We start from the raw sequence: 242,666 nt of genomic DNA on the forward strand, positions 1-242,666 counted from the left end.
GAACACTTCTAAGCAAGCCCCAAGGTCATACTCTGAAGCACTTCTAGAATTAAAATTAAAACTACAATTATAATTCATTTGACTCCCACCATGAACTAGGTACTACACATACATCATCATATCCTTATAAAACTCTTATAAATTAGGTATTATTATTTTCATTTTACATATGAGGAGAAAAGAGACACAGAAAGATAATAGTTTGCTAAATTCTTGAAGGTAGTTAGGATTCAAATTCAGGAAAGGCTTCAAAGTACATGCTTTTTCAATTATATTAAACTGGGCCAGGTTTCTTACAATTCATATTTCAAACACTTACTAGGCACTTGTTGGTTGCAAAAGAGTATAGACTGCCTGTCATCAAATGATGCAAAATACTTTAGGAGCCTGTTTTGAAGGTCAAAAGGTGGGGGCCTCGTTCATCAGGCTGAAAGGCATGCAGCCATTTTCCTGATAAACAGGAGTCACTCAGCAACAATACATTCCTGGTTCACCTAACTTTTAGATTCTACCCCAAGCCTGCTGTTTCAACAGACAGACATCCTGCGCTTTGTGGAGATCAAAAAGAAGTCAGTGAGGGTATTCTCTGGCAGTCCAGTGGTTAGGACTCGGCACTCTCACTGCCGGGGCCCGGGTTCAATCCCTGGTCGGGGAACTAAGATCCCACAAGCCTCGCGGAGCAGCCAAAAAGAAGAAAGTAAGGTGAGGAAGAGGCAGAGGAGATGGGTAGCAAAGGGCTGGATTCATGAAAATTTGGCATAATGGCCATGGCATTATGAAAATCCTAATACTTGCTAACTTTTCACTTTGAATAGCCAGAGGGAGTTTATTAGTTACATTTGGACAGACCTGATTTTAATTCTGGCTGTACTACCTAGCAACTGAATGACTTAGGGCAAGTGGTTTTTACCTCTCAGAGCCTTGTTTTTCCTTATCTGTAAAATGGGATGCAGTAAGGTCCTTTGGCAGAATTCTTCCCCCTCTTGTTCATCTTTGAGATGTTTAGGGCCCTCTTACTTATGCAGAAGCACTCCAGTCAAGCCACTGTGTGGAGAAGTAGCTATATGTAGACCTTACATTTCTTTAAGTAGCTTAGCAAGAGTACTTCAACCCTTCCTCTGCAGACTGGTCATGGTTGAGGTTGATCAAGTTAAAAGAGCAATCTAGGAAACTCCTGGAAAGAAAAGGATTGATTTCCTATCTCCTCTGACTAGGGTGGCCACAAAAGAAGAAAGAATGGGGGGGGGGGCAAATGGGGACAAGAGGGTGGCAATGCTTCTGAATGCAAGAGACAGCAACAGAGGCTGAGGAGGCTGGAACCAGTCCTGAGCTGGGCCATGGTGGACCCAGGGCTTCTATGAAAGTGCCTTAGTGTGTGAACTCAAAGGGCTGAGCCCTAAGAGCTGCAATCCTTGAAGCTCAGGCCTTTTGTGGCATGAAGTCCTTTCTACTGAGTGCATCACAGGAAACTCCTTGCCTTTAAGAGACCCTGCAATTGGCAAAGCAAAGGGCTCTGCTCCCAGACATAAATCTCTGGCTAATTTACATTGACTGGGGTTATCTTAGAGTTTAAAGGGGAGGAAGTTGAAACCTAGAAGGCATGGCTAGACTTTTAGACTTTTTGTTTTTATCTATTTGTATACCAAGGGGATTCTCTGGTGGCGCAGTGGTTAAGAATCCGCCTGCCAATGCAGGGGACATGGGTTCGATTCCCTGGTCCGGGAAGATCCCACATGTTTCAGAGCAAGTAAGCCCGTGCGCCACAATTACTGAGCCTGCGCTCTAGAGCCCACGAGCCACAACTACTGAAGCCCGCATGCCTAGAGCCCATGCTCCACAACAAGAGAAGCCACCGCAATGAGAAGCCCACGCACAAGAAGAGTAGCCTCCGCTCGCCGCAACTAGAGAAAGCCCGCACACAGCAATGAAGACCCAACGCAGCCAAAATTAAATTAATTAAAAAAATAAATTAATTAAAAAAATTTTTTTAATTTAAAAGTATTTGTATACCAAACTACAAAGAGCCACTTCAGAGACAGGAAAAATAAATATTAGATGAGGTAAAGTTTATAAAGTCTTTCAGTACTCAGGACATAGCAAGTGACTAGAAATGGCAGACAGTCATTTCCACTGGGAGGAAGGCTCAGAAACTGCACTTCTGGTTCTAACCACAGCAGCTAAGCAGCTCAAGGGGAGCCTGTGGGGATATTTGGAGACAATCAATGGCAGCCACATCACAGAGCCTGGACATCTCTTTTCCTTGCCTGAGTGACTTCATCCATACCTTTGCCTTTATCTGCTCATTTTGCAAATATTTGTCCAGGATGCACTTCTGGGCACTGAGGTTACAAAGAAGACACACAACCAAAGAAACAATTCTAATATGGTTATAGCATTTTAGCCCTGGCCTCTCTGAGTTCTAAATTCATTTATGTCATTTCACTCAGATTGCAAAACAGATATCTGAGACAGACCTTTCAATTTCTCCTCCAAATTTGCCTAATGCCACCACATTGCTGAAGGCAAAACCCCAGAAAAACACTGCCTTAATCACTGTTACCCTTACCCTCACGGTGCATTTTCATTTCTCCGCATCTTTCTTAAGCACAATGAATGACTAAATTGGGGCTTAGAATTCTAATGAGGGCCTAACATCAACTGAAGAGGAAGGGTAATTTCCAGATGCTTGAATGCTGTGTTTTTAATGAATAGATCCCAGTATTATGCGGGACTGTTTTTCCACAACAGTACAACATTGATGACTCATATTCAGTTTGTTGACAATCGTGACGTCCAGATCTGGATATATGCCCTAGCCAGACTCAAAAACTTTCAGTTTAGATGAGAAAGACATGAAGATAAGTCCTAAAGGTTTGAACCCATTTTCTGTTTGCGGAGGTGAAGGTGTTGTAAAGGTGTAGCTGAAACATCAATGTTCATAAACTACCTGTTGAACAACTGCTGGACGATTAATGATTTAAAGGCCAATTTTTATGTTTCTACAATCTATTCTCCACACAACTGCCAGTGATCCTTTTAAAACAAACCTGATTATTCCTTTGTTCTCAACCCTTCCATGGTATTCTATCACATTCTAATAAAATCTAAAGTCCCACATGGCTTACCAGATATACAATCTGGCTTCTGCCTGTTATCCAACTTATTGCTTTAATTTGCTGTGCTCCAGCCTCACTGCTCTCCTTGCTTCTTCTCCAACATGCCAAGCAGTCAGGGCTATTTTAATTGCCATTTCTTTTCTCCTGTAACAATTTCTCTCTAGAAATCCACACAGCTGCCTCCCTCATTTAATGATTAGATTTCTGCTTACAATTAAGAGGACTTCCTTGTCTACCCCATCTAATAAAGCATCCCCTTTCTCCTAATTTTTTTAAAAACTTGCCACATTACTGGGCATTAGCTATTATTTAGTAATATATTATGTGTATTGCTTAATGTCAATCTCCCCCCTTATTATGAGACAGAGACTTTGTTTTGTTCACAGCTGAATTCCCAGCACCTAGAACATTCTTCTCATCAAATATTTGATAAATGAATAGATTTTCAGAATACATCAAATGTAAAACTATTCTAAATTTATTGACATGAAGCATAGAAAAATATCTAGAAGAATGTATAGCAAAATGTTAACTATCATGGTGGGAGCTGGTTTTCACGTTATTTTTGCTCATGCAAATATTCTAACTTTTTTTTTTTTTTAGTATGAACTTGTATGACTCAGATACTAAAAAATGAGTAAAGAGGCCACACAGGCATAAAGTGTAAATGAATTCTATAAGAGGTTGGGCAAATTTATGAAAGACTTCTAAATAGATGTATTAGCATGATGGTTAAGCTAAACTACTGTTTGAATCCCCTTCCCCAACACGGTCTAGCAGTGTGATCCCAAGTTGTTCACAAGGCAGAGTCTAAAGGTTTTCACCTGGAAAATGGGGACGATAATAATTAATGTCTACCCCATAAGGTTGTTTTTGAAGATGAAACGGGACCATGTATGTAACCCCCTTTGTACAATGCCTGGCATGCAGAAAATACTCGACAAATGGCAGCTATTATAATAGTAGTAACAAGAGATGTTGGGACATACCTAGCCCTCAAGATTGACATCAGAGTGGACCACCACATCCTCTCATCATTGCGCCTCAGTCTGGGCCCCTGAAGCCCAAAGAGGGGATGGCTCTTTCCAAAGAAGATAATTTCGACGTTCCAGAAGCATCTGAATCAAACGTACCCTGTGAACCCTTAAACCATTCAGGCAGTCTGGTTAATCCATGAGCAGCACTGCAAGCCACGGCTTTGAAAGGCGACCACCGCTCGCCGTCCTTGGGCCCAGTCCCTTAGCCTTGATTTTGTTCGAGGCTGCAACAGAGGTGAGGGGTGGGAATGTTAGAAAACACAAAAGCGGGGCAGTACCGGCCCGCTCCAGCTCACCGCACTCTAGAGCGGCTCAAACGGCACCACGCACCGGCAAGCCTGCTGCAACCAGCAACGCGCCCCCAGGGAAAATGATTACTGGTCCGACTCAAAACTCAGACAAGCTGCTCAAAGGCCCACCCTCCAAGGCCTCTGCCAGAGGCCAGACGCTAGCGCACGGGTAGTGAAGGGTCGGGGACGGAGGGAGGGGCAGCCGTTGATGAGCCGCACGCGACGAGGCCGCGACGGCCGGGGCGGGGACTGGGCGGAGGCGGCGAGCGCGCGGCCCGCTCGCGCCTGCGCCGCGCGGGAGCGAGCACGCAAGCCCAGGGCGCGCGTGCTGCTGGCGTTTCCTCGGCGCGGAGGAGGGGAACGAAGTGAGGTGAGGCACGAGGCGCTGCGGGGCGCGACCCCCAGTCTCGGGACAAGGGGGAGGCAGGGATCGTGAGGTGCGGCTGGGTTGGGGGCGGACTGCGGGCCCCGGCAGCGTCGGCGGCGAGGAGGGCGAGGAAGGCGAGGAGGGCGAGGGGGCCGAAGGGGGCGGGCCACGCCGCGCCGTGGGGGAGGGCGGCGTGGGGCGGGCCTGAGCCCTGGGGCCCCGCCCCGCCGCGGCCTGACGCGCCCCGCCCCCTGGGCGGCCCCGCTGGGTCCCAGCCTGGCTCTTCCTGTCTCTGCTGCAAGGGAACACGAAATCCCGTTCTTAGCAGACCCTGGTTGACGTTACCCCTTGTTTTCAAGTAGGTCTTCCAAGTAGATATTTCGGGTCAGTTTTAGAGGTGAGGTGGTCTGAGGCTCCAGTAGAATGACTTGCCCGAGATCACACGGTTAATAAGGAACGAAGTGAGGCTTCGAATCTTGTCCGCAAAACTCCCAAGCCTGCGCCTGTCCTCCGCACCACATCGAATGCTCTTCACTTTCCTTCCCTCCTCCTCCCAGTAACTTCTTGGAATTTGGCAGATGTTAATATGGAACTAGCATCCATCCTTTCATGGATGTTGGCGTCAGAAATGTCTCTTGTGTGAAGAAAGAGGAAAAAAGAAGATTCCGCTTACTGCAATATTGCGCTTACAACGTGGAGTGTTTGAGACTGTATACATTCTTTACTTGACCATCTCTACAAACCTCTGTTGAAGTGACGCTGCTGTTCACTAACTGTAAGACATTGTGCAAGTGACAGTCTTTCAGAGGTTCCTTTCCCTTCTTAAAAAAGCAGCATGCCTCAGAAGTTTGTAAGGATTCAGAGACAATCCACATACAGTGATACTACAGTACCTGGCATATGAAAAATATTCAGTAAATGTTGGCCATTATTTCATTATTGAGTGCATAATACCCCTTACTAAGCGCACTTTTCTTCAAACTCATTTTCCTGGGACCAGAGCAGAGGGGTAACCACTCCAGTTCATCCTGGAAAAGACAAGTTCATTGACAGTTTTATGTGAGTGTCCCATACAGTTAACGATGAATTATTCCCCAAGCTAAAACTATCAGGTGAAAGAAGTCACTGCAGGAGAACTAATGATGAACTAACCTTTTTGAAGAATTAACATTTATATGTCCATTACATTTGTGTTTATTGAGTTCTTTCCTCTTGGCACTGTGCTTGGTGCTTTAAGACATAAAATTTGTATTTGATGTAGTCCCTGCTTTCATTTAGTCTAGAAATGGGGAAAATATGCATTCAGAAGTGATTCTCACAAAGTGGAATGTGAAAAATGCCAAAAAAAGAGATAGATAAAAAGATATGGGAGTATAGAGGGAGGGGGGATGTTTTCATGACTTCGTGTGAAATATGAGTTCATTTATGTCTTCAAAAAGATAACTTTGTATATAGTACATACCTATTAAATAGCTGTTCCAAGAATAAATTAGTGAACAAAATGTACGTTGTAATAGATAGGATTCCTTAGTTTTCTAGTAATAGACGTTCATTCAGATTAAAGTATTACTGGAACGATAGAGAAATGAGAAAAAGCAAACAAACCTACACCATTGGGCTACCCTTGGGGATGGGGATCTCAAGAGCCAGATCTCTTGGACCAGATTCTTTGGCTAGTGAATGAGCTCTAACCTGCCCTCTGTCCTTGGATACCTTACTCAAGATTCAGCTTTCAGTAAGAACAGATCTGGTTGCTTTAGCTGCTGTGGGGCGGGGGGGTGGAGTATTGGGATTCGTAACCCCACGAAAGCCATATGAAATGTGGGAGAGTCCGTTTCCCAAAGGAAGGAGGGCTAAGGAGAAAAGTGAGGCCTGGCAGAGAAAATCAGTTGTTGTTTATTAGAGATGTGTAGCCTTTGTAGAGGGCTTACTATGGGCCTGGCACTATGGTACATTATCTATGTGGATTTTGATATTTAATCTTCAGCAACTCTAGAAGGTAGATATGATTGTATCATCCATTTTACAGAGGAGGGAACAAGCTTGTAGAGATAAACTAATTTGCTTAGCCTTACAAAGCTAGGATGTGGTACAGTTGAGTAAGTTGCATTATGTTCTCTTTATCTTGTCCCTTTAAAGTATTTCCTCATCCATGTGCCACTTTTGTTTGTTTATAGGGGGGGTCGTCAGCTTTGGTGTCTGTGTTGACCAGTTCAGAAATCTCCTTGAAGGAGCCCTACATTGAGGAAGATCAAAGCAGCAGTCTTTGCCAACTGGGGAATGGACCGTTTGAGTTCCTTTAGCAGTAAGTACCATGGGAACAAGTCCCAGGTGAATATTAATAGCAAACTGAAGTGGAAGTTGATCAAAGAAGAAAAATAAGCACTTTGAAGATGAAGCCATGTGAATCTGACCCTAAAGGAATGAGTATCAAATCAGAATAAAATCAACCACTACTACTGAACACATGATACAAAACTGAGCACATGACACTCAAGGTCTTATAAGAAAATTAAGCTCAGGTGGACCATTCATAATACGATTAACCCGTAGTTCGACTTAAAAAAGCAGTTGAATTTCTCTTTAGAATCAATAACATATTTCAGGCGCCTTGGTAAGAAATAATGTCAGTGGTAGAATAAAGGAAATGCTCCTGCCCCTGCTTTTTTGGCACTTGTATTCTAAGAGTAAACTATAGTACAGTAATAGTGCAGAGATTTATGGCGTACATGTGAAGTAAATCCAGGCAGCCACAGCTATGGAGGAAAAAATACACTTTTTCTTTTCTTCTGAAGATAAGAGATTTGGCAGAAATAGAAATCCATTGTTAGATGTTAGTAGTGTCCCAATGAGAAGAATCAGAAAGTCACTTTTGGGGTGTATCCTCCTCAGCAGTTTCTTTCTTCCTTCCTCCCTCCCTTCCTTCCTTCCATTTACTTATTTTGCTTTTGGCTACGCCAGGTCTTAGTTGCAGCACGTGGGACCTTTTAGTTGTGGGACGCGGACTCTTTGTTGTGGCATGCATGCGGGATCTAGTTCCCTGACCAGGGATTGAACCCGGGCCCCCTGCATTGGGAGCACCGAGTCTTACCCACTGGACCACCAGGGAAGTCCCTCAGCAGTTTCTTAAAGGGGCTCTAATATACTCTCTCATCAGACTCCCTATATATATTTAGGACAGAATGAAGTCTTCCAATACATGTAGTTCAGATCTTTCATTTTTCACACAGAGAAAGAGTCTAAATGAATTATCCCCATGCTGGGAGTGTAAACTGAAACCACTCTCTCCCTCTTTTCAAAATAATTAAAAATTTTTTAAAAAGTGTTTTTTTTAATATTTTTAAGCTAAACTTTAAAATTTTTATTGGGAAACAATTTCAAACAGGAAAGTTGGAAGAATAAGAATAGTACAAAGAATATCCATACACCTTTTGTAAACCTTTTACTCTATTTTCATAGTTCTCTATCTATAAGTATACATATTTATTTACATATATATGTATATATAAGTAGATATACATACCCCATATTTTTTTTTCAGAATCATTTGAGGACTTAGGGACATACATCATGGCCCCTAAGTACTTTAGTGTTTATTTCCTGAGACTAGGGATGTTCTCTTCTAACTTCAGTACATTCTAGCCTCAGTAGAGTTGCCAACTTTAGTAAGTATAACACTGATAAAATACTTTTATCTAACCTGCCGTCTGTATTCCAGTTTTGTCAGCTGACTCAATAATGTCCTTGACGATGTTTTTTTTCCTTCCCGTACAGGATACAGTCAGGGTTCAGGTCTTGCATTAAGTTGCTGTGTCTCTTTAGCCTCCTTTAAACTGAAACATGTCCACAGCCTTTGTCTTTAGTGATTGACACTTTTGAAGAATACAGCCCCTTTCTCCCCTTTTTAAAACTAGAGGTGTCTCATTTTGGGTTTGTCTGGTCTTGCTCTGTTCCTCATTAGTGATGTTAATTTTTTTTTTTTTTTTTTTTTTTTTTGCGGTACGCGGGCCTCTCACTGCTGTGTCCTCTCCTGTTGCGGAGCACAGGCTCCGGACGCGCAGGCTCAGCAGCCATGGCTTACGGGCCCAGCCGCTCCGCGGCATGTGGGATCTTCCCGGACCGGGGCACGAACCTGTGTCCCCCGCATCGGCAGGCGGACTCTCAACCACTGCGCCACCAGGGAAGCCCAGCGATGTTAATTTTGAAAACCCAGTCAACGGGGGCTTCCCTGGTGCAGGGGACACGGGTTCATGCCCCGGTCCGGGAAGATCCCACATGCCGCGGAGCGGCTGGGCCTGTGAGTCATGGCCGCTGAGCCTGTGCATCCGGAGCCTATGCTCTGCAACAGGAGAGGCCAGAACAGTGAGAGGCCCGCGTACCGCAAAAAAAAAAAAAAAGAAAACCCAGTCAAGGTGTGCATTTGAGTTCTTCACTGTTTAATGTCTATTTTTTCTCTTGCGTCTAATAAGCAACCCATAAGGAGACACTTTCAGGCCATAAGATATCCTGTTCCTCATCAGAATTTCTCCCTAGTTAGCATCCATTGATGATTTTTGCCTGATCCAGTCTTTACTACGATGGTCGCAAAATGATTTTTCCCCCTGCATCCAGCACTCTCTCCATATTTACTAGTTAGCACTTAGCATTCTACTATAATCAAGAGACCTCCTGTTTCACTTATTTATTATAAGTATGCACGCATGAATTCCTTTATTTTCAGTGGTTTATAATTCATTATCATACTTACTTTGGTTCTCAGATTGTCCTAATTTGAACACTGTGAGCCCCTTCAAGCCGGCTCTTGCAACCTTGTGACGTGCCCCATCGTTTTTTTGAGCATCTCCTTACTTTTTGGCATGGCTACATGTTCGAGGTGCATCTTCTACCTCCCATGCCCCAGCCCTAGAATCAGCCACTTCTCTGAGGAGCCCTTGGTCCTTTTAGAAAGGAGTGACGTTAGAGACCAAGATATGGCCATTGCTTATTTCTACTAGAGTATCTTGGCGTCTGGGCCTTTTTGGCCCACAGCGCTGGGAAATACATGGTAGGTATACACTACGTACAGATATACCAGTATATGTACATAGTTGCATATACATGCATATATCCATAGATGCACTTTCTTAGAAATCATGAGTTCACACTGATAACCTCCAGTTCACCTTCCTAGGCTCTTTTTTTGTCCCCCCACCCCCACCACGTTCCTTGTTTGTGTGTCCTTTCCTCAGTGAAAACCCTGGCTCCCAGCATTAGCACGATTATTCATTTGCTCAGTCTTTTAATACATCCAGAATTATTTCAGAATTGCTCTGTGCATACCACTACATAACACAGACCCACTTCAACAAGGTCAGGATTTGTTTGCAATTCTCTGCATCACCCAAGACTGAAGGTCTGTTGTTAAATGTTCATAAGTTACTTGGATTGGTTCTTTTTTTTCCCCTCCTCATTGTGGTTGTGATATTCCTTTGAAATACTTTTTGGTTCATCTGTTCGTTCTACTTTCAGTTTTCCCTTCCCATATTTAGTGGTTTAATTTTCTAATTTGTAGAACATAAGTATGCTTCCAAAAGTCAAAGCTATGCAAAAAGGTATATTTGGAGAATTGTTGCTCCTTCCTAGGTCTCTTCCACTCCTTTCCATTCCCCCTCCTCCAACCCTTTGTAGGTATTGTTTTCTAATTTATCTGTCCTTTATTTCTTTTTGCAAAGACAGACGTGTATATGTTTTTGCTTTTGTTTTCCCTAATTTTTTCCTGAAAAGGTAGCATACTATGTATGCTCTTTTGCACCTTGTTTTTTTCACTTAATAGTATCTCCTGGAAATACGATACTGCTTTATAGAGATTGTTATTTTTATTTATTTATATATATTTTTTGCGGTACACGTGCCTCTCACTGTTGTGGCCTCTCCCGTTGCGGAGCATAGGCTCCGGACGCGCAGGCTCAGCAGCCATGGCTCACGGGCCCAGCCGCTCTGCGGCATGTGGGATCTTCCCGGACTGGGGCACGAACTCGTGTCCCCTGCATCAGCAGGCGGACTCTCAACCACTGCGCCACCAGGGAAGCCTCCGAGATTGTTATTTTTTTATAGTTGCATAGTACTCGATTATGTGAACGTACCATAGTTTGTTCAACTACTGTCCAGTGCTTGGACATCAAAGTAGTATTTTGCAGTTATAAATAATGTTCTAATGCATAACCTTATACTGTTGGAGGTGTATATTCAGGGTAAATTCCTAGAAGTGGGATTTCTAGGTCCAAAGATAAATGGATGCATTTATTTAGATAGTGCTAAATTCCCTTCTATAGAAGTTGTGCCATTTTGCATTCCTGTCAGCAATATATGAGGTTGCCTATTTCCCCACAGTCTTCTTAAGAAAGTATATTATGAAGCTTTTGAATTTTTGCCAATCTGATGGGTAAGAAGTTATATCTCAGTGTAGATTTCTCTTATTATGAGTGAATTTGAATGTCTTTTCATGTTTAAGGTCCATTTTATCTCTCTTTTTTTCCTAATTATCTCTTTGTGACTTTCACAGTAGGATTTTTGGTCTTTTATTTTCCTCTCAATTTTTAAAAGTTCTTTCTATATTAAAGATGTTAGCCCTTTATGATATGTTTACGAGTATTTTCCTCTAGTTTATTTGCTTTTTTAACTTTGCTTATGGTGTTCTTTGCCAAAAAAGAGCTTTTTGTTTAGTCAAATTTATTACTCTTTTATTGCCTCTGAAGTTTGAATGATGGTAAAAAGTCTTTCCCTACTCTTAGGTTACAGAAAAGTTCTGGAATCCTTTGTGAAGGACACTTTGGCTATGTGTATCAGAAACCCTCTGTACACTCAACAGTTCTAGTTCTAGGAAAATAGAAATCCTGAGGAACAAAATGTGAGCTGTTACGTGTACAGGAAGGTTGATCTCAGCATTTTTTATAATAGTGAAAAATTGGAAACAACTTAAATATCCACCAATAGGAAACTGGTTAGATTAGTGGTTCTCAGTCTTATGAGACCCAGTGATTTCTTTTTATAATGTTTTTAAAGCCCCTTTTACTATTTGGAAATGAAATACATAGATAATATAACATAACTATGCCTGTGATTTCAAAGAAATAAAAATAATGCCCTAGGACTTCCCTGGTGGCACAGTGGTTAAGAAATCTGCCTGCGAATGCAGGAGACACAGGTTCAATTCCTGGTCCGGGAAGATCTCACATGCCATGGAGCAACTAAGCCCGTGCACCACAACTACTGAGCCTGTGCTGTAAGCCCGCGAGCCACAACCACTGAAGCCCAAGCGCCTAGAGCCTGTGCTCCGCAACAAGAGAAGCCATCTCAATGAGAAACCCGCGCACCACAACGAAGAGTATTCCCCACTCGCTGCAAGGAGAGAAAGCCTGTGCGCAGCAATGAAGACCCAGCGCACGCCAAAAATAAATTAATTAATTAAAAAATAATAATATTGCCCTAACTATACTATAAAAGATAAATAAAAGAGAAGTGATTTGTAATAAATAATGTAATTTATAATAATATGTATCAATATGTTTAGACATTACAGTGGAAAACATAATGCCTTTAGTCAGATGCTTGTACCCATAAGTCAATTCACTGTGCATATTACAACTACAAATGCACAGTGATTCACGTGTTTTGTATTGGTGACTCAAATACCACAAGCTTGAATAACTCTTAGTAAAGTTCTGAACAAAACAAGGTAGAATCTCCTCTTGACGTAATGCAGTTGCCTTCCTGGAAAATTCAATACATATTAAAACTGTCAAAACCATTTTCTTGTATTTAGTATGGAATTATGTTCCAGGTCATGTCATTATGAGCAAGTTTTCACCTACTTGAACGTCTGGTGGGACATTTGAAAGTTGTGCAGGAGACTGGCCAATTCTTTGTTGTGTAGGAATATCTTGAGTGTTGAAGGATATCTAGCATCCCTGATCCCAGCCTGCTAAGTGCCAGTAGTGCTCCCTAGTCATTGTGGCAACAAAAAAGCATCTCCTCAGATTTCCATAATGCCTTCCTAGGAGGCAGTTGAAAACCATTAGGTTAGATTAAATAGATATAATGGACTATTATTCATCCATTAAAAAGAGTGAGGAAGATCTATGTGTACCATCATGAAAGATGTTGACAATATATTATCAAGTGAAAAAACAGGCTATAAAATGTGTGGTATCCCACTTCTGTTAAAATATACACACATGTACATAGAAGAAGGGCTGGAAATCAGAATGTTAATAGAGATGACATACTTTATACTTTTTATTGTCTAAAATTTTTGAAACTATAAATTGGACTTTTACAAAATAATTATCTTTTTTTTAACATCTTTATTGGAGTATAATTGCTTTACAGTGGTATGTTAGTTTCTGCTTTATAACAAAGTGAATCAGCTATACATACACATATATCCCCATATCTCCTCCTTCTTGTGTCTCCCTCCCATCCTCCCTATCCCACCCCTCTAGGTGGTCACAAAGCACTGAGCTGATCTCCCTGTGCTATGCAGCTGCTTCCCACTAGCTAGCTATTTTACATTTGGTAGTGTATACATGTACATATTACTCTCTCACTTCGTCCCACCTTCCCCTTCCCCTTCCCTGTGTCCTCAAGTCCATACTCTACATCTGCATCTTTATTCCTGTCCTGCCCCTAGTTCTTCAGAACCTTTTTTTTTTAGATTCTATATGTGTTAGCATACGGTATTTTTCTCTTTCTGACTTAGTTCACTCTGTATGACAGACTCTAGGTCCATCCACCTCACTACAAATAACTCAATTTCATTTCTTTTTATGGCTGAGTAATATTCCATTGTATATATGTGCCACATCTTCTTTATCCATTGAACTGTCGATGGACACTTAGGTTGCTTCCATGCCCTGGCTATTGTAAGGAGAGCTGCAGTGAACATTGTGGTACATGACTCTTCTTGAGTTATGGTTTTCTCAGGGTATATGCCCAGTAGCGGGATTGCTGGGTCGTATGGTAGTTATATTTTTAGTTTTTTCAGGAACCTCCATAGTGTTCCCCATAGTGGCTGTATCAATTTACATTCCCACCAACAGTGCAGGAGGGTTCCCTTTTCTCCACACCCTATCCAGCATTTATTGTTTGTAGATTTTTTTTTTTTTTTTTTTGATGTACGCGGGCCTCTCACCGCTGCGGCCTCTCCCGTTGCGGAGCACAGGCTCCGGACGCGCAGGCCCAGCGGCGATGGCTCACGGGCCCAGCCGCTCTGTGGCACGTGGGATCCTCCCAGACCGGGGCACGAACCCGCGCCCCCTGCATCGGCAGGCGGACTCTCAACCACTGCGCCACCAGGGAAGCCCCTGTTTGTAGATTTTTTGATGATGGCCATTCTGCCTGGTGTGAGATGATACCTCATTGTAGTTTTGATTTGCATTTCTCTAAAAAACAATTACTTCTTGACATGAGGGTTTAAAAACTCTTTAGGTCAGTCATTGGCCAATTTTTTGTTGTTGAAGAAAGTTTGAGGAAAGAAAAGCAAGCTCATACCATTAAAAGAAAAGGATGCGAGGGCTTCCCTGGTGGCGCAGTGGTTGAGAGTCCGCCTGCCGATGCGGGGGACACAGGTTCGTGCCCAGGTCCGGGAGGATCCCACGTGCCACGGAGCGGCTGGGTCCGTGAGCCATGGCCGCTGAGCCTGCGCGTCCGGACCCTGTGCTCCGCAACGGGAGAGGCCACAACAGTGAGAGGCCCGCGTACCACAAAAAAAAAAAGAAATAAAAGGATGTGAGGAAGAAGGTAATTTGGTAAAAATGGACATTTAACATAAAATAATTTTTGTTCTTCCATGTCAAAATTTTAAATGGGAGAAGTGGGGTAGTTGCTGTTCCACATGTTTATTTTGAAGCTACTGCCAGAAAGATTACCTTTCTTTCCTCTGTCATTTTTTTCTCCAGGTCTTCATTTAGAAGCAAAAGAAAAGAACAATAATCACCACTTACAGGAGGGAAAGGTGCCTTGAAGAGTGTTTCTTGGACTTTAGGAAGGAAAATGCTATTGCAGAGTGTGAGAAATTCTGCCCCAGGCCAAACAGATTAAATCCCTTCTCTGCCTTCAGAGCCTGTTTTCTTAGACTTCGGTTGATCACAGAGAACAACTCTGCTAGGTTGCCCTGACTCAAGAGTGGCAGAGTTTGGGACAGCCAGGGACACACACACATCTGCATTTTTATGACTTTAGAGAGTTTGGATTATACTCCTTGCCTTAATATTGCAGAGACAGTACTGTCATTGGAACTGGAGGAAGGTCTGCTCTGTTCTCTACTTACTGTGGGAGAAAGGGAGGGAGCTGTCCTGGGTTTAACTCCCAAATCAAATATAAAGTAGTACATCCCAAGACATGTTTAAAGGGTTTTTCTTTACCAACTTTTTATTATGAAAAATTTCAAACTTATAGAAAGTTGAAAGAACAGTACAGCAATTATTGCCCATTACCCAGACCCAGCAGTTATTAACATTTTGTCAGATTGGCTTTATCTATAACTATATATGTGTTATGTAGGTATGTGATATTATTTTCCCCTGGGAAAATAAATTGTGGGCATTATGAAACTTCCAGTTAAAACTTGTGTTTGTAAATTTCTCTGCAGGGGCAATATCTACTTGAATGCTATTTAAAATAGTAGATATACTGTAGGTAGGAACAAAGCTGGCCTGAAATAAAAAGGAACATAATTTTCGTTTTTTCTTATTTGGAATGAGCTCATCTTGCCTCCATGAACTTTTCAGCACAGCTTACTACCTTGTGTAACCATTTGCAGATTTTCACCTTCTCGCGTTTAAGATAATCATAAGGTGTTCTGAAGCTAGTATATTTTTCTTTTTGTTATAGATGATCCCTCTGATAAGCCACCTTGCCGAGGCTGCTCCTCCTACCTCATGGAGCCTTATATCAAGTGTGCTGAATGTGGGCCACCTCCTTTTTTCCTGTGCTTACAGGTAACTCTTTAAGGGGAGGCTTGCCTAGTTTTATGGATATAGTAAATTCAGAGATGACCATCAATTGCTCAGAAGGACCATACCTTATTGAGTCTATTTTTACCAGTCAATATTGAATTACACATTTTACCAGTGAAAAATTGGGGAACAGAGCAGGATGGATGAGATAGACTGTTGAATATTCCACTTCCCTGTATCAACCTAATGCTGTTTTTACCAGTAAATTTCAAGTATTGGGACTACAGGAAATAGAATTGGAGGATTATTCCTTTTGATAGCACCTATGACACTGTTTTTTGTCTTACTGAAGAGTGATGTTTGGGCAGGTGACAAACCAGGAAACAAACTATTTCGTTGATGATAGTGGTAATAGCAATACTAATGATAAGTGCTGGGCTTCCCTCGTGGCGCAGTGGTTAAGAATCCACCTGCCAATGCAGGGGACATGGGTTTGGGCCCTGGTTCTGGAAGATCCTACATGCTGCAGGGCAACTAAGCCCATGCGCCACAACTACTGGGCCTGCGCTCTAGAGCCCGCTAGCCACAACTACTGAGCCCGCGTGCCACAACTACTGAAGCCCATGCACCTAGAGCCCGTGCTCCGCAACAAGAGAAGCCACTGCAATGAGAAGCCCGCACACTGCAACGAAGAGTAGCCCCCGCTCACCGCAACTAGAGAAAGCCTGTGCGCAGCAACGAAGACCCAAGGCAGCCAAAAATAAATAAAATTTTTAAAAATTGTTTAAAAAAAATACTAATGATAAGTGCTTACTCTGTGCCAGGCACTATCTTGAGTACTTTGCATGAATTAACCTTTAAATCATAACTGCAACCCTAGGAAGTAACTATGATTAGTATCCCTATATTATAAAGGAAACTCAGGCAAAGAGAGGTTAAATAATTGGCTCAAGTTCACACAGCAAATACCATATTTTATCAGATCCAAGATGCTGTTGATTAAAAGAAACATCCCAATTTCAGAAATGTTAAAGTGTAAAAATGGCTGATGGAAGTTGTAATATACTTTTCATTATAAGATGAATCCACATTTCAGAGTTTTAAAATATGAAATAATACATGTCTTAGAATTGCTGAAATAAGCTAAGAGCCAGGATTCAAATTTAGGCAGTCTGCTTCCAGGGCTTATGCTTTTATAAAAGGAGGAGTTGTCCTAGGAAAAACTTTTTTTGAGATCATTGTTTTTCTCTATGTGGGCCATTGAAAGGCTGCGGTCATGAACTTAACCTTCCTGTTGTGGCTGCAGACAAGACTAAATGAATTCTTAAAAACTCATCACAAGAGTAAAATACCCCCAAGCCATCTTCTATCCTTTAAGAAAGCATTTCAAAACGTAGCTTTTTGGTAACTTAATTTTCTTTTCTTTTGCAGTGTTTCACTCGAGGATTTGAGTACAAGAAACATCAAAGTGATCATACTTACGAAATAATGGTAATGATGAAGTTGTAGGAATTTCCCTTCATTTTCAAGTATTATACTGGGAATTAGTCTTTTTATTTCTTCATCTGCAAGTATCTCACTTTCGCCCACTTCTGGATTAGGTAATCATTGCGCAATAAGCTTTTTAGGGTTTTATGGATCTTCTAAGGCATTTAAGTCCAAAAAATCATTTTATATACTCAGATTTTTGGTTTAAATTAGAAGGAATTTAAAGGAAGTGCTTTTTGAGATTCACTAATATAAGGATCAGAGGTTTGTGGTTTTCTAAGTTCATTGATAAACATGTAGTAAATGTGTTGTCGCTGTGTTTGGCTAATGGTATTTTTATGTGGTTTGTGTGGGCAGTGGTGATATTTATATCTGGCACTCAACCTCCCCAGCCTTGGGAAAATTAGTTACCCTTGGAGAGTTAAGTTGTAAAATGGATGTAGGGTGAATAACATAGTAATATACAAAATCACTTGAAGAGAGGTAGACTGACTTATAGGCCAGAATAAGACTTGGCTGTAATTTGATTGTTTGCCGCCTCTAAAGAAGGAATGAGAGGCAGATGTTGGCAGTGTCCTTCCAATATCTAGCCAGAGGAACGGGCACTTTAATAAGCCAAAGTGAATATGTGGTATGCTTGACAGGTTTATATACAGTACCTTTGTCAGTTATCAGAGCCTAACTCCTAGTTCACCAAGTAGTTTTCTTACATTTGGCCTCCCATGTTGTTTTTCTTACAGGAAGGAATGCTGGTTGGGCATCTACTTGACAGTAATTTCACATCATGGGTTAATCCACTGATACATGTGTTAGTTTTCTCTTGCTGCCATAATAACAACTTAACCAAAAGTGAGGGAGCTTAAACAACAACACAAATTTATCATCTCACAATTCTGTTGGTCAGAAGACCATTAGACTCAGTGGTTTGCTCCAGATTCTGTAAGGCTGAAATGAAAGTGTTGACCTGTCTGGGTTTTTATCTGGAGACCCTGCGGGAGAATCCACTTCCAGTCTACTTCCATTCTCATTCGAGTTGTTGACAGAATTCACTGCTGGGAGGTTGTAGGACTGATGCTACTGTTTCCTTATTAGTTGTTGGCCAGGGCTTACTCTTAGTCTCTAGAGGTTCCTGGCCCTCATTCTCAGTATTCAAAGCCAACAATGGCAGGGAGTCCTTGAGGGTTACTGATGAAATGCTTGGCGTCTCTCTGACCTCTCCTGGTTCATCTCTCCTGTGCTGAATCTCTCTGACTCTTCTGCCTCTCTCTTCTACTTTTAAGGGCTGTGTGATTATATTGGGCCCACCAGCATAATCTCCTTATTTTACAGTCAGTTGATTAGTACCTTAATCCCATTAGCATAGTCACTTCACAGTAATATCTAGTTAGTGTTTGATTGAATAATCGGGGGACAGGAATCTTGGGGGCACTGGGGGACATCTTTAGAATTCTGTATACCGCAGCGCCGTAGCATATCTACTTCAGCCTCTTAAAAGTTTAGAAAGGGTAACTCAGCATCTCCAAGTCTGATTATTTATGAAGTCTTATTTAAGTGAGTTTCTGGGCCTGTAATGCTGAGAGTCAGATCCTGGTCCATAATGAATTAGTCAAAGAAATGCTCCTTAGTAAGAGTTCTTGGCAGCCAGCTGTCTAGCCTTCCCCTGCCTCTTTCTAAACACCGTCAGTCTTCTAAGTAGTTTCTTCACTAATTATAAGATTTGGAATACATTTTTTAATATTAGACTGTTTTTTAGAGAGTTACAGGTTCACAGCAAAATTGAGTGGAAAGTACAGAAATTTCTCTGCCCCCGCAAATGCATAACCTCCCCCGTTATCAACATCCCCCACCAGAATTGTACATACATTATCATTGACCAACCTACATTGACACCTCATTATCACCCAAAGTCCATAGTTTACATTAGGGTTCACTCTTGGTGATATACATTCTGTGGGTTTGTAGAAATATGTAATGACGTGTACCCACCATTATAGTATCATACAGAGTAGTTTCATGTTCCTAAAAATCTTCTGTGTTCTGCCTGTTCATCCGTGCCTCCCCCCAGCCTCTGGTAACTACTGATCTTTTTACAATCTCCATGGTTTTGCCTTGTCCAAAATGTCATATAGTTGGAATCATACAGTGTGTAGCCTTTTCAGATTGGCTTCTTTCACCAAGTAATATGTATTTAAGTTTCCTCCATGTCTTTTCATGGCTTAATAGGTCATTTCTTTTTTAGCACTGAATAATATTCTGTTGTCTGGATGTACCACAGTTTATTTATTCATCCACCTACTGAAGGACATCTTGGTTGCTTCCAAGTTTTGACAATTAAGAATAAAGCAGCTATAAATATCCATGTGCAGGTTTTTCTATGGACATAAGTTTTCAACTCCTTTGGGTAAATACCAAGGAACATGGCTGCTGGATCACATGGTAAGGGTATGTTTAGTTTTGTAAGAAACTGTCAAACTGCCCAAAGTGGCTGTACCATTTTGCATTCCCACCAGCAGTGAAAGAGAGTTCCTGTTGCTCCACATCCTCGTCAGCGTTTGGTGTTGTCAGTGTTCTGGATTTTGGCCATTCTGATAGGTATATAGCGCTATCTTGTTGTTTTAACTTGCATTTCTCTGACAACATATGATGTGGAACATCTTTTCATATGAATTTTTTTTCCCTTTTGTTAATTGCAAAATGAATGAAGGGCTGGGGGAGAGTATGGTCAAAGTAGCTGTGGCTTTGAGTTCATTTCACCAGGGTTATCAGATCTTCAGAAAGTTGGCCTATTCTTCCTAAATTCACACAAGAATGCCTAGAATACAAATTTATTCATTTGAATTGTGAAAATAATTCCTTAAAGGATAATTCAGTATAGTTTGGGTAGATTGAAGTTATCCACTGCCGGAAAGCTGACCATGAGCTCTCTTCAGCTGTTCTGGGCACCATCCCTTCTGCATAATGCTGACGGCACGAACTTTCACTCCAAGTCCACCTAACTCTTCAGATTACTTCATCCTTTTCTCACATATTCTTCACCCATACAAACACATTTCAGAATTCTGTCCTTTATTTTGTAGAGCTTTTGGAGGTTACTAATACTCTCTTTTTTCTGCTAGTCTTTATCTATTCCCAGATAAGGAAAAGAAGAATCTTTCCTTCCGTAGGAATGATGACCAAATTTTGCTTCTCTACACACGAAGCCACTAAAAACTTGATTTTTTCCTCTTTTTTTCTTTTTGCATATGAAGCCTCAGAAAACTTTAAATGGTTTTCAGTACTTTTGCCATCTCACAGCGCTGTATTTTTGGAAGTTGCTCATGCTGTAGTGGGTGGTGCATTAATCAAGATTTCTGAGTTCTTTGCCTATTTTTGTCTTATAATTCTTAGAACCTTAAACAAGTCAAGGCACCTCTTTCAGCCACACCCTTTATACCAGTGATTCTTAAACTTTAGTGCATAAGAATCACCTGGGAGATTCTTAAAATTATAGATTCCTAGGCCTCACTGTTAGAAATTCTGATTCAGTAGGGCCAAGATTGGGTCCAGAAATTGAATAATATTGATTCAACTGTAAGAAAAACTGACTTATGCCCATTTATTTTTTGGTGTAGGAAGTCTTTCTGGTTTATCTCACAGTAAAGTTGGTGAGGACTAATTAATATTCTAAAATACTCTTTTAGAAATAACAGGCTTTTCAACTATGAGTTGTCATATTTACCTGTATTCATGGTACTTTCCAGATTGAGTGATTATTTTGAATTTAATACAGACATAGACTCTGAAATTTCTCTTTCGGATCTCGTATCTGAAATTTCTCATGTGAGGCATATTCCTAGTACGTGCGCAGATAAAATGTATTGCTTATTAGTAATGTAATTTCACAGATCACAGATTTTTTTTGCCATTAACAAAAGATAGAACAATTTATAAACGCCAGTGTGATCTGAGGATTTCTTGTGTCACTTTTTTTTTTTTTAACTTACAGTAAATTTCAAGCATATACTAAAATACAGAAAATGGTGTTTCAGTTATCTGTTGCCCCTAATAGCTGCCTCAAAACTTCATGGTTTAGGGACTTCCCTGGTGGCGCAGTGGTTAAGAATCTGCCTGCCAATGCAGGGGACACTGGTTCGAGCCCTGGTCCAGGAAGATCCCACATGCCGTGGAGCAACTAAGCCCATGCACCACAACTACCGAGCCCGTGCTCTAGAGGCCACGAGCCACAACTGCTGAGCCCACGTGCTGCAACTACTGAAGCCCGCGTATCTAGAGCCCGTGCTCTGCAACAAAGAGAAGCCACCGTGATGAGAAGCCCGTGCACTGCAAGGAAGAGTAGCCCCCCCCTTGCCCCAACTAGAGAAAGCCCACGCGCAGCAACGAAGACCCAACACAGCCAAAGATTAATTAATTAACAAACAAACAAATGAAAAACTTCATGGTTTAAAATAGCCATTTTATTATCTCTCACAGTTTTGTGGTCAGGAATTCAGATTGGCACCATGAGAGTAGCTTTCATTGGTTCCGCATGGTGTGCTGGGAATGGAAGTCCAAGGGGGTTTTTTCACTTTTAGCACCTCAGAATGGCTTGAGTTGGTTGAACTGGAATATCTTAACTGCCTGAGGCCTTTGGTTCCTCTCCAGGTAGACTTAAGGCCTCTCCCTCTCCATGTGGCCTCTGCACGTGGTCTTTCCAGAAAGGAGGCTAGAATTCTTATGTGGTGGTTCAGGGCTACCAAAGGCGAAAAAGTAGAAGCTGCCAGGCCTTCTTAAGTAAGTCACAGGTTCAACCCATATTAAATGGGAAGGGACCACGTGAAGATGTGAATTCTAGAAGTTCATTGGGGGCCACCATAGTAATCAACTACCACATATAGTGTAATAAATTCCCATATACCTGTCACTGGTTCTTAAAATTACCAACTCATACCCTATCTTTTTTCATCTAAACCCGTACCCCTCCAGCTTATTTTGAAACAAATCCCCTAGATATCGTATCATTTCATCTGTAAATGTCTCATTAGGTCACTCTAAAATTTTAAAGTAACTCAGTTCACATTTCTCCAGTCATCTCAAAAAAGCTTTAAAAAAAAAAACTCTGCTCTCTTCTCCACACCTGAAACAATCACTATTCTGATTTTTATCACCATAGATCAGTTTTGCATATTCTAGAACTGCATATAAATGGATTCATTCTGTATGTACTCTTGTTTCTGGTTTCTTTCATTCAGCATGTTTTTGAGATTTATTCAAGTTGTATATAATAATAGTTCATTCTTTTCTGTTACTGAGTAATATTTAATGGTATGAGTATAGCACAGTTTGTTTATCCATTCTCCTGTTGATAGAGACTGGGCTTTGCCTAGTTTGGGGCTATTAAGAATAGAGCTGCTGTGAGGGACTTCCCTGGTGGTCCAGTGGTTGGGATTTTGCCTTCCAATACAGGGGGTCTCGTTGGAGAGCTAAGATCCAACATGCGTCAGGGCCAAAAACCCAAAACATAAAACAGAAGCCATATTGTAACAAATTCAATAAAGACTTTAAAAATGGCCCACATCAAAAAAAAAAGGAAAAAAGAAAGGGGCTTCCCTGGTGGCGCAGTGGTTAAGAATCCGCCTGCCAGTGCAGGGGACACGGGTTTGAGCCCTGGTCCGGGAAGATCCCACATGCCGCGGAGCAACTAAGCCTGTGCGCCGCAACTGCTGAGCCCGTGCTCTAGAGCCCGCGAGCCACAACTACTAAGCCGACATGCCACAGCTACTGAAGCCCGTGTGTCTAGAGCCTGTGCTCCGCAACAAGAGAAGCCACCGTGATGAGAAGCCCACGTACTGCAACGAAGAGTAGCCCCTGCTCGCCGCAACTAGAAAAGCCCACGCAGCAATGAAGATCCAATGCAGCCAAAAAATAAATACATAAATAAATTATTATTATTATTTTTTTTTGTGGCGGTATGCGGGCCTCTCACTGTTGTGGCCTCTCCCGTTGTGGAGCAGGCCTAGCCGCTCCACGGCATGTGGGATCTTCCCGGACTGGGGCATGAACCCGTGTCCCCTGCATTGGCGGGCGGACTCTCAACCACTGCGCCACCAGGGAAGCCCATAAATAAATTAATTTTTTAAAAATACTTTAAGAAAGGAAAAAAGAATAAAGCTGCTTTGAACATTTTTGTATAAGGCTTTCTATGGACGTATATTTTCGTTTTTCTTGGGTAAACACTTAGGAGTGGAATTGCTGGGTCATAAAATAAATGATTATTTAACTTTTAAGAAACTGTCAAAAAGTTCCCTTAAATGGTTGTATCACTTTACACCTCAGCTAGCAGTGTATGAGAGTTCTGATTGCTCCACATGCTTGCCAAGTTTTGTTATTGTCATTTTCTTCATCCTAGTATTCTAGTGGGTATGGTGAATGTGTAGTGGTATCATCATTTTTCTTTTACCTTTTACAGTGCTATTTGGAATTCAGATATGGTCCATACATTCCAATTGATTGCCTCATATATTTATCCTGTGGGTTCTCCCTCTCCTTCCCCTCCTTCTCTCACTCTTTCTCTTGTTTCATATAGTTTGATTGTTTAAAAACCTGGGTTTATCTTATGGATGTTACTGCAGTCTAGATTTTGCTGATTAACGTGTTCCTCTGACTTCTGTGTTTCCTATAAATCAGTAGTTAATATATACTGGCTATATCAGACTCATTCATGATCATTGTTTAGATCTTTTCTTCTGGGATTGCAAAATACATAGTTATCTTTCAATTCTATCCCTCCTTTTAATTTATGAGATTAAATAATTCTATAAAAAGAAAGTTCATTATCTATGTGGTCACCCTGAGGTAAAGTTTGTACAGAAGGGCAGGATAAATTATTTCCATTATTTACTAGTTTTCAAAGTATGAGCTGGTTCCCTGGCATCCTCTAGATATTTAGAATGTTTAATGTGTTGTAATCCTTTGCAGTTCTTATTAATGTTCAGAATGTTCCATTTTTGGTCAGTGGGAGCCTCTACGAGGTGACCTCTGAATCCTTTTGACAGGACTCTTTTCGTCTTTGAGAGTTTCTTTGATTTCTAGTGTAATGAAGTGTTCCAGTCTCATCTTGTACATTTCCTACCCAAACCTGGAATTGCCTTTTTCTTCAAGGAGCCCTGGTTCCTTTAGTGGGAAATTGTATTTAGAGACCACATACTGGGTACTAGAAGTGTTCATTGCTACTGGGTTAGTCATTTTTTCTAGACCTTTTCACTGAACAGTGATAGGAATTTTTTTTAATTTCTTATACAATTTTTAAAGGTGACAACGTCATTTACAGTTATTACAAAATATTGGCTGTGTTTCTTGTGTTGTACAATATATCCTTGTAGCCTCTCTTACACCCAGTAGTTTGTACCTCCCACTCCTCCACCCTTGTATTGTGCCCCCCTCTCCCCCACTGGTAATCACTAGTTCTCTATATAGGAAATTATTGTTTTAAGACAAATACATCATGAGTTCATACTAAAACTTTCTTGTTTTTAAAACTTATTTATTAATTTATTTTATTTTATTTTTTTGGCTGCGTTGGGTCTTCATTGCTGCGTGCGGGCTTTCTCTAGCTACAGTGAGTGGGGGCTGTTCTTTGTTGCAGTTCCTGGGCTTCTCATTGCGGTGGCTTCTCTTGTTGCGGAGCATGGGCTCTAGGCACGCGGGCTTCAGCAGTTGTGGCACACGGGCTCAGTAGTTGTGGCTTGTGGGCTCTAGAGCACAGGCTCAGTAGTCGTGACGCACGGGCTTATTTGCTCCTCAGCATGTGGGATCTTCCCGGACCAGGGCTCGAACCCGTGTCCCCTGCATTGGCAGGCGGATTCTTAACCACTGTGCCACCAGGGAAGTCCCCATACTAAAACTTTCAATTCAAATAACAAGACTACATGGTTTTACATAGCCTCATAGATCTTACATCTCTTTTTTTTCCCCAAGCTCCAAGTCCCACTGCGCAGTGACACCAATACAGTTACTTATTTGCTTTACCCCATAGCATATCAACATGTAATAATCTCAGAACAACTGTACCAACACTACTTGAAAACAGTTTAAGATTTTTTTGGCAGTTCCTTTTACTTTTAAGGTATATTCTACTAGAAATAAATAGTCAATTTTCTGTGTTTTACAGTCACTTGGGATTGTTTCTTCCTGTGTGATTATGCCTTAAAATTAATTCACAGGTTTATGTTATTTTGCTTTTGATTCTTATGATTTTAAAATTTAATAGTTAATGTACAGTATTTATGTTTTCAAAGTCAAGTCTACAAACAAGGAATATTCAGAGAGGTCCAGCTTCTATCATTGTCCTTTCCACCCTATTTCCTCCCTCCCTCCCCCATAAGTAACCTTGGTTTTAATATATGGTTTATTCTTGCATTTTAAATGATAGATATATGCATATTTGTATTCCTATCTTTCTTAGCTAAATGGGAACATACTATAATACTTATCTTTACCTTTTTGCTACGTTTAAAAAACATATATTTCTGCCTGAGTTACAGTGGCATTTATGGTTGATAATATTTATTGTAGACTCTTGTAGCTAATGGTGGAAGTAGAGGTGGGGGGGTGTGGACAGCTAATAAGAATGTACTTTAGGCACCTCTCAATACCATGAGAATGACAGCCATTTGACTATAATTAGGATTACATTTGGGGTTGCCGGGTTCCATTTCTGTGTCTGTTCTTAGGCCAAACTTTTTCTTCCTTAGACCTCAGATTTTCCTGTTCTTGACCCCAGCTGGACTGCTCAAGAAGAAATGGCCCTTTTAGAAGCTGTGATGGACTGTGGCTTTGGAAATTGGTAAGAACTTGGGAGTAAGGGTTCTCCTGCGCTAGTGGGCTCCAAAAAGAAGGTGCTGTTGAGGGTAAAAGGAGGAGCCTCAGGAAAAGGAGTTTGGGGGCCATATGTTGCTTTTCTATTGACCCATGACTTAGAGACAAGTCCTCTTCCCCTCTGCACATTATTTTCCAAGGTCTAAATGCCTCACAGGGCTATGAGATGTTTAGTGGTCCATGACTTGACAGCTCTAAAGGGCTGCTTTGGACATATCCACACGCGGAAGGTTGGTTATTCCTTTCTGAATAGTGGGGAAGTTTAGACTTATTAGTTATTGCTCCTTTCTGATTTCTGAATTTTTCTTGGCTGTAGATGCCCTTGTCATTTAAGTGGGTCAGACTTTAGACAACCATGGCTTACCTGAGATTCAAGTTTGACAGACTGCCTATCCTCATTCCCTGTTTTTAGCTTGTAGATACCTGCAAGAACTGAATAGCACTCATGGCTGTTGCCATGTGAGGTGACACTGCTTACTAATAATACCACCACTTTCATTTTTACCTTTTGGGAGTACTTTCACACCGATGATTTCATTTTGTGAACTAGATCGCAGAGGCTTTTTTTTTTTTTTAATGATTTTATTTATTTAGTTAGTTAGTTATTTTGGCTGAGTTGGGTATTTCTTGTGTTGCACGGGCTTCCCATGGCAGTGGCTTCTCTTGTTGAGGAGCACGGGTTCTAGGCACGCGGGCTTCAGTAGTTGTGGGTCATGGGCTCTAGAGCGCAGGCTCAGTAGTTGTGGCTCATGGGCTTAGTTGTTCCACAGCATGTGGGATCTTCCCGGACCAGGGATCGAACATGTGTCACCTGCCTTGGCAGGTGGATTCTTAACCAATGCACCACCAGGGAAGTCCCAGCAGAGGCTTTTTTTTTTTTTTTTTTTTTTTTGCGGTACGCAGGCCTCTCACTGCTGTGGCCTCTCCTGTTGTGGAGCACAGGCTCCGGATGCGCAGGCTCAGCGGCCATGGCTCACGGGCCCAGCCGCTCCGTGTCATGTGGGACCTTCCTGGACCGGGACACAAACCCGTGTCCACTGCATCGGCAGGCGGACTCTCAACCACTGCGCCACCAGGGAAGCCCCAGAGGCATTTTTAAATATATTTTGTTCATGAAGAATCTGAAGCTTAGGGAGTTAAAATGACTTCTTACGACCACATAGTTTATTAGTGAAGGGCCCTTAACTAGCTCTTCCTTGTCCTGACTTCCTAGTGTAGATAATCTATCCTGATGTTAATAGAATATACTGTGCTGCCTCCCTTCCGTCCAGGGCCTTGAAGAAGGAGAGTTGAGTTCAGTTCACATTTTGCTCATATCCATTCATTCAACATTTATTAAGTATCATAAAATACTGTTTACTATGGGAATACCAAAGTAGATAGGAAAAGTGATCATTCGCTTGCTAGTTACCTTTGGCCTGGTTTTTCCCTTTTTGCCTACCATTCTAACTGTAAAATAGGCTAATCCTCTTTGTCCCCCTTCCCTCTCAGCGAAGACCACAAAAAGACCATTGTTTCTCTATCCGCTGTGGGTAAGACACTAAGCTTAGTGGTGAGGATGCTAGAGCCAAGAATTATGACATGTATCCTGACCTCAAGAAGCTTATAGTCTAGTAGGGGAATCAAAATATATGTACAGATGATTGAAGTACACAAAGCAGAGCATAGTAATGGCTTAGGAGAAGGACAAGTGAAGTACTGTGGAAGAGAGAAGTTGAGAGCAGACTTGGAGAGGTTTCACCTCTACCTTTCCATCATCTGGGCCAGGAGTCAGAGGTCTTAAGTAAAACTTAAGTGGCTTTGTCACTTATGTGCTTTGTGTTCTTAAGCAAGTTTCTTAATCTCTTTGGGCCTCATTTTTTCATCTGTGAAATTGAGATAGTAAATACACTACATAGTTAATACTAGGATTTATTTAAATTATGTTGTGAATATTTCTAGCTGAGAGCTTGGTCTGTCGTGAGAGCTGTAGTAAAGAAATGTCTGTTCATGTGAAGTGTTTTGTAAACTATAAAACATGTGAATATAAAACTATTCTTGGGGCTTCCCTGGTGGCACAGTGGTTGAGAGTCTGCCTGCCGATGCAGGGGACACGGGTTTGTGCCCCGGTCCGTGAGGATCCCACGTGCCGTGGAGCGGCTGAGCCCGTGAGCCATGGCCGCTGAGCCTGCGCGTCCGGAGCCTGTGCTCCACAACGGGAGAGGCCACAACAGTGAGAGGCCCGCGTACCGCAAAAAAAAAACAAAAAAACTAATGTACATTTTGAATGTTCTGAAGTGGCTTATTATTATTTATAGCAATTCTTTCGGTGGAGCCTAGCTTACATATTTTCTAGTGGTCTTCCTTTCTTTTGGTAGAAAGGAAAGGGCTTTTTATTTTTTTGGCCATGCCGTAAGGCATGTGGGATCTCCGTTTCCGGATCAGGGATCGAACTCGCACCCCCTGCATTGGAAGGGCAGAGTCTTAACCAGTGGACCGCCAGGGAGGTCCAGGAAAGGGCTTTTTAAATATTGTTTCCGTATCTCGGAATAGCAGGATTTGGAACATCATATTGCACCAGTACTATGTTTGTATTTGTCTCAGTGTTCTGCTGATAGCTCCCTGATATCAGTTTGGAGGTGTCAAGTTCCAGACATTATATAGGTAGGACTTAAAATATGGAAAGAACAAACCATGCTTTGACCATTATGTATAAATGAAAGCACTACTTCCTTCTCTCTTTTTCCACACTCTAGGCAGGATGTAGCCAATCAAATGTGCACCAAGACCAAGGAGGAGTGTGAGAAGCACTACATGAAGCATTTCATCAATAACCCTCTATTTGCATCTACCCTGCTGAACCTGAAGCAAGCAGAGGAGGCAAAAACTGCTGACACAGCCATTCCATTTCACTGTAAGTACCTCCCTGTATCAGTAAGAGAGTCCAGTATTTAGCTTATTATAATTAATCATCTCAGTGTTAAGTCCAAGAAGCAATTTGTTATTTTTGTCCACTTGGTTGTGGTAATAATAGCAAACTTTTCTTTTCTTTTCTTTTCTTTTTAATTTTTTTTTTTTTTTTTTTTTTGCGGTATGCTGGCCTCTTCCGTTGCGGAGCACAGGCTCCGGACGCGCAGGCTCAGCGGCCATGGCTCACGGGCCCAGCCGCTCCGCGGCATGTGGGATCCTCCCGGACCGGGGCATGAACCCATATCCCCTGTGTCGGCAGGCGGACTCTCAACCACTGCGCCACCAGGGAAGCCCATCGTTTTCTTTTTTTTAAATCTCATGTGACTTAGGGACTCATGGGTCTTCTAACAAAACATAACCAAACCCATGATGAATTATAAATGGACATCTTTGCTGAATGACTCCCAGAGCACAAGTAATGAAATATGAATGTTTTTCTTTCCTCATACTCTCTGGAAACAGTTTCATAGGTGACTAACTCAAAACCTGATGATACCTCCTATTTGGATAGCCCTTTGGATGTTAGCACTTTGTTCTCAAATGCCTTAGACCATTTCTTCCTCATGGCAACCCAGTGAGACAGGCAGAGCAAGTGCTTTTGTTCTGCACACAAGGAAACTGAGATTCAGAAAGGTTAAATAATTTGTACAAGGTCATGGGACTAGTGGATGTTACAGTAGAGCCTGGACTCAATTCTGGCTTACTCCAAATCCAGTGGGGTTTTTTGCCTGTCAGTTGGATGGGATTTGTAAATTGAGATTGGTCCTAAGGGGTAAGGGAGCTGAAGCAGACAGGGTAAATACTTAAGTTCTGTAATACTGAAGAAAAGGTCCTTGATTTTCTTTCATATTAGGAAAGCAAAAGTAAGAGGGAACTTTTGTATTTACTTAGAGGATTCCCTAAGTCTTAGTTTCCTTTTCAAGAAATCAGTTTGTTTCCATTAATACTTTATCTTTCTTTACTTTTTCTTTATAAAAATCTCTTGCATTTTATTTATCCTCTCAGACGCTGTCTTTCTCCAAACAAAAATATTTCAGAGTCTAAATTAGGACTTACTTTGTGTCACTTTTTTATGCTAGTATCTTATTAAGTAACTAAGAAAAACTAAATTCTTTCAGCTACAGATGACCCTCCCCGACCTACCTTTGACTCCTTGCTTTCTCGGGACATGGCGGGATACATGCCAGCTCGAGCAGATTTCATTGAGGTAAGAGAAACTTGTTTTTGTTTAGGATGAGGCTATATCTCTTACCTATAGGTTCCATACCACTAAAAAGAGATTTTCATAGCACTGTAACTTGTGGAGCCACATTTTCTCCATTTGAGTGCCTTTTTCTCATTTGTAAATATTTCTTTTAGAAAGGTAAAAGTTCTTCAGAGCAAAAACTTATTTCTTTTTTTTTAAATTATTTTATTTTATTTATTTTTATTTTTGGCTGCATTGGGTCTTTGTTGCTGCGCGCGGGCTTTCTCTAGTTGGGGGGAGCGGGGGCTACTCTTCGTTGCGGTGCACGGGCTTCTCATTGCAGTGGCTTCTCCTGTTGCAGAGCACGGGCTCTAGGTGCCTGGGCTTCAGTAGTTGTGGCACGCGGGCTCAGTAGTTGTGGTGCATGGGCTTAGTTGCTCCGCAGCATGTGGGATCTTCCCAGACCAGGGTTCGAACCCGTGTCCCTTGCATTGGCATACAGATTCTTAATCACTGCGCCACCAGGGTAGCCCCAAAAACCTATTTCTTAAGTTTCACTCCACATCTAGGGGGTTTCGAGTTTGTACTATATCGGGGGTTGGCAAACTTTCTATTAAGGTCCAGATAGTAAATATTTTAGATTTTGTAGACCATAAATTCTCCGTTGGAACTAAACTTTGCCATTATTATGCAAAAGCAGCATAGATAATAGTAAACAAATGAGCAAGCCTGTGCTCCAGTAAAACTATTTACAGAAATAGGCAGTGGGCTGAATTTGGTTGATAGGCTGTAGTTTGCTGACCTCTATACTATATTCACAAGTTTATAAAGAATGATGAATGTGTATAAAAACTACATGTTCTTCATTCAGCCCTGGAGTTAAAAGCCATGTGAATGTAGTCACAAGTCTCTTGATTTATCACCTAATCTGCAATTATAGTACTCTTGGAGGTAATTAAAGTTTAGCAAACTACAGACAATTTTGCTAGCCACACCCAGGTCAGCATTTTGTTCATGGCAGCTGCAATTGTAGAGCTACCTCAGAGACACTACCCCTACAGATTGTAGTCATTGAATAGAACATGAACAAATCTACCCATTGAGCTAGGTAAGCAATATTATGGGATAAATAGAGCCCTAGATGGTGGTAAAAAGGTAGATGAATTAATGCAGGCAATTTTCTTACCTAAATATTGGTTAGGCCAAAAAGTTCGTTTGGGTTTTTCCATAACATCTTACAGAAAAACCCAAACGAACTTTTTGGCCAACCCAATACTCGAAGGGCTAGTAGGAGTTAGGTTTTCTTGAGTTAGATTTCATGAACAGACTTTTAGTTTTCAGAACAATATGTTTGGCTTTATTCCTGGACTCATAACTTTCTCATTTTTTGCTGTCACTGCTGCCTGAAAGCCTCTCAGTTTTCTCCCATGACTTATTTACTTATGGCAGTTGTCCTGGCCTTGTACTCCATTCAGTACTTTTTAGCAAGTGTTTGTTTATGTATTTGCTTCTAAAGCATGACTCCTGTAAAGGCATTACTCAAAGCTGATGGATTTTAGATGGGAATTTTCTTTTCCCCAAACAGGAGTTTGACAATTATGCAGAGTGGGACTTGAGAGACATTGATTTTGTTGAAGATGACTCGGACATTTTACACGGTAACATTTTATTACAGCCAATGTTTTTATTGATTGCAAACTGTGATGACACTGTATTGGGTGCTAGAAATATAAGAATGAATAAAACATGTCTCCTGCCCCTTATGGGACCCAAATTACAGTGGTTAAGTTGCTGAACTTACCCTGTTGCTGGGATTTGACCATAATGAGAAAGATCATTTGTGATGGTGGTGAGAATGTTGATCACATAAGGGTAGTTGGGAATATCCCATCCCTTGGACTGTGTAAGCTTTCTTTTGGCTGAGATAAGCCTACACTGAGGTAATTGGTTAAATGGCCCTCACTGCCTCCTTAAAAGAAAGGGAATCAGGGTGAAGACCTTGGGACTTCAATAACAACTGCTGATACTAGATATTCACTATAATTTGTTACGCAAAATTTCCCATAGCAGGGGAAAAGAATGGAAGTTCAAGAGTTTTTAGACCAAGATTGGAAATCTCTTGTTTCTCAGAACTGTTGAATTTTTAGCACTTCTGAATTCTCATCTAAGATTAACCCTCTAAGGATTTATGTCAACTCTTTTGTTATAACGTAAATGGCTAATGCCAACAAGGCTTTCAAAAGTGGATGGTTAGACTTTCAGTGAATGTCTTTTTTTCCTTCTTTCCATTTTCAGTGAACTACATATTTAAAATAATCCCCAATCTTCTGTTTCATTTCAGCCCAGAATTGAGGGTGATGCAGTAGGTGAATAATGCTCCTTTGGATTCTGTATTTCCTAAACAACATCTTCATTGCTTTTCTTAAATGTATATCCCAGGTAGGAAAGGCAAGTTAGAATCCTTGTTGAATTTTAAATCAAGTTTTCATGTTGCATTAACTGGTCCTCTGTCACTTGAAGGGGAGTTTTATTCTTCTCTCTGCAGAAGAGCTGACTAGATATTTGTTACATCAGATCTGGGGCCAAGAAAGAGTCCTCATAAAAATTTTACCTTTAGAGTTTTTTCTCTACTTGAGAAGTTTTTTTCTTGAGCAGTTTTTTTCTTTGCAAAATTTCATTTCTCTTCTCCCACACAACTTTAAGGAAAGTCAAAGTGACGTAGATTGAACTAAAAGAGGAAAGCTTTAAAGCAAACTGCTTTAGCATTCACTAGAACCATTGTGTTTGTTCAGTCTTCCATGTCAATCTCTGCTTTTCAACCCTGATAATTCACGTTATTGTCTATTCTCACCTCGTGTGTCATTCTCTTGAAGGCAGTGTGCAGGTTGCCATTCAGTATTCCTCATCATACACACCAGCTTTAATTAAAATGGTATTGTTTCCTGGCTTGTATCTTTCTTATCCATAATGCAAAAAAGCAGTTTCATAAATATCATTCTTCTAGATAGTATTCAAAAGTACTGAACTTTTGAAAGTCAAAATCTCTTATGTCAGTCATGGCTCAACTATGTAAGGGACTTGCTGAATCACTTCTCCAGGCCCTAATCCAAGGTCTTCATTCTTGAGCCTCAACATTATTAAGAAAACTGTAGTAATGTTTGGTATTTAATTTCACTCTTCATCCTTTGTGGAAGCATTATTTGCAGTTTCTGCTGGTGCACTTATGGTCCCTTCTGTAAGTGAGGGCAAAAGGAAAAAAAATCAAAAAGAAGCAATTGATGAGCAAGTTTTATTTCAGTTAGCATTTCAAACCTATAACATACTTTAGTTATTTGTGTTCTTTCTACAGTTTCTACAGCCTTTTAAGTTATTTGATTATAATTCATTTGAACTAAGAATCAGTTATTGATTGTTATACATAAGTAGTTTTTGTTTTTTTGTTTTTTTTAATTAATTTATTTATTTATTTATTTCTTATTTTTGGCTATGTTGGGTCTTCGTTTCTGTGCGAGGGCTTTCTCTAGCTGCGGCGAGCGGGGGCCACTCTTCATCGTGGTGTGCGGGCCTCTCACTATCGCGGCCTCTCTTATTGCGGAGCACAGGCTCCAGACGTGCAGGCTCAGTAGTTGTGGCTCACAGGCCTAGTTGCTCCGCGGCATGTGGGATCCTACCAGACCAGGGCTCAAGCCCGTGTCCCCTGCACTGGCAGGCAGATTCTCAACCACTGCGCCACCAGGCAAGCCCCATAAGTAGTTTTAACAGTGCTTATATAATAATAATCCCTGCCTCTCCTTTCCCTCCCTGTCTAGTAGTGAACTGTAAGATGTTTAGATGGGTGCTTTTTAAAAGGTGATAGCGTCATAAAGAGGTTTGGCAGGACTGGAGATCAAAGGGATGACTTGCTGGTGCCACAAAGGGATGCTTTGTTTATGGTTCTAAGTTCTCATATTAGCTCCTTTGGCAGTATGACCCACTGTCCAGTTGGGCACATATTGTTCCAGCAGTTTCTCCTGGAACTCTCAGTGAAGGGGACTAGGAGCCCAAGGAAACTAGGAGGGAATGAGAAGGAGCTTTCTATGCACACCTAGAACAGAAAGAGGGGCACATATTTTGTGCACATCAGGACAGTGATTCAACCTCAGGCTTGCTTCTGAGTCACTGTGATCTTGGGCAAGTCCTTGGAAATTTGCTGCTGTTTCTCTGTGTCCCTGGCCAGCAAAGAACAGATGATGCTGATTAGTCAGGGTGAATGTCTCCAATGAAACGTGGTACATAATTCAGATTGGTGTTATTGCCATTCCATTGTACCATTATACTCTTAATATTACTGAGCATCAATAACATCCCTTTTACGTTTCCTCACTTACAACTAGAAGGAAGTAAACTGTTTGGCTGGGCTTTGTATCCCATCCCCTAGAAAGACTGCATCTAGAAAATTGGGTGATGCCAGAAAGCTCTTTTCCTCACCCAAGACTTCTGCTGTGATTCATGGAATTTGTCTAATACAGGGGGTTTACATGGTCCATTATAGAGGCCTGGGACACAATGGAGGGACATGTAATTACATTCCACCATACCAGAAGTCTTTCAGAATGGGCCCCCAAAAGATACTGCATGTGAAGTAGTGTCTAAGGAAGAAAATAAGGAGGTTCTGAGATCCCTAAATGACACCTCCTCGTATTTTATTGAAATAAGCAGAAATTATTGGTCCAGAGAGAGAGATGCAAAAGACATAACTCGGCACTCCCTGTGGCATGTTGTGGGATGTCAGTGCAGACACACAGCATAGTTTCCTTTTCCTTAGGGGACATCGCTCTCCATCTGCTTTCATTTGGGGAAATCTCTCCTAAACTTGTGGACTCTTCTTTCTCAGAGTTTCACAGGTGCTAAGCCCTGCGTGCAGCATCTTCTAATCATTGCTGGCCCATAACCCAGGCAAGCAAGAGGCATCATGAGCTCCTTCCACTGCACTGGGCCTGTGTTTCCAGCACTTCTCAGGGTTGCACATTAGAGCAGTTTACTCTCCTTCTATTTGGAAAGCCAATTTCAGCAAAATTTCTTGGCCACATGTGGATACTCCCCCACTTTTCCCCCCCACATTTTCTTTCTTTGGTCCGTATTGTCAGCCTTTAGAGCCTTTAACAATTAGTCGATCAGAGGTCCAGCCTGGTCACTGTGCCTATTACCTACCTATTGGCAGTGCCCTTCCCTTGATGGTGATTTGGCTGCTTTATGTTTAGGACTTTTTAGACATAAATGCTATTAATAATAATAGCTAATACGTATAGCACTTACTGTTTGCCAGGTACCATTTAAGTCCTTGACACACATGAACTCATTTAACCCTCACAAAACTCTTTGGGTTAGGTGTTATTACTATTACCCCCATTTTATAGATGGGGGAATTGAGGAGTAGCAATCTCAAGTAACTTGCCTGAGGTCAAGAGGTAACCTGCAAGTGGCAGGGCCATCTTGAGTCTATGCTCTTAATACTGTGCTATACTTAATGTCTCTACAACCTTGAACCTTTTTTTTTTCTTTTTAGATTTCACATTTTTTACCTTCTATAGCTTAACCACATTCCTGAGAAGTGGAAATAGATATTTTCCCATTCTACTTTCAGAGAAATGCACAAAGGAGTGAAGTGGCTTGGCTAAGGCTTCCTAGTTGCTGACTTTAACCATTCGGTCACTTGGTTGGCTTTCCTTCATAGCACTACTTGCGTACATCTCGGCCAAAATCTTTGGGGGGAAATGACTTTTAAAAAGCTTTGCTTCTGGGGAATACCTGAGTCACAGGTTTGTGCTTGTGCGCTTGCAGTAGGGATTTTGATTGGCTTCCCTGTAGTTAAGGCCTCTGAGTAGGTTTTCTTGCCAAGCAAGCAGTAGGTGCCTTCTGTCAGGAAAACAGAAACATGTTGCCAGCTATTTTGAACAATGTTAGAAATACACTGCAGTGGGAAGGAGCTGCCTCTGACTTCTGCCCACTTCTTGAAATATTTTAAGGCCAGCCGTTTGGAAACTTTGTTATCAGTCCCCAGTGTGGTCACAGGGAGACTAGTCATCCCCCAAAACTGAGATTTCAGAGGCCTGGCGTCAGTGGAGAGGTTATGGGTGCTTTGGGTTTCTTTGTTTTTAAGGAGCTCTGGGTCTTTGCCTGCTTTACTAGACCCTCCACTCACTTTAAGTAGAATATGAACCTGTGATTCTCATTCTTTCAGTGTCTGCCTCTCATTTCTGTTCTGCCTGCTGTGCTGTGGTCCTCCCTGGGTTATTCGTGCAGCTAAGATCTTATAATCAGTTGCGCTATCGGAGTGCGCTTCATAAAGACAAGGGAGAGCTTCCACTGTGGATTCTTCTCTGGGAGAATTCCAGTTCTCCCATTTGTTTCTCTGTGTTCCCTTCCTTCCCTTTGTTCTCCAGGGCCAGTTGTACAAGTTTAAACTACTGAAATGATCAAGCACCAGAACCATTTATCAGCAGGATTTATTTATAGAGTTTTTCTGTGACACAGTCTCTTCAGTTTTTTTTCTGTTTAATTAAGTCATTCCCACACAAATCTCAAGAAACAACATGATAAGTTAGTGTCTTAGAAAAATTACCGAAATATTTTGTCAAAATTAGCACTAACTTCCACTGGATCTTCAGGTAGTTTCTTTCATGTTGAACTCATCTTATTATTGAGTAGATAAACGAGATAAGGCACCTAAAGGGCCTGGAACATGATAAATACTCAGTGGATGTTAACTATTTACTTAGCTATTTTATTTGCTTCTCTTTCTGCCTTGAACTGTTGACGTCCTAATTTCTCTTTCTCATAAGAAGTAAAGGTAGAGTCCACTATAAAACTTGTACTTGGTTGTACTGCAGGTCAGAGACAGTTCCTCTTCTCCCCATGCCTCCTTCCTCTCCCACCACACAGTTATGTAAAGCGCATCTCCACCAGCACAGCGTTCTAGAGCCTATCATTCCCCAGCAGTTGTATTAGGAAACACTGGCAGGGTATGGGGCATTCTGTGGTACCTATGCTTCTATATGGAACACATGTAAATCAAGAAAGAGTTCATTTATAGAAAGAGTTCTGCAACCTGAAAAAATGTTTGAAAACCATTGCCTTAAATCTTGGACCTGATATTATTGAATTATTTTTAGTTTGTGGGCAGTTATGAGGAAAAATGAAGCAATGTTGTTTAAATTTTTGAACTTGTTAGAAATGAACGAAAGATCCATGATAGTTAATACTTTTTTTTTAATACTTAAAGTTTAAAAAGTATTGCGGTCATTCATCTCTTCAGGTCATCCAGCTAGAATTTATGTTATTTTTATCTCAGACCCAAGGGAGAATGGCCTGGATAAAGTATTCCTGGTCATTTCCCAGTGATTGAAGTTATATACAGATGTAGTGCATCTGCTCATAGCTCAGCATGTTAGATTTTGGTATTTCTTTCTTCTAATCTGAAACTCTAACAGATGTAATTTCTAGTCCATGTGTTACTAAAGTTCAGACTCCTTGTTGAACTGTTTTATGAAAGCTAATAATATACATAGCAAAGCATGGTCAAAAGAGATGTTCAGGAAAAAGCAGAAATTGTTATCTATAGCGTAATCCCATATAAACATATACTTAGGAAAAAAGAACTTTACTGTAATTGACTGATACAGAAATTCACTATCCTAGGGTATTTTTGTTTCCAAGAGACAGATTTCCTAGACCAGTGAGTGTGGAATAGTTAGCAGTATGAGGTTGAAAGTTTAGGACAGCTTGGGCAAAAGATTTCTTCTTGTCTTGGCTTTATTTATATGTAAGGGTTTGTTTGTTTGTTTGTTTATAGCTCTGAAGATGGCCGTAGTAGATATCTATCATTCCAGGTTAAAGGAGAGACAAAGGCGAAAAAAGTAAGTCTAGAAAACCATCCTGCCTTCTTTTGGCTTTGGACTATTGACCACATATAGCCCATAAGAGCAAGTTCCACTTGTGGCTCATCTTAGGACCTTGAGGAATACACTTAACCTCCTTGGATCTCAATTTTTCCATCTGTTAAAAGGAGATAATAATACCTCTCCTTTTCTTGCTTTTTAACCTCCTCCTTCCTTACCCTTTCTTGATGTTTTGGTGACCAATGAATAATATGGATACACTGTTTTAAGGAAAAAAGGAACAAGAAAAATTCAAAATATTATTAAGTTGTTACACTTAATAATGCTCTATTCTAACTGCTCAGTTTTTATGAGGAGTCTTTTATATACAAGGATTTCAAAGAAATTATGAACAAGTTTCAGTCACTCTTGGTTATTCCTTCTCTTTGCAACAGAACAAAAAACATACATTGAGGCTGAGAAATTATGGATCCCAAACCCCTATTGGATTACAGAGGCTTTAACAGTTCAGAGAAGGGTATGCAGAGGATGTGTATGTATGTGTAGGCATGTTACCATGGTGTTAATAACTAGAGATACAGTGGCATCACAACAAGAAAAAGGAATGGGACTTGGGAGGCACTCTGGAGGGACCAAGACATGAGCTAAAGTAAAGCTTACTCTCTGTGTGTCTGGAGTTAGCTTCCAAGAAGCGCTGAAGATTACCCAGCTGTTCTTGTGAGAAGCTTCATTGCTAGTCATGAATACCTCCGGTATAAATCAGAGGTTCCAGACACGTAACTCTGCATGGTTTACCTAAATTCTGTTTTTCTTAAAACATGGAATTAGAGCTAGACAGCGTTGTAGAGCTCAGTAGTTGAGGTCGCTATTAGATCTTACGTTTTATGATGACCTTCCATTAAACATGCACAAGATTTATTTCAAATAGCTTCAAGGCATTCTGTGAATGTACAGTTGTAAATGTTGAGTGTGTGATCACAGATTTCCCTTAAACGGCTGTTCTCAATAATCATTTCCCTAAGCTGCATAGATGATTTTTATGATATGGACACAGGTTCCCTTCTGTTGCATCTTAAGTTACAGACGTGCTTTTCACTATTTGTGAGTGCTTATTGATCTGTTCATTCATCCAGCAGGTAGTTATTGAGAATCTACAGTGCCCAAGGAGAGGAAAAATATATGATGCTTGAGAGCCCAAAATTGTGCTAGAGACTTACTGACCTGCAGAACTTTGTGGGGAATGACTTCTCTGGACCTCAGTATTCCCCCTTGCAGTGTTTAGGATGTCTAATGAAAGCTGTGTGTGGAAAACATTGTTAAATGTGAAACTGATTATCATATATATGTTTTTCATTCTAGAATTATAAGAGACCATGGATTAATCAACCTTAGAAAGTTTCAGTGTAAGTATTAGTTTTCCTTATTTTAAAATTTCTCCCAACATTATTGAATAGTTTTAAACAAATCATTTATGACAGTAGTTCTTAATCAAAGTTGCATATTAGCATCACCTAGGAAGCTTTAAAAAATTCTGATGGCTGGGGCTTCCCTGGTGGCGCAGTGGTTGAGAGTCCGCCTGCCGATGCAGGCGACACGGGTTCGTGCCCCGGTCCGGGAAGATCCCACATGCCACGGAGCGGCTGGGCCCGTGAGCCATGGCCACTGAGCCTGCGCGTCCAGAGCCTGTGCTCCGCAGCGGGAGAGGCCACAACAGTGAGAGGCCCTAGTACCGCAAAAAAAAAAAAAAAAAAAAAAAAATTCTGACGCCTGACAGTCACCTTAGACTAATTAAGTCAGAATCTCTGGAGGTAGAGCTACAGCATCTGTATTTTTTTAAAGTCTTCAGGGCAATTCTGTTGCATCGTAAGAGTTACAAACCATTAATATGTGGTCAATAACACTAGCATGAGAATTCTTTTTTTTTAATTAGTATAGTAATTAAAGCATGAATATTAATGGATCATTTTCTGGAACTGGATAGGGTTGTGTTTTGGAATTATATGTTAAACATAAAATAACTTTGACCATCAGGTTGTGAAAATATTTTTATGGAAAAAAATTAACAGAAAATGATAGCTTTATTTTGCATGGTCAGGGCAAACAAACCAGAAAAGACATTAGCATTGTATGATGATGAAATAAACCTATGATTTTTAAATGATTGCTAACTTTGACCTTACTTTTAAATATTTGGCAATAACCTATGCTGGGCGGAAAGAGTCTCTGTACTTTTTCTTCTTCTACACTGTAGAGTTTGTTCAGAACATAAGAATGATGATATCATAATAATTGCAATATTTATATATGTTTATAATAGTTATATGTCACAAGACTTTTTTTTGTAAAAATACCTAATGATTGTGCTTCATATGCTAATTGATAGAATCTTATAGGGTTTGACAGTCTGTGCCAGGAGGGTTCAGGTCAGCCAGTCTTGGGTTAAGTATCATTTAATAGAGTCATGGTCATAAGTAGGTTACATTTTATGTCCTTTACTTTTTCACTTTCCATTACACACATTATGGTGTTTTGATGATGTCACTTCTAATAGTTACATAATATGTTGTATAGATACATAAATATATAATGAAGTGCTTAACCTGTCTTTTATTATTAGATCTTTAGCTTATTTTCAGTGTTTTTCTAATCATTATAAATAAAGCTAAGGTAAACTTGTTTGTGAATAGAGCTTTGTCTGTATTTAGAATTGTTTTTTTAAGATAGATTCCCAGAAGTGGAATTAAATAGGTCAAAGAATATGGTTATTAAAAATGCTTAACACATGCTGCCAGATTGTTTCCTAAAAGATGGTTTTATCAATTTATATTCCTTCTAGCAGTATACAGTATTGCCTATTTAACCTCGTCCTCATCGAGAGCTGTGGGTTTGCAAAAATAACCCAAGGTCAGATCTCCCTTGCCCTTTCTGTAGACAATAATTGGTCACGTTCTGATAGCCACAGTAGTGGGTTCCTTTGTCTGAATTCCTGGGCCTTCCATGATAGGTCAGTTGATTTTAACCATTACATAGTAGACCTTGACTCTTGTATAAATTCTGTTCTCAGCTGGTGGACAGAGGTCAGTTCAGCCTCTTTATTCTTTTAACTGTATTTCTTACATACAGAGCTGAGAGGAAGCTCTGTTGCTTCCGAGAAAGAAGTGGTATGTGCGTTGTGGTTTGAGAGGTCTTCAGTTGCCATTATACTGAATGTACATGTGACCTTAATATGTAGGCATAGGAGTTTTTTTCATCAAATTAAAAAGTGTTACTCCAAATGTTTCTGTATTATCCCTATAGAGGGGGACGGGGGGTTTGGTGGTGAAAATAATCAATTTGTGGCTGCCCATCAAATCAGCTCCTAGAATTTGTGGGCAAGAATTTCTCCTGCAAAGAAAGAGATTCACCTGAAAAGAGGACTTGATTTAAGTAACTGTCGTAAGTGATAGCCTGTATCTTTAGCCTGAGAGTGGACAAAACTAGCCTAGTTACTCTTATTGAAATGACTGAGTAGCAGTTCGAGAGTTCCTGGCCGCTCCAACCTACCAGTTACTACTGGTGGGTTTTACTACCCATCTTTTTTGCTGATAGCTCTTTTTATTAGAAATTTGGTCAGTAGTGATCCTCAAAGTTGCTGACCCATATGGGTATCCCAAATGGCATATTTGACCCTTCACTTCCATCATAGTTATCAAAATATAACTTCATTAGTAGTACATTAAGTTGTGGTACCTAATTAAGTTTAGAGAAAGGCAAAATGACCCATGTAGAAAGTGAAGAAATAAATGCCTCATTTGACGATATGTAGTTACAGAGATTTTTATTTTTGGTGGAGCGTGCAAGAGATCACACTTTTTCCAGGCTAATCTACCTCTTCTAGATGAATTAATATGTCTGCACTTCCCTTGTTCTGCAGAAGTTATTTTTTATTTTTTTAATTTATTTGTTTATTATTTTTTGGCCACATTGGGTCATCGTTGCCACGTGCGGGCTTTCTCTAGTTGTGGTGAGCGGGGGCTACTGTTAGTTGCAGTGCGCAGGCTTCTCATTGCGGTGGCTTCTCTTGTTGCGGAGCACGGGCTCTAGGCGCGTGGGCTTCGGTAGTTGTGGCGTGTGAGCTCAGTAGTTGTGGCTCGCAGGCTCTAGAGTACGGGCTCAGTAGTTGTGGCGCACGGGCTTAGTTGCTCCGCAGCATGTGGGATCTTCCCAGACCAGGGCTTGAACCCGTGTCCCCTGTGTTGGCAGGTGGATCTTAACCACTGTACCACCAGGGAAGCCCTCTGCAGAAGTTAATACCAGAGATTTTGCCCCACATTGTTTCTGAGAACACACGATCTAATCATCTTTCCTGTTACTGCCAGTACTTCCTGCCCTTGTATAGATTAAGAGGCAGCAAGGTGTGGAGGTCTCCAGGGTGCTCAGCAGTGCAGATGCTCTCCAGTGATAACAACCTCTCTGTGTCGTAGTCACTCTGATTCTCTTATCATTATGATTAGTGTGCTGCATTCTTAGCTTTCCAGTTTGCTTCCTGTCATTGGTAAGTTAGTCATATGAGGTTAGGAATAATGTTCTTCCATTTTACTTCTTGTAAAAAAAAAAATGCAGAAAACTTAGAGATCTTTATATTCTTTACTTTCTCTGTAGTAATGGAACGGCGGTATCCCAAGGAAGTCCAAGACCTTTATGAAACAATGAGGCGATTTGCAAGGATAGTGGGGCCAGTGGAACATGACAAGTTCATTGAAAGCCATGCATGTAGGTGGTTTTTTAACCTTGAGCAAATATTTGTGTGTGTGTTTTTATTTAAATAGGAGAGATAGTGGTGTGTTTTATGTGAAGTCCTGTAAATAAATAAGTGGATTTTTTGGTATTTCTTCCACTTTATTACTATGAGATTAATTTGGGACTTTGGGGGTGGGAGAAAAGAGCTTAAAAAGCCTAGTGGCTTGTTTTCCCCTCAGATAAACAATAGGTTAGTAGTTTTTCCCCCTTTTTATTATGGGAGTTTTCAAATACATGCAAAAATAGAGATCATAGTATAATGAACCCCATGTGTCCATCACCCAACTTCAGCAATTATCAACACATGGCCAATCCAGTTTCATCTTTACCACCCACTCCCCTCCCATCCTCAACTGGATTATTTTGAAGCAAATCATATTATTATTTTTTTTTTTTTTTTGCGGTACGTGGGCCTCTCACTGTTGCGGCCTCTCCTGTTGCGGAGCACAGGCTCCGGATGCGCAGGCTCAGCGGCCATGGCTCACGGGCCCAGCCGCTCCGCGGCATGTGGGATCTTCCTGGACCGGGGCACGAACCCGTGTCCCCTGCATCGGCAGGCAGAGTCTCAACCACTGCGCCACCAGGGAAGCCCTTGAAGCAAATCATATTATTTTGTTCATAATTATTTTAGTATTAAAACTAGTTTTTTAAGTGGGGACAGAGTTAGACGACTCATCAAGATAGTATATGGTACTTCCATCATTTTCTTGCCTTTTTCCCTGAGAGAGCTCTATCTAGTTACCATTTGATTTCTCACCGTAAAAAATTGAAGTTGTTAAGGCAGTAAGGCCTAGACTATAAAGCAATCTGGACTGGGGGGCTAAGTCTATACCTTTACTCATGAGAGTCAGGTGTTTGACCCCCAAGTTTAGTTCTGGAAAGGTACTTCATGAAGGCTCTTACCGTGTACTCATCATGCAGACATTTCTTGCATGACATTGTAGGCATGTGTCTGAGCCAGGTTGGTTGTCCTCACCAGACACCCTCTTTGTTGGCATTCTTTGTGTGATTTATCCTGGGTGATTTATCCTTCACTTCCTGTCCCAGTTTGTGCCATCCCTGGTTTATGTGTCACTCCAAAGAACAACACCCCATGGATTGTCCAGGTTCTTCCTTCATCCTCTGTTTCAAAGCACCCAAATTTGAATGTTCCATCACATAATAACCCAAGCGGTGCAACCTGATCTATGTGCTCAGAGGAGGCAGAAATCTTTGATTTATGGAAAACACAATGCTCTTTTGTTCCTCTAGGAGAAAAGCTGTAAAGAAGCTATCCAGGACTTGAAGCCCAGAGCTTTTGTCCTTCCCTGGCAAAAGGGCCACATCAAGTAATACCAGAGACAGGTTTCATAAAAGAATTTGGTTTTGTGACTAGAACTCTTAACAGAGAATAAATAGAGCAGGGAAACTTGGTGGTTTAAAAAATTATATTCATTACTTCTGTAGCTAAATGAATTCAACCAGTTCACTATAAGTTTTCTAGGAAGCAGCTGGAGACAGAAGCCAAAAGACAGCTGGAGTACATTTTTGTCAGCTTTTGGGTAAAATTTCTAATGAGATATTAGCAACAATTAGGATTCCCCAAATGGAATTGCCCAGTCTTTTATAGAAGGCAGAATTACTGAAAATATTCAACAGTAAAAGTGCTCATTAATGTTGATTTTGTTTTTCCAATTTTTCTCCTTTGTTGTTTTCGGGGGGATAAACAGTGGAATTCGAACTCCGAAGGGAAATCAAGAGGCTCCAGGAATACAGGACAGCAGGCATTACCAATTTTTGTAGTAAGTATGCTTAAGGTACACACTAAATCAGAGGGCAAGTCTTCCAAACACATAGAGGGTGTCTCTGTTTGAGGTGCCATGGAGTTTTTTTTTTAAACAAGCTTTCACATTTCAGAATGAGTTTTCAATCTTTCCCATAAAGTTTCACCTATTTAATCCTTATAAAATACCATTATATGGATTATCTGAGGTGAAATAAAAGTTACGACACAGAGAAAAGAGAGATGCTGTTTTAGATTTAGGATTCCGTAGTGGCCTCTGAAGAAAAGGATTTTGTATTCCAGTTTTTAGCCTCAGCCTTTTTAAATTTAGTGATGCATAGTCTGATCGTTCTTATTAAGGGAGCTTCAGCTGGTTCTAGGCGCTTGCATCCCAGTTACTTGAGGTAGTGATAATTATATTCATAGCAGCTAACAGTTTACCATGCACCAGGCCCTACCCTGTGCACTTCACCTGGATCGTGTCATTTAATTCTTGTAACAAACTTATTGTTATTTTCATTTAATGGAGAGACTAAAGTTTAAAGTGATTAAGGAGCTAGTTGTAGTAGAGCCAGGTCATAAGGGAAGGTAGTGTGTGTTAGTAGTTAAGAGCTGAGGTCTAGACTTGGACAGCTTGGGTTTGAATTCTGGCTGTTCTTTCACCAGATCTATAATTCTGTTCATTTCAATTTTCCAAGTCTCTTAGAGTTAGTATGAAGATTAAATTAGAGGGACTTCCCTGGTGGTCCAGCGGTTAAGACTCCGTGCTCCCAATGCAGGGCACCCGGGTTCGATCCCAGGTCAGGGAACTAGATCCCACATGCCACAACTAAAGATCCCGCGTGCCGCAACTAAGACCCGGTGCAACCAAATAAATAAATAATTTTTTTTTTTTTTAAAAAGATTAAGTTAGAGATGATGCATGAAAACATAGCACAATACCTGGCACACAGTAAATCCTCAGTAACTGGCAGTTTCTGTCATTTTGTTGTTATTGTTGGAATGATCTTTGGCATTTCCTCCTTCTTGCTGTTGGTTGAAAGCTATCACCCACTGCTCACAAGAAGTAGCCCTGTGGGTATAAGTTCAGCCTGCTGTAATGGCTCTTTATTTCTAACAATGGAAACAGTTTACAAAATGAAATTTTATGTGGGACACTAATCCATAAATAAGATAAAAGTAGAACTACTTTGGTTGAAGTCTGATGGTTCAGGTCATGTGTGGAGCACAGGACCACTGGTATGTGCTGGTGCCCTTGCTCTTCCCCGTAATCCCTGAGATATTTTCATGGTATCCTGGGCCTCTGTGAAACACTGTTTGAAACCCACTGGTGTGATATTTTGGATCCTGTATACATTTGTAACATGTAGAAAACACTATGCAACTGTTTATCAAGATGCGTATAAAGACTCTGATACCAGGTTTGGGTTACCTGATATTGGTTGCCTCTGGGAAAGAGGGGAAAGGAATGGTACTGGTCAATGAGGATTTATTTTTATTTGTAATTCTAACTGGTTTTTAAGGAAGAGTGTATGTGTATAGCACTTGTGTGACTTGGAAAAATATATGGATAGAAAAATATAGAACAGGAAGTAAATATGACAATATTAAAAGTTACTTTTAGGGGATGGAAATATGAGGGACTCCTTGTAATTTTCTGTTTTGGGGATTTTTCCCCAAAATGTCTTAAAGGTAGAAAAGGAATAAAAATATTTTTATTTCTTGTCAAAAAAGGGATTTCAAACTAGGGGAAATGACTTTGCTCTTAGAAAAATAATTGTGGAAGCAGTTTTGCAAAGGAAATTTAAAAATGACTGGGAATTCCCTGGTGGTCCAGTGGTTAGGACTCGGCGCTTTCACTGCGTGGGCCTGGAGTTCAGTCCCTGGTGACTAAGATCCCACAAGCCTTGCGGCACGGCCAAAAAAAATTTTAAATTAAAGATTAAAAAAGATGAAGTTTGCTGATGAGTTAGGAAACCCTTCGGTTAGTTCTGCTGCGTTGTCATTGTAGTCGCAGTGTTTTTTAATACCTCCAGGTGCCAGAACCTATGATCACCTCAAGAAGACTCGAGAAGAGGAACGCCTCAAACGCACTATGCTCTCGGAGGTTCTCCAGTACATCCAGGACAGTAGCGCCTGCCAGCAGTGGCTCCGCCGGCAGGCTGACATGTGAGGAATTACTCCAGGGGGAAGGAGCAACCTCTTGGAGGATTTGGCCTTTACCTGTATTTTCAGAGAATTCTGTGGGCACCCTATCCTACATGGCAGGGCAGTAATAATTGGGTGACTAGAAGAATTCAGAAAATTTTAGCAGGCAGTCTCAGAAACAATACCACACTGGGCTTCCCTGGTGGCGCAGTGGTTGAGAGTCCGCCTGCCGATGCAGGGGACGCGGATCCGTGTCCCGGTCCGGGAAGATCCCACATGCCGCAGAGCGGCTGGGCCCGTGAGCCATGGCCGCTGAGCCTGCGCGTTCGGAGCCTGTGCTCCGCAACGGGAGAGGCCACAACAGTGAGAGGCCTGCGTACCGCAAAAAAAAAAAAAAAAAAAGAAACAGTACCATACTGAGAGTTTTGAGAAACATAACTGGCCTCCTAGAATCCTACTTTGCTACTTTGACCTTATTTTTTTTAATTAGTAAATTCCCTCCCCATGCTTTCTTTCTCCCTCTGTTTCTATTGGTATGATTTTCATTGGAGAATCATGTTCCTCTCCTTTCCCCATGAATGGTCTTTGTGATGTGCCAGGCCAAGAACGCTTCTTAACAAATCCAAGCAATTTCCTTCTCTGGAACAGATTTCCTTTCCTAGGTAGTACAGTTGGGATATCCTGTAAAACATAATACAGTCTGTCTCATTACTTCTCTTCAAAGTAACTGACCTGATAAGTGTCACCCAGTCTCACATGGGCTTTTGGAAATGGCTTTCTTTGATGTGATATAAGTTTAAATTCCTCTTCTTCTTTGTAGTGATTCTGGCCTGAGTCCTTCCGTACCAATGGCTTCGAATTCAGGTAATTGTTTTTTAGGCTGGAGCAGGTCTTGATTGTGAAGTTTTCATTCTAGGGGTTATGGTAACCCAGCAATCCCTTCAGCCTGTGTGGGAGCTGGGTGCTTAGGCAGAGGAATGGTAATTAAGTGTTATCCCAATTTATAAACATAAGCAAGCTTTTAGAATATTCATGGCCAAACAGGACTTTCCTCAGGTTTGGAGTACAAAGACAGGGGAAGAAAGAACTCCACACAGGTGTTTTCTCTATTTTACCAATGTTCATGGGCAGTTAGTTTACTATGACGCTGTCTACCACAAACTTTGAGATTTGTCTCATAGGGGATAATTAGAGGCTTTGTATCCCATATGAGCAAAGAAACATATTACTTGCCAGAAAAGCAAGACTTTCTTTATAAGTTGGAGACTTCAGGTATTTCTATTTCTTATCTCTTTGGGTATTTCGTCTTTTGAGGTTAGTTTACAGAGTAAGATTAAGCCATATGCTATCTGGTAATCCTTGGTTCTTGGTAATCAGTGAATGGTAGTTTGGGGTGGTATTAGTTGTAGAACTGTGGTCCAAGACCATGGTGTTTCTTTGCCTGTTTTCTTGGTTATCATTCACCCCTGCTCCATATGGTAGATTAGCCACTTCCCCTGGTCAGAACATACAGGCTGCTCCACCGATTACAGATTGGACTTGGCAAAAAGATGACCCACTTGCAGTTTTACCATTTTTTGGAAGCTTGGAACAACAGACCTTGTGATCCCATTCACAATCTCTCAGATTCAGGATCTAGACAGGGCTCAGAAAAGGCGACTTTATGGATGAAAATTTTTTTTTCATTTATTCCTTTGTTTCAAGTAATAATTGCTTAATATTTAAAGGAGAAAAGAGTGTCTTTTAGGGAATAGCCAAGACAGTTAAATCCAAGTTTTTAAGTTTCTTACATCCAACCCCTCCCCAATCTAAATACAGAAATACAAATAACTTAATATTGGCTAATTAAAATGAATGAATGGACGTGACCAAGCTCCTCTGAACCATTCGCCCTTGCTCTTTGCTGCGTCCTAGGCAGGCATTTGCCTTCCGCACGCCCTGTGTTTAGGTTGAGGCGACCCCTTGCTCCTCTTCATGCTCTGAGTTGCTCCTAAAGTAGTGCAGAGCTGGAAGCCTGGATCCCCGATCGTAACCCCGCCTCTGGGGACTTTGCTGAGGCACCCAATGATGTAGTCTCCCTTTTTGAGCACTTAGGGCATGGCTAGGCCTGTCAGTTATGGAGAAGTCCTCATCCCCTTTGTTGATATTACAGAGAAGTCTGTTTTGTAGTACAGCAGGCTGCAACAGTCCATCCCCTTTCTCTCCACCACCTAAACCGGCAACCCCCCCCATGAAATGTAACGTATTGCTCTGAATTTTCTTTTGTTTAACACAGTCCATTCATTCAAGTATACATTCAAAACAAAACCAAAAGGTTTTGCACATCAGGCTTCCTATCCTGGGCAGTGACCTCATGCTTGGGTTTCTTTCTCAGGTATGTGAGTTCACCTCAGCCTCTACTTTGCCATATAGTGGCTCATTCCTCTGTTCAGATCTTTCAGGTAAACAGGGCTACTTTGGAAGGAACAGATATTCCCTCTCGTAATAAATAAGGGCCTTTTGCCGGCCTAACACTCTGCCTTTGATCTCAAGGCGAATGGTACGTGGTTAATTACCATGTTTGCCTTGCACTGCTGGCAGAGTGGCAAGGTTAGGAAATGTCTCTCGCGCAGAGTTGTTATTTCCATTCATCAGCTGTCGAGGCAGGCAGTGTGTGACCTTTCTTAACTGGACGACATCTGGGCTGTAGATTTTAGAATCTCCTACTGGTTTGGGAAGAATAGCCGTATTTGACACTGAGGTATGTGTGATTATATGTGTATTTTATCGGAGCAGAGGGCACATGGCTTACCGTTTTTATTTTCAAGTGAACATTGGGATACCTGTGTTGCCAGATAAACTGAGGCCTGAGGAGTATATATGCAGCTATGTATAGTAATCGTGCACCTAACTGGCCTGACTGTGGTGAACTTTGTTATACACTTAACACCCGAGGGACTGTCACTCTTATGAAATATATGCCTTTTTCTGTCTATATCTGTAGGTAGACGAAGTGCACCGCCCTTGAACCTCACTGGCCTCCCTGGCACAGAGAAGTTGAATGAAAAAGAAAAGGAGGTAACAAAAAGAAGGGGAGCTGGTTAGAAGAAAGAGAGTAGGGGCTGGTTATTCATTGAGTTGTCATTAAAGACATGTTATAGGATCAAACCCGTTTTGCTCTGTTCATGTCACACACGTGCATGTACAGCTCTAGTCCATCCCAGAGGTCTAGGTGCTAAAGCGCTGACCTCAGCAGGTCTCAAGGACTCCTTTCCTTATCACCCAGCCGCCATTCATCTCCTGAGAGAAGAACATATGAGATGTAAATCTAAATAATAGCAACTGTCATTTATTGAGCATTTACCATGTACTAGATACTGTGCTGTGCTTTATGTCAATGAATTTAATTTTTTTCAAACTTAAAATAACTGGTATATGAAAATGATTGTTTCCTATTAGAGTGGGCATTTTCAGAAGTTCCACTGTTATTCCAACAATATGACCATCACTTAAAAGATCTTTGAATTGTCTCCATAGTATGTGTGTAAGCATAAAAGAGGAATTCATCATCGTATATAGTCGCACATTAATTTTGATTAAAAAAGCCATGACCTACTCTTCTTTTACATTATAATCACCGGATGTGATTCTTCATATTACTTTTGGCCGTTTCTAAACTTTAAATCCAGCCTCAAAAGGGTCATCATCAAGCGTTTTCAAAAGAATGTGCCGCAGATCTCAAGTCCATTCCAAGAGAGGATCCTCTTTGTTCCTCGTGTGCTCCTTTTACGGTTCCCAAGATCAGTGTCTTCATCTGCCACTCTGTATCAGTAATTCAGGTCAGACAGTAAGGAAAAGTCATGGAGTAGGCGCTAGTATTAGTCTTTTATTTTACCCGGTAGGAACAGTAAAGATTAGTTTGGGAGTAGAAGGAGGTGTATGTTATATCCAAGTATTGCTGAAGAAGTATTGCCATTCTGAATCAAGGGTGGAATGGCCTGGAGTTTCAAGCAGTTTTTATCCTTACCCACAAAGTGGTAACCTCAGGCTGTTCATTTCTGGATAGTGGCAGGTGAACTGGAATCGAGCCAGGTTTCTAGCTTTTTAGCAGTTGACCTCTTAGCAAGGTCTCTATATCTCTTCTCCCTCCAGAGTAGGAAATGTAATCACAAAATCAGGGACTAAAGATTTACGCCGATACTAAAAATAATGCGATTCATACTTGGGAACCCAAGTATCAGCAGCCCCACCCGCACAGTGCCCTGTGGCTCCTCCCTGACTGGCTGAGCTGGAAGGTGCCGGGCCTCTACTCCACACCGCTCCTCAGGACACAGACTTGTATCCCTGACAGACCCAGGTGAGCCAGCCGATAGGTGCTGGAGCTCTCCCGGCATCAGACTCTGCCTTTTTCTGTCTGTCTTTAGAGAGTATTCTCTCCAAAGAAAAGACAAACTGGAATGTAATCTAGCCACCAGCAGCTCCTATAAGTAGTTGGAGGTTGATGTCACTCTTTACATTTTATTTTGGCTATACCTGCTGGATTAAATTATGAGAATGACAGATGTTAACGTTTATTAAATTTGCCATGTCTTGCAGCTCTGTCAGATGGTGAGATTGGTCCCAGGAGCCTATTTAGAATACAAATCTGCTCTACTGAACGAATGTAACAAGCAAGGAGGCTTGAGACTGGCACAGGCAAGAGCACTCATCAAGATAGACGTGAACAAAACCCGGAAAATCTATGATTTCCTCATCCGAGAAGGATACATCACTAAAGCCTGAGGCTCTCCAGGCCTGGTGGGCCAAAGGACAGTACGGGCATTGTGGAGTTTTGTTTTTGAGCTGAATTCTCCTTGTAAAAAGAGGGGAAGAACAAAGGAAACCTTAGGTTGTATTAATGTCTACTTTCTTCTCCACCCGGCTTTAAAATACTCCTGTTGTTGGTACTGTGCTGCAGAGCTATGTGCTAGATAAGCTATTATTAATTGTGTGTGGGCATTCATTCCTAACACCTCTTGTAACGAAAACAAGAACCATGGTACCTCACATCACAGTGTTGGTAGAAATAGAACTAAACCAGTCTTTAGTCCCAGGAGTCCAGCTCAGATCCTTGTACTTACTTGGGAGGTTGGTTTTCTGATTATCTGTTTTGCCTTCAAACATTACAGACAGATTTAAAATAAAGAGGTTATAGAGAGAGAAAGCTTTCTCTTTCTGTCTGAGGATTCTTTTAAGCTGAAAACTTATGTTTATGAGCAAAGAGGAGGAAAATCTCCCCATGATGGTCTTGTCCCAAACTGCATCTTCAACTTTAATGTCTGGCTTTGTAAGTTGCAGTCTGGCTGTCTAATCTGCAGTAGACTTTTGAGGAGGTGGCACTGGATATAAAATGTCTCTGTTATTTTTAGAATTAATGGATTAAAATGTTTTGCTACTTAATTTGTGGGTGTGTCAAATATTCTGGTAACTAAAGCACACTTAGGGGTTGGATGCACGCCTCATCACGCTGCATTGTCTCTGCTAACGTGTGTGTCCTGGGCTCACCCTATTCTCACCCTTGGCTTCCCTGGATACCAGACCCCTGAGGATGGAGGTGATACAATTAACCTCAGTGTTGCTTAGATTAAGACCTGAACCCTAATTTCTCAATGGTGAAAGGCTAGCCTACAATAAGAGCTACTTGTAAAACAAAAGGAAAGCCTTTTCATATATGGAACTCACTAGATATGAGGGTGAGTGACCCCACCACATCTGAAACTTGGTCCTCAAATCTTTCTGCACAATAAGAAGCCAAACTCAGAGTCAGCGTTTTCCCTTTTCTGTTAGAAGCAAAGTTGTACAGAAATACTTCAGAATCTGCACAAATTACCTCCAGTAGCTGACTGATTTCTTTAATTCTTTCAACATTCAAAATATCTAATTCAAATATTGTATGCTTTGTTGGAAGTATCTGCTCAGACTTCTTGACTGCTGTAAATATGCATGCAGTTTGCTAATAGACTTCATCTAGGGGATAACAAATGAAAAGGAAACTCGTAGGATCTGAGGGAAATAGAATAAAGGACTTCAGTGTTTCAAAAGGGCGGCTTGTGGTTTTCTTGATATAGTCCTGTCTCTTAGAAAACGTATCCTACCACCAGCATCACCCTGAGTTGCTTATAAAGGGGTTGCCTCTTATCCTTGGAAGGCAAGTCCTGTTCTAAAAGTGCATTAGACATCTGTGTCAGGTGATGTCTGCTGTAGTCTGAGGAGTCCTTGATCTTGATTAAGGAAGGCTTCCTGGGAGAGGTGCACTTCTGAGGCAATGATAAGACAGAGATGAGAGAAATAAAATGGCAGATGGAAGTGGGAGACTGTTCCAGACGTAGTAGGTGGAGGGTGATGAGTAAGGAAAACAGTGCCAAGAGATTTAGCTGGCTAGTACACAAGGAGCAGCTGCGGTGCTTAGGGCTGGGAGGATGGCGGATGGCAGGACAGTCTGATAGAAACCCTGGAACAAGTTGAAGTCTGAAAAACTGACTGGCAAATCAGTAGATTGGATGAAGAAAGTGGCATTGTTGAAAAGAGTGACAGAAAAATAGGGCTGTAATTTCAAATGACTGGATTTTAGAAAGGAGGAGGATTACTATGGTTTTGGTAGGCCCAACTTCACAAAATTTAAGACCTAGAATCCTAGTGGGTTTCTCAAAGATCAAGCCATAATTTTGGGTGAGGAGTACTCTTGAAAGGTGTCGTTAGAAGAGCACTTGCTGACGTTTGGTGTTGATCACTAGCTTAGTACATTATTTCCTTCCATCTTCTTGTCACCAAAGGAAGGCCCTTCTTGTTACTAAAAATCCAGAGCTAGCAAGGACGTTCCAAAGAATATTCCATCCTTCCCCTTTTCAGCTAGATGGGATTGGCCATAAACCAACTCCACTAATTTAGGTCCTTCTTGGTGCAGATCACCTCAGAAGAAAGAGAGTTTACTCTGAAACTCAACAACAGTGAACTATGAAATAAAGACCTTTAACTGCTAGGAACTTTATTACAATTTAAAGATTTCTGCTGGAATTTTTTTTTTTTTTTTTTTTGCAGTATGCGGGCCTCTCACTGCTGTGGCCTCTCCCGTTGCGGAGCACAGGCTCCGGACGCGCAGGCCCAGTGGCCACGGCTCACGGGCCTAGCTGCTCTGCGGCATGTGGGATCTTCCTGGACCGGGGCACAAACCCGTGTCCCCTGCATCGGCAGGCGGACTCTCAACCACTGCACCACCAGGGAAGCCCTCTGCTCGAATTTTATGCATATCGTTCTCCTCTGTCCTGGTGGGGAATAGAGAACAAATTTCTTTACGTGTAATGACCCTTTCTTGGGCTTCCCTGGTGGCGCAGTGGTTAAGAATCTGCCTACCGATGCAGGGGACACAGGTTTGAGCCGTGGTCCAGGAAGATCCCACGTGCTGTGGAGCAGCTAAGCCCGTGCACCACAACTACTGAGCCTGAGCCCTAGGCCCGCGAGCCACACTACTGAAGCCCACACGCCTAGAGCCCATGCTCCACAAGAGAAGCCACTGCAGTGAGAAGCCAGCGCACCGCAACAAAGAGTAGCCCCTGCTCACCACAACTAGAGAAAAGCCCACGTGCAGCAACAAAGACCCAATGCAGCCATAAATAAGTAAATAAGTAAATAAATTTATAATGATCCTTTCTTGTGCTCAAAGACCTCAACTGTCTCTGTTGAGACCAACTATTTATGATTTATCTCTTCTTGGGTTCCAGTTTTCATCCTTTTATTGTTTATACAACTCCCCCCACCCTAACCCCCCTTTTTAAATTTGAACTTAGTTCATTAACCAGTCGCTGCTGAGTGATAACAAGTTTCCCAGTTTTGAGTATTGAGATGCTCAGCTTGTAGTTAGCGGGAAAGGGGAGAAGACCAATGACATTCATCAATAACAAAGTTCTAGCTGGGAAGTCATTCCAGCTTTAGGAAATATGTAGGTATGTGATAAGAACTAAAATGTCCAGTGTGATAAGTCAGAGGCCCAAACTACAAAGAGAAGCTTGGAAAAACTAATTCATATTTACTCCAAAACACTTCGACGGGTCTCCAGCCAGGAGAGCAGTACTGTGTTCTAAACAGCATTCTGGAATATTGCTCATTCAATTTTTTTTTTTAACATCCGTATTGGAGTATAATTGCTTTACAATGGTGTGTTTGTTAGTTTCTGCTTTATAACAAAGTGAATCAGCTATACATATACATATATCCCCATATCCCCTCCCTCGTGCGTGTCCCTCCCACCCTCCCTATCCCACCCCTCTATGTGGTCACAAAGCACTAAGCTGATCTCCCTGTGCTATGTAGCTGCTTCCCACTAGCTAGCTATTTTACCTTTGGTAGTGTATATATGTCCATGCCACTCTCTCACTTCGTCCCAGCTTCCCCTTCCCCCTCCCCGTGTCCTCAAGTCCATTCTCTACATCTGCGTCTTTATTCCTGTCCTGCCCCTAGGTTCTTCAGAACCTTTTTTTTTTTAAGATTCCATATATATGTGTTAGCATACAGTATTTGTTTTTCTCTTTCTGACTTCACTCTGTATGACAGACTCTAGGTCCATCCACCTCACTACAAATAACTCAATTTCGTTTCTTTTTATGGCTGAGTAACATTCCATTGTATATATGTGCCACATCTTCTTTATCCATTCATCCGATGATGGACACTTAGGTTGCTTCCATCTCCTGGCTATTGTAAATAGAGCTGCAGTGAACATTGTGGTACATGACTCTTTTTGAATTATGGTTTTCTCAGGGTATATGCCCAGTAGTGGGATTGCTGGGTATATGGTAGTTCTATTTGTAGTTTTTTAAGGAACCTCCATACTGTTCTCCATAGTGGCTGTATCAATTTACATTCCCATCAACAGTGCAAGAGGGTTCCCTTTTCTCCACACCCTCTCCAGCATTTATTGTTTGTAGATTTTTTGATGACTTGCCCATTCATTTTTAAAGATGTCTTTATAGATACCTTCTAGATATACACTGTTATTGTTAACACAAAAAGCTTTTCCACAACTTACATGTACCTGGCTTTTTATTTGTTTGAATTTCTGTTCCAGAGGTACTGATCTGGAAGCTTTGCTTTCCTTTCCAATGTGTTTAGCCAAATGTGGGTAACCTCTCTCCGATCTGTCAGAAAGGACCACCTCTGGTACAATGGGACACTGCTACATCTGTGGCCCTGTGTAGAAGAGGTAGTCCAGCTAAGATAAAGAATCTCCCTTCAATCAGGCACAATAACCAGCCCTCTTAGTGAAATGTAAGTGATACTGAGCAGGATCTCAGGGCGCGAGTCAGAGCAGCCTGGTTAGAATAGTAATGGTCGTGCTGACAAATACTTGCTTTGGGAGAGAGAACAATAGTGAATAGCACTTAACTAGGGAATATTTTGGAACCTAAGTATCCACAAAATACGCATTGGCACTGAGTGTTCATTTGTATGCTGCTTTTGAGGGCTAGGGGGTGGGGACAGGTGAATCATTTCTGAGAAGCTTGGAAAGCCAGTTTATCTAATGGGAGGGAGTTCTTTTTCTATTCATTGTTTGCCTGCTGCCTTGGCTTCTGCCAGTTGAGATGCACTGAGATTAACTGCCGTTTGATTTGACTGACCAGGCTTACAAGTCAAGAGACATAGGTATTTAAAGGAAGGATGAATGTCTTGCATCTGACATTAAAATTCCTTTGTCGGGCTTCCCTGGTGGCGCAGTGGTTGAGAGTCCGCCTGCCGATGCAGGGAACACGGGTTCGTGCCCCCGTCCGGGAGGATCCCACATGCCGCGGAGCGGCTGGGCCCGTGAGCCATGGCCGCTGAGCCTGCGCGTCTGGAGCCTGTGCTCCGCAACGGGAGAGGCCATAACAGTGAGAGGCCCGCGTACCGCAAAAAAAAAGAAAAAAGAAAGAAAGAAAAAATTCCATTGTCACTAGGAGTTACTTGCTTGGTATGTGTTGTGTGCTGGGCCCCCTTCCCAGTTAAGAGTAAGAATAAGGAAATTGAGATAAGAATGCAGAAAGGGACCATTAAAAGGTTTAAAACCCCAAATTGAAAGCTACAAAAAATTTGATTTGATAGATGCAGCCCTGAATATCGCCGTACCTCCCCTTGCCTTTGAAAGCCCTAGTTAACCTTTGCCAGCCCAGATTTGTGTCTTTCAGGACTGGAGAATTAAGTCTGATGCACTTATTTTCTACTTTGGAGCACAGGGGATGGATTTCTATGGCACCGAACTAATAATCATTTGGTTGAATTAATCTCACATTCTTAACCAAGCCACACTTTTTTTTCAGCTTTCTCTGGTCTCCCCAGAGGTCTTATGTGGCAGAAAGCTTCCAGGTAGCTTGCTAATAATCTTGCCTTGGTCCAGAGTTATGTGGAACAGAAGTAGCATCTTAGGAAGTGTGGAAAGGAGAAGACCTCACAATTGTTTTAAGAAACCAACACTTTATTAATCAAAGCAAAAACGCTGAAATCACACTTCAGTGAACTGACAGCCAAGTGCCAACTCATGACACTTCCAATGCACCTCTCCTTCCCAGAGAGCTGTCTGCCAAGTACACTCCCTTCATCTGAATTGCTGGCAGTGACCTCTTTTCTCCCATTAAATGATAGATAGCTAACGATTTGGATCCCCCGCCCCTACCCTCCCCATTATCATGACATAAGATATATATTATTTTAAGAAATAAAAAAAATGATGGGACCTGCACTGTGAAGCTTAATTTTAATGTTCCCCTACAATATACCCTATCAGAAAACTGACTTTGAGTTGAGGTTGTCTGATGTTTTTACTTCGGTTTACAATCTTAGGATGTTGTCTAAGATGAAAAAGGCAATTTTCAGGGTAATTTAATAGCTTTTCCCCAAAAATTATTGAAAAAGGGTGAAAAGTTCCAAAGTGCCATGAAGACACGAGCTCCCAAGTACCAGGAGCCTCAGAGATGGGGGGGGGGGACTGATAGGAACTTTCAGTAAAGGAAGAGAGGGCAGCAGTGTCCCAGCCCTTACCCCATGGGAACTTGCTTTGCTTTGGAGAGGTGGAACAGTTTTCCCACACAGTATCTTGTCTGGAGCCTCTTTTTAAGTAAAGTCAAGCTGCAGCAGAAAAAGCCACTCTACTGGGGCAGGAGCCAGAACCCTTATTTTTTGCCTAGAGGATGACACCTTGATATATTTTTACCAAAGGGCACTTATCTAAGCTCTAACCACTTGGAGGTGACAGCAATGTCAACCTTACCTGGCTGCCCCTGCCCCAACAAGAAGATCTTTGCCTTGTTTGGGGTGTGCATAGTTTCAGATTCAAGACATCTGTCAGATCTAAGTGAGCACAGGTTTAACTTCAATGATGCAAAGCAAAACGCTTTTGAGAGCAAAATCTCCCAGGAGTGCCTCCGCCCCCAGCAACTGCAGAAAAGAAGGCGTTGGTGGGAGAGAAGGGTGGCTATAGACGTCATTACATCTTCCAGATCCCAGCTGTGACCTGGCTCAGAGTTTTACAGTTAAAAATAACCGTGGCTTAGAGTTGGGGGAAAAAAGTAAACTGTTTCATCTCCATGGAAACTGGGGGCGGGGGAAGGCAAGCCATGGATTTCCAGCAGATGCGGCAAGAGGGGGCGGATGTAGGGGCTGGGAGCTTAGAGGCCCTCTGTTGAGAGGAGGTACCCCTGATTAGCATCCAGGATGTAGCTAGACATTTTCCAGGGCTCTGGAGACACGCGGCAGGGGATATGTTTGCAACAATGTGTACATTTTGGGTGGGTGAAGACTTATTTGAGGCTTACAACTTCCTGTAACACAGATTTGCTACTATTTGGCAAAGCAGAGAGCAGATGAGCAGCACTGTAGGTTAGATGTTGCCTCCTAACCAACCTGGGAAACTGCTACACACCCTACGCCTCACCTTCCATTGTTTCATTTGCATAGTCAGAGGCTTGACATCAGAATATTATAACAATTTATAACTAGAGGGGCGGTCTTCAGGCTCTTGGGCTGATATGGACATTTACTCCCTTTTAGTGGGACCAGGTTTTTTCTCTTTGGTGTTGTAGGAGATTATGCAAAGTGGCATTAATTACCTAGGCAGTCCTTAAAGTTATGTCTCTTACCATTTCATTATTGTTTATTACCAGAGGTTACTAACTCTTGGGGGGAAATATTTTAATTTTTCATTTCCCCTTTCTTTAAAGGTTTCTTTTAAAACAATTTTTTCCTCAAGAAATACATGAATATATTCTAGTTTTTAAAAAAATTTAAACCCCTCTCTTTTCCTTTTTAAATAAAGGGTGTATATGCTTTCTTGTTTACCTGCCTGGTGTACTGGAAAGACCTAAGTGCTAATCCTTGTTCTGCTGTTAATAATGATACAGCCTTGGGCAAGTTTTTTAACCCCTCATATCTGACTGGGTTTGATGAAGATAAATGGGATAAGGTATATATTACACCTGACACCTCCCTTCCCTTCCCTTCTCATTGAGCCTTTGATATTTTCATTTAACTCCAGCCAGGTCTGAACAAGCCCTTGATTTTCCATGGTAAATGGTACATTCACACCATGATAAAGTCTCACAGAGGGACACTAAGTTCTGAAGGACACAGAGCAAATGTTAAAATAGGCACAGGTGCATTTTTCATGGATGTTGTTGTTTATATTGGAATCTTCATCACTGTGCATCATTGCCACAGCCCCAGGGTTGAATTAAGGGCAGAAAATTTCAGACAGATAGATATTAAATGACCTAGTCATCCTAGATATGTTGTAATATTCCCTTATATAAGCCTAGCTCAAGAAGCTTGAACTCAGGTTACGAAACTGTAGGCACACTATGATTGTAATTGTGTAAAGAAAACTAAAAAAAATCATGCATAGAAAAAAAAAAGATGCTAATTTTTGTTTCGTTAAGTAGTAAAATTAGGGGTGATGCTTTCTCTCTCTCCTGTTTTGTTTTGTTTTGTAATGTGACTTTTTTTATTAATGGAAAAATTAATTACATGAGAACTATTAAAACTCTACAAATAGGACTTCCCTGGTGGCACAGTGGTTAAGAATCCGCCTGTCAATGCAGGAGACACGGGTTTGAGCCCTGGTCCAAGGAGATCCCACATGCCACAGAGCAACTAAGCCCGTGCGCCACAACTACTGAGCCTGTGCTCTAGAGCCTGCGAGCCACAACTGCTGAAGCCTGTGCACCTAGAGCCTGTGCTCCACAGCAAAGAGAAGCCACCGCAATGAGAAGCTGGCGCACCACAACGAAGAGTAGCCCCCGCTCGCCACAACTAGAGAAAGCCCGCAAGCAGCAACAAAGATCCAATGCAGCCAAAAAGTAAATAAGTAAGTAAATAAATAAATAAAATAAAGTAAAACTCTACAAATAAAAGTTTAAAGTATTTTACAATCAATAATATCTAGTTAATCCTTATGATAGCTATATAAGGTGTTATCTTACGTCTTATAAAATAGTGCAAGCATTAGGCAAGTTTGAATAGTAGATGAAATATGTTTTTGGACTTCTATCCCCCTAGTTCTTTTATCTTTTCCACATTTGTAGAGTTTTCTCCCAGATACCTGGTGTCCACTATCCCTCTTAAACGTGTGAAAGTTTAAGATAGCTTAAAGATTTACTTCTCTGGGGGATTTGCATTTTTGTAGCGATTAATGGCATATACTGTGGAATTACAGGCATTAGCAAGCAGGTGTTCCAGAGCCATGGGACCTGATGGCACCCTGAAATCTAACTTCTGTAGACCCGGGAGCCCTGATCACAGCTGTCTCCCAATTCTAACAGATATATCAAATCTGTTGCCAATTTGTTAACCAGAAGAAATGATGCAAATGGAGGATGCAGCTATTCTTTGAGGGGCTCATCAAGGTCTGATTAGTCTCAGGAGAAGCCATTGCCCAAGCAATTAAGGAGAATATTTTTGGAAAGGCAGACATCAGAAGCTAAGCAGAGTAGAAGTTTCCACCCTCTATTTACCGTGTCTAATCAGATCAACTCTTATTCTGCACAGAAGCTGCACTGCTCTAAAGCACTGCTTATTTAGACATAGTCAGGAGCACCCACACCTTCTCTGGGCATAGACAAGTCAGACTTTTGTAACAGACGGTCTCTAAGATGTTAATACATCGAAAGCAGTCGACACCTTTAAAGGTACCTATTTACAGTCTACTAATGTGCTGTCCAGTAAGGTAGCCACTAGCCTCATGTGGCTATTTACATTTAAATTGATTAAAATTAATTACAATTTAAAATTCAGTTCCTCAGTCACACAAACCACATTTCAAGAGCTCAAAAGTCACATGAGGGACTTCCCTGGTGGTGCAGTGGTTAAGAATCCGCCTGCCAATGCAGGGGACACGGGTTCGAGCCCTGGTCCGGGAAGATCCCACGTGCCGCGGGGCAACTAAGCCCGTGTGCCACAACTACTGAAGCCTGCGTGCCTAGAGCCTGTGCTCCGCAGCAAGAGAAGCCACCGCAATGAGAAGCACGTGCGCAGCAACGAAGACCCAACACAGCCAAAATAAATAAATAAATAACAACAACAAAACCCTTAAAAAAAAGTCACATGAGACTAGTGGCTACTGTGTTGGAAAGTGCACGTATGGATCATTTCCAGCCCCCAAAGTTCTATCAGACAGTGCTGGTTTAGAAGATAACACCTTCAAATTGCATTTTCTTCCTTTGTTTTTTTTTGTAGAGATATCTATAAGCCCACACTTCCACATTCTGTAAAGGCATAAAGCACCTCCCTACCCACAGGCGTATATGTACAGTCACTATATGATCTTACTGAGTTTAGCACTTCTTCCTACTTTCCTTAATCTCTAGATCTTCACACATACATCACACTCAATACAAACTCTATTTTAGTCCTTCTCCCTCCTCTTCGCTGATGAGGATTTGATTCTTCATGGTAGGCTTAGTTCTAGAATGCGTGAAAATGCCCAGTTCCTTGTCACTAACAAGTGTTGTTCTGGAAACCTGCCTTCTGTGTAACAAATAAGCTTGAATCTGAAGAGGGATGTATCTTTTGTGCTGCTGAGTCATTGAATTGACTGAAGGAAGACTTGGTGGGGGGGGTCGGGGAGAAACAGAAATAAAGCGGCATACAATCGTTTCTATTAGAGATTTTGCTATTTTGGTATTGGCATGTCAAAAATAAGTCACTAGATAAATTGATGGTGGAGCAATTTGGCGATGGGAAGATGCCTTTCCGAACAGGCAAGATTTGAACTCCTAATGTGTTATCCTGAATCAGATTCTGCGTTGTTCTCTCGCAGAAAGATTAATTTTGCTTAATTTTAAAGCTTTGATTCTCTCTTTATGAAGGGAAAAATAAACAAAATCTCTCCATTCTAGGCCTTTTCAACTCCCTTAGGATTATCACTAAAATGGCTTTGATGTTATATTTTTGTCTGGGAAGCAGACAGAACTTTTAGATATTCCTGTACCCACGGGATGACTCGGAATCCGGTTGGAGACCAGAAAGCATGAAAAATCCCCAAAGCTTGTGGTTGAAGATGCGGGGGGATGTGGCGGGGTGGGATATAAACCCAAAGCGCTGTTTTTACTTCCCTCACCAATCCTTCCCCCTAAAACTATGATTACTCGTTTGAGTGTTCAGCTGTTCTGATGACAATGATTTACAACGGTGAGTAGCTGGGGCTGGTGAGCAAAGGGTTGGGCGTGGAGTCGGGACTCTTAGGTGTTAGACTCACTGCAGAGCCTCGAGAAAGTTGTTTACAGGGCAAGATTGTGCTGAAAAAAGTCCGCTTTGCATCTACTCATGTTATAGATGGACAAACCTACATTTTAAAAAAGACCCTGGGGCTTCCCTGGTGGCGCAGTGGTTGGGAGTCCGCCTGTCGATGCAGAGAACGCGGGTTCGTGCCCCGGTTCGGGAAGATCCCACATGCCGCGGAGCGGCTGGGCCCGTGAGCCATGGCCGCTGAGCCTGCGCGTCCGGAGCCTATGCTCCACAACAAGAGAGGCCGCGATAGTGTGAGGCCCGCGCACCGCGGTGAAGAGTGGCCCCCGCTTGCCACAACTAAAGAAAGCCCTCGCACAGAAACGAAGACCCAACACAGCAAAAATAAATAAATTAATAAACTCCTACCCCCAACATCTTCTTAAAAAAAAAAAATACCCTCAGCGTGACACAGCAAATAAGCCTTTCACGAATCCATGCGTTCAGCCTGGGCTCCGGAGACCCTACAGTTCTGCCTTGGAGGCACGGGCTGTGGACCTGGTGTTTTGAAACTCAGGTGGCACCTGTGGTTTATGATGGTGGGTTGGCGGTCTCGGGGCAGGCAGAAGATGGTCATATCTATAGCTACTTCTGAGTCTCAGACAACACAGCTTCCCACAGTCGTTAGAAACTGCCCATACCTGCCCAAGCAAAATTCATCCAACAGTTGCCATGAGATTTATTTCCCCTTCACTCTTTGGTCCCAGCTCCTGGGCTCTCCCTTGCAGGACCGAAGGTGGTGGTGGGGTGGGGGGAGAGGCGGAGATTAGTCACTAATTGCACTCTTCACACCTTTTACATTTGTATTGTTTTCTTGCCTTTAACCCTCTCACATCCAGAAAGTACCCTAGTTCATCATCCCTGCACCCACGCCCAAACCCAGTTTGTAGGTAGACGCTGAAGTGGGGAAGGAGCGGGGGCGTATGTTGAGACACAGATGAGGACACAACAAGAGCCCCCTGAGCAAAGGTCTGCCGCTGCAGCTGGGGCGGTGCGAGCCGGGGTCGCGCCCCGGACACCCCGCTCGGCGGCGGAGGGCACAATGCGCACGCGCGCCGTCCGCAGATCCGCGCGTGCCCCCCGGCTCGCCCCGCTACGCGCAGCTTGCCTCTAGCGCCGAGGCCCCGCCCCCGCCCGGAGCGCACGCCCCGCCTGGGGAGAGGGCGGTGGGGCGCAGGGAGCGTGCGCGCGGCCCGCCCCGGGCGCGGGCGGAGGGGAGAAGGAGGGGCGTGCGCGCGGCGGATAACCGGCAGAAGCCGGGAGCAGCGCAGGAGGGAAGAGCGTCAGCTGCGAGCCCGGGCGAGCCGGTATGGGGCCCGCGGGCTCAGGCAGGGGGCAGGGGGCAGGGGGCAGCGGGCGGGCGGGCGGGCGGGACTTGGCGCCGACCGGACCCCGGGGCCCTGGCCGGACCGGATGGCCGAGGGCCTGCGCGAACGTGGTCTCTGGAAACTTTGTGCCGGCGTCCCCCACCTGCTCCCGGGCGGTTCTCGCATCCTTTGGGCGGCGGGGAGAGGAGAGGCCCGGCGCCCAACGCAGCGCCCCCTCCTCACCGCCCGACCCTGCCTCGCCGGCTCTCGGCGCGCATTCCCCGCCCCCCGCCCCGCCACCCCGGCTGCTCCCCCACTGCGGCGACGCCTGGGCTGGGGTCCCAGCCCTCTGGTTCTTTCGCGAGCATCCTTTCTGTTCCCCTCCCCCTCCCTGACCCCTCTGCTCTGCGGTCCAGCCATGGCCTCTCTGCCTCCTCACTCCGTCGCCACCATTCGCCCGCTCCGAGCCACGGGAGCGTCGGCGGCTTTTTGCGTCTTCCAAAGGTTTCTGGTGCGTTGGTAGAAGCAACTTGACTTTCAGCAATGCCAAGTATTCAACTTGAGTATTTCTCTACGGTGGTGGATTGGTGAGCACAGTGCTAACATGTCTTTTTATTTCTCCTAAGTGCCCTTGCTCCACAGCGAAGTTGAGTCGTTGTTTGTGTGCGAGAGGAGTTGCATGCTGTATGTAGTTGCCTTAAGTGGATTGTATAACGATATTTTATTTAGGTGGATGTTTCCAATGGTGCCAGCCAGTGTTATGGTAACTGAGCATCCCAGAGGCAAGGGAAGGAGGAGTGACTTAAAAATGTAGTTCTACTGTGTAGGGATATATATATATTTTTAAGTGCCTTGTGCTTTTCATCCAGCAAGACCTCAGGGCGTTTAGCACGTGTTAACTAGCTGTTCAATGTAGTTTTATGAGAGAGGTAAGTAGAAAGCATTACGTCCCATTTTACGGATTTGAAAACGGAGGCAAAACGCCAAGTTCTGATTCTTTACTCACCTGAAGGGAATATGGACCAGAGTTCCTGGAATTCCTAGTCCATGAGGCCACTCAGAAATGTCATGGAATGTTGGAACGCACTCCCTGAGACTGTACAGATCAGTTAAAAGTCACGGGGTGGGGCTGCCAGCAGCTCCACGCTTGGGACTCAGCTCTGTCACAAAGTTAAGTGATACTGAACAAGTCACAGCTGCTCTCTGCGTGTTTCCTAGTCTTTAAAATGAGGGGAACAAAGGTGCTGTATTCTTTGCAAAGTTGTGTGAGTGTATCTGGAAGCTCCACTTCCTTGAGCTGCATTTGGTGACTGTTACTTGTTGTGGACCCTTAAAGGCCCCCGTTCTCAGGTTCCCTTTAGAAATGCAGGGAAGGAGGAGCCCCCAGAATGAATAACTGCCTCATCTTCACCGGAGGCACCTAAGAATTCATTCACATCAGGGACAGGCTGAGGCAGGGACCCCGACGTGGGTGGGAGCAGAGGGTTGCCTGGTGGAGGAAGGAAGGAGCCCTGCACAGGCGGCTTGACACATGGGCCCTACTCCTGCCTCCAGCTCTGACTCATCTTCTGACGCTTGGGGGAGGAGAGGTAGATGCTTGATATTTTTGGCTTTCCCCCATAAAATGGGAGACAGTTTACTTCATTCGAAGGCTTTTTAACGTTAGTGTCCAATGTATCTATGCTGTGTTCTTAGCTGAAATCTCTCACACTGGTTGAATGCAGGTATGATTTGTGTAATATTCTTTAATAAAATGGTATAAATCTATATTCTGACCATAAAAAAATTGGCCAGGTGTGTAAGTACAGGAAATCCTTTAAAACTTTAGCATTTTAAAATGTTGCTCCTTAGGGAAGGAACTGTGTTTGTTAGGTTCTTTAGCAATTGGGATTTTATTTTAAGGCGAGGTGGATTACAAATACTTTTTCCCAATACCAAGAATTAATCATTCTCTGTTTGGAAAAAAATTAAAACTTTACAGATAAGATTAAAACCTTCTTTTGAGCATCTGTCCCAAAAGTAACTGCTGTGTGTATCTTTATTGGTCTATGTGTATTCTTTTAGACTTTTCTAAGCATTTTCATAAATGTCTGTTTGCACAAAGTGATTTTTTTTTCTGGTTTGCATAGTCTGAAAACCTCTAGCTTATTTTTTTCCTGAGTGACTTTTTAAATTGAAATAGATTATTATAAAATTAACCAATCCTGTTTATAGAGACTGGGTTTCTGTCTAGAACAGGTAGCATGTGTTTTAAATACAGCTGGTCGTAAAGTTTTATTAACCCTGATAGCATGGTAGTATTTCTCCAGACAATGGAGAAATGACCCCTTCTTAACTTCAAAACAGTTAAATCATTAAGAACCTTGGCGTTACTCTTGGTTGCAAATGAAAACTTCCCCATTAAAAACAAAAATCTACTGTATTCGTCTTTTCTTTGTTTGTGAGGAGGCATAAAAGGGAGTGGAAAGCAGGGAGAGTTGCTAAAGCAACAGCACCTAAGTATAAACTTACAGAGCGAATATTTAAGATGGTAGCTTTAGTTATTTATGAAAGCCTGACTGGGGTGAAGACAGAGAAAGGGAAATGTTAATGTGGGCACAGTTCAAATCAGTAATTTCAGAAGAGAGGTGGGTTAAAACAAAATTCACATCAAGAGTGTATGGGTTTCTGGTGGTCCAGTGGTTAGGACTCTGCGCTGCCGAGGGCTCGGGTTCGGTTCGATCCCTTGTTGGGAAACTAAGATCCCACAAGCCGTGCAGCCCAGCCAAAAAAAAAAAAAAAAGTGTTTATAGATAGACATTTATTGAGACTTTTTCCATGCGAAAGGTTCAGTGCTGACTACTGGGGTAGAAGGCAAATAAGGTCCTTGCCTCATGAAGCTGACAGGCCAGTAATGATATTCAGAGAGGAAGTGTTTTTTCCCCAGATAGGCCAGAATTGTAAGGGTTCTGAATTACTGGAAACCAACATTGTATTTATTTAACTTTTTTATTGTGAATGATAACACACAGAAAAGGGTATAAAACATAAATGGATAACTTAATTATTTTAAAGAAAACAGCTGTAACCATCTTGCAGGTTAAGAAGTACCCTTTTCCCACTCTTTCCCAATGACCACCTCTCTCCTTACCCCAGAGGTAACCCAGCCAGTAAATAGCTTCATTTTTGTGAAAGTCATTTCCTTTCTTTTCTACAGGTTTTATCACCTAAATACTAACCCTAAACAATATAGTTTCGTTTTGCCTGTTTTTCACTTTTATGCAAATGGAATTAATGTAGGTATTCTTGTAAATCCATTTTTTTGGGGGGGGGGTCAACATCATATATATGTATATGTATGTAAGTGTGGGTATTTATACATATATGTATATACACACATATATAATTTTTTGGTTCAAATTCTTGCAGCATTTATAGTTTTTAAGATTCATCCATGTTGTTACCTGTAACTGTAATTAGTTCATACTTGTATGCATATACCACAGGTTATCTATTTGTCTTCCACTGTTGATGGACATCTGGGTTGTTTCTGGCCCAGGGCAGTTATGAATACTGCTGGTCATAGATGTGCATATCCTCAGCTTTACTAGCTGATGCCTATTTTCCAAAGTGGTTGTACCAATTCCTTCAGTGGTGTCAGCCTTGAACTTATAATCCACTGTACTTGCTGTTTAACCACAACATGTCTGGCTATTCTTTCTTCTTTTTTCTTTTTTTTTTTTGTGGTACGCGGGCCTGTCACTGCTGTGGCCTCTCCCGTTGTGGAGCACAGGCTCCGGACGTGCAGGCTCAGCGGCCATGGCTCATGGGCCCAGCCGCTCTGCGGCATGTGGGATCCTCCCGGACCGGGGCACGAACCCGTGTCCCCTGCGTCGGCAGGCGGACTCTCAACCACTGCGCCAACAGGGAAGCCCTGTCTGGCTATTTCTTGAATCAATGAATAAATTTCACCTAGGTGGCTTGATCCCTGGCCTTTCATGTGCCACTGTATTTTTATACACTTAAGTTTGTATGGTTTGGACTACATACCACCGAAAGCCAGAGATGGTTTTCCACTCTATGTGGCTGACAGGTACCCAATAGAATCCTTCCATTGATTTTGTTTTTTTAAAAACAGATGTGTAGTTATAGGGAAATTTAAATATGCAAAATGAAGTATTAAAAATTAAAATGTCTAGTACCTGGAAGTTTTAAAGATTTTGGAAGAATTTTACCTCTTGGGCCACCAGATGCCTTGATGTGGTGATTTGCATTGTGCTGGAGAATACTTGCCTTGCGCCCAGCTCTGAATGTGCAGGCCAGCAGTGCTGGCTTTAGTGTGTGATGTGTGCAGGAACCCAGGCCAGTACTTGTGAAAATACCCTCTGAGGACCAGTACTCACATGATTGTGTACACATGCAGATCCCTTAGAGGCACCAGCACAGGAATTCCTTGGCAATTCCAAAGGAACCACAGCTTCTTTGCTACAGGAATAAATGCTTCTTTTACAATCTTTGAAGTGTCCTTTTCTCTAAGTCTTCCTTTATACTCGACAGTAGAGGTAGTACCGGGTTTGATAGAGAGTTCCTGCTTTCTGAGTAGACAGTTGCCAGGGTAACTTTAATTGCCTGTGTTTGGTGTTGCTAGCTGGATTTAAAGCTGCGTTGTGTGTGTGAGAGAGAGAGGGAGGGAGGGAAAGAGAAAGAGGAAGGGAGAGAGGATAGCGAAGGATGGGAAGGTCAGGTCAGGACAGTTATTAAATTATTAAGTTCAGGTGTTTGTTGAGCATCTACTGTGCCTGGTGTTATCTGCTAACAGTCTCTTTCTATCCTAAGGGCAGAAATACAATTCTGTACGTTTAGAAAACACCTTTCAACTGTCATCATGAAATTATCTCTGAATAATAAGATAAATTAGCATCTGAAAAAAAAACCCCACCCTTAAGTAGATCTTTTTCTTAGTTGGAGGGTTGATAGAAGAACAGTAGTCCAAAGAATGTGAGATTTGTAATTCCTTTAAATTTCTTCTGTAAGGCATCTTGGAAAATGGCTAAATTGCTCTATTTTCAGTCTTTACAAATCATGAATACTTTTTTACTCATATACTAAAGGTTTTTTCTTCAGATTCTCTAAAATAACCATAATTTTAAAAACTACATATGTATAAATTAGAAGTTTTTAAGAAAACATACCCATAGTAGGAGGATGAAAAGTAGTGTCAGAACCTCTTAATCTGAGTGATGGGGGGAGAAATTTTGTGTTTCGTGGTATCCTTTTCCAAAGGCTGTAATTTACAGAGGAGCTTTGTTTTCCACCTGTTGCAGGGAAGAGCGGGGAGCCCTGGTGCCAAGGTTACGGCCGTGTCCTGTTACGTGCAGCCCATGGCCCTCCCCGCTCACCTCAGCACTTCCCATTCTTGCTTTTACCCTGACAGAGAGTAACCTCCTATCCAGTTTGGTCAGCTTTCCCCTGCCATCTGGAGGTCTCAGTGGACAAAAAGGCCCTTCTGAAATTTATATGCAACTGCTGGGCTTACTGGTGCCTTGTCCCAGAACAGTTTCAGCATCAGTGGAGCATGGCAGGCCTTTTTGACTCCTTAGGTCTTTGAGTTTGCAGAGCCACAGGAGAAAACTCTTGAACAAGAGGGTGTTGCTTCTGTTAACTAGTAAACAGTGATGTGGCAGATAGAGCCACAGAGCCTTCTGACCAGCAGCCCAGTGATTCTCATGCAGGATTCTCATGCAGGGTCCTTAGAACCACTTGGAAAAATATTCCTTTGCCATATACTATGATGGCTTTATAACATAATTTCAACTAGTGGTTGGCAAATGTTTTTCTGTGAAGGGTCAGGTAGTAAATATTTTAGGCTTGTGGGCCATACAGTTTTTTTGTTTTCTTTTTTAACTTATTTTATTTTTGGCTGCATTGGGTCTTCATTGCTGCACATGGGCTTTTCTCTGGTTGCGGTGAGCGGGAGCTACTCTTCGTTGTGGTGCACGGGCTTCTCATTGTGGTGGCTTCCCATTGGGAGCACAGGCTCTAGGCGCGGGGCTTCAGTAGTTGTGGCACGCGGGCTCAGTAGTTGTGGCTTGTGGGCTCTAGAGCCCAGGCTCAGTAGTTGTGGCGCATGGGCTTAGTTGCTCCGCGGCATGTGGGATCTTCCCAGACCAGGGCTCGAACCCACGTCTCCTGCATCGGCAGGCAGATTCTTAACCACTGCGCCACCAGGGAAGTCCACAGTTTCTGTTGCAACTATTTAACTTGCCTTTTTAAGCTTGCCTTTGTAGCATGAAAATGCCACAGTTAATATGTAACAAATGAGCATGGCTGTGCTCCAGTAAAACTTCATTTATGAACACTGAAATTTTAATCTCATACAATTTTTATGTGCCATGAAACAGTGTTCTTCTTTTGAATTCTCTTTTAACCATTTAAAAATGTATAAACCATTCTTCTCTCATGGGCTGTACAGAAACAGGTGGCCAAGCAGACATGGCCCGCCTGCCATAGTTTGTCGGCCCCTGATTTGACCAAGAGTAGAATGAGGTTCAGAGACCATTGCATTCTCGTTTAGCATATGACTAGTAATTAGTAGTATAATCTACAAAGAACTATGTGTATTATCTTTTTGTATAAGACTATTTCTTTAGGAGACAATTAAAGCCAAGGGAATAACTTCAGGATGCTATGTTCTTTGACTCCTATTTAGCTAAAAACTTGATTCCTTCCTTTGCTCCAGGGAGGCTCAGATACATCCAGTTGCCCTCAAAATTCGGGAGGCCTGCTGTCCCTCAGCAAGGATAAGGGTATGCAGCGTCCAGCTAATGCAAGAGACTTACCTGGTTATCTTATTCTGCTCAGAAACTCTCATAGATGATTACAGATGCCTTTGGTTTATAAAGAAAAATGGGAAGTTAATTCATCAGTAGTTTACAAATGAAGTTAATTTGGTGTAAAAGCACCAAAAATGTGGAAGCGGGCCAGAGGTATGATATAGAAGTCCCTGCAGGGAGAAAGTTGAGGCTCACTGCTTGAATTTTAAAAATGTTGATATATCTAGTGAGACATCAAATGGTTAGATGCTCAAAGAGTGCTCAACTGCTCACCATTGAGGTCTTAGTCCTGTGAACTTTATTCTAATTTATAAATTCGTTTTTGTCTCCCTTAAAGTAGTAATGAACTTCTAAGGACTGAGATCTTCTTTATGAAAGGTCCTGAGATTTCATGATTCTGCTTTTCAGAGGGCAGTAGTGACTTTTGCAATTTTGAGGCAAACTTATATGTGCCATGGGTTTAATTGCTGACGTGATTTTTTTTAAGTACTCTGGGTCTAGATGTTCTGACCTATACAAATCAAAGTTCACCACTTAGCCAGGAGTCTGTGATTCATGTTTAATTTTTACCACTTACTCTTTGAAGATTTAAAAGTATGATTTGTATAGGCTGTGGCTGGCACAAATTGGTTTCCAGTTGTCACCAAACAAGCTTAAATGTGATTGTGGAATTTTGCAAGCATTTTCTGGGTTCAGGATGATCAGACTTTTCACACCCAAAGACCATCTCATACCACTTAGCAGTTTAGGATTTTTTAGATGAATATCCAGATTATAGATAAAGTACAGACTAAATTTATGTTCCTTAATTTCTGTCTCTTCAGTTTTTATTTTCTTCCCCAGTGAAGTGTATATTTTGGTAGTCTTTAGATCAGTTGATCTGTTGTGGTCAGATTGTATGACTAATCAACAAATGGACAGCTCATGGAGAAGGGGTTCTGTTCCCAGTGGGGTTACTCATTTTCTGTGTAGAGTCTGGAAAAGCCTCTTAACCTCCATTTACCTCTGATTCCTCATCTGGGAACCATGACAGCAGAATGATGCTGATCTGTGAGGGGCTGAGCATGCTCGTGTGGCTTAAACAAAACAGGCGCTCGAGCTGGCTTCAGCAAGTCCAGTGGGACAGACCGAGGCAGATTAATGTGAGCTGTGTCTCTCACCCTTTAATGTGTAAACAGATCACCTGGGATCTTGTTAAGCGGTGGCACCTGATTCTGTAGGTCTGGGATGGGGCCTGAGATTCTGCATTTCATTCAAGCTCCAGGTTGATGCTGCTGGGCCTTGGACCACACTTTGTGAGTAGTGAGGGGCTATAGAAAAGGGCTAGTGTTCTTCATTTGGAATCTCAAAAATACGGAGGCTCTTGCAAGGCAAGAATGGCAGCATGTTTTAAATGGATTGGAGAAAAAGCCATGATAGTGTAATCTATGAGACACTTCCCCAAGAAACAACCAACCCAGGTTTTCAGCACCACTGACTGTTTTACTTTGTCTTAACCCTGTGCCTTCTCTGCATTACTGCAGCACCTGCTGTTTGCACCACTCATTTGATTCGCTTATTGTTAGTCTATCTCTAATTGTTATTCATCTGTTTTATTCATTTTTAAAAATATTTATTTATTTTTGGCTGCACTGGGTCTTCGTTGCTGTGCGGGGGCTTTCTCTAGTTGCGGCGAGCGGGGTCTACTCTTTGTTGTGGTTCACGGGCTTCTCATTGCGGTGGCTTCTCTTTGTTGAAGAGCGCAGGCTCTAGGCATGCGGGCTTCAGTAGTTGTGGCACGCAGGCTCAGTAGTTGTGGCTCGTGGGCTCTAGAGCACAGGCTCAGCAGTTATGGCGCACGGGCTTAGTTGCTCCATGGCACGTGGGATCTTCCCGGACCAGGGCTCCAACCCGTGTCCCCTGCATTGGCAGGCGGGTTCTTAACCACTGCGCCACCAGGGAAGCCCTCATCTGTTTTATGTGTGTGTCTTGTGTCGTCTCTTGAAGATGATAAAATCCCGGCACAGGCTGGTGTCTTTTGTTACTCTATATCCCTGTTCTAGTGACTGTTGCTGCATATAGCACACCATTCCAAAACTCAGTGGTATAAAAATCATTTTCATTCTTGACCTACAGGAATCTGTGTTTGCTCACAGATTCCTGTAGGTCAAGAATTTGAACCTCATGTAGTGGGGACAACTTGTCTTTGCTCCACAGTGTCTGGGGGTGACTTAATGGCTGGGAGCTGGAACCACTGAAGTGTCTTGACTCACATATTTAGTAGTTGATCCTGGCTATCAGCTGGGATCTCCGCTGGGCTGCTGGCTGTAACACCCGCATATGACCTCTCCACATGGTGACTCTGCCCGGCTTCTTTGGGCTGCCTCACAGCATGGCAGCTGGGTTCCAAGAGCAAGTCTCAAGAGACTAGGGAGAGGTGTTTGACATGTTTATGATCTAGCCTCTGAAGCGTCATTTCTACTGTTCTCTTTTGGTTGAGTTGGTCACGTTGTAAGAAGGTCATGGGGGGTGCAGGGTATTGTTATGGCCATTTTTCGCCAATACATTTTGCCACAGTCCCCAACAGCACTTAGAATAGTGTTGAACACGTGGCATGAACTCAGTAAGTACTGTTGTGTGAATGAGTGACAAGTAACTTAAACACCAAGGTGGATGAGGACCAGACTAAAAAACTCAATTCCAAATGTAAACAGATTGCCCCCGATACCCAAATAAATGCATATGTTCACCTTTTATAGATAGTTATTTATAGTCTCTTCTCTCTACTTATTCTGTTTCCAACATGAGAATCTATGAATTTATCGTATGGAACTAAACTTCTAAAGAATGTGCATCTCTGTCACTATTAGCATGCTTTTTTTCCTTGCTCTCATCAAGTGGACTGCCTGTGTCCTCCTTTGGACTGTGGTATATTCTCCATCCAGCAGCTGGCTAGTGTCTTAAAACGATCAGCCTTTGTTAGGCTCAGTTCATGGGCTAGTGGTCCACATGAGGATATCAAGATGTCAGCCAGGTCACGACTACACAGGCAGTTGCTCTACAGCTACACACTGGGGGAATATCGGTGGTCAAACTAAAATGGTGATTCTCAGATTCTTTAGTTCTATGTGTATTATGTGTATTTATCCTCTTCCCAGCCATCTTATCAGTTAAATTATATGGTGGGAAAAGCGAAAACAACCCCTTCTCCAAATGTAAGATGTTGAGGTGTTTCAGCAAATTACTAAAGCTTTCCAGATTAACTGAGAACAATTTGTGAATATCTTTTATTTCATTTTATTTTAACATGAATATAACTCAGTATTTGAATTTTGTTCTTAATTTTTTTTTTATAAATTTACTTATTTTTGGCTGCATTGGGCCTTCGTTGCTGTGTGCAGGCTTTCTCTAGTTGTGGGGAGAGGGGGCTACTCTTCATTGTGGTGTGCAGGCTTCTCATTGCGGTGGCTTCTCTTGTTGTGGAGCAAGGGTTCTAGGCGTGCGGACTTCAGTTGTTGTGGCACGTGGGCTCAGTAGTTGTGGCTCGCGGGCTCTAGAGCGCAGGCTCAGTAGTTGTGGTGCATGGGCTTAGTTGCTCCGCGGTATGTGGGATCTTCTTGGACCAGGGCTCGAACTCGTGTCCCCTGCATTGGCAGGCAGATTCTTAACCACTGCACCACAAGGGACGTCCCTATTCTTTTTTTTTTTTTTTTTTTTTTTGCGGTACGTGGGCCTCTCACTGTTGTGGACTCCCGTTGCGGAGCACAGGCTCCGGATGCGCTGGCTCAGCGGCCATGGCTCACGGGCCTAGATGCTCCACGGCATGTGGGATCTTCCTGGACCGGGGCACGAACCCGTATCTCCTGCATCGGCAGGCGGACTCTCAGCCACTGCGCCACCAGGGAAGCCTGGGACGTCCCTATTCTTAATGTTTTGTCAGAATGTTTTTTCCCTTGAATTTTGCCACACTGTGATTTTTATTTTTAAGAGTATTTTAACTTCCTTCCCCAGTGGAACACATTTCTGATTTAATAACGAAATGTAATGAGAAAAGTAGTATTTATTTACAACAATGTAGGCTAAAATGCCTCTTTTATTTTTATTTTTTAATTATTTTTTATTACTATTTTAAAAATGAATTTATTTTATTTATTTTTGGCTGCGTTGGGTCTTTGTTGCTGTGCGTGGGCTTTCTCTAGTTGGGGCCAGTGGGGGCTACTCTCCGTTGCGGTGCTTGGGCGTCTCATTGTGGTGTCTTGTTGTGGAGCATGGGCTCTAGGTGTGTGGGCTTCAGTAGTTGTGGCACGCGGGCTCAGTAGTTGTGGCTCGCAGGCTCCAGAGCACAGGCTCAATAGTTGTGGACCAGGGCTGAACCCGTGTCCCCTGCATTGGCAGGCAGATTCTTAACCACTGCACCACCAGGGAAGCCCACCTCTCTTTTAAAAAGGGTGACTTTAAGAGTTTTTTTTTTTTTTTGAAAGAACTAGATAAACATTTACTTCAATGGAAGAAGAAAATGTGATTACGTAGGCTTTTCGTGTATTAAAAAATAAAAACAATGTAGGCCTCCAGTATATACTGCAAACCTCTGAAATCCCTAAAGCTAAAAATATCTTAGATTATTTTACATAGACATCTCTAGCACCACTGTGGCCATTTTTCTGCTTATTCAACATGAGGAGAAAAAGCAGTAGATAGAATTTCAGTTCTTTAACTCCTGATTCTAGTGATTTTTGTCGTTAAAAAAAAAAAAAAAGTAGCTTCTGTGGCAGTGGGACGGATGCTCTGAATAGGCTGTGACACCAGGTAGCAATTCTGCATCTGCTGCCGGTATAGACGCTGGTGCCACATTCCAGGAGCTCTCCAGTGCAGGGAGCAGGCGGTTGTTAATAGCTTAATGCATTATTGAGATTACAGGCCCACTGGGTAGACACTAATTCTGCATTTTGCTTAGCATTTAGCACTTTGATGTTCGTTATTCAAAGAGACCAGCATCATCCCTGACATTTCTTATAACTTGTTAAACAACAACAAAAACCCCTCTCTGGGGTTGGTTTAGGACACCTCCTCTTTTTTGTCTTTCACCTCACCCCACCCCCATTCCCCTGGCCAGGAAAGCATTTTTCCCTCCAAGAAGCAAATGCAGCTGCCAGAGCAACTTGGGAGGGCTGAGTTGAACACCATGGACAGCGACATGGACACTCCTTGGTGTTCTCTCTGGTCATCCTTGTCCCAGAGACCAGTGTGCTGCAATGGGAGCGGTGCTGTCACTCAGAAGGCATCTTGCAATCATTGATCCCTCAAACATGGTCAGTCTTTTACTCTCCTAATAGATATCCTTCTCCGTTTTCCTGTACACATTCACTAAGTTGATTTTGACACACCTGTGATGTAATATGCATGTTTTCTTTTTTTCATTATGATCAGAATCTGCTAATCTTAGAAATGAAGCAAACTAGGGCTTCCTGTTGTGCCTGCTCTGGGACTGCTCCTTGCTGAGGTGCCCCTGCTATCAGGAGAGCGTTCTGGGTCCTGAAAGGTGTACCTGTCTGTGGCAGTATTTCCCTCTTCTAGGCAATAGGAGAAACTGGGGCAGCCCATTTGGGGTCATTCTTCTCTGTGTGTAGCATTTGAACATGTCCTGCTTAGGCAGATCTAAGGCCCCTCGTGCACTGAAGGTGCTGGTGGTGTGGGAGTCCTGTAGGGCAGGTAGTGAGGCCGCAGCCACCCCCGCACAGGCACAAAAAAGCTGTGTGTGGGCTTGAGCACGGGATCCAGACACCTTGGATCTTCTCTTGGCCCTGTGACTTGTCTTCTCCAAGTTGAAATCATCTCACCCTTTCTGAACCTTGTATTTTTCGATCTGTAAAAGGGGTCGGGAGTGTTGGTCAGAGGAGCATCTGTGCCCTCTGAGTGCTCTCTGGCAGAAGTTGTTTTTCTAAGCCTTGGACTCAGCTTTGGCATTTTAAACAGGTTTTTGGCACGAGACTGACTAGCAGCAGCAGGGAGGGAGCATCATGTCTGTCTCACTTGGATTCTGCCCTGAGGACTCACAGTCTGCGTTCTTTTCCCTGCAGCACCAAGTACCCTATCACTGCCTGACGAATGGGAGTTAACTGAGTAAGCTAGGCTTTCAGCCCACCCATCACCTACCCGTGGCCCTTGATGAAGACCTTTCTGCTGAAAAGGCCAGTGAGCCTGGGACACGTGCCTCAGGAGGGCAAGTGGCTTTCCCAAAAGGATAATTATTTGGGAGACTACGAGACTGAGTCCCTCTTAATTAGACAGTAACTAGATAACCTGGTTGGAAATTTGATTAGCATCTTCCACATTGAGGATGGAGTTATCACCAGCAGTTCAAAAGCCTAACTTTGTGTGTTTATTACCACGGTGACTTTGCTTTTTAAACTCTCAGGATTCTGCCAGGGAAAGACTTGGAAGTGGCATGAGACTGTGCCCTGCTGCAGGACAGGCTGTTCTTTTAAAGTCCTGCCTGTTGCCATGCATATCTGACCCTCACATCCGCATGCATTTCCTTATGCGACTACTTCCTCGTTCGTCTTCATGATGCAGTTTCACCTATATACGTCTGTGTACCTCTGTATCATTGGTCAGCAGGTGTGGTCCCCAAACGAGGGGTGGTAAGCTTGGGCGAGGCAGCTCCCTTCAGGCACGGGCCGTTTCTGGGGAGAGACTTGTGATCCGTCGGCACCTGCATTCTGAGTGCCTCAGTCTTGAAGGGGAATCTGGGTGGCACACCACAGCATCCACCTCTGCAGCGGTTCTCAAAGTGTGTCCTCTGACCAGCAGCATCAGCATCACGTGGGAAATAAGTGGCAGCTCTAGAGCCCATCTCCAGAACTACTAAATCAGAAACTCTGGGGGCGGGGCTTAGCAATCTGTGTTTTAACAAGCCCTCCAGGTGATTCTGAGGCATGCCAAGTGTGAGAAGCACTGCAGTATAAAGCTGGAGTTATTTTAATTTTTTAAATTGAGGTATAATTGATATAGAACATTGTGTCAGTTTCAGGTGCACCACATAATGATTCAGTATTTGTGTATATTTGCAACATGATCATCATGGTAAGTCTAGCTAACGTCTGTCACCATACATAGTTAACAAAATTTTTTTCCTGTGATAAGAACTTTTAAGATTAAGTTGCTCTCTTAGCAACTTTCAAATATGTAGTACAGCATTAACTATAGTCACCATGCTGTACATCACATTCCCATGACTTATTTTATAACTGGAAGTTTGTATCTTTTAACCTTGTTCACCCATTTAGTCCCCACCTCTGACAGCCAACAATCTGTTCTTTATATCTATGAGCTTTTTTTTTTTTTTAAAAGATTCCATGTATAACTGATGCTATACAGTATTTGTCTTTCTCTGACTTACTTCACTTAGCATAGGGCCCTCAAGATCTGTGTTGTTGTAAGTGGCAAGATTTCCTTCTTTTTTATGGCTGATTAATATTCCGTGGTGTGTATATATACCAAATTTTCTTTATCCGTTCATCCATCCATGGACACTTAGGTTGTTTCCGTGTCTTGGCAGTGAACATGGGGATGCATATATCTTCTCGAGTTAGTGTTTTCATTTTTTGTTGGATAAATACCCAGAAATGGAATTGCTAGATCATATGGTAATTCTATTTTTAACTTTTCAAGGACTCTCCATACTGTTTTCTGTAGTGGCTGCACCAATTTACATTCCCATAAACAGTGCACAAGGGTTCCTTTTCCTCCACATCCTTGCTAACACTTTTTATTTCTTGTCTTTTCAATAATAGCCATTATAACAGGTGTGAGTGAAGTGATATCTCATTGTGGTTTTGATTTGCATTTCCCGGATGATTAGTGATGTTGAATACCTTTTCATGTACCTGTTGACCATCTGCATTTCTTCTTTGGGAAAATGTCTAATCAGATCCTCTGCCCATTTTTAAATCAGATTGTTTGGGGTTTCTTTTTAGCTATTGAATTATACACACTGTTTATGTATTTTGGATGTTAACCCCTATTGTTCATATCATTTGCAAATATTTTCTCCCATTCCATAGGTTGTCTTTTCATTTGTTTAGTTTCCTAAACAAAAGCAAAGGCTTTTTAGTTTGATTTAGTCCTACATTTTTATTTTTGCTTTTGTTGCCGAATCCAAAAAATCACCACCAAGACCAGCGTGAAGGAGCTTATCACCTCCTATGTTTTATTCTAGGAGTTTTATGGTTTCAGGTCTTAACATTCAACTCTTTAATACACTTTGAGGTTTTTTTTGTATGGTATAAGATAGTGGTCCAGTTTCATTCTTTTGTGGTGTTCAGTTTTCCCAACACCATTTATTGAAGAAGCTGTCCTTTCCCCATTGTATATTCTTGATTCCTTTGCTGTAACTTAATTGACCATATATACATGGGTTTATTTCTGGGCTCTATTCCGTTTCATTGATCTATGTGTCTTTTTTTATGCTGATGCTATACTGTTTTGATTACTATAGCTTTGTAATATAGTTTGAAATCAGGGTGTGTGATGCCCCCCAGCTTTGTTCTTTTTTCTCAAGATTGCTTTGGCTATTCAGGGACTTTTTGTTTCCATACAAATTTTATGATTGTTTATTTCTGTGAAAATGCCATTTGATAGGCATTTGATAATTTTGATAGAAATTTGATAGGGATTGCACAGAATCTGTAGATTGCTTTGGGTAGTATGGACACTGTAACAATATTAATCCAGTTCATGAGCACCAAATATATCCTTCTATTTATTTGTGTGTTCTTCAGTTTCTTTTATAAATGTCTTACAGTTTTCATTATACAAGTCTATCACTTCCTTGGTCAAATTTATTCCTTCAATATTTTTCCTGATGCAGTTTTTTTTTTTTTTTTTTTTTTTTTTTTTTTGGTGGTATGTGGGCCTCTCACTGTTGTGGCTACTCCCGTTGCGGAGCACAGGCTCCAGACGTGCAGGCTCAACGGCCATGGCTCATGGGCCTAGCTGCTCCACGGCATGTGGGATCTTCGCAGACCGGGGCACGAACCCGTGTCCCCTGCATCGGCAGGCGGACTCTCAACCACTGTGCCACCAGGGAAGCCCCCGATGCAGTTTTAAATGGAATTGTTTTCTTAATTTCTCTTTCTGATAGTTCACTATTAGTCTATAGAAATGCAACAGGTTTCTGTATATTGATTTTGTATACTACTTTACTGAATTCATTGATTAGTTCTAACTTCTTTTGTGTGTCCAGTCTTTAGGGTTTTCTATATATAATATGTCATCTGCAAATAGTGACAGTTTTACTTCTTCCTTTCTGATCTGAATGCTTTTTATTTCTTTTTCTTGCCTAATTGCTCTGGCTAGGACTTCTAATACCATGTTGAATAAAAGTGGCAGGAATGGGCACCCCAGTCTCTTTCCTGATCTTAGAGGAAAAGCTTTCAGCTTTTCATCACTGAGTATGATGTTAGCTGTGGACTTGTCATACATGGCCTTTATTATGTTGAGGTATGTTCTCTCTATACCTGCTTTGTTAAGAGTTTTTATCATAAAGCGATGTTGTATTTTGTCAGATGCTTTTCCTGTACCTATTGAGACGATCGTGTGATTTTTATCCTTTTCTTAATGTGGTGTATCACACTGATTAATTTGCGGATGTTGTACCATCCTTGCATCCATGGGATAAATTCCACCAGATCATGGTGTATGATCCTTTTAGTATATTGTTGAATTTAGTTTGCTGCTATTTTGTTGAGGATTTTTCCATTACGTTTACCAGAGATATTGGCCTGTAATTTGTTTTTCTTGTGGTGCCCTTGTCTGGTTTTGGTAGTAATGTAATGCTGGCCTTGTAGGATGAGTCTGGAAGTGTTTGCTCCTCTTCTGTGTTTTGGAAGAGTTTGAGGATTGGTATGTATTCTTTTTCTTTTTTAAAAAAATTTATTTGGCTGTGCTGGGTCTTAGTTGCAGCACATGGGATCTTCGTTGTGTGGGCTCTTAGCTGAGGCATACGGGATCTAGTTCTAGACCAGGGATCGAACCCAGGCCCCCTGCCTTGGGAGCACAGAGTCTTAACCACTGGACCACCAGGGAAGTCCCTAGTATGTATTATTTAAATGTTTGGTTGAATTCACCAGAAAAGCTGACTGTGTCCTGTACTTTTGTTTGTTGAGGGGTTTTTGATTATGGATTCAATCTTCTTCCTAGTTATTGGTCTTTTCAGATTTTCTTTTTCTTCATGATTCAGCCTTGGTGTATAATTGTTAATAGTAGTCTCTTATGATCCTTCGTATTTCTGTAGTATCAGTTGTAAAAATTTCTTCCTTCATTTCTGATTTTGAGTCCTCTTGTCTTTTTTTTTTTTGAGTCTAGCTAAAGGTTTGACAATTTTATCTTTTCAAAGAGTTTCGCTTAGTTTCATTGATCTTTTCTATAGTGTCTTTTTAGTCTCTATTTTCCTTCTGATCTTTGTTATTTCCTTCCTTTTACTGACTTGGGTTTTTGTTTGTTCTTTTTCTAGTTCCTTGAAGTGTAAAGTTAGGTTCATTTTTTTAAAAAAATAATTTATTTTTGGCTGCGTTGGGTCTTCATTGCTGTGTGTGGGCTTTCTCTAGTTGCGGTGAGTGGGGGCTACTCTTCGTTGTGTGTGGGTTTCTCATTGTGGTGGTTTCTCGTTGCAGAGCACAGGATCTAGGCGCACGGGCTTCAGTAGTTGTGGAGTGTGGGCTCAGTAGTTGTGGCACACAGGCTTAGTTGCTCCACGGCATGTGGGATTTCCTCAGACAAGGGGTCGAACCCGTATCCCCTGCATTGGCAGGCAGATTCTTAACCACTGTGCTACCAGGGAAGTCCCTAAAGTTAGGTTCTTTATTTGAGATCTTCCTTGTTTCTTGATGTGTAGGCATTTATCATTATGAACTGCCCTCTTAGAAGTGCTTTTCTTGTATCCCATAAGTTTTGGTATGCTGTATTTCCAATTTCATTTGTCGCAGTCTCTTTTGATTTCTTTTCTGACCCATTGGTTGTTCAGTAACATGTTGTTTAATCTCCGCTTATTTGTGAATTTTCCAGTTTTCTTCTTGTATTGATTTCTAGCTTCAGACTGTTGTGGTTCAAAAAGATGCTTGCTGTGATTTCAATCTTCTTTATTTATTTATTATTTATTTTATTTATTAAGGTTTATTAAGGCTTGTTTTGTGGCCTACTATATGTCCTAGAGATTGTTCCATGTGCACTTGAGAAGAATGTGTATTCTCTTGCTTTTGGATCAAGTGTTCTGTATATATGCGTTAAGTCTACCCGGTCTAATGTGTAGTTTAAAGCTGATGTGTCCTTACTGATATTCTGTCTGGATGGTCTATGCATTGATGAAAATGGGGTATTAAAGTCCCATGTTATTGTACTGTTGTCTGTTTCTCCCTTGAGGTCTGTTAATATTGCTTTAATTAATTTACTTTTTAAAAGTTTTGGCTGTGTGGTTCAGCATGCAGGATCTTAGCATGTGGGAACCTAGTTCCCTGACCAGGGATCAAACCCATGCCCCCTGCACTGGGAGCACAGAGTCTTAACCACTGGACCTCCAGGGAAGTCCCAATATTGCTTTATATATTTAGATGCTCCTGTGTTGGATGCATAAATATTTACAACTGTTACATCCTCCTGTTGGATTGACCCCATTTATCATCATGTAATGCCCTTCTTTGTCTCTTTATTTTGAAGTCTGTTTTGTCTAAGTATAGCTACCCCAGCTTTCTTTTGGTTTCCATTTGCATGGAATATCTTTTTCCATCCTTTCATTTTCAGTCTCTGTGTGTCCTTACATCTGAAGTGAGTGTGTGTATCCTTACATCTGAGGTAGGCAGCATGTCTTTTTTTTTTTTAATCCATTCAGCCCCTTTCTGTCTTTTGACTGCAGAATTTAGTCCATTTACATTTAAAGTAATTATTGACTGCCATTTGGTTAATTGTTTTCTGGATGTTTTGTAATTCCTCTGTCCCTTTCTTCTCTTGCTCTGCTACTTTGTGGTTTGATGATTTCCTTTGTGGTATGCTTAGATTCTTTTCTTCTTAGATCTTTTGTGAATCTGCTGTAGGTTTTTGCTTTGTGATTACCATGAGGCTTACACATAACAACTTATAACAGTCTACGTTTAAACTCATTCTAAAGCACAACATTTTTACTCCTCCATCCCCCACATTTTTGTTTTTTATGTCACATTTTACACCATTTTATCTTGTATATCCCTTAATTATTATATTTTTACTACTATATCTTTTAATCTCCATACTAGCTGTATGAGTAATTAATCCATACCACCTTTACATTATATTTTTCTAAAGTGTACTATAGTTACCTCTACCAGTGAGACTTACGCTTCCATATGTTTTCCTGTTACTAATTAGTGGCCTTTATTTTCAGCTTTAAAAAGTTGCGTTCATTCTTGTAAGGCCAGTTTAACTTTTGCTTGTCTGGAAAACTCTTTAAATTCTGAATGACAACTTTGCTGGTATTTTTGTCTGGAAGTTTTTTCTTTCAACTCCTTGAATATATCATGCCACTCCCTTCTGACCTGCAAAGTTTCTGCTGAAAAACTTGCTGATAGTCTTATGGGGGTTCTCTTGTACATAACTAGTTGTATTCTTCTGGCTTTTAAAATTCTCTTGTGTTTTTACTTTGAACGATTTAATTATAATGTGTCTTGGTGTGGGTATCTTTGGGGTTTGGTTTATTTGGAACTCTCTGGGCTTCCTGGATCTGGATGTCTGTTTCCTTCCTTAGGTCAGGGACGTTTTTATCCCTTTTCTCTCTCTCTTTCTTCTCTTTCGGACCCCTATAATGTAAATGTTGGTTTGCTTGATGTTATCCCATAAGTCCCTTAAGCAATCTTCACTTCTTTTCATTCTTTTTTCTTTTTCCTGCTCCAGTGGCTTGAGTTTTACTGCCCTGTGTTCAGGTTCACTGATCCTTTTTATGCTGTCATCTCCTCTGCTGTTGAACCCCTCTAGTGTATTTTTCAGTTATTGTATTTTTCAGCTCTGTCACTTTTTTCATACTTCCTTATATTGTCTGTCTCTTTGTTGAAGTTCTGTGTTCATCCATTCTTTTCTCGAGTGAAGTGAGCATCTTTATGACCATGATTTTGAACTCTTTTTAACAGTTCAGTCACTTATCTCCATTTCATTAATGACTTTTTCTGAGGTTTTATCTTGTTCTTTCATTTGGAGCATATTCCTCTACTTTTTCATCTTAATTTTAGACTCTCCCTGTTGGTTTCTGTGCGTTAGATAAAAGAGCCACCTCTCCCAGTCTTGGAGGAGTGACCTTGTGTAGGAGATGAATCTTACCATTCAACCCTGCCTTAATCTTGGTTGTCTCTCAAACCTTTGTGATTGTCCCTCAAACCTTTGTGATTGTCCAGACTATTTTATTTTTAGTGGCTTCCAGTAGTTGCAGGTGGGTCCAGACCTGTCAGTATTCTATAGGGAAGGGTCTCAGTCACCAGCTTTTAAAGTATGTAAATATACAGTCTTGTGGGATGACTAGCAGTAAGTCCCACTGTCTACCAGAGCCAGGTGATCTAGAGGTGTCCCTTGGGCAGCAGTGACAAAAATCAGGATACCAGATGAGTATACAAGTTCCTTTCTGGAAGATACCAGAGACTTGGAGTGAGGCAGAGGGTGAACACACAGATGGCGTCCACTGGCTTCTGTCCCCAGAGTGTGCCAAAGCAGAAGCTGGCCCCTTAGGCTGAAGCTCCAGGAAAAGCAAATAGGCCTCTTTCACAGAAAGACTGAGGGTGTGTTTCAGTTGGCTGGCTGTGTTGTGCCCCAGGGTTGGTAGCCAGCCAAGAACTGTGTTTGCCCCCAGAGCTAGGTGATGAAGAGGTGTCCCCTGGGTGGCAGCCACAAAAGCCAGGGCACCAGACACACACAGAAGCTACTCTCCGAGAAACACTGGTGCTCTGGAACACAGCAGAGGGACAGCACAAAGACAGTGCCTGCCCTGTGAGGTCTCTGGAGAGGATTACAGTAGACCCTTATATGTGTGTTTAATTAGAAGCCTGCCTCTTAGGTTGCAAGCTATAACTATTTTTTAAAAACTATTTAAAAATGTTAAATATGCACATGTCATAGGGCTCAGCCCTTCCACTCCTAGGTATTTAACTAAGAAAGGAAGGCATATATGCACACTTACACATGAGTGTTTACATCAGCTTTACTTGTACTAGTCTAAAACTAGAAACCACCCATTTCCATCAATAGGTGAAGAGATAAACCATGTTGTATCTGCACAATGGAATACTAGTCAGCAATAAAAAGGAATGACCTGTTGATAGACACAACTTCATGGATGAATGTGAAAATAATTATGCTGAGTGAAAAGCCAGACCAAACACAAAAACCCTACATTGTATGATTCCATTGTATAAAAGTCTAGAAAATGTAAACTGTAGTGACAGCAGATCAGTGGTTGCTTGGGAATGGGGCTAGAGGGTGAGGGAGGGATGAATTATAAAGGAGCATGAGGAAATTCTGGGGGTGACGGATATGTTTATCATTTTGAGGTCATGGTGTCTTGAGTGTACACATATGTCAAACCTCATCAAGTTGTACATCAAATTGTATGTCAGCTATGTCTCAACAGAGCTGTAAAAAAATGAAAATTTAAGTGCAGTGGTTACGTGGGAAAGGCAGAGGGACGTACGGGGGAGGAACACTTTTTTCAGTTATATATATTCTTTTCCATTATGGTTTATCACAGGATATTGAATATAGCTCCCTGTGCTACACAGTAGGACCTCATTGTTTATCCATCCTGTATATAATACTTTGCATCTGCTAATCCCCAACTCCCGATCCTTCCCCTCCACCCCCCTTTGGCAACCACAAGTCTGTTCTCTCTGTCTGTAAGTCTGTTTTGTAGATATGCTCATTTGTGTCGTATTTTAGATTCCACATATAAGTGATATCATACGGTATTTGTCTTTCTCTTTCTGACTTCGCTTAGAATGAGAATCTCTAGGTCCATCCACGTTGCTGCAAATAGCATTACTTCATTCTTTTTTTATGGCTGAGTAGTATTCCACTGTATATATGTATCGCATCTTTATGCATTCATCTGTCGATAGACATTTAGACTGTTTCCATGTCTTGGCTATTGTAAATAGTGCTGCTATGAACATAGGGGTGCATGTATCTTTTCAAATTATAGTTTTGTCTGGATATATGCCCAGGAGTGGGATTGCAGGATCATATGGCAACTCTATTTCCAGTTTTTTGAGGAACCTCCACACTGTTCTCCACAGTGGCTGCACCAGTTTACATTCCCACCAACAGTGCAAGAGGGTTCCCTTTTCTCCACACCCTCTCCAGCATTTATTGTTTGTAGACTTTTTGATGATGGCCATTCTGACTGGTGTGAGGTGGTACCTCATTGTAGTTTTGATTTGCATTTCTGTAATGATTAGCGATGTTGTGCATCTTTTCACGTGCTTATGGGCCGTCTGTATTTCTTTGGAGCAGTCTATTTAGGTCTTCTGCCCATTTTTCAGTTGTGTTGTTTTTTTGTTGTTGAGTCGTATAAGCCGTTTGTATATACTGGAAATTAGGCCCTTGTCGGCGGCATCATTGGCAAACATTTTCTCCCAGTCTGTAGGTTGTCGTTTTGTTTTGTTTATGGTTTTGTTTGATTTCTGTTGCCTTGGGAGCCTGACCTAAGAGAACAGCGGTACAATTTATGTCAGAGAATGTTTTTGCCTGTGTTCTCTTCTAGGAGTTTTATGGTGTCATGTCTTATATTTAAGTCTTTAAGCCATTTTGAGTTATGTTTTGTGAGGGTGTGTTCTAACTTCATTGATTTGCATGCCACTGGGGAAGGAACACATTTTTAATGATACTGATTGGTGTTCATATTGTTACATAAATGAGTGAGTAAGAGGGCCAACCTGGAAGAGAATACAAAATGAAAGCAATTTCAAATTGCTGTCCACCACCAGCACCTCCTGTAGTTGACGTTCAGAGCTGCAGCCACCTCTGCAGCACGGCTCTTCGCAAACGTGGCTGGCTGCGGGCACCTGGCCCGGCTGCTGCACCCACTGTAGCATCTAGCACACTGCAAACAGTCCCACACTGCCAGGTGGACTGTGGGCACAGGGAAGAGAGTCCAGCTTGCTCTGCCTCTCTTGCTGGCCCCGTGAGCAGAGCCTTACATTTCAGCATGTTGTGGTCTCTGAATCTCCTGTCAAATTCATCTTGGTTGTGGCCAAAACAGCACTTAATATTTTTCACACCATGGGTTATGTGTCATTAACAAAAATCTGAGACTTGGGTTGGTATTTCTTACTGGCACATTCTTTAAAGGCACATGGAGATATATTTAACATGCTTTCCGCTTCCTAGATTTATTCCAGTCAAACCCAATTTCGTAGTAAAAACCCAGGAGGAGGGCTTCCCTGGTGGCGCAGTGGTTGAGAGTCCGCCTGCCGATGCACGGGATGCGGGTTTGTGCCCCGGTCCGGGAGGATCCCGCGTGCCGTGGAGCGGCTGGGCCCGTGAGCCATGGCCGCTGAGCCTGCGCGTCAGGAGCCTGTGCGCCAGGAGCCTGTGCGCCGCAGCGGTGAGAGGCCCGCGTACCGCAAACAAACAAACAAAGCCCAGGAGGAATTCTTTGGAACTTCCTGATTGACCATATTCTTGCCTCTTTGTCTTTCTGCAGATCTGAGTTGTATCCGTTCTCATCAGCACTCACTCACTTAGGACTTTGCAGACGCAGGACTCCAGAGTAATCAGACTCCTCAAGTGAGTAGTCCCAGCATCACCGGCCTGTGGAACCGGGGATGTTCCTAACTGAGATCACCGTGGGCATCCCTACGGCACCCTGGGTGGGGATAAGCGCACTTCTCAGAGGGCACAGACTATAAAGTGGTATGAAAGACTATATAGAGATTATATAATATTGAATGTCTTTTATAATAACTACTGTACTAATGAAAGAATATAGATGTTCAAATGTTAAATTTTAATTCCAATACATCTTAAGCCAGTGGGATACATCTTGGAGCTTAGAATTGGCTGAGGAAGGTGAAGTAATTTAGCCACACCCAGGGTCAGGTCAGCTAAAATGCTCATTAACTTAGACGAATGAATTTTTGAGACCATGGCCTTCAAATTGCCTAGGACTGTTTCCATGGAAATGACATAGCACAGGTATTCAAATGTCACAAATTATGATAGAGTTAGCTGTTTTTTAAATTATAAAGGGCTAATAAGGTGACCATATGTCCTGGCTTTTCTGTAACTGATCCAATTCAGTATCTCTTTAGTCTGCAAAGGCCATGCATTGGATGTATTACCTAAAGCGATATCGTTTTTATACTTTGTTAAGTATAATCTATGTACGATCTCTATGTCTAGATTTAGGTTTAGGAAAATATGGCCATCATGGCTGTGGAGGTAGGCAAGAGAAGTATATGAAAGAACATGGCCACAGAAAGGATCACAAGTTCTGATTTCTTCCTGATTACCACGGAACACCACTCCCTTCAGTAAGAGCAAGACCCTGCAAGGTTGTTGTTCAGGGAGTAGTTGGGCTTCTTTCTGTCTTTAACTTTTCCTAAAATAGGATGACTTTCTATTTAGTGCCTTTAAAAAAAAAGAAAATCACCGGAGTGCTGACTTTTACATTGGTTTTGCATATTGGCATCTTAGACTACTTTTCCTAACTATTAATCGATGAAAATGATTTGTCTACGTCCTGGAAAGCACACACTATTATAGAAGATAAGCATTTCTAATCCTTTTACCTCTCCATTCCACAAACACTGCCGAAGGCTGTGATGAATCAGTAGCGTTTAAAGTACTGACATATACCTGTATTTTGCAGGAAAGTGACTGTAATTTCCAGTTCCTTGGTGGAGGAAAACAAAACACTCTGGTCTTACTTCCAATGATGCAAGTGTGACTGCTGGCGTCTTCATGAGCTCCAGAGGTCACAGCACGCTACCACGGACTCTCATGGCCCCTCGGATGATTTCTGAGGGAGACATAGGAGGCATTGCTCAAATCACTTCCTCGCTCTTCCTGGGCAGAGGCAGTATAGCCTCCAACCGGCACCTCCTCCAGGCTCGTGGCATCACCTGCATTGTTAATGCTACCATCGAGATCCCCAATTTCAACTGGCCCCAGTTTGAATATGTTAAAGTGCCTCTGGCTGACGTGCCTCATGCCCCCATTGGACTGTACTTTGACACCGTGGCTGACAAGATCCACAGCGTGAGCAGGAAACACGGGGCCACCCTGGTGCACTGTGCTGCAGGGGTCAGCCGCTCGGCCACGCTCTGCCTCGCATACCTGATGAAGTACCACAACGTGTGCCTGCTGGAGGCGCACACCTGGGTGAAAGCCCGGAGGCCCGTCATCAGGCCCAACGTGGGCTTCTGGAGGCAGCTGATAGACTACGAGCGCCAGCTCTTTGGGAAGTCGACAGTTAAAATGGTACAGACACCTTATGGCATAGTTCCAGACGTTTACGAGAAGGAGTCCCGACACCTGATGCCTTACTGGGGGATATAAGTCACCAAAGCCTGCATCAGCCCCTCGAGCAGTACCAGCAGCTGCTGCCCGCGTCTGCTCCCCCTTCACCTTTCTTTCCAAACGGTTGACTTTCGGTTCTCCCTCAAGTGTTTTTTACACAGGGTGTTCATGTCTGTCTTAAGAGAGAAGGAAGGGAGGGAGGGGAGGAACGTAAGGGGAATGCTTACATGGCTACTGACATTTTTAAAACTAACATTTTGGAATAGTGTTTATGAAAATCTTTAACTGGCTTTTAATCCTTTTTAACAATTTGAACAGTTTAATAAACTGGTTCTGCTCTATTCTCAATCCCATGCCTTTTGGCATCATGGGAGGAGCTCAGTGCAAAAAATCACTTTGGGCTCCGATTAACCCTTTAGATACGAGCTTTGCCCAAGGCTGCCGACCAAACAAATGCTTAGGGAACATTGATACCAGTGTCAGTCTCTAATGGATCAGCCCTCTTTCCTTTCCTCCTATTATTTAGTGACTCTGTAAGTTAAAAAACAAGCCTTTATTATTTAGCTGTTAATTATAATGGAATCTGCAAACACTCTGTTGGAATCAGTGTGCCCCAGGACTATATTAGCATTATTTTTAATAAATATATCTGCTTAACATATTGGAATTTTTACTGATAACAATTTCGGGGTGTGTATGTGTGTGGATGAGGGAAGAAAGATGCTCTCCAACAGCTATTAAAATACGGCTCCTGTGATAATTATGAATGCTCCTTAAATCAGACAGACATCCCACTTGACTCACGTCAGCACTGCCCATCCTTGCAGATGGGGAGATGTTAACCTCATTCACAGTGTTGGAACAGTAGAAAACAGCACAGTGTACACTCTAATAAAAGGTACAGTTTTCAGTTGTCTCTTGGGAACTGGAGGGCACCAAAGCAGTGAGTCCTCCATCAGAGAAACTTTTTTTGTTTTTTTATAAACTTTAAAAACGTATTTATTTTTGGCTGCACTGGGTCTTCGTTGCTGCACACAGGCTTTCTCTAGTTGTGGCCAGCGGGGGCTGCTCTTCGTTGCGGTGCACAGGCTTCTCATCGCGGTGGCTTCTCTTGTTGCGGAGCACGGGCTCTAGGCACGCAGGCTTCAGTCATTGTGCACATGGGCTCTGGAGTGCAGGCTCAGTAGTTGTGGCACGTGGGCTTAGTTGCTCCGCGGCATGTGGGATCTTCCCGGACCAAGGGGATCTTCCCGGACCAAGGCTTGAACACGCGTCCCCTGCATTGGCAGGCGGATCCTTAACCACTGCGCCACCAGGGAAGCCCCCAGAAACCGGCTGGGACTTGGTAGAAGTTTCTATTAGCTCTTCTCTATTGCACGCTCCTGGGAAACCACTGGGCGTTACCAGGTTGCTCCTTGCTTTTACAGGGGAGCTGCTTGTCCCAGCAACGGCTTTGTTTTACTTCATTTCCTTGCTTACCTGTAGAAGAATTTCCTAGATTTTCAGTCTGTTTGTTTGTTTGGCAAGAAGCCCTACATATAATGCCAGTGGCCACGTATTTCTATACATTATATCCTCCAGATTTTACCTGGTTTGTGGCAATGGTTTCCCTCTAAAGTCCACCTTTTCTTATTTTATACAATTTGCCCACTTTTATAAACATGCACCGTTACTGTCTAGAAGGGAAGATTAAAATGAAATTACTAGTTTCTGTGGGAAATCAGGGCACCCCATAAATGCCTCAGCAGCACATGATCAAAAATCAATCAGGAAAACAAACTGGCTGTGGAGGCTACGGCTTCTACAGTATGAAGGCAAACTCTAAGTCTGGTAGTCTCTGGATAAATGTGCAAAACTCAAATTGTACACAGCAAGAAAATGTTCTTGGTAATTAAGAAAGATTTCCTGCAGAAATCCTGGCAAATGCCGCTACTGGGATGTAACTTAGCACTTGGGAAGCCTAACACCTTTCCAATCTAAATGTTGGAGTCTATTAGCTAAAGGTCACGAAGGAAGGTACGTGACCTCCAAGGTGTGACGGGATATTTTGTAGTGATCCCCAGTGCAGAGCAAACATTTCAGATTTCTATAACATAAAGGCCCTATAATCTTTTCAAATCTTAAGAACACGCTAGTCATTAAATAAAAGGCAAGTCGAAGGCATCTGTAAATCAGCAAAGAATTATGCATATGCACACAAAAGATACTCAAATAATTTAAAATATGCAACCTATATGAACTAACTAGTAGCCACAGGAAAAATAAAGCATGGATAATATCCTCATATACCCTGTGCTGCTTCTACCTCAAGCATGTCCAGACAAAAATGACACACTAAGCCATAAAAAATTTAAAGGCAAAATACAACACCAAAACAGTGCTTACCAACTGCCACTCAAGAAGGGGGTGAAGCAGCTTGCACAATGCACTATATGGAAGTAAGTAACCTTGGTTACTGTTTCCAAGGACACTGGGCTCTTGGCTAGCAAGCGCTGAGGTGAAGCTGCATGCAGTGTTGACTCATTTTAATAAACCTGCATAAAGAAAATCAATGCAACGGTATTCCACACTCCCCAGATCTTTACTGGTGGATCTAATAAAACATTTCCAGTACTAAACAGATACTGAAAGTAGTGAATACTCCTTATAGCAAAGGCTTTTTATTGATGTCTGCTGTATTTTCCCCTGGCACCTCCCGTGGAGTGACTAAACCTATCATACTTGGTAAGGTCAGCAGTAATTATACTTAGGAATTTTATCTGAGGCATTCTGGAATATATCTGGAAATGGAAGCCAGTCTAGTTAACAGGTGAGCATACTTTTTGAAATGTCATCAACATGGACCACTGTGACAGAATAACAGTCCACACAGCATTTCCAAAAAATGTCTCTGCAATGTAAATTCTGTCAAACTGGGAGACACTTCTTGTCGCAAAGGTAGATTTTCTTATCATGGTCTATCATGGAATGTGTAAGACCACTTAGGAGGCTGCTTGAAATTTGGTGCCGTGTTGAAACCCTAGGTGCTGCACAGGCTAAAGTGGAACCCAGAGGCCTCAGGCAAAACCTGCTAGAAACCAGCCCACTTGTGTTGTCACTAACACCCACTGGCTCTGTGGAGGGCAAAGGTAACGATTCAGAGACAGCTGTCCCAGGCATTAGTAGCTGGAGATGGTATCATCTGGAGCAAATGAGAAAAACAGATTTACCTCATCAACAGTTCTCTGTGCACTCGGGCGCGCAGCCAGGTGAAGCAGAAGCCGCATCAGGAGCTCGGGAATGAAAATGTTGTCTACCTTTCTTGGAGCGGAGGGAAGTAAGAGGTAGTAAGGTGGAACACAACAATTTCCTCAAGTTTTGTCCTCAGGAGGGAAAATGATCTAATTAATTATGTAAAGCAGCAATTACACAGACAAAACCAACTCTTCCCAGCTTACAAATAAAAACTAAGTCTAGGTCAGAGAGCTTAAGCCACACAAAGTGAAACACACAAGATTCAAAATCTCTTGGTAAAGCACGTAATTAACAACTGAGAGAAACGTGTGTCCTAGTTTGGGGGGTTCTTCCCAGGAATAACACAGTCTTTAACCACCTGGCTTTTTCCCCCCTGATTTTATGCATTCATTTTAAGTGGCAAAGAAAATTCCCTATACCAGAGAGCATAAGCCTTTTCCTTCTAAAATTCAGTGCTGTTTTTGAACAGTTTCCTGCCTTTGCTTCTAAGTCACGTGCCTCTACCACAAATACACACCTTACTTTTCTCCTTGCTAGGCCAGGAGCTCCACCTTCTAACCCTGAATTAATTTCCCGGTCTCTCACAGAGATACTGCGGTATTGGTCCCTGTGCAGTCGTTTCTGGAAATTTGGCTAGAGGCCTCTGCAAAGAGATTTCATTCAGCTGGCTTTCCAAATCTCATCTGAAAAAAGTATCACGTTCACAGTCTGTGTGTGAGGTAAAACAAGGCTTTCACTGAAGGCGCCTAAGGGCAACGATATTCACCCCGATACACTGAGATTCGGGCCTCTGTCAAAATGAACATTCTTCTCACTGCAAAGTTCCCAGGCATGTTTTGAGAAAGTTTTCTTATAAGTTGACAGTCTTAGAAATGAACGAAAAGAGTAGAGAATTGGGTCGGTTGCGACAGTAAAGCTGGTAAGTCTGCCCTCACCCACCTGCCATTGTCCGATGGAGAGAAACAGAATTTTTTCTATAAAAGTACCAGTTTAATCACAATTTCCCCCTTTTTATTCATTTCAGATATTAACAAACTAAATGCGGATAAATGCATTCTGCTTCACAGAACAGCAAGTGTTCTAGATACACACAAACACTGGATCAAAACATCCTTGCAACTCCAGTCCTATAGCAATAATTTGTTTTTCTTCAAATGTCAGTTCTTCACAGTTTCAATACTGCAGCAGCAAATATTCCTCAGATAAAGAAAACTGTGGCCCATGTTTTAAAACATCTGAAGAGAACTGGAGATAAGTCAGCAAACTTCCAGTGCAGTTTGGGTAGAGCAGTTTTAGCTCGAATACCAAAGACTGGCTGTGGGAACCTGGGGGCAAAGGTCGTTGGTGGGAAAGACTGGGAACTTCCGCAGCACTTCCTCCCCCGCCACCTCCTGAGGATTTCTTCACGTAGATTGATGGCGGTGGGGGGAGCTCTGCAGCATTCGCATTCTGTTTATTGGTCCCTGTCACCCCAAGGGGTGTGATGGAAAATAAACTCAGGCAGTACTTCCCACAGGAGCTTTCAGGAAATTTCAGAGCAAATCAGGCAGGATGAGGCCGGGAGGCTTTGGTTCGACACAGTTGATCCAGAAATTGGCACAGCTGGCATGATACTGGTGTCCTCCATACGCCAGCTTGAAGCTGTCCGTTTCCGAGTTGAACGCCTGCCGGGAAGAAACAGACATGGGGGGCCAGTCAGGCTCCCTCGACACCTGGGCACTGACCAGCAGCCAGCACGGACCCCTCTCCAGCTCACAGAGGCTGAGGCCAAACTGGCACACACACAAAAGCTGAGCAGGTGGCTACAGGAATTCAAGCGAGAAAGTTTTTCGCCGCTAATTAAAGGTATAAAAATATCTTTACTGTTAAACCCAGTTTCAGCAAAAGGAGGCCAAATTGTTCCTAGAAAAGGCAGACAGAGGCTGTGTGGGTCGGCAGGGGTCCTGACACTGGACGAAAACAGCCACGGGCTGGGGATCATTTTGATCTCTCTGTGAGGAAAGCAGCCCGTCCCTGAGGCTGGCATTTGACTGTAAGAGGCCGTCCCTTAAGTTCCTGAGGCTGACTGCAGCCCTATCATGAAAGCAAATGAAAGATTAAAGACTCTTAGGGTCTAATGCCATTCGGAGCTGATAACCCAACTGACATCATTAAAAAGTCCAAACAGGTATAGGATTTGTAAAAAATAAAGATGTTAAACGCAGCAGAATGATTTCCAGATGAATAATGCTTACCGGTAAGTTACAGTCAGCCAGGCCTAACCTCAATCACTTCCGGGGTGTTTTGTAAAGCTCAACAAGTAAACAAATAAATAAAGCTCTAAACCCCAAACAATTTGTTTTTGTCTGCTAACGGCCAAGTCCTGAAGCTCTCTGATCTCATTCTGTGTGTCACTACCACTTCATCTTCCAGAAGCTGCTCTTCCTGTTACCCTGTTCATCCCAGAGGAAAATAACCGCAACACCAGAAGCCAGCTATGAGCCACAAGCATGCACAGCAGACGGAAGTGGGCCCGCACGGACATGTTAGTTGACTGAATCAAACACTATGGGAACGAAAAGGACTCAGCAAAGGATTCATGATTGGAACAGCTCAGGACGGCAGCGGAATCATCGAATTTGCCTTCCACACTCAAAATTAAGATGGAGACGCTAAGATAACGCGTAACTGGTTCATACTTTTTTAGGATGTTCTTCTGCAGGCTTCTCTTCTTTCTGAAATAACGTTGAAACCATAAGGTCAACAAAATTCCCAGAACAGGGCCTCTGGCCTCCAAACGAGTCCTTACAGGTTTAACCTTTTCTCCTTGCCACCCCACTGCGCAGAGGGTGGGCAGGCACGTGCCAACAAGCCCGCTCCTTAGAAAGGCAGGAGCTGCCTCCACCCCTCGACAGCTCCCCCCCCGCTGCCCCTTTGAAAGAACATGTCTGCTTCTGTGGTCAGATTTCAGGGCTTGATAAACTCCCCTCCTCTGGTCACAGACCTTGCGGAGAAGGGCCAGATGGGATTGCCTCCTGGGTCGGTCAGGGAAGCAGCCCGTGCAGGGGAGCGGGGAAGGCAGGTGACTTACCCGGCTCCTGGAGTCCACGTTTAAAAGGCACACCCCACAAGCAAGCTCCTGAGCGTTTTTAATCCCGGGCCGTAGCATACAAGAGGAAAAATCCAGTGAATTTTCATCAGGCTGTGAGGACAAGACAAACGGGTAAGAAGCCAGGAGTTCCACACGCTGCTGGTTTCACTCCCTGATCAAACATCCCAACAGGTCCAGCAGCAAATTCAGTCCACTCTCTACCACCACCAGTACAATTATTCCATTTCCCAGACGTTTACCGAGTACCTGCCCTGCTGTGTTCTAGTTGCTAGGGATGTTAGGATGAGCACAAAATGGTCCCTGTCCTCTGAGAGCTGTTTAGGGTCAGGGCGAGGTGGGTGTCAGGCCACACTGTGCCACGAGACCCACACTAGGCGTAAGGACCGAGCGCCGGAGCACAAGGGGGAAGGGGTGGGGCACTTACCCAACTCAGGGGGAAAGGAGCGTGGTGGCAGAGAATGCTTCTGAGAACTTCCAAACACGGTGGCTGAGTCCTGATGGGTGTTTGCTAGGTGAAAGGGGTAGGGTAGGATGAGGTAGGGGAGGGAAGGGTATCTACTCTATGTAGAATAAGCAGCCTGGGCAAAGGCCTCTAAGCAAAAGATCAGGTATGAGAAGAAATAGGGAGTGGGAGCCAAGCTTACGGAAGGAGGGAGGAGATGAAACTGGAGCACGAAGGCCTTGAAAGGAATACGAGGGGTTGAGACTCTATCCTGGGAAGCCCTAAGGGTTGTAACTAGATTGTAACAGGATCAGGTTTGTACTCTGGACAGAACCCTCTGGTTGCAATGCAGGCAGGCACTGAACTGGGGGTCTGGGCCTCTGTTACAAGGCTGCAGTAGTGAGCCGGGAGACGGGTCCTGAAGGTCAGAACTGAGGGAGCAACAGTGCGGAATGGAGAGAAATGGACACATGAAGAGCTATTAAGCCCGAAGAATCAACAGGCCTGGCGGATCTGTTAGATGTGCGAGGAGGGGAGGGGACTGGGCAACTGAAAGGATTCACCCTAACGGGGCACGTGAGAGGAGAACCAGTTTGGGGATGGAGACTGGGGAGAAGAGTTCAGTTTGGTACAAGCCGAGTCGAAGCTGCCTGTGGGACAGCTGGGTTCTGATGCTACATGAGCAGGCAGATGGATATACAGGCCTAGCACTCAAGAGCGAGAGATCTGGGTGTTATCGGCTAGGGAGAATAAGTGTACTAACAGGTCAAGTCTTTACCGGTGCTAAGCAGTATGCTAGGCCCTTTACATACGTTATTTAATTTATTCCTTACCAAAAAAATCTATGACATAGGGAGCGTGTCACCCAGTGATGAAAAGCCCAATGATTGAAAGCTGTTAATTTCTTAAAAGTTAAAACGCACATCTATTATATGAGCTTGCAATTTCTAGATATTTTTATCTAAGAGAAATGAAAACACGTTAACAAAAGTCTTATACAAGAAGTGTTCATAGCAGCTCTATTCATATTAGCCAAAACTGGAAAGAGCATGCATCTTTAAACAAGAAGATGGATTCAAAAAACATAGTATATTAATACATTGGAATATTACTCAGTGATAAAAGGGATCAAACTGATACACACAACACAGATGAATTTTTACAACATGCTATGTAAAAGAAGCTGACACAAGAATATATACACTACATAATTTCATTTATATTAAGTTCTAGAACAGGCAAATCTATGGTGATGGAAATCTACAGAAAATGGATCACTGGCTGTTTTTGGAATCAGATCAGGGGATTGACTGGGAAGGGGCAAAAGGGAACTTTAGGGGGTGATGAAAACACTCCATATACCGATGGGGTGTGTGCTACATGGTTGTGTGCATTTGTCAGAACTGGTCCAACTATACATTTAAGATCTGTGCATTTCATTGTATATATGTTATTCCTCAACTACGAAAAACACTTGAATAATAAAACAAGACAAAAACAACCAAAGAAAAGCAGAAAAAACAAAGCAAAAAACCAGAATGGTAGAAAACATTTGCAAATGATGCAACTGACAAGGGCTTAATTTCCAAAATATACAAACAGCTCATGTAACTCAATAGCAAAAAAACAACCCAATCGAAAAATGGGCAGAGGACCTAAATAGACATTTCTTCAAAGAAGAAATACAGATGGCCAATAGGCACATGAAAAGATGCTCAACATCACTAATTATTAGAGAAATGCAAATGAAAACTACAATGAGGTACCACCTCACACCGGTCAGAATGACCATCATTAAAAAGTCTACAAGTAACAAATGCTGGAGAGGGTGTGGAGAAAAGGGAACCCTCCTGCACTGTTGGTGGGAATGTAAGTTGGCGCAGTCACTATGGAAAACAGTATGGAGGTTCCTCAGAAAACTAAAAACAGAATTACCATAGGATCCAGCAATCGCATTCCTGGGCATATATCCAGGCAAAACTATAATTCAAAAAGATATACACGCACCCCTATGTTCACAGCAGCACTATTTACAATAGCCAAGACATGGAAACAACCTAAATGTCCATCAACAGATGAATGGGTAAAGACGTGGCACATATATACAATGGAATAGTACTCAGCTATAAAAAAGAACGAAATAATGCCCTTTGCAGCAACATGGATGGAACTAGAGATTATCATACTAAGTGAATTAAGCCAGAAAGAGAAAGACAAATACCATATGATATCACTTCTATGTGGAATCTAAAATATGACACAAATGAACCTATCTATGAAACAAAAACAGAATCACAGACATAGAGAACAGACTGGTGGCTGCACAGGGGGCAGGGGTTGGGGGAGGGATGGACTGGGAGTTTGGGGTTAGCAGATACAAACTACTACATACAGAATGGATAAACAACAAGGTCCTACTGTATAGCACAGGGAACTATATTCAATATCCTGTGATAAACCATAATGGAAAAGAATGTAAAAAAAAGAATGTATGTTATGTATAACTGAATCACTTTGCTGTACAGCAGAAATTAACACAACATTGTAAATCAATTATACTTCAATTAAAACAATTAAGAAAAAAAGATTTTGGATTCTTAATGTGTAAAAGTTAGGTATACATGAACTAATTTATTTTTCTTATATATGCTCTAGAGCAGAGTTTCTCAAACTTGGCACCATTGACATTTTAAGCTGGATAACTGTAAGACGGGCTTAAAAGACCTGTAAGACCTGTCCTCTGCATGTAGGATCCCTGGCTAATTTGGGGCAAAACTGCTCCCCTCCCCGACTATTAAGAACTGACTTTCCAAAGAGGAAGACGTATGTGTGCACGCATATAAATACATATCTACACATAAACCCACACACGTATGTAAGCTGATTATAAATTTTACTGATATAAAGAATGTGTAGCCCACAATTTACAAATAATAAAATATACCATCATCTTTACTGTAGATTCCACATAGTATCTTGTTCTCACAAGATGCTTTCTTGGATTTTTGCCCAACTCTTAGATCAACAACCTTTGCTTGCTTTCCTGAAAGAGTGTTAGTTCTGAGGTGAAGGCTGATGTTTTCATGTGAAGGACTAGGGCTAGACTGAAATGACTCAGACCTACTTCAGAACTTCACTTGTCTGTCAAATATATGAGTGACTTCTTTGCTGAAACAGATAATAGTTCTTGAATACTGGAGAATCTTTCCTCAACTTTTGGTTCTACTCACAACATAATGGCTACAGACACAGCATACTTTTAAGTTTAATCTACATTATTAACATTTTCTCTATCACCTTAAGTCTAGACAATCAACAAAACAAGTCAAGCCCTGATTTGAAGCATTTGCTGATTTCCATGGTATAAATGCTCCCCCTATGGTTGATTTCGAGCTACCAGTGTGATGTCACTGAACATGGGGTTGGGAAGAGATGCATGCAGCACCATCATATAGTATTTCCACATATGGATACAATGGACTAGGGTGACCAACTTCCTGGTCTGTGCCAGACTGTTGCCATTTTAGCTCTGAGGACACCCCTCGGTTCTGAGCAAACCGGGACAGCTGGTTGTCCTATGACAGACATCAATAACCTCAAACACTAAGGACAAAGCAGGTGGGAAAGGAAGTGAAGATGGAAGGGAGTCGATAGGAACAAAGTAAAAGGGTCCACTGTCCTGTCTTGAGAACCAAAAACAAGAGCAGAGCAAGTCAAGTGTGAGAAAGTTCTAGAGTTACCAAGATGGGCTCAGAAAGATGTCTGAGTTTAAGATTGCCCAGGCTCTGCAGTGTGATGTGATAACACCGTCCAGTGTGATCATGCAAGTGGGTGGCTTAAGTGAAACAGAGACAAGGGGCTTGTAGTCCAGAGAGTCAAGGATCTGGGAGCCTGGCATGTTGGCTGGTTTTTCCTCATGAATACTGAGGTGACCAGGATGATGGCAAATTGGACAATAAAATAACAGCTACATGTTCTATAGTTACTTTAGGCTGAACCACTGAGAAGTTACTACACTGTCTTTGTATTTGCAAAACTGTATTCTTCTCCCTAGAAAAATGTATAGATTATATATGATATTTCTCCAACCATTTCTTTTTAATATGAAATAAGTATCTTTTAAAAATATTTATTTATTTGGCTGCGTTGGGTCTTAGTTGCGGCACTCAGGATCGTTGTTGCGGCATGCGAACTCTTAGTTGCAGCATGCATATGCGATACAGTTCCCTCACTAGGGATCGAACCCGGGCCCCCTACATTGGGAGCGTGGAGTCTCAGCCGCTGGACCACCAGGGAAGTCCCTCCCCATCCGTTTCTAATTTGAAATAGTAAACCATGTGCTAGGTTCCATAAACCTCTCTTAAACTAACCTGAGCTGAATCCATTTGGATTACCCTTAAGGAAGGAAGGATACACAGTTCTCAAAGAAGAAAAAGGGAGGTGGAAGTTTCAACTGTGTGAACCTACATGGCCTTAGCCAAGCCAGAGGATAATTTGTTTGTTTTTTAGTGTAATCACGGCCAATTTGGTCAAACCTAGAAGCAGGTGGAATTATCATCTGTCTGCTGTCCAATTCTGTCCTTTGTAAAACAGTAACGATTTCACTTGCCCTACCTCCCTCCCTCCTTCAATTGGTGTTAGGACCCTCACAGATACATAAAAAGGGCTCTGGAAAGGATAAAATACTCTAAATGATCACCACAATTATTCACTTTGACAAAATCTAACAAGCTTTCTGAAGAGGTTAAAAACATAGTAGTATGTCTATAATCTACATTATAGACATTTATCATGTTACTGAATGAGGACTAATTGAGAAATAATTAGAACCCGGGGAAACTGTGAATCTTGAAATCAAATCCAAGTTAATAAAAGCCCTTTTAATACCTGTTTACCAAAGGAATAAAAGAAGCCAATGAAAAGGTCATCTCCAGTGAAAATCGTAAGGCTCTGCATAAATTACCCTGTAGTCAATTAATCTTTCAAATGATAAAATTAACCTTTATAAATACACATCTATTAGCAGGGAGATTATTGTAGTACACAGTGTGACACCAATCAAATGGCCCTAATTCTATAAGGAGGTATGCCCTCTACAGGTACCTTAAACTGCATATCACCTACTTTAACTGCCAAGTATGTCATGCATTTAGTAAAGATGAAAAACCCAGCTACATTAGACATGACCTGCATACACTGACAAGTCCCAGAGTCAGACTGGGATATATAATCCTGAATCTTTAGCCAGTAATAAACTACTAAAATGGTATCCAAGAAAATCATTATTAAGGAAGAAGAGTTTGGTAGTGTTTTAGTGTTACCAGTAGACTTATTCTCCTTCTTCCAGACAAATGTAGGATGGGCCTTCCCTGTCCTCTAAATTAGGCACAGTCGTGTAACTTGCCACGATGTTAACAGACTGTGAGTATAAGTAATATGGTCACTTCTGGAAGGAAGCAAGACCAATGTGCTATTTGTCATGTTCCCTTGATACTCCCATAGTGACCAACTATGTTCCACTCGGTGTTGGCTCTATCAACCCAGATCCCGGAGTAAGGAGGACATGGAATAGAGACCCTCCAACTTGAGATGGAATAGGAGCTAGGAATAAAGCTCTGTTGTTTCACATTGCTAAGAACTGGAGCTGGGAGGTGTTGCTTGTTACCGCTGCAGAACTTAATTTGACTGATACAAAGAGTGATCTAGACACAGGTTCCACAAGCAATTCCACACCTTTGATTTTGGTTACAATGTAACCATTCTTGGTTACAATGGTTTTTTTTTTTTCCTGGTAATTTTTCCTACTGCTACTATAACAAATTAGCATAAATTTAGTGACTTAAGACAACATAAATTTATTCTCTTCCACTTCTGGGGGTCAGAAGTCTAAAGTGGGTTGGCAACACTGTATTCCTCCTTATCTAAGCTCTAGGGGAGAATCTGCCTCTTTGCCTTTTCTAGTTTCTAGAGACTGCCTGCACACTCTGTGGACCACGGTTCCATCTTCAAAAGCAATAGTGTAGCATCTGCCAATCTCTCTCTCTGCTTCGAATGTCACATTGCTTTTTCTCATTCTTATTCTCCTGCCATCCTCTTACAAGGATCCTTGTCATGCCTCTGGGCCCACCCAGATAATCCAGGATAAGTTTCCCATCCAAAGACCCTTAACTTAATCACATCTGCAAAGTCCCTTTTACCACATAAGGTAAAACATTCACAGGTTCTAGGGATTAGGATGTGGACATTTTAGGGGGGTGGGGAGGTGTTATTCTGTCTACCAAATCCACCTTCTGCCAACTGAAGATAGCCGTGCAGAGACATGGTTAAGATTCTGTCTCTAAAACACTGTGCAGACTGGCAAGATGACAAAAATGCTATCATTACTAAAACAAACAAACTGTTCTGGGGCTTCCCGGGTGGCGCAGTGGTTAAGAGTCGGCCTGCCAATGCAGGGGACACGGGTTTGAGCCCTGGTCCGGGAAGATCCCAAGTGCCGCAGAGCAACTAAGCCCGTGCGCCACAACTACTGAGCCTGCACTCTAGAGCCCGTGAGCCGCAACTACTGAGCCCTCATGCCACAACTACTGAAGCCCACATGCCTAGAGCCTGTGCTCCGCAACAAGAGAAGCCACTGCAATGAGAAGCCCGCACACCGCAACAAAGAGTAGCCCCTGCTCGCTCCAACTAGAGAAAGCCTGCGTGCAGCAATGAAGACCCAACGCAGGCAAAAATAAATAAACAAACAAACAAACAAAACAAAATAAAAAAACTGTTCTCCTGACATGCCACAGCAATGGGAAGTAAGTACTCTGAAATTCACTGCTTATTTTACATCAAAAGGAAGTACAGAAGAATTTTATTATACTGAGAGTAATAGTGGAATCACAGAGCCAGGGTGATTTTCAGTTGACCACAGGTCAGGAGAATAACAGTCCTGTCTCTTCTCGTAGATTTTATATGGCAAAAATGGATTAGTATTGTTTTCCAGGACTAAGTCTTGGTTACCAAGCTACTGAACTTCAATTCAATCCACAAGCATGAGACAAAACTTTAAGATAACAATTCACTCATCTCACTAAAATAGGGGCTTTTTATCTCTTGAGAAAAAAGTTCCTTCAACCTGTGCCCAGAGGAGACAGGCTTTTGCCACAAGAGGGAGTTTTAGTCCATGGATAAAGGGAGCATGAAAGGGAAAGGGAAATGTAACTTTGCTAGTATCACTTCCAGCCTAAAGAAATATTAAGGAGCCACGATTTGGAGGTTAAGACTGTGTACTCTGCTTTCCTTAGCCCAAGCTGCATCCTGGAACCTTTTCACTGGAGAAAATTAATGCAGCCTCCTTTTGATGGGAATAGTTTCATGGAGTCTTTGTGGGAAGAAACGAGTCTTTTTTTTTTTTTTTTTTTTCCAGTACGCGGGCCTCTCACTGTTGTGGCCTCTCCCGTTGCGGAGCACAGGCTCCGGACGCGCAGGCTCAGCGGCCATGGCTCACGGGTCCAGCTGCTCTGCGGCATGTGGGATCTTCCCGGACCGGGGCACGAACCCATGATCCCTGCATCGGCAGGCAGACTCCCAACCACTGCGCCACCAGGGAAGCCCAGTTCAAGTAAGTTTTATAGACCGAGGACCTACTAGTTGTCAAGAGGAAATGCCATGGTATAATCAGGAAAAATACCTGAGTAAAGAATGATTATTTTTCTGTCACAGCTAACCTGGTGAAAAAAGCAACTATAACTGGAATAGCATGGGTAACTGGAGAAACAAATACTCAGTGGCGGTCACGTACAACGTGCAATGCATTCCTGTGTTGTCTAGCGGCAGATATCTACCCTTCCCTGGTGCCTAAAAAATGTCAGGTAAAAATCACTCTAGCATCTAGACATGGATGCTAGAAATGGATGTTCCTAATAGGAGTTTGAAGGAGAGGGCAAGAATGCCTGTCCACTCTTCCCACTTACCTCCTATTTTGCCATGTGGAGGGATTTAGAACCACCATAAGTGAGAGGGCAACACTCCTAAGTTAGATGTGTGACCAAACCCAACAGGCTTCCTTTGAAATCACAAAACCAAATTCTATGGCTTCTTTAAAAAGGTCTGAACAAAACTAATCCTTAGTGTAAAAAACCAGAACATGACTTATCTCTGAGTGGGGTGATGACAACAGAGGAGCATAAGGAAAGCTTCTGGGATGATGGGCTATTCTGTATCTTGATAGGGGGTATGGATTATATGAGGTATGCATATGTAAAAAACATTGAGTGGTATAACTAAGATTTTTGCATTTTACTGTATATATATTTTACAGAAAAAGAAAAAAGAAAAGAAAGGTCTGGAGGGGCAGGGTCAAGAAGGCAAGCCTTTCTCATGAGCAAGATGTACCAGGATGAAACTGACTTCCATTTCACCCACTGACAGCAGCTCCCTTAAAGCAGTAATCCAGGCCAAGATTCTCCCCAAATATCCTTTGCTCCAAACCTAAAAGGACTAATACATAATGAACCTGGTTAACACACTTGGTCTTTTGTGATACCTTTTCTTTAAAGAGGTCACGGCAAAGAAAGATGCTTTGCAACCACAGCCATCTTTTTCTTTTTCTTTTTTTTTCTGGCCCTGCTGGGCAGCTTGTGACACCTTAGTTCCCCGATCAGGGATTGAACCTGGGCCCTCGGCAGTGAAGTCGTCGAGTCCTAACCACTGGACCACCAGGGAATTCCCACAGCCATCTTTTTCTAATAGCACCAGAAGAGACGGGTTTGTCTAGAAGTCTAGTTTTCAAAATGTTAGTTACAAGAAGAAACTGCCTGTCACCAGAACAAAGAAACTTAAAATCTAAGTGGCAAGGGGGACTCTTTTAAGCTACTCTATAATCCTGGGATACGAACAGGGGAAAAAGTGTACAGAAAAGAACTTGACTGTTTACAGCAAGTTGCTGCCAAGATAGACTCCTGGCGTTTCATCTCATTAACCTTGATGCGAAATAATAACCCACTCTTCCCCAAAAGGCTTCTGCCTTTCTGCTTTTACCCACCCAGCTTGCCCACTTCAAGAAGGCAGCAGAATACAGTGGCTGAAAAAGGAGACTTAGGACTTTCAGACTGAGTCCAGGTCTCACCAGCATCTCTGTGCCTGAGTTCCTTCACCTGTAAGAAAGGGGGAGAATAACAGCATCTACCCTCAAGACTGCTGTATTAATTATATCCATGTAAAGAGCTATGAACAGGGTCTAGCACACAGTAATCACCAGTAAAGGCTGGCTAACGATGCCAATATTTAGGCTTAACGTGGTCATATCAGCACAGGGTTAGGAGCAGAAGGTGGGTGAGTTAGGAGAGACCCAGACCCACACTGATCTCTAGATTCCAAAGGTGAGAGAATCTCTAGATTTTCTCCTAAAGGTGAGACCTTTGTGAGACCGAGAGGCTCTGATGAACTGCGATGCTAACGATGCAAAGGGGACACACCTGGTAGCATGTCCCTCTCCATCCCACAGCCTCACAGGCATGCCACGTACATTACCAGCCAACCAACTTCATGCGTAGCTGGAGTTAGGAAGTAGTTTTTAAAAACACCAGGGTTTTATCACCCAAACACAACCCTATCACTATTCTGGCGTATTTCCTTCTAGCCCTGTAGTAATAGTTCTGTGTTATTTCAAACTTTATGCTTCTTTAAAAAATGGTGGCCTAACATCCTAGTATGAAGAGTCACACAACTAATTCTCCAGATTTGGACTTTTAGGTTATTTTCAATTTTTCACTTTTACAGAGAACAACTTGTGCATTTAACTTGCTTCTTTTTGTGAGTTTGTATGTAGAACTCTTGCCTTAGGCAGTTTTCCGAGAAGTGGAATTACCAAGTCAACTGCTCTGAATGTTTTCAAGTCCTTTCATTCATTCAGCACCTACCGGGTATTTACACGGTGCCTGGCCAGACAGAAAATGAACAAAATGTGGTCTTGGTCCTTGTTCTCAACGAGTTCACAGGTGGAGGGGAAAGCATGTTGCCAGACACCTTTCCCATAGGGTGGTACCAATTTCCTAATCAGGGCTTTACTGGTGGCACAGTGGTTGGGAGTCCGCCTGCCGATGCAGGGGACACGGGTTCGTGCCCCGGTCCGGGAAGGTCCCGCGTGCCGCGGAGCGGCTGGGCCCGTGAGCCATGGCCGCTGAGCCTGCGCGTCTGGAGCCTGTGCTCCGCAACGGGAGAGGCCGCAGCGGTGGGAGGCCCGCGTACCGAAAAAAAAAAAAAAAAATTTCCTAATCAATGAATTCCTAATAAATTCCCTAAGAAGTAGTCCAATTTTACCACATCAACACGATCAGCATTCAAATAAATAAACCAAACCCCATACTGGGTTTACTAGGAGGTAAAAACTGAGATCTTGTCTTAATTTGAATTAATGTTTACTGCTTAGCTGTGCCTCCTCTATGAATCACTTCATGTTTTGGTTCCGATTTTACTGGAAGCTGGTATAGTTCTCAGTAATTTATATGTTTTCTTTACAGAGCAAAGACTTGCGGTCACTGTCAGTATGCGCTGCCGCACGTCTTTTCTCGTTTACCATTTCATCTATTTTTTTCCCGCTTGGAAGGATTTCCACTAATCTGTACTTGGAGCTATGCCATTCAATCTCTACGGAGAGATTTCCTAAGAAACTACTCAATGAAACCTGCTGCTTTCTTTACTGAAAGGATATTTTTGAAGATAATGTAGATTATGTTAGTTTCCTCTTTATGAGAACCCACAAAAGAAGTTTCTTTCTGAGTACCAGAATAATTATGCTTCCTGAGTAGAGGGTTTATTTTTATGTTGTGAACACAGTGAATCATGGAACCGATCACGTCTTCTTTACATCGGTGCCTAGAAAGGGTCAACTGTACAGCTCACCGCTAGCAAATGCCAGCACTTTTAAAGCACACATTTTTGGGGAATTCCCTGGTGGTCCCGTGGTTAGGACCCTAGGCTTTCACTGCCAAGGGTGGGTTCAATCCCTGATCGGGAGCTAAGATCCTGCATGCCTCAAGGCCAAAAAAAAAAAATAAAACAGCACATATTACTGTACACTTCATACCTGGCTTTAACTTATTTCCCTAGTTTCATTTTCCCTTTGTTTTATTTTCCTTATCCATTTATTTAAAAAATTTAAACCAGTTATTAAAATAATGAGGTACAAAAATGCTTATCTTGCTTGAAAAAAACTGGAAAGTTCAAAAAAGTATAAAACAAAAGGTACAAAGTCCCACCAAACACTGTGTTAGAACACAAGGGAAAAAAGGACATACACTATAGGATATCACTTACATGTGGAATCTAAAAAATACAAATGAATGTATATAAAAAATAGACTCACAGACATAGAAAACTAACTTATGGCCACCAAAAGGAAGGGGGAAGGCGGAGGGACAAATTAGGAGTATGAGACTAACAGATACAAACTACTACACATAAAATAGATAAGCAACAAGGATTTACTGTATAGCACAGGGAACTATATTCAATATCTTGTAATAACCTATAGTGGAATATAATCTGCAAAGAAACAAAAAAAACCAGATCATTATGCTATACACCTGAAACTAACATAATACTGTAAATCAACTATACTTCAATTAAAAAAATAAATAAAGGACACAGTCCTGCTTTTAAGGAGCTGAGAAGCTAGTGGGCAAGAAACAAGCAAACACAATTATCAAGAAGCGTGGTAAGTGCCCTGACAGAATGTGCTATGGACACACACAGGAAGGGCATCTAATGCAGACTGAAGGCCTCTTGGAATGAATTCTGGGACAAATGATGCAAAGTCCAGAGGGGACAGCAGTCTAACAGAGAGAGAGAGGCCAGGGCAGCCCAAGTGATGGAAAAGACCTTACTCACTGAGCTAAGGAGTTTAAACTTGACCCTGAAGACCACGGAGAGTCACTGCAGGATTTTAAATGGGATATAAATGACACAGATTAGCATTTTAGAAAAAGACATCTGAGAGTGGTGTGCAGAACGAATTGATAGTGGATAAAAAAATGAACCAGTAGGGGGCTTCGCTGGCAGTCCAGTGGTTAAGACTCCGTGCTACCAATGCAGAGGGCGCAGGTTTGATCCCTGGCTGGGGAACTAAGATCCCACATGTCTCGCGGCCAAAAAACCCAAAACATAAAACAGAAGCAATATTGTAACAAACTCAATAAAGACTTTAAAAATGATCCGCATAAAAAAAAAGTCTTAAAAAAAAAAAAAGAATGCTATGAATTTTTGCCAAACTTGTTAAATTTAACCTCTTGAATTCAGTTTTCTATAAGTATTTCTTACCACCCAATGAACATAATTTTATCTCTTCTTTTCAAATATTTATAACTTCATTTCTTATTGTATTGGCCACACAGTATTTTTTAAAAATAATTAGGTTATAAATTGAAAAATGGCCAAAGAAAACAAAATAAGAGATTTGGGAAATGATTCAAATGCTTTAAGAACTTAATAGTACAAGCCAGAAGCAACATAACAATGGAGAGAGGATGTGCTTGCCGTTGAAGACAGGTTGCTGGGAGAGCCGGGAGTCCTCCTGACCATCAGTGCAGCGCAATGAGAATTGGCTGCTCTTTCAGATGGGGCACATGGTAAAATGTAAGGAAAAGAAGAAAGAAAATGGAACAGCATATTTATTCCAGCTGTGGAAGGAAGATAAATTGTGAAATAAAGGATATTATCACAGACAAACTGAGTATGAATATATAAAAATAAAATAGTTTTGCCCATGAAATATTTTAAAAAGGGGACGAGGACTTCCCTGGTGGCGCAGTGGTTAAGAATCCGCCTGCCAATGCAGGGGGCATGGGTTCGATCCCGGGTCCAGGAAGATCCCACATGCAGCGAAGCAACTAAGCCCATGCGCCACAACTACTGAGCCTGCGCTCTAGAGCCCGCCAGCCACAACTACTGAAGCCCGCGCACAGAGCCCGTGCTCAGCAACAAGGGAAGCCACCGCAATGAGAAGCCCACGCACCGCAACAAAGAGTAGCTCCCGCTCGCCGCAGCTAGAGAAAGCCCACGCACAGCAACGAAGATCCAAAATGGCCAAAAATAAATAAATAATAAAAAATTTTAAAAAAATAAAAAGGGGAAGAAATAGAAGAGGAAAAAAATAACTGATGTAATCTTATAAGCACACACACGTGTGTGAATAAGTCTATTACAAGTATGAAATATGTATGGTCAGTACAATATTTCATTGAATATATGGTCAAATGGTCAAAAGAGATAGATGATCGGTTTATACACAAAGGAAATAAAAATGGTAAATTATCATGAGACACTGGCTAGCCCCTCAGGAAATGAAAGAAATTGAAAAACACTTTTATGAAATCGTTTACACACTTGTTAACATAAGAAATTGGCAAAGCTAGAATACAATGTAAAGAAATGTATACTTATGTATTGCTGATAGCACTGTCAACTAGCCCCTAAGCTCCCTGTAAATCCATATAACACATGCAACGACAGCTATATGCAGGCATGCACGTACAATGTGCAGCCATGCACTCTGACCTCTTAAGTCCACTTGGAGAAACTATATCCCCAAAAGGGGAAACAGTCATTTATTTAATGGTATTCAGAGTAAAACTATTCATAACAGGAAAACAATGAAAACAATCCAAGACCCTAAGAAAGTAAACCGGCTAAATGAACCACAGGACAGCAACAAGATGTATCATCCAGTCTTTTGTTTGTTTCACTTAGGTTTAAAAAAAAATTGTTTTTGAGGTATAGTTGATGTAGAATATATTAGTTTCAGGTATGTAACAGTGATTCACAATTTCAAAAGGTTACACTCCATTTATAGCTATTATAAAATATTGGTTATATTACCCATGTTGTACAATATATCCTTGTAGCTTATTTATTTTATACATAGTAATCTGTACCTTTTACTCCCCCACCCCTACTTCGCCCCTCCCCACTTCCCTCTCCCCACTGGTAACCACTAGTTTAGTTTGTTCTCTGTATCTGTGAGTCTGCTTCTTCTTCTTCTTTTTTTAAAAATACTTATTTATTTGGTTGTGCCGGGTCTTAGTTGCAGCATGCGTGTGGGATCTAGTTCTCTGACCGGGGATCAAATCCCAGGCCTCCTGCATTGGGAGTGTGGAGTCTTAACCACACCACCAGGGAAGTCCCGAGTCTGCTTCTTTTCTGTTATATTCACTAGTTTGTTGTATTATTTTTTGGATTCCACATATAAATGATATCATACAGCATTTGTCTTTCTCTGTCTGACTTATTTCACTGAGCATAATGCCCTTGAAGTCCATCCATGTTGTTGCAAAGGACAAAATTTCATTCTGTTTTATTGCTGAGTAGTATTCCATCTTCTTTATCCATTCCTCTGTTGATGGGCATTTAGGTTGCTTCCATGACTTCACTATTGTAAACAGTGCTGCTATGAACATTGGGGTGCATGTATATTTCTGAATTAGTGTTTTCATAGTACGGTTTTTTAAGAGGACACAAATGGGGACAGAAATAACTAGAAATGCAAAGGGAGAAACTCAAACGAGTGCTTTGCAAAACATGCATATACATATGTGACTTAAGAAGGATGTAGATAGAGAACATTTTCCTACACTCTCATTTTATTTAGGTACAACGGTCCTGGGAGCTATCCAGAAGCCAACCTGGTACTATTCAACTAATGGAACAACTGTTATCTCCTTCCTTTAACATAACTTGATACAGTAGGCACCTTCATCCTCCAATAAGTGCCATCATAGGAACATACACTCAGCTTCACAGCTTAGGTTTCTAGAAGGAAAGCAACTGCTAAATTGTCTAGTGGGCTTACCGTGAGTGTGGCGAGTGACATGAAGCCAATTAGGTTATTCCATACTTTATCGATGTCCTTCAGCAACTGCTGGAGTTTCTCACTGCACACTGCAGTGGCTTTTATCCCCAGCTCCACACGTTTGGTTACCCTGTACACCTCAACAACACCTGACAGGGTGAGAGAGGACAGAGTTAGGTGCTGGAAGTGTACAGAAAGAGTTGAGCAAGACACAACAGCCTTACTGCTGGCTGATACTCTAGGTGGAAACTGGGACTGTATCTGGACAGACATGAACTTACTATTCTTCGGGACCAACCAACTCTTAATGCTGCAGTATAAACTCATTGGTAAGAGCACAGACTCTAGAGCTACACTGCTTGGATTCAAGTCCCAACTCTGCCACTTAACTAGCTGTGTAACCTCAGGCAGGTTGCATAACCTCTCTGTGCTTCAGTTTCCTCATCTGTAAAATTGGGATAATAGTAGTACCTCCTCAAAGGATGGTTGAATTAAGGGATTAAATGGGTTAATACTGTAAAAGGCTGAGAACAGTAGGCATTAACTAAGTATTAGCTATTTTTTTCTGGCTTCTTTATGAGTCCATTTGTTTGAATTTGGGAAATACCATTAAACTCACTGAAAATAGGAATATTAACAGTTTAAAAGAATCGGAATATCAATATCACTACATAGGCACACCTCGCTTTATTGCACTTCACTTTGTTGTGCCTTCCAGATATGTTTTTTACAAATTGAAGGTTTGTGGCAACTGTGCATCAAGCAAGTCTATAAGCACCATTTTCCTGACAGCATTTGCTCACTTTGCATCTCTGTCACATTTTGGTAATCTCACAATATTTCTAACGTTTCCGTTATTATTATATTTGCTATGGTGATCTGTGATCAGTGATCTTTGATGTTACTATTGTAGTTGTTTTAGGGCACCACAAACCATGAAGCACGTGTTCTGACTGCCTCACTGACCTGCTGTTCCTGTCCATCTCCTCCACAGGCCTCCCTATTCCCTGAGACACAACAATATTGAACTTAGGCCAATTAATAACCCTACAATGGCCTCTAAGTGTTCATTGAAGAGTCTCACGACTCTCACTTCAAATCAGAAAATATAAATGATTAAGCTTAGTGAGGAAGGCATGTCGAAAGGCAAGATGGGCCAAAAGCTAGGCCTCTTGTGCCAGACAGTTAGCCAACTTTCGAATGCAAAGGAAAAGTTCTTGAAAGAAATCAAAAGGGCTACTCTAGTGAAAATAAGAATGATAAGAAAGCAAAACAGCCTTATTGCTGATATGGAGAAAGTTTTAGTGGTCTGGATAGAAGATCAAAGCAGCCACAACATTCCCTTAAACCAAAGCCTAATCCAGAGCACGGCAGTAACTCTCTTCAATTCTGTGGAGGCTGAGAGAGGTGAGGAAGCTGCAGAAGAAAAAAGTGTGAAGCCATCAGAGGCTGGTTCATGAAGGTTAAGGAAAGAAGCCATCTGCATAACCTAAAGTGCAAGGTGAAGCAGCAAGTGCTAATGGAGGAGCTGCGGCAAGTCATCCGGAAGCTCTAGCTCAGGTAATTAACAAAGGTGGCTACATTAAACGACAGACTTTCAGTGTAGATGAAACAACTTTCTATTGGAAGATGCCATCTAGGACTTTCGTAGCTAGTGAAGAGATGTCGATGCCTGGCTTCAAAGCCTCCAAGGACAGGCTGACTCTCTTGTTAGGAGCTAATGCAGCTGGTGACTTTAAGTTGAAGCCAATGCTCATTTACTATTCCAGAAATCCTAGGGCCGTTAAGAATTATGCTACATCTACTTTGCCTGTGCTCTCTCTATAAATGGTACAATAAAGCCTGGATGACACACATCTGTTTACAACACGGTTTACTTAATATTTTAAGCCCACTGTTGAGGCCTAATGCTCAGAAAAAAAGATTCCTTTCAAAATATGAGTGCTCAGTGACATTGCACCTGGTCACCCAAGAACTCTGATAAAGATACACAACAAGGTTAATGTTTTCATGCCTGCTAAACACACAACATCCATTCTGCAGCCCATGGATCAAGGAATAATTTCAACTTTCAAGTCTCAGTCTTTAGGAAATACATTTTGTGAGGCTGTAGCTGCCACAGATGGTAACTCCTCTGATGGATCTGGGCAAAGTCAATTGAAAACCTTTTGGAAAGGATTCACCATTCTAGATGCCATTAAGAACATGTGTGATTCACGGAAAGAGGTCACAATATCAACATTAACAGGAATTTGGAAGAAGTTGATTCCAACCCTCAGGGGTGACTTTGAGGGGTTCAAGACTTCAGTGGAGGAAGTAACTGCAGATGTGGTGGGAAGAGCAAGGGAATTAGAATTAGAAGTGGAGCCTGAAGATGTGACTGAATTGCTACAATCTCATGATAAAACTTAACAATGAGGTATTGCTTCTTATGGATGAGCAAAGAAAAGTGGTTTCTTGTGGTGGACTCTACTCCTGGTGAAGACTGTTAAAATGACAACAAAGAATTTAGGATATTACATAAACTTAGTTGATAAAGCAGCAGCAGGTTTTGAGAAGACTGACTCCAATACTAAAAGAAGTTCTCTGGTGGGCAAAATGCTTTCAAACAGCGTTTTATAGTATATGGAAATGGTTCATGAAAGGAAAGGAAGAGTCTATCGGTGCAGCAAACCTCACCGTCATCTTACGGCACCCCCCAGCCTTCAGCGACCACCCTGATCAGTGAGCAGCCATCAACATGGAGGCAAGAGCCTCCCCACCAGCAGAAAGATTATGACTCACGGAAGACTCAGATGATGGTTAGCAGTTTTTAGCAATAAAGTTTTTATTTTGTTTTTTGTTTTTTCTTTTTTCAGTATGTGGGCCTCTCACTGTTGTGGCCTCTCCCGTTGCTCCGGACGCGCAGGCTCAGCGGCCATGGCTCACGGGCCCAGCCACTCTGCGGCATGTGGGACCCTCCCGGACCGGGGCGCGAACCCGTGTCCCCTGCATCGCCAGGCGGACTCTCAACCACTGCGCCACCAGGGAAGCCCGCAATAAAGTATTTTTAAATTAAGGTATGTACATTGTTTTTTTAGACATGATGCTATTGCACACTTAACAGACTACAGTAATAGTGTAAATATAATTTTTTTATGCACTGGGAAACCAAAAAATTCATGTGACTCGCTTTATTGAGATATGTGCTTTTTTGAGATATATGCTTTATTGCGGTGGTCCGGAACCAAACCCGTGATATCTCCGAGGTCTGCCTGTAATTAAGAAGTATCTCACTCCTCTGAATGCCCAAAGATCTACAAAGTCTGTGGCTTCATGTATCTTTTATACACTTAACAGGACACAGAATGGTTCTTTGCCTGTGGTCGCTGATTTATGGCTGAATTCTTTCAGCAAGGATGAGGGTGCCAAGGTCTCCACATTCTAAGGACAGCTGCCAGACGTACCCCCCAACCCCTCCACCAGCCGCTATAAGAGAGGACTGGAAGAATCCCAGGGGGTCTTCAGTGGTACATGCTCAGCCTCTGTACAGCACCACAGCTTGTCTTTCCTCCCCCAGGGGAAGGGCAGGAATCACAGCCCACTCTAAGCCAAGTGAGGGGGCTTCTCAGATGGTCTTCCACACTAGAAAACTAGTAGAAGGAAAGACAGGCACCCTATTACCCGGTGAACATCTGTTTATGCAGCAGAATTGTGCCTGTCTGGGCAGGACAGCGGAACCAGAGCAAGGTGGCAGGAGGAAGGAGAGCTCACATCCCTTCGTAGCCACTCATGCAGCAAGTATTTGCGAGTGACCATTATGTGCCCGGCCCTAGTCTAGGTGCTGAAGACCCAGCAGTGAGCAAAACGGACCCAAATCCTTTCCTTCTTGGAGGGTCATTCTAGTGGAGGGAGACAGATAATAAGAACAGTAAGTAAAGCATTTAAGATATTAAAGGTGACAGGGCTAGGGAGAAAATCAAGCAGGGAAAGAGACGGGAAGTGCCAGGGTGGGGAGACACGACATGGCTTTGAGTAAGACAGGCCAGGAAGACCTCACTTAGAAGGTGACATTTGAGTAAAGATCTGCATGTGGCTCTGGCCACGGGACAAGCCTGAGCTTGGGGAGGAGAGGACCACTGAAATGGACAGGGTTTGAGATTTCATGTTGGACTGGCATGTCTGATAGCTGCAGGTGGCCAGGAAGTTAAGGAATCTGTGATTCAACACAGCATGGTAAGAACTGATTGGAGACCCAGTGATTTAATTTTCTTTTTTAAACCAATGATTTAATTTTAATGCCTCATCTAGTTCAGACTCTTTGATAAACCAGTAATTTTACACTGTGTATAACAAGGACTGGGAAACCTGGCCAAAGAGACCCGAAGTCAAATAGTTGTTCCTGTCTGGGACTTAAGTGTCTTCTCTACAAATGCAGACGCTACTTAGTGAAGTCATATGTGGCTTGAGGGATCTAGATTAAGCTATGTGACATAGGGACAACTGAAAAGACTGCAAAGTGTCATGATTTTGGATAAGCAAAATCTAAAAGCACATACCTAATAAGTATTCCATGCCTTGAGCTGACTGAATTACTTCTGTGCACACAGAACTACTACTGATTCCATTTAAGGTATCATTGGCCTTCTTAATGACCTACAAAGAAATGAAATCACATCACCTTAAGTAATCAGGAAAAGTCATTACACATCAATTTACTATCAGTAGAAAACCCAACAGAAAGCCAGGAGGTGTGGAAACACATGACTGATTGATGTATATAGAGGACTATGCTGAAACAAATCTGAGAATTTAATTTTGACACTGAAGAACCAATCCTTCATTTTTTTTGGAAGAGGAAAAATAGAGGTTCTTTAGCTTAAATATTATTTTAACTTGGGCAGAGATAATGATATCATTTTGTTATGTCTTAAACACAGTGACAGAAGAGGGCACGGTAGTTGAGTGAGCTGTGTCTACTATCATAGATGGGAAAGAAGCCTTGCTTAAGATGTGTGACTTTCCACACAGCTTCTCTTTGCGCAAGGCCATCGAGGCAGAGCTCTGTGAGGCTGTCCAAATGAACCCAGAAGGCAAGATATGTACACAAGGGGCATTTCTGTACGTGTGAACATCACGAAAGTGACAAACTCACCTCTAGGGCACTCCCTAGGCACCGCTGCCATTCATATGCATATCTCTCATTCTCCTGTGAATTTTATAAAAAGAACTGGGTCAAACCAGCAAGCCTGGAATCCTATTTGTTACTTCTGTCAATTCAGAGTACTGAAGACTTTCCTGTGCATGAAAATCACTCTAGTCCAAGCGCAACTTATCTTTTTGAACCCACTAGTGACAATTCTTAATTCCTGATAAATGTAACTTCCAAGCACATGACTTGTAAATCTGAGGGAAATGTTTCTTCGTTGATTCCCTTTGTAAATGTTGCCTCATTTGTTCCACTAACAGCGGAAGCTTCTTTAAAGGCACTCACCATATAGGTGTCTAGTACAAGGGCCAGTATCAAACCACGGCTTCCGGCGCCATGGCTTCCTGAGTGTGTGTGTGCGCGTGTGTGCCAGGGAGGGACGAGGAGCGCTAAGAGTGTTGGCTGGAGGAGGAAGGCAGCATGGGACTACGGCGCTGTGAACAGGAGCAGTGAGAGGACCCAGGACATCTGCCCTTTCTCCTCTATTTTGATGCTTTACCATTCACTAAGATGATAAAGTCTACGTGCTCAAAAAGAACTCCGTGAAACACCTGCCTGCCTGTGAGGTCCCAGGAATAGTTCCAGTTTTAGGGTCACTGACTACTTTCAGTGATGCCACATCTGGGAGGTACTTTCACCTGGGGCTAACGTCACCATTCTCTCACTGTAATTACGTACTTTACGTCTGGTGCTTTGTGACGCTCTGCCCCTGATTCCCCAAGTGAAAGCTGCAAGCGCTTTTTCTCAGGGCCCTCAGGGGCTCAGCCCCCTGTGGACGAGGAGCCCGCTCACCTCCACCTCTCCTGTCAGGTCTTTGTACTTGTCGCGGATGACGGGCAGGGCGGGCTTCTCGCTCAGTGTGTTGGAGCGGTCTCTGAAAGGCTGCTCCAGGGCCGGAGAAGGAGAAGAACGGCTTATTTCTTTATCACCAAGGCTCAGACTCCTCTTGTGCGATCCTGGGGGAAGTGGATGGCACAAAGGTTCTGATTACTCAGCTTAGTGCAAGCAGAGGCTCTTCCTTGCTAACACGACCCTCTTTTCTTAGATGTTTGTGTCAGGAGGCGTTCACACCCCTCACTCAGCCTGTCTGGCAAGCTACATGTTGAACGCTTTCATTTGTTCTCTCTTGCTTGAGTTCCTTGCCTTTAATTTTCTCCATTACGCTTCTCCGATCTATCATAATTCTTCCATAATTCTAAGTGCGGAATCACTGGAGTCTGGAGGGCTAAAGGGTCCTTCTAAGTATCAGTGCATAAGAGGTGTGTTGCTTCTCCAGTCATCAGTTAGGGATTTGTACCGACTTCCTCCATCTCTCCCAATCTAATGGAAATCAACGAGCCCTTCTGTCAGGATGCGATTAAAGCAAAAGAGGCAAACTTAAATGCCTTCAGAGGACAGGCAAGCAAAGTAAATGACTGAAGAAGGTCACTGGACATGGAAGCAGTGGGGACTGCGACACTGGGGGAGCACACCTCAGCTGTCAGAGGGGGATGTTGCTACTCAGCTCCAGCTGCCTGTCAAGAGGTGGGAATGTAGGCCTAGTACCGCCAGATGCTACAACTTTTCAAGAAAAGCTAGAGGGACTTCCCTGGTGGTCCAGTGCTTAAGACTCCATGCTCCCAATGCAGGGGGCTCGGGTTCGATCCCTGGTCAGGGAACTAAGATCCCACATGCCGCAACTAAGCCCGCGCACTCTAGGGCCTGTGCACGGCAACTTGAGAAGACCTAGCACAGCCAAAAATAATTAATTAAAAAAAAAATAAGCTTACAAAAAAAAAAGAAGAAAGAAAAGCTAGAAATCCAGACTGTGAAGTGTCATGATTTCTATGTATCTGCAGCTGCTTCACATATTAGAAAACCTTCCATGTGGGTCAATCAAAACAGGTCTGCAGGCTGGATCCAGATCCACAGCTACCACATTGCAGCCTCTGGATGAAAAGATATAGTCCATAGCCAGCGAACAAGAGCAGAACTAACTTGCCCACAAGGGGATCAAACCATTTCTCTGTCTTTTAACACGGCACACCTCTACCCCAAACAAGCAAATGAACAACAGACTCGGTGCTATGCTTATTTTTAGCCCCAAAAGCAGTTATCTGAGGGATACTGGTTTAATTTCAGTTCAGTCTCAGGAAAACCTTCTTTTATAGCTATCTGTCATAGACTCTGATTTTAAACACTGGAAAATCTATTCCTGCTATCCCAGGGACTAACTTCTTATTCTAAGAAAGAACATCTAACACTGCAGTGGAAGAAACCATGACGTAAAATCTATGTTGGAAGCCACTCACCTTGAACGGAAAGGTCAAAGGTTGCCAGCTCACTTTTGATCATTTCTTCACTGGATTTCATTTTGCCTTGTGAATTGGCCACTAAAAAGTCAAATTTGCTGATTTTGGGCTTTTCACTTTGAAACTCTCCAAAGTCATCTGCACATTCTTTGGGGGTGTCGTGAGAAGCGCTGCTGGGGGCTGGGCTTGGGCACGTGGCCTCTTGGCTCCGTTCAGCCGCAGGCAGGTCCTGTCTGGTGAAATCCCTGTAGTCCTCGCTTTTATATTCCTTTTGCTCGCTGGCCTGTGGGATCACATCTTTAAAATTGGCAAAAGCCGGAAAGGTCGTCTCTGGAAGAGCATCCTCGCTCGTGAAGGTTGTGACTTTGGAGAGAGGTGTCATGGTGAGGTTTTCGGTACTGCCAAACGAAGTCTCTTTCTTTTGAAGAGCAGCTGAGGAGGCCCTGCTTCCTGCTGAGAGGACAAATGGAGAGAGTTTTCTGCCCTGAGAGGCATCATCCCTGTCTGACCAGTCATAGCTCGTAAGTGTGCTCACTGCAAAATTGCTACTGTAGGTTCCAAAAGCAGCACATTTTAAGTCCTCTACATCTGAAAGGGAAATAAGACCCCACAATTAGAGGCAAGCTCACCATTTAGGCAAAATGCCCTAAGCTCTGCAGAAGCAAAATGTCTAGCACTTTTGATTCATTTTATGCGATGTTGGAGTTAACTAAATTTAGAGCTTGTACTAAAATTAAAGAAGCTGGGCTGTAAAATCTGATCTTGAAAAACCCACGTTAGCCTTGAGTTGGCATTTATATTTAGTAACAAAGAGCCATCTTCTTTGGATAGTACAATTCTTAAAAAAAGGAGGTTCATCCACCAATGTATATACAGTTTGATATAAGAATAGGGTCATTTAATAAAATGTCCGTTCACTTATGAACTTTAAAATGTATTTACGATATTCCCTGCCTAAAACAAGTCTCTTTCGTTTTGACTTTGCTGGAAAATGTTCCTTTATAACATGGCCATATGAAATGTACACGACAAACTAATTAGAAATTGACAGTATCCCAAAACTAAAGTAAAAATAATGTTATTTAACTTTTAATCAGTTATTAGGAGTTTCTGTCTAGGCAAGGCCACATATGAGATTTTAATTGAGCAGTTACTTACCTAGTTGTTATTTTGGTCAATATGGACGTCATATTGCTGTGATGGAGTATGAGGAAAGAAAAATCAGTCTCAACTACTTTAATCACTAAAAAAATAGAATCAAAGGTCTGGGTCCTCTTGGGCTCCTGTTTCTCCTTCAACTATGTGTAACCCCCTCATTTAAAAAAAAAAAGGAAAAGAGAAGAAATGCTGCGGCAGAAGACTCATTTTACATGCTTATTATATCTTTAAATAATTTAAGAGGTGGCACAGAACAGCAGAAAGAATGTAGGTTTTTGACTCAGACAGACCTGGGTTCAACTCCCAGCTCTGCCACCTACCACTTGTGTGACACTAGGCAAGCTATTTAACATCTCTTAACCTCGGTTGGCTTATCTGTAAAAAGAGAAGACCATGCACTTGGAAGGGCTGTGTTATGACATTAACGATAACAAGTGTAAAGGGCCCAGCCCAGGGCCTGGTGAGCAACACGGCAATTACTATACAGCATAGTTGCCACCAGCCTCAATGTGATATTTAGTTGCCTGCCTTAGGGCCTAAAATAGAATTGTTTCAAAGAAAAAATGAAAAGTCAACCCATCCCTTTAGTGGTCTTAGTAGGGAAAATTTCTTGCTCATTTTCATAAAGCAAAACCAGCTGACGCTGAGTAACACTGGTGTGGAGAAGCAACTTTCCAGCAGTGCTGTCCATTCAGTCTGGCTGAGAGGTGTTTGGTCTCATTTTGGTCATTGTACACCAGGTAAGAAGGCCAAATGCAAGACTCCCTCTCTGACAACCACAAACATGGATTAAAGGAAAATGCTCAAAAGTTCTGTGACCCAGATTTTCGTAACTCAGTCAACAGGTAAAGCAACACTGGGTTTCTTCATCTCTCTTACACAGCAATGTTGCATAGTTTATAAAAAGGAAGGGATTCCTGACATTGCTCCTCTAACAGTGCACCCCAAATAGCTCTCTCTCTCTCAACCCTATTAGGAAAAGGGCACTAACTGAATAATAAAAAAAATGGAAAACCCGAGATCTACAGAGAGGCCAACCAGTGAAAAGCAGGTAACTGCCACAGAACAGCAGTGTATTTTAAAATTCCGTAGTGCAAATGGTACCCTTCAAATTTAGCTTATTAAACAGGAGGGAAAAAAAGATTCAGGTGAAAAATGTACAGTTTAGAATGAATGAAACAAGACTTTAGGCAGAACACCCTCTTAGTCTCTGGCTGTAGTGTTTATTTTCCCCACTATTTAAAGGGATCAGAAGGTGCCCTGACTCAAATGAAGTGAAATTCTATCAGGAGGCAGATGCAGTTAAACACAAGATGAGTGAGTCTTCAAGGGTTACATTCAGAAGAATGTGTCAGAACATGAATTTTTTATTATTACATCCTACCAGAAAGCGCTTTGAAGAAGCTGTATTGTGAACTACTCCCAGAATCTCATCTACTAAAAAGGGTAGCAATTTTCCTAGAGACCAAAGATAAATTTAATAAAAAGTCAAGCTCTTGTTCAAACATTACAACTAAATTGCTATGGTAATAAAAAAGACCCTTTTGTGCAATTATGCAGCAAGAAAAAACAAGTTTTTTTTTTTTTTAAACAGAAATGATTGTAATATAATCAGGCAGAAGGCATTATAAGCAGTAAGGGAATACCTTAGCTGAAGACCTTTTAAGTATTTTTTATAACATTATAGGTCTTCAAGAAACGTTTCTTTTATTAAGAATGATAAACGTAACATTTTGCCTTTTAGAACAACTCACAGAAATGACCAAATGAAAGATTAAAAAAGAAAAATTTTATATTTTATAAGATAATGAAGAGTAATGATACTGGATATATGAAAGTCAAGCCTCAAGGCTGATTTTTAAAATTTTACTTTTGCTTATTTACTAGCTATATAGTGTAAAAAAACAATTTACTAAAGTGCAATTCATTTGAACACATAAGGGAGTACTGCTACTACATAAGGAACGTGAGAACACTCTATTCCTAAACCTTAGCATTTATAAGCAATATAAAAATACAGTTTTATTTCCTAGCATGGTGAATATTAGTTAACTGTTTTTTTTTTTAAGTAAACCTTTTTTTTAGAAAAACGTGGTAAATCAGCTCACTGAGGGTAGATTAAACCAAGAGAATTCCTTATTTCCCATGTTAACAGTTCTATGTTTTCTAAGCAGTCAAACGATATGTATTATTGTACGATGGTCTTAAAAATAGTAAAGATTCTATAAGAGCCACAACATGAGTGATGGAAAAAATAATACGGAATAACCCACATTTTATTTTGCAATCACTGAAATTACTGTAGGTGGGTTTTCAATTTGATAGCTGAATTCTGAAAATTGCAAGAGAAAAAGGAAAAGAAAACAGAATGAATGCAATAAAAGGAACAGAGGATCACTGCTGTACTTCTGATTCTTCTGGAAAACTCTTAGGCTGTGCTAGGTTGAACTGCAATTGCACACAGATAATGTGCCAAATTGTGTGCTTTAATATATGTACTTGTTTGCAACCAGGAATGTCTTGTTACTAAGGCCAAAGGAATAAACTATACAATCTGTTTTCCATCATGGGTCTCAAATTAAGACATGGATTTCTTGCTTACACTGGCAAGTAACCCTATCAGTCTCTTCCATAACCTCTATTCACGTCCCTTCTGCGCGGATGTTGTACGTGAAAACAAGGTATTTCTTGGAACAAAGAATGTGAGCTGCTGCTACAGGACACAGAAGGCCATACCGATTCCCATGGATCTTTTCTAAAGCTGTAAGCATATGTGCCCAGGTGGTTAAGAGTTACTGGCTTTTGAGAAAGGCGTTTAGAAAAAGAAAAGAGATACATGTGCAAATTCCACTGTTCCCTAGTGTTTTATATAGCAATTAAACTGTTCATTGGCCTAAGGAATAAACAGCTTTTAATTTCCAATACTGATTTAATCCAAACTCCGTTTTACCAAAGCAAATCATGAAATATTTATACACTTCAACTTCTTTCCATTCCTGGCCTTATTCTACCTTCTGAAGTCAGTCATATTTACATTCTCTATTAACTACAGAACCTGGCCCGACTGTGTCCTCCAAGTATCAAACACCCTGACAGGTGTTGGTGAAGAAAACAGGAATGAAAGTGATCACAGTGTAAGAATGACAGGCCATAAAATGTTGCTGTATAATCGCCTTCCAGTGCTTCCTAATCTGTATAGAAACCTCCCATTCTTCATGTGTATTACTCATATAAATCTATAGTTTAAATGTTGTCAGGCTATCAGTAAGCACCTGCAGGTTTCCGGGTCAGTGCTTTAAGTTCAATAAAGAAAAGTGGCAATCCTGTGGATATTTTCAGTCCAGAGGAGGCTGGAAGGCCACAGAATGGTGCCAAGACATACAGTGGGACATGGTCATCATTAAAAATCCCACAGAAAAAAATCAAATGAGCACAGAAGATGGCAATTACAACTAGAGCCTTGTGACCATGCAAGGGAGAGGGGAGCACCCAGAAGACCATACTATGCATATGGCCCTATATAGCTAATGGGCCAACATTTTCCAAAACAACCTATGAAAAGCATTCAACTGATGGAAAAACAAAGCTGGAAACAGCTCTTTAAATATTAAATTGGTTTGATTCTTTGAGTTATTTTAGGATTTAGCCCAGCTTCTTTGATATTGCCAGAATCCCCTTCATGTTCATTAGCTACTTTTAAAAATCAGCAGGGATTTTAATGTGAAAAATAGAGTGACTGTAAGATATAAATACATTTGTATAATTTCTCAGGCACTGATGTGTGAAGTCAGGCACTAACCACATCTTACTTTACTTGGCACTGGGGTAAACCAAATGGTGTTTTTTGATTTGTTGGAACTTACAGAATACAGCCTTCAAGTCTTTACTGAAAGTTTATATTGTTATATGTATTATCAAAACTTCCTCCCTAAAAAGTAATATTACTCTGGAAACATTGCTCAATTTGTGAATGTGATTGTTTTATGCACAGGTATATTCATTTTCTGGAGCCTGCTTAAATGCAGAAAGGAGTTAAAATAAGGCAGTCCCAGGTGGACCAATATAGCACTAAGTAATTCCACTGACAGAGGAATTCCTTAGCCAAAGCCATCATGAGACTGGCGCCAGAACATTCTAAAAGAAAGGCAACTGATATTTTCACTAGGTGGAGGCTACACCAAAATCTCTTTCTTCCAAATTAGTTAATACACATCATAATTAAAACATAGTATGATTATACAAGGTTTCGCAAACCAAGTATTATTCACTTTCTAAAGAATTATGCTCTGGAAAACACGGTATTGTGAATGGCAGACCCAGCTTTTCTTAGTGTTAATCTAAATCCCAATATGCAACTTTTCTTTTTTCTCAAATGGCATAGTTCAGATACTGTAAGTAATCTCTCAGGAATCCTATGCAAAATCCTCACCTTCAACGGTTTAATTTCCTTTCTGACTCAAACTTTTAAAAAGAACAAAGAACCAAAGCATCAAAATATAAGGAAAGGGCTTCCCTGGTGGCGCAGTGGTTGAGAGTCCGCCTGCTGATGCAGGGGACACGGGTTCGTGCCCTGGTCCGGGAAGATCCCACGTGCCACGGAGCGGCTGGGCCCGTGAGCCATGGCCGCTGAGCCTGCGCGTCCGGAGCCTGTGCTCCGCAACGGGAGAGGCCACGACAGTGAGAGGCCTGCGTACCGCAAAAAAAAAAAAAAAAAAAAAATAAAATATATATATATATATATATATGGAAAAAAATTTAAACCATGGAAACAACTCCCTTTTCCCAAGGTTTTTCACTATTATTATTCTCTAAGATGGAAAAAAATTTCCAAATTTGGCCGAGTCTTGCAGCTAACTTTTGTAGGTCTTTCTAAAATTGTTTTCTTAAAAATGAAAAGAGCTAAGAACTTGCTTTACGGACTAAGTTAAAAAAGACCAAGGGTGGCTTCATACTACATTCTGAAGCTGGAAAGATAACATGCTCTACAATTAGTGGACGGAGTGCCCAACTTCAAACTCAAATCAAATTCAGTCCTGGAGACTCCCTGGTATTAACAATAAACACTTTTCATTACAGAGATTATCAATCTAAATTCAGTTTACATTTACTCTGCTCAGAAGTTCATCTCAATACCATTCGATAATTTATTTTAAATTAAATTTATATATACCTAGTTATTAATAGATATGGCCCTTTCCCCAACACTAAACCCTTAGGTCTTCCCCTTCTCGTCACAGTATAATTCCTAGTGGAGACAGGCTCTGTGATGTTTACTAAGCAATAAAATCTTCACTAGAAGTAAGGAATAAAATTTCTCTCTATTACGTAATGTAAGGTTTACACTTATCTTTTAAAACGTTTTAACTTACATTTTAACCCAGTGCCATGTTAAAAATTTATATCCGTGGAATTATAAGGGGAAAAGGCTAAAATGTACCAATAACTTTCTTAGGAGAAAGCTGTTTGAAGAAACAAAATAAACAAAAGGGAAAAAGCCCTCTAACCACAGGAGGGTTTAAACTTGATACTGACCAGGTATTTCTTTAGTCTAACCCTGGAAAAGTACAAATTACACACATCCCCACACTTTCAAAATGTGTGAAAGAATTATTTATTAACGTTAAGACTTACAGATCACAAAAGAGAGTGGTACAGAAGAGCTGGGAAAAAAGTCATCAGAATAAGCATGCAGATCGGTATTTGCAGAGGAATATACCAAAGCAAGTTTGAAAAGGCACATTCACACAGAAAATGTCTAAATTGAAAAAAAGACATCAGAAAAGCAGCCAAAAAAATAATAATAAAGCGCTGATTAAAATACAAAGATTTTCAATGTCAAAGAAGAGCTACTTTACAGGTAGGCAGGTAGCTACAGAAGCCTTGCTAACCCTTTGAGAGTGTCACAAATGAGGGGCAGCTCTTGCTGCCAACGAAACCAGATGATCTTAATGAGTGCACATCAAGATGCTTTAGTGCTGAGAGATTCAATTTAGAGGGGGGACAAAAGCAGCCTAGTTGAAATTATATGCAGCAAGGGCTCAAAGGGTTAAATGTAATAATACGCAGAGAAATCAGGCAATGTTATTAGTGTTATCTACCTTCCATACAAAGAATTATAGCAAGAGTTAAAAGAGACAGTATCCCCTTCAGAGTCGAGTTAGGGTTTCTAAACAGGATTAAGATCCAGAGATGATAATCTACTACGTTTTATTCTCTCTTCATCAGCCCACTTCTTATTTCTCCAACAAAAAGTACCCTTAACCCTCAGACTAAGAGAGCAAGAGATACTGTGCGTCAACATGAGGATAAACAAAAACCAAGTTGCACTGGAGAAGTCCCTGCCATTTACCCTCTTCAATACATTCACGCAGCAGTTTTGCTCAAGAACGATATAGCTCATTGGTCAGACATCAACCCCTTTTAACAACCACTCTAAAGGGATACTGCTCCTTTCGGACAGGAGGTTTACAGATCAAAAGGAGGGAACAATCCTCTTTTAAGAATATCCTCAAACTGAAGAAACTTGGCTTGAACGTTACAGGTTCCAAGCTGGGAATGTTCCAAACATACATAAAAGGACATGAGCACAGAAGATTATTTTAACAGGTCAATCAGAACAAGCTCAGTCACGAAACCAATCTCCCCTCCCCAAATGGAAAAAAAAAAAAAAGAAAAGACACCCTCCCAAACGCAGATTAGACTCGTCTCACAAAGAAATCGAGTTTGGCACTGTGAAAGAATATAGATTCACTTTCAGAAAAATAGCTTCTAATTAATAACTTCAGAGCCCAAAAGGCTAGTATACATGTTATGAGATTTTAAAATAAAAAGCCAATATTATTGTTCAGAAAATGGAGCACTTTGCAACCAACTGCTGTAGCTCAAGCAGCTCATACAAAAAAGAAACAAAATCACCCTAGCAAACAAACAGTGGCAAAAAAGAAAAAAAAAAAAAAAAAAAAAGGAAAACACTTGAAGAAGGGTACATTAGAAAAAGAAGTAGACAGTCAGGGGCACAAGGAGCCCTGCAGACAGCCCACTGCACTTGGCAAGTAGCCTGTGGAACACGTCACTCCTCCGATACCTTGCTCCCAATTCAGCACCCTGTTTAAGAAGACCTCTAACATCTCAATAGCCAAAGGATGGATGCAATTTTGTTTTCTGACTTACCAAATTGATATATGCAAAAGCCGCCATACTTTACTATTTCTTCCTGAATCTGTAAACTTGGGAGTGTCTTGTGTGTCCCTCTCTAGTTAAACGACAATGAACCCTTTGTACGCATAATGCATTTTCTGGAATAATACAGTAATGCTGAGATATTTCTCATTATTAAAGGCCACAAAATAGGTTTATCTTTCTATATACATATCAAAGAACAAAACAAAATAAAAACTAGGACACTTGGGAATCTAGTTTTTCTGACAGGAATTTGGACTAGAGAATCAACTGCTACATGTAAATCCATATGGAATTTAAAGAGGGCTCTCTTCTAAGATGTTTTCAAACATTTTATGAGAAAGTTAGTAGTTACCCTATCTACCATCTACAGTTGTGTTACAATTTACTACTCCCAGTAATAGCGTTAACACTGAAAACCGTACCTCAATTCCACTAACAACTCCTGCCCTCCTCCTTGCCAGACCCTGGCACACAGGGCATCCAGATACAAGCTCTTGCCCTCTTCTCTTATAGGGATGTGGCAAAACTGCAGTATAACTGGCTAGACACTGTTACTTTCTTGGTCTAACAAGAGTCGGTTTCTATAAACCAAACAGAATACTCTATTGGCAGCTGCCAAATATACCCAAGAGAAGAAAAAAGGAGAAGGAAACATTGACTTCACTCACAGAAATGGAGGAACATTACTGACACTGCAAAAGTCTTTATAAAATTTCTGGCAATGTGTGGCTCATTCAGCAGTGGATTTTGATGTGCCTCAGACACCAAGTTGGTGTTAGATTTCAAACGTAAAAATATCTTAGCTATCCAATCTAAGTTTCATTGCATTCATGGTATCCACATATCCAAGTATCCATAGAATCCAATTCAACACTGCTTTAAGGGGACTGGCAATGAAGAGGTTAATTATTAGACATTCATAAGGGTTAAGAGCCAGAGCCTTCCTCTTCTGTAAATCAACACCCACAGAACCATCTTTGAAATCTATATCACCATCACCAGAGCAATCTCACCAATTCCTCACCTGCAGCAGGAGGATGCTGGCCACTAACTGTTGGTAAATCCAAAGAGCTATCAGACATGACATGCTTAAGATCTCCTCCCACATCAGCCAGTTTCATGTCAAACTGAACAGAGAGTGCATCTTCAGAGTCCTCCTTGCCAGCACTGCTGCCACCAATGGAAGGGAGATCCAAGGACTTCACCGAAGCAGAGTCTTCTTTGGTGTGTCTGAAAGCCACTGCTTTCTCTCCCAGGGATTTGTCCGAGCTCATGGAAGAAAATTTACTGGAGTGGAAGTCAGCGAAATCATCATCGCTTTTTCCTGAAGGAGTGTTATCTTTCAGCTCTTCAACAGCTAGTCCCGATCCTTCCAGAGACAGCTGTCTGAAGACATCGTATTTGGTAGACGCAGCGGCAGAGTTCTGTCCGTTCTTCACTGTGCTGCTCACGCTGCTGCTTAAAGGAACCGGACTACTTTCCTCTTTAAGGGCCTCATATTTGTCATCTGCCTTTTGCTCAGATGAAATAGAACTATTACTGAAAGCCATAAAATCTGCAAAGTCATCCTGCTCCCCAACAGATGCTGGACTAGAATATTCCCCAAAAAGGTTGAATTCTCCAAAATCATCAGCCAAACTAGAAGTTTTAGTTGACGCCAATGTCGTCATGGGTGCCACAGATCCCGCGAGCTGGGGTCGTGAGGAAACAGATTTTGATGCACTGAATGCAGCTGAAAAGGACAATGGTTTCTCGCTGCTGCAAGTAACTGAGGAAAACATATCTAGGTCTGCTAAGTTCAGAGGATTTTTCACTTGTGTTTGTGGTTTCTGTTGGATAGCTCCTGAGGGGAAGGCTGCCGGAAAAGGTTTGTCTTTTGCTGGTGGCTCTAGTGGTGAGATACTATCGGCGGTTTTAAAATCGGTGAAACCATCATCATTTCCCGCAGATCTGAATTCTGCAAAGTTTTCTCCTGCAAGAAAAAACACAACCAAGTACAAAAGAATGCTGAGCCTAAATCCCATGATCCATATTAAAGTACAAGCATATTACAGACTTTTCCCTCACTGGCTTCACATTATTTAACCATAGTTTAATAATATCCCTACCAAATATCCCTTTTGTTTCCACACTGAAGGCTAGTGATAGGGAAATAAATAAAAATCAAACTGAGCACACGTATCACACGAGTTTCATTTGCTCATTTCAGTGTGATATGATATGTGACATGATATGTCTGTGCCAGAGCCTTCAGCTGTCCAAAAGCATTGCTCTAAGGATGTTTTCTCACTATTGCTAGCCAGCCAAGCATACAGGGGAATAAGAAACAGGCGCTGGACAGTGGTTATGAATCCGCCTGCCAACGCAGGGGACACGGGTTTGAGCCCTGGTCTGGGAAGATCCTACATGCCGCAGAGCAACTAAGTCCGTTTGCCACAACTACTGAGGCTGCGCTCTAAGCCCGTTCGCCACAACTGCTGAGCCTGCACGCCACAACTGCTGAAGCCCGTGCACCTAGAGCCTGCGCTCTGCAACAAAGAGAAGCCACCACAATGAGAAGCACTTGCACCGCAACGAAGAGTAGCCCCTGCTCGCCGCAGCTAGGGAAAGCCTGTGCTCAGCAACGAAGACCCAACGCAGCCAAAAATAAATAAAATAAATAAATTAAAAAAAAAAAAGGAAATAGGCGCTGGAGGTTCCTGAAGAGAGGCATATTAAAACACACAGTGGCCCTTTAAAAATAAAATGTGTTACATGATAATCAATCAGAAAAAAAATATCACAGGTACCAATGAAGTATTACGAAAAATCCTGAATCTAACATTTAGGATGTACAAGACTCTGCTCAGCTAGGCACTTAAGCTTATGGTTAGATACTATGTGGTTTTGCTCAAGTATACTGAGGCATTATTTTGAAGGGATTTGATGAAAAATTCTGAAAAGGCATCTGCTTATTTGCAAAGCATTCTTGCTAAGGGCACATTATAAAGTAGTTCCTCCCACACTTTCCAACAAATAAGCTGAATCTTACCCCAAAAATCCATGAGTACTTGGGCTCTTCCTGAAATCAGCAATCTCACTGTACCAATCAGCACTTATCTATTACAATTCAAAGGGATCTGAATACCAATTCCATTATTACAAATTTTGAGGGGACTTCCCTGGTGTTGCAGTGGTTAAGAATACGCCTGCTAATGCAGGGACACAGGTTCAAGCCCTGGTCCAGGAAGATCCCACATGCCGTGGAGCAACTACGCCCATGTGCCACAACCACTGAGCCCACATGCCACAACTACTGAAGCCCGTGCACCTAGAGCCCGTGCTCCGCAACAAGAGAAGCCACCGCAATGAGAAGCCTGCGCACCACAACAAAGAGTAGCCCCTGCTCGCCACAACTAGAGAAAACCCACGTGCAGCAATGAAGACCCAACACAGCCAAAAATAAATAAATAAATAATAAATAAGTTTTTTAAAAAATTTTGAGGATCGGATTTAAACTTTAGTTTATATTGTGCTACTCTGAGGATGGGGTTACTGACAGCATTTTTTAAATTATTTTTTTAGTTAGAGAAAATAGGTACTAAGGTATTTCTCATAAATAATTAAATAGATGCAGTTAGATACTGATAAAAATCTGGGCCCATGGTTCTTAATAGGGTTTCTATTCTTTATTATCACAATAATTTTATCACTCATAGGCATAAGGTTAGGACACAGATGATCTCAGTTTTTGAATAGTGCCTGAAGGTCTTCCATAAAATCCACTAGGTTATACCAGATAATGAAAACCAGAGATAAACCAAATATAAATATAGCTATACTAACATCACTTATTATTTAAAAATATGAATGCCATTTCTGGAGAGTTATAAATTAAAACACAAGCTTTAATTTCTTCATCCATTTTTTAAAATTCTACTTTTCCCTAAAAATGAGATATAGAAGCATATGAACTATAAAAATGTGTGTAAAACCAAAATATAATTCTGCAAATTGTCACTTAAATAATGCAGGCTTTAAATATATTGTGCTTATAACATGATATATACTTTGATACATCATATGAAAAAAGCATGGGGGCTTCCTTGGTGGCACAGTGGTTAAGAATCTGCCTGCCAGTGTAGGGGACACGGGTTTGAGCCCTGGTCTGGGAAGATCCCACATGCCGCGGAGCAACTGGGCCCGTGTGCCACAACTACTGAGCCTGCGCTCTAGAGTTCACAAACCACAACTACTGAGCCTGCGTGCCTAGAGCCTGTGCTCTGCAACAAGAGAAGCCACTGCAATGAGAAGTCAGTGCACAGCAACAACGAGTAGCTCCTGCTCGCCGGAACTAGAGAAAGACCACCTGAAGCAATGAAGACCCAACAAAGCCAAAAATAAATAAAATTAAAAATAAATTTATAAAAAAAAAAGAAAGAAAAAAGCATGGAAAATAATGGAAGCTTATTTTCCCCCTAATTTGAGCTACTTAACAAATTCACCAGCATAATTTATCAACACAGAGAAATCTATTTAATATTAGGGAAATTTTAGAAAGAGAAGAACAGCATTCAGAATTTCTGTATTTTATGTTTTTATACATACCACTAATAAAACTAAAGTCAATTTCACAAAGTGACAGAAGCAGATGTAAAACTTTAAAAATCGCCCTAGAATTTTAGGCAAGTACATCACTGATAATATTTGTATTATTTGTGTAAATAAAAAGGTAATAAGCAGTCAATTTTGTCACGGCCTAAATTTTTGATGTGCTCCTTTAAAATATCTGTGAAACTGACAAGTTTTGCTTTGTTATTTTATAAAGGAAATCACCACAGCAAACTAAACTTACTGATGAATTGTAAACGTTTCCATTAGAAATGTAACCTGGGTGAAAGGGTTAAAAAGAAATAAAAATGGGTGGGTTTACATGTTCAAAAACACAGGGGCTTTTTGGGCAAATAAATTAGTTGCAGACACTGGAAGATTGCTTATCAGGAGGTACATTAAGCATATGACTTCATGGGTAGCTTTTCAGTCCACTTTTTTAAAGTTTTAAATTAATTAATTTATTTATTTTTGGCTGCGTTGGGTCTTCGTTGCTGCGTGGGCTTTCTCTAGTTGCGGTGAGCGGGGGCTACTCTTCGAAGCGGTGCACGGGCTTCTCACTGCGGTGGCTTCTCTTGTTGTGGAGCACAGGCTCTAGGCATGTGGGCTTCAGTAGTTGTGGTATGCGGGCTCAGTAGTTGTGGTGCACGGGCTTAGTTGCTTTGCGGCATGTGGGATCTTCCTGGACCAGGGCTCGAACCCATGTCCCCTGCATTGGCAGGCGGATTCTTAACCACTGTGCCACCAGGGAAGCCCTGTATTTTTAATGAGAGTAGAAAAAAATATATTCTCCTAAAATGAACAAAGTTGGCATCTCTCCCTGGAAAGCCTTGAAGGTAAGACAGGAATGAAAGCAAGCACACAACAATGCCAACAACCATCTGGGATTCTGTTCGTAAACTACTGCAAAAGCAGGGCTAAGATGTGCTGCTTACATTTTGGTGGCAACATGGTGTTTCCCAGGAATAACATACATATCATACGATCACTAATACCAGAGTATATAAAGAACCCTGATATTAAACCATGCTCTTTACTCCAAACTTGCCTTGGCCCAAGAGTTGATAAAAGCATTGCTAGGAGTAAATGCCAAATTAACAAACCAGAAGTTCCTCTGGGGTTTATCTTTGTACTCATAGTACCTAATACAGGCACTGAGGAAGAAAGTTATTACATCCTAAAGGCTTGAATGAAACACAAGGAAACATTTCTAGAACCTAAGAGCTGTAAAAGATTGAATATTTCTGGGCTTCCCTGGTGGCGCAGTGGTTGAGAGTCCGCCTGCCGATGCAGGGGACACGGGTTTGTGCCCCGGTCCGGGAAGATCCCACATGCCGCGGAGCGGCTGGGCCCGTGAGCCATGGCCGCTGAGCCTGCGCGTCTGGAGCCTGTGCTCCGCAACGGGAGAGGCCACAGCAGTGAGAGGCCCGCGGACCGCAAAAAAAATAAAAAAGAAAAGAAAAGAAAAAAAAGATTGAATATTTCTACAGATATTTAAGCAGTACACTTTCTATTTTAACTTTCACACATACACCTTACCTTTCCTGTAATTTCCCCCCACCTCCCCACGCCCTCCCCATTGCTCGGAGAAAAGGGTTAGAACAAATGATTGTGGAAGGATGTTCCAAATTTGATTGTCCAATACAGAGAGGTAGAATGTGGTATTGTTTCCAGGAAGAACTCCTCAGTAGAGGATAAAAATTTCATAGCATGTGTGGTTAAGCTCTGAAGGACATCATTTGACCTATGGATTATCTAAATCCTACACATCAGGTTTCCAGTAGGATTTAGCCACAAATATGACTTTACATATATGGCTCTCAAATTATCATTCTACATTCCCTTCTACTCTATTTAAGCCCTTCTATCAGAGATAGGAACCACACAGGCACACAAAGCCCTCTCACTTCTACTCATTAAATTACAGCCAATTTTGAAAATCTTGAGATGTAAAAGACTGGTTGCTGCCTTTCACACAATCCACAGATTGCGGCACTGCCAACAGCTCAAGTCTTGTTTTGAGCGTTAAAATAACCAGAAGTGGTCACAGGAGTCTAACTTGGCTTGAAGGCTTCCAGTGAAAGGAAATGCACTATCTTCAAAGGAAATTGCATTGATTTGGGGTTTGCCCTAAATATTAGAAAATAATTTTTCTAAATTATCAGTTATTTTATTATCTAATAACTGAACCACATTTTTTCTTTCTTGTAATTTCCAGAGCTACAAAACGAAACAAAAACAACCACACAGTAAAATAAAAGAATGTTTGGGATGCTACTGAAAGAACCATAAAAATCTCTTATTAAAAATGGAAATAATTTATCCATTTAAGGAAACAAAAACTTACCTAAAGATTTACTCTCTGCTGTCTGTTCAAGCTCTCTGAAAGCACTGTATTTATCACCAGGCTCTATGATGAAAAGACAGAAGCCCAATTAAGGTTAGGAACCTTAAGATCACAGCTCAAGGACATTCACCATAAAAGGTCACCACTAAAAACAAAAATTTACATTCATAGGTTCATGAATCTATGAACTGTTTTTACCTCCAAATGGAACAGTATTTTCAGAGGACTTGTCAGCTGCAATTCCTTTAAACACAGCATATTTATCCACTGAAGCTGATCCTTTAGTTCCAGGAAGTGGCATCAACAAAGAAGGGGCACTAAAAGGGAAAAAGAAATATTTCTTAATGACTAGAACATTGTCTCCTTACCTTGTCATCAAGGAAGAACTTAGAGTTAAAATGGCACACAGATAACCTAGTTAAAACTCATGGCTCCCTGCTTTAAAAGTTAGAAACTATATAGGTACACCACAAATGACAAAAAACAACATCCTTTTCCTTGAAAAAACATATATTGAAACAACACTCAAGCAATAATTCTTTTCTTGATTATGTGAAAAGGAGTCAGATCCACGCTGACCATCTATCTAATCATCTTTAAGCCATAAGAACCACTGGAATGGCATTAGAAATAGATTATTATAGAATGATGACTTCCTGTAATTTTAAATTTAGGTCCATAAAACTGTGAAAGTGAACTGCTCCAAGTACGTATACCCAATATTTTAAAGTAAATTATGTTAACGTTAATATAAATTATTCTCTAAAATGGGTTCAGAATGCAGAGGTGGAATAGTTAAGATAAAAATCTATTTATGAAATGCTGTTCAAGCCAAGATGTAAATTGTCCTTCTTTTGATCACACTGCATTGCTTAGTGGCAGAAGTTCCCACATCTGATAAGCAGCAGTAGAGGTAATACAATTTGCATTTTTACGAGGATCACATCAGCAGTTCCAGAAGCTATCTTTGCAGCAAAACAACAATCACTTCAAAATTAGATAAAGATACTTTTGCCTGTGGACACATTTCCCTGCTGGATGGAGAAATAGTGTAATGCGTAGTATCTGTGTGGGTAATTCTTGGGCGGCTTAAGCACAGACTATAAAAGCACTGCCTTTTTTTTCCCCCTTATCAGACCCAGGCAGCTCCCTGGAAGAACCACCTTTACACATGAATGACTACATTCCACTACTAGTTTGTGTCATTCACTACCATACACACAAGTTATATAAATGGATTTCTATTGAGTTCTTTGCCCTGGAGCAAAAATTTTCTACAGTCATTTAAATCTTATCAGTGGCCTACAAGCAAGGTAAAAACCCTGCTCTTGCACATGCATGCTAATGGGCGTCTGCAGTGCCTGGAGGACTTAGTGCTATCAAATATTATAATTTCACACCAATACCAAACAGCTGCTACATATTTGATCTGGACAAATAGGTCACTGTTTATACAGTATAGGTGGATTTCTAAAAGTTCCATAAGTAATTAAACTACAACACACTGAAAAGAATGTTACACAGGAATAAAGGTAATTAATGTCTTAGGAAAAAACCACAAAGTTGAATGATCTATTTGTTTTTTCATGATCGCCAACGTTAGCTATGGCCCTTTAAAGTCCATGGTAAAATCTTCCACTAAATATGACATTTATTTGAATATTATTAATTTAAAAATTATTTTCAGAATTGGAAAAAAACCAGAGGATCTTCAGAGTAATGTAGTACTGCTGAGTGAAGTCAACAAAATAAAATTCCATTCAAAAAACGCTATGACTCAGACTGTAATTTTATGCATATTACAAAGGAAGAATTCATTCCAGTTCTTTCCTTAAAGTTTTTATTAAAAAAAACTGTAATCACCATCAAAGTGTTTATGCCAGTTATATAAAGTAGTTATCTGTTCCAAACATGCAAATGGTTATTTCTACTGTTTAATACTAACGAAAGGTACTCAGTGAGAGAGGCATACTGTTTTAAAATTTAAGAACCTGCATTCTATTGAAAGATAAGACTTTAGAGAATTTGGCCACAAAAAAGTGCTTTGCTTTTTCTCTAGTGTATCATTTGTGTTTTACAGTTACTTCACGTGGCTGTGGTAGGTGACTTTACTTAGTTGCTCAACCTGCTAAATACATCCATTTAAAAAGCAAAGAAAATAAACCAACTCAAAACTCCTGCGCCTTAATCCTTTTTGAGCTATTCTATCATCAGCGCCCCATGACCGCTTTGTTTATTATACGAGGCTCCCCAGTGCCTGGCACACGGTAAGTATTTTCCGAATGGATAAATGAATGATGTTGCTCCCTTCCAGATGCCCTTTCATGCCAGCTCAAGTGCTATTCCTCCTTTGACTTTGACATCCAGTTCAACACCGAGTCCAACCAATTTCTCAGATACATACTTTTCAGTATCTGTAACTCTAAACCCAGGGTAACTCTCATAACCTCACAACAGGACTACCATGGAAGCTGCATTTATCCCATACCTAGTAGCAAAAATCACTTTCACCATGCCACTTATTTCTAAAATGCTTTACAGATTATGTCACAAATCATAAGGCATCCCATAACTGGTGCCTGCCCTTAACTAGTGTCATTTTTTCAGACTAACAATACTCTTGGCTCCAGCCCATTTTAACACCTTACTTGCCTTTTCATCTTCTCAAAAAAATAATGTCCATTTTTGCTTAAAAATACTGCTCAAAGTGGTCCTACCTATTTATATCATGATTTAACAAATATCCTTTTAAAATAACTCACAATATGGAATACAGATCATCATAAACTAGGGAATTCATTATACATGAACACACAAACTCACCACTGAAGGAGCAATTCTAAGAGAGTTTTATTAGATAATATAAATACCCAGATAAAACTAACAATCTTTAGAGCAGAAACTGTGCTTTTTGCTTCTGTATTTCTAGTGCCTACCCCAGTGTCAGGCACACAGGAGATGCTATGTAAATGTTTCTGAATGAATAAAGAAACAACGAGTGTGGATTCTTAGACATGAACAAAATGTTTTCATGCAAGAAAAGCACAGAAGTAGTCAAGCCAGAACTGAAGAAGAAAAATCTGCAAAGTATGGCTGTATATGAAAGTAAACTACGGGTGGAGATAATGCCACACAAAATTGCTAATACCCCATATATCTCAGGTCTGGCCACCATCTTAAAACTTTCTATGCCCAAATTTTAATTTCATCTGCTGAAAGTTTTCTCCCTGAGGAATGAACCATCAATTTGTTAAATCTGGTTTGTAACCTTCATACTACAATATATTCATCCAACAAACCTTTATTAATTACACATTACAGGCTAAGTACTACATACAGACACATGAAATACTGTCTTCAGGTACTTACAGCCTAGTGAGGGGAACAGTCAGGTAAACCAGTAATGGCAATTACGGCACAGATGTTCACAGGCTACCATGGCAGTAGAGAAGAAGAAGCCCTTAACTCATCTTAGAGGCGGGGACTGATGGAGTGGAGTTAGTAAACACTTCCTATAATGAACCGATTTTCGACATGGAACTAGAATTAACTATAGAGAGAATTTCAGATTGAAGAAAACAGAATGGAAAAGGCCAGAAGCTTGAAAGAGCATGGTCAGTTTGGCGGTTTACGTGTGGCTGGAGGTAAGCTGTGGAGAAATGGCAACAGTCAAGAGGGTTGGCAGGAGCCAGATCACACATGGCCTTTTCCCATGCCAAGCAGAGCTGACAGAGTTGATGGCGGTAAAGGAGAGAGAAAGGAGACAAAAACAGCATGTTTCTGATTAGGTGACTGGATATGGTGATCTAACAAATTCTTATTTAGCTTTGAGCAGGAAAACAATGAATCATTTTATGGAGGTAATTTGAGATGACTTGGGTCATTCAGATATGTTCTAGATAGCAGTAGAACATATCAATTTGTGCAGAGGAAGAGACCTGAGAAAGAACTGTTATGTGTCTATCAGGTTAATACGTGTGTGCACTGGTACAGCGGGCTTGGAACTCCCAGTACTTTACAGTCACACCCCTCGTATGTCTCTTCTATGGGTCATTTATAAGTGTTTGATGTATTCTTAAAATCAGGAGAATAATGCTTTCCCTAATTTCTAATTCTCTATAATGCCTATCCCTTAGTTCTTCGTACAGTGTCTGCAGGAAGTGTTGACTAAGAAATAATCAATTGGTTAAAATACAAAAGATGAATGAAACTGCACAAATAAGAACATAAGAGAAATAGAATATGTACCCTGACAAAAACAAGTTCTAAAAGCAACCAAAAACATTCACATTGCTTACTCAAAGCCTCATGTGCTCTACTCAGTGGAAGAAGTATCTACTAAGTACTTTTTAAAAATGATGGGGCTTCCCTGGTGGTGCAGTGGCTGAGAGTCCAACTGCCGATGCAGGGGACACGAGTTTGTGCCCCAGTCCGGGAAGATCCCACATGCCGTGGAGCGGCTGGGCCCGTGAGCCATGGCCGCTGAGCCTGCGCATCCAGAGCCTGTGCTCCGCAACAGGAGAGGCCACAACAGTGAGAGGCCCGCATACCGCAAAAAAAAAAAAAAAGATGGAGATAGGAGCTTCAAGATGGCGGAAGAGTAAGACGTGGAGAACACCTTCCTCCCCACAGATACATCAGAAATACATCTACACGTGGAACAACCCCTACAGAACACCTACTGAACACTGGCAGAAGACCTCAGCCCTCCCAAAAGGCAAGGAACTCACCCACGTACCTGCGTAGGGCAAAAGAAAAAAGAAAAAACAGAGACAAAAGAATATGGACAGGACCTGCACCAGTGGGAGGGAGCTGTGAAGGAGGAAAGGTTTCCACATACTAGGAAGCCCCTTCACTGGTGGAGACGGGCAGTGGCGGAGGGGGGAAGCTTCGGAGCCACGGAGGAGAGGGCAGCTACAGGGGTGCGGAGGGCAAAGTGGAGAGATTCCCGCACAGAGGATCGGTGCCAACCGGCACTCACCAGCCTGAGAAACTTGTCCACTCACCTGCCGGGGCAGGCAGGGGCTGGGAGCTGAGGCTCTGGCTTTGGAGGTCAGATCGCAGGGAGAGGATTGGGGTTGACTGCGTGAACACAGCCTGGAGGGACTAGTGGCCACAGCTAGCCGGGAGGGAGTCCGGGAAACGGTCTGGAGCTGTCGAAGAGGCAAGAGGCTTTCTTCCCTCTGTTTCGCAGTGCGCGAGGAGAGGGGATTCAGAACGCCGCTTAAAGGAGCTCCAGAGACGGGCGCGAGCCGCGGCTATTAGCACGGACCCCAGAGACGGGCATGAGATGCTAAGGCTGCTGCTGCGGCCACCAAGAAGCCTGTGTGCAAGCACAGGTCACTATCCACACCTTCCCTCCCAGGAGCCTGTGCAGCCCCGCTGCCAGGGTCCTATGATCCAGGAACAACTTCGCCAGGAGAACACACGGCGTGCCTCAGGCTGGTGCAACGTCACGCCGGCCTCTGCCGCTGCAGGCTCGCCCCGCATCCGTACCCCTCCCTCCCGCTGGCCTGAGTGAGCCAGAGCCCCCAAATCAGCTGCTCCTTTAACCCCGTCCTGTCTGAGCGAAGAACAGATGCCCGCAGGTGACCTACACGCAGAGGCGGGGCCAAATCCAAAGCTGAGCCCCGGGAGCTGTGAGAACAAAGAGAAAGGGAAATATCTCCCAACAGCCTCAGAAGCAGCGGATTAAATCTCCACAGTCAACTTGATGTACCCTGCATCTGTGGAATAACTGAATAGGCAAGGAATCATCCCGAATTGAGGAGGTGGACTTTGGGAGCAAGGATATATATATATTTTTCCCTTTTTCTCTTTTTGTGAGTGTGTATGTGTATGCTTCTGTGTGTGATTTTGTCTGTATAGCTCTGCTTTTACCATTTGTCCTAGGGTTCTGTCTGTACATTTTCTTTTTGTTTTAGTATACTTTTCAGCGCTTGTTAACACTGGTGGATTTGTTTTTTCATTTGGTTGTTCTTTCTTTCTTTTTTAATTACTTAAAAAATTTGTTTTAATAATTATTTTTTGTTTTTTATTTTAATAACTTTATTTTATCTTTTTCTTTCTTTCTTTCTTTTTTTCTCCCTTTCATTCTGAGCTATGTGGATGAAAGGCTCTTGGTGCTGCAGCCAGGAGTTAGTGCTGTGCCTCTGAGGTGGGAGAGCCAACTTCAGGACACTGGTCCACAAGAGACCTCCCAGCTCCACGTAATATCAAACAGCGAAAATCTCCCAGAGATTTCCATCTCAACGGCAAGACCCAGCTCCACTCAACAACCAGCAAGCTACAGTGCTGGACACCCTATGCCACACAACTAGCAAGACAGGAACACAACCCCATCCATTAGCAGAGAGGCGCCTAAAATCATAATAAGGTCACAGACACCCCCAAACACACCACCAGACATGGACCTGCCCACCAGAAAGACAAGATCCAGCCTCATCCACCAGAACACAGGCACTAGTGCCCTACACCAGGAAGCCTACACAACCCACTGAAACAACCTTAGCCACTGGGGGCAGACACCAAAAACAATGGGAACTATGAACCTGCAGCCTGTGAAAAGGAGACCCCAAACACAGTAAGTTAAGCAAAATGAGAAGACAGAGAAACACACAGCAGATGAATGAGCAAGGTAAAAACCCACCAGACCTAACAAATGAAGAGGAAATAGGCAGTCTACCTGAAAAAGAATTCAGAATAATGATAGTAAAGATGATCCAAAATCTTGGAAATAGAATGGAGAAAATACAAGAAACATTTAACAAGGACCTAGAAGAACTAAAGAGCAAACAAACAATCATGAACAACACAATAAATGAAATTAAAAATTCTCTAGACAAGATCAATAGCAGAATAACTGCGGCAGAAGAATGGTTAAGTGACCTGGAAGATAAAAGAGTAGAAATAACTACTGCAGAGCAGAATAAAGAAAAAAGAATGAGAAGAATTGAGGACAGTCTCAGAGATGTCTGGGACAATATTAAATGCACCAACATGTGAATTATAGGGGTCCCAGAAGAAGAAGAGAAAAAGAAAGGGACCGAGAAAATATGTGAAGAGATTATACTTGAAAACTTCCCTAATATGGGAAAGGAAATAGTTAATCAAGTCCAGGAAGCACAGCGAGTCCCATACAGCATAAATCCAAGGAGAAACATGCCAAGACACATACTAACCAAACTACCAAAAATTAAATACAAAAAATATTAAAAGCAGCAAGGGAAAAACAACAAATAACATACAAGGGAATCCCCATAAGGTTAACAGCTGATCTTTCAGCAGAAACTCTGCAAGCCAGAAGGGAGTGGCAGGACATATTTAAAGTGATGAAAGGGAAAAAACTACAACCAAGATTACTCTACCCAGCAAGGATCTCACTCAGATTCAACAGAGAAATTAAAACTTTTACAGACAAGCAAAAGCTAAGAGAATTCAGAACCAGCAAACCAGCTTTACAACAAATGCTAAAGGAACTTCTCTAGGCAGGAAACACAAGATAAGGAAAAGACCTACAATAACAAACCCAAAACAATTAAGAAAATGGTAAAAGGAACATACATATCGATAATTACCTTAAATGTGAATGGATTAAATGCTCCAACCAAAAGATATAGACTGGCGGAATGGATACAAAAACAAGACCCATATATATGCTGTCTACAAGAGATCCACTTCAGACCTAGGGACACATACAGACTGAAAGTGAGGGGATGGAAAAAGATATTCCATGCAAATGGAAATCAAAAGAAAGATGGAATAGCAATTCTCATATCAGACAAAACAGACTTTAAAACAAAGACTATTACAAGAGACAAAGAAGGACACTACATAATGATCAAGGGATCAATCCAAGAAGAAGACAGAACAATTGTAAATATTTATGCACCCAACATAGGAACACCTCAATACATAAGGCAAATACTAACAGCCATAAAAGGGGAAATTGACAGTAACACAATCATTGTAGGGGACTTTAACATGCCACTTTCACCAATGGACAGATCACCCAAAGTGAAAATAAGGAAACACAGCTTTAAATGATACATTAAACAACATGGACTTAATTGATATTTATAGGACATTCCATCCCAAAACAACAGAATACACTTTTTTCTCAAGTGCTCATGGAACATTCTCTAGGATAGATCATATCTTGGGTCACAAATCAAGCCTTGGTAAATTTAAGAAAATTGAAATCGTATCAAGTATCTTTTCTGACCATGCTATGAGACTAGATATCAATTACAGGAAAAAATCTGTAAACAATACAAACACATGGAGGCTAAACAATACACTACTTAATAACCAAGAGATCACTGAAGAAATCAAAGAAGAATCAAAAAATACCTAGAAACAAACGAAAATGAAAACACGACAACCCAAAACCTATGGGATGCAGCAAAAGAACTTCGAAGAGGGAAGTTTATAGCAATACAATCCTACCTTAAGAAACAAGAAACACCTCAAATAAACAACCTAACCTTACAGCTAAAGCAATTAGAGAAAGAAGAACAAAAAACCCCCAAAGTTAGCAGAAGAAAAGAAATCATAAAGATCAGATCAGAAATAAATAAAAAAGAAACGAAGGGAACGATAGCAAAGATCAATAAAACTAAAAGCTGGTTCTTTGAGAAGATAAACAAAATTGATAAACCATTAGCCACACTCATCAAGAAAAAAAGGGAGAAGACTCAAATTAATAGAATTAGAAATGAAAAAGGAGAAGTAACAACTGACACTGCAGAAGTACAAAGGATCATGAGAGATTACTACAAGCAACTATATGCCAATAAAATGGACAACCTGGAAGAAATGGACAAATTCTTAGAAATGCACAACCTTCCCAGACTGAACCAGGAATAAATAGAAAATATGCACAGACCAATCACAAGCACTGAAACTGAAACTGTGATTAAAAATCTTCCAACAAACAAAAGCCCAGGACCAGATGGCTTCACAGGCGAATTTTATCGAACACTTAGAGAAGAGCTAACACCTATCCTTCTCAAACTCTTCCAAAATATAGCAGAGGGAGGAACACTCCCAAACTCATTCTGTGAGGCCACCATCACCCTGATACCAAAACCAGACAAAGATGTCACAAAAAAAGAAAACTACAGGCCAATATCACTGATGAACACAGATGCAAAAATCCTCAACAAAATACTAGCAAACAGAATCCAACAGCACATTAAAAGGATCATACACCATGATCAAGTGGGGTTTATCCCAGGAATGCAAGGATTCTTCAGTATACGCAAATCAATCAATGTGATACACCATATTAACAAATTGAAGGAGAAAAACCATATGATCATCTCAATCAATGCAGAGAAAGCTTTCGACAAAATTCAACGACTTATGATAAAAACCCTGCAGAAAATAGGCATAGAGGGAACTTTCCTCAACATAACAAAAGCCATATATGAGAAACCCACAGCCAACATCGTCCTCAATGGTGAAAAACTGAAACCATTTCCACTAAGATCAGGAACAAGACAACGTTGCCCACTCTCACCACTATTATTCAACATAGTTTTGGAAGTTTTAGCCACAGCAATCAGAGAAGAAAAAGAAATAAAAGGAATCCAAATAGGAAAAGAAGAAGTAAAGCTGTCACTGTTTGCAGATGACATGATACTATACATAGAGAATCCTAAAGATGCTACCAGAAAACTACTAGAGCTAATCAATGAATTTGGTAAAGTTGCAGGATACAAAATTAATGCACAGAAATCTCTTGCATTCCTATACACTAATGATGAAAAATCTGAAAGTGAAATTAAGAAAACATCCCCATTTACCACTGAAACAAAAAGAATAAAATACCTAGGAATAAACCTACCTAAGGAGACAAAAGACATGTATGCAGAAAATTATAAGACACTTCTGAAAGAAATTAAAGATGATACAAACAGATGGAGAGATATACCATGTTCTTGGATTGGAAGAATCAACATTGTGAAAATGACTCTACTACCCAAAGCAATCTACAGATTGAATGCAATCCCTATCAAACTACCACTGGCATTTTTCACAGAACTAGAACAAAAAATTTCACAATTTGTATGGAAACACAAAAGACCCCAAAGAGCCAAAGCAATCTTGAGAAAGAAAAACAGAGCTGGAGGAATCAGGCCCCTGGACATCAGACTATACTACAAAGCTACAGTAATCAAGACAGTGTGGTACTGGCACAAAAACAGAAATATAGATCAATGGAACAGGATAGAAAGCCCAGAGATAAACCCACGCACATATGGTCACCTTATCTTTGATAAAGGAGGCAAGAATATACAATGGAGAAAAGACAGCCTCTTCAGTAAGTGGTGCTGGGAAAACTGGACAGCTACATGTAAAACAGTGAAATTAGAACAGTCCCTAACACCATACACAAAAATAAACTCAAAATGGATTAAAGACCTAAATGTAAGGCCAGACACTATCAAACTCTTAGAGGAAAACATAGGCAGAACACTCTATGACATAAGTCACAGCAAGATCCGTTTTGACCCAGCTCCTAGAGAAATGGAAATAAAAACAAAAATAAACAAATGGGACCTAATGAAACTTCAAAGCTTTTGCACAGCAAAGGAAACCATAAACAAGACCAAAAGACAGCCCTCAGAATGGGAGAACATATTTGCAAATGAAGCAACTGACAAAGGATTAATCTCCAAAATTTACAAGCAGCTCATGCAGCTCAATAACAAAAAAACAAACAACCCAATCCAAAAATGGACAGAAGACCTAAACAGACATTTCTCCAAAGAAGATATACAGATTGCCAACAAACACATGAAAGGATGCCCAACATCATTAATCATTAGAGAAATGCAAATCAAAACTACAATGCGATATCATCTCATACTAGTCAGAATGGCCATCATCAAAAAATCTACAAGCAATAAATGCTGTAGAGGGTGTGGAGTAAAGGGAACCCTCATACACTGTTGGTAGGAATGTAAATTGATACAGCCACTATGGAGAACAGTATGGAGGTTCCTTAAAAAACTAAAAATAGAACTACCATACGACCCAGCAATCCCACTACTGGGCATATACCCTGAGAAAACCATAATTCAGAAAGAGTCACGGGGGCTTCCCTGGTGGCGCAGTGGTTGAGAGTCCGCCTGCCAATGCAGGGGACACAGGTTCGTGCCCCGGTCCAGGAAGATCCCACATGCCGCGGAGCGGCTGGGCCCGTGAGCCATGGCTGCTGAGCCTCTGTGTCCGGAGCCTGTGCTCCGCAACAGGAGAGGCCACAACAGAGAGAGGCCCGTGTACAGCAAAAAAAAAAAAAAAGAGTCATGTACCACAATGTTCATTGCAGCTCTATTTATAATAGCCAGGACATGGAAGAAACCTAAGTGTCCATCGACAGATGAATGGATAAAGAAGCTGTGGCACATATATATAATGGAATATTACTCAGCCATAAAAAGAAACAAAATTTAGTTATTTGTAGTGAGGTGGATGGACCTAGAGTCTGTCATACAGAGTAAAGTAAGTCAGAAAGAGAAAAACAAATACCGTATGCTAACACATATATATGGAATCTAAAAAAAAGAAAAGGTCATGAAGAACCTAGGGGCAAGGTGGGAATAAAGATGCAGACCAACTAGAGAATGGACTTGAGGACACGGGGACGGGGAAGGGTAAGCTGGGACAACGTGAGAAAGTGGTAGTATATATATGGACATATATACACTACCAAATGTAAAATAGATAGCTAGTGGGAAGCAGTCGCATAGCACAGGGAGATCAGCTCGGTGCTTTGTGACCAGCTAGAAGGATGGGATAGGGAGGGTGGGAGGGAGGGAGACACAAGAGGGAAGAGATATGGGGACATATGTATATGTATAACTGATTCACTTTGTTATAAAGCAGAAACTAACACACTATTGTAAAGCAATTATACTCCAATAAAAATGTTTAAAAAAATAATGGAAAGGTGTTGACAACATACTGAATCACTTACTGTACCTAAAAGTTAAAACATTAGAAAAATGTTTATGCAACTGTCTATGCAAACAAACAAACAGAAACCTGAAGGCCTAAAAGCCACTGATCTCAAACAGAAGAGCAACATGGATAAATAATCATATTTAGATTTCTAAATGATGATTTCTGTGGAAAAGCAATAGTATGTTATATTGCAAAATGTCAAATTATGTGCCCCTGCCTAAAAAGCTTTTCAGCAGTTGAAGACCTGGATCTAATACAAGAACATGAAGTCATAAGGGGCACAGGTGCACTCAGCTGTAATAAATCAGGTTTAGCACAAGCAAAAAGAAATATTGTTAAGCAGGTGCGTACTGGGAGGAAATGGTAGAAGCTGAAGTTTAAGGTGGACAAAGGGGAAGGAAGTTTGAAGAGTGAAAGTAGGAATAACCAAGAAAGCATGAGAGTAAGGAGTCTTAATTCTCTTATTTATACTTAGGCTTCTCATTGTGGATGGCCTCTTTCTCAATTATTAAATACAGTGTTAACTATATTAAACTCTTCTACCTGTTTCCGTGCTGAGAATTTGATTTTGAAGAAGCAGGCAACTCTTGGAAATCACTAAATGAATCATCAAGGGATCCTGACTTGGAAGCATCTTGAAAATCCTGGAAGTCATCTTCTTCTGGTTTGACAACCTAGGTTTACAGAGGACGTTGAAATAGAAAACGTCTTATGATAAAAAGGTAAAGAACAAATCTTCAACTGTCAACCTCAAAGACTACTTTTTTTTTTTCAAAAACTACTTTTTAACTCTTCCTATTTAAGTACAAACACCTAATTTTAGAAGAACACCCTTTAGACAAAAACATCAACTCAAGTGCTTAAGGCAGGAATGCTGCCTAATGTTTTAAAATGCTCTCTCGTACAAACGGTAGAAGACTGGTTTAAACAGTTAATTTATATAATTTTTAAATAGCTGAATCACATTTAATGGATTACTGAGAAACTGCCATCTTTATAAAACATTTTAATCATGTCTGTAAATTACAGAAGTGATACAAGTTTGTTTTAACTCATCACATACATGTATAAAGGAAACCGTGAATACGGACTCCTAATCCCATGCTTAGGAAGTGAGCACTGTTAACAGTTCATTTGTTTTATAGAAAAACGAGCTTATATTATGTTGTTCTGCACTTTAAAAAATATGTAATTACAGGACATGGACATATTTTCATGCAGTACATGTACATCTACCGGCATTCATTTTAATAATCTAATAGTTTACCACTGTAGAGATAAACCAAAATTTATTTAACCTTTCTTCTTCTGATGGATATGCAGCTATTCCTAATTTTTTACTCTAACAAACAATGCTACAACAAATATCCTTGTATATTTTTGCTAATTTGAGTTACTAAGTTCTGTGAGACTCCTAATCGAGTGACTGCTGGGTCAGAAGACATGAACATTTAGAATTTTGATAGCTATTGCCAAACATGCCTTCCAAAAAGGCTGTACCAAAAAACCCTTTTCCCTACATTTTTACTGACACTGAATATACGTTTAAAACGTTTTTTGCTAATCTAAGAAGTGAAAAATAAACTGAAGCATCTTAATTTCAGGTTTAGCAGCTTCCTCAAAAAACATAGCCTAAGGATATAATTAGCTTTATTAAGCCTGATGTTTAAGACATATATGATAAAGAACTATAAACTTTTAGCCAAAATTCAAGTATCTTAAGGCTTAAGAAATTTTTTTTTAAATAATGAAAAATTAAATGTTGTATTGTTTTAATACTGCTTAATTTTCACCTCCAGTGTCCATCATAATCCAGCACCTTTTCTGCATTCATGGAAAAAAAAAAGTTGCCTGGATTCATTTTCCAGGGATAACTCAGAATATGCACAGCCTCTCCATTTTGCATAGCCTCTCCATTTACCTGATTTGCAGGGTAAGTTGACATGAAGCCACTGGGAGTCTGGGCTGCAGCTCCCCCGACTGGTCCAACAAGATTAATGCCCATGACTGGCTGTCCGAGGGTGAGGGGCATGGAACCTGCAGGGCCTGAAGGCATCCCAGTTGGCTGACTCACAGCAGTAGGCAAAGTCATAGGAAAGCCACTTAAAGTTGGAAGAGGAGCCGCTGGAAACTGATTTAAAGCATCGGGACTCATGGCAGGAACACCCCTCTACATAGAACAGGAGGAAAATGGAAACACTTGAGGAATTTGCAAACCACATACAACCCAAATCTGGCAAAGAGAGACCTAACTGTAAAATCTGTAGCCCTGGTATGTTTCCACTCTGACTCTCCCAAAACTCAGGAATTTGACACAAGAAAATAAGTTATGAGGTTAATGTGAATCTAATATTTAGCAAAGAAATGGCCAACACGTACCAATTCTGACATTTTCACTCTGACAAGTCTGGTTAATTCGCTACAATCAAATCGTTTACAATGATTTTGTAATATGAGAAAAACTGCTGCCAGACCGAGTATACTTTATCTGTATCTAAGGAGTTTTAGACAAGGACCTCAAAGGACAGAGAGTCATCTCATCTATTACTAACTTTCAAGTTCAGAAGGGTTACACTTAGGTCAGAGAATGTTAATATATTCAAGTCTTTAAACAAAGGAATATTTTGCTAGTATGCACATCATATAAAATGTACATTTTTGAAGAACTGTATCCTGAAAATAATCTAAATTTTAATGTCCAAGGAGTTCTGCAAGGTTGTAGAAAAAAAGGATTCATATTCTCTCAGTTTATATTGGAAAGTAATTTGACCTAACCTTAGAAACAATGTCTACCTGTGTTACTGCTATCATGGCGAGAACAGTATAAAGTTCTTCTTTAGTAAGTCTGCCAGGTGTGGTTCGATTAGCTAAGGCCCATATCTGTCCAAGAGTTTCCCTGGGAAGTCCGGATGACATCAGGATGGGATAAAGTTTAGCAGTATCTATTCCAGTCGGAGTCATTGTGGTTTCTAAAATTTTCTTATATGCATCTATTAAAGGAAAGACCAGATTACAAATGTAAACATATTACAAGTGATTCATCTTTTTTGTTGTCATTGCTGCTTATACAAGAATAAACTTAAGTCAAACTGCTTTAAGAGAACTGAAGCCACATCAAGGGTTTAAACTGCTGTAAAGATATTCAAGTGGAAATATCCAGCAGACAACTAGGGTCTGGAGCTTAGAAGAGAGGTTGGAGTTTGGCCCTACAGACAAAGATTTGGGGTTAAAGGTAAGAGAAAGTCTTATAATTCATTAGTAGATAGGAACAACAATAAGATGGAGGTGGTATAAGCAGATGTTTTGGACTTTAAAAAAGAAGTTGTAGAGTAATGATGGTGGGACTAATTTGAAAATAGCAGTGGGAAGCAAGAATTATACCAATATCACCTTTCTCTTGTCCCAGTGAATTAGAGGCTATTAGAGGAAACATCATTGGGTAAGGTGCTTTGGGAACACAGCCTTCAGAGAAAGACAGGGTTTCAGTTAGATGGCGGAAAGTGTTTGAAAAAAGGAAGGGACCGTTGGGGAGTTTTTCACTATAAAATGGCCTTTCCAAAGGACAAAGTGGGAAAGGCTGTTAGGGATAGGGTTGCCACATAAAATACAGGACGCCAATTATTGCATGGGGTATACTTATACTAAACAACTATTTGCTGTTTCTCTGAAATTCAAATTTAACTGGATGTTCTGTATGCTTATTTGCTAAATCTGGCAAGCCTAGTTAGAGGAGTTTGGGGGATGAAAGTAGGGCTAAGGCAGACAGAGAAAAACGCTTAAAGCAAAAATTTTACATCTAGCATTTAGATATGGATTACAGGTTAGTAGGCTGACCATAAGAACACATATTTTGGCTAGGAAATTATGTGTACCGTGTATGTTTGGAGGGAGAAGGGAGAAAGAAATACAAGCTGGCAGAAAAGGGACAGAATCCCAAAATATACCAAGATCTAGATTTTGTTTGTTTGGCTTGCAGACAGAGAGGAAGAAGAAAAGATGCAATCTGTCTAACGGGCAGTTGGGAGGAAATCAATTATCTTTATGTACAACTGAAGTCCCCTGTGGTTTTGGGAAATGAGCCTTTCAATTTGTGATTATGTGATTCTGAGGAAAAGCAGACATTACTAATTTCTTCCCCCAAAAAGTTGAGCTACAGGGATCTTGCATGAGTTTTATTTAAATTAAGTGCAGAACCAATCTAGATCAAGTCTATGACCAACAAAGAGAGCTAAAGATCAAAGTTACCTTTAGTTTTTAAGGGGTTTGCAAAGCAAATTGAACAAGTTGCAATATACTAACTGTGATTAACATAATGCCATTGTAATAGTCATTATTCTATGCACATCAAATATGGCTTAAATACGCTATTCCCTTGTACCAATTGAATACTACATCACAAAACGTGTACTTCAGTGATTTTTTAGCTCAGTAGTTAATAACATACATAAAGAAAAAAGTAAACAACATCTTCCAATGTAGGAAAAGATGCCACTTGGTCTTTTACTTCATATAGTTTTATATTGACAAAGTCAAAGAATATTTTTTAAATATATAAACGAATCACCAAGGGTTCAGAAAATTTTACTAAACATATTAGTACTATTCTTGATGTTATTAATAATCTGTGAAATAAATATTTGATAGTGTCTTTTAAAGCATAATAAATCTAAGAAAAGCTTTTAGATATAAAAGTATATGATGGTCAATAAAACATTAAAGCAAAACACTTCTTCATTTATATAGTTATTTCATACATGAGACAGTCTTTTTTTTTTTAATATTTATTTATTTATTTATTTGGCTGTGCCGTGTCTTAGTTGCTGCATGTGGGATCTTTTTTTTTTAGCTGCAGCTTGTGAGATCTAGTTCCCTGACCAGGGATCGAACCCTGGCCCCCTACATTGAAAGCATGGAGTCTTAACCACTGGACCATGAGAGAAGTCCTTATGAGGCAGTCTTCAACACTAGATGTATTTAATTTTCTGTACTCTTTTAGAAAAAATAAGAAAAAGTTACAATTCCTTCTGCATATTCTGTAACCACAATAGTAAATATTTATAACTACATTTACAACATTTAAAGTAAAGTATCCAGATAGGAATCTTGGACAAAAAAGCTCTTTTTACCTGGAACCAAACTTTCATTGTATATCCAAGGAGGCATTCTGGGCTGAACAGGATCCTGTGAGGGAAATACTCCCACACCTAAGAAGTTAAAGAACATTATCTAATGTATATACTGGTCCATGTAGCAGATGGGGAAATCACACTGTGTCATGTTTTTTTTTATAAGAAGAGCACTGGAGACACTAAAAAAAAAAAAAAGTCACCAATACAACTAAAATTTGGTTTCTAAGCAACTCTTGTACACCTATGTCCTAAGGTGTAAACTAAAAATAAACAAACAAAAAAATACCCCTAAGATGTACAAAATCAATATTCTGGATCATATGAGGCTTGATGCCAGTCACATATATTACAATTTAAAGACAAAACATGAGAGATGATGGTTTTAAAGATTACATACGCAAAACAAAAGAAAAAATGCCCAAGCTTCACTTGCAGCTTTTAATAACACTTCTTTGCAAAGTCTGATTTTTTAAAATCCTGAATATGACACTGCTGCCTTAGATGTATAGCATTTTTGTTTAAAATTTTTGTTTTTCACTTTGTCCTGTAAAATAGCCTCCAAAAGTTTGCCTCCTGGGCTGCCCACATTGTAATTCATCTCTGCAAGTTGAGTTTACAAAAATGTGGATCTAATTTAGGCAGCAGTGTGTACGATTAATTTCAGAGAAGCAAAACTATATTCTCATTGGTGACTTTTCCAGTTAAATTTTAACTTTTCAACCTTATAGAAGAACAGAAAGTTTGAGGGGGAAAAAGTTTTTTATAAAATAAAAGGAGAAGAAATTTTAAATCAGAAATGATTCCGATTAAAAAAACTGGTTATCGAAATTTTTTTAAAAGGAATAACAGCGTGTTTAAAGAATTCAGAGCAAAATTGTAGGGGTTAATTAGAGAAAGGAATGCATTAAATATATTTTAAGCAAAATTTTGATTAGCAAAATCAAGCAGCATTCATTTTAAGATTAATGCCTAAGGTGTTAGCATTTGAGCAACATTTGGTTAAATGAACTTTTCGCTGAATATTTCATGAGCTCACCACTCTCCTCAATGGACAGGTTTTGGTCTGAAGTCTTTTCTGCCTCTGCGGTAGTGGTACCACTTACACGTCCATCTACAGCACCCCCGTTATTGGCCGTTAAACTGGGATGGTTCTTACTGGAACCTGGGCCTAGGGCTTTGTGCCCAACTTCAGAAGTATTTAATTTAATTTGTTCCTGCCCCGATGTACTTATATCACAAGATACTAGGAGCTTCTCCTCCAAGGAAGGGCCTAAACAAACAGCATGAAGGATTATTTGTATATAACTGCAAGCTTCTAATTTTTCAACCATCCATCTCCACCCCCCAAATTCTAAAGGGAAGGCCCTGCCACATATAATATAAATTTTGAAACAATTCAAGTCCACACATTTGTCTAGGGCTTGAGACACTTTAGCGATTTTAGAGAACTTAAACATCATTATCTACTTTGATTCTCAGGAATTCTGTGAGACAGTAGGTAGAATGGTATAGTGGAAGGTGTACTACCTTAGAAATTTGGTGACCTATACAAGATACAGACACTTCTACTAACTATCGCCTATTTCTTCATCTGTCAACCGAGAACGTGTAGATGAGTACATGTCTGCTAAGATTCCTCTCAGCACTATTCTGTGCCTCAAGACACAGTAACTGCCTCCCGCCCCCACAAGTGATAAAACTGAGGTATAGAAATGTTTAAAGATTTGTCCAGGGACAAACTGGTAGTAAATGGAGAACCTGGGCTTCTGACCCCAACGTGCTTTATCACTGAAAGCACTTTCTAAAGCTGCTTTCCCTGGCTCATTACTCTTAAGAAAATGATGGTGGTGATTTCCCCAAACAAGAGGCATCTCCTGAAGAACTCAGTGTGTTCTCAAAGTTCTAAGGTGGTTTAAATAGGTCCTAATTTAGGAGCAGATGTTTCCAATCACTTTTCCAGAATGTGAAGCCCCCAGAATTAAAAAACCTATATTCTTAACTTTGGTGAATTTCAACAGTACTCATATATTCAGGCACATGTTTCCGTGCCAACATCACTGAATTATTCTACTTATATAAGTGAAATAAATTATCCTAGATTATTTAAAAAATACTTTCATTAATAGTCTAGTAGTTACCTGCTTTCTGCACATTGTATGAGGCTGAAGCAGTAGAGAAATAAGGAATTTGCCCAGGGACACCATGTAAGGCAACAGACACTGGACTCTGACCTGGAGGGATATACTGTGCTCCAGCCTTCTGAGCATGCAACTGGCCAAGTGGGGTGGTGGGGCGGAAAGACTGAAAAGGCTGGGAAGTGGAAGAAGGCCCACAAGTGGGAGCTTCACCAGGCCCCTGCATAAAGTCACTGAATTCTTCTTCATCAAGAAAGGCGGGTGATGGGGAGACAGTTTTAGCAGAATGAAATGATGTGGGATAATCTGCAAAATGGAAAACGGCAATGAAACACACACAGAAATGAAAATCACAGGGGAAAAGAAATTAAGATGTAGTACAACTCCAAAAGAATATAATGAAACATGAATAGTGGAGGTGAATAAGAAATAACATGTAACAACAAACAGAATCATACAATGAATGCAAAACACTTTGATGTCTATTTACAAACAATTTTTTAGTCTTTTTTTTTTTTTTTTTTTTTGTGGTACGCGGGCCTCTCACTGCTGTGGCCTCTCCCGTTGCGGAACACAGGCTCCGGATGCGCAGGCTCAGTGGCCATGGCTCACGGGCCCAGCCACTCCACGGCGTGTGGGATCTTCCCGGACCGGGGCACGAACCCGTGTCCCCTGCATCGGCGGGCGGACTCTCAACACTGCGCCACCAGGGAAGCCCTAGTCTTTTTTTTTTAACATCTTTATTGGAGTATAATTGCTTTACAATGGTGTGTTACGTTTCTGTTGTGTATAACAGTGAATCAGCTATATGCATACATATATTCCCATATCCCCTCCCTCTTGCGCCTCCCTATCCCACCCTCTAGGTGGTCACAAAGCACCGAGCTGATCTCCCTGTGCTATGCGGCTGCTTCCCACTAGCTATCTATTTTACATTTGGTAGTGTATATATGTCAATGCTACTCTCTCATTTCGTCCCAGCTTACCCTTTCCCCTCCCCGTGTCAAGTCCATTCTCTACATCTGCGTCTTTATTCCCATCCTGCCCCTAGGTTCAGCAGAACCATTTTTTTTTCAGCTTCCATGTATATGTGCTAGCATACAGTATTTGCTTTTCTGACTTACTTCACTCTGTATGACAGACTCTGGGTCCATCCACCTCACTACAAATAACTCAGTTTCATTTTTAGTCTTTTTTAAAAAGAGGTTTTACAGCTATTTTGCATTTCGTTCAAAAACAGAAAAATGTAAAACTCAAAATTTCTTTCCTTCTTTTATTAAGTTAGCACTTATTTTTTTTCCTTGAGACCACTAATAATTTACATCAAAGTGGTGATTATTTTTGAAATCCAATTGATCTGTTTATCTGGATAATATTTTCTCAAACCAATATAAATAAGAGAACCAACCTATATGTTGCTGAATACATTTTAGACAGATATATACTGATGATTAAATTTCATTATGCCAGTAAAAAACAATGCATGACGCATACTTGTAATTTTTGATAAATCATGCCTAATCCATACACTTAACATAGTTCATATTTCATATGAGGATGAAACTTACTGTGTGGGGAATAAAAATTACAAAGGCAACAAGAACATCAAACATATTACCAAAGTGATATTTTCTTGTGCAAAGCATCAAAATTAGGACATCATAAAGTGCTAAGTCAAATAACTCAACAGCCAATTTAAGAAAGTAAACCCTAACAGCTATGTTTAAAAGATCTTTGCCTCTAAAAGATATAAACATCACTGTGGCTTTTTACTGTTAAATATGAGATTCACTTATGTAATAAACCTTCTCTACAGGGATTATGTTTAATACTATGCTCATTAACAATACTATTATTGTTGCTTCTTCACATTTTTAACTTCTTTGTATTGCTTTAACATTTACTAAAGTCTAATGTCACAAGGAGCAGTCTTTTTTAAAAAAGGCTCTCATTTGAAAAATGGGGACACTATATGCTTCTCTTTTGGACCTTTCTCTTTTGGATCCATGAAATAAAGCCTGTAAGCATTAAAGTTCTATGAAAGATGCAAAATGAATATGCAAAATTACTGCCTTAATGAATTTTGTTTAAAAAAAGCCATGTCATAATGAATCTCAACCCTCCCAATAATGGTTACTGAGAGTGTGTATTTAAGCTCTCAATTTGGGCTCTCAGATCAGTACTGGTAGAAAATAGTAACAATGCAAAACTGACAGCTACTAGGGATATACTAGCTGACTGTTTAGGCTAAACCAACTTTTTTTCTTTTCTTTCTTTTTTTTAGGCTAAAAATTTCTTTCCATTTGACTGGAATTATGTTAATTCTATGTGGTATATATTTTGGCTTAGAAACTCTTGTAGCTATATATATATATATATATATATATAATTAATAAGAAGTGTAAAAATTATGTGGTACAGTTTGTATATTCAATATTTTAAGGTAAACAGTCTATGGGCGTTTATACCTCTGGTGGTAAAAAGGCTGGAAACTTTTTACATACTTTAGGCCTAGGTTTAAGACCCTAGCTGGAGAAGCTCTGGAAATTCCTTGGGCTTGCTTCAAAAAACTATTTTTCTAGCGAAGCATGAAGCAGTTAACTAGAAACAGCCAACTGCACGCATGTTGATTGAACTCAAGAGATTACTTGAACATCAAAACACCAATTTATTACTTAACAACGAAGTTTTTAAACCATATCCAGTTGTCCAAAGGGGCCATTCTATATGGATAGAAAAGTATGTGACCTAACAATGACCATTCCTCTCTGCCGCCTTCTCCTTTATCTAATTAGGTTCCATGCTGGGTCCAGTTTTACCATTCCAACGACTATACTTAAATGACTTACTGACTAGCTTATTCAGCTTATAATTTTCATTTTTAGGTATGTTTTTCCTTTCTGAACTCATTCTGATTGCTAATATCCATTCCCTTTTCAATATCAGTATATATTTTACTTTGGGGCATATGTTTGTAACGATAATCTGAGTATATAATCTAGCAAGTGAAATTAATAGCACAGAGGCAAAGCTGTCCCAGAAAGTCAAGAACTCGTTACTGTGCCAATATTAGATTATGCCCTCCTGATATCACCTATAAAAGGTACCTATAAAAACTGTCAATGTAATACATGCCTGCAGAAAATAGCACTTGCTGAATGATTTATGAAAACTATTCACGTATTAATGGTATGTTATTCTTGAAATTAGCTGAGAATAAAATGTCAAAATATCAAATTTAAAAAAAGGATGTGGTAACAGTTATGTGAAGATAAGACTCATTTCAACTGCTAAATGTTTAAAACACATGCAAAAAAACCCCCCAAAATATCTCTTTACCCTGCTCTATTAGGTACTTTTCTTTTGCTTATTTGATGGTAAATGAAAATAAAAACTACAAAGGAATGTATTTTAAAAAATAAAATGATGGTAAATGAAAATAAAAACTACAAAGGACTGTATTTTAAAAAATAAAATTTCACGAGAAATATTATTTAATCCATGACTTTTTTTAAATTGGAGTTTAGTTGCTTTACAATATTGTGTTATTTTATATTGTACAGCAAAGTGAATCAGCTATACATATACATATATCCCCTATTTTTTGGATTTCCTTCTCATTTAGGTCACCACAGAGCACTGAGTAGAGTTCCCTATGCTATACAGTAGGTTCTCATTAGTTATCTATTTTATACATATAAATCCATGACTTTTTAAAGAAGTCATTTAGAAAATCTGTAAGTTTCATCACATCGAATAAAATATGAACTAGTACATCAAAAGTAAAACTATTTTAAAATAATGAGAATGAAATGGTAAACTCGTTTATTACATTTGTTTTTAGTGAATGGATTTTACTAACGTTAACATATTCATTTATACAGAAGATTTACAAGTTGTCATACTGACATTTACTAGAAGACAAAGAAGTTTCTTCCCCCCAAGATTGTCTGGACCAGAGCTCTTAACCCACTGTAAATTTTAAAACATCCAAATCTGTACTTAGCTTGAAGGAGGAGTTCAACATTCACTCTCTGCACACACACATAATGGTCAATTAAACACACAGGGACTATAAGGCACCTTCCAACAAAAGAAAAATTTTTAATTAAAACTACCTGGTTTCTTAGGGTGTGATGCTGGAGTAGGATGCATCTTAGCGTCTCTGGAAAACCCATCTAAGTTTCCTTTTATGGCTTCCAAAGCATCATCTCTACTCTTCTCTCCTGTCTGGGAGACAATAAATGTATATATATTTCTTCACTTGTCTCTCACACATCGTCCTAATCCACATAAGTTGAAAGAAAAGTGCAAATATTCGTCAATTTACAATATTTTTACCACATACTTCGGATAGTGAATTTTCCAAGTCAGAAAAACATTGACATAAAGCAAAGGCGTAAGACAACACTCTAAAGAAGATTATTAAAAGGCCCATTTAGAAATACTTTAGGCTACAGCTGTTAGATATTAAGTATCCAGTATTAATGCTTCCCAAGAAAAGATTACAAGCATTGCAAAGGCAGAAAACAAGAGCTGAGAAGATAATTGCTGCTATCCCATTCCCCTCAACAATAAAGTAACTTTACAGAAAAAGAAAAGTCCTTTGCTTTCGGACTTAGACAAAACCAAAACAAATCAACCACAGCCTCAGCTTGCGCTGGTGCCCACGTAACAAAATCCACTAAATGACTGAGAATAGGCACATTCAGGGGGGTAGGCCGTGTGCCGGAATACGTTACCTTGGGTTTCACACTACTCAGAAGTCTGAGCTTTTGCTTCTGCTCTTCAAACTGGCGTCTTTTTCTTTCTTCTTCTAAGAGCTTTTGCTGCTGTTCAAATCGTTTTCTGAAGGAAAAACAATCTAGTAAAGAGCCAGCTTCAGGGATTATCAACTGTTATATTCATATTTCTTCTACAAAGTCATCTTGCATTTCTAGAACTAAAAACTTCACTGATAATTATATCTAATTTTCTGAAGACAATCCTATTTCACCACTATATTAATTTCCAAATATATGAAGTAAGTCTAAAAAGTGATTTACCTAAATTATCGACGTGAATTTATTTCCTGTCTAATTTGCAAGGGGAGGAGACAACATTTTACATTCAAAGTAATTACAAAAAACAGAGAGGGAGGTAGACGAAATAAAAACACTCTTTGCTCTGCATACAAAAAAAAAAACTTCTACTTGAGGAGGCAGTATCATACATGAGAAAGAGTAGTAGTTCTGGGACTCAGGAGGCCCAAACCCGGGTCCAGGTCTTACTGGTAACTGTATAACCCAGCCTTACACTTGCTTATTTCTTTGGACCTCACTTTCCCCAGATGTAAAGTCAGAGGACTCAATTACAGGATCTCTAAGGTCCCTTCTGGCTTTAAACTTTTAAATAATAAGAGTATTTTAAAGAGTTTTAAAGGTACCGTAAAGGCACCGAGCTTCAAATCTGCACTACAGATCACTTGACAATTTTAAAATGGATTGCTATCATGTATCTTTATCCTTGCATCCTGAGATCTCTTACTGCTGCTCCTCGGCAAACTGCTTCTGCATGTCTGGAGTGTACTGTGGGCCTGGAGGACGCATTCCTAGGAATGGTGCTTGTCCCAGGTAAGGCATTCCTCCTGCTGGTATTGGTCCCATTGGTATCCCTGCCTAGAAAAAAACAGACAAAGACTTAAGCTTATAAAAACACAAGTTCTCCTTTTATCCTTTTTCTTTTTCCTTTGGCTGTGCTGCACAGCATGCAGGACCAGTTCCCCAACCAGGGACTGAACCCGTGCCCCCTGCAGTGGAAGCACGGAGTCTTAACCACTGGACCACCAGGGAAGTCCCCACAATTTCTCCTTTTAATTACTACAAAGAAACACTGTAACTTCCATAAATTTTCTTATTTTTAATTAATGAACTATATAAAGGCATTTTAATAGAATATTTAATATTATTTATTAACAAACTATATAAATGCATTTTAATATAAGATTCAAAGAACACAGGCTAAAAATGAAAAGCTCCCCTTAATATCTTGCCCCTTCCATTTCCTCCATGTCTTCGAGGGGACCACCACTGCTAGAATAGTCTGAGGGTGTGCGTGTAAAATCTTTCAGTCTGTGTGTGTAAGGCTGTGTATGTGTACAACTCACAAGTTATATCTGGTGAGTTTACTGATCCATACTCTTTGAGAAGAGGTATCATATCTTACATGTCTCTGTATTTCCAGCAATAGACAAGCACCTGGCATATGGTAGTTATTCCACAAATGAGATTAAACAAATGAGATTAAACACGATTTTCCAATATGATAGGATAATGATTATTTTGATATTCATTATCATAGGCTTGGCTATCCAAACTTTTACAGAAAATATCAATAATTAAAAAAATCCATAGTAAATGACATATCAATACAACAGTATAAAGTTTACTGAAGTGTCCAGAAGTGAGAATGGTATTACACAACAGCTAACCACAAAATCTAATATGAATAATGATGATGATGAAAATGATGGCAATGGATAATTTTTACTGAGTGAAAATTCCTGTGTTATTCAACCTTCTCCCTGAAAAGTTCTTCAGTTCCCTAACTTGAAACTTGGCTGTCCCTGGAAGCCCTCTCATTTGGAGATTGCTACTTTTCTTCCAACATTTCCTGTAGACGGGCAATATTCCTCCTTGCTTCTCCTTAAACCCTTTTTCTCCTCTTTTCCTTCAAAAACCTGAACACATTTTAATTTCTTGCCATCAGACTTCATCATTTACTACCCAAACTTGTTTATGTCATCTACTGACCCTCAACTCCCTCACTCTTCAACTAAAGGCTTCAGAACCTTGCTAAGGTCCATTCTACTCCTAAACTGCTCTTGGTGATGTCAATAATCATATGGATGACTCATCTAACACTGTGGCCTTTCAGGTCTCCTCATCACAATCACGTCCAACATACCATTCCAGTTTCCCATTCCACGGCCACCTCCCCTGGTCATCCGCCCCAGTAACTGCATCATCTCCAAAATCTTGATTTTAAACATCCCAACACTTGACCACCACCTTCTATCCTTCCAGCTCATGTACTCCAGCAATGCTCTTATTTCATTAATACCTCCCTCCCATCCATTACTCTTACCACTTTCCCACTGTCCATCATCCTCATCATGTCCTCACTTCTCTTCTTGCTCAGCTTAGACTCCAGGATTCAATATTAAATGCCTCTGTAAACATCCTTAGCTCCCTTACCTCTGGCTTCCTTGGTATGGTCTCCTGGGAAACCTCATTCCTGGTTAGTCAACTAATCACCTTCTCTTATCCTTACAACCAAACCATTTAACCTTGCTGGAGAAAAAAACCCTGATGATTCACCTTAAATTCCTGACTACAGATCTCAAATGGATCCCCAATGCAGGAGTCTTATGAGGACTCCTACTGTGTAAGATTTCAACCCTTTGACATTTCTTGAGATTTGCTATGGCCCAGCATATTTCAATTTTAATAAATATCCCATGTTTGCTTAAAACGAAAGTATTTTGCAACTGTTGGGAACAGTGTCCTATTTATCCACTAGTCAAGCTTGTTAAGAAGGTTGTTTAAACCTGTATCTTTACTGATTGTGGATTTGTCTATTTCACCTTGTTTTTCTGTCAGTTTCTGTCTTATACATTTTGAGGCCAGGTTATTAGGTGCATACAAACTGTTAATCTTTCTGGTGAATTTAATGTCTCATCAAAATGAAATATCCTCTTTACCTCCAGGTTTTTGAGGCTTTTTGCCTTAAAGTATATTTTGTTTGATTTTCCTTTAACAGAAATCATGTTACTGTTTCCCTCAAATAAAAAAAGTATTTCTTTTGAACTTATCCAAAATACCTTCTTGTTCTGAACCTTTACTGAGACAGTGGAACATTGTTTTAAGGTCTAGAAGTAATATAATATGTGTAAAGCACCTAGAACACTGTCTAGTACATATAAATAAATAACAGCTACGACAGAAATAATTATCTTTATACATTAGAAATATACTTTATACATTAGAAACAATACTAATGACAGAATAGAACACTTTCAAAAACAGTAATGATTCAATTTTTTTCTGAGACAAAATAAGATTCCTCAAGCAAATACAGAATTAAGCAACTAGATAAGAAAAAAGAACACAATAGTTATAGGTATCATTTTACCGTGTTCCTGCCATATGTCAGCTATAGAACTAGACATTTACAAACATTATTCTCAATATATGTGAAAGATCATCAGAATTAGGGATATTTCTGGTGATGATCAATAAGAAGACCTTAGTAATAACACTTATGAAGCCTGTACTATGTTCCAGGGACTTTTCTAAGTGCTTTACATGTATTAATTTAATCCTTACAACAAATCTGTGCAGTAGGTGCTACTATTATTCTCATTTTACAGATGAGGAAATTGAAGCAGAAAATAGTTAAGTATCTCACTCATTACTGGCAAGTGTCAGAGCCAGGATTAGACCCAGGCAGCTTCTGGTCCCCAAATCCATGTTCTCCATCATTATGCTATGCTCCCTCTCCAGCTACCAACAACCACCATAAAATTCAAACTTAAAAAAAAATTTTTTTTCTGTTTCTATTCATGTGCTCAGACACATACCTGCTCAATAAATACTAGCAGCCTGGAAGGCTTATGAATGGTTTCTAGTACTTTATAACTGGAATTGAAGTAATATTGCTTAATTACTAACACTCCCTATTCTAAATCTTGAGTAGTAATGGCTATGCATACTTATTTTTAATCACACTGTGGTTCTCTTGCTGCTAAAAATTAGTGCCAGAGTCCTAGTATTACATTTCTTTTCTTCCCCCAATCTATAATTTAATCAGTTCCTTATTTTTTCCAGTTTTATTGAGATGTAACTGACATATAACAGTGTATGAGTTTAAGGTGTGCAACATGTTGATTTGATACACTTATATACTGCAAAATGATTAACACCATAGCATTAGCTAACACCTCTGCCATGTCACATAATTACCATTTCTTCTTTGTGGTAAGGGATTAAAATTTCTTTTTTAAATTTTGACTCAGTTTACTCAAGGCACACAAAACACAAAAGAAACCACCCAAATCATATAGGCTAAAAGAGAAAATGAGACATTCCACAAAAATAATAAAGAATGAAAGGAGGTGTTATTATGCATATTACCTTTCTATTTACACAATTCTGTTCTTCAAGAAGATTCAAACTTGCTAAATGGCATTTTGTGTTTCTCCTTCTCCTGAAAAGTAACTTTATACATTTCATAGAGTCTAATTTTATACATTCTTTTGAGATCTAGATAAACCAAAAGGTTAAGAGACACTAATCCTTAGCTATACAGTGAGTGAATAACACAGCAAAAGAAGTAACTCAGAAATCTGAGATACATCCAATAAACTACTAAGAAGACTAAAAGATAAAGAAGTTCACCCCAAGTTGAAGGATACTGAAGGCTACTGAAGATTTAAGTAAGTGGAGAGGTACGACAGTAAGACTAAAAGAGTAAAAATGTCGATTTCTTTTTTTAAAATTTTTATTTATTTAATATTTTAAAATTATTTAATATATATTTTTAATTTTTATTTATTTATTTAATATTTAATTATTTAATATTTTAAAAAATTTTGGCTGCCTTGGGTCTTTGTTGCTGCGCGCAGGCTTTTTTCTAGTTGCGGTGAGCGGGGGCTACTCTTTGTTGCGGTTCCCGGGCTTCTCACTGGGTGGCTTCTCTTGTTGCAGAGCACGGGCTCTAGGCGCGTGGGCTTCAGTAGTTGTGGCACTCGGGCTCAGCAGTTGTGGCTCGCGGGCTCTAGAGTGCAGGCTCAGTAGTTGTGGCGCATGGGCTTAGTTGCTCCGCAACATGTGGGATCTTACCAGACCAGGGCTCGAACCCGTGTCCCCTGCACTGGCAGGCGGATTCTTAACCACTGTGCCACCAGGGAAGTCCCCAAAATGTCAATTTCAATCAAAATCACGACAGGTTTTATATGGAATTTGACAAGCTTATCTCAAAATTTATACTGAAGGGGATGTGACCATGAATAGCTATAATTCTTTAAAAGAAAAAGGAGGATCCACACTACAAGATATCAAGGCTTACCTTGGGCTAGAACAATTAAGACAGTAAGATGTTTATTGATGTAGAGATAGACAGGTATAGTAATGGGACAAACAGAAGAGCTCAAAAACTAATCCAAAGCCTATAAAGAAATTTGATATTACAGGAGTAATCTTAGAAATCAACAGGTAAAGAATGGGCTGCTGGGCTTTCCTCACACAAGAGAAGCCACCACAGTGAATAAATAAATTAAAAAAAACAACAACAATGGGCTGATGAGAGGAATTCCCTGACAGTCCAGTGGTTAGGACTCCACGCTTCCACTGCAGGGGGCATGGGTTCGATCCCTTGTCGGGGAACTAAGATCCCACATGCTGCACAAAAAAGAACGGGCTATTGATAAATGGTTTGGGGGACAACTGTCTACTCAAATGGAAAATAATAAAATTAGACCCTTCAGCCTCACACTGATACCAAAGAACAATTCCAGGTAGGTTAAGGACCTATATATGAAAAGAAACTTTAAATTTTTTAATAAGAAAATACAGGAGAATATCATTATTACCTCAGGGTAGGATTATGTCTTAGATGAGACACGAAAAGCTCAAACCATAAAAGAAATGATTTATCCATCTGACAACTTCTATAAAACATGACACCATAAACAAAATTAAAAGGCAAGCCAAAGTCTAGAAGGAGATATTGACAGCACAAATAACCACGAAGGTTAGAATCCAGAATATATAATGAACCCTTAGAAATCAATAAAACCAAAACAAAGAGCAAAAAATTGGAAGCAACTTAAATGTCCATCAATAGAAGAATATATATTCATGCAATGGAATACTACTAGCAGCTATATGAACAAACTTGGCATCATTCCACAACTGGGATAAATCTTGGAGAAAAACAATGTTAAATGAAAAAATCAAATGCAAAAGGGAACACACGTAAAATTTTAAAACCTAGAAAATATTATATAACATTCATGAATATTCAAACATATCTTTAAAAAAGTACAAAATACATATGGAAACAATAAAAAGTGAATTCATGATAGTGATAACTATCTCTGGGGAAGTAGAGAAAGAAAATTATACCTATATTGTTAAAGCCTTTTAAAAAATGTGAAGCAAATATGGCAGGTTAAAATTTGATAAAAGGATGACATGACTGTTTAAGTAGAAAATCGAAAGGAATCTACACAAAAATTCCTAGAACTAATAAGTGAGTTCAGCAAGGTTTCAGGTTACAAGACAAATACACAGAAATCAATTTGTATTTCTATATACTAGCAATGAACACATTAACACAGAAATTAACAATATAATGCCATTTACAATTACTCAAAAGAATGAAATACTTAGATGTAAATCTAACAAAACATTCACAAGACTTGTATGCTGAAAACTATACAATGCTGATGAAGAAACCAAAGAAGACCTAAAAAAATGGAGAGACATATCATGTTCATATATTGAAATAATCTTCATATTAAAGATGGGAATTTCCCCTAAGTTGATATAAAGGTTTAATATAATTCCTACCAAAACTCCAGCAAGAGCTTTTGTAGATCTAGACAACATTATTCTAAAATTTTATGGAAAGGCAAAGGAACTTAGAATAGTTAAAACAATTCTGAAAATAATAACGTGAGAGGAATCAGGCTTCTATATAGCTAATGAGATTGAACCAGTAATGAAAATCTCCCAACAAAGAAAAGCCCTGCCCTGATGGTTCTGCTGGTGAATTATACCAAACATTTAAAGAAGAAATAATAGCAATTCTTCTCAAACTTTTCCAAAACATTGAAGAGGAGAGAGGTTATGCTAAGGCCAGCATAACCCTGGTACCAAAGCCAGACAAAGACACTACAAGAAAAGAAACTACAGATCAATATCCCTTATGAACACTAACGCAAAAATCCTCAACAAAGCACCAGCAATCAGAATTCAGCAGCATAGTAAAAGGACTATAAAGCATGACCAATTGGGATTTATTCCTGTAGTGCAAGGCTGGTTCAATATATGAAAAATGATCCATGTAAATACCACATATTCATTTCAATGGACGCAGAAAAAGCATTTGACAAAATACAACCGCATTTCATGACAAAAAACACTCAACAAACTAGGAACAGAAAAAAATTACCTCAACACAATACAGGTTATGTATGAAAAGCCCACTGTGAACATCATACTCAAAGGTGAAAGACAGAAAGCTTTTTCTCTAAGATCAGAAATAGGGCAGGGGGGACTTTCCTGGCGGTCCAGTGGTTAAGACTACATGCTTCCACTGCAGGGGGCACGGGTTCAATCACTGGTTGGGGAACTAAGATCCTGCATGCTGCGCGGCATGGCCAAAAAGAAAAAAACGAAATAGGGCAGGGACGCCCACTTTACCACTTCTATTCAAAATAGTAGTGGAAGTTCTAACCAGAGCAATTAGGGAAAAAAAGGAATAAAAGGCATCCAAGTTATAAAGGAAGAAGTAAAATGATCTCTGTTTGCAGATGATATGATCTTATTTGTAGAAAATCATAAAGACTCCACAAAAAAGCTGTTAGAACTAATAAACTAATTCAGCAAGGGGGAGGATACAAAGTCAACACACAAAAATCATGAGCCAACCTCACTATAGGGGTGTGGGAGCCAAAAGAGGTGAAGGAATGTCAGCAGAAACAATTAATCTTCCCACCAAAAAAAAGATGCATAAAATGCTCAAAATTAAATGAAAAATGGACTGTTCTAGAACTTAAGAGAAATATATTGTTCAAATATTAAATGGAAACAAAATAAAGCTTTCAGATTGTATTTCTCCCTAAGCACTAAGAAAGTGAGGTATGTACCACTAGAAAAAGCTTGACATTAAAATAATGTTTTTAAATCATGTGCATTTCTATACACAAAAAATGAACATCCAGAAAGGAAATTACAAAAACAATTCCATTTACAATAGCATCAAAAACAAAACAAAACAAACAAAAACTTAGGAACTAACTTAACCAAGGAGGTGAAAGATTTATCCAATGAAAACTACCAAAAACTGCTGAAAGAAATGAAAGAAGTCATAAATAAATAGAATCACAACGCATGCTTCATGGACTGGAAGACTTAATATTGTTAAAATGTCAATATTACCCAAAGCAAACTACAAAAGCAATCCCTATAAAAATACTGGTGACATTTCTGCATAAATAGAAAAACCCATCCTAAAATCCATACTCAATGGGACTTCCCTGGTGGCGCAGTGGTTAAGAATCCACCTGCCAATGGAGGGGACACGGATTCAAGCCCTGGTTCGGGAAGATCCCACATGCCGTGGAGCAACAAAGCCCATGCACCACAACTACTGAGCCTGTGCGTCACAACTACTGAGCCCGTGTGCCTAGAGCCCGTGCTCCACAACAAGAGAAGCCACCGCAATAAGAAGCCCATGTACCACGACAAAGAGTAGCCCCTGCTCTCCGCAACTAGAGAAAGCCCACGTGCAGCAATGAAGACCCCATACAGCCAAAAATAAACAAAATATGGAAAAAATAAATTAAAAACAGAAAGAAAACAGTATACCAAGTCCTCAAAAAAAATTTTAAAAATAAAATAAAATTCATACTCAAGGGACCCTGAAGAGCCAAAACAATCTTGAAAAACAAGAAAAATGGAGGACTCAGGCTTCCTGATTTCCTGCTACAAAACTACAGTAATCAAAACAGTAATGGTAGTTGCATAAAGGCATATAGACCAATGGAAAAGAATAGAAAGCCCTGAAATAAACCCTTGCATATATGGGTCAAAATGATTTCTGACAAAGGTACCAAGACCATTCTATGGGTAAACGACAGTCTTTTCAACAAATGGCGGTTTTCAACAAAATTGGACCCTTACCCAATACCATATACAAAAATTAACTCCAAATGGATCAGGCCTAAAACAATAAAATTCTCAGTAGAAAACATAGAACAGAAACTTCATAATACTGGATTTGGCAATGCTTTCTTGAATATGACACCAAAGGCACAGGCAACAAAAGAAAAAATAGACAAGGTGGACCTTCATGAAAATTCAAAAAATCTGTATATTAATAGGCACAATCCACAGAGTAAAAAGGTAGCCCACAGAATGGGAGATAATATTTACACATTACATATATGATAAGGGGTTAATATCCAAAATATACAGGAAACTCCTAAAACTCAACAACAAAAATCTCAGTTCAAAAATGGGCAAAGGGGCTTCCCTGGTGGTGCAGTGGTTAAGAATCCACCTGCCAATGCAGGGGACACGGTTTCAAGCCCTAATCCAGGAAGATCCCACATGCCGCAGAGCAACTAAGCCCGTGTGCCACAACTACTGAGCCTGCACTCTAGAGCCCGTGAGCCACAATTACTGAGCCCACGTGCCACAACTACTGAGCCTGCACTCTAGAGCCCGTAAGCCACAACTACTGAAGCTCGCGCGCCTAGAGCCTGTGCTCCACAACAAGAGAAGCAGCCATGATGAGAAGCCCGTGCACCTCAATGAAGAGTAGCCCCCACGCGCCACAACTAGAGAAAGCTTGCGTGCAGCAATGAAGACCCAACGCAGCCAAAAATAAATAAATAAAATAAATTTAAAAAAAAAAAAAAAAGGAACTGAACAGACATTTCTCCAAAGATATACAAATGGCCAATAAGCACATGAAAAGATACTCAACATCAATAATCAGGGGAATGCAAATCAAAACTATAATGAGATACCACCTCACAACCATTAGGATGGCTCCTATCAAAAAACAGAAAATAAGTGTTGGCGAGGATGTGGAAAAATTGGAACTCTTTTATATTGTTAGCGGGAATAAAATGGTACAGTTGCTGTGGAAAACAGTATGGAGGTTCCTCAAAAAATTAAAATAGAATTACCATGTGACCCAGCAATTCCATTTCTGAGTATATACCCCAAAGAATTGAGAGCAGAGTCTAAAAGAGCTATTTGTACACCCGTGTTCATAGCAGTATTACTCACAATAGCTAAAACATGGACTCAACCCAAGTGTCCAAAGACCAATGAATGGATAAGCAAAGTGTCATATATACATACAATGGAATGTTAGTCTTAAAAAGGAAGGAAATTCTGCAATATGCTACAACATGGATAAACCTTGAGCACATTATGCTAAGTGAAAATAAAGCAGTCACAAAAAGACAAATACTGTATGATTCTACTTACATGACGTACTTAGAGTAATCAAAATTATAAAGACCTAGGGACTTCCCTGGCAGTTCAGTGGTTAAGACAAAGTGCTTCCAGTGCAGGGGGCGCAGGTTTGATCCCTGGTCAGGGAACTAGGATCCCACATGCCGTGCAGTGTGGCAAAAAAAAAACCCCAAAACCCCAAAAACGTAAAGACCTAAAGTATATAATGGTGGATGCATGGGGCTGAAAGGAGGGAAAAATGGGGAGTTACTGTACAATAGGTGCAGAGTTTCAGATTTACAAGATGAAAAGAGTTATGAGGATGGATGGTGGCAATGGCTGCACAACGTGACTGAATTTAATGCCACTGAGCTGTATATTTAAAAATGGTTAAGGTGGTAAACTTTATGTCATGTGTATTTTACTGCAATAAAGTTGGAGAAAACATGGGAGGAATCAATCTTACATAGCTACTGTAATCAAGACTAGTAGACACGTAAGTCAATGGAACAGAGAACCTAGAAAAACACTCACATAAACATGCCCAACTGATTTTGACAAAAATACAAAAGCACTCTGATGGAGGAAGGACAGCCTTTTCAACAAATGGTACTGGATCAACTGGACATCCATCGGCCAAAAAATAAACCCCAACCAAAGTTTCATACCTTGTACAAAAACTAACTCAGAATGGATCAAGAACTTAAATGTAAAATGTAAAACTTTTAGAAAAAATTAAAAAATATGAGAAAAATCTTCAGGATCTAGGGCAAGGTAAAGAATTCTCAGACTTATAGCAATGCATGTTTTATCAAGTGAAAAACTGATAAATTGGATTTCATCAAAATTAAAATTTTTTTCTCTGAGAAGGACCTTGTTAAGAGGATGAAAAGACAAGTGCTATGGTCTGAATGTTTGTGTCTCCCCCTAACTCATATGCTGAAATTCTAACCCCCAAAGGTGATGGTATTAGTAGGTAGGGCCTTTGGGAAGTGATTAGGTCGTGAGAGACAAAGCCTCATGAATGGGATTAGTGCTCTTAAAAACAGATCCCACAGAGCTCCCTAGTCCCTTCCCCCCTGGGCGGATACAACTAAAAGTCTGTGACCTGGAAGAGGGTCCTCACCCGACTATGCTGGCACTCTGATCTTGGGACTTCCAGCCTCTAGAACTGTGAAAAATAAACTTATGTTGTTTATAAGCTACCCAATCTCTGGTATTTTGTAACAGCAGCCTGAACAAAGACAACAAGCTACAGACTGGGAGAAAATATGTACAACTCAACAGTAAAATAAAAAAATCCAACAAGAAAATGGACAGAAGACAGGAAGGGACATTTCGCTGAAGAGAATGTAACCATGGCAAATAAGCACATGAAAAGATGTCCAGCATCATTAAAGAGAAACCAATATGGAGGCTGCACTTTGAATATACCCCTATACCAAAGGCTCACAGTAACCAAAATGTTAACACTGTCCTGAGTTCCCCCAAATGCTGACTCTGACTTTAAACAAAACCTAAGCTTTCTTCATGTCAATGTGACCTTACAGTTTCCTAGCTAATCAGCTACAAACAAGTAAGCTTAGCAATGAAAAGGAAAGTAAGTTTCTAGAAAATAATCACAGTAGAACACAATGTACTCCTTCATGTTTCTAATGAACTGTAACTGCTGAAAGCACTTGCGGGTTTGAGGTCTCCCTGTTGGGGAATACTTTGTTTCTTGCCCAATAAAATACCCATATCAAGTAAAGCTCCTTGAATTTTCTTTTGATATTAGTCATTGGGGAAATGCAAATTAAAATCATGAAATATCACAACATACCTATCAGAATGGCTAAAATAAAAAATAACAACACCAAATGCTAGCAAGGATGCAGAGAAACTGGATCACTCATATATTGCTGGTGAGAATGTAAAAGGGTACAACCACTCTAGAAAATAGTTTCTGTAAAAACTAAACATCCAAATACCATGCCACCCCGCACTCCTGGGCGTTAATCCCAGAGAAATGAAGCCTTATGTTCACATAAAACCCTCTATTTGTCATAGCTAAAAAGTAAAAAACAGCCCAGACGTCCTTCAATGGGTAAATGGTTAGACAGTAGTATACACAATAATGTAATATTACTCAGCAATAAAAATGAAGTACATGCAACAACTTGGATGAATTTCAAGGGAATTATGCAGAGCAAAAAAAAAAAAGCCAATCTCAAAAGGCTACTGATTCAATTTAGGTAACATTGTTGAAATCACATAATTATAGAAATGGGAAACATATTAGTGATTGACAAGGGTTGGGGGGTAATGAAGTGGGAGGGAGATGAATTTTGCTGTAAAATGTCAACATGAGGAGATCCCTGGGGTGATGGGAATGTTTTGTATCTTGACTGTATCAATGCCAACATCCCAGCTGTGATATTATACTGTAGTTCTGCAACTTGTTACCACTGGGGGAAACAGGGAAAGGATCTCTTTGTATTATTTCTTATGTACATGTGTACAGACATTTACCTCAAAATTAAAAGTTTTAACAAAAAATGTTTTGATAAAGCTGTGCAACTGGCTCACACATGTTCATCATATAGTCTATTCTTCCCTATATACTTGAAATATTTTGAATAACTTTAAAATTTATTCTAAATCTTGTGAAGTGTGTTCTGAGTTTGGGGGAGTGGAAGGCTATGCAGCAACCAAGACTAATTTTCATCTTTGACTTTTATCTGAAAGTGCACCCTTCAAACATAATGGGTATTCCTCATACATGTCTGTGGTTGGTTAAGGTTATTAAGTTTGAGGGAGAAAAATAAGATCTGAATGAGTTTCTCCTTTAAGAACAGTGAGCAGCTTCCAAGCAGTATAATGCCTGTCAACAAGAATAAAGGTTAAAGAAAAAGATTTTGGCTTCTTTACTTTAGAACCGTTAATCCTAAACTCCTGATACTCAGGGAAATTATTTGGGTGACATCAAATCTGGTAGTTCACTTTCTTATTGTTTTTCTGCATGTTAGAGATCCTTATTGTTTTTGGTTGTTTCAAAGTCTTTAAAAAATTTTTTTAGATAATTAGGCAAGTTATAAAACAATGTTTAATGTGAAAATTAATGATTTTAAAATTGTGGGCATTCCCTGGCGGTCCAGTGGTTAGGACTCTGTGCTTTCATTGCTGAGGGCACGGGTTCAATCTCTGGTCAGGTAACTAAGATCCCACAAGCCCCCGCCCCCCTAAAAACTGTATCAGTTGTTAAGATTCAGTGGTAAGTTTACTAAATCTTAATTAGAAACACATGGTGTTCTTTGGTAGCTTGTTTCCAATCACTTGCTGCCCTTACTATAAGATGACACATCCTTACGTGGTGTGCATTCCTCCTGGTATACTCTCCTAATGATGTTTTTGAGTCATACTACTTTGTGAGAAGTGATTGATAAATCCTGCCTCTGAGAGAAAGCTTTAAAAGACATCACAGGGTTTGGCCATCTCCAGGATGTCCTTGGTAAGGGTCTCACAATAAAGAGAACATGCAGCTGAACCAGCTAACTCATAAAGGACACCTATCATAAATGAGAAATCTGTTTCTGTAAGTCACTGAGACTTGGGGATTTTTTTGTTTCTGTAGCATAACCTAGTGAAAGCTGAGTAACCTGGACTTAAAACCTACAAAAGCTCAATTTATTCATCCTATTTTCTTCTTACTGGAGGTGAATAAAGAATGATTTGGAAGTTTTCCTAAATCTTTACATACAACATAGAAGCTTTATTTGCTTAAATGACTTTGACATGACAATGGTTTAAACTTAAATTCTGATTGCTAACTCCCATTATTTATAATTTATATACATGTGCTATTATATTAATATATACATAAAACATGCAGGAATAGAAAGTTTTAAATAATTAGGTAAAAATGAAATATATGGCATTTAAAATATTAATAGTACAAAATCCTTTTGTTCTGGTTTATTTGTGACTGATTTTTTTCTTTTTCTTTCTTTCTTTTTTTTTCAATAATATAACACTTTGGATTCAGCCAAAGATCTGACTCCTGGATTCAGTTTAGTTAGTTTAAATGGGTACCATGGCTGAAGAAGACAATTTACCAATGTGGATAAAGCCCATTCCTTAGGCTGTACTTATTAATTAAATCATGATACTATCAATTTCACTCACCAATTCTAAAACCAAAACAAAAGCAAAAGAAAACAACCTTATTTGCTTTAATTTACACTATCTATGATCACGACCAGCTACGCAGGGAAACAAGCTCAGCATGCTAGCAGGAAAATTCTCTTCAGTTCCCCTGCAACTCTCATTCAGATTCCCATTTATGTCTCGTTTTAAGTGTTATTAATTTTTACCTAAATTCTCCCTTTTTTAAAATATAAAATTTACAGAAAATTTGGAAGAACAGTATAATATATATTTTTTTGTTTTATTTTTAAATTTTTTGGCTGTGCCTAGGGGCTTGCAGGATCTTAGTTCCCTGACCAGGGATTGAACCCGCACCCTCGGCAGTGAAAACACGGACTCTTAACCACTGGACCATCAGGGAATCCCTGGAAGAACAGTATAATATTAACATTTTGCCCTATTTGTTCTGGGTGTTTTTTTTTAATATTTGTTTGTTTTAATATTTATTTATTTGGCTGCGTCAGGTCTTAGTCGCAGCACGCGGGATCTTTAGTTGTGGGATGTGGGATCTAGTTCCCGGACCAGCGATTGAACTCAGGCCCCCTGCATAGGGAGCATGGAGTCTTATCCACTGGACCACCAGGGAAGTCCCTGCTCTCTGTTTCTACACATACATACACTCTTTTTTTCTTTTGCTGAACCATTTGTGGGTGAACTGTAGACATAATTTACTTTTTGTTTTTTAAACAAAGAGAAAGTAAACATGAGGTTTATAAACTCCAGTAAGTAACAGTACCTAGCTAGAATTTTATAATATTGTTTTGATTCATCATATTTATTTTTTGGTTACCCTGTTTATAACAAATGAGGTTTTCTATTTACTTAACAAGAAAAGATTCCTTTAAGTATCTGCTGCAAACCTAACCAATTAAAACTATTAATTAAATAATACATGGCAAAAATCATGAAGGTGATACTCAAATGACTAAAGGCTGGGAAACACTGGTAATTAAGAACTCAGGCTCCAAAATGTAAGATAGCTTTGCTTTCAGTCTCTGTTCTGAAACAAGCTGTATGACACTGAAGAGGGCACTGAATCTCTCTGACTGCAGTTTCCTCATCAGAAAAATGGAGATATCACCTCTTTAAAAAATTGTTATGGGGATTAGATGAGACAATTCAATATAAAGCAGTATCTAAGCCTTGCAAACGACAATACTGCTCCTTTCATGAGAACAGTAGAGTTCTTCTAACAATGTGATTTCATGGCATCAGGTCCCTAAACTTTCCAAGATGCCATTCTATAATTCTTCTAAGTCAGTAGTCAAATATAGAGGTCACGAGATTTTTCTTAAATGATTTATCTTCTTTTTTTCACTCTTACAAACATATATTCATTTTATTTTGAAGGAAGCCACCTAAGATGCAGACTACACTTACTTCTAAATATAACATTAAGCTCCTAGTATGTAGCTCTTAGAACATAGACAGTTAACAACAAACAATAACTTTGCAAACATTGGCTAAAGAGGCAAGTACCTGTATAGCAATAGGTCCCTGGGACATTTGAGAGCTGTAATTCATTCCTATCATGCCTTGCACATTAGGCTGCATGACGGAGACCATAGGAAATCCTTGTTGCTGCATCGGCATCAGACCTGCTGAAAAACATAAAGATATCACTAAGGTCAATGTGTTTTACAGTTTATTTTCTTAAAACCATAAGCACCTAAAGGACTTGTTACTTGGGAGATGGCACAGTATAGAGGAAAAGGCAAAGGCTCTGGAGTGAGACAGACTTGAGTATGAATTCCAATTCCATCATTTACTTAGCTATGTGATCTTGGGCAAGTTACAAAACTTCATCTGTAAAATGAAGATAATAATACCTATTCCACAGAATTTCTGTGCATACTTAAAAAATACACAATATGGCCTAACTGGCCTTCAAGATGGCCCCCAGCAATCTCTGCCTCTTGGTATTCATATCCTTGTCCTTCCCTCCCATACTGAATAGGGCGGACCAGAATAACCAATAGGATATTGTGGAAATGACGGTGTGTAACTTCCAAGGCTGGTTCTTCTTTCTTTCCCTTTCTTTTTTCTTTTCTCACTCCCTGACTCCCTCTCTTTATCATATTTATTTATTTATTTGGCTGCGCCGCACCAGGTCTCAGTTGCAGCATGCAGGTGTGGGATCTTCGTTGCAGCGTGCGGGCTCTTAAGTTACGGCGTGCGGGCTCTTAAGTTACAGCATGTGGGATCTAGTTCCCCAACCAGGGATTGAACCCAGGCCCCCTGCATTGGGAGCGCAGTCTTAACCACTGGACCACCAGGGAAGTCCCCCAAGGTTCCTAATAACCACTGCAGCTTCCTTCTTGCTCTCCTGGATCACCTGTTGGGGAAACCCACTGCCACATCATGAGAATACTCAAGCAGTCCTAGGGGGAATGGAGAATCCACGTGGCAAGGAACTGAAATCTCTTGCCAAAAGGCAGCATGAATTTGCCATCTATGTGAGTGAGCCATCTGGGAAACAGATCTACCAAACCCATCAAAGCTTCCCATGACTACAGTCCTAGTTGACACCTTTAATGCAATCTCCTTGGCCCTAAGCCAAAATCACCTAGTGAGGCCACTCCCAGATACCTAACCCACACAAAGTGTAAAACAGTAAAATGTTTATTTTCTTTAAGTTTTGGGGTAATTTTTTATACAGCAGCAGATTACTAGTAGTTAAGAGTTAATACTAATTAAGTTACTTTTAATACAAAAGTAGTTAAGAGCATGAACTCTGGAAGCCAACTAAAAATGTCACTTACTAGGTTTGGGACCTTAAGCAACTTGATTAACTTCTTTCTGTGCCTCGGTTTCACATCTGTGAAACTGTTTAATACCTAATATGCTCAAAGAAATGATATTCCTCTTCTCTTTCCTTACACGAATAATTAATATAACACCACAAACCAGCTATCAGCATGCAAAGTATATAATGCAATGGCAGGAAAACCATCATGAAAGTATGTTTTATAGTATAGTACCTCCCAAACTTTTCCAATGAAGTATTCCCAAGAGTACAGGAGAATAAAGATTACGTCCCTTCAGGGATTTAATAAATATGAAATGCCTACCACATTTTAGGCACAGTTCTAGATACCTGGTATGCAACAGTGAATAAAACAAAATCCCTACATAGCCTGAACACAAATTTCATCCTAATTTTGCACTGTACAACATATTACATCCATGCTGGTTCTAGTATAAGGAACTTTTTAAAATCAAATTTTGATTAAAAAAATTAAAGGTCTGGTAAAGTATACCATATTTATCTTGTGGATTCTGTGTACCTTCAAAGTTATTCATACAGAGTTTAATTTCAGAAGCATGGACACCACATTTGTAGGTAACATTTATTAGTGGCAAACTATTCATTTATATTAATCATTTTTTCAAATATTTGAGGGCCTACTCCACGTCAGGCACCATTCTAGGGACACAACATTGAACAAAGCCAGGTCTTTGCTCTCATGTAATTTACACTGTAATTGGGGGAGACAGATAATAAAAAAAGAAAAAAATAAGTGGATATCAGGTGGGGATGGGGGAAAGGAAGAGCCAGGGAAAGGAGTGGTTGCTGTTTCATAGTCAGAAAAGGTTTCTCCAAAAGGGTGGCATTTAAGCAAGCACTTGAAGGGAGTGAGCCATGAGGATATTTGGTTAGAGTATTCTAGACAAAGGAACACCAAATGCGAAGGCCTTGAGGTGTCATGGAGAATTAGAATGCATAGACTGGGGACTTCCTTGGTGGCGCAGTGGTTAAGAATCCGCCTGCCAATGCAGGGGACACGGGTTCGAGCCCTGGTCTGGGAAGATCCCACATGCCTCAGAGCAACTAAGCCCACACACCACAACTATTGAGCCTGTGGTCTAGAGCCTGCGAACCACAACTACTGAGCCCACGTGCCTAGAGCCTGTGCTCCGTAACAAAAGAAGCCACAGCAATGAGAAGCCCACACGCTACAAGGAAGAGTAGCTCCTGCTTGCCGCAACCAGAGAAAGCCCACGCGCAACAACAAAGACCCAACACAGCCAAAATAAATAAATAAATTTACCAAAAAAAAAAAAAAAAAAAAGAACACACAGACTGAATATAGCACAGTAAGATGTTTTCCCTCTTATGCCTTTGGACCTACAGTTTTATTTATTTTCCTAAGTGTATTTAAGTCGAACAGGTAACTCAAGGATTTGGTACAACATTCAACGGCACAGAAGTATACACAGTAAAAAACAAGTCTTGTTTCTCTCCTGTCTCCTATTCACCTACTCAATGATCTTGTAGCTACTCTTCTTGTCTGTTCCTTGTATATGCTTTCAGAAATAACCCCTGCACAATTTAATGCCTTCAAAAGATCAAAAAGTCCACTCTAACATACTTTGTAAAAAAATCTTCAAAACAATTCCAAATTCCAGAAGAAAAAATATCAGGCAACCTTCTGGGCTCTCTTCTTGTCCTGTTCCTTTGCTCCATATGTAGATTTTTACTTGAAAGTTTATAAAAATGCAAAATGAGGAGTCACAATAATGAACACACAACTCTCTAATGCCTTCCTAAAGTACAAAAGATCTCAAACCATTTGATCGAAATCTGGGACACATCTAATTACAGATAGCTTAAATAATGCATAAATGTGAGCACAATGAAAAGAATACAACTGACCCTTGGAAAAATTTACCTGAAACTCAATCTCCATCACTGATTATAAATGGAGACACTAACCACCTGCTACTGAGCTGCTCTTTATCATTCATCTCTACTGGTGACCTAGGAGTCTCTGTTTCTCTAGCAAGTCTACCATAACCAGTTAACACTGGCTTTGTGAGCAGGGCCGGTTTTCAGAGCAGCCTGGCCTGTGGAGAGGAGGGGGGCACATTGGAGTGGGAGAAGTGAGCAGAAAGAAGGGCAGACATTCTTTCATCAGTTTTGTGTTCCAGTGACACAGAAGCATGAGTCAAGGTTATATCCCTTCACTACTGTTTCCTTGAAGACAAAGCTAGAATCAGTACTGGTGGGCCCTTGTCTGAAACCAAGAGAGAAGGGATATACCTAGTGGAGAAACTGCTAGGAATAAAACTGAGACTTAAAATAGTTTAAACGGAATCAGAATATGTCATCTCTTATGTACATGATTAAAATAAGACCAAATTCATATAGAGAAAACATAAGTATAAAATAACTAAAGGGGTTCATTTATTCATTCAACAAGCATCTATAAAGACCCTATTATTTTCTATCAACATGCTGGGTGCTGGAGATAGTGACGAGCATAAGGCAGACATAGCCCCTGCCCCACGGAGCTAACAATCTAGAAGACAGACAGGAGGAAGATGGCATTCAGAGAACTACAACTCATTTCATCTTTGTCACCTGTTTCTTTAATACTTTTGTCTTGAAAGTCTCCTTCATCTCTGAGATTAAATAATAACCTGTCAATATAATGCTTAAATAAGTTTGGGAGAAATGAGGAATGATCCTTTTTATTTGCCAAATTACACAATTTTTGAGAAATTTTAAGAGTAAGCTGTCATAGAGGTTCGAGACTATAAGAAAATTTTACTCTATTTGGCAGCAATGGAACTTTTTTATCCACTTAATACCCAAGTTCAGAAACATAATAGTGAAAAATGAAAGCTGAAAACTTAACCTTTCACATACCTTGAGGGGGTCTTATTCCACCTGCAACTGGAAACATGAAGCTGAAAACAGAACAAAAATATATCAGGATTTTCCTATGTGCAAAGAGTTCAGATAAAACATGTAACATTTCACATAAAGTAAAAAATTATAGCCTGGGCCGTGGCATCTCTTCCATAGTACAATATTGAATTATCCACCATCAATACAGATTGACCATCCACAGGACACATGACAGTCAGCATGTTAGTGTAGGGAGAAAATTTTTGAGCCAGAAGACAGAAGACCTTGAAACTGGTCCTGGTTCTGTCACTCCCCTGGATTCCCCTGGATTCCAATGTGACTCCCCTGGATTCCAATCTCCCCATCCATAAAATGAGAGGGCTGGATTAGATTCAATTCAGTGAACATTTATTGGGTGCCTACTACATGAAAGGCCTGAATGAGCTCAGTTTCGCTGAAGACACAGATGCAGGCAAATAACTTTAACACAGGACAGAATGTGCTAAGGGCTGTGAGAGGGCCAGAATACTAACAGAAATGAGAAGAAAAAGATTAATTTTATGGTTTATATCTTGGGAAGTTTCTTGGAGGTATCTCTTGAGCTGAATCTTAAAGAGAGGCACACTATATAGCTTGAGCAGAATCTCAAGAGGCCGGAGCTGTAGTGTGTTCAGAGAAATGATTTAAGGTTGAATAGAAGATATAGGACTGAAAAAAGTAAGCAAAATGTAGAGGGCCTTTAAAATGTTTGATTTTATTTTGAGTACTGTATAAAGTCAGAGATTCTTTTTAAAACTGTGGTAAAGTATACACAATATAAAATTTTACCATTTCAACCATTTTTAAGTGTTCAGTTCAGTGGCATTACAATGTTGTACAACCATCACCATGATCCACTTCCAGAACTTTTTCATCATCACAAACAGAAACTCTGTACCCATTAAAAAATAACTTCCCATTACTTTTTCTCCACAACCCTTGGTAACCACTATCCTACCTTCTGGCTTGATGAACTTGCCTATTCTAGCTACCTTATATTAAGTGGAATCATACAATACTTGTCCTTTTGTATCTGGCTTATTTCACTTAGCATAATGTTTCCAAGGTTCATCATGTTGTAGCACACATGAGAATTTCATTCTTTTTTTATGGCTGAATAATATTCCATTGTATGTATGTACCACATTTTGCTTATCCATTCATCTGTTGATGGACAGCTGGGTTGGGTGTTGTGAATAATACTGCTATGAACACTGGTGTACAAGTATTTGTTTGCGTCCCTCTTTCAATTTTTCTGGGTCTCTAACTAGGAGTGGAATTGCTGGGTCATAGAGTAATTCTATGATTACTTTTTGAAAAACTGTCAAACTGTTTTCAACAGCAGCTACGCCATTTTACATTCCCACTAGCAATGCACCAGGGTTCCAATCTCTCCACATCCTCACCAACACTTGTTATTTTCTGAATTTTTGTTTGTTTGTTTATAATGATAGTTATCCTAATGGGTATGAGGGGGTATCTCATTGTGATTTAGATCTACATTTCCCTGATGTCATACATTTTTCTCTAGTGAAATGATCAGAAATGTGCTGTAGGGCTTCCCTGGTGGCGCAGTAGTTAAGAATCTGCCTGCCAATGTAGGGGACATGGGTTCGAGCCCTGGTCCGGGAAGATCCCACATGCCGCGGAGCAACTAAACCCGCACCACAACTACTGATCCTGCGCTCTAGAGTCCGTGCGCCACAACTACTGAAGCCCGCGTGCTACAACTACTGAAGCCCGTGCGCCTAGAGCCCAAGCTCTGCAACTAGAGAAGCCACCGCAGTGAGAAGTCCACACACCGCAACAAAGAGTAGCCTCCGCTTGCCGCAACTAGAGAAAGCCTGAGCAGCAACGAAGACACAGCACAGCCAAATAAATAAATAAATAAATAAAAGAAATACACTTACTAAAAACAATCTAGATTTATAAAAAAAAAAAAGAAATGTGCTGTAGGTTTCTCTGGTAATGGGGTATGACAGAGAAGACTTGGAGTAACAAGAATTAGCTAAGAAACTATTACAATAATCTTAATAAGAAATGAAAAGGGTCATAACCAGAGTAGTGGGAATGGAAAAGAAGAGGTGAATGAAATCTATTTAAACGGAAGAATCAATAGGACTTAGCAACTATCAGGATGGAGAACAGCACTGAAAAAGCAGAAAGGGCTGAAGATGCTGCCGAGATTTTGGGCCTGAGCAACTGTAAGGATGGTGACACTGTTTACCTGCTGACAGGAACCCAGTGAGAGCAGGTCTGGGGAGAAAGGTGTTAGGAGGGTGCCCACGAGGAGCAATCTAATAGGCAACCAGAAAAGTTAACTCCAGTTCAAGGGAAGGGAGCTGGATCCCTTCCCTTGCATCAATCTACCCAGGCTCTTTTAAATAAAGGTTGTGGATGAAAGAGCCAAAGGGATGTATATATAGTGAGAAGACAACAAAGGAAAACCTTGGAATTCTTAGTGAAAACTGAGTATGGAATGGTCACTGAGAACCAAAGAAGTTGCTTATAACTGAGGGTTATAACTGAGGAAGGACTGCATTTAAGGAAAAAGTGTCTAACGTTGTAGAGAAGCTGATAAGAATGAGGATTACTAAATAAAGATTGCTGTTTTCGAAAATGGTAATCTTTGAGTGAACGGTTTCAACAGAGGAAGAGGAAGGGACCTGCATAGACAGAGATTTAGGATACAAAAGATATACTTAGTGATAGCTAAAACAAGGTTTTTGAGAGGATGGGATTAACATAGCAAAAGGAAGAGGGACTTCCTTCTCTGAGACCAGAGGGAAAGGAAATGGGACAGATCAAGGAAGAAAAAGTCTGAGTGGGAAAAGCCCTTAATCTGGGAGTCAAGGATCTGAAGGGGCTTTCTGGATAGTCTTTAAAGATATAGTGAGATCAGGAACGGTATGGCAAATTTATGTGTCCTTGCATTTTTCTATTACACAACACTCCCCCTTCCCAGGAAAAGGGCTAAAAATCAAACTTTAGAGTCTTTTAGCTCTAAAATATTTTGATCAACAAGATTTTTTTGTAAGGTGGTTCACAAATTTCTAGTTGGACATCTACCTTGTAGAGGATCTGAACCATTCGCAAATTCTGCTGACAAGCGAGCCCACACCAAGGAAAGGTCTGAACAGTGAACAGCTTTTCCGAACTGCACACAAGACGTATTAGCTAAGTAATGTGTTAACTGGATAAAGTGTTTAAATTGCAAGTTGAAATCTGGTAGGACTCAATTTTTTAAAAAGTTACTCATACACTAAGATTTAAGTAGTCAACCTATTGAGACTTTCCAAATCAGTCTTAAAGATTACAATCACCAATAGGGCTTAGTGGCTAAGTAAAAACTGGACACTTGAGTGATTTTCTTTTCTCTAGCTCTGCCACAAAGTAACCATGAAGCTCTATGCAATCCCTTTCACCACCCTGTCCTGTTTGCCCTTTGTCAAACAAGGACACAAGTTTGCCAAGCTCCTAACTAAGACAACCAAATAATGTACAGACGTATAAAGGCTACTTCAAAAACATAAACAAAAACTAAATTAAGAACATTACTGACAAACATGACTTACTCCAGTAATTATACAACCTAAACTACCAACCGACCTATGTACCATTCATAGGACTCTCTGAAATGTTTAGACTACTAACAGCAACATGCTTGAAGACTGGTTAGACAAACAGCTAAGATATTGATAAGACAGCAAAACTTTGGCAAAAAAATGGGCAACAAGATGACAAACAATTTGAAGCAGAACTGTGAGCCCTGCTTGTCACATGCCTATCTCATTCATCCTCCCCTTTCAGTTACCTTTGCTACTAACCCAGATCAGCCTTCACTTCTCTCTGAGGCCTGGACTCAGCAAGACTTCCTAATGGATCTCCTCGCCTGCAGACTCTGTGGCTTCTAACGCAGCTCACATAGCACAGGTGAGGTGCATCTAGCTAAGGGACCATTTGATAAGCTCCTCCTGGGATTAAAACAATGTAATGATTCCCCCTTAAACTGAATTATTTTAGTTTATATTCAAGGCCCTCTCCAGTTTTAACACAACTTTTTCAGTTTTATCTCACAAAACTCTTTTCTCCCACTCAGTGCCACAGTCCATCTGGCCTACCTGCTGTCCCCTAATGTTCACTGGGCCTTCCCATCTCCATGACAATCTCTTGACCCCTTACTCTTCCTTGAAATGAGGCCCAATTGAAATACCTGTTCTTTGCCTACAACGCTGCTTGAATCTACAAATATTTACAGAATGTTTTCTATGTGTAGAATGTGCTAGAAGCAGTGGAAGATAAAAAGATGATGAGGCCCTTAAGGAGCTTATAAAAGCAGGAAATAGACAAGCTCACAAATGATACTATCCCAGAAGGACATAGTCTAATCAAGATCTTTCAACTGTTTTCTTCCTGCCATACTTTAAAAAAGAAAACAAGTTATACTTCTCATCTCTTGCGTAAATTTTGCCCTTTATACAACTCTACTATTTATTCTAAAGTAGTCCATTCAGGATACCAATCAAAAGTAGGCTAACATTAATAAAGTTGGAAAATGCCTGTGCTTTTTGCTTAGCCTCTTAGGAAGGACACAGACAAGTACCTAAGAAATATAGTAAATTATAGTTCACAGATTTCTTCCATTAAAAGCTGAGAAAGGTTGCCTGGTTCTTTTTCTTTCCCTAAAAATATACTTAGGGTACCAACCATAACGTTAGCTTCCTTATAAAAAAACAACCTCAGCCCTCACCACTGCTCTCTAAAAACCATATTCTTTCTTTATTAAGCATACAGCTTCTCAGCCTCAGAAAAGCTCCAATATAATACTTATCACACATTTTACAAGATAAGGCTGATTTGCTCTCCCACATATCCTCTAGAGCTTAAGAATGTAATGTTACCACCAAATTTTAAATAGGAAAGAAATTTTAAAATCATTCTAATTCAGGCCATATTTAGAAAAAAAATTGTGTTCATGGACCAATCATGTTAAACTACTACAAACTAAGGGGTATGATCCACTCAACTTTCTACACCCAAGCTCCTCTCCACCTGAAATTAACAAAAAAAACCCAAGCCAAAACAACAACAAAACCCCCCAAAACCCGTGCCTAGAACGCCAAATTCTTTCAAGTTTATATTTCCCCAGAACTTGGTGCCATGACTCATCATACACTTGATCAAATTAATGCCACTCAAGAACATTTTAGAAACTGTTGTCACATTCAGAAAAGAGAGATTATTACATATTTGTCTTCTCTAGCCATAAACTGACTTATATCAAGTATTCATGAAAAACTTTAATGAAAAGTGGAAATCAGAAAACAAAAGAGAAAGAAAACAGTTTTAAATCTAGAGAGAGAGATGTGAAAAAGAGAAAGTGAAAAATGCGGCTGCACACAGGTGAACCGTGACTGCTCTCTTTTCCTGGCATATATACAAGCACCTGCAGGATGTGATGATTTTAAAGGCTTCACACTGTGGTGTTCATAACTCCGAAATAAAACACTGCATAAAAAAAAAACCTAACACTTTGTTTTCCAAAAATAATTTAGGATGCTGAAGATAAAAAGCAAAATTTATCTCCAAATGTGTATGAACCTCGGGTTGGCTAGCAAAACAAAGTCAGACTAGGTCATTACAGAAGTGGGATGAAAACTTCCCAGAATCAAATATTTCCTCAAATGATGAACTTGTCAGGTTGCAAATGTTCATCTCTTTTAATGTTCTCGATATGAGAGCCACTGGCGATTAGTAGCTGGAACTGACAGCAAATTTGTTTAAGGGCTAAGTAAAAGTCTGGAAGCTTTGTTTTGATAACTGCCTACGTACTGTTTAACAGTGAATTGTTTTTTAGTAAGAAGACAGGTGTTAAAACTACCTCTACAAGAGCTCTATATACTAATTCAAAGGTCTTCAGATTTTCCTGCTGTTTCTGGTGTGTAAAGGAAAAAATAAAAAGGACACAACACTGAAAAAATGAGTACACAAACACACACACACACCTTGGAAACACTTGTGCAGCTCTGTGAAAAGATTTTTCAGAGCCCCTGGTCAAGCCCTGGGAAAAGGAAGTCTCTGGTCGCTTCAGATACAGCCGGGCTAGAAGCGAGGCGTCGGGGTTCCTCCTTTATCCACCCAGCAGGGTGGCAGCCGCACTGATGGGACACTCACCTCCTCCCCCTCTCCTCCCCGCTCAGCACCAGCAGCCAGTGCCCCCGAGCCTGCAGGACAAGAGTCGGGCGCCCGGACTCCAGCCACCCCTTCGGCCTAGGTTCCCGGAGGACGACCCCTCCTCCCGCAGCCCAGTTCCGAGGGAAAAGGGGTCGGCGTGGGCGAAAACCGCCATAACCACCGACCACCCGTCGCCGGTGCCGGGTCTGCTCTGCGTCTGCGAGGCACGCCCAGCCCAGGTCTTCACACTCACCTGCCGCCCCCGGCAGCCCCCGCGCCAGCTCCCGCAGCCCCGCCGCCGCCAGCTCCCGTTCCCGGCCGCAGCGCCATCTTGCTCCGGGCCCGCCGCCGCCGCCGCCACCTTCCCAGCAGCTGTCAGCTCCCGACAGCCACTTCCGGGGCAAAAGCAGGACCCCACCTCGCCGCGGCCTGGGCGACGGGGCGGGGCCGCGCGCCCACGTGACCCTTCGCGTCCGGGGGAGGAGTTGCGCTTCCTCGTCACGTGACCCGGCCACAGCTGAGGGCCCGCCAGATGCAATTCGAGCTCAGGGGCTGGTGGGATGGTCTGGTGCCGGCTCCAGGTTCATTGTCAGGCAAGGCTCTGTGGAGAACCCAGCTGGCCGCCGAGCGGCAAGGCGTCATCGTTCCTCCGTTTGAAAAACCATCGTCTTGCTTAGTGGAAACAGTACACTGAGTCCTGTTTTTTTACCTGGATGGGGGGTACACGGGTGTTCTTTTATTGTTACTCTTTACACAAAGAATAGATGGATCTTGAATGCCCCTTTGATTGCATCACAGCGCCGATTAGTGATGAGCTCTACTTTTTCCCAGGAACTCGGCAGCTTCCTTTTGGTACCCACTCTAAAAGCCGAAGGTGTTTAGCCACCTGGTAATCCCCGTTTTCCCTATACTTACAATCAGGGCCAAAACGGTGGTGCTTGGAAAGGTTCATTGCTCCGACCCTACCTGGGCATATTTTTACTGTGATTTTTTTTTTTCCTAATCAAACTACTGTAGGTAAATATTAAAGTTGAATGTAAACTTTTTCAAGCCCTCAAGTGGAGTTTGCTTACTAGCAAGTAACGGATTATAATTAGCTTTATCATTTACTCTTGCCTCAGGGCTTTTACTGGGAAACAACTTGTAATAATAGTTATCGTCTATTGGGCACAATCACTGGTCAGGAACTTTACTGTATTTTTTCAAATCCTCAGTGTCCCTAAGAGCTAGTATTGGCATTTCACAGATAAGAAAATCAAGGTTAGGAGGAGGAGTAATTTACCCACATCAAACAGCTGCAAAACAGCAGGACCAGGATCAAAATCCAAGGAGTTTGACTTCAAAGTCCTTGCTCATTTCAGCTAGAGCCAGCTAGTTAATTATGCTTTTTTCCCCCATAATTGTCCACTAACTTCATTCCTCCCCTTCTTTAGATGGAACTGTGTAGCAGATGTTCCAATCGACATAAACTGATACATAACTAAATTCAGTATTAATCCATCGACAATCAAGATGATACAGGCTTATGTAGCCACTTTTAAGGATGGGTGATCACACAGGAGAAAATACTAAAAAAAAAAAAAAAAAAAAGAGGAAATAAAGTCAAATGAAGGGAGTATTTCAAAGATCATAGACCACATGACTCAGGATGTCAGCGTTCCACGATATTTCCAGTCCAGGTTAGATGCTGTCCTGTGATGACTCAGCATTGTGGCCTTATGTCTAACACGGCATCTACCACACTATTTGTTCCTTTACTTTATGCCCACTACACTGTAAGGGCAGGGACTGTGTTACCAAGACTTGTATTCCTAACCAAATATATAATGTTTGTTAAGGAATATATTTTGTGAAGTTATGACGTGTCAGGCACAGTGTTAGGTATTTATAATCTTGAGACATAGTCGGTATTACCCTCAATTTCACAAACAAACTGAACCTCTGAGAAATTAAGAACTTAAAACAACTGGCAAATGGGTGGCACCAGTACACCTACTTCCAGAATATATTTTGAGTCAAGGCTCTGTTTGCAAGAACAAAAAAATCACAGGCTTCTAAGTATTTCTTGCACCTTGTAGCAATAGGTCTCCATTTACATAAATTCTGAAGATGAACAATTTTTGTCTCATCTAAAATATTTAAGTTGCGGTCTACCCATCCTGACTCTAGAATAAAAGACTGAGAATACAGGAAATAAATAAGTTTAATTCAAATGTTACTGAGAAAAGGTTATCTATATTATGGTATTACAGTACTGATAACTAACATTCATGTCAGGCACCATTGCAGGTACCTTACATGTATGAAGTCGATTTTTCATTCCACTGTACAAAACTAGCAACTGAGGAAAACCTGCTAAGAGTGAATAGTCTCTATCACTGTACAATCACAGTCCTTTACCTTCGGCAGAGACCTGCATACTATCTGGATGAAGGGCCATAAAGCCTTAGGAAAGATAAGCTGTAAGAGAACGGAGCCAGGGGTGGATCAAGTAACAGGAACATTCTTCCTTATCAGGATAAAATGTTTATCACTTTTCGAGCAAAGTCATCTCAAATGGAAAGAGACAGGAAAGAACATGGTTAAATGACGGAAAATGAAATAAGAAAGGAGAAGCTGACCATAATCTCATAGCTGCAACATTATGAAGGTAAGGTCTGAGCTACGATAGGTATGAGGTAAAAGATATTTATATATAGATCAAAGAATTTAAAATTCTAGTGAACTTGAATAACCAGCCATATAAAAGGCATCTTGTTGTGGCTCATATCACAAAAGGCCATCAACATATTAAGAAACAGTGAAATAAAGAGAGCAGTAGATTTATTCTTGGTAGACAGCCCGTGCTGCTTCTTGTCCACCCAAAAAAAAAAAAAAAGTGGGTGGGAAGGGGCATTCAACCTCAAGACTTTACTTCGCAATGTGGTTCCAAATGCCTCTCCACAGCATACATGACACGCTCTTTCACACTTGAAGGGAAAAATCCAGTTCACCACATTTGGGTGTTGTTATTTTTAGCATAAACTTTTGTTCTTCTGTAAGAAGCATCGCTCTGGATTCAAACCACGTGAATGTCAATGAATGTTTTTTCCATTATATAATCATTTAAAAAATCACCTATGAATTGAAACGACATGATGCACTGATAGTTTAGGATCATTTTCACTAGTCCCATGTTCTTGTAGTTGATTTCAAATGTTTGGTACAGGTGATTATAAGACAATGTATTCCATGAAAACAACATTCATGCTGGAATCATAAAATCACATTTGTGATATAGTCTTTTTAGAAGTCTGTTTTTAACTTTTGTCCTCAGGAGTTACTTTCTTCTTGCTGTTCTGACCAGTGACCTTTTTCCTGTGACAATGAAAGGAAAGTTGAATTAGAAATTTTAGATATATGTACTTTCCAAAACTCTACCAGTTTAATAAACATTTACTGAAACCTCCTGTATAATCAAGTATACGAGGCACTAGGAACACAAAGATGTGTCTTTGCCCTTTAGAAAACCACATCCAGGTAAGTGAGACAGAAACACCACAGTAAACTACACTACAACATGGTATGAAAGACAGATTCTGATCCTGAATTAATAAGAAGAGTTCACATTGATTAAATGCCAGATACTGTTTATAAGTCGTTTATATGTATCAACTCAGATAGTCTTCCTAACTTACGAAGAAGATTCTATTATTATCCTCAGTTTACAGATGTGGAAAATGAGGTAGAGTGGTTAAGTAACTTGCTGATCATCACACACTGGTAATAAATATTAGACATGACACTGGTAAAAATTTTAGACATGACAGTCTGATTTTAGAGTTTGGTGAATGGTGAATGCCATCAACTAACTGTTAACACAGGAAAAGGAAAAAAAGTTTTGAGAAAGTAATCAATATTCACATACTACAGTATAGTAATGCAAAGTTCTTAGATGTATATCAGTTCATTTAATCCTCCACCAACTCTGAGTGGCAGAGTTAGTATTATTTATATAACTATTTCCATTATATATAGGGGGAAAGAGGCTTAGAGAGGTGAAGTGACTTGTCCTAAGTCACACAGGAAAAGGTGTTATTAGAGCCAGTTATTCTGGTTCCAAATCCAATCTCCCCTACGCCCTACTATACCAGTTTGAGTTTGCAGCGCCTGAAGTGACACCCACTAGGCAACAGGCTTCAGGTTTATAGCTCAGTTGGGAAGCTGGGCTTGAAGATATGGACTTAAGATTTATCAGCATAGAGCTGAGGCCACAGGTGTGGGTAGGATCATTAAAGCAACATCTACAGTGGAAAGGTAAGCTAGATTCTGATCAGATCTTGTCTGTATGCTATGTTAAGAAGTATGGCCTTTAAATGTGAAGAAAATAGAGAGAGAACCAAAGCATCTTAAGCAGGGGGCTAGTGACAAGGTTTATACCAGGTGTCCTCAAAGTCTTAGCACAGCTTTAAGTTTTAATAACCTCAGATCATTAAAAGCTGCAAACTTACAAAAATCAGCAATTGAAGTGTCATTACTTAAAATATTGACTTTATTTTTACAGTTCAACACAGCCATGATCTTATGCTCTAGTCAATTTTCGACCTTTGTAAAAACTTTTATCAGCTGTGGCTCAGTGCCTAAAAGGACTGCATTTCCAATCCTAGCTCTGAGATCACCCAAAGAATGAGGTTCTGATGTGTGCGCAACAATTCTGCAGCAGCCCACCACACGAAAAAGTCTAATGAGACAGATAAGGTGACCAAGCAGGGCAACCTTCTCTACCAATCCACTGGTCTGTCACCCAGGAACTGTTGCCACAAAGAATAAAAATAAAAATGTATTAAGAACGCACAAAACTGAATAAGTACCAGTTAAATTAAAATAATCTTTCAAATGATGTAGTTTTATAAGGTTGTAACATTTATTTTTCCCAAGTTATTAAAGCTTAAAACCACCAAACCCTTTGGGACACTCTGTACAGTCTATGTACTGGGGCTGAACATTATTTCCCACAACCAATACAAAATGTCAGGCAGACTCTTTCACTCAGAAGGAAAGTGCAGGTTTTCTCGCCTGGGTTCACCTTGTTCCTTCTACATGCCTAAATTTTACCCATCCTTGAACATAATTCTACTTCCTTGAAACTTTCTGTAACTACACCAATCCATAATGATTTTTTCCCTTCTCTAAACTTGTTTTATTTTAAAATTATTATCTAACTTTTTTCATGTATATTAATCTCCTTTCCCTAACTTCAGGAAAGGGGTCGTCTCATTTTACATCCACTCATACACCTTACTACGTATTATATATGTAGTAAGACTGAAGGTGAACAGTAGAACTTGGTAAATGCCTACATTTTATATATGTTATATATTAATTGGTACTGATAGAATTTGAAGAGTGTCATTTTTCCTTAAATAGTGGAAAGAATAGTACTGTGCAGAATATTTTAGCCCACCCCTATGAAATCATGTAGTTTCCTGGCAGTAATAGGCAAAACAGGTAGTCCTTTTTTGTGTATGTCCTTTTTTGTGTGTATGCTAAAAAAAAAAAAAACCTATACTTTAAAATCCTCAAAAACTCAGCTAAATGACTACAAATTTACTCAAGTCATACTGTTCAGAGGTGTTACAGTGTGCTTCAGCATAAGCCCAAGATCCTACTGAAATCCTGCCCAGAATATGGAGCTTGAAGGAAGACTCCATCAATGTGAGTCAGCAGTCCTAACTACTGGCCTCAGTAGTGTGCCCAGATACAGGCTGTGTGGAGATGGTGGACAGTGCAATTCTAATTCATAGTGAATTGAAATCTTATTTTCAAAGATGGAGAAATACAGATCATTAATATACAGATAAAGAAAAATTCCAAGATTGAATTATCCAAGTTTCCAAATCACAGGCAACCTAAGATATATTACTTTTATTACATTCTATAATGGACTGTAGACCTATCAAATTCTACTTCTAAAAATCTATCCTAAGGAAAAATAATGCTTACGTTATAAGAATATGCCAGAATCAAACAGTAACTTTTACCATATACTTACCGTTTATCCTTAGCTTTTTCTAAGAAATATTTTGGAGTTGTACTAATGCTCTCTCTTTCCAAAGGCTTCTTAATCATCTTTTTCTTTTGTTTACTGAAAGTTACAAAGAAAGAACTGAATTAAGTGCAACTTAATTTAAAAGAGCTAAAACTAGTTTTGGTTCTTTGGTTCACAAAATTCGTTTCCTTCATCCACTTACAGGTTTACAGGGACACCACTGTATCCACTTTAATATACTAGGCTACCTAACAGCATCTAGAGAGGTAACCCAAAGGGATGATAAATTCAACCAATTTTTTAAAAGGCACTGATTATGATTAAAATATGTCGTGTGTCACTCTGATATCTTGTGTTAACAAACACCAGAGTTTGATTTTGGCCAATTAACTGCTTTTTATCAGTTTTATGAATTAGAACAAAATCTCAGCGTATTTCACTCATGTTGAATAATACTTTAAAAATCTGAATACTTAAAATTTCAAGGATGAAAAACTGGCAGGGAAAGAACAGACAGTATTCACAAATATTTAAAAGGAAAATTTTTAATCTTAAAATGTTCTAAAAATAGTAGTATTATTAGAACTATAATGTATAAGAGTGTGAAATCAAGAATATATATGTAAAGAGAGAGAGAGAGAAGCTCCAGGTAAATTCAAGATTGTACCTTAGTAGTTTTTGGAAACCTTTTATGTATTCTGGGACAGGACATCCGGCCTGCTGGATAACATTGGCAACACTGAAAAAGGTACCCATAAACGTAAATTTGTATCTTGTCAAACTGATGTTTATGTACATAAACCCTCTGCACAATACAAGAGGAACTAAAACTACACAAACAAAAAAGTAATCCAGTAAAGTGTTCTGATAAATTATTACCAATTATTACCAGATGCAGTCATATTGGATTACTGAGAGAACAGTCTGCTGGACTGAAATCAATGTCTTGATGAAAATTTTAGATAGCAGCTGTTTCTACTCAATATTTAACAAGCCCTAAAAAGCTACTAAGCCCAGTATTGGATGAGACACTGACTGAAGTCAGAGTCATACTTAAATTTATTAAATGATAAAGCTTGACATGGTCTCAAGCTTCTCATGTATACAGTAAGCCCCCTACACATGAACCTTCAAGTTTTGAACTTTCAAAGATGTAAACATGCGTTCGCATGCCCAATCAGGTAAATTAGTTCACATGTCTGGCGTACATTGTCATAGGCATACATCCTCTACAAGTGGCTGTGCTTTTGTGTACTTTACTGTACAGTACTGTATAGAGTACAGTAGCACAGTATCTTTGTTTCAAGCCCAGGGTGTCCGGAAGCAAGCATAAAAGCAGCGGTGACGGAGCTGGTACTGCTAAGAAGCACCAGCAGTTGTACTGCACTACTGTACTTTTCAAGGTACTGTACTGTAAGATTAAAAATGTTTTATTTGGGGCTTCCCTGGTGGCGCAGTGGTTGGGGGTCCGCCTGCTGGTGCAGGGGGCGCGGGTTCGTGCCCTGGTCCGGGAGGATCCCGCGTGCCGCGGAGCGGCTGGGCCCGTGGGCCATGGCCGCTGGGCCTGCGCGTCCGGAGCCTGTGCTCCGCGATGGGAGAGGCCGCGGCGGTGAGAGGCCCGCGTACCGCAAAAAAAAAAAAAAAAAAGTTTTATTTGGGGGTTTGTTTATTATGTATTATTTGTGTGAAAACTATTATAAACCTATTACAGTACATACTATATAGCCGGTTGTGTTAGCTGGGTACCTAGGCTAACTTTGTTGGACTTATGAACAAAATGGACTTAACGAACACACTCTCGGAACGCAACTTGTTTGTATGTAGGGGACTTACTGTAGTAACTTATTCAATCCTTACAACCCTTTGTAGTAAATACTATCATTATCCCCATTTCCCAGATGGAAAACTGAGGTACACAGTTGCACTGATATGGGGGTCATCAGATGCACATGCTTGGAGTTGCTGAGAACTCAGGTGAATCTAGGCTGTTGGAATGTACTCCCCTACACACGTGAAAGTCTGATCACAGCAAAATCAAGGCTGACAGAGCCAAGGCTCAGAAGGCACGAAGCAAAATCTTCGCCAAAAGTGATAAACAGAATAAAGTACAAACTGCCTACATCCACAACTCAACTTCATTTGTTAGAAATATGAACTGTTGCCCATTATCATCAGCCTAAAGTTTCTGTAGGCAGCCCAAATGCAGGAAACTCGGCTTCTATACTAAAATCTATGACGATGGGCTAAATTAAGATAAGATTCTAAAAGTGTATCTATCATAGGTTACCCAGGCTTCAAGGGGCTACAACTGAATATTAGAGTGTGTTACTATAACAGTTTTTCCTCTGTGACAGGTGATCCTGGGACTAAACATAAAACTCCAGCTGCCCCTAAGAGTAATGGGAAGAATACACCCATGCTAACAGATCATTTTGACGGGGCTATAAGAGACTCAGGGGTTAACTTTAAGCTATTAATTAATCCAAAAGCTTAATATTACATTTTGAGTAATATCAAGTGAAGGCTATTGGGAGAATTCTGTGAGTCTGAAACTTTTTTTTTTTTTTTAATTAATTTTTGCCTGCATTGGGTCTTTGTTACTGTGCGCAGGCTCTTTTTAGTTGCAACGAGTGCGGGCTACTCTTCGTTGTGCACAGGCCTCTCATTAAGGTGGCTTCTCTTGTGGAGTACAAGCTCTAGGTGCACAGGCTTCAGTAGTTCTGGCACATGGGCTCAGTAGTTGTGGCTCGCAGGCTCTAGAGCACAGGCTCAGTAGTTGTGGCCCACGGGCTTAGTTGCTCCGTGGCATCTTCCTGGACCAGGGCTCGACCCCGTGTCCCCGGCATCGGCAGGCGGATTCTTAACCACTGTGCCACCAAGAAAGCCCGTGGGTCTGAAACTTAATGAATATTCCATTGTGAATATTTCCAAAATCTAACAATGGAAGGGCAAAAACGAGGCCCTTTGATCATTTTTCTTTTTTTCATGGCTAAGGTCTGTTTGACTAATACCATAACAGAATTTGGGACACAGCCATTTTGTAATTATCCGTTAACTGTGTATGAGAATAATGAATCAATTTTGCCAACTTAATGCTAAATTTTTTCTCCTAATTTACCTTCTTAATAATGGTTTATCATCTTCAGTGAAAAATGTAACAGCTTTTCCTTTATGCCCGGCTCTTCCAGTTCGACCTAAGAGAAACCAGACCATTAAAAAAAAACCTACTTTTGGGTGGAATGGGACCTTCAAGAATCACATATACAAGTCACTGGATTTTCACAGCACTAAAAACTTGAGCATGCTGAAGGGACTGGTAGTGGTGCTAAGAGAGGTGAGTAGAGGGGTGGGGCACACGACTCACCTATCCTGTGGATATATTCCACTGAGCTGGTTGGAAAGTCATAGTTGATGACCAAGTTCACACCTTTAAAATCGATCCCTCTGGCTAGCAAGGCTGTACAAATAAGAACCCAGATTTTTCCTGCTCTGAAGCTATGGACTGTGTTCTCTCTCTGGTTAACAGAACATATATTAAATGTTTTAGTACCACTCTAGGAATGGAAAACAAGTACTTCATAAATTTAATGCCAATTAAAAAAAATTAGTTGTTCTTTATTGCTTTGAAAGTATGCATTTGACTTTACCTGTTGCTGAGTTCTGTCTGCATGAATAACATCCACATTAATACCTTCATATATGAGCTCATGAAAAAGTTCTTTAGCCCTTTCAATGGACTGAACAAAAACAAGAACAGGTGGATTGAAACCCTAAAAGAAAGCATACATAATCCATAATCAAGAATATAACTGCAGTATTTCATATGATTTTAGTTCATTTTAATTTAGAAATTGACAAATTTCTTAGACCAGAGGTCCAAGTCTGCCTCTGTCTTCCTCACCATCCATTCTCTACAATGTGGTTCTTTCTCTTGTTGTGGAGTACAGGCTCTCCATCTAATTCCAATAATCTTGTCTAATTAATTCCCCTTCATCTTTCTACAGCAATGTATGCCCACACTTTGAAATAATCATCTGATTGCTTCTGTGCTTCAGAACATTTTTGTTTCTTCTTAAAATGTAATAGCTGTCATTTTAAAAAAAATAAATTTATTTATTTCAGGCTGCGTTGGGTCTTCGTTGTTGCGTGTGGGTTTTCTCTAGTTGCGGTGAGCGGGAGCTACTCTTCATTGTGGTGTGTGGTCTTCTCATTGTGGTGGCTTCTCCTGTCGCAGAGCACGGGCTACAGGTGCATGGGCTTCAGCAGTTGTGGCTCGCGGGCTCTAGAGCGCAGGCTCAGTAGTTGTGGTGCACAGGCTTAGTTGCTCCACGGCATGTGGGATCTTCCTGGACCAGGGCTCGAACCCGTGTCCCCTGCACTGGCAGGCGGATTCTCAACCACTGTACCACCAGGGAAGCCCCAATAACTGTCATTTTAATCTGTTATTTATCCTAACCGTGGGTATTCCCCAAAGCTTAGTCCTTGGTTCTCAGTTCTCTCAATATAATCTTTATCTTATCAAGTTCCATAAAATCTCAGTTATCAACCAGCAGCCCTAAGCAAATGATTTTTATTTTTTACATTAATATCATCAAACCCCACCTCTCTCTCAAACCAGCTTTCTATATTTTTGACTGTCAGCATTAGGGCTTAACCTTATTATTTTGGTCCACGCACCCTTTCAGAATCTAATGAAAGAAAGCTATGAAGCTTCTAACAGGCAACCACACATTCACACAAAATGTTACATATAATTTCAGAAGGTTCACAGAACTCCTGAAGTTTATACATGGCTAAAAATCTCTGGTGTATAATTCAATTTGAGTATCTGTGAAAACCTTAAATTTCCTACTGCCAAATGATATCCGTAAGAACATTAGTAAAACATGCACATAATAGCATTTATTATGTGCCAAGCACTATTGTAAATACTATATTTCTATTAACTCATTAATAAAACAAAAAACCCCACTCTGGTGTCCTATTCATTAATGCCCCAGTTCTCTAAGAAGCCAGGAGAGTGATGGGGGAGGTGCAGGGGCAGATAGAAACAGGCATACTTTGTTTAATTGCACTTTGCAGCAGATACTGTGTTTTTTACGAATTGAAGGTTTGTGGCGACTCAATGTTCAAGCAAGTCTATCAGCACCATATTTTTCCAACAGCATTTGCTCACTTCACGTCTCTGTATCACATTTTGGTAATTCTCGCAGTATTTCAAACTTCTTCATTATTATTATATTTGCTGTTGTGATCTATGATCAGTGAGTGATCTTTAATGTTACTGCTATGACTCAGTGAAGGCTCAGGTGATGGTTAGCATTTTCAGCAATAAAGTATTTTTAAGTTAAGGTATGTACATTGTTTTTTAGACATAATGCTATTGCACACTTAACAGACTACAATATAGTGTAAACATAACTTTTCTATACACTGGGAAACCAGAAAATTCCTGTGACTCACTTTATTGTGACATTGGCTTTACTGTGGTGGTCTGAACAGAACCCGCAGTGTGCTGGTGTGGAAAAAGGAGGCATTCAGGGCAGCAGGTAGGTCTTTCCCTGGCCTACCCCGAGCTGGGAACAGAAATCTTAATATATTCTGAGAGGAGAGCGTCTCCCCTTCGAGACAAGAGTTGCTCCAATGTGCTTCTTACCGATTTACCACTGGATTACTAAATATGACGCAGGAATAGCACTCAACCTCCCTTTTTTTTTTTTTTTTTTTAAGTTTCTAAAACCTTTTATTTCATCTTAAATATGGAAACAGCCAGGGCACGGAGGGGGGCCCACCCGGGAATCCTGCGGCAGGACCCCCTCAATAGCACACAGCTCAGGGACCCAGGCCACAGCACTGATCACCCTACCTGGGGACAGGGAGGAGAGCTGGGGGCCCTGCAGCCAGTTCTGGATGGGAGTTAGGGTGTGGGCAGGGAGAAGCTGGGACAGAGAGACCCCCAAAACTGCCAGCAGGAGGCGGGAGACCCAGCAGAGCCCCAATCAAGGGTCTGCCAGGAAGTTAAGCGCTCATAATAAATCCGTCTTCCAAGGCTAGTAATACAAGTAATTGCTAGTAATATTACACCTAGCAATACAAGGCTTGGTGAACATTAACAAAACTCAAGAATGTAGTCCAAATATACCTTTTTAACAAGTTCTCTCATGGCCAGAAGTTTTCCAGTCTCAGACCCAACGAAGAGAAGCTCTTGTTCTACGGTCTCTACTGCAGAATTCCTAAGAAGAAAACATCCCTTGTAGTTTGCAAGAGCCAATTTTTGTTTCCCCCCTTGAATTCTAAATAAATGAAAAAATTTACACACAACTCCAACAGAATGACCTTTTCCACCGTCAATATAAGTACTGAATTATTTATATTTTAACTTAAAGACAAAGTTATTTTTAAATGTTTTATTCGTTCTTTTAAAAAATTTTTTAATCCAAGTATAGTTGATTTACAATGTTATATTAGTTTCAGGTGTACGGCAAAGTGATTCAGTTATGTGTGTATATATGTGTGTGTGTGTGTATATATATATTATTTTTCCGATTCTTTTCCATTATAGTTTATTACAAGATACTGAATATAGTTCCATGTGCTATACAGTAGGACCTTGTTGTTTATCTATTTTTTATACAGTAGTTTGTATCTGCTAATCCCAAACTCCTAATTTATCCCCACCTCTGCCTTTCCCCTTTGGTAATTGTAACTTTGTTTTCTATGTCTGTAAGCCTGTTTCTGCATTGTAAATAAGTTCATTTGTATCATTTTTTAGATTCCACATATAAGTGATACCATATGATATTTGTCTTTCTCTGTCTGACTTACTTCACTTAGTATGATAATCTCTGGGCCCATCCATGTTGCTGTATGGCATTATTTCATTCTTTTTTATGACTGAATAATATTCCTGTGTGTGTGTGTGTTTAAGTGTGTGTGTGTGTGTGTGTACACCACATCTTCTTTACCCGTCAACTCTCAATGGACATTTAGGTTGCTTCCATGTCTTGGCTATTGTAAATAGTGCTGCTGTGAACACCGGGGTGCATGTATCTTTTCGAATTATAGTTTTCTCAGGATATATGCCCAGGAGTTGAGATTGCTGGATCATATGGTAACTCTATTTTTAGTTTTTTAAGGAACCTCCATACTATTTTCCATAGTGGCTGCACCAATTTACATTCCCACCAACAATGTAAGAGGGTTCCCTTTCTCCACACCCTCTCCAGCATTTATTCTTTTTTCTTTTTTTAATTTTTATTGGAGTATAGTTGATTTACAATGTTGTGTTAGTTTCTCTAGCATTTATTCTTTGTAGACTTTTTGATGATGGCCATTCTGACTGGTGTGAGGTGATACCTCATTGTACTTTTGATTTGCATTTCTCTAATAATTAGTGACGTTGAGCATCTTTTCATGTGCCTACTGGCCATCTGGATGTCTTTGGAGAAATGTCTATTTAGGTCTTTGAATGTTTTGTTATGATTATAAAAATGTTATCTCAAGAAAATTTAAAAAAATAAAGACATAAACAATAAAATTAATTACCCACAATTCTACCATTTTAGAATAAACTTTGACATTTTGCTGTGTTCTAGTCATAAATTTTCATGTGTCTAGTTACTTACAGAATCCTTCTAAAAGTAAAATTATTGGGTAAAATGAGAACATTTTAAAGGGGGTTGTTACATATGCCTAAATTTTTTTCTTAATGATTAGCAAAGGTTTATTTATTGACAAACAGTTGGGGTGAGGTATCTTTAGGCTTTATTAACACTCTATACCATGTATAAATACTTTTTCCATTCTGTTATCTGCCTTTATAATTATGTTTATGGTTAATCTGTTCTATTTTTCTTTTTATACACAGGAGTTTTATGTTGAAAGTAGACAGGATATTCTTTACTGTTTCATTTGGCTTCTGTTTTACTTAACATGGTACTACAGGCACCTTTTCATATAGCTACAGTCTTCACTCTGACCATTTCATGCGTTGCATTATAGTATATCAAATGGCAATATCATAATTTCATAAGACTTTTCTCTATCATTTAGCATAAATGCTCCCCAAAATATTTTTAAAAAGCAATTATAAATCAAGTGGCTCAGTAACATCAGCTTCCTTCTCTGTGGCCCTACTTTGTTAAGCCATCAACGAGATTAAATCCTTTGGGTGGCCACAGAGCTCATGTCATACTTTGTGGATTGGAAGAACCAACTAAACACATGAGGATAGGAATATTAATATGACAATATGATAATCTCCCTTTGGATTATTCTAAAATAGAAAATGCTTAATCAATCTTGACTTTAAAGAATATATTTCTTTCAGTCAAACTCTTTTTATCAATCTTAGGCCACACAAGCTATCTCTTTTAGTCTAAAATAATGACTTGTGTTTTTTTAAAAAATGAGTGGGATAGTGTGGAAGAACAATTACCTTGCTCCAATGGAAACAGTAATGACATTATCCAAGTTGAGTCTGCACCACTGCTCAACATCATAGGCAAAAGTTGCACTGAACATAGCTCTTTTGACCTTGTGGGATGTGCAGGCCAAGAAAATGGAAGCCAGCTGGTCTCTGAACCCAGTTTTGCCATCTTCAAACAGTTTATCTGATTCATCTACTACCAGCCATTCAACACTAAGAAATAACAAAAAAAACTTCTGGGTATTGAACTGAAAGATCCAAGATGCTTCACTACCTGTGGGAACACATGAAGAAGTCCAACCACAATGATGCTTCTCAGATCTACATATCATACCAGAAGAAGGTATAAGAAAAATAAGCAAGAAAAAGGTAAAAACAAGATAAATATAAATTAATGTACCTATTCCATTAGCTCCAAAGATATGAGGTTCCATTGGCAATGACAGAAGCTCAGATAAACCTTATGAACGCCATCACCATTGCTGAAAGATGTGAAAATTTCTAGGGGAATTCTGTACTAACTGCTTATCGGAATCTGTTAACTTTCTTCCAGACCAGGATAGTTACTTTTCTATGAGTTTAATGAAAACCATTTTTCTCAGCATCAACATAGCAAGCTCCAAAGAGCAATAATACAAGTAATTGAGGACAAAATATAATCAATTTAATGAAAAACACACATAAAAGACATTATTAAAGTAATGTACCTTGTTAAGTCTATTCCCGGAGGATCTTGCTTTAATAAATAGATTAGTCGATTTGGAGTAGTCACAAGAATATCTGTAAGGAAAAATAAATGGTACAAATTGCAAAAACAACATTCATCCCTCTTGAATTAGGGGAGTCTCCTGAATTTCCGTTAATAACCTCAGGTGGGGAGAAGCGGTTATATGCACTACACCAACAACACAATAAGCTAATATACATATTTTTTTAATCCATCATAGCACAAACTACTATATCCTTACTCTCCTTTTATCTGATCTGCTTTCCCAGCTTCTAAGAGGCAAGAATACTATAATCCACCAATTTGCTTAACAAACATTTGTTTGTTTTTCAGGAAAATACTTTCCTTAAATGCAACTTTACTCAGAAGCTCAAGATAAAAGACAAGTAAAACAGATTCTCTGGCTGATCTAAGAGTAGGGATGTAAATCAATCTTATCTGCAGAATATTTCCATGGCAGATTAACAATCAATAGAATAAGCAGGGATTCTCAACCTCAGCACTACTGGCATTTTGGTTCAGACAACTCCTTGTTGTAGGAGGCTGACCTGTGTGTTGTAGGATGTTTAACAGCATCCCTGGCTTCTGTCCCTATACTAGTAGCACCTCTCCCCAGTTGTGATGACTTAAAATGTCTCCAGATATTGCCAAGTATCCCTGGGATAGAGGGTGAGGTGGGGGTGAAGGGCAGAATCACCTCTGGTTGAGAACCACTGGTATATATTTATATATCTACTGGGTGGGGGTAAGGAGGAGATCTCTTTCAGCTTTTCTAAAAATCAAACTAACTACACTTTAAGAACTTCTAGGTAGCAATTAGGATACTTGTAATTTCTAAATCCCTTACATCTCAAGCACGAACCCCCTTACCAAACTTCTTAGATGATTTAGGTCCAAATTTCTTGGCTGCAACTGCTGCTTTGTGGATCATGTGTATCCTGAATCCTGTTCCCTCAGATATTTTTACTAACTCTCGGTGAATCTAAAACAGAAAATGATAAAAACATTAGCTGCTAAAATACTTGGATAAGATGTATAGTCTCTTTCATTATTAACAAAGTAAATCTAGTATCAACTCATGAATACCTGAAATTAAGCCCATAATAATCTGTAGATTAACCTGGAATCTCAGCATTTTGGAACGTCAATACTAAGTAAGATTCAGTAGTTTCTTCCGGTCTGGTAAACTAGTTCCAAGAGATAAAACCAAAACTCTTCCATTCTGTTACATATTGTTTGTAGAATACAGTACTGTTACAAAACTATTTCATACTTGGCATGTATTTTATATTAAGCACATTGGGAGGGTAGAGTGGATCATTGTATAGTTTTACTTTCTCAAAAACTGAGATGAGGTTTCATTTTTCTAGGTGAGGAAAAAAAGTTTTAGAGGGGAACTATATATGATAGTAGCCTTCCAACTTCAAGGATCTTAGAGCATATACCAAAGTATAAATGTTAAGAACAACATATTTTATAAAACTGAAAAGACTTAAAAGACTGGCCCACATGCAGTAAGACACAGAGAAGTGTGCTTTGGACAGAATATGTGACAATGAGAAAGACACGGGCCTTACTCTTTTGGACCTTTCTATTACCCTCAAGTAAGAAAGATGACTGACAAACACAAACCCAACCTCTTCAGAAAGTACCAGTCATACCTGGCTGGCAAGTTCTCGTGTTGGTGATATAATCAGGGCTCTGAAGCCTTTGTTTGTGGGTTGTTTCAGGTGCATTAAAATAGGAATGCTAAAAGCCAAAGTCTTTCCAGATCCAGTAGGAGCAGAAGCCAGAAGTTCTCGACCCTAAAAACAGAGTATATTAAGTACAAGGAAGAGTACATACATTTTTCAGAGCCCAGTCAAATAATGCTACCAGCCATAAAATAACAAAATTATACATAATAAATCCAAACACTCACATTCCCATCACTCTTCTAACTTCTCCCATATTTGCTTTTCTACCCACCCCTGCTACAACCGCCCCAATAGAGTTTCTGAGCATTATTACTAAAGTTCATTTGAACTGGGTAAAGAAAGTAGATAACTAAAACCCAAAGATGATTCACAACCTCATTTCCATTATTTCAATTTTTCTTTCCCCTAAACCTCTTTATCAAAGCAAAATTACAAAACCAACTTTTTGACCTGATATCTGCATTGCTCCATCCTTAAGGAAAGTTTTAATAAACAACAAAATGGCTAAAAGTAAGAAATAAAAAGTGGTGAGTGCCTCCCTGGTGGCACAGTGGTTGAGAGTCTGCCTGCAGATGCAGGGGACATGGGTTCGTGCCCCGGTCCGGGAAGATCCTACATGCCGTGGAGCGGCTGGGCCTGTGAGCCATGGCCGCTGAGCCTGCGTGTCCGGAGCCTGTGCTCCGCAACGGGGGAGGCCACAACAGTGAGAGGCCCGCGTACCGCAAAAAAAAAAAAAAAAAAAAAGTGGTGAAAACCTGAGTGACAGAGTCATTTATAGATGACAATCTTCAAAAAGTCACTGTGATTTTTTTTTTTTTTGTCACTGTGATTTTTAAAGCTTTAAGTTAAGGTCACTACAGAAACAACCTTAAATGAAAACTAAAAGCAAATTTACTATAATGCCAGTCAACAACATCATTCAAATATATTCTTATTTCAGTTCCCAAAGAAAATGAAAAGGATTAGTATGGATGAGGAGAGGGAACTCATATCCTTTTGCTACTAGAACTGAAGGCCATCTTGGTTATGTTGGGGAAAAAAGTCAGCTCTCACCACTACAAAAAGAAACCTCAGAAAAACTTAATTTCCAAAAGTCTAAGTTAACTCATACCTCTATCAACAACACATAAACAAATTATGGTATATTCATACAACAGAATACTACTCAGTAACAAACTACTGATATATGCAACATGGAGGAATCTCAAAAACTGTATTAGAGTGAAAAAAACCAAAAAGAGTAAATAATGAATGATTCCACTTACATGATTCTATAAGAGGAAAAACTAAAACATGGCAATAGAAACCAGAAAAGTGCTTACCTCTGGGCAGGGGTCAGGTGAGGACTGAATGGAAGGGGTATGAGAGAACTGTCTGGAGTGACAGAAATGTTACACATCTTCACTGAGTTGATGGTTACATAGGGTACGCACTGTTGAAACTCACTGAACTGTGCACTTAAAATCTATGCATTTTTTTGGTACTTAAATAGACTTCAATAATAAAAAGTACTGGGATAAAAACAAAGTCAGGCTATGTACAAGAATTCTGTATTTCTGAAATAGTTCTTGAATATTACAAACTAAATCATGGATGAAAAAACAGAACATAGTCCCTATCCTCAGAAGATTAACACTCTTAGTTAAATGGAAGAGATGAATATAATTAATGCAAATACATAGTAAAGTGTAAGACAAATGTTGCAAGAAAAAGAAAACACACGGAGAACTGGGTGGTAGGGGAAACAGTGTTGGTAAGGGAAAAAGATCACATCTAACAGTAGTGATCAAGACAAATCTTACGGAGGCACAGGTATTAGAGACGGACCTTGAAATCAAGGGTAGGATTTCAACAAGGGGAGATAAGGCAGAAAGGAACATTTCAAAGACAGAGGAAAGAGAATGAACACACACACACACATACACATGCACGCATACTCACAGGCCTTCATACTCACATGCAGCATAACTGGAATGGCTTGCATTTGGATTGGCGTAGGTATCTGGAAGCCTGCATCTAGAATGTTCTGAAGCAGTCGAGAATTGATTTTAAATTCCTGGTCAAGTTGCTGAAATGTAGCAATTGGGTCAGGAAGATCAGTTCCTTGGACATGAATTTTATGTTTATTCCGGAAGAAGTTTATCTGAAAAGTGAAATAAAGGAGTCGCCATTAATGTGGTCAAATACAGTGTCAGATGTTGTAAAGCAACAGTAACGGTTCCTGGGATAAGCTTTAGTAACATATGAAACTTTCTGGTTAAATTCCAATCCCTACAAGATACAGATATTAGGTATAATTCGTGCCCTTTCATAGAAGGAAGACCTTCATAACAATGAAACCTATCTATCCACACTTTCCTCATGTTAATGTCAATGCCATGAATAATGTGTTATTCATATTAATGTGCTACTGTCACAGTCACAATCTTATATAAACTTCTAGAAGGCAGGCACCGAATCAATCTATTGTCTTTATATGGCACTTAGCAGACAAGTGCCAATGCTTTTTAATGATTACCCTAAACTCTACTTATTAAGACTGAGTGCCAAAAGCAGAATCAAGTGATGTTGATTATTTTTTGTTTTCCCATTCTCTGATCCAGACAGCCAAATTCTAGATTCGGGATTACTAACTGAGCTGAACAATACTCTCCATCTGCAATACAGCAGGAGAGCAGCAAACGCGACAACGGCATATTTGTTGTTTCTTCTGAATTCTACTCCTCCTAGTCCCAAGTCATAAAATAGGTTTCTTAAGAATTCTAACTCTCAAATCCCTGTAGGAGGAAATCCTTCTAAACCAGTGTGAGCTTAACATAAAGGAGAAAGGGGGCCAATTTCATGTTTATCAAAAGGGAATAAGAAATTTTAAAAATTTAATTCTAAACACATCATCAATTTTGACCTAAGTTTCAAAATTTCAAGACACTTTCAAGAATTTTAAACTTTAAAAATTTCAGCCACAGCACAAACACTACTTTGCTTTAAGTTTCCATTAAAGTAAAATCTAATCTAATATAAGTAATCTTCTAAACAAAACCATACTCGCTTTTACCAACAGAATAACTCAAGGATAGTGAAAAAGTCATTAGGCCAGAAAACCAATTGGATGAAGCCATTTTTCTAACCTTTTCTTTTCTGAGCTGCTCCAACTTTCCTGAAGTTAGTTTATTTTCTCTTTTAACTTTTTTATCTTCAATCTTTGCTTCCACAGATGATATCCACTGTATAGTAGAAACTTCTTGAGAAGTAATTTCTAAAATATATTTTTAAAAAATTAAAAGATTTTAAGTGCAACATTCTTAGGTGGCACAAACAGGCCATACCTTACCTTCACACTAAACAAAAGAAAAAGTACTAGTGGTTGCAACTAGATGAAAGAAAGTAATAGGAGGTATAAAAATTGGGAAAGGAGGGCTTCCCTGGTGGCACAGTGGTTGAGAGTCTGCCTGCCGATGCAGGGGACACAGGTTCGTGTCCCGGTCCGGGAAGATCCCACATGCCGCGGAGCAACTAAGCCCATGCACCACAACTACTGAGCCTGTGCTCTACAGCCCGTGAGCCACAGCTACTGAGCCTGAGTGCCACAACTACTGAAGCCCGCGCGCCTAGAGCCTGTGCTCTGCAACAAGAGGAGCCACCCAACGAGAAGCCCACGAACTGCAACGAAGAGTAGCCCCTGCTTGCCGCAACTAGAGAAAAGTCCACGTGCAGCAACAAAGGCCCAAGGCGGCCAAAAAAAAAATTAATTAAAAAAAAAAACTGGGAAAGGAGAAGCAAGTTGTGTGTTGGTAAAATCAGAGCTCTGAAGCTCACTCTTTCCTTTTTCTTCTTTTTAGTTATTTCAGCTTTGTAATATGTACCTAAATGTACACTTGAAAACAATGAGGGATTAATTCAAAAGCTATTTAAACAATAAGAGATGTCAATGAGGCAGCCAGCTTTTCTATATCCACAACCAGCTAGAAAATAAATACGATGCAAGAAAAGATTTCACTTATAATAGCAATAAACACAACACAATACTTAAGGACTACTCAATATTATAAAGAGAGCAATTCTCACTAAATCTGTAAATAACACTACCTCAATGAAAAGTAATGATAGGATTGTTTTGGTAACTGGAGTAGCTGACTTTAAAGTTTATATGGGAAAATAAATATGTACGAATACCTAAAAAATTCTAAGAAGAGTAATGAGCAAAGACTACTTCTGGAATTTCTTTTAAATTTTTTCAACTTCACCGATGTACAACCAACACAATAAACTGCATATATTTAAAGTATACAACTTGAGGCATTTTGACATTATGTATGTACCTGTTAAACCATCACCACATTTAAGACTATTTCCATCACTTCCCAAAATTTCCTTGTGGCCCCTTACAATGCATCAGTCCATCCCTAGGTAACAACCTGTATTCTTTCTTTCTTTCTTTTTTTTTTTTTGGCTGTGCCGCACAGCATGCGCAATCTTAGTTCCCTGACCAGGGATTGAACCTGTGCTCCCTGCAGTGGAAGAGCAGAGTCTTAACCACTGGACCACCAGGGAAGTCCCCTGTTTTCTGTCACTGTTGATTAATTAGCTTTTTTTTTTCCTGGAATTTTATATAAATGGAATCATATAGTACTCAATAAATTTAGTCTGGTTTCTTTCACTCAGGATAGTTATTTTGAGATTCATCCATGTTGGAGCATGTATTAATAATTTTAACTTTTTATTTACAAGTAGTATTCCATTGTATGGATATACAATTTGTCTATCCTCCGCTTGCTGAAGGACATTTGGGTCATTTCCAGTTTTTGGCTGTTACATATAAAGCCACTATGAACACCTGTGTACAAGTCTTTGTGAGGACACACGTTTTCCTTTCTCTTGGGTAAATTCTAGGAGTGGAATAGGTGGGTCACATGGTAGCTACATGTTTATTTTTTTAAAAATCCTTTTCAATTTCTACCAGAAAAGCCTACTAGAGTTTTAACTGGGTTTGCACTGACTCTATAGATCACTTTAGGGAGAAAATATCCAGTTGCCCAATCAATAAAAAGAGTATGCCATACCACTCTACTGGAATTTATAAAGTAAGGCCACATTAATTAACACAAGCTGGTACTAGTGTACGAATACAGAATTAGAAATCAATGAAATAGAATAGAGTCGAAAGACCCAAATATATATGGGAAATAAGTTACAATAAAAGTTGTATTTAAATCCAACAGGGAGAAGATGTAATATCAATATATTAGGACAATTTGCTAGCCATCTGGAAAAAAATTAATTAGTTCCTCATTCATTCCCTATACCAAATAAAATCCCAGAGGGTCAAAGATTTCAATATAACAAAATGAAACTACAAATAAGAAAACATGGGAGAATTTTTGAAAAATAAGCTTAATGCTTAGAATGCAAAAACAAACCCAAAAAACCATAAAGGAAAAGATAAATTTAACACATAAAATGGCAATAAATAAATAAATAAAGACGATAAGTGAAAAGGGACAAACTAGAAAACATATCTGTATACACAGTATGCTAGAATAGAGCTAACTTCCTTAATATATATAAGGCCTAACAAATTAAGAAGAGACAGATGAACAATATTAACAGTAAAAAGGTGCAACAGTACATGAGGAGGCAAATTAATATAAAAAGGAAACTCTCGTACATGGCTGGTGGGCATCACCAATTGGAATGACTTCTTTTTTTGGAAAGACTTTTTGAAAAAATAAAATTTTGCTCCCTTTTATGAGACAGTTGGCATTAATAGACCTGAATCATTATTCATCCACAAGATCTTGAATTTTCCAATTAAAACTATATATATGTCTATCCACACTTGTTGCTAAATGGTTATAGGACATATCTGTGTGTTTCTGGCTGCCCAGGAAAACAGGGCAACCTAAGCTTATGTCAGGTCTTTTTTCAATTCATCTCGGTGGAAGGCTTTATTAAACTTCCTTGTAGCCAGGAAAGTAACATGACTTGTTAACTATGAAATTCCACTTCTAAGAATTTATCAGACAGATATACCCACACATACACACAAAGTAAAACATTTATTGCAAAACTGTAACAATAAAAGTGAGGAAACAAACTAAAAGTCCATCACATAGGAACTTGTTAAATCGCTTATGGAATGGACAATGGAATACTATGCTATGTTAAAATGAACAAGACAATGCACTTCCTACTCATTCCAGACAATCTCCAAGATATATTGTTTTTTATAAAAGGAGTAGGGGTAGGGAAGGTTCAGAACAGAACAGCATACAGAGTACACTATCATTCACGTTTTTTAAGTGAGATATAAATACATGTGAATAGAATATCTCTAAGAAAATACCTAAGAAATTGATTAACAGTGGTTGCCTCTGGAGAAATAGGGGACTAGAGACAAAACAGTGGAAAGAAAATTTACTTTTCACCATTGTATAACTTTTAAAAACCATGTGTAAGTATTTAGTTTATTAAAAAGGTAAAATGGGGCTTCCCTGGTGGCACAGTGGTTGAGAGTCTGCCTGCCGATGCAGGGGACGCGGGTTCGTGCCCCAGTCTGGTCCGGGAAGATCCCACGTGCCACGGAGCGGCTGGGCCCGTATGCCATGGCTGCTGAGCCATGGCCGCTGAGCCTGCACGTCCGGAGCCTGTGCTCCGCAAAGGGAGAGGCCACAACAGTGAGAGGCCCGCGTACCGCAAAAAAAAAAAAAAAAAAAGGGTAAAATGGCTAGGAAACTTAATAGATGTAACAGACAAAGAAGAAAGGTAAATACTCCTATTTTTGAGTACAGAAAAAAACCTTGTGAAAGACAGGCAAGGTGTAAAAACAAACAAGTCACAAAACTTGAAATGTAAATATCCAACAAAGCCTATGAAAAGATGTTCAACCTCACCAGTTATCAAGAAAATACAGGGGCTTCCCTGGTGGCACAGTGGTTAAGAATCCGCCTGCCAATGCAGGGGACACAGGTTTGAGCCCTGGTCTGGGAAGATCCCACATGCTGTGGAGCAACTAAGCCCATGCACCACAACTACTGAGCCTGCGAGCCACAACTACTGAAGCTGGCGAGCCTAGAGCCCGTGCTCTGCAACAAGAGAAGTTACCCAATGAGTAGCTTACGCACCGCAACGAAGAGTAGCCCCTGCTCGCCGCAACTAGAGAAAGCCTGCGTTCAGCAACAAAGATTCAGTGCAGCCAAAAATAAATAAATTAAAAAAAAAATACAAATTAAAAAACAGTTTCACTCATGAGATTGGCTAAAATGTTAAGACCAACGGTATCCAGCATTGACATGGCTGTGGGGAGTCATTTTGCATCTGTTCAAAGAAAGAAGTGTGCATATCCTTTCACCTAGTGAATTCACATTTAGGATGCTAATTACAGAAATACAGCACCTGTACAAAAAGATATATGTACAGGTATCTTATTGTAGCAATAGTTGTAATCACAAATACCTGGAAACAACCTGAATGCCATCAACTGACAAATAGCTGTATACTGTCTGAGGTGTAATCACAAGCTTGCACAATTTCTGTAATTGAAAAAAAAAAGAAAAAAAAACATACATCAAGCACTAACCTGAAGTCATCTTCTTCCTCTTTTTCTTGTTCTGCTCCCTCTTCCTTTCAGTTAGGCTCTCTTCATTTTTCTCTTCATCTTGTAGCTCCTGATGAGTTCTTGATGATTCACTCTCACCTGGGACAGACTTCTTGTTTCCAAAAAAGTCCAGTCCCTGTAGCACCTCCGAAGAATCAAAGTCATATTTCCTTTTTCCTATCTAAAACCCAGAAAATTTCAAATGAAATCTATAGACAGACTGGCACTGTTTTCACCCTAGCAGTGTTGGCAGTAAGGGTGTGGGTACAGTGACTCCCCATCTTTTTTATCTTTCACCAAATATTTGTTTGAGCTGACAAGTGTGTGTCTGGGCAAATGGAATCCAAGATGATACCTTTTCTGACCTTACAAAAGTAATAATAATAGTCATAATAGTAACTAACACTTATAAGCATAACACATGCTGTCAGGCAGATTTCTAAGCATGTTTAGTAGATATATTAAATTCCTTCTTCCTTCAACAACCCTAACGAGGTAAATAGCAATATTACAGATGAGAAAATCGAGGCATTAAGAGGTTAAGTAACTTGACCAACGTCTCAAAACTAGTAACTGGCAGACCCAGGATTTTACCTGAATAATCTGGTTCCAGAGTTCAAACTCTTAACTACGCTATGCCGTCAGACAGAGAAAGAAGAAACACACGTGCTGCGCACACACACGAATGTCCCTAGTCCCACTACCAAGAAATCTTGATGTTCAAGATTTTCCACAATTGGGCCCTAACTACTCCCGATTTATCACTCACTAATTCCCTATGTAAGATCTCCCATTTCTAAATCGCTCTTCTCATTGGTTACTTAACACGCCATGGAGTTGCGGGAATAAAAAAAAACATGCCCACTAAAGGCATACGCATGCCAAGACAAACCTGGAGAGACTACACTGAAATCATCTGTTCTCTCCGTTTGGGGTTTTTCAAATTCTTTTCCAACAGTTTCGGAAAAAAGATAACTTCTGAAAGTAGGATTCTAACTGTGCTTTGAATAAACTCAGAAAGGAGGCCGGGAGGAAACGTTTCCTTGCTAGACCCAACAAAGTCTACAGAATGATGGGAAAAAGAGTTCATTCAGGAGGCTGCAGTACGCTGAACGCCAAGGGAGGGAAAATGCCCCACAGCCAGGCCACGGGGGTCTCCGAGTGCCGGCTCCCCCAGCAGCCAGTTCCTTCTCCGGCACCTGCCCCTTCTCAGTTACTCAGGCTTCTGACGTCTTGCACACAGTACCTTGAATCGGGCAGCGTCCGCCGAGAAGCGTCTCACGTCGAATTTGGCCCCCGCGCCGAGCCGGCGAAACAGATCGTGAGCATCCATCTTTTCCCAGAAAGCTCCGCGGTCCCACAGCGCCTGCGCAGAGGACTCCCCTCCCGGAAGGTCTGGGCGGAAGTGGCTCCGCGGGGCGGAGCCTGGCGGCAGTGAGAGTTTGGGAGTTTGAATCGTCTTACAGTGTGTCGCTTTTTTATTTGTTCTTTAAAAAAGTATTTATCAAGATTCTCTTAAGCCGGGCACTGTTCTACACTCTTAGGGATAGTTTGGTAAACAACACCCCAGGAATCTCACCTCGGGAAACATATTTTAGTGGGGATGGAAGATGTTAACAAATAAATAAGCAGAATAATTCCTGAAAAAGTGCTATGAAACAAAACAGTGTAATTGGTAGAGAAAGGGAGAGGAGCCACTTTTAGGTAGGTTAGTTAGGTTCATTCTGATGAAGTGATATTTGATCTAAGAGGAGGCAGCCTTTCCCAGATATGGGAAACAGCATTCCAGACACAGGAAACATTGTATGAAGAAGGAAAAAGTTTTGGAACATTGAGAAAATAGAAAGAAGGCCAGGGTGACTGGAGCCAAGTTGCAGTGAGGGAGTGGTACAGATAGGGTTGAAGGGACAAATGAAAATCAGATCTCATAGACTTTTTTTTTTTTTTTTTTTTTTGGCGGTACTTGGGCCTCTCACTGTTGTGGCCTCTCCTGTTGCGGAGCACAGGCTCTAGACGCGCAGGCTCAGCGGCCATGGCTCACGGGCCCAGCCGCTCCAAGGCATGTGGGATCCTCCCGGACGGGGGCACGAACCCGTGCTCCCTGCATCGGCAGGCGGACTCTCAACCACTGCGCCACCAGGGAAGCCCTCATAGACTTTTGTAACAGGGTCATGGTAAGGAATTTGGATTTTAATCTAAGCATGTCAGGAAGCTATTCAAATTTTTTTACTGAGAGTGCAACATGACTTAGTTTATTACATTTTTTATTTATTTTCTTCATTGTATTTGTACTGTACAAAATTATTTACTTATGAGTTGCCTCCCCCTTCTAGAATGAAGTCTAGGAGCACAGAGATCTAATTTGCTTCACTGCTGTACCCCCAGTTCCTGTGTGCTCTCAATAAATATTTGATGAATGAATGAGTGAATGCTTTGCAAAAGATTACTCTGGCTATTTGGAGGATGGACCATAGAAAGGGTAAGAGTGGAAACAGTTCAGTCAAAGTAGAAATGATGATGGTGGCTGGGATTAGGGTGGTATCTGTGCTGATGGAGTTAAATGGATAGATTTGGGGTATATTTTGGAGGTAGGTCTAAATTCACCTGATGAATTTCATGTGGAGGTGAAGGAAAGGGAGGAAATACTCCTAGGTTTTTTGTTTGAAATCCGGGGTAGGTGGCATGCCATTTACTGAGCTAGGAAAAACTGAAAGGAGAACAGCTTTTTTGTGTGTGAGGTTGAGGCATGGGGGGTGGAATCAGTTTTTATGTTTTGGGCATGTTAAGTTGCCTCGTTGACCTTAAGTGGAGATGTCCAGGTGAGTAGTTGATTCCATGAATCTGAAGCTGAGGGGAAAAGGTCAGGGCTAGAAAAATAAATTTAGGAGTCATCAACATATAAATGGTACAATGGAATCATACCAAACAAGCATTTAACTTATTAAAATTGAGTTATACATATTCAGCCAGAGAGTGTGAGAAATACTTTAAATTGTGTGATTCCTTTACACTCAAGTAAAGTAAGTGTGGAGTGAGGATGAGATGAGAGATGTGAGTCTGCTGTACCCTCAGATGGAGTCAGTCCCCAATTCTCTCATTGTGGGAGCAGCTTGCTGTTCCAATTGTGTCTGCTCTTTAAAAATAAGTATTTTTCATGAAATGTGGCTCCTAAATGAAAGCCCCAAGTACTTTTTCATCTATTGCTCAATAAAAACAATTTATCTCAACATGGCAAGGGAAAAATAATCAACTGAGTTTTTTAGGAAATGGAGTGTTGGTCTTCAGTTTGGCACATAAATATGGCCACAATCATGTGTAAAATCAACATGTATGAAACCACAACTTCTGTAATTTATAGGTGATTTAAGTAGTTTCCAAGAGAAATTACACTTCATGAGTTTTTTTTTTTTTCTTTATGAGCCGACTTTAGAACCCAATCCCTATGTAAGTGGTGACAAACCCATATCTAAAAGCACGGTCATAAATGTGATCACTTAGAGACATTGTGTGACTAGGGAAGAGAAGGGGACCCAGAACTCACCTTTAGAGCACACCAGCATTTAGAGATTGGGTAGAGGAGGATATAACTATAAAACAAAAGTTTGAGAAGCAATCAGTGAGGTAGGAAGACGAGGAATGTGGTGTCCTGGCAGCCAGAGGAAAGTTTCAAAAAGGTAGTGATCAGATGTTTCAAAGGCTGTTGAGAGGCTGAGCACGAAGAAAAAAGATCACTGAATTTGGCAACAAGGAGGTCACTAGTGACCTAATATCAGTTTCAGTGGCATGGTGGCTGGAGATGATTGAGCACTAGAGGTGGAGAAAGGGACACTGTGATGAAGCCAACTCTTTTTTTTTTAAATAAATTTATTTATTTTTGGCGGTGTTGGGTCTTTGTTGCTGCATGCTCTTCGTTGCAGTGCACATGCTTCTCAATGCAGTGGCTTCTCTTGTTGCAGAGCGTGGGCTCTAGGTGCACCGGCTTCAGTATTTGTGGCTCGTGGGCTCTAGAGTGCAGGCTCAGTAGTTGTGGCGCACGGGCTTAGTTGCTCCACAGCATGTGGAATCTTCCGGGACCAGGGCCCGAACCTGTGTCTCCTGCATTGGCAGGTGGATTCTCAACCACTGCACCATCAGGGAAGTCCCTGAATCCAACTCTTTCCAAAGGTTTAACTGAGAAGGAAAGCAGAGAAGTAGAGTAGTAACTAGAGGCAGATGTGGGTTCAAAGGTGAGTTTTGCTTTTTTTTTTTTTTTTTTTGATATAAACCTGGAGCAAGTTTTCACAAACTCCATCTTTTGGTTTGTGCCTTTTTCATACTTTATTACATTGTTTTTTAAAAAATCACAACAGCAGTATCAAAGACAACCTATGTACAAACATTTTACAAAAGAAATATTGCTAGTATCAGCTGTAATAAGGGCAAGTTGAAGAATAGATGCTGAGTTTCTGGGCCAAAGTCTGCCCTCAAAGACATCTAAAATGTTTTCAGGCAGCTGAAACAGGCTTCTTTCTGATGACAAGCATGTGTGGTCGGTAATATTAATACAAACGATGGTAAATGAGGATACTACTGGGCCCAAGTAGCGAACTCCTCATCAGGAAGGCCACCATACAAGTGGAGCTAATCCAATAACCTAAACCCAAGACAGTAAAAGCGCTGTTTCCCATCTAAACGCATTTAAGCCTTCAGCAATGATTGCGTCACATGTAAACGATGCTGGCTTGTCATACAGACACTTGATTCTTATACATAACCCTATGCCAAACTTCCCTTAACTCTCGAGTCAGGTTTCTGGTTGGACCGAAAGGGGAGGAATTTTAGAAATGCTTCCTTCAGGACAGAAGTCAGAAAGAGAGGTGATCCTGAGAACAGGATCTATTAAATTTGGTGGTGGCTGGGGGAGGCAGGAATTTGGGAGGAGGAATGACTCCTTGGGGCCAAGAATCAAGAAGCGTGACTCACTTGGGTCTGGGACCTTGCTGAAATCCGATCCCCAGCCCCGCCGGTATCTACAAGCTCGGTTCCTTTCTCATCTCCCCCAGTTCCTTCATCTCCACCTTCTTGTACTTCCCCGACTTCCTCCGGTTGGTGATCACCAGGACGGTCACGCCGGCGACCAGGGCCACCACGACCACCACGATGACGGCGATGAGGCCGCTGGTGAGGCGCTCATGGAGAACTGGGGGGAACTTCTCATCCAGGAGGTAGATGAGCGTCCGCTCCAAAAGCAGGGGCTCTCCGCGCACGCGCACGTCGAGGCCGCGGTGGCCGCTGAACAGCGACTCGCCCTTGACGTCCCTCTCAAAGTAGTAGGTGACGTCGGCGATGTCCGCGGCGTCGGCGATGTCCACGTCGCCGGCGACCTTCTGCGACGTGTTCTGCTGCAGCTCGATCTGGATGGTGGGGTGCTCGTAGTGCACGGCCGCCACGAACTTGGGGTGCAGCGGGTCGCGCTCCCGGAAAAGCCGTCGCAGCTCGGCCTCCAGGTCCGAGGGGTTGAAGGCGCGGGCGGCCGGGCGGTGGCGCAGGTCGATGAGGATGGGGTGGGTGCGCACCAGCTCGTCGCAGCGCAGGCTCAGGTCGCCCTTGTCGGTGCGGCGCATGCCCACCGAGTTCACGCACCACCACACGGACGTCTGGTTGCACTAGCGCGCCTTGAAGCGGCCCTGCTGGTCGCAGTCCGGGTCGAACAGGCCGTCGTTGTCCAGGAGCGCGTGCTCGTTCGGCCGTACCAGGGCGCGGACGCTCTTCCGGGCGCTCACGCGCGCCTTGAGCAGCAGGCACTTGGATGTGAGCGTGGAGCGGTCGACGTCCAGGCCCGAGCCGAGCACGCAGCACAGGCAGCGGCCACCCGGGCCGCTCCGGTCGCACACGGTCATCTTGCTGGTGGGGCACGTGCAGTTGTCCTGCGCGGCCGCTTGGTCGATCACCGCCACCAGTAGTAGGAGCGGCGGCAGCAGCGACGGCGGAAGCAGCGCGAGGCCCGGACCCTGGGCCATGGTGGGGCGGGGCGGAGGAGTGCGGAAGGGGCGCGGGCTGGCGAGCGCTGGGGCCTCTTCCGAGCTCGGGCTCTGCTGTCTGAGAAGGTCTCCAGGTGTCTGGGGTTTTGCTTTTTGTTTTTGATGTTTTTAAGGATGGGTGCTAGGGAATATTTGTAAATTGCAAGGAATGGTCCAGTGAAAAGATGGAAATTGTTGATGTAACAGAGAAGGGAGAAAATAATGGGATGGGCGTGAGATGAGATTTTGTCAGGGAGTGTTGGAGGGCTGAGGAGGGAAGAAATTATATGAAATAACATCCTCAAAGAGTGGCAAAATGAACTTACTGGGAAAAAGCAATAATACCGATGGGCAGTGAATGCTCATTTGAGTTGGAAACAATGAATTAATCAGCATGATTCAGCTACTTAGATAAGGGTGTGAAGAAGTTGTATTGCTGGATTTAGCCGGGGTTAAAGTATTTTCAGGTAAATATGATAGAGGATTATGGAAGAACTCCTTGTGCGCCTTCTCCCGCCTCAAAAAGGTCCCCTGGGATTGATAGTTCAACAGAGATTTGACCTCCTGAAACCCAAGAAGGAAGGGGAAAATCGCTGGGAATGGCAGTCTTATTCAGAATAATACTCTGGGTTAGATTAATAATCGAACTTGCTTCCCTTCTTTCAGAGGAAAGAATTGTATGGAGTGTTGAATATGTGCTCTATTTTACTTTCATAAGCATATAGTTAGAGTAAAACAAGTCTGAGTTTAAATTCCTCCCAGCCTCTCCACCTGCCAGCTGTGACCTGGTCAGATTAACCTCTCTTGGTCTGATTTCCTCACTTGTAAAATGAGGATTATGATACCTACAGCAGGATTGTTATCAGCGTTAAGCTGGGCTCATAGGGCAATGGTGTATAATGGAAAAAGCATGGGTTTTGGGTGTCAGAAAGACTTATGTGTGAATCCAGTTGTATCATTTAATAATTTGACCATTGTAGGCAGGTTATTTCACTGTTCTGTGCCCCAATTTCCTCACTGGTAAAATGGGGATTATAGGATTATAATATCCTATAATCCTACCTTGAAGGCTAGGAGTAACACTGGTTCCCCACACAGAGATCAAAATGGTGGGAATTGGCTTAGCATTCTATCTATCTATCTACATTTATCCATATTAGAAATATGTATTATATATATGTGTGTGTTATTGTATAAAGCTTTTGGAACAAAATCTCAAACACAGTAGGTGCTTAATAAATATTAGTCCTTTTCTCCCTTGCAGTCCATTCTCCTAGAGCAATAGTTCTTGGCCTTAACAGCACTTTAGAATCCTCTGAGAAACTTAAAAAACAAAAGAAAACTTGGTCCAACCCCCAGAAATCCTGGTTTCATTGTTCTGGAGGAGCTCTCTGGCCTGTAATTTTTGAAAGCTTCTCAAGTGAATCTAATTGCACTCAGGATTAAGAATCACTGCTAGAATTATCTTTCCAAAGCCCAAATGAGACTATGTTGCTTCTCTGCTTAAAAATTTCTCATGATTTTCCACTGTCTACTGAGTGTAGTCCAAGCTCCTGTGACTTGTACGCCAGACCCTTAGCAGGGATTCTCAACTCTCTCAGGACACATGACACACTCCCATAAATAACTTCAGCTTGAGTTCAACTGCCCCCAACCCTTTTACTTAGCAGTTGTGTGATCTTAGGCAAGTTACTTATCCTCTGTAAGCTTTAATTTTATCATCTGATTTTCCCTTTGCTTCTTCTAACTCTGAACCTTTGTACATGTTTTTTCTTCTTCTTGGAATGTCCTCTCTCTTTTTCCTCTCTGGAAAATGCCTTATATTCTTTGAAATTCAGTTTATATGACTTATGGTTACCAAAAGGGTAAGGGGGGGCAGATAAATTGGGAATTTGGGATTAACAAATACACCGTACTATATATAAAATAGGTAAACAACAAGGACCTACTGTAGAGCACAGGGAACTATATTTGATATCTTGTAATAACTTATAATGGAAATGAATCTGAAAGAGAATATATATATGTATAACTGAATCACTTTACTGTACACCTGAAACATTGTAAATCAACTATACTTCAACAACAACAACAAAAAATTCAGGGGCTTCCCTGGTGGCACAGCGGTTAAGAACCCGCCTGCCAATGCAGGGGACACGGGTTTGAGCCCTGGTCTGGGAAGATCCCACATGCTGTGGGGCAGCTAAGCCTGTGAGCCACAACTACTGAGCCTGTACTCTAGAGCCCGCGAGCCGCAACTACTGAGTCTTCATGCCACAACTACTGAAGCCCACGCGCCTAGACCCTGGCTCTGCAACAAGAGAAGCCACTGCAATGAGAAGCCCATGCACCGCAAGGAAGAGCAGCCCCTGCTCGACGCAACTAAAGAAAGCTGCATACAGCAACGAAGACCCAATGCAGTCAAAAATAAATAAATTTATTTTAAAAAAATTCAGTTTATATGTTGTCTCCTCTGAAGCTTACCCTGAATGTCCCCTCCTTGACATAGTCCCTCTTCTTTCTTTGAGTTTTCATGCCACTTTGTAAATGCCTCTATTTTAGCTCTTTTCCTGTTGCATTGTAATTTTGTTTTCCACATCTGTCACATACCAGACTTTAAGCTTTTTGAGGGCTGGGCCTGTATCTCATTTATCTTCATATTATGTTGACCTAGCATGGATACTGTTTCATAGTTAAGTGGTCAATAAATCTTGTTGAATTAATGAAGTGAAATAAAATAGACAAAGATTCCTGAAACTGCCAACCTTGTGGATTTAGGAAAGGACCTATATCTTTTGCTTGGTGCTTTGTAATAAATTTTGGCTGAATGAGCGAATAAAGTCAAATGAAACTGTCAGACTGATATCATTTTCTACCTTGACAATGTCCAGCTGACTCATTAAGGGACCATTTCCTCTTGGGAAGAAAACAAAGCAAAACAATTAAAAACCATCGTCAATAAAAGCGGTGAGGAAATGGAATCATGGTTTTGTATAAGTGGAATTTCTCCAAAAACCAGCATGGTCTGACTGGTAGACACACATGGTTTCTCAACTGTAGCAAGTGAGAACACAAATTCTGTATAATGCTGCAGTGGGAGCTGGTTGGGATATCTTGTTGTTATGGACAGAGTGATCACTTCATGTCCTAAAAGTATGTTTTTGAAAATCTTTCTCTCCTCCACTCCCTGCTTCTCATTCAACAAACTTTGGCATTGTTTTCACAGTGTGATCGGCATGGACTTGGGCTTAGAGATGCAGAGATAGACACAGTCCTTGCTCTCAAGTAGCTTAAAGTCTGCTAAGGATAGGGACTAAAGTCTGTTAGAGTCTGTTTTCAAACAGCAAGAAAATTCCCTAAGCACTGTATAAGTTATAGGAGGTAAGGGAGTGTTTGCTCAGTGGTGGTAGGATGGGATGGGCTTTGTAGGAAGTTAGGAAAGTTTTGTAGAGGAAATAAAGCTTGCAAACCCTTAAAAAAAGATGTTGGCAAATTAGACAAGACGGGCAAGTCTCTTTTAAATAAAGGGAACAGTAGCAACAAATGTAAGAGGGTATGAAAATGCCTGTTGTGGGACTTCCTGGTGGCGCAGTGGTTAAGAATCTGCCAGCCAATGCAGTGGACATGGCTTTGAGCCCTGGTCCTCCGGGAAGATCCCACATGCACGGAGCAACTAAGCCCGTGTGCCACAACTACTGAGCCTGTGAGCCACAACTACTGAGCCCACATGCCACAACTACTGAAGCCCGCACGCCTAGAACCCGTGCTCTGCAACAAGAGAAGCCACTGCAATGAGAAGCCCACACACCACAGCACAGAGTAGTCCCCGCTCGCCACAACTAGAGAAAACCCACCCATAGCAACGAAGACCTAGCACAGCCAAAAAATAAAGAAAAAAAAAAAGAAAATGCCTGTTGTGTTTGGGGATCTATTAGTGGTTCAACAAAACCTGAAGTGGATGATGCAGCAAGAGGTGGAATCAGACAGGTGGGTAAGGACTAGCTCCTGTACACCTTATGGGTACGCCAAAGAGCTTGGACTTGATCTTGCAGGCATTGAGAGCCATTAAAGGATGTCAAGTTAGTGATATAAACAGCTTTTTAATTTTAAAAGATCACTCTAGCAGCAACATGGAAGGGAGGCAAGCCTGGAGTCAGGGAAACCAGAAGAATATCACGGTAGTAGTTTAGTGAGGGAAGAAGGCAGTAGCAAAAGGGAAGAGGAGAAAGGAGCAGATCTAAAGGACATTAAGGTGGTGACATTGATAGCACTCCCGTAGTGATTAGATGTAGGAAGACGGAGAGAGAGAAGCCTAAGGTAGCTCCCAGGTCTCAAACTTTGGTGACTGGGTGAGGGGGCCTCTGTTTATGGGGATGGGGAATATTGGAGGGCTAGGATAGTGTGAGAACAACATAATAAAGTTTAATTTTGAGAAGGTCTGAGTTTGAGATTTCTGTGGAACACCTGAGTGGAGTTCCTAATGGTCATTTGGAAATAGGAATTATTTCTTTGCAAAGGGAGCTAGAAACTTCTAGATCACAGCTTCAGGGTCTTAATTAAAAATAAGCTGAGGAGAGAGTGATTGGCTATAGATAATAAACACAGCAGCCATTCACACAGACAAAAATCTCACTTTCCCTGGGGCTAAGTTTTCAATATCAAATTCTCAAGCCTTACCCATAGTCTTGTACTTTAGAAATCCAAAGCAGGTACTTAAGGAATCCAGATTCTTACACTTTTTGTACCTTTCTGTTTTGCCATCAAGAGTCCAATGTACAAAATGTTAAGAGTCAAAAGTATAACATGTTCTTTTCAGGCTTTAATGGAAGTTTAACGCAATATAAATGTAACCACTCAAATATGCTCGTAATCAGGACAGAATTCAAGTAAACATTGCCAGGACCAAAGCTGACCTCACGGTGGCACTCCAGTCTTGTCGGAATAAAGGGCTCTGGAATCACCTTACTAAACTCTTAAGTGGACAGTCCACTCTGAAGTAAAGAGTTGGCATAAACTCTGGGTCCATAGGCCACACAATTAAACTACCTGGGGAGAATTTACAGGGAAGGATATCCTTTTGTTTTTAAATCCGCTCTGACCTAAGGCTGGATCAACAGTACAGGGTATGATATGGCAGCAGGTCTCCATCCAAAAAAAGAAATTTCACCGGGGTTCAAAACTAACCAAAATAATACCCTCATTGTTATTTATTAATAGCTACCATTTATTGGTACCTACTGTGTGCCACATACAGTTCAGAGTGCCTTTCATATTATATGAGCTCACTGAACTCTCATACCAGCTCCGTGCAATTGATAATTATTCTCGTTTTTCTGAGGAAGAAGCTGAAGCTCAAAGACATTAAGTCACTTGCCTCTCAAGTCATCCAGGTAGTAAGTATCCATGCTGTATTTTGAACTCAATCTGTATGATTCCAAAATCTGAGGTCTTTAAGCAAGGCTGCATGGCCTCGTATTATTGATGCCAAAATTAAAGCAGTAACAAATGAAACTTTGTGGTTTCCTTTGGGTATAGACTGTTTGGATTGAGGTGGTTTAAATAATACTGTATTTAGGGAGATCTAGTGAGGACCCCTATTGTGAATTTGAGGCCTCTTCCTGAAACTCTTCACCACCTATAAGAAACAGGATATTTACATATTCACAAAGTATGTCCCACAAGGTATTTATTAATTACAAAGAGAAAAAGAGCAAATTTACAGTGGAGAAATCTTGCAGATGCTATGTTAATACAATAAAGTATAAATGAGAAAGCAAATGTGGTAAAATATCAATATCTGTGCCACAGAGAGATTCTTTTCCTTTTACAGTGGAAAAAACAAGGGGACAGGGAGGTTCTGTTGACAGGATTGGTCAGCAGTGGAGCAGAGGACTAATTTCTATCTTTGATCTCCATCTGTGAAAGCCCAAAGCCCACAAAGGTTTCCAAATGAAATAGTTACCTTTCTAAGGGGTAGAGAATTATTGATGAATCCTGGACTCTATATAAAGGAAGACTCCCAAATGAAAGACACAAATAATAAAACTCCAGAATAATGTTATTATACTGATTATAGACGGTAGAGATGGGAGTTAGTTGTCCTTACTCCTCCAATGCTTAATCAAGAGTGTCAAAGCATATTTACAAAGCATTTTTTAAATGCCTTACAGACTTCAAAGCCATAAATAGCTTCTCTGTCTCTCTAGGGCTAAATGCCAGCATTTTTGTACATCCTCAGTCTAAGAGAATTACCAATCTGTCTATTTCTTTAAAGATCTGTTCTTTTAGTGAGAAGGAAAAGATGTCTAGAGAAGCTTTTTGTTCAACATGTCGGTGTTCGCATGATTTACAGTATAATTAACCAGCCCTGTAGCACCAGCAGACCAGCTCCTTTTACTATTCATCATGTTTCCAGTGACTTCAGATCATCAACTCTGTTGGGAGGAAATACCTCCTCCTTAGAGATGTAAAAATATTATGTCCCTGATCATTCCCACAGGCAGAATGTGATCCATCCTTATATAAGTATTGTTTTTCAGATCTAAGGGATTCCTCCCCCACCCCATTATTTTTGCACATCATTACTCTCAGAGCTAAAATCTAATTAAATAAATACATGCAAAATCTAAAACTACTTAGGAAGAATTTTGTTATTCGATTGCTTATAATTACCAGAACACATTTGTTAAGATATGAAAGTCTGGTAACTCAAAATCTAAAACAAAATACCTATGTAAACAAATATGTAATAAATATTATCACAGATCTATTTTAAATCTCTATATTAAAACTTTATTAGGCATCTAAAAAACTTCAAAAGTGTTCACTTTGGGCCCAGTAATTCTACTTCTAAGAAGTTACCCTAAATATACACCTCCAACAATATGAAAGTACATATGCACGAGGTTAATTATTGCAGCACTGTTTGTATTTGCAAAATAAGGGACACAACCTAAATGCCCATGTAGAGGAGAGATGTTGAATAAACTATAGTACAAGCACATAATCGAGCACTACACATCTGTAAAAAAGAATGAAGAAGACATTTGCAAACTGATAAGGAATAATTTCTAGGATATACAGTTTAGTGAAAAAAAGCAAAGTACAAAAGAGTATCTGTAGTATGCTACCTTTTGTGTAAGAAAAAAAGGGAAGTGAGAAAAATACACAAGTGCCTGCATTTTGACCAAAAAGCAAACCAGGAAGGATAAACCAGAAATTAATGAGATTACTGTTACTTACAGGAGGTGGTTGGGGATGAGTTGAAAGGGTAAGTAGAAGGTAGAAAGTGACATTTCTCTTGAATACTCCTTTTTATATAGTTCTGTCTTTTGGATCCATGTTAATAATTCATATATTAAGTAAAACACACACACACACACACACACACACACACAAATAGGGGGAAAGCCTGAAAATGGAGCACAAACAAATCAACCTAATGGTTTTAAATGAATAATATAAACACATTGAAAAGCACATGTTTTTGTGTGGGAGGGAAAACTAACTCAAACCAAGTAACTTTAGAATATGATATTTTTTGCTATATACTCTCAGACTAAAGAAAAAATGAACTGTAAATGAATGTTAAAATGAAATTGGTTTGTTTTTTTTGCAGTGGTTGGGTTTTGTTTCGTTTTGATAGCAATTCTAAAACTACTTTCTGTGTAATCTGAGATTGGGTGAAGAAGTAAATGTATAAAATATATTATAAACAATGAGATTCAATTTTCTCACTGAGAGAAAAGAGAGTTACAAATATGGAAAGAGAGAAGAGTAGAATGAATTCTATAGTATTGGATTAGAATTGGACATGACAGCCCTGTCCACTGAGAAAGCCCAGAAGCAATGACACCCCAGGAGCAATTTGGTTTCTAAACTCTGTTTGCTGCTAAATGGGGCCAGGGCCCCTTGGAGGACTGGCGGATTCTAGAGCTAGAGCTGGGAAAGAACAAGATGAACCTTGAACATCGTATTAAGTTAGTAAATTAGGAAATGCTCAAAGAATGGTAGGACAGGTCAGAATGACAAAAAGAGCTGTACTGAAGGGATTAGTACCAGCCAAATCTGGGACAATTAAACATAAAAATAAATACTGATAGTCATGTATTACAACCCACCGAGTAAAATAAGAACACATAGGCATATAAATAAATGAAAGAGTAAATAATGTGGGGGAAGGGAAAGTGAGTCTCAATAGAATGTCAACTAATAAATTTAGAAGGAATGATGGAATTAGAAAAGTCACTATTTGGCAACCATCATAGTAATAATTGAATAATCAATGGATGGTAGAATGAGTAGGTGAAATCTGGATGAACAGGATATTTACATAGCTGCAAAGCATGTTCTCACAAGATATCATTATTATTATTTTAATTATCTATTTACTTATTTATGGCTGCATCATGTCTTAGTTGCAGGATCTTTCGTAGCAGCGCGCAGGCTCTTTGTCGAGGCGCGTGGGCTCAGTTGCCCCACGGTGTGTGGGATCTTAGTTCCCTAGCCAGGGATCGAACCCGTGCCCCCTACATTGGGAGTGTGGAGTCTTAACCACTGGACCACCAGGGAAGTCCTCTCACAAGATATTATTAATTACAAAGAGAAAAGTAGTAAATGTATAGTGGAGAAATCGGCAGGCGCCATGTTAACAAAAGGATCAAAGTAAATGATAAAGCAAATTGGGTAAAATCTCGATATTTGGGAAATCTTGGTGAGATGTATACGGGAATTTTTGGTACTATTTTTACAACTTTTCTGTAAGTCTGAGATTACATAAAAATAAAAAGTTAAAAAGAAAAGCTTATTAAAGCCTTTCTGAGGAGTTTGCTAGGCTATAGCAAAACAAAGGTTGTAATCAATGTATAGCAAGTTAATTCTGCCTGCCTCCTTGGCAAAATGGTGTATGGAAAGTCATTGTTGGGAAGTAGGAGGTGGCAGGAGGGCAAAAACCTTATTAGATGTTTCCTTGAACAAAATTTTTTCAAAAATTCTTTTTGAAAAGATGTAAACCTGTTGAAAAAGGGTTTTTGATAGCAATTTAAAAAACTATGCATGTATAACTGAATCATTTTGTTGTATACCTGAAGCTAACACAACACTGGAAATCAACTAAACTTCAATAAAAATAGAATAAAATAACGAAATATATACCTAATTAAAAATGAAGCTTTTCTGTACTTAAAACTGAGCAAGAGAGTTCTATAACCATTTAAACACTATTACTCACTCAAAATACTCTATATATAAAAAGAAAAGCACACTAAAACATAGGTAATTAACTGAAATAAAAATCAATGTGACATTCAAAAATAAATAAAATAAAAGGCTCTCTAGTATGTAGCAGAGACAAATTCTGTTTCTAGTTGGTAAAAAAACATAATTGGATGAAAATTTAAATGCCAGGAGGCATAAAAATCAAAGAAATAAAAAACTTTTAAATGGAGTAATTTCTGTTCTCTTCCCAGATAGTTAATTTAATAGAAATTTCTGATTATGACGGCAGTTATAAATCTTTGATGTTACTGACGCAGAGACATACTCCTAAACTGTTGTTTTTTTTCTATCACATAGAAAGATTGAAAACCGTCCCAGGTAACAAATACTACTACTGCAACGACTTGCCAGATAGTATTCTAAATATCGTTCGTACATTAACCCATTTAATCTCACTGCAACCCTGGGCAGTAGATACTATTATTAGACTCAGTTTACAGTTGAAAAAACCAAGGTTCTCAAACTTTCTTGATTAACTGTGCTCTTAGTGTCTTCCGTAGTTTTTTCACGGCAACTCAGGCCAAAAGAAATAACGTAATAATTCAATTTATTGAGTTGTTAGAGCCAAATCTCTTAACATCTATTTATGATTTCACAATTTAGTAGCCATTAAAAGTACTTATGAATTGAAAGAGAAAATATATTCTTATTTTCTTGTAAAATAATCACGATTACTTGCTAATGGGATGGATGAGCCTGTTGAGGTCTGTACTTCTCAAACCATGAGCTCAGATCAGACACGGCCACACTCATTTTCTGTTCCACACCAATATTCACGCAGTACTTGCTTTTCATCACAACTGCAGAAAACCCAGCTTCTCAAAGACGTAACATCAAAAGGATAATGGTCTGATGCTGAAACCATGATTTACTCTGTACTAGAAGTTCACATGCATTCTGACAGATGTTGAGTGTCACTGTGTCGCTCTTGAAACTTTAAAAAATATTCTATGTTCTCCCATAGGCTTGCTGCTGCGGCACCTTGTGGTGCCTTGGGGCACAGTTTGAGAACTGTAGAGCTCATATAGAATTATTATTCAGTCTGGGGGACAAAATTCTTGGGGGAAAATCAAAATCAGAATAGTGTGAACATTAACAAATTGTAGAAAGAGTTAATATTAAAAAAAATCTTGTTCTCCATGTATCTTTTCAATGCATGTCTTTTGTTTTACCTGATTGCTTTGGGATAGATTACTTTTTAAAAAATTTTATTCAAGTATAGTTGACTTACAATATTTTATTAGTTTCAAGTGTACAACATAGTGATTCAATATTTTTATAAATTATACAGCACAGACTTCTATTTTGCAGATAACAAAACAGAAACAGAATCATCTGGAATGAACAATAAAATGTTCACATTATATAGGTCAAAGGTAGATGCTGGCATTTAAGGAGTGGGAAGGACAGTACACAATAAATGTTTCGGCTGATAATATATGTAATAAAAATATTTTATACCACCAAGTGCATACAGTGAACGCAAGGAACTTGGCAAGTTTAACTGAACCTCTCTTTTAAGCAAATTTATTACTTGAAAACTTGAATGTTTTAAACCAGTGTACAAGGGGCTTGATTATTTTACAAAAGAGTATTATTCAAGATTCCTTGGTACATCTAAAGTATGATGTGGTTCACTGAAATTAAAATGTATGCCAAACTGTTTTTGAACACATTAGTTTATGAAATATCTCTGTTGTTTACATTGCATTTTGAGTTTTCTGTCTTTTAGGAGGATAGACAACAAAATATTCATCTCCTAATTGTCAACAGAGGGAAAATGAAGCACAGAGAGAAGCAGTGAGTTTATTTAGCATCATGCAGTAAGAAATGAGAAGGCATCACCTACTCATCTGGGTTGTAAAAAATCATGTTAAAAAATCGTGGATGGCATGTTAGTACCTAACGGCCATAGTTCTTTTCACAATAAGGTGATGATATGTAACAATCAATAAATGAAATCAAAAAGTGCCCATTTGTACAAGATTTTGTATGAGAGTGTGTGTGATTTTTGCCCAAGAATTTAAGTCTCAATTCTATTGACTATATTGACATAGTCAAGATAATGCCAGAGTATCCTGTGAGTGATGTGATGAAAATAGACTTAATGACAGATGGAAGGAACTGCTTACTCCTGTTTTACTCTAATGGCCACGATAAAGGGTTTATTTTGATTAGTGTAACTTCAGTTTATAGTAATAGCATGAAGAACCAAGAAAGTTTCACTTCACTTCACATCATCATTTTGACGGCAGATTGACTCAACGAAGCTGGGGTTCCCGGAGCACTGAGGAAGATAACCTTAGTTATCTCTGCAAATGTATCCTGCAGCCCAGGCTGAAATACCTTCCTTGGGGACTCTACTATTTTGATTATGGAGAAATTCCCAAGCAATGCCTCCCATAGCCAACTAGGAGCTCCCTGTTGCTCCCTTCCTTTTCACTGTTCAGGCTGAGTACCTGGCATTCTTTAAGGTAGAAATAAAGGCATTTCCTTGGGTCCTGGGGAAAAGCAGGGGACTCTAAGATAATCCCAGTGGAGAGGTGGTCTTTTTTATAGATCTCAATACTAGGTATGTTGTCTGCGTGTCCTGAACAATTGTCTTCAAGACCGTGAGCCATAGTTCACTACCCAAAGTTTGATTTAAATATCATGATTAATTGCAAAAAGAAGATGGGGGAGGAATGTGAAAGGGTCTGTATAACAAAGAACCATAAATCATCTCTGGTAGGGTGGGCCCCCTATCATGCAGCCTGTGGGCTTGCCAGGGAGCTACAGGGAGAAAGATGAGACAGAATAGGGTCTTCCAGCTGCAGGGCTGCAGGAGCCCCAGACCAGGAAAGCTGTTTACCCCCAACCAAGTCCTTCCTGAGGTATCATTCACTTATTCATTTAGTAAATATCTATCAAGTGAGTACCTACTAGGTGCAAGGCACCATTCTAGATGCTGTTGAAGTGGGAGGGGGCGGGAGGGGGGAAGTAGGACCAAGATGAGTAAGACACAGCACCTGCCTTACTATTTAGTGGACATGGTTATGATAAGGACTCTGCTCTCTCCTTCAGCGTAAACACTGGTACCTAATTAGGTATGTACTTCACTTTATGAAACAGATGTATTTCTGAGCCTTTCTGGCATTAAAGTGAATTTCCATCTAGTGAATTTCCATCTAGTGAATTTCCTGTACATTCTCCATAAAGCTGTCCCTGTCACCCTCAGCTTTCCCTACATTCCTGGAACCCTCTTGTGTATACACTGTATCTTTCTCAGTAGGCCCTTTTGAGGCAGCTGTCCCAGAGTGGAAAGTGGAAAGAGCATGGGCTCTGGAGCTGAACAGGCTCAAATCAGAATCCTAGCTCCACTACTTAATAGCCGTGTGTGATCTGGGTTAGTTTCTTCACACCGCTAAGCCTCAGTTTCTCTTGTAAAATGGGGATAAAAATAGTTCCTATTCATTAGGACTTTGTGAGAATTTAGTGAGATAAGGTATGCTGGCATTTAGAAAATGCCTGGCATATAGAAAGCATTCAGGAGTGGTTAGTCATTACTATTAGGTGCTTTACAGGTGATTGTTTTACAGGTGAGGAAACCGAAGCTCATTAAGATTTAATAACTTAGGTACATTATAACTTGGAGGAAATACGGCATAGCTTTTAAAAACTCTGGAGTCATATAGACCTCATTCACATTCCTTTTCTGACATTTATCATGTATACAATCCTGAACAAATAATTTGATTTCTCTTAGCCTTCTTTTCTCTATTTGTAAAATGGAGATAATTGCTAATAATATCTACTTCACGCTTATTATGAGGATTAACTGAGATGATGTGTGTAATTGGCAAGTGGCAGGACCTGGATTTAATGGCTCTGAATCCCAAGTGCTTACACTTTTCAAATAAACTCACTCACCAGCTCCTTTGCTCTGTGAGCTAGAATTCTAAAGAGTTAGTGGATGTAATCAACACTTGGCAGATTTTTTCCAAGTGCAATAAAGTAGTTTGTTTTCCTGTTTTGATGATTGGTTTGTAGTTTTTCACAGATATGTACTCACACACCCATAATCTTGAACTAGCCTTTCCCCTCCCCGAATAGCCAACATCTCAAAGGAACATACTACTGCCTTCGCCCACATGGACTTTTCAAAATGCTTGCCTTTGAAAGAAATCATCAGCCCAGAGAAAGCATTACAGGGACTTTCTTGCATTGAGGAGTAGGACTAAAATTCAAGTTTGTGGAATGAAACCCAAGTGAAAGGAAAAGCAAGAGCTCGCCTTCTTCTTCCCAGCAAGCCCTGCCTCCGGTTACTGCCCCCTCCCCACCCCAGGAAGGGGAGAGAGCCCAGCTGTAGGGTCAAGTAGTGGTGACCAGGTTAGCAACAAGGGCAACAGAGGGAGGAGACAAAAGAACAGAAAGTGGCAGTGGCTGGCTGAATGCCTGAGCATGTTTCTTTGCTGAAAGAGAACGGCGGGACAGCGATTCAAACTGAGAGAGAGGAGGGTGGAGGGGGAAGAGGACAGCTAATGGATGGGGTGGCCCAGCAGGGGTCAGAGGTCAGGAGGGCACTCAGGGAACTAATTGGCCACTCTTCACATATTCACTTTCTGCTTCTAGCCTACAGCTGGGCCTTGAGGGAAAGCGCTGGGGTTGGAGCTGGCTTTATTTTTTTATGCCCCGAGATTTGAGGCCAACTGGTGAAAAGCAAGTGAGACAAGAACCTTCTTTCCTTTTCTAGGGATAGCTGACCAGGGACAGCCTTCTGCAGAGGGCTGAAGGTTCCACTTCACTCATTCATTCATTCATGCATTTCTTCTTCCTCCTCTTCTTTTTCTTCTTCTCCTTCCTTTACCTTCTCATTCTTTTCCTTCTCATTCTTTTTTTCTTTTTCTTCTCATTCTTCTTCTTTTCCTTCTCCTTCTCCTTCTTATTCTTCTTCTTCTCCATCATCACTATCTCTGTATGTTAATTGGATGCCCCAGGAAATGTTATGCTGGGCACATTCATAAGATGGGAAAGGATTATAGACACTTTTAGCTTGGATCATAAATGATTAGAGTTAGGCCTGGGCTTTAGGGGTCATCTAGTTTCATCTTGTTTCAGACTTATGGAAATGAGGAAAGCAGTTTGCTCAAACTCACAGAGAAAGGAGTAGAGGAGGGAGTAGAGCTCAGGTCTTCTCCCTCCTGGTCCAGAGATTTTTCCATGACACTCTTCTCAGAAACATATTAACTTTGAAAACTTGGGCAGACTGGTTAACAGCTCAGCCTCTGGGTCAGACAGCCTGAGCTAGAATGCTGGCTACTAGCTCTGGGACCTTAGGATTATTACTTAATCTTTCAAAGCAGCAAGTTGCTCATCTGTAGAAAAACAGGGTTGTTATGTGGATTAAGTGAGGTAAATGCATGTAAAGTGAGGATATGCTTCAATAAATGTTAACTATTACTACTGCTATTTCTTCAGAGGCCAGCATAGACTGTGTTTATGGTGATAAACACATAACACAATGAATACTGACTCTTCTCTTATAATCTCCATGGGCAACCCATTCCAAGATGAAAATTCTCATTCCCCCTTAGTTAAGAGACCTGTGAGGATCAGAGGGACATTTTGGAGTCCTGTCTGAACCTTCTTCTGAAGGGCTGGCCAAATTTGGAAGGAGCTGATTTGGGTCAATACATGCAAAGGGCTTAGAACAGTGCAGGGCACAGTTAGCACTCAGTAAAGGGCAGTTGTTGTTGTTATTATTATTATTGGGAAGGAGGGAGCTTTTTGCCTCTGCAGAGGGTCAAGCATTAGACTGGCTTACCCTTTGTCAGGGATGTTGGGTGGGACATTCATGGATCAGATGGAGGTTGGCCAAGATGAGGTCTGAGTTCTGTGAATTTTCTTTCTAACTTTTGTGTAGTTTAATAGAATCAGTTTGCCTAGCTCTGCCCAGAGTTCTGAAGCAGACCATCACTCTGGTACCACTGCACGTGGACTCTGGAGCAGATAAAAGGATGAAAATACGAAAGAGACCTAGATCATCTATGAACATTGGCTCTCCCACCCCAGAGTGGGGATTTACATTATGGACACCACAGGGTCACAGAGTGATATGAGCTTCTATCCAAAACATAATTTTGAAGTTCCCTTTTGCCACCTTTCCTTTTCAATTCATTGATTGATTGATTGATTCATTCATTCATTATTGAAATATAATTTACAGACAATAAAATGCAGATCTTAATGTTCAGTTCAGTGAGTTTTGATAATTGTATACACTTATGTAACCTCCACTCAAAACTAGGTAAGGAACAGCTATATCACCCCAGAAAGTTCCCTCTTGCTCCTCTCCATTCAACCCCCTCAGTCTTCCTCTTCTCCTTGCTAGGCAATTGTGACTTCTATCACCCTAGTTTCATTTTGCCTGTTGCCAGATGCCACACATTTTTGTATCTGCCTCCTTTTGTTGAACATGTTTTTGAGATTCATTCACATTGTTCATGTATCAGTAATTCATTCCTTTTTTTTATTGAATACCACTCCATTGTATGAATATACCATGACTTATCCACTTTCCTGTGATGGACATTTGATTTTTTTTTTCCCAGTTTTTAGCTGTTGTGAATAAGGCTTTTATGATTATTCTTATATATTTTCCTGAGCCCCATTGCATTTATATTTTAATTATAAAATATATACAGAACAGTCCAGAGATTATTACAGATATTCATATATCACCACTTTAATAAATGTTAACATTTTGCCCTATTCAGTTTTTTTTTTTGAATAAAGTTTACAGATTTGGTTGCAACCCACTCTGCATCCCTCCCCACTCCTATTCTTCACCTCTCATCCTTCAGAAGTAACTACTTTTCTGCAGTTTGTTTGAATCCATTCTGTGTTTCTATGTGTTTGATAATACGTCTGTGTGGATGGATCTGTTTTCATTAATATGCTAGATACTTGGTGGGCCCTTTCCATCTGGAAAGTCATGTTTTACTGCTAAGAAATTTTTCTTGGATTGTTTATCTGAGAACTTCCTCTCTTGTTTTCTCTGTTCTCTCTTTCTGGAACTCCCATTACTCAGATATTAGACCTCCTGGATTGCTCCTCTTATTTTATTTTCTCTTCTATGTTTTTTTCCTTTGTCTTTTTATTCAACTTTCTGGGAATTTTTTCAACTTTATTTTCCAACACATTCACTAAGTTTTCCATTGATGTTATCGTATATATTTAAAATTTCTAATTTTTTGTTTTTTTAAATTGTCTGAATGTTCCTTTTACAGTTTCCTGCTCTTGTTTTATGGATGTACTATCGACTCTTACCTCTTAAGAATAATCATTGTAGTCTTTTTCATTTGTTTATATTTTGTTTGTTTATTTGCTTTTAGCTTCCTTTTCCTGAATAGAATCTGTTTTCTCCAGGTTGCTTTTTCCTGTTTGTTTTGGTCTCTATTGTTCATGCTAGAGGTCTTCCTTAGGAGTCTGGTGATTCTTGGATGCTCTCTAATATTTAAATATGGGCAACTTAAAAACTGATTGAAAGCTCTGAACTTGAGAGTAGGGCTTGCCAGTTATGGGGCTCACTGTAGATTTACCTGGCTGTGCCATTTCCTTGGGTGAACCCCTGATGTCAGAGTGTTAAGCTTTTTCTCTTGGACTAGTCAGAATCCCTAGGGAAGCATTGCCCAATCTCCTTCTTGGAGGGTAAAGGCTTCCTTCACTTCACCAGCATTTGGTATATGAACATGCACTTAATCCTCTTGTTCTCCATATAATAACCTGCCCTCAGCTTTGTCTGTTGTTTGTTTTTCCAGAGACTCTCTCTTTTATTCTCTTCAAAGTCCCGGCTGAATGAAGCAAGGGGAAAAATTCTGGGAACCTATTGGCTTTTGAAAGATTTCCATCTGATCTAGATATATTTCACTCCATCTTCACTCATCCTCATTGTTTGAATTACTTGGTAGAATAACATGGGTTACTTCCCAGCTTTCTCCACTTCTGGATTGGGATTCAGCTTTCTTAGGTTTACTGAGTCAGTTATCTCTCAATTATTTGCTTTCCAGCTTCCAAAATTTCCAAAATTTGCTGTAGTCTCCTTTTCTTTTCTCTTTATCCTTGTGAGTTTATGCCTTTTGTAAAAAGAATCTTTACTGTCATCTTAGTGATGACAAAAGTCTCTCTTATTGTGATTTTAAGTTACATTTCTCAAAATATTAGTGAGGTCTAGTACCTTTGCATATATTTTTTACCCATTGGGTTTCCATTTCCACCTGTTCATATTCTTTGAACATTTTTCTCATAGTTTGTTGGTCTCTTTCTTATTGATTTGTTAGAATTCCTTATATAATCCAGAAGTCATCCTTTGTTAGTAGCATTCATTGTAAAGATTTTCTTCCTCTCTGTCGTTTGACTTCTAACTTTGTTTGTAGTGTTTTTTCCATTTCAATATAATTAATACATTAAACCTATTTAATGTATTAAATCTTCATTTTAATATAGTCAAATTTATCCTTTATAGTATTGTGCTTTGGAGGTCTTACCTAAGAAATCCTGCCCTACCCCAAGGGCACAAAACTATTCTCCAATATTTTCTTCTAAAAGCTTTAAATTTTTGTCTTTTTACATAAAAGGCTTTAAGTTGCTCTTTATATATAGTGTGAGGTAGGAAGCTAATTTTATTTTATTTTTCCATTTTGATAATCAATTGCTCTAGCACCATTTATTGAATTGTCCATCCTTTTCCCAGTGACCTGTGATGCCATTTCTATAATATACCAAATTCTCATATTCATGGGTGTATTTCTGAGCTCTCTATTCCATTCCATTGGAGCTATTTATCTCTCTGTGTGTCAAAATCATACCATTTAAGTTATTATAGCTTTATTAAAAGTTTTTTACATGTGGTAAAGCAAATGCCTCCTCCTTCTTCTTCAAGATTGTCTTAACTATTCTTGCCTCTTGTATTTTAAGATTAGCTTTGAAAGTTTCCTATACACAGATACAGCCAAGTTGGTATTTTTATTGGAATTGCATTGAATCTATAGAGTAATTTGGGATCAAAATATAATATTGGGAGACTTCCCTGGTGGCACAGTGGTTAAGACTCTGTGCTCCCAATACAGGGGTCCCAGCTTCGATCCCTGGTCGGGGAACTCGATCCCCCATGCATGCTGCAACTAAGAGTTCGCATGCCACAACTAAGGAGCCTGCAGCAACTAAGGAGCTGGCAAGCCATAGTTAAGGAACCCACAAGCCGTAACGAAGGAGCCCACGTGCTGCAACTGAGGAGCCAGCAAGCTGCAACTAAGGAGCCTGCCTGCCACAACTAAGACCTGGTGCAACCAAATAAATAAATTAAATAAAGAAATAAATATTTTTAAAAAAGAGAGAGTGTCTGTCCTAAATAAATAAATAAATAAATAAATAAATAATATTGGGTTTTCCCATCCATGAACACGGTATATTGCTCTATTTATTTAGGCCTTCTGTCAGTCAATAAAGTTTTATTTTTCTCTATATGGATCAACACTTCTTTTATTAGATCTGCTACTAATACCTTTTAGTTTTTTTGGATATGGTGACAGAAACTCCTAAAGATTACATTTTTTAATTAGTTTTTTCAGGTATATAGGAATGCTTTTGATTTTTTTGGTATGCTGATCCTGAATTCAGCAACCTGGCACAATTCTTTTAATAATTCTGATAATTTATCTACAAATTCTCTTGGATTCTCTATGAAGACAATCATATTGCCAACAAATAGAAGCAAATTAATTTTTTTCGTTTCCAATCCTTATACTTTTTTTTTTTTTTTTTTGCGGTATGCGGGCCTCTCACTGTTGTGGCCTCTCCCGTTGCGGAGCACAGGCTCCGGACACTCAGGCTCAGCGGCCATGGCTCACGGGCCCAGCTGCTCCACGGCATGCGGGATCTTCCCGGACCGGGGCACGAACCTGTGTCCCCTGCATCGGCAGGTGGACTCTCAACCACTGTGCCACCAGGGAAGCCCCAATCCTTATACTTTTTGTTTGTTTGTTTTTGCCTTAATGTTTTGTCTGGGACATCCAGTAAAATACTGAATGAAAGTGGTAAAAACTGATAGCTGTTAGTCAAAGGAACATACTACCTGAACTGTGATATGTCACCAGAACTATTGGCTCTAGAGCTATGTTGTACCTACTAGATCTGTAGCAGCAAAATGTCTTTGGTGTTTGAGAATAGGTATTTTTATTCTCTTTTAATAGATGAAGAAACAGCAATTCCACGAGGTAAATAACTTGCTTAAGACCACACAGTTAATGAGTGGGAGATTCAACCCCAAATCTGATTCCCAGTTGAATGCTATTTCCATGATTTTCCTTCTAGCTATCCATTTGTGCTAATGTGTCACCTTTCTCAGATAATATATTGCATTTAAAAAGAGATATTCCAGAGCAAACAATGCCTTTATTCAATTAAATGACTCTAATAGTGGGAGTTTTAGGCAGATCTACTGTTTTGCCTAAACAGAAGATTTGGCCTACTTACAGTTTTTTACAGATTCATAGACTTTTAGAGTTGAATGGTTTCTTATCTTATCCAACCCCCTCTTTAATGAGTTATGCCTATACTACATCCCTGAGAGATCATTCTCCAGCCTTTACCAACTGCCAGGGTGGGTTCACCTCACTGTCAAACAGTTGAATAATTCTCACATGGATCCACAATCTGCCCACTGGTCCAGAGAGCAGTGTGTTTTCTCCTGTCCATAACACCTGTCCATGTATCTGTTCTCCTTAGGTCTTCCCTTTGAGACTATTCATTTCTAGGATATTTGCTATTGTCTGAATGAGATAGTTTCCAGACTTTTCATTATCCTGATTATTCTCCTTTCAATGCTTTCTAATTGATCCATGTCCCTTTTGAAAAGCGATGCTCAGACTTTAGGGTGGGGTCTGACTGCAAACAAAGTGGGACTCTTATGTTCCATGATCTGGACAGTTATCAGACACACCATTGATGCAGTCTAGAATTTTGTCTTTTTAGCAACTATGGCACATTGCACACTTAAGTTTAGGGTTAGCTAAGCCCACACATTTTTCATCTGAACTACATTACTGAAAATGTGTTATTTGTATGTTAAAAGAGAGAAAAGGGACTTCCCTCGTGGTACAGTGGTTAAGAATCTGCCTGCCAATGCAGGGGACACAGGTTCGAGCCCTGGTCTATGAAGATCCCATAGGCCACAGAGCAACTAAGCCTGTGCGCCACAACTACTGAGCCTGTGCTCTAGAGCCCGTGAGCCACAACTACTGAACCTGCATGCCACAACTACTGAAGCCCGTGCACCTAGAGGCCGTGCTCTGCAACAAGAGAAGCCACTGCAATGAGAATCCCACGCAGCTCAACAAAGAATAGCCCCCACTCGCCGCAACTAGAGAAAGCCTGTGCACAGCAACGAAGACCCAACACAGCCAAAATAAATAAAGAAAAATTTTAAAAAGTGTTCCTACTTCATAATCAACCATCTATAAATGTGCTAAAGCTTGCTCTCCGTATAGTGTGAGGTCTGGACTCGGAAAATGCAAGGAAGAGTTGTCCTGAATTACTAATCATTTAGGCCAGCAGCCATGCTAGGTTTTTTTTTTCTTCCATCTCCTATACCCTCTCCTGAGCACTTTGGAGCTCTCTAGGTCTAGGTCAGAGCCAAGTCTGTGGGGAGGCAACCAGGACAGAAATCTACTCTGTTATGGAGACAAATAAGGCATCACCTGCAGCTTGGAGTCTGCCAACAGACTACCAGGAAACACCTGGTTGGTCAGGGGTGGGTGAAGTCACTTGGGACTGCTGTCCCAGGACAGGATAAAATTCAAATTTCAGAGCATTGGTACTTTGACATTTTTGATTATAGAGTTACAATTCAATTTCTTACACGAAACCAGAAATCTCATGATTTTTTAAAGAAATGATGGAAGGACCGTAGGAAGGGAAGGGGAAGCAGGAGTCAGAGTCCTCTGCTCAGCTTTATATCACCTGGCTTAGTGGGGTTACCATCCACCCCTCTATGTGACTATCAAAAAGAATCTCAGGGTATGTCTTTGAGACTGAAATCCTAGCTACCCAAATCTCCCTTGCCCTTGTTCTGCTCACAAATCCATACTTACAAACTAGTAAACCTTCTCCCACCCCGACACATATCCCTCATCTTCACCAAATATTTGTAATTTTGCCTGGACTGTATTTACAAGGGCAGTGTTGTGTGACTGCAGCATTGACAATGCAATAATAAAAACTGAAAACATTCAATGGCACTTACTATATGCCACCCATTCTTCTAAGCACTTTATATATGTTAACTCCTTTTGCCTTAACAGCAGTCCTTTGTGGTAGAGACTGTTATTATCCTTGTTTTACAGATGAGGACACTGAGGCACAGAGATGTGCTTGCTCAAGGTCACACAGCTAAAAGTGGCAGGTGGGAGCAGACTCCAGGCAGTCAAACTCTAGTGTCTGGGCTCTAAACCACCATGGATGCTGCCCCTCTAAACTGTGAAGGGAGCTGCAGTGGATACCATATGTGTGAGAACTGCAGCCCCAAGCCTGCGTTTCTGCCCCAAAGCTATTCTTTGGCAAACGATTTCCTCTTATTATAATCACTAAGAAGATTCTTAGGGTAGAATCTTCCAGTAGGTTTTAGCCCCTTTACAGACAAAGAAACATAGGTTCAGAGTGTTAAATAATGTTCACATAGGGAGTAAGTGGCAGCATTAGGATGTGAACCCCACTCTGGGTGCCTCTATCTATCTATCTATCATCTATCTATCTATCTATCTATTTATTTATTTTATTTTGGCCGTGATGCGCAGCTTGCAGGATCTTAGTTGCCCAATCGGGGATCGAACCCATGCCCCCTGCAATGGAAGTGCGGAGTCCTAACCACTGGACTGTCAGGGAATTCCCTCTCGGTGTGTTTAGTGTCCACACATGTCCCCCAACCCTATACTGCCTCTATCATGGGGCTGTATCTTCAGAAAGAACCTGTACACTCTCAATACCCTCTTTTGCCTGGGATGGACAATATGTGGGGACCATTCTTCAGGGAAAAGTCATCATCATCATAGCTATTACCCAAAAAATCCTGTTAAAGGTCCAGCTGGGTGCTGGATGCTACAATCTGGGATCACTGTTCAGGCCTCAAAGTGAGGGTCCCTGAAAATGGGAGTGTTTCACCATTGACCTGGTGGAAGTAAGCTGAAGGGTAAATAAAGCCTAAGTAAGAAAATAAGTCCTAAGATAGGTTTCTCCACCTTTGGAGCTGATGGGTTGAATCAATTTCCTGCTTCTCATAGACCCAAAGACATAGAAGACAAACTCAGGGCTTCCCTGGTGGCGCAGTGGTTAAGAATCCGCCTGCCAATGCAGGGGACACGGGTTCGAGCCCTGGTCCGGGAAGATCCCACATGCCGTGGAGCAACTAAGCCCGTGCGCCACAACTACTGAGCCTGCGCTCTAGAGCCGTGAGCCACAACAACTGAGCCCATGAGCCACAACTACTGAAGCCTGCGCTCCTAGAGCCTGTGCTCCGCAACAAGAGAAGCCCCCATGATGAGAAGCCCATGCACCACAACAAAGAGTAGCCCCTGCTCTCTGCAACTAGAGAAAGCCCACACGCAGCAACGAAGACCCAATGCGGCCAAAAATAAATAAATAAAATTCAAAAAAAGAAGACAAACTCATGGTTACCATAAGGAAAGGGCGGGGGAGGGATAAATTAGGAGGTCGGGATTAACATACACACACTACTATATATAAGATAGATAAACAACAAGGACCTACTGTATAGCACAGGGAACTATACTCAATATTTTGTAATAATCTATAAGGGAAAAGAATCTGAGAAAGAATATAGATACAGATATAAATATATATAGATGTATAACTGAATCGCTTTGCTATACACCTTTCATTGAATTACAATTCTGTACCACATTGTAAATCAACTATACTTCAATAAAATATATTTTTGAATGAAGTTTTTATTAAAAATTTACTGCTTCTCATACACCATTTCTGCTCTTGCTTTTAGATCAAGCATAAGAATTTGTCTTCAGGGCTTCCCTGGTGGCGCAGCGGTTAAGAATCTGCCTGTCAGTGCAGAGGACACGGGTTTGATCCCTGGTCTGGGAAGATCCCACATGCTGCGAAGCAACTAAGCCCGTGCGCTACAACTACTGAGCCTGCGCTCTAGGGCCCGTGAGCCACAACTACCGAGCCCGTGAGCCACAACTACTGAAGCCCACATGCCTAGAGCCCGTGCTCCACAACGAAGAGAAGCCCCCGCTCGCCCTAACTAGAGAAAGCCCGCGTAGCAACAAAGACCCAACGCAGCCAAAAATAAATAAAACAAATACATAAATAAATAATTTTTAAAAATCTTTAAAAAAAAAGAATTTGCTTTCAGAATATGAGTCAAGGGCATGGTTCCTAGAGAACCGTGGGTGGCATCTGGGATCACCAAGACATGTACATTCCTGTGCACACGCTTGCGTGTGGGCACACACACACCTGGCCCAGACAAGCACACTCACCGCACCACCACATTTGTGATGAGCAGGCCCTGGAAACAAGGTGGCCTTCGGGGGAGCAGCAAGTTCACGGGCTTGTGGTCTCCATTCCCCAGTGCCTTGATGTGACCAGTTACGCCCTGCTGGGTGGGGTGGAGCCTGCCTTCTCTGAACTGAGTCCCGGCTGGGGCAGTCTTTCCAGAGGTTCGCCCAGGGGCCTGGGGACACAGTTCCTATTCCCTGGTCTCGGACTGCCAGGAGTGCCCACCTCACAGCCCCCTAGGCAGGGTTCCATGTTCCAGGTCGGCGCTCAGGCCAGCCGTCCTTCAGCAGCGATGCTTTTGTAGGTCAAAAGGGAAAGCATTGTTGCTGCCCTGTGGCCGGGCAAACAAGCAGCTGGCTTTGAAGTCCCAGGGGGGATTTGCTCAGGCTGGAGTGGGGAGCCTGAAGGAGAGGGCTGCGAGCCTCCCCCGAGCCTGGCTGTGTTTGTTAACTCCGCCCGGCCACCCAGGCCTGGGGTGTTTGATGTCTCTCCGGAGAAGCAGGAGGAGGGAGGCCTGCCCGGGGGTCCTCCCAGGGACAGCTTTCAACTCCTGCTGAGCCTGCGAGGGAAGGAAACACCGAGCCCCCTCCATTCAGGGTGGGCCACGGGGGCGTGGCCCAGGGCGGCTGGCAGAGTGTGCTGTTTCCCTCGGGCGCTGTTTCTTTTCAGGTGGCATCAGGTAAGAATGAACGAACGGCAAGGGGAGACTGGAAGAAAGAGGTGACAAAGGCAGCCCTGGTGCCTTCAGTAGCCACAGGCCTGAGGGTCCCGCCTGAGGATCAATCTCCTCCTCCCTTCTCATCCTCCACCAGCTGCTTCCCTGGGTCTCCGCACTGTGCCTCACCCTTTCTCCCCCATCCCCAAAGCAGTGCAGGGGGCAGTTTGCCTTCCCCCAGGGGCAGCGCTGCTGTGTTCCTGCCTCAGAAGCTCTGCCCCCCAGACTCTCCTGCAAGCAATAAAATGCATTGGGTGAGGAACCCTGGTGGGAGGTGGGGGGGGGTGGAGAAGTCTCTAGAAACCTGGGTAACACAATGCTCCCACTGGGCTGGCTCTCAGGGCTTGCCTTAGGGTCCCCAAAGCATGTTTGTAACCTTTCAGGCCTGGGCCACAGGGAATGAGACAAGGAGTTAACCATTATTATTAACCAGTTCAATGTCCTATGTACGATTAACCACGAACAGCTCCATTTCTGTCTCCTTCTTTCCCTCCTAAATGTCCCTCTTCTGCTACAAGCAAAGGAACACATTCTGCTAGAGTCTCACCTCCAACAGCGCTCCATCTGGTCTGTCCCTACCCGCCTCCCCCCCGCGCCCCCCCCACACATGTTGAGATTGAGAAAGAGCTTGTTTACGATAAGACCTTGAAATCTGGAGTTATAAATCCTTCCAGGACGGCCACCCTATCTCCGTGCTAATGCTTGTGGTGCCGTCCAAAGGAGGCTCACCTGATTGTGACCCATCCCCTCTCACTCCCTGGAGCCCCCATCTCCTCCTCTGCAAACATGGGACAATGGGCAAATGGGAGTTACCTGTCTCAACAGGTGTTAGCCTGGCCTCACTTTCCTACAGGGTGATGCAGAGGTCACCTCTAGCCCAGCCCTCTCTGGGCATTCTTGTGATTGTAAAAGCCCACCTTCGGACGTGACCTTCCTTTTGGTCCCCCATGACTTTAGCTGCAGGAGGCCGAGCCCACCTCAATGGATTTAGAAGTCCTCACTTCAGGGACTTCCCTGGTGGTGCCGTGGTTGGGCATCCACCTGCCAGTGCAGGGGACACGGGTTCGAGCCCTGGTCCGGGAAGATCCCACCTGCCGCGGAGCAACTAAGCCCGTGCGCCACATCTACTGAGCCTGCGCTCTAGAGCCCGCAAACCACAACTACTGAAGCCCACATGCCTAGAGCCCATGCTCCGCAACAAGAGGAGCCACCGCATCGAGAAGCCCACGCACCACAATGAATAGTAGCCCCCGCTCGCCGCAACTAGAGAAAGACTGCACCCAGCAACGAAGACCCAACGCAGCCCAAAATAAATAAATTTATATATAAAAAAAGAAGTCCTCAGTTTAGCTGCTGAGGCCGCTGGCTAGAGTCCAGGCAGCACCACCATTGTCTGGGGATGCGGTGTGTGTGTGGGCGGAGGCTGATGCCACTCAGTTTGTCCGCACCATTCATAGTCCCTATTAGCCTTCCCTACTAAGCCATGAGCCGCTTGAGGGAAGAGATTTTTTCTTATTCATCGTTGAATCCCTAGGCCCAGCAGACTGCACAGAACATAACTATTTGGTAAATGACTTAGCCTAATGCTGTCATGCGCATCGCCAGCAAATATTTATTGAGGGCGTCTTCTGTGCAGCGACTCCGCTAAGCAGTAGTGGGTACAAAGATGAATGAGACACCATTCCCACTCACAGCGGTTTACGCTAGAGTCAGAGAGACCCAGAGAAGCTTCACTTGCCAGGAGGTCAGAGGAAGGAGCTGGGGCTGGAGACCCCAGGGAATCTGGCAACCAAAGTTTCCCAAAAAGTAAACTTACTGTGGATGCCCCCAGACCCAGAAACCCATTCACTGTGGATCTCTGTATATTCCAGAGTGGAGCTAACCACTTACCAGTTATCTGCACGTCTAGCTCTTCCCTATGTGACTTTGTCTCAAAAATGTGAATAAAAAACTAGTGTCTCTACTTGGGAAGGATTTCTCAACCATTCAGTCCTGGGAACCATGGAAGTGAAACGTGTCCCCACGGGGACTCCAACCGGAGCCACGCTTTTTAGCTGTGCCCGTGCTGTTTGGTTTGGGCTCCCCAGGGATTTGAGGCCAGAGCTGTCACCGCCCTCAGGAGGAAGGAAGGAAGGAGACGGAGGCACCTGTCTGGAGTTCGGGCCATCCCAACACAGCTCAGCACATCTGTGCTGGCCACCAGGAATACAGAAAATGACAGCAGGGTTGTAACTCCTCCTCTTATATCTCCGAGAACCTGGGAGAAGAAGGACAGCAAGTTGATCTCTTGGGGTCCCAGGGGGGCCAGATAATGTGAGCGGCCATTGCTGTACCAAGGCCATTGTCTCATCAAGGGGACCTCCAATGCATGGACTGGGGGTCTAGCAGCGTGCGTGGACAGTAGAGGCACTGTCACTGGGTGGCATTTTCTGCTTGACTCTTTTAAGCCAGTGCTTCTGAAACTGTTCTACTCAAGTGCCATGTGTCAGAGAGGAGTGACTTTCACATTTCTCAAGGAGCCTGGGGTTTTAGGTCACTGCAAACAGGACATTTCTTTGAAGACCCATATTTGATCTTAAAAATGCATGTAAAATTTGTATTTTCTACCACGACCTGTCAATTTGCTTTGATATAAAAATGCAGTTAAAATTACTTATCTCTGAATAAAATGGATGCTCCGGGAAGACAAACTATCTTTCCTGTGGCTTCTTGAACCCCGTGACTCATTGCCCTGTACCCCACTTTGAGAAGAAGCATGTCTCTTAGGACATCAGGCCCATACACATGTTCCAACCCAAAGTGGGCCTATAACATACTTGCATGGCCCATGACCTTGATCCCCAAACACTCCTCTAGGTCTGTCCTATGCTGCTCTGTCCACACGTTCCTCCAGTCTGACCCTGTGGGATCATCCCTTCACCTCTGGGTTTATCCTGCTGCCTCCAGCAGAATTTGGAGATCAGGTGGCCAGTAACCCTATTCTTCAAATGTCTAGGGGCAATGGCTCTAAATCCTTTTGCAGCCTCTTTCACAGAGAATGAGCAGGACTGGAAGTATGAGATCCTGAGGTGGGTTGAAAATAACTACTAAAATGGATACTTAATGATCAGTTATTTAAAGGGTCCTCAGCTAGGGATTGTCCTTGCAATGGCCTTGGTAGGCTTTGCTTTCCCTGACACAACTGCTCCACCTGTACAAGGAAACTAGGAATCAAGGCTGTCTGCTTACGTGATGACGCAGAAGTTAGGTGATCTGAAGTCCATAGTAGGTTTGTTATGGATTCACTCTATCAATGGATTTCAACTTTTAAAAGGAGTGCCACCAATTCACTTATTCACTCATGCATTTGCTTATTCATTCAACGAGTCTTTATAGAGAACCTACTATGCACCAGGCACTACACGAGGTACTGGAGGTACAGTGGTGAACAAGAGTAACATGGTCTGGGCCGCCTTAGAACTTGCTAGGGGGAGACAAAATTAAAGAAATGGTCTCCAGGAAGCAAACAGAACGAGCTCAGATGGGGCAAGCCCAGGGCCTGCCGCCATTGACCCCTCCTGCCTTGGATGTCATGCCCAATAGCACAAGGACACAGTGAGTAGGT

The 242,666-nt window shown here is 40.8% G+C and overlaps 5 protein-coding genes across 30 annotated transcripts; 2 read left to right on the plus strand and 3 right to left on the minus strand.

Annotated features, from left to right (window-relative positions):
* The first annotated feature begins 4,750 nt into the window (after positions 1-4,750).
* Positions 4,751-52,842, plus strand: TADA2A (transcriptional adaptor 2A). 6 transcript variants are annotated; one of them, XM_029213140.1, is made up of 16 exons: positions 4,751-4,813; positions 6,988-7,115; positions 15,680-15,786; positions 17,176-17,235; positions 25,962-26,053; positions 28,821-28,978; positions 30,159-30,241; positions 31,806-31,878; positions 38,052-38,115; positions 39,457-39,500; positions 42,739-42,849; positions 44,586-44,657; positions 46,675-46,807; positions 47,607-47,650; positions 49,770-49,843; positions 51,362-52,842. In XM_029213140.1, exons 2-16 carry the CDS (start codon positions 7,091-7,093, stop codon positions 51,545-51,547), a joined length of 1,326 nt encoding a protein of 441 aa, XP_029068973.1. In that variant the 5' UTR covers positions 4,751-4,813; positions 6,988-7,090; the 3' UTR covers positions 51,548-52,842. The 6 variants fall into 6 exon arrangements, with proteins under 6 accessions (XP_029068973.1, XP_029068972.1, XP_029068974.1 ...); XM_029213139.1 differs by having other exon boundaries at positions 30,153-30,241; positions 51,362-52,204; XM_029213141.1 differs by lacking the exon at positions 42,739-42,849 and having other exon boundaries at positions 30,153-30,241.
* Positions 52,843-63,737: 10,895 nt separating this feature from the next.
* DUSP14 (dual specificity phosphatase 14) lies at positions 63,738-89,827 on the plus strand. Of its 4 annotated transcripts, none has more exons than XM_029211254.1 (2): positions 63,738-63,852; positions 87,352-89,827. In XM_029211254.1, the coding sequence occupies exon 2, from the start codon at positions 88,611-88,613 to the stop codon at positions 89,205-89,207; it is 597 nt and encodes a 198-aa protein (XP_029067087.1). In that variant the 5' UTR covers positions 63,738-63,852; positions 87,352-88,610; the 3' UTR covers positions 89,208-89,827. The 4 variants fall into 4 exon arrangements, with proteins under 4 accessions (XP_029067087.1, XP_029067088.1, XP_029067089.1 ...); XM_029211255.1 differs by lacking the exon at positions 63,738-63,852 and adding an exon at positions 64,353-64,439; XM_029211256.1 differs by lacking the exon at positions 63,738-63,852 and having other exon boundaries at positions 86,045-87,460; positions 87,876-89,827.
* A 3,574-nt stretch (positions 89,828-93,401) lies between these two features.
* On the minus strand, positions 93,402-184,410 carry SYNRG (synergin gamma). Of its 17 annotated transcripts, none has more exons than XM_029211238.1 (24): positions 184,281-184,410; positions 177,833-177,873; positions 173,659-173,777; positions 158,285-158,415; positions 157,501-157,606; positions 156,877-156,988; positions 152,762-153,064; positions 151,660-151,893; positions 150,621-150,698; positions 148,288-148,484; positions 147,416-147,664; positions 146,038-146,168; positions 133,720-133,838; positions 133,522-133,584; positions 127,609-128,556; positions 118,245-118,832; positions 116,746-116,909; positions 115,900-115,953; positions 115,304-115,400; positions 110,766-110,914; positions 95,918-96,001; positions 95,473-95,583; positions 95,081-95,116; positions 93,417-94,066 (listed from the first exon to the last, which is right to left on the minus strand). In XM_029211238.1, exons 1-24 carry the CDS (start codon positions 184,355-184,357, stop codon positions 93,935-93,937), a joined length of 4,323 nt encoding a protein of 1,440 aa, XP_029067071.1. In that variant the 5' UTR covers positions 184,358-184,410; the 3' UTR covers positions 93,417-93,934. The 17 variants fall into 17 exon arrangements, with proteins under 17 accessions (XP_029067079.1, XP_029067071.1, XP_029067074.1 ...); XM_029211241.1 differs by having other exon boundaries at positions 152,855-153,064; positions 173,659-173,780; XM_029211244.1 differs by having other exon boundaries at positions 118,245-118,694; positions 173,659-173,780.
* Positions 184,411-186,218: 1,808 nt separating this feature from the next.
* On the minus strand, positions 186,219-209,851 carry DDX52 (DExD-box helicase 52). 2 transcript variants are annotated; one of them, XM_029212816.1, is made up of 15 exons: positions 209,394-209,701; positions 208,484-208,682; positions 204,036-204,163; positions 202,865-203,050; positions 200,872-201,015; positions 200,081-200,192; positions 199,191-199,263; positions 198,493-198,696; positions 196,198-196,288; positions 193,703-193,825; positions 193,420-193,570; positions 193,174-193,249; positions 190,723-190,794; positions 190,059-190,151; positions 186,219-187,384 (listed from the first exon to the last, which is right to left on the minus strand). In XM_029212816.1, the coding sequence occupies exons 2-15, from the start codon at positions 208,491-208,493 to the stop codon at positions 187,327-187,329; spliced, it is 1,521 nt and encodes a 506-aa protein (XP_029068649.1). In that variant the 5' UTR covers positions 208,494-208,682; positions 209,394-209,701; the 3' UTR covers positions 186,219-187,326. The 2 variants fall into 2 exon arrangements, with proteins under 2 accessions (XP_029068649.1, XP_029068648.1); XM_029212815.1 differs by lacking the exon at positions 209,394-209,701 and adding an exon at positions 209,748-209,851 and having other exon boundaries at positions 186,834-187,384.
* Positions 209,852-212,621: 2,770 nt separating this feature from the next.
* LOC114888587 (tumor-associated calcium signal transducer 2-like) lies at positions 212,622-214,500 on the minus strand. Its single transcript, XM_029210767.1, is given in 2 exon segments — positions 212,622-212,671; positions 213,464-214,500. A coding segment is annotated over 1 exon segment (990 nt). The 3' UTR covers positions 212,622-212,671; positions 213,464-213,510.
* Between the last annotated feature and the right edge of the window lie 28,166 nt (positions 214,501-242,666).

Source organism: Monodon monoceros, unplaced genomic scaffold (assembly GCF_005190385.1).
Source record: "Monodon monoceros isolate NGI ecotype Baffin Bay Population unplaced genomic scaffold, NGI_Narwhal_1 Super_Scaffold_9, whole genome shotgun sequence".
Classification (NCBI taxonomy): domain Eukaryota; kingdom Metazoa; phylum Chordata; class Mammalia; order Artiodactyla; family Monodontidae; genus Monodon; species Monodon monoceros.

Bases quoted from the DNA above. Each gene is read 5' to 3' on its own strand.
- SYNRG (XM_029211237.1), bottom strand. From the start codon at position 184,357: ATGGCGCTGCGGCCGGGAACGGGAGCTGGCGGCGGCGGGGCTGCGGGA. The intron at 151,894-152,761 runs GTAACTACTAGA...CTGTTTGTTTAG, and splicing joins ATACAATGTGCAGAAAGCAG to GCCCTTCCTTGGAGGAGAAG. The intron at 147,665-148,287 runs GTAGACATTGTT...TGTTCTATGTAG, and splicing joins CCATGATAGCAGTAACACAG to AGGGGTGTTCCTGCCATGAG.
- DUSP14 (XM_029211254.1), top strand. From the start codon at position 88,611: ATGAGCTCCAGAGGTCACAGCACGCTACCACGGACTCTCATGGCCCCT.
- TADA2A (XM_029213139.1), top strand. From the start codon at position 7,091: ATGGACCGTTTGAGTTCCTTTAGCA. The intron at 30,242-31,805 runs GTAAGAGAAACT...TTCCCCAAACAG, and splicing joins CTCGAGCAGATTTCATTGAG to GAGTTTGACAATTATGCAGA. The intron at 47,651-49,769 runs GTAATTGTTTTT...CTATATCTGTAG, and splicing joins ACCAATGGCTTCGAATTCAG to GTAGACGAAGTGCACCGCCC.
- DDX52 (XM_029212815.1), bottom strand. From the start codon at position 209,834: ATGGATGCTCACGATCTGTTTCGCCGGCTCGGCGCGGGGGCCAAATTC. The intron at 208,683-209,747 runs GTACTGTGTGCA...TCTGGGTTTTAG, and splicing joins CGGACGCTGCCCGATTCAAG to ATAGGAAAAAGGAAATATGA. The intron at 190,795-193,173 runs GTAAATTAGGAG...TACCTTTTTCAG, and splicing joins GATAAACCATTATTAAGAAG to TGTTGCCAATGTTATCCAGC.